This window comes from Dermacentor variabilis, chromosome 4 (genome assembly GCF_050947875.1).
Source record: "Dermacentor variabilis isolate Ectoservices chromosome 4, ASM5094787v1, whole genome shotgun sequence".
NCBI classification, from domain to species: domain Eukaryota; kingdom Metazoa; phylum Arthropoda; class Arachnida; order Ixodida; family Ixodidae; genus Dermacentor; species Dermacentor variabilis.
This window is the reverse complement of record NC_134571.1, coordinates 191,895,707-192,184,064: the sequence shown is the minus strand read 5'-3', so window position 1 is coordinate 192,184,064 and position 288,358 is coordinate 191,895,707. Positions and strand designations below refer to the sequence as shown.

At 47.9% G+C, this 288,358-nt stretch overlaps 1 protein-coding gene across 25 annotated transcripts; it reads left to right on the top strand.

The window, feature by feature from the left end:
* Window positions 1-93,230: 93,230 nt before the first annotated feature.
* Window positions 93,231-263,809, top strand: LOC142580028 (uncharacterized). 25 transcript variants are annotated; one of them, XR_012827527.1, is made up of 7 exons: window positions 93,231-93,383; window positions 148,495-148,675; window positions 196,300-196,374; window positions 222,457-222,539; window positions 257,271-257,320; window positions 262,936-262,978; window positions 263,542-263,809. XR_012827527.1 is itself a non-coding variant. In XM_075690755.1 (6 exons), the coding sequence occupies exons 1-5, from the start codon at window positions 93,267-93,269 to the stop codon at window positions 262,963-262,965; spliced, it is 486 nt and encodes a 161-aa protein (XP_075546870.1). In that variant the 5' UTR covers window positions 93,231-93,266; the 3' UTR covers window positions 262,966-262,978; window positions 263,542-263,809. The 25 variants fall into 25 exon arrangements, 8 of the variants coding, with proteins under 8 accessions (XP_075546870.1, XP_075546872.1, XP_075546876.1 ...); XM_075690755.1 differs by lacking the exon at window positions 257,271-257,320; XM_075690757.1 differs by lacking the exon at window positions 262,936-262,978.
* The last annotated feature ends 24,549 nt before the right edge of the window (window positions 263,810-288,358 follow it).

The following is a 288,358-nucleotide window of genomic DNA, read 5'->3' as shown; positions in this document are numbered from 1 at the left end:
GACCGCGAAAGCTCGCTGTCAAAACGCTGGAGCTAAGAATCGTGGCAACAGCAACGAGCGAATTGACCTTCGCGCTGCCTTTCGCATGACCGCGAACTAAGCCTCGAAAACACAGCGCACGGCGGTCTGTGTGCGTGTTGCAGATGGATTTCATGGTACAGCGATTGGAACCACCCGGACTAGAAGGCGCTCCCCTCCCTACCCACGGTGGGACTCGTCCCCGCCGCAGAGGGCTTTAAACATACATCGGCCAGGGCGGGCTCGTGCGGCCTCCCGCGCCTCACATCGTTCTCACACCTCACATCGTGCTAACATTCGGCAGCACTCGCTTGCCCGAGCCTGTCCGGGTTGCATTCGTCAGGTACACAGTGCGCCCATAGAGCCCTAATCCTAGGAGATGTTTCAAATGCCAAAGGTATGGCCATGGCAGCAAAACATGCAGAGGCAAGAAGACCTGTGCCAAATGCGCCGAAACCGAACACAATACTGACAACTACCAAGAAAGTGAAACAAAGTGTGCAACAATCTACTTGATTCCTATCAGTGTGGCTTCAGAGAAGGCCGCTCGACAACAGATCATCTTGTACGCATTGTAGGATATATTCATGATGCACATGTACATAAACAGTTCTTATGAATATTCCTTGACACGGAGAAGGCGTATGACACAGCATGGCGTTACGGCATCTTGCGAGACTTGTCGGGAATTGGCATCTGTGGAAATATGTTGAAAATAATTGAAAGCTATTTGTCGAATTGCATCTTCCGGTTGGAAATCTGCAATGTATTGTCACCACCTTTCACACAAGAAACAGGTGTATCCCAGGGAGGCGAGCTTAGTTGTACGCTCTTTATCGTGAAGATGAACACGCTTCGTGCTTCATTACCACCTGCCATTCTTTATTCCGTCTACGTGGACGACATTCAAATCGGCTTCAAATCCTGTAACCTCGCAGTATGCGAGAGGCAGGTGCAGCAGCGCTTGAACAAGGTTTCCAAGTGGGCAGAGAAAAACGGATTTAAAATCAACCACCACAAAAGTTATTTTGTTCTTTTTACTAGAAAGGGAGGCCTTGTTCCAGATCCTTGTGTCCAACTGTGTGGACATCAAATACCTATCAGGAAAGAACACAAATTTCTAGGTATTGTACTTGACACCAAGTTTACTTTTATTCAGCACATTAAGTATCTCAAAGAAAAATATCTAAGGACAATGAACTTACTTAAAATTCTATCCCACACAACGTGGGGTAGCTACAGGAAGTGTCTGATGAATGTTTATAAGAGCCTAATTCGATCACGATTGGACTATGGTGCCGTCGTGTATAACTCTGCCGCTCCGAGTGCACTAAAGATTCTAGATCCTGTCCACCATCTAGGTATCCGCGAAGCCACTGGCGCTTTCAGGACAAGCCCTATTCAAAGCTTATACGCAGAATCAAATGAATGGTCACTCCATCTACAGAGAACTTACATCAGCCTTACATATTTCCTGAAAATACATTCCAATCATCAACATCCATGTTTTAACAATGTTAAGGATATGTCGTGTACTACACTTTTCCGTAACCGTCCATCTGTAAGACAGCCTTTCTCGCTTCTTGTGAGGGAGCTTAGTGATGAAATGCATGTCCCACTCCTCGAGCTTCGCCTAATGCATCCAACCAAGCAGTTACCACATTATGAGTGGCAGGTGATAGACTTTGACATATCCTTTTTAGAAGTAACAAAACACGCACCAGAGATCGAAATCCGAATGCATTTTCTAGAACTTCAGCACAAGCACTTCTGCGCAGAGTTCTACACAGACGCTTCGAAGTCAAATGCCGGGGCGTCCTATGCTGCCGTCGGCCCATCATTCCCAGAATCGGGTGTACTGCATCCGGAAAGAAGTATCTTTACGCGGAGGCCTATGCATTACTGTCTTCATTGAAGCATATAAGAAAATCAAAACTTCAAAAGTCAGCGATATATACCGACTCCCTAAGCGTCGTGAAGGCCTTGATGTCACTCTATAGACACAAAAATCCAGTACCCAATGGAGTCTATTCCGTCTTGTGTAAAGCATACATATCTGACTAGCATATCATTATATGTTGGGTTCCTGGCCATAGGAGCATCGAGGGTAACGTTCTGGCGGACGAGATGGGCACGAATATCGCATCGCGAGCCGCTAACCCTACCGCTGAGGTGCCTGTCACAGATCTGAGGCCTTTCTTGCGAAGGAGGCTGCGAGACCACTGGCAACGTATGTGGGACGCGGAAACGGATAATAAGCTCCACCTGATAAAGCCACAGTTCGGATTCTGGCCCTCTACTACAAAATCGCGCCGAACAGATGTCCTATTCTGTCGTCTCAGAATAGGACACACATTTGGCACCCATAATTTTCTACTCACCGGAAGTGAGCCTCCAACCTGTGGTAGATGCGGGAAGAGGCTGACAGTACTCCACGTCCTCCTGGAGTGTCGGGAAGGAGAATCTGAGAGACAGAGACATTTTTCTTTAGCATACGGGCAGCACATTCCTCTCCATCCTGTAATGCTTCTTCGTCCAGAACCGTTTTTTAATAAAGACACAGTCCTAGGTTTCCTCAGAGATGTGGTCTTACATGTAATTAGTCCCATACATTCGTAGCGCTTCCTCTCTTTAGAGGATGCCGCTGGGATAGTTTTACTGTATAGCACATGCCTCCGCGCCCTTGTGTTTCAAGGGTTCAAGTGAGGCAGTTGTGCTCTAGCTAATTTTTGCATCTTACATGTTCTGCATATCATATTCTTCCGCACTGCAGTGCAAGGATCATAGTACTCATCATTAGTCATCGCCATAATCTTATTGCAGGTAGAATTTACGCACTTTACAGCGACTGTTTTTAGGCCCCTTTACAGCCTCGTCATATCAACTTCAGAAAACTCATCATTCCGCCGCGAAATCAATAACACTGTCTTGGCGCTCTTTGACCACATCTGGCCCTTGCGCGACTAAACAACACATATTCATTCATTCTTTTGATCCCTATCAGAGTGGCTTCAGAGAAGGGCGGTCGACAACAAATAATCTTGTGCGCATTGAAGGATATATCCACGACGCATCTGTACATAAACAGTTTTCCTTATCGATATTCCTCGATATGGAGAAGGCGCGTGACACAACATGGTGTTACAGGATATTGCGAGACTTGTCGCTAATGGACATCTGTGGAAATATGCTGAACATAATTGAAAGCTATATGTTGAATCGTATCTTCTGCATGAAAATCGGCCACATATTGTCGCGACCTTTTACATAAGAAACTGGTGTAACCCAGGGACGCAGTTGCGCGCTCTTTATAGGGAAAATGAACCCGCTTCGTGCTTCATTGCCCCCTGCCATTTTTTGTTCCGTCTACGAGGGATGACATTCAAATCGGCTTCAAATCCTGTAACCTCGCAGTCTGCGAGAGACAGGTAAAGCAGGACTTGAACAAGGTGTCCAAGTGGGCACACAAAAACGGATTTAAAATCAAGCCCCCAAAAGTTCTCGCGTTCTTTTTACAAGAAATAGAGGCCTGGTTTCAGATCTTTCTGTTCAACTGTCTGGATATCAAATACCTATCAACAAAGAACAAAAATTTTTAGGTATAATACTTGACTCCAGGCTTACTTTCATTCCACACGTTAAACATGTTATAGAAACATGTCTAAGGACAATGAACTTACCTAAAATCATATCCTAGAAAACATGGGTTAGCGACAGGAAGTGTCCGATAAATGTATATAAGAGCCAAATTCGATCAGGATTGGACTATTGTGCCGTCGTATCTAATGCTGCCACTGCGAGCCCACTAAAGATTCTAGACCCTGTCCACCATCTAGGTATCCGCGTCGCCACTGGCGCTATCAAGACAAGCCCTATTGAAAGCTTGGATGCAGAATTAAATGAGTGGCCACTGCATCTGCAGAGAACTTACATCAGTTTCACATGTTTTTTGAAAATACACTCTAACGACGAACATCCATGTTTTAATACGATTAACGATATGACGTGTGCCACATTTTTCCATAGTCGTCCCTCTGTAAGGCAGCCTTTGTCGCTGCGTGTGAAGGAGCTTAGCGATGAAATGCATGTCCCACTCCTCGAGCTTCGCTTAATGCAAGCTGCTACCGCCTTGGGAGTGGCAGGTGGTAGAATGTGACATATCATTTCTAGAATTTACAAAGCACGCACCAGAGATTGAAATTCGAGTGCGTTTCCTAGATCTTCAGCACAAGCACTCCTGCACAGAGTTCTACACAGATGCTTTGAAGTCAAATGCAGGTGTCAAAACTTCAGAAAGCGGCTATCTATACAGACCCCCGAAGCGTCGTGAAGGCCTTGATGTCACTCTATAAATACAAAAATTCTGTATGTAATGAACTCTATTCCATCTTGTGTGAAGCGTACATATCTAGCCAGCATATCATTATATGCTGGGTGCCTGGTCATAGGCGCATCGAGGGTAACGTTCTGGCGGACGATATGACCACGTCAATCGCATCGCAAGCTGTTAATTCTACCGCTGACGTGTCTTTCATAGATCTGAGGCCTTTCGTACGAAAGAAACTGGGAAACTACTGGCAACGCATGTGGGACGCGGAAACAAATAATAAGCTCCAAGTGATAAAGCCCCAGTTAAGATTCTGGCCCTCTGCAACAAAATCACTTCGAAGAAATGTCCTGTTCTGCCGTCTCAGAATAGGACACACATTTCGAATCCATAATTGTCTACTCACTGGAAATGACCCCCACCCCCAACCCGTCGTAGATGCGGGGAGAGGCTCACCGTCCTCCAGGTCCTCCTGGAGTGTCAGAAGCCGTATCTGCGAGAAGTACATTTTTACTTAGCATACCGGCAGCACATTCCTCTACATCCTATAATGTTCCTCAGTTCAGAGGCGCTGTTTAATACAAACACAGTCCTGCGTTTCCTCAGAGATGTGGTTTTACAAGTTATTAGTCCCATACATTCGTAGCGCTTCTTCTCTTCAGAGGATGCTGCTGTGATAGTTGTACTGCATAGCACATGCCTCCAGGGCCTTGTGTTTTGAAGGCTCTAGTGAGGCAGTTGTGCTGGTAGCTAATGTTTGCATCTCACAATTTCTGTATATCATATCATTTTGCGCAATGCTGTGTAATGCTCATAGTACTCTTCATTAGCCATCGCCATAATATTATTGCACGTAGATTTTTACGCACGTTACAGCAACTATTCTTTAGGCATTTTAGAGCCACGTCACATCAACTTCGCAGAACTCATCATTTCACCGCGAAATCACTAACACTGTCATTGCGCTGTTTGGCCACACCTCGACCTTGCGCCACTAAACAACACACATTCATTCATTCATTCATTCATTCATTCATTCATTCATTCATTCATTCATTCACCTTGCTCACTCACACGTAGAGTGTGGATTTTGTACCCAGCTGTAGGTAGAGTGCATAGTTTCAGATAATATTCTCTTATGTCATGTAGATAATCATTATCGCGTTTTCACTTTTCAAATGAACTCGCAGTTGGTGCAAAGGAGTCTTTTTTTAAATTCTTAAGTGGATGCTCCCGCAGGTGCTCATGAGGAGAGGTGAAGCGTACTTTCTCCCCAAGATGGAGCTCTGTTGGGGGATGTCCGCTTAGGCATCAAATGCTTTGCCTCTGTGATATAAATGCTAGGCTAATTAGAAAATAAAAGCTGGTTGTTCCCGTCGAATGTCTTATCATCGCGTAAATATTGCATGCTTTATCTCCGACAAAAGCATGCCAATATGTTCAGGCTGACTTCTAAGTCCAGTAACACAAAGATACACGCCCACCACCAGCAAATATGTGGCAAAATGATATGTCAAAGTTCCCCCTGAGACGGACATGACATCACCAGAACATTACTTAAGTCCTGAAGGACTGAGATCTTGGGGAGCCAAAACCGAAGGCTCCCGAGGATCAAGTCGGTGGCTCCGCCCACGATGGGGCCGGGAGATGAAGTTCCGCCGCAATGTCGTGGGACTTCTGGACAGCCTGGAGTTGAATGTGGATATTGCTGCTCTTGAGAGATTCCTGCCATTGTTTTTTCGCGATGGGTGAAGAGGCGTTAAGGGCTCGGCACAGCTAGAGCATGTGTTCAAAAGAGCATGAGTCATGACCAGATTTGGGCCACGAATGTGAGTGGTCAGGTGCTATCCTGTTAAGAGACCGTGGAGTGGGATACGAACGCGTTTGCATAAGTCTGAGTGTGGTAGCCTCAGGTTTGTTCAGTTTTGGGGTGAGGGGGTGGAAATATCCTCCTGCCGAGTCGATTATAGGAAACATTTTCGTGTAAAGTACATAATGGGTGTTTGTGGATGTTGACCTCGTTCCAAGCCTGGCTACCCGCGACAGCGCGGTACGTGAAATCGCGCGCTCTCCGGTGGGCCTGCTCGTTAGGATTACATCCAAGCGGGTTAACTGAGCTATCCAGATGGGCTGGGAACAACGAGATGTGGTATCCTCTTTCGCTGCTCTCCCTAGTCATTTGAAGTGCTTTAATCAAAATACTGTTCGCCTGTTCAGATACGAGAGCGGACGAGAAGGATCTAACCGCCGTGCGCGAGTCCGCGAAGACGATAGCAGGAACTTTTGAGCTGTGAAAAGCCAGAGCGATCGCCGCTTCCTCCGCCACATGGGCATACCTAGTATAAACAGAGGCTGCATTGGTCAGGTTGCCTCCCGCGTCTACCACCGAGACAGCGAAGTTTCCCCACTGTCATATATGGCAGCATGCACAAAGAGGGCATCTTGTTTCTGCCGATTGATCTTTTTAAGGGTGGACTTGGCTCTCACGAATCTCCTACCCTCGTTATCTGCTACCCTCGTTTCTCCTATCCTCGTTTCTAGGGACGGGGTTAACCATGATGCAAGTTCTGGTTTCCCGGGTCAAGCTAACGTTGGTCGCCTGTTCATGTCTGGGTTGGGTTTCCGCTTCTTCTAAAATGTTGATCACTGGCTTAGTGGATGAAAGATTTGAACCAATGTGTGAGCTTCTATTAGCTCATCGATGGTGTTATGGAGTCCTAGCTCCAGCAGCTTCTCAGTGCTCGTGGACTGCGGAAAGCCGAGCACGCGCTTGAGGCCGGTTCTGATTACGGAGTCTAGCTTGGCCTTTTCCGCTTTACCACAATTAAGGTACGGCGTTATATAGATAACATGACTCAGAAAGAATGCTTGATAAGCTCTGAGCAAATTGTCCTCTTTGAGACTGCCTCTTCGATTTGAGACGCAGGCTACAAGCCTTAGGACGTTACCAGCTTGTCCAGTGAGCCTGTTGATGGCCGTCAAGTTACAGGCCTTGGCATCAATTAGGAGACCTAGAATCTTCACCGAGTCCATCCTCGATATGGGATGCCCATATTTAGCTCGAATTTCTATCGGCACAGTTTCCAGAGGCGCAAGGTTTCTGACACGTTGTCTGGACTGGCGGCAGAACTGTAGCTCTGATTTAGCGGGGGAGAGTTCAAGGCCCGTATTTGAAAAAAAAAGTCTTCAGCAGACTCCAACGCGCTTTGTAACGAGTGTTCGAGCATAGCTAGTGATCCGTCCGCCCCGCAGGGGCGTCTGCGTAAGCAGGCGTTTGTTGTGTTGCGACGCCACGTACCCGAGCACACGAGGGTTGGACCCTCCCGCGTGTAGCCGTGCGCCGCTTAGCCGTGCGCGGCTTAGCCGTGTCTGGGGAAAGGGGGATCCTGGAGGTTGAGCCGATGCAGGGTGCTTGGACCTTTAAGGCCCCCCGGCGGAGGCAACACACCTCTTCGGCCTCGGCTTCACATAGACGGCACCTCCAGACTGACCCACCTGGAGGAAATCGGCAGTCGCCTTTTCCTGTCCTCCTCTTCAATCTTCGACTTTCTCTCACACTTTTACATCTTTCCTGTCTTCTTCTCTCTTCCATCTACTTCCTTTCTTCACGGCGGCTAGGGTTAACCTTGTGTATGTGCCCTCCCTTGGGTATAATATGTTAGGTTATAATGGCAATGTACGGTTGGCGCCTGCAGCCTTACACGTTAATGCCTGCAGCGTCCCCATGTTGGGCTCCGTGGTGGGTGGCCGCCATTGCTGCCGAAAACGAACAAACAAATTATGGGAACACCCGCATTTCCCCGCCTACTTGATCGCCACCCTCAGAAGAGGGGACGCACCGATGACATAAATTCATATGTGACCCGCACCAAAGAGAACTACCCGAAATACAATGTTGTACATAGTGAGAATGCTGCAAAACAGGCCAGACTCATTTCACCATTCATAGTTTCAAAATTTTTGCCCGAAGCCTTAGGGTCAGGTTACAAGGTGACGAAAATGGCAAGTGGAGATCTTCTTCTTGAGATCCCATAGAAAAATCAATACGAAAAGCTAGACAGTCTGGTGACCTTTGGCAATATTCCAGTTTCTGTTACACCACACCGATCAATGAACAGCTCACGTGGAGTCGTTTCAGAGGCAGACCTTCAGGATTGGACAGAAGCTGAACTGCTGGAAGGGTGGAAAGATCAAAATGTGACCGATGTAAAGCGTATTATCATTAGACGGGACAATAAGGAAATCCCCACAAAGCATCTTATCCTAACATTTGCATCCAGCGTACTGCCAGAAACGATTGAAACAGGATACATCAGATTAAATGTTCGACCATATATCCCCAACCCTAGAAGGTGTTTCAAATGTCAGAGGTTCGGCCATGGCTCGCAGAGCTGCCGTGGTCAAACAACTTGTGCAAAGTGTGGAGTGCAGTGCCGCCCCTCCGAGAACTGCAGTGGCACACCTCACTGTGTGAACTGCAGTGGTGACCATCCAGCTTACTCGCGCTCCTGTCCGTACTGGAAGAAAGAAAAAGATATAATCACCCTTAAAGTCAAGGAAAATATTTCGTTTAAGGAAGCCCGTAAACGGTGTTCGCCTACCCATAGCACACCTTATGCTGATGCGGCGCGTCGGGGGGCAGCGTCGCAGCGGCCATTGCCAAGTACCCAGCCCGCGTACAGCGAGCAGGTACCTTTGGCTCCTGCCCCCAGGGTGGAAGTAGGTGAGCCTACACCATCCAACCAGCAACCAGGCCAGGTTACCCTTGGGTTGCCGGCCCCACAAGAGTTATCTGCGGCAACCTGCGCTACACGCAGCGTTCCCGCAGGACCGATAGCGGCCACGAAGGTAGACGCAGCTGAGGCCGCCGCGACCTCCCCGCGCCCCCCCCCCCCCCAGCGCTGGCAACAGCCGCCGCAGCCAAATTCCACAGGGAGCCCCATCGACCTCCGGGCTGGTGGGCTCAGGGGTCTCGCCTTCCGAGGTGAGACTCTCCCGAAAAACTTCTCGCTCGCAAGAGCGCGTGTCCGGCGCCTCAGAAGAGGCAATGGACACAACACCTATCCCCACGGCGCACCAAGCGCCTAAGGAGCGGCGAGGCTCCCTCGAACGCTCCAAAAAAGGCAAAACCCCGGTTACAGGCCCTCGCAAGAGCCCTGTAATCTAATTAATCATTTCTGTTTCCGTATACACAGCACCAATTTACATTAAATATGGATACACAAATCATACAATGGAATATCAGAGGTCTTCTGAGAAACCTTGATGATGTACAAGAACTCATCCACCAACACAATCCAAAAGTGCTGTGTTTACAGGAAACACACCTAAAATCAAAACACACAAACTTTCTCCGACAGTATATAACCTTTCGTAAAGATCGCGATGATGGTGTCGCATCATCGGGCGGTGTTGCCATTGTCATACATAAAAGCATTGCGTGTCAACATTTACAGCTACAAACGCCTCTTGAAGCAGTGGCGGTTCGAGCTGTTCTCCTAAACAAACTCATCACTATTAGCTCTGTTTACATACCCCCACATTACAAATTAACTAAACATGAATTCCAATCCCTTATAGATCAATTGCCAGAACCTTATGTTCTGCGTGATTTCAATGCACACAGCAGCTTGTGGGGAGACTCTCGTATCGATGCGCGAGGTCTTCTCGTTGAACAATTCCTTTTTTCGTCCGGTGCGTGTCTGCTGAATAAGAAAGAACCCACCTATTACTCTTTTGCAAAGAATACCTTTACTTCAATTGATCTTAGCCTAGTTTCCCCGTCAATACTGTCTGAACTCGAATGGGAAGTTAAAAACAATCCTTACGGGAGCGACCACTTCCCCATACTGCTGAGAACATATAAAGAAAACGATTATCTACCACAGGCTCCTACGTGGAAGATTGATACAGCCGACTGGGAGAAATTCCGAACTCTCACTAGTATCTCCTGGAATCACATGTCTTCTTTAGAAATTGATGCTGCTGTGGAGTATTTTACAGCGTCCATAATAGATGCCGCATCAAAATGCATATCCGAAGCAAGCGGTTTGCCATGCAAACGACGTGTACCGTGGTGGAACAACGAATGTACGATCGCCCGTAGGAGACAGAACAAAGCGTGGCGATCGTTACGCGCCTCTGCCACTGCAGAGAATCTTATTAACTTCAAAAAAGCAAAGTATCAAGCCAGGAGAACGCGCCGACAGGCCAGAAGAGAGAGTTGGCAGAAGTTTTTATCGGGTATCAACTCTTATACAGATGAGGCGAAAGTCTGGAACAGGGTTAACAGGATAAAAGGACGACAAACTTATTAACTCCCCCTGGTAAACACACAAGGCGATACCCTGCTTGAACAAGCAGACTCACTTGGGGAGCACTTTCAGAGCGTGTCAAGTTCCAGCAATTATTCCAAACCCTTTCTCAAATATAAACAAATAGAAGAATGCAAGCCACTCATAAAGAAGTGTCGGCAGAATGAACCGTTCAACCGCCCCTTTAGTATTGCAGAGTTGAGAGCTGCCTTGAGCGCATGCAAGAGCTCTGCACCGGGATCTGATAGAATCATGTATGAAATGCTGAAAAACTTACACAATGACATGCAAGTTACACTACTTACACTTTTCAACACTATCTTGGACGCAGGGTACCTTCCGACCAAATGGAAAGAAGCCATTGTGGTCCGTGTTTTAAAACAAGGCAAAGATCCTTCCTCAGTGGCAAGCTACCGCCCGATAGCCCTCACAAGTTGCATGTGTAAGGTATTTGAAAAAATGATAAATCGGCGACTCATCCATTTCCTTGAACAGAACAAAATGCTTGATCCCTATCAGTGTGGCTTCCGAGAAGGGCGCTCCACTACCGACCATCTTGTACGTATTGAAGGAAATATCCGGGGCGCCTTTATACATAAACAGTTCTTCTTATCAATATTTCTCGATATGGAAAAGGCGTATGACACAACGTGGCGCTACGGAATCTTGAGAGATTTGTCAGAAATGGGCATTCATGGTAATATGCTAAACGTCATAAAAAGCTACTTGTCCAATCGTACCTTCCGGGTGAAAGTAGGCAATGTGCTGTCGCGTCCTTTTATACAAGAAACCGGTGTACCCCAGGGTGGCGTGCTCAGTTGCACACTCTTTATTGTCAAGATGACAACACTTCGTGCTTCTTTACCACCGGCCATATTATATTCCGTCTATGTGGACGACGTTCAAATAGGTTTCAAATCCTGTAACCTCGCAGTGTGCGAGAGACAGGTACGGCATGGTTTGAACAAGGTGTCAGGGTGGTCAGAGAAAAATGGATTCAAAATCAATCCTCATAAGAGTTCTTGTGTTTTGTTTACAAGGAAGAGAGGCCTGGTTCCGGATCCCTGCTTAGAAATTTGTGGACAATAGATACCTGTAAACAAAGAGCACAAATTTCTAGGTGTTATACTCGACAATAGACTCACTTTCGTCCCACACATTAAACATCTTGAAGAAAAGTGTCTAAAAACAATGAACATAATAAAACTCCTATCCCAGACTACGCGGGGTAGTGACAGGAAGTGTCTAATGAATCTCTATAAGAGCCCAATCCGGTCACGATTAGATTATGGTGCCGTGGTATATAACTCTGCCACCCTGAGCGCGCTACAGATGCTAGACCCTGTTCACCATCTGTGTATCCGTTTAGCCACAGGAGCTTTCAGAACGAGTCCCGTACAAAGTTTATATGCAGAATCGAATGAGTGGTCACTTCATAGCCAGAGAACATACGTCGGCCAAACATATTTTTTGAAAGTCCACTCTAATCCTGAACATCCCTGTTTTAACACCATTAATGACATGACATATACCACACTGTTTCGTAATCGTCCTTCCGTAAGACAGCCTTTCTCGCTGCGTGTGAGGGAGCTTAGTCATGAAATGCATGTTCCACTTCTCGAACTTCGCCTAATGCATCCAGACAAGCTGCTACCTCCTTGGGAGTGGCAGTTGATACAATGCGATACATCTTTCATGGAAGTTACAAAAAACGCTCCAGAGATTGAAATCCAAATGCATTTCCGGGAACTCCAGCACAAATACTCCTGTACGGAGTTCTACACAGACGCATCGAAGTCACACGACGGGGTGTCCTATGCAGCCGTCGGTCCATCCTTCTAGGAAACCGGTGCACTGCATCCGGAAACTAGTATCTTTACGGCTGAGGCTTACGCACTGCTGTCGGTCGTAAAGTATATAAATAAATCAAAACTCCAGAAATCAGTTATATATACGGACTCCCTTAGTGTTGTGGACGCCTTGATGTCTTTCTGTAGCCACAAAAGTTCGGTAATTAATGAACTCTACTCCGTACTATATAAAGCATCTATATCTAACCAACATGTGATTATATGTTGGGTGCCTGGACATAGGGGCATTGAGGGAAACATACTAGCGCACCAGATGGCCACATCCATTTCATTGCATGCAGTTAGTCATACTGCTTCGGTCCCTGTTACAGACCTGAAGCCTTTCTTAAGAAGAAAACTGCGAAACCACTGGCAACGTATGTGGGACGCAGAAGTAAATATTAAACTGCACGTGATAAAGCCATAGTTAGGTTCTTAGCCCTCCGTAACAAAATCACGGCGAACAGATGTCCTATTCTGTCGCCTCAGAATAGGACCCACGTTTGGCACACATAACTTTCTTCTCACTGAAAATGATCCTCCAACCTGCGGTAGATGCGGGGAGAGGCTGACCGTCCTTCACGTCCTCCTGGAGTGTCGGGAAGCCGAATATGAAAGAAAGAAACATTTTCCCTTAGCATACCGGCAGCGCATCCGCCTTCATCCTGTAATGCTACTCGGCCCAGAACCTTTATTTCACACCAACGCAGTTCTAAGTTTTCTGAAAGATGTTGTCTTGCATGTTGTTAGCCCTACATGTTCATAGCGGGTCCTCTCTTCAGAGGATGCCGCTGTGATAGCTCTTTCGTATAGCACATGCCTCCAGGCCCTTGTGTTTCAAGGGCTCTGGCGAGGCAGCAGTGCCCCAAGTAATTTTACTGTCTTATATTTTCTATTTTGCATCATTCTCCTACGATGGATTTTAATGTTCATAGTATTCGTCATTAATCATCGCCATAATTTTATATCACGTAGATTTTATGCACTTTACAGCAACTATTTTTAGGCCACTTTACAGCCAAGTCACATCTCCATAATACATCGTCAACATCACCACTTGTCATGGCGCTCTTTGGCCACACCTGGCCCTTGCGCCATTAAACACCACATATCATGATCCATCCGGCACCCAGATTGTGATATCGTACGCGTGAATGGCATAACCCGTGTTCGGGATTGTAGCGAGGCGAGTGCAGAGTTTGTGCATGGCTATATTAAATAAGAGTGGGGAGAAGACCGAGCCCTGCGGGGTGCCGCAGATGTCTAGTTCGTAGGGTCCTCCCGTGATCTTGCCTAGTCGGAGGCGTGCCTTGCGATCCGCGAGGAAAGATCTGGTGTAATCATGAGACCGCTGGCCCAGGTTGAGAGAAGAAATCGCCGAGAGGATGTGTTTATGCGCAACCCTGTCGAAGGCCTAGGAGAGGTCAAGTGCGAGGATCCCTCTGACGTCAAGAGTAGAGTTATTAAAGATTGCGTTCTTAAGCAAAAGTATAGCGTCCTGTGTGGACAACGCCTGTCTAAAGCCGACCAGGTTGTGTCTAAAGAGCTCCTTGTTTTCAATATGTTCATGATCCTGTTATGTATAGCGTGCTGCGCAACCTTGGCGCGGACAATGCAATTATTGCTTTTATTGCTAGGGCGACACAGATAATACATTGGACTGCTAAAGGGTTAATCAAAATTTTAATGACGTAACGGAACTACTGTCTGAGTATCAGATTAAGGGGTTCATGTAGAGAAACGCTTGGAAATTACGAAAGACCAAATTTCCTCCAGTCATAGGCCACCCTTGATAATGACCGTCCCCGCAGAGCGTCTGCGTCAGCAGGCGTTTGGTGTGTTGCGACACTACGTACCAGAGCACACGAGGGTTGGCCCCTCCCGCGTGTAACCGTGCACGGCTTAGCCGTGCCTGGGGAAAGGCGGATGCGGGGGGTTGAGCCGATGGTGGTTGTTTGGACCTTTAAGGCCTCCCGGTGGAGGCAACACACCTCTTCGGCATCGGCTTCTCATAGACGGCACCTCCAGACTGACCCACCTGGAGGAAATCGGCAGTCGCCTTTTCCCGTCTCTCTCTTCCTACAAGCTTCGTCTTTCCCTTACCTTTCACCTTTCCCCCCGCAGGGGCGTCTGCGTCAGCAGGCGTTTGGTCTGTTGCGACACCACGTAGCCGATCACACGAGGGTTGGACCCACCCGTGTGTAGCCGTGCGCGGCTTAGCCGTGTCCTGGGGAAAGAGGATCCTGGGCGTTCAGCCGATGCTCGGTGGTTGGAACTTTAAGGCCCCCCGGCGGAGGCAACACACCTCTGCGGCCTCGGCTTCACATAGACGGCACTTCCAGATTGTCCCACCTGGAGGACATCGGCAGTCGCCTTTTGCTGTCTCTGCCTCCTCGAATCTTCGTCTTTATCTGTCACTTTTCGACCCTTCCTGTCTCCTTCTCTCTTCTTTTTACTTCCTTTCTCCTGGCAGCAAGGGTTAATCCTGTGTTGCTATCCAACCTTGGGTACACCATATTCGGTTATAGTGACGGCGTACGACTGGTGTTGTGCAGACTTTTATGCAAGCTCTGCCGCGTTCCCTGGTTGGGCGCCGTGGTGGGCGGTCGGCGCTGTGGCCGAATGTATACATTCTTTCATGAAAACTTCTTTCCCCTCCCTTCTTGATCGCCATCAGAAACGAGGGTCCACCGAAGATGTCTTCAAGTATTTTGGACACCAAACCCACAATTTTCCCCGCTTCAACGTTATTTATTCTGAAAAGCCAAACAAAGCAGTGAGAAACATTTCACCATTCCTTGCCTCAAAGTCCTTGACTGATGTTTTTGGTTCAGGTTACAAGGTGTCGAGCATGGCAAGCGGTGACCTCATCTTGGAATTCAGCGATCTGAAACAATATGTGAAACTACCGAAACTATTGTCATTTGGGGAGACCCACATAACAATAACGCCGCATCCTACAATGAACACCACCCGCGGTGTTGTGTCGGATGATGATTTGCTTGAGCTTACTGAAGCGGAACTCCTGGAGGGCTTCAGTGAGCAAAATGTTATCAATGTCAGAAGAGTTAAGATGAGGTGAGATGGTAAAGAGATCCAGACCAAGCACCCAATAATCCCCTTTGGTTCAAGTGTCCTGCCCGAGTCAATCGAGGCCGGGTACATGAAGCTCCGTGTCTGGCCGTGCGTGCCCAACCCACTCCGATGTTTCAAATGCCAGCGCTTCGGCCACAGTTCGCAGTGCTGCCGAGGACGTAACACTTGTGCGAAATGCAGTACCCCAGAACACACCTCTGAAGCTTGTGAGAATGCTCTCCACTGTGTAAACTGTGATGGGGAGCACGCCGCGTACTCGCGGTCGTGTGCATCCTAGAAGAAAGAAACAGAAATCGTAACGATCAAAGTAAAAGAGAATATCTCATTCAATGAGGCACGCAGGCGGGTTTCATACCTGCCCAAGAAAGGTTTTGCTGATGTGACGCGTCAGGGGGCAGCGACACAACGGCCACCGGCGGCTGTCCGACCCACAACCAGCGAGTCGGCAGTTACGCCATCTGACCCCGCGGCGGTTGCAGCTAGCGCTGCTCCGTCAACCCACCAGACGGGGCCACCGACCCCGAAGGTGGGCGTAGCCGAGGCTGCCCCAACCTCCCCGACCCCTTCCAGCGCTGGGAACAGCCGGCGCAGCGAAATCCCCCAGGGAGCCACATCGACCTCCGGGCTGGTGGGCGCAGGGGTCTTGCCCTCCAAGGCGGCACCCTCGCTAGTAAATTCTCGCTTGCAGGAGCACGTGTCCGGCCCCTCGCAAGAGGCAATGGACACTACACCTATCCTCAAGGAGTGGCGAGCCTACTCAAGCAGTGGCGAGGCTCCCTCGAACGCTCCACAAAGGGCAAAACCCCGATTACAGAGCCTCGAAAGAGCTCTGTAATCTAAGGCACAACTTCCGTTCACGTACACACAGCACCTATTGACTTCCAATATGGATACACAAATAATTCAATGGAACGTCGGAGGTCTTCTTAGAAACCTTGAGCAGGAACTCATCCAAAAACACAGTCCAAAAGTGCTGTGTTTACAGGAAACACACTTAAAATACAAACACAAAAACTTTCTCCGACAGTATATAACTTTTCGCAAAGATCGCGATGATGCTGTCGCATCATCGGGCTGTGTCGCCATTGTTATCCATAAGAGCATTGCGTGTCAGTGTTTACACCTACAAACGCCGCTTGAAGCAGGGGCGGTTCGATCTGGTTCTCCTAAACAAACTCGTTACATTAGCTCTCTTTACATACCCCCACATTACAAATTAACGAAACATGAATTCCAATCCATTATTGATCACTTGCGAGAACGTTATGTTGTTCCCAGCTCCCAGTGGGGCGACTCTCGTATAGATGCGCGAAGTCGTCTTGCTGAACAGTTCCTTTTTCTTCTGATGCGGGCCTTCTGAGAAAAAAAAAACCACTTATTACTGTCTTGCAAACAATACCTTTTCTTCAATTGATCTCAGCCTAGTGTCCCCGCCTATACTGCCTGAAGAAGGTAGGAGAGCCAGCCGACAGGCCGGAAGACAAAGTTGGCGCAAGTTTTTATCGAGTATTAACTCGTTTAGAGATGAGGCCAAAGCCTGGAACAGGATTAATAGCATTAGAAAGCGGCAAACATATTCCCTCCCTCTAGTAAATACACAGGGCAATACAATGCAAGATCAGGCAGACTCACTTGGGGAGCACTTTGAGAGTGTATCAAGTTCAAACCATTATTCGCAATCCTTCCTGAAATATAAACAAATAGAAGAATGCAAGCCACTCATCAGAAAATCTCGACAGGATGAACCGTAAAACTGTCCTTTTAGTGCTGCCGAGTTGAGAGCTGCCTTGAGCGCATACAAGAGCTCTGCACCGGGATCTGATAGAATCATGTATGAGATGCTCAAAAACTTACACAATGACATGCAAGTTACACTACTCACACTTTTCAACACAATCTGGGATGCAGGGTACCTTCCAACCGCATGGAAGGAAGCCATTGTGGTCCCTGTTTTGAAGCAAGTCAAAGACCCTTCCTCAGTGGCAAGTTACCGCCGGATAGCCCTGACAAGTTGCATTTGTAAGGTGTTTGAAAAAATGATAAATCGGCGACTCATTCATTTCCTTGAACAGAGCAAAATCCTTGATCCTTATCAGTGCGGCTTCCTGGAAGGGCACTCCACATCTGACCATCTTCTACGTGTGGAAGCAAATATCCGGGACGCATTTGTACACAAACAGTTCTTGTTATCCATATTCCTCGATATGGAGAAGGCGTAAGATGCAACGTGTCGTCACGGAATCTTAAGAGACTTGTCAGAAATGGGCATCCACGGGAATATGATAAACCTAATAGAAAGCTAACTGTCCAATCGTACCTTCCGGGTAAAAGTCGGCAATGCACTTTCACGTCATTTTACGCAAGAAACGGGTGTCCCCCAAGGAGGCGTACTCAGCTGCGCCCTCTTCATCGTGAAGATGAACACGCTTCGCGCTTCATTACCACCGGCCATCTTTCATTCTGTCTACGTGGACGACATAAAATAGCTTTCAAATCCTGTAACCTCGCAGTGTGCGAGAGACAGGTACAGCATAGCCTGAACAAAGTGTCAATGGGGGCAGACAAGAATAGATTTAAGATCAATCCTAACAAAAACTCTTGTGTTGTGTTTACAAGAAAGACAGACCTGGCTCCGGATCCTTGCTTAGAACTGTGTGGACAAGAGATACCTGTGAACAATGAACAGAAATTTCTAGGTGTTATACTTGACTACAGAGTCACTTTCGTCCTCCACATTAAGCATCTTCAAGAAAAGTGTCTAAAAACAATGAACTTAATGAAACTTCTATCCCAGACTACATGGGGTAGTGACAGGAAGCGTTTAATGAATCTATAAAAGGCTCATTCGATCACGACTAGAATATAGTGATGTTATTTATGACTCTGCCGCCCCGAGCGCACTAAAGATGCTAGACCCAGTCCACCCTCTTGGAATCCGACTGGCCACTGGCGCTTTCAGAACGAGTCCCATACAAAGTTTGTATGTAGAATCGAATGAGTGGTCACTTCATCTGCAGAGAACATACATCAACCAAACGTATTTTCTGAAAGTCCACTCGAATCCTCAACATCCGTGTTTTAATACCGTTAATGACATGACATAGGCTACACTCTTTCGCAATCGTCCCTTCGTAAGACAGCCTTTCTCGCTGCGTGTGAGGGAGCTTAGTGAAAAAATGCATGTTCCACTCCTCGAGCTTCGCCTAATGCATCCAGCTAAGCTGCTACCTCCTTGGGAGTGGCAGCTGATACAATGCGACACACCTTTCACTCAAGTTACAAAGCACGCTCCAGAGATTGTAATTCAAATGCATTTCCGAGAACTACAGCACAAACACTCCTGCACGGAGTTCTACACAGACCCATCGAAGTCACACGACGGGGTGTCCTATGCAGCCGTCGGTCCATCCTTCTCGGAATACGACGCACTGCATCCGGAAACTAGTATCTTTACGGCTGAGGCCTACACAATATTGTCGACCGTGAAGCATATAAGCAAATCAAAACTAAAAAAATTAGTTATATATACGGACTCTCTAAGTGTTGTGAAGGCTTTGATATTGTTCTGTAAGCACAAAAATCCTGTTTTAATTGAACTCTATTCCCTCTTATGTAAAGCATATGTATCTAACGAGCATGCGATTATATGTTGGGCGCCTGGCCATAGGGGCGTCCAGGGTAACGTTCTAGTGGACCAGATGGCCACATTATTTCATTGAATGCAGTTCCTTCTACTGCTTCCGTCCCTGTCACAGACCTGAAGCCTTTCTTAAGTAGAAAACTGCGAAACCACTGGCAACGTATATGGGACGCAGAAGTAAATAACAAACAGCACGTGTTAAAGCCACAGTTAGGTTCTTGGCCCTCCATAACAAAATCAAGGCGAACAGATGTCCTATTCTGTCGCCTCAGAATAGGACACATATTTAGCACGGATAACTTTTTACTCACTGAAAATGATCCTCCAACCTGCGGTAGATGCAAGGAGAGGCTGACCGTCCTCCACGTCCTCCTGGAGTGTCGGGCAGCCGAATCTGAGAGAAGGAAACATTTTTCTCTAGCATACCGGCAGCACATCCCCCTACATACCGTAATGCTACTCGGCCCAGAACCTTTATTTGAGTACGAACGCAGACCTAAGTTTACTGAAAGATGTTATCTTGCATGTTCTTAGCCCCACATGTTCGTAGCGGGTCCTCTCTTCAGAGGATGCCGCTGTGATAGCTCTTTCGTATAGTACATGCCTCTAGGCCTTTGTGTTTCAAGGACTCTGGTGATGCAGCAGTGGTCAAAGTAATTTTACCATCTTATATATGTTCTATTTTGAATCATTCTTCTACGATGGATCTTAACGTTGATAGTAATCGTCATTAGTCATCGCCATAATATTATAGCACGTAGGTTTTACGCACTTTACCACGACTATTTTTAGGCCACTGTACAGCCAAGGCACATCTTCACAGAACTCATCATTCCACCGCGAAATCACGAACACTGTCTTGGCGCTCTTTGGCCATATCTGGCCCTTGCGCCACTAAACCACACACATTGATTCATTCACCTTCCCTGTCTCGTTCTCTCTTCCATTTACTTTCTTCTCCTTGGTGGCAAGGGTTAAGGCTGTGTGGCTATCCAATCTTGCGTACACCATATTTGGTTATAGTGACGGCGTGCGACTGGCGTCGTGCAGGCTTGTATGCAATCTCTCCCGCATCCCCTCTTTCGGCTCCGTGGTTGGCGGTCGGCGCTGTTGCCGAATGTTTATATATTTTCATGGAAACTTCTTTCCCCTTCCTTCCTTATCGCCCTCAGAAACGAGGGCGCACCGAAGATGTCTTCCAGTTTTTCGGACACCAAATCCAGAATTTCCCCTGCTTCCACGTTATCTACGTTTCAAAGTCCTTGACTCATGTTTATGGGCCAGGTATACAAGGCGTCGAGGATGGCAAGCGGTAACCTCCTCTTTAAACTCCGCGATCAGAAACAGTATGAGAAACTACCGAAACTAGTGTCATTTGGGGACACTCACATAACCGTAACACCGCACCTTACAATGAACACGACCCGTGGTGTTGTGTCGGATGATGATTTGCTTGAGCTGCCTGAGGCAGAACTCCGGGAGCGCTTCAGTGAGCAAAATGTGATCAATGTCAGAAGAATTAAGATGAGGCGGGATGGTAAAGAGATTCGGACGAAGCACCTAATAATCACCTTTGGTGCAAGTGTCCTGCCCAAGTCAATCGAGGCCGGGTACATTAAGCTCCCTGTTAGGCCGCACGTGCCAAATCCCCTCCGATGTTTCAAATGCCAGCGTTTCGGCCACAGTTAGCAGAGGTGCCGGGGCCTCTAAACATGTGCGAAATGCAGTGCCCATGAACACACCACTAAAGCGTGTGAGAACACTTTCCACTGCGTAAACTGTGATGGGGAGCACGCTGCGTACTCGCGGTCGTGCCCATCTTGGAAAAAGGAAAAAAGAAATTGTAACGATCAAAGTAAAAGAGAACATATCATTCAAGGAGGCACGCAGGCGGGTTTCATGCCTGCCTAAGAGACCTTTGCCGATGTGACGCGTCAGGAGTCAGCGACACAACGGCTTCCAGCGGCTGACCGACCCACGAGCAGTTAGTCGGCAGTTACGCCATCTGTCCCCGCGGCGGTTGCAAGTAGCGCTGCTCCGTCAACCCAGAAGAAGGGAACATTGACCCCGAAGATGGGCGCAGCCAAGGCTGCCTCAACCTCCCAGGCCCCTTCCAGTGCTGGCAACAGCCGGCGCAGACCAATCCCACAGGCAGCCCCATCGAAATCCGGGCTGGTGGGCGTAAGAGTCTTGCCCTCCGAGGCCAGGGTCTCTCAGGAAACTTCTCGCTCGCAAGAGCGCGTGTCCGGCGCCTCACAAGAGGCAATGGACCCTACAGCTGTCCTCGCGGCGCACCAAGCGCGTAAGGGGCGGCGAGGTTCCCTCGAACGCTCCAAAAAGTGCAAAATACTCATTACAGGGCGTAGAAAGAGCTCTGTAATCTAAGGCATCACTTCTGTTTCTGTATACAAAGCACCAATTTACTTTAACATAACATCATAAATCATCCATAAATGACACATAAATCATCCACAAACACAATCTAAATGTACTATGTTTACAGGAACTACACCTAAAATCAAAACAGAGAAATTTTCTCCGACAGTGTATAACTTTTCGGAAAGACTGCGATGAAGCTGTCACATCATCGGGCGGCATTGGCAGCGAGCTCCACCACTGGAAAAGCTGGCGCCACCGTCGGCGTGACGTGGCATGACGGATCACGTGGACACAGCGGCCGCGTCGGCTGCTTCGGAAGCGCCGAAGCGAGCTTAACACGAAAGTTTAAAGTCCCACCGGCGCCGTAGTTCTGATAAAGTGATGAGGCTTTACCGCCTTGGGTGTCAACTTGACAACATCTGAAACTACTGTAATACGTAGTGGCTGGCTTTTGAGGCGTGCAGCATGGTAGGCTGCTGCTCGGTGCCGCAGTGCCGGACGTACGCAACGGAGCCCGGTGTCAGCCTCATTCACACGCAGCCGCAGGGCAAGGAGCTGCGTGAAGCTTGGCTGGCGAAACTTACAACCGGCAGACAGCCATTGGCTACAACTCGGGTGTGCAGCAAGCACAGGTGCGAGGAATATTTCTGCTACGGTGCCGGGACTGCGCGATGTTCGGTGAATAGCAGAAAACGCGTACTGAGACACTCGCCCGCGCCCGCTGCCCGGGTAATGTCAGGACGGTTTGGTCTATGAACTTGTTGATGCTATATACTGGCAAATTCACTGGAACGGAAAGGGAGCGGTAAAACACACATTAAAGAAAGGCATGGCATATGGTCATGTCTTTGTTAGGAGTTAATGCACTGGCTTACAAGAGAGAAGCAGAGGAAAATCGCGCGCTAGGAAGACCGATACATACATTGCGACGCAACTTGAGAAATAATATTGAAATGTCTAAGAATTTAGAAGACAAAAAAGATTGAATGGTCGTGACGGCACATCACAATCGCCGTAGGCGTCGAAGTCTCTATAACGAAATTATTTTTGAAAAGTTCTGATAGGGTCCACGCAACAATGGTTGTTAGTGTACTGTCAAATGCTCATATGCTGCGGCCTAAAGCTCACGGCACGGTGCAAAAGCGCGCTCATAGAGAAAGAAAAACATTGTGCGCGGACATGCATGCAGACGCGCAGTCGGTCGCTGGGAACCCGTGCGATCGCTGCATTGAGGCTTCATTCTGCTATGCCCCATGTCGTTATACAGACAGCCCACTATAAGAACATATTTCACATAGTTTACTTTCAGCGCTTGCCTACCTTTCGCGCAAGAAGCCGGTTTGGTAGACTCCATCGCGGCGACCGCACGTAGTGGCGTTCGCTGTACGTATTCGGTAAAGAGATAGCGTCTGTAAACAATTCTGTGCTTTAAGTTTACCCTAGATTTTTATATCGACAGTCAAAAACTTCCCTCGTTTTGAGAGTACTTACATAAATGTCCAGGAGGGCTGTCGAGTGGTGCTTTTATTGAGCGCCGGAAGCGACACCTGTGAGGAGCGCGCTGCGTGATCCCTCATACTACGCAAGGGAGGCGTTTCCGACAGATAGCGACTCCGTAACTTCTCGCTCCCAATTGCCATTGTTGTCCATAAAAGTATAGCGAGTCAACGCTTACAGCTACAAACGCCTGTTCAAGCTGTGGCGGTTCGAGCAGTTCTCCTAAACAAACTCATCACCATTTGCTCGCTATTCACACCCCCACATTAGAAATTAAACAAACATGAATTTCAGTTATTTCTAGACTAATTTCCAGAACCTTATGTTATTCTGGGCGATTTCAATGCGCACAGCTACCTTTGGGGCGACTGTCGTATAGATGGGCGAAGTCGTCTTGTTGAACAGTCCCTTTTTTCTTCTGGTGCGTGCCTCCTGAATAAGAACGAACCCACATATTACTGTCTTGCAAACAGAACCGTTTCTTCAATGATCTCAGCATAGTTTCTCCGACTATGCTGCCTGAACTCTAATGGGAAGTTACGAACAATCCTTACGGGAGCGATCACTTCCCCAAACTGCTAAGAACATATAAAGAAAACGAATATCCATCACAGGCTCCAAAGTGGAAGATTGATACAGTCGAGTGGAAGAAATTCTGAACTCTCACTGGTATCTCATAGAATGGCATGTCTTCTTCAGGAATTGATGCTGGTGTGCAGTATTTTACAACCTTCATAATAGATGCCGCATCTAAATGCATATCCGAAGTAAGTGGCTTGGCATGCAGACGGCGTGTCCCGTGGTGGAACGACGAATGTAGGACCGATTGTAAGAAACAGAACGACTCATGAGGGTTGCTACACGCTTCTCCCACTGCAGAGAATCTTATCAACTTTAATATAGTAAAGTCCCAAGTGAGAAGAACCCGCCGACAGGCCAGATGAGAAAGTCGGCAGAAGTTTTTATCGAGTATAAACTCGTTTACAGATGAGACCAAAGTCTGGAATAGGGTTAATATCATTAGAGGGCGACAAACCATATTCACTCCCTCTGGTAAATACACAGGGCGACACACTGCAAGATCAGGCAGACTCACTTGGGGAGCACTTTAAGAGCGTGTCAAGTTCAAACCATCATTCGCAATCCTTTCTGAAATACAAACAAATAGAAGAACGTAAGCCACTCATAAGAAAATGTCGACAGAATGAGCCATACAACTGTCCTTTTAGTATTGCTGAGTTGAGATCTACCTTGAGCGCATGCAAGAGCTCTGCACCGGGATCTAATAGAATCATGCATAAAATGATCAAAAACTTACACAAAGACACCCAAGTTACACTACTCACAATTTTCAACATTATTTGGGCTGCAGGATACCTACCAACTGCATGGAAAGAAGCGATTGTGGTTCCTGTTCTGGAGCAGGGAAAAGAACCTTGCTTGGCCGCAAGTTATCGTCCGATAGCTCTTACAAATTGTCTGCGTAAGCTTTTTGAAAAAATGAATAATCGCCGTGTCATACGTTTCCTTGAACTCAACAATATGTTCGATCCCTATCAGTCTGGCTTCAGACAAGGGCGGTCGACAACCGATCATCTTGTGTGCATTGAACGATATATCAGCGATGCATTTGTACACAAACAGTATTTCCTCTCAATATTGCTTGATATGGAGAAGGCATATGACACAACATGGCGTTAAGGGATCTTGCGAGACTTTTCGGAAATAGGTATCTGTGGAAATATGTCGAAAATAATTGAAAGCTCTTTGTCCAATCGTATCTTCCGCGTTAAAATCGGCAACCTATTATCGCGACCTTTTATACATGAAACTGGTGTACCCAGGGGAGGCGTACTCAGTTTCACACTTTTTATTGTTAAGATGAACGCACTTTGTGCTTCTCTACCACCATCCATTTTTTATTCCGTCTACGTGGACGATATACATATAGGTTACAAATCGTGCAACTTTACCGTGTTGAAACGACAGGTACAGCAGGGCTTAAAGAAGCCAGACCAACATGGATTTAAAATCAACCCTCCAAAAAGCTCTTGTGTTCTCTTTACATGAAAGAAGGGCCTGGTCCCTGATCCTTGTGTAGAACTGGGTGGACAAGAAACTCTCTTTAACAAAGAGCACAAATTTCTAGGTGTTATTCTTGACTCCAGGCTCACTTTCGTTTCACAAATAAAATGTCTTAAAGCAAAACGTCCAAAATCTATAAATTTACCTATAATCCTATCCAACTCAACATGGGGTAGTGATAGCAAGTGTTTACTGAATCTTTATAGGAGCCTAGTCCAATCACGGTTAGATTACGGTGCCGTAGTCTATCACTCTGCCGCACCGAGTGCGCTTAAGATGTTAGAACCTGTTGATAATCTGGCTATCCGTTTGGCCACTAGCGCATTTAGAACAAGCTGTGTCGAAAGTCTTATGTAGAGTCAGATCAGTGGTCACTTCATCTTCAGAGAACATACATCAGCTTCACCTGTTTTTTCAAAGTGTACTCTAATAAAGAACCTCCGTGTTTCACATACGTTCACGACTTGACATGTGAAACACTTTTTCATAATAGACCCTCTATGACACTTCCTGTGTCACTGCGTGCAAGAGAGCTTAGCGAAGAAATGGATGTCCTAATTCTCGAACAGCGCTTAATGCCACCAGCTAAGCTACTACCGCCCAGGAAGTAGCAGGTGATAGACTGTGATGTATCCTTTGTAGAGGCCACAAAGCACCCCCCCTGACCTGGAAATTTCTGTTCATTTCTGTGAACTTCCATCGAAGTACGGCTGTTTCGAATTCTACACAGACGCATGAAAATCACATTCTCGTGTATCTTATGCTGCTGTTGGTCCCTCTTTTTCGAAATCTGATGTATTGAACGCCTTAACGAGTATCCTCACTGCAGAAGCCTGTTTGGTACTGTCTGCAGTAAAACATAAAGGAATTAAAACTTGACAGAGTAAAAATATTCACAGACTTGTAAGCCTTGTAAAAGCGCTGAATTCTTCACAAAAGTTTACAAATCCTGTTTTAATTGAACTTTACTCACTGTTATTTGGGACCCATAATTTTCTACTTACTGGAAGTGAACCTTCAACCTGTGGTAGATGCGGTGAGAGGCTGACCGTCCTGAGTGTGCTCCTGGAGTGTCGGGAAGCCGAAACGCAGAGAAAGAAACATTTCCCGTTTGCATACCATTGTTACATCCCTCTTCACCTGGCTATGTTTCTTGATAAGGAACCGTTTTTTAACACCAAGGTAGTCCTCAACTTCTTAAATGATGTTGTTCTACGTGTTCTAAGCCCATTAGATTCGTAGAGTACCCTTGTTCCAGAGGATGCCGCTGCGATAATTGTTTTGCGTAGCACACGCCTCCAGGCCCTTGTGTTTCAAGGGTTCTAAGGAGGCAGTAGTGCTCTAGTCATTCTTATAACCTAATATATTTTATACATCGTATCATTCTTTTGAAATGGATCTTAATGCTCATAGTGTTACACGTCATACGTCGTCGCCATATTCCTATTATGCCGATTTCAGGCACCTTAGAGCGACTATTTTAAGGCCCCTTTACAACCACGTCACACTCACTTCAAAGAAGCCATAATTACACTGCAAACTCATTACCACGGACATGACGCTCTTTGGTCATATTTGGCCCTTGCGCCATTAAACGTCAAACATTGAGTCATTCATAATGACCGTGACGACGCTCATTGTCTAGTGTCGTAGCAACAGTTGTGAACAAGTCTGCTGCTATTCAAATTATAGCTATTCAGACACCCTGTTGTAGGGTGAGCTTTTAAGGATAATATATGCACACAGGTACACAAATGGGTGCATTCCTTTGTTCTTGTCTTAAAAGCGCACCCCACCCATGTATGTAATTGCAACTCGCCCAAGAAGCAGGACTTTTCAGACAATCCTCGAGGCAGTATAAGTACGAGCGATTCTGTTCAACAATCTGCCTGCACTGTGCAATATATAAATACACAGGACCGAAGTAAGCTTTCTAACAGTAGCGTGGGTTATCGGCCAAATAAAAGTAAAAATTGAGAGGAGGCCTAAGCGTCGCCTTCAAGCGTTGAAAGCGATAGCATTCAAAGATCCGCGGCAACTTGTCACGCTTCCCGCCGACTGCAGCTTATGTAACCGTAATGTTTATCGGGAAGCGCTGGCGGCGAACGCTATGAACGAAAGTAAGATTTCTGGTATAAACGGCAGGCGATGTGGTGGAGGTGAGCGCCATCTGGAGGTTCTGGCGTGCGCAAATCTTGGAGGCGATGGCCGCCCTGTGAACGGTAGAAATGCTGAAAAAGGGGGTTTGTGTTTGCGTTTGCGCGTAACAGAGTTATGTTTTCTCGTATATTCAAATTACATTCTGACACTATACTGCCTGAAGATTGTGTTTCCGTTGTACCTACCATTTTTCTGACGCATTTTACTTTGAGGAATTCCATTAGTTCAGTAAAGCCTCTGCGCCACTGGGATGGCCTGCGTGGCTGTGGTTCGGAATGACTTTTCGCCAAAAGACTTCTGACGCCGATATCGGATTTTTTGCGACGCGGTGACCTTCGCGTGTAAGCCAGCAGTGCCGAGGCAGAGGCATTGCATGCCAAGCTCATGTAATGTAGGCATTGACCCAATGATGGCCGTCGGCTGAAATGTATTGCTAGAGCATGGCTGTGAGTGTTGGGTTCAAATTCTCATTGAAAGCGTTGGTTTATGAATGGTAGCATGTGTAAATTTTATGCTCGATAAAGAGACACGCATAATGTCATCAGTGGCCCTACACAAAATATGACCGCCATGTTCCTTGGCTATTTGTCGTCGAATATCAAGCTTCAGGATGACATTGTGTAGGAAGAGGTTCGCCGCATCCGTAGCACTACTTGCTGGAACAGCGCGTGTAATGAAGTTGCAGGTCGCGTATTCCGCAACGACAGCTCCCCGCCTATTTCCAAATGTAGACTCGGGAAAAGTGCCGAGAAGGAGCGGCCGGGATACAGAGTGGCTTTTGTCAATATCGCGTAGTTGACAAGCGGCGACGTACGTCAAGAGGAACGAGGTAAGCTGAACAAAAAAAAATGAAAATAACAAACAAAAATACTGCGACACCAACCATTATTGGTGATCATCTCAGTCAATGCGAAGCATTTCTCCCCTGCACATGGTGTAAAGCCCCAACGTACACACTTCGTCCGGGGCACTTAAGAAAATATGAGATGATTGTCACATGAAAGTCTCATGAGCTTTTGCATAACTGCCATTAGACTTAATGATGATGAGTTTATTTCGAATTTTCTGATGTATTCCTAATATCATTCTAAAACATATTCGCAACCGCCTTTCTGTTGAATTCTTGATGAGTGTTTTTCTTGTGAGCATGAAATGTCTTCCTAATGTGCTGTCCAGAGCAGATTTCTTGTGACTTTCTCATGTCTTCCTAATAAATCTCCAATGAGCTTCTACATTAGACCGCTGCTACTCATAGCAGTCTAACGAAATTGGCCACCACGTGTCGTAAGATTTTCTGATGTGTGCCAATGGCAGTCAGAACTTATTTAAAGATGTTACCTGTGCCTGACTCTCTTTGGTGCTTGATATATGCAGCCTGTATTCATGTATGTATGTCCAACAAAGATGCAGTACTTTTGACATGTACATGGCCTGTTTCATATATGCTGCATGTTAGAGATTACTCAACGAAAGAAATTTATCAAAAACATTTATTGGGCACATCAATGTTTCCTTGAATGTAGAAGGAGGTTAAATGAAAGGAAAACACAGTATCAGCCTGGTTACAAATGTGATATTTTCCTATCATTTAATCTCGCACTTATCATTGAGGAGAGACTGTTCTTGAGGTTGAGGGTCGTCGCCTTGAAGTAAGTGCAAGTGTACCCTGCATGGTAGAAAGGAAAGAAAATTAACAAAACTTGGCAATCAACCACGGAAATACACGCTGTATCACTTGCTGCAGAAAGATTTGGAGACGTTATAGCTAGTTCTGCGAAAAATTTATGTGATGTCGGTTCACACAAAGTTGTTGAGGAACCACTGTGTGGCCTCTGGGTGCAGCAGTAACTTCAGCAAGTTGAACTTGCTCTTGGCTCTACAAACGTGCAACGTGGATCACCTTTGGCGTGGTACATGTTGTGAACTACTTCAGCTGTATCGTTTTCAACTCGACAAAGGACAGCAGTGTCTGTGGACTGCTATGTTGAATTAGAAAATCTCACCAATTACTTGGCATGGAAATGAGCATAGGAGTGTTCGTGTACGGGCAACCCAATGCATCCCCGGGATATCCAAGTGCCAGTCGTTATAGAATATTTGCATGAGCTACCGGCACACTTCTCATACATTTCAACCGTACCATATCATGCCTGTGTTGGCCTCCGGTATGATCGCATATATCCCAAGCAAAAATACACCACACCATGTCTGCTGTTTTTGTCGTTTACACCCGAGCGCTGCTTTCAAAGGGAGGGCACAAGTTGAAAAACAAATGCATACCAACATAAGAAACAAACTTTCATAAAAAATTTGATGAATAAGCATGGTGATTGCTATTCCATGTCATTAGAGAGTATTCCTATTTCTCATGCAATCATAGTGAGCGTTGACGGACACACATCCCATTTTTGGATATGGTATTCCTCACTGATTTTGATATGTCAATCGGTTGCCATAGGCGAACAAAACATATGAACAATCTAAATCCAGCGCACGACTTGTCGTGTCAATGCATGGTGAAATGGGACGAGCGCACTGGTCATTTGAGTAAATTATGGTGCGCTCCTAGGTGCATGCTGAGGCGCCGGCTAGTCTGCACGCCCGATATACATTGGACCAAATATACACGTGATCAACACAATAGACTACACTATCCCTGGCAGATACGACACAAATTTTGGGTATCTATAACTAAGCAAGCCTCCAACGCCTGGGTTCCTTTGTCAATTCACTTGTGGTCTGCAATGCACATATATTTCCAGCAAAAAGAAATTAGACAGCATATGCAGAGCAGTTCACAACTGAATTGAGAAAGGCAGGGAGGCAAGCAAGGCTTGCTTGGTTAGAGATAGCCCCAAATTTTCTAGTGTGTGTCAGAGGCAGTGTACTGTATTCCGTTCACATGTGCTCAAATGTACTTAGGGCAGACTGGCCGGCGCCTGAATATGTACCCATGAGATCTCCATACTTCACTCAAAAGACCAGTATGCTGATCCGACATGGCCACGCATTGCCGCAATGGGGCTTTCGGCCGGATTAAGATTGTTTATCTGTTTTCACCCATGGTTGAAAATTGGCAAGAGAAATTGTCACGATCGACGACACGCCACACGTTGTCCCGAACTACCGCTTTATTTCCCGAACGCCAACCTTCCGCGCCGCAACACCCGCAACCCCACTCCGATCCCTTTTCACTCTCTCCCCGTACACTCGCGCCGCTGTCCTCCCCGCACTCACGCCACCTGTTCACCGCTCAGTCAACTACTGTCGATCCCGCGCTTGGCCTCCGAGAACCGTGGCTCCTCGTCGTGGGTCTTGGGCTCGCTTGCCCCGGCCCTTGCACGTCACAACTCTCCCCCCCCTCTTGAATCGTGAAGCTGTGCTGGTAGGGAGAAGCCATGGCTCGTGGTAGAGCATCAGCTGATCAGCGTGGGCGGTAGTTCGATGACGTCCTGTAGCAGTATCGCTCAAAACAAAGTCATTGTCACCTAATCGTTTGACTACACAATAAGGTCCACTTCGCCGCGGTGCCAATTTCGACGAAACGCCCTTGGCCGCATCACTCAAGGTATGTGAATCCAGGAGCACAAGGTCACCCTCTTTGATGGTTGTTGGCTGACGATGACGGTCGTAACAGGATTTCTGCACCTTCCAAGCAGCTGCCTGATGGGACCGAGCATACTGGAGGGCCTCTCCAAGGCACTGCTGGAGTTCTGCAGCAAGTGCATGTTGTGCTGCTTTCGGAGGCTCCGTGTCCTCCTTGTCGCTTGCAGGTTCCCATGGGGTGCGCAACTTGCGGCCGTAACACAACAATGCTGGAGTATATCCGGTGACGACGCTCTCGGCAGTACGCATGGCAAGGGCGATCTCAGGTATATGCCGGTCCCAGTCTTTGTGGCTGGAGCAGTATGCCCGTAGACACTGCTTAATTGTGCCATTGTGACGCTCCACCATTTGGCCAGCCGGCCGGTGAGGCCCTGTGTGACGATCTTTGATGCCCCAGTGTTTCAAGAGGTTGTGCCATAGTGTGCTAACAAAGGGCTTGCCATTGTCACTGGTGATGGCCACAGGTGTGCCATGGCGGCAGAAGGCTTGCACCATGCACTCCAGTATTTTTGCACTTGTTGCTGCTCGTAGAGGGAAAAGCTCTGGGAACTTCGTAAATTTGTCAATAACTACCAGCAAGTATTGTGGCCGCGAGGTATAGATGGCAAGGGCCCGATAATGTCAACACTGAGCTCTTCCATGGGCGATGTTGCCCACTGACTGCTCATGAGGCCTTCTGGTTTTTTGCGCCGAGCTTTTGTGCGCTGACAGACAGTACAGCATCGCACATACTTTGATATGTCGGCTCGCATGCCCAGCCAGACGAATCAAGCAGCAATACGCCTCAGATTTTTGAAAAATCTAGCATGGCCTGCAGTGGGATGGTCGTGGGCCACCTTCAGTGCCAGCTGCCACAAGTGATTAGGTAACCACGCTACCTTCTGGTTGCCTCTTTGCTGAACCAGCAATCCGCTTGGCTGCAGTTCCGTTTTTCGGCCAGATCGCGAAAGAGGCGATGATCAGGGTCCGAGCTTGGTAGCTGAGTCCCTTGGACCACCGCCTTCAGCTTTAAGAGGCGGTCATAACGAGCCTGTTCTTGTACCAGCTGTGTTGTGTCACTCAGCAGGGAAGAGTCAACCTCGGAGGCCACAGCTACTTCATCAAATGTAATTTTGCCTTCAGGTTCTGGAGCAGCAATAGGGAACAGCGTCTCATGTAGGTTGTCACTTGGGTTGTCTTCACACTGGAGAGGGGCTCTACTCAAGGTATCAGCGTGTATGTTTGCCAGCCCTCGTCTGTGCTTGATTCAGCAGTTGAAGCCCTGCAGCCGAAGAACCCAACGCTTGACCCTGGGTGAAGCTTGGTCGGTATTAAACATCCATGCCAGGGAGGAGTGGTCACAGTGTATCCCAAGCTCCGTAAATACAAGATATGCCCTGAACTTGTCCACTGCCCAGACTACTGCCAGGCATTCCCACTCCTGGACAGTATAATGGCTCTCGGCTGCTGTAAGGACTCTGCTAATGAAGGAAACAGGCTGCAGACCATCAGGGCCAGCCTGCAGTAGCACAGCTGCAGTGCCAATTGCATCTGTCTCCACCACAAAGGGTCGATTTAGATCTGGGAGGCTTATAACAGCATCCTGAGCTAAGGCCTGCTTGAGTGCAATGAAAGCCTGTTCTTGGCGCTCCTCCCACTGCCATGGCTCGTTCTTCTTCAAAAGGTTGGTCAGTGAATGTGCCGTCAGTGAAAAGTGAGGGATGAAGCTTCTATAGTAATCGGCAAGTCCCAGGAAGACTTGCAGCTGCTTAACTGTACTGGGTCTTGGGTAATCCAGAACTGCACCCACCTTGTCCTCATCTGATCTGCACTGCCCAGGGGAGATGATGTGACCTAAAAACTTGAGGGACTGACAGCAGACCTGTACTTTATCTGGATTAATCGTAAGGCCAGCACCCTCAATGCGTTGTAGCACTTCCCTTACATGTTCAACATGGTTCTCCAGTGTCTCTGAGTGTACAACGACGTCATCTAAAAATGCCATAGCAAAGTGGTGATTGATTCCCTGCAGCACCCGGTCCACTGGGTTTGAAAATTTGCTGGACCGCCTGCGACCCCGAAGGGCATCCTCGTAAATTCAAATGTACCTTGATGGCAAATGAAGGCCGTTTTAGCTATGTCAGCCTTGCAAACAGGAATTTGGAAAAACCCTTGGGAGAGATCAAAGCTGGAAAACCACATTGCTCGGCCCAACTGCGCTAGCAGCCAGTCTGTTCGAGGCATTGGGTAGGCAGGTACTCGGGTGCGTGCATTTAACGGACGGTAGTCCACAGCGAGCCGGTAGCCTCCAGACTTCTTTGCAACGAGCACTGGGGCGCTAGTCCACGGGCTGGTCCTTCGTCTTATAAGGCCCTGTTCTAGGAGGTCATCCACACAGCCCTCGATGATCTTCTGCTTCTTCGCATTCACTGGACGTAGCTTGCACCTCACGGGCGCACTGTCCTCCGTGTCAATGGGTTGCTGAGCCAGGGTGGTACATCCCGCAACTTGGAAATTAGTCTGTGCCTATTTACTTACTTTTTTATGCAAACACGTTTATCGTGATTTTAAGCCTTTGTATTACAACTTCTGCCTTCCCTCTCAAACTAACTTGCGCACAACACCTGAGCACGTCCAGTGCTGTTTTTGATAACCCTTCATTTATTTATTCATTTATCGCTTTGCCCACAGCGCCACGTATCGCATTACAGTGGGGCGTGATATATTACAATGAAGGGGGAAGAACACAGGCGCATTGTCATGTGCATAGAACATTGCGATAACGCACACACATGAAAGCAAGCACTACAATAAGAAACCATAGGAATAGAAAGCAATAATTTTAGTATATATATTATACATACGTCACAGGGCCTACTAATCACGTATCAATAACAGGGACTAGAATACGTTCCTTGTATTGGACAGAATTCACTTGCGCATTAAATACATTGTCCCCATACCTGCACTCCTGGAGCAACAAGAAAAAGATTTCATTTCCGGTGGTGGTGGCAACATCTCCTGATGGTTCCAATCCGAAATTTTCCGGGGAAGAAACGACATATTAAATGTTAGTGTTTTGCTCCTTATCGCTTTAATTTTTGTTGACATGGTCTCGTCGTAAAGCAATATAATCAGGAAGAAGTAAGTACGTTTCATACCGTATACCTGTTTCAGAATGAAAGATGTAATGCAGAAATTTCAATCTTAGCATTTCCCTACGTTTAGCTAAGAAAATCTAGCAAAGGTGCTTCTTTGCATGCGTTACACTGAAGTGTCTTGTGTAATTTCGAAAAACATATCGAACTCCTCAATTTGGCACTATTTCTATTCGCTGAATGTCATTTTTGAACCAAGGATCCCTCACGGTATAGGCGTATTCAAGTGTGGACCTAATATAAGATGTGTACAGTAGCTGTTTAATTTTTAAAAAAAATCGCTTGGTATTTTGACGCAGGAAGCCTAATGTCCGGCAGGCTTTGGCTGTAATTTTTTTAGTGTGGCGGTGCCATGATAAGTCGGGGTAAAGATGACGCCAAGGTATCTGTACTCACACACGGGAATCAGCTCAGTAGTGTTTAGGAAGTATTTGTAGTTATGGGGGCGCATCGCTTTGTTGGAAACTACATGTGTACTGTTCTTATGCAAATTGATATGCATGCCCCAAGTGCTGCACATTCATCTATGTTGTTGAATTAATGTTGCAAAATGGCACAATCCTGTTGATTAGTAATAACCCGATAAATCGCACAATCGTCTGCGAACAGGCGCACATGGAAAGATAGGATAGAATCTGTATCATTCATATAAATTAAATATAGCAATGGACCCAAAACGAACCCCTGCGGTACTCCTGATATAACATCAACCTCATGAGACTTTTTGTTGTTAAGAAATACGCGCTGACATCTAGTACTCAAGTATTCTTTGATCCAGGAAATTACTAACTGACTAACATTATACCATGAACCTTTTTCGTGCAGCAAGTGATGAGGTACAACATGAAAAGCTTTCTGGAAATTCAAGAAAATGGCTTCAATGGAGCAACCCATGTCTAATGCACTTGTAAAATCATGTGGTAATTCAGCAAGTTGGGTGATGGATGAATAGCCACGTCTAAAACGATCTTGATTAGGGCTTACCAATGCGTAGGTGTCGAGGTGGTTCATAATACTAGTAAATAGGATGTGTTCAAAAATTTTACAAATGCAACTTGTTAAGGAAATGGTCGATATTAGATACAGTACTACGTGGTCCTGATTTGTTTACAGGTACAACATCGGCTATTTTCCAGTCATCAGGCAGGTTGCTCAGCTCTAAACATTTAGCAAAAATAACTTGTAGATATCGAGACGCAGAAGGAGCGCATAAAGCCAGAAAAACAGGAGGCAAATAATCCAGCCCAGCCACCTTAGATTTATCAAGGCGCTGGAGTAACAATTCAATTCCCCTTGAGTTAATGACATCATCCATGCTTTCAGTATACATTTTGTGCCATAGTTCAGAGATAGTTCACTGTCATGAGAGCACTTCCCAGATACCGAGACAATGAATGAATTAAAGCAATTTGTTCCAGTAATGCTACCGTGAACAACTGTGCCATCATGGTCAAGCAAGGATACTGAAATTTAATCTTTGCGGTTCGTATTAATAAAATTCTACAATTCTCTGGGCCACTGCTTCATTCGCGAAATTATAGAGTCAAAATATGAGTCTTTTGATTGTTTCGTAGTACTCTTTAATACTTTTGTTGTTCTTTTTATTTCTTCTTTCTTGAAAGACGTAGGATTTCTTTTATAACCTTCATAAGCGTGCTTTCTTCTCCGAAGAATTCTGCGTACTTCCTTCGTGAACCATGGTTTGCTTTTACTGCGCCTTGATGTCAGCGGCCATGGCGGCACAAGCAGTTCACTGAACTCAAAGATATTGCCCTTGAATACGCCCCCCCCCCCAGTTCATTGAAACCTACCGATTCCAAAAGCGTTAGAAATGTGGCAAGTATGCGTCCAGTAAAAATGATATCTTGTTTACACGCTCTTTCTTGTAGCTGAATATACGCCGGCGTCCGCTACTTACTACCTTTGCATATCTGAAATTGATCTAAAACAGAACAACACTGTGATCAGCCATGCCTGGTAATACAAGCAAGGATTGTACTGCTGAGGGCATGTTGGTAAAGAGAAGTTAACACAGTCCGGTCACGAGTTGGCTGTGTCACTAGCTGAGATAAAGCAAACGAACTGCATATATTTATTATCTCTTTGCTTGTCATATCTCTGGCACTAGACGCAATGCCTTGGTTGGTCCACTCAATCGTAGGCTAAAATCACCACGGACAATGATTCACTCAGCATTAACTATTTCAATTGTATTTGTTCAGTCGGCCAGTGCCTCAGACTGACCTCCAGGGCGTCCATAAAATGAGCATACGCAGAGTTATTTTCCATTATCTAGTCTAATTTCAACCCAAACAGCTTCACTTTGCCCGAGATCAATATCTATCTTACGCGAAAGAAAATGTACTGACATAAAAAAAACTTCATAGTCGCTAATGTCATTGTCGAGCCACGATTCAGATCCAAGGACGATAGGACGGTGCAGTAACACCAAACAAACTACCAGATTCATCAGTTTTAACGTGACAGCGTTAAGAGGAAGCTTTACCTTGGGTGCTCCTATGTAAATACAAGTAAAAGGAGAACTCGTTTTTCTCGGCAACCACTGCACCGAATTTGACAAGGTTTGTTGCATATTAAAGAAAAACGCAAAATCTAGTGACTATAAATAAGGAATTTTTTAGTTAGGTTGTCAATTTTTTAATAAAAATTGGCAAAAATTGAAAATTTTCAGAAATCGAAACTATCAAGATTACAACACTAAACCTTAACAACGAAAAATGATAATACAATTCTGTGAATCGCATCTAATAGTACATCCAAAGCGGACAAAATTCATATGTTACATATGAATATAAAAAAATTTAGTAATATGGAAATACAGATTTTGCAGAACCATCATAACCAACGTAACAAATTCACGTAAAATGACATATCGAATTTGTCCGCTATAAATGGTCTAATGGTTGCCGCCTACATAACCGGGATATCTGTTCTTGATGCAGAATTATGAATTTGTAAACTTCGTGCTTCTATGTTTTCAAACTTTAGAACTTTTGAAGATACTTTTAACAAAATTAAAGCCCTCAATCGAAATGCCGCTTCCAACAGTCACTAGAACTTCACTTTCTCTCTCAAATGCGACAAGTTTGATTAAAATTGGTGTAGGAGGTATTTCAGAAGAACGTTTCTTCGTTTTACATGTATTTTAATAGGCCGCGTCGTAGTTTGCCCCGAGCTAAAGCTTCCTCTTAAGAGGAAGCTTTAGCTCGGGTGCTCCTATCTAAATACATGTAAAAGCAGAATTCGTTTTTCTCGGCAACCACTGCACCAAATTTGACGAAATTTGTTGCATTTAAAAGAAAAACCTAAGATCTAGTGACTGTTGGTATCGGATTTTCGATTTAGTCGTCAATATTTTATTTAAAGTTGGCAAAAATCGAAAATTTTTAAAAAGCGAAACTATCAAGTTTAGAACTCTGTGACTCAGCAACGAAATTTGATAATACAATTCCGTGAACTGCATCTAATAGTACATCTAAAGCGGACAAAATTGATACGTTACACATGAATGTCAAGAAATATAGTAAAATGGAAATATAGGTTTTGAAGAACCCAATGTAAACAACGTAACAAATTCACGTATTATATAAACTGACGTATCTAATTTGTCCGCTTTCAATGATCTGATGGATCTCGTTTACAGAACCGCGATATCTGCTCTTGATGCAGAGGTATAAATTTGTAAACTTCGTGTTTCTATTTTTTTCAAAGTTTCGAATTTTTGAAAATCTTTTTAACAAAATTCAGGACCTAAATAGAAATTCCGCGAGCAACAGTTGCTAGAATTTCACTTGCCCTCTCAAATGCAACACATTTCATTAAAATCGGTCCGGGGGTTATCTCAGAAAAACGTTTTTGGGTTTTTACATGTATTTGAATAGGCCGCGTCGGAGTTGGGCCCGAGCTAAAGCTTCCTCTTAAGGTTCTCGCGTCGCAGAAAAGCCGGTGTCGGTGGCGTTGGCCGTGAGCGAAAAATCCTGGAAGGCAATTTATAAATAACAACTTGCAAGGTGGGCTTGGTGGGAAACGAACCAGGGTGTCCGGAGTGTGAGGTGGAGACGCTACCACTCACCCATGAGTTATATGGTTCAAAGTGGGACAAAAGCGCTTCTAGTGAATGCGCTGTTGCCTTAGAAATGTGCCGTAGAAACTTATACTGCGGTGTATATCGACAATTATGAGCATGTAAATGACAGAAGTCGCAGGTAAACGAGTACCGAACTACGTTTCCGCTACATTTCTTCTGCGCTTGGCGCACACGCAGGGCCATCTTGCGGCAAACACAGAAGACCCCGTCTTCGCAATGTACGGCGCTCCCCGACAGGTGGCGCGCCACTCACCCGCTTGTCCCCTTCGTCTCGTTTCAGCGCATTGGGGCCGTGCGGGGACTGGTGCAAGGATGCCTCAATACCCTTGCGTTTAATAAGTTTTTTTCCTTTCTCCCCTTCCAACTTCCAGCATGCGTCACTCGAACCCTCGTGCTTAGGCGACGCGGCTCCTATTTCCTCTCGTAGCGCGATTCCTAGGTGCAGCGTCCGATGCGGGACGTCTCTGACGTGATCGCTGCGTCGTGCCGCGCCTGGTGGGAAAGCATCCCCTGCCATGTGTGCCGTGGTGCTGGAGAGGAGGCATGCGTCTGCGCGGTACTCCTGGTACAACTAATTAGAAAAAAGTTGTACTGTGGACATAGAAGTGTTTTATATGAAAAATATGTCTTTGTGTGACTCAAGAGCACGCCGAGCGAATGAGTGGGCGGTGCGAACGAGGTGCGATAACGCTATCGCGTGCCACTCTTGAAGGCGAAGCTTAAGCGTCCTCCAATTTTGTATTCTTTATACTTCTGTAGTTAACAGTTAAACAGTCATGACCTCGGCTAACAACTTAAACAGTCAGTTGTTAGCCGAGGTCATGTTGTATGGTCTCCCTTCCTTCCCTGTGTAAATATTGTCCTGTAAAATTACATGAACGGACACTAGAGCTCAAACGGACACTACAAGTTTCACCGAGTGGCATGGTTGGTTCTCAGGAATGCATAACAAAAGTGGTAGGTATCCGTTCAAATCCTGTAGTGTGTGCAAACTAGCTTCGACATTCTTGCAGTAGACACACTAACAACTGTTCTCATGCCTACCAGCATGAATGAGGGCAACGTGCAAAACATATAAAAAAAGGGAGAGAAAATAGAGCAAGCTTACCAAAAAACACTTCACTACTTAAGCAACTGCAGCACAATGAATACTGGCCTTCCTATTTCATTGCAAGCAATTCATGCTCCTCAAATGTGTATTTGGCAGTGGCAAATCTGAGAACAAGACAGAAATAATTGTAAATATCAATGTTAAACAATGGTATGCGCACTGCGTGCTTAGACCTGTGACATATATGGCACACTACACTTCGCACCATGAATGACGGTGAGCACTCGGGACCAACGTCGCTGACGCCTACTACGCGACTATCGCATGCTACGTCGCTGTCATCTTCGGTTGTCGTTGTGCAACCCAAGGATCCTGGAACTATCTGCGGGACCGATAGCACTCACGTTGAAGAGTTGACGCTTGCCTTGTACGAACGTGTTAGTGGAATCAACAGACGAGGCCCTACGCTTATGCTAGCTAACCTGTTGTTCTACCTAAGAGGCACGGCAAAGGTGTGGTACGCAAACCACGAAGAGGGACTAACCAGCTGGGACCAATGCAAAGAGAAATTCACAGAGTTGTTTGGCAAACCAGCCTGCCGTAAAATTGCATTAAAGCAGGAACTGGCCTCCCATGCCCACTCCCCCACGGAGTCCTATGTATCGTACATCCAGGACCTGGTGGCACTTTTTCGTAAAGCCGATCATTACGTTACAGAAGCTAAGAAGGTCGGGCATGCGCTTAAGGGCATTGCTGACGACGCGTTTAATCTGCTTATGTGCAAAAGCTGCTCTACAGTTGATGCAATCATTAATGAGTGCCGACCGTCCGAGCAGCACAAAAGCCGACGCGTCTTGCAACCATTCGCGAGACTTCCCAGTACTACCGCAACGTCCACGTGTCAAGATCAACTCGCACAGCAGCATGCGTCGCCATCAGAGGACGTGGTGCGAATCATTAGACGTGAACTGGATGCGATGGCGCCGGCACCTTTCTGTTCGCGTAGCCCGGATGCTACCCCATTTTCAGTTCCTCTAGTACAAGCCATCGTTCGCCAGGAACTTGAAAACATGGGTTTATGTTCTGTGTGTGCTGTCGCCCGTCCCAGAGCTAACGAACACCCTTGTACTTCTTTCTCACCACCCCGGCGTTTCTCTCCGCGTTATCGCTATCCGACTGAGTGGAATACAGCGGACAACCAGCCGATGTTTCACCTGTCGCACATTGGTCATGTCGCCCGATACTGTCGCAACTCGTGGCCCTCAACAGCTCGCACGCCGACCAAACTGAGCCGTTTTGATGGAAATGTCCGGAATGTTTCGCCCACCGCCGATTCTACCAGCGCCGACAACACTGCTAGGAACACGTGGTACAGCCGCTCGCCATCGTCGCGCGCACACCAGTCTCGTTCACCGCAAATACGTCGCCCATCTTCCCGTTCACTGCACCCACGTCGTCTTTCGTCCTCTGTGGCATTTGGCACATCCTTTCGGAAAACATGAATGCAGCCCTCGGAGGTGGTGCTTCATTACCTACTACCGCAGCAAATCCACTGTCTGTGCCCACAAGAAGTGTAATAGACGTTAAAACAGACGGCGTAGCTGCCCAAGCACTCGGCGACAGTGGCGCCCGCGTATGTGTTTTGATTGCCAGCCTACGTAGACGTTTAAAGAAGGTCCTCACCCCAGCAGCTGCCCGTGTGCTTCGTGTGCCCGACGGCGGTGTGCTGGTTGTTGTTGGAATGTGTACTGCGCGATTTATTATAGCTGGCCGCCCTATTTCTGTTCTCTGTGCTGTGATCGACAACTGCCCTCACAACGTTATCCTTGGATTGGATATTTTATCCACTCAGTCTGCTCTCATCGACTGCGCGACCGGCGTTCTTCAGTTAGAACTGCCTCAACTCGCCGATGCTCAGAACACCGCCCCACCGCACTTGTGCTCGCTTCATGATGTGCGTCTGTCACCCGAGGCTTATGTTACTTTGGCCGCCCAGCCACAGGTTCCTGACGGTGAATATGTGCTTCGCCCAATCATCAACGTGCTTCTGAACCAGAACGCTGCTGTTCCGCATACGTTGGTCGCGGCTATTAACAACGACGTCGTTCTACCGCTTCTGAATTTCAGCCTGTGCCCTCAAGTGATTCCGGCCGCCACGTTCTTGGCCAGCGTTTCTAGTGGTTCCGAATTTGACCTCAAGAGTCTGAATGCAGAGAGGGGTTTATTAGCGCCAATCCCAGCTCAAAGCTCTGGTTCCTGAACGGATGACTTCGCGAAAATGATTGACGACCTGACTTCTGTTCAGGCCAGGACATACGTCACCTGCTTGAATCGCACAGTGACATCTTTGATTTCGGCGGCAGGCCTTTTGGCCAAACATCTGTCGTTCACCACCGTATAACCACTGGAGACACGAATCCTATTCGTCGGCGTCCCTATCGGGTATCGCATGCTGAACGTCGAGTCATCCAATCAGAAGTGGACAAAATGCTCCGCAAAGTGGTCATTGAGCCATCAGCCGGCCCTTGAGCTTCGCCTGTCGTCCCTGTGAAAGAGAAAGATGGTACCTGGCGTTTTTGCGTCGATTATCGCCACTTAAACAAGATCAAGGGCAAAGACGTCTACCCACTACCGCGCATCGATGACGCCTTGGACTGCTTGCACGGAGCTAAATACTTCTCGTTCATCGGTCTTTAATCCGGCTACTGGCAGATTTCAGTTGATGAAATGGGCTGCTAGAAGAGACGGCCTTCATCACGCCGGATGGCTTATATCAGTTCAAAGTCATGCCCTTTGGCCTATGCAATGTTCCTGCGACATTTGAACGTATGATGGACTCTCTTCTGTGAGGTTACAAATGGACCACCTATCTTTGTTAACTTGACGATTTTATTGTTTTTTCTCCCACGACCGGCAGCCACCTTACCCGACTCGGTGCAATTCTTGCGGTCTTCCGGAAAGCCGGCCTTCAACTGAACTCCACGAAGTGTGAAATCGGGCGCCGTCAGATTACAGTGTTCGGACACCTCTTTGACGCCTCCGGTGTCCAACCAGAACCGGCAAAAATTCGCGCCGTACGCAGTTTCCCTGTGCCACACTCTGCTTCTGACGTGCGCTGCTTCGTCGGCCTGTGTTCTTACTTTCGCCGTTTCGTGAAAAACTTCGCCGACGTTGCTCGGCCTTTGACAGATCTTCTAAAAAAACACGCCATTGTCATGGGGCCCGGGACAGGCTCACGCGTTCGCCGCACTCATCGGGTTTCTGACCACCCTCCCATACTTGCCCACTTTGATCCATCTGCACCGACCGAAGTCCACACTGACGCAAGCGGACCCGGCATCGGCGCTGTTCTCGCCCAAGAGCAGAATGGTACCGAGTGCGTGATAGCGTACGCCAGCCGCGTGCTGTCACTTGCCGAGAGAAATTACTCCGTCACCGAGCGGGAGTGCTTGGCTTTAGTTTGGGCTGTCGCCAAGTTCCGGCCATATTTTTACGGCCGCACGTTTTCGGCCGGAACAGACCACCGCGCCCTCTGCGGGCTGTCTTCCCTCCGGGACCCCACATGACGTCTTTGTCGCTGGGCTTTGCGGCTTCAGGAATTTTCAGTTGTTGTCACCAATAAGTCTGGACATCTGCACAAGGACGCTGAGTGTCTCTCGCGGGACCCCGTGGATCCCCTACATCCTGTTGCGCATGATCCGGTGACCTGCGTGATGGCTTTCACTGACATGACCGACATGCGCGCTGAACAACGCGACGCATCCTTACACTCCATCATCACCGGAGTGCAATCTGGTAACACTGACGGCTCGTGCCGCATGTTCGTGCTGCACGACGGCGTCCTCTACCGCCGCAATATGAACCCTGGCGGCTCCGAGTTGCTCCTTCTTTTTCCTCGTCATCTGCGATCCATCGTTCTCGAACAACTTCACGATGCACCGACGGCGGAACACCTTGGAGTTTTGCGTACATACGACCGCGTACGACGCCGTTTATTCCTGTTGGGTCTCTACAGCTGTGTGCGTCTTTATGTCGAAACTTGCGAATTGTGTCAGCGCCGGAAGGAACCTCCCCTGCCCCCTGTCGCACGACTCCATCAGTCAGTTCTAGATTAGGGACATGACCTCGCTGTTATTGTGTGGCCTAGTTTAGGCGACTACAGCAAAGCGTAGGACGAGCCCACACCTGCTGTATCGGCCAATAACCGGAATTTAGGCACGCATATGGGTTTCGCGAAGAGGGTACGCGGGCAGCACTCACGCGTGAAGAGAAGCGGATTAGTGGCTGCACCGTAGAAAAGGCACTAGAACGGCACCCCCGCTCGGAACACAAGGGCCGATCTCAAGGGGAGCGTTCGGGGAGACGAGCGTGAAGATGAAAGAATGGGGGGGCTTGAGGTCACCGCCAACGCTAATGCCCACGCGCTCCCCAAATGTCCCGTCACGGAATTTGGGCAACGCGACGCTGCCCAGCCGCTTTGATGTTTCGCATCCGCGTGCCCCTGCTACGGATTCCCGTGAAAATGGCGGTAGCTTTATCACTTAGCGGGCACACAGCTGCACGGGAGACAGATTTCTCAGTACTGGCAGGGTAGCCCGCTGTCCGGCGGATATGGAGTTAATAATCCGCGATTTCACGGAACATTCTCGGCAGCTTGTATGGCGGCCGGTTGCAGGTGAAAAGAGGGAAGACATCAGGGGCCGATACTCGCAGCCCAACGTAGGGGAGAGGGAGCTGGCACGTGTGTTTGAGAAATCCTATCCCCTGGCGTGTTCTAAAGAGTGCCACTGTTTCCACCAATGCCGTGTGCGGCACGAAAGTGGTTGGGCTATTGGTTACAATGATGTGAACTCGCATGTGTGATTGGCTGGTTTGCGAATCCTTTGTACAACTGAGGGCTTAAAAAGTCATGTTTGGTTGTGTGAAAGAGAGCGGAGCTTCGGGCTTGGACCCAGACAGACGCTTCGGCTTTTGAATAAAACGTCGCTTCGTCGGACAACGGCTCTTCCTTCGCGCTGCCACCGTGCACTCGAATCATCGAGGGGTGCCGACTTCGGACCTTCAACACCTTCCCTCCTTGACTACCGTTGAAGTTACGAGAGGACAAAGGGAAAGGAAATTAACTGGCGCAGTCGACCCTAGGATCGGACAGACCGCAGCGAGGAAGGTGCTTAAGTCCGGTGAAGCTGACTGGACGCTCGCTGCAACTTGGACCTGCTGGTACGTTGTGGGAAGCAGTACTGGCATCCCGTACGAGCCTGCCAGACGACATTTGCTCGACAGGAGTTTAGCGGGACGAGAGCTGCTGCGCGTCAAGGATCGAGGGCAGACCCGAAGGACTTCGTTGAGCGACAAAGGAGGTGCTGTGTTCTGCATCAGGAGCAAGGCAGCAGGGAACGTCGACGCGACTGAGCAAGGCAACGCCAGGGGTGATCCGGTGGAGCACTGGGAGCCAAGACTGACGCAGCTGACAGCAGCACCGGGCGACGCATCACGACAAGGTGAGGCTCATTTTGTGCTCTCTCGAGGTCCCTTTCACTGAATGCACTTGCGTTCAGGCACACTCTTGGAGATGACAGATTCAGATGTAAACGGGATGGACGGTGACAGTGTGAACGAATCGGATCGCACCCGCGAGTTGATGCTAGAGATAGAGGCGTTAAAGCTCAAGCTAGAGCTGGAAAAGATGAGGTCGTCGCGTGCCTCGTCAGAGGAACCGGAGAACAGGAATCAGCACACCGGAATGGCACGATACGTGAAAGAGTTGAAAGCAGTCCTTGCTCCCATGCCCACTAATGAGCCAATGATTCCCGCCTGGTTCAAGAACGTGGACGCTCTTCTTGCGGCATTAAGTGTACCTGAGGAAATACAGGGCACTATTATATTACCATTCTTAATTGAGAAAATGCGAACATTCGTTGCCAATCGCTCGGAGGCTGGTGTAATGGGTTACACAGACCTAAAATCTAGAGTGTTGAAGGAACTGCGGATGACTCCAAGCGAGTACCGCAGAATGTGTCTCGAAGTCAAGAGGGAAGCAGACGAGTCTTGGAGCCAAGTTGCGGCACGCCTGGAGACAATGTTCACGTACTACCTCAGAAGTAGAGAGGTGCTGTCGTTTGACAGTCTGCAGGAATTGCTGATAGCTGACAGACTAAAGCAGTTAATGCCAAATGATCTCCGCTCACTGGTCATCCAGCAGGAAGTAAAGGGTTCGTTGAAAGCCAAAGACATAGCAGAGTTAGACGCAAATTTCGAAGAAATTCTGCACATTAGCAGGCAAGGCAATTATCGCGGTACTGAACCAGGAAATGATAATTATAGGCCGCACGCTAAACAAGCCGCTGGGTCGAGCTTCAGTCCTAATTCTGTGGTGTGTTTTGGATGTGGACAACGGGGTCACTTTAAAAGAGATTGTGACTCTTCACATGGCACTACTGCCAAGAAAGCTGAAGTTTCGCGCGTAGCTCCCCAGGATCAGAGGTCAGTTAAGGTCCCTGCCACCCATTGCGACACGCCGCCTTTGGGAACAATCCACTGATGTGTGACCCGAGAATCGATATCTTAGTGGGAGACAAACGCTGCGTCGCGCGCATTGATTCAGGTGCAGATATCACGGTGGTCAGAGCGAATGCGGTTTCGCCTGAGATTTTGGGTCAGAGCAGCAGCCGAATAAAGTTAACGGGTGCTTTTGGACAGGGTGTCACCGCGCACCTAATGTATGTGCCTCTCGGTCTTCCGTGCTCGTCGGGGAGCGCTACTCAGCGTGTGCCATTGCTTTGTGCAGTAACAGATCAGTTAACTACCAGCGCGCCAGTTTTACTCACTCCGGAAGATTACGAATGCCTTCGTCACTGCCGGCAAGAGCTACTGAATGATCAGCAGAAATGTGATTGGGGTATAGACTTTAAAGCAAAGGAATTCGAACCGGAACAGTATTCCCCGATGAGAGAGCGAGAACAGGTAACCGAATGCTCTAACCGTAGCGCTAACGCCGTGCAGCGCGCAATTGAGGAACCATCGGGCAATAAGCCACAGGCGACTGCCATTGAGAGTGGCGCAAGCGCCCCATTAGGAGATGGAGAGAGTGAAGAGGGCGCACAGGCATTGGAGTCGCGACCTACTAATCCCACGTCAATTGAGGAGCAGCGGCGATCGGATAGTCGGGATGCTGTAGGGGTGGATAATATAGGCGACAGCGAGCAACTTCGGCCAATCACAGAAAACTCTTTTGCGAGAGAGCAGGAAAAAGATGAGTCACTTGCCGACGCTTGGCGCCAGGCGAAAGAGGGGTCGCACGGCATGGTAATCGATGGTCCATTACTTTATCACAGGGAGAAATTAGATGGGAAACAGTGCCTCCAATTGGTAGTCCCAAAGTCGCGCCGAGCCGAGGTGTTAGAGTTAGCGCACGGCAGTCCTTGCGGTGGTCACTTCTCAGAAAAAAAGACAAAACAGCGCATTAAAGGGGCCTTCTTTTGGCCATCATTGGCGTCTGATCTGAAGCGCCACTGTCAGAGTTGTCATGGGTGTCAGGTTCATGCGCGTAAGCTAAAAACTGATCGGGTGCCCATAACGCCGCTGACCATGATCCGCTGACTTTCCTGACACGCGCGGCTCCCTCCAGTGCCAGGCTGACGCGTTGGGCATTGGCGATCCAAAAGTACGACATAGAAATTGTTCACATCAAAGGTTCGCTGAACAAGGCTGCTGATGCACTTTCGCGTCTCGGATGAACATTCGGGATGTGTTATATTTTTGTTGAGTCAATAGCCTGTTATGTTTGACTCAGGCGCGTATAGTAGTTGATCTTTAGCCATGAATTAGTGTGTATATCGAATCAGCGTGCATGATTGGTTTTGCGTGTTCGAAAACAAGTGTTAAATGTCTTTTTAACGCAACTCTAAAAGCTGAATATTTTTGTGTATAATGTCGAAATGTCTTGAGTGACGGGTCAAATAGTCACTCATTCGCGGGTGCGACCGATTGAGCTGAGAGTATAGCTGACACTGATCTCGTCGCTCCCGCTGAGTGTGCTCTGGGGGACCTCGAGCTGCACAGAGTGGGTCTCATGTCTTGGGACAAACACGGTGCGGACTGGTGGCCGCGAGAGACACTATACAACAGGACGATTGGGACTCCGTACTGTTCATGTGCCTTGTGTTAGAGGAGTCAAACCTACGCGAACTTATTGATGTAGAGTGCAGCGCGGAGTGTATCATAATTGTTTTTGCGTTGGTAGAATGGCGAGATTTTTATTTACTGATGCGAGTGTGAGGTCTACTGTATTGGAAGCATTGTCACGTGTTCCTCTTCGCCATTACTACACGAAGTTAGCCTTTTGTTTATGAAATGGAGATTGGTCTTGTGTGCGGAAGGGTTGATTTATTTTTGTGCAAGTTTTTTTTATGTGTTTTTATCATGTTACATGGACATCGAGTGTCCAGTAACACTCTTGAGGGGGGAGGAGTCAGTTTGAGATTAGGGACTTGACCTCGCTGTTATTGTGTGGCCCAGTTTAGGCGACTACAGTAAAGCGTAGCACGAGCCCACACCTGCTGTATCGGCCAATAACCGGAAATTAGGCACGCATATGGGTTCCGCGAAGAGGGGACGCGGGCAGCACTCACGCGTGAAGAGAAAGCGGATTAGTGGCTGCACCGTAGAAAAGGCACTAGAACGGCACCTCCGCTCGGAACACAAGGGCCGATCTGAAGGGGAGCGTTCGGGGAGACGAGCGTGAAGATGAAAGAATGGGGGTGCTTGAGGTCACCGCCACCGCTAATGCCCACGCGCTCCCCAAATGTCCCGTCACGGAATTTGGGCAACGCGACGCTGCCCAGCCGCTTTGATGTTTGGCATCCGCGTGCCCCTGCTAAGGATTCCCGTGAAAATGGCGGTAGCTTTATCACTTAGCCGGCACACAGCTGCACGGGAGACAGATTTCTCAGTACTGGCAAGGTAGCCCGCTGTCCGGCGGATATGGAGTTAATAATCCGCGATTTCACGGAACATTCTCGGCAGCTTGTGTGGCGGCCGGTTGCAGGTGAAAAGAGGGAAGACATCAGGGGCCGATACTCGCAGCGCAACGTAGGGCAGAGGGAGGTGGCACGTGTGTTTGAGAAATCCTATCCCCTGGCGTGTTCTAAAGAGTGCCGCTGTTTCCACCAATGCCGTGTGCGGCACGAAAGTGGTTGTGCTATTGGTTACAATGATGTGAACTCGCATGTGTGATTGGCTGGTTTGCGAATCCTTTGTACAACTGAGGGCTTAAAAAGTCATGTTTGGTTGTGTGAAAGAGAGCGGAGCTTCGGGCTTGCACCCGGACATACGCTTCGGCTTTTGAATAAAACGTCACTTCGTCGGACAATGGCTCTTCCTTCGTGCTGCCACCGTGCACTCGAATCATCGAGGGGCGCCGACTTCGGACCTTCAACACCTTCCCTCCTTGACTACCACTGAAGTTACGAGAGGACAAAGGGAAAGGAAATTAGCTCCATACAATTGAAGTTCCCTCTGAACCATTCTTTCGTGTAGGCCTTGACTTGCTTGGCCCTTTTCCGACGACGACTAGAGGGAATAAGTGGATCGCCGTCGCTGCTGATTACGCGACACGTTAAGCGACAACACAGGCGTTGCCGACTAGTCGCGCAACAGATGTCACCGATTTTCTCCTTCACGACGTCGTTCTCCAGCACGGTGCACCTCGACAGTGACCTGCAGACCGCGGCCGCTCGTTCTTGTCTCGAGTTGTGGACGACCTCCTCTGCTCTTGTGCCACTGAGCACAAGCTGTCCACCGCCTACCACCCACAAACGATCGGTGTTACGGAACGTCTCAACCGAACACTCACTGAGATGCTCTCAATATACGTTGCCAACGATCACCGCTACTGGGACGCCGCGCTGGCCTACGTGACATTCGCATATAACTCGTCCCGACGTGACACCCCAGGATATTCACCCTTGTATCTTTTGTATAGTCACGACCCCACGTAGCCCTTTGACACCTTCCTACCTGCTGTGCCCCGCGTTGCCAATGAGTACGCTCGCGAAGTCATCGATCGCGCTCACATGGCGCGTCAAATCGTCCGATCTCGCTTATTAGCCTCGCAGCATCTGCAAAAAGAGCGTTATGACGGGTGCCATCGCGATGTTCAGTTAGGCCCAGGTGCTTGGGTGCTGCTTTGGTCACCATGTCATTGGGTCGGTTTCTGGCAGAAGCTTCTCTCTCGCTACACAGGGCCTTATGAAGTCCTACGTCAAGTTAACGACGTCAATTACGAGATGTCGCCGTTACAGTTTGATCCATCCTCAAGTCCGCCGCCTGTTGATGTCGTGCACGTATCATGGCTGAAGCCATACTTCGCTCGCTGTTCTTCGCCTTCCATGCGCCGAGACGGTGCTTTACCACCCGGGGTCCTGTTACGGAAGGATGAACGAAGAGAGGAAGGTCGCGAGACGCTGGCCGCTGCGGGTTGTTGGCGGTCAGCCATCTTAACTACTCAGACTCATTTTGTATATATTATAAATATAATCTTCTATACTCCCGACATCCCCGTAGCAATATTACCCAGTACACTCATGTTTTGTGCCGGATTGCGTCCAAGTGCACATAAATGTTGCGAGACAACCAGAACCCTAGATAAGTCTGTACTGTATGCTATAGCTTGGCATAGAAAGAAATTGTAGGACGCATTTTCAATTTTTAATTGCTTTTGCTGTCTGCAGCCAGCAAAAGCATGCCCTTCGAGATCCGAAAATGTGATTCGAACGATTTGCACTTCCGTCACCTCTCTTAAAGCCGGCGAATTACGTCTTCTGCTCCTCCACATGCTACCTGCGCTTTCACTTCATTTTAAATAACTTCCTACTGTCGTTAACATCAACTGTATAGCCTCACATATCATTGATGCGAGCTCCGAGGGACACATGTGCAGTGTGCTATGTTTCAGTGCGCCTTACAACAGTGTCAGTCGGAAAACATCAAACCTGCTCGTGTGGCGCGGGCTACACCAGTGACGTCTGTATCTTGATTTCGTGTTAGTTTGTTTAATCTGCGCGCATTGCGCTCTGGTCGTCCGCGCCTTCTGTGTTGATCGCGCGACCCACGAAGATTCTTCGAAAAGCCCACCTGTCTCGGCAGCATGCATTTATATGTAGTAAGTGCCAGAAATGTGCGCCGGCGCACTATGGGCTTGCGGCAAAGTACTGCAGTGCGTTCCACCAAATAGATGCTGCCGCTTACGCGCAGTTTTCTTTGTCATACCCATACGAAACTGAGCAATTGTCTGTTGCCACTGGATGACAAGTAACACAGACGAGAAACCAAACTACGCAGAACAAGGCATACGCTATAGGTTTGCAGTGTTTACAGTTTGCAGTGTTGCAGTGTTTGCAGTGCAAAAGTGATAACGGGGTAACACGAATTTAAAGTTCTCTTTAAAAAGAAAAAAATAGATGTCGGTGTTTCTTGCCTAGCTCGGATGAATCGGAATCGTTTCTAGAGCATGTATCGATCCCATTATTTATTTAGGCAATAGATTCATGGTAATACAGTACTCGGCGCTCATGCTGCGTTATCCCCATAGGGGCGTCTGCGTCAGCAGGCGTTTGGTGTGTTGCGACACCACGTACCCGAGCACACGAGGGTTGGACCATCCCGCGTGTAGCCGTGCGCGGCTTAGTCGTGTCTGGGGAAAGGGGGATCCTGTGGGTTGAGCCGATGCCGGGTGTTTGGACCTTTAAGGCCCCTCGGCGTAGGCAACACACCTCTTTGGCCTCTGCTTCACGTAGACGGCACCCCCGGACTGACACACCCGGGGGAAATCGGTAGTTGCCTTTTCTTGTCTCTCTCTCCCTCCAGCCTTCGTCTTTCTCTCACTTTCCACCTTTTCTGTCTTCTCCTGGCTTCTCTTTACTTCGAATTTTCCAGGCAGCAAGCGTTAAACTTGTGTGAATACCCAACCTAGGTTATTTCATATTTGGTTATAGTGGTAATGAACAGCTGGCGTTTGCAGGCCGTGGTTCACAGGCCCTGCAGCGTCCCCTTGTAGGACTCCACGGTGGGTGGCTGGCGCTACCGCCGAAATTACAATCTCCTATGGCTACCTGCTTTCCCCCACTACCTGATCGCTCCCTAAAGAGGGGACGCACCGATGATGTTTCAGAATTTTTCACCCGTCAAAAACAAACTTTTCCTCGCTTGCACGTAGTCCACTCCGAAACACCAAACAAACCCGTACGAACAATCTCACCATTTCTCGTGTCTAAGTCTCTGACCCAAGTTCTTGGTACAGGTTACAAATGATCCAGAATGGCAAATGGTGATCTCCTCTTGGAGCTCCGCAACATGAAGCAATATGAAAACCTACCCAACCTAGTATCATTTGGCGACGCCAAAGTGACAGTAACTCCGCATCGTACTATGAATACCACACGTGGCGTAGTCTCCGATGATGATCTCTTGGAGCTGACTGAGGCTGAGCTCTTGGAGGGCTTCAGTGAGCAGAACGTCATCAACGTTAAGCGAATTAAGATGAGGCGTGACAACAAGGAAATACAGACCAAACATCTGATACTTACTTTTGGCACAAGTGTCCTGCCCGAGTCCATCGAGGCCGGGTATATCAAGCTCTGTGTTCGGCCATACATCCCTAATCCCATGCGTTGCTTCAAATGCCAGCGTTTCGGTCACAGCTCACAGAGCTGCCGAGGCCGCCAAACCTGCGCTAAATGCAGTGCTAATGAGCACACTTCTGAATCTTGTGAAAACTCTCTCCACTGCGCAAACTGTGAAGGCGAGCACGCTGCATACTCGCGGTCGTGCCTATCTTGGAAGAAAGAAAAGGAAATAGTTACGATTAAAGTAAAAGAAAACATGAGTTTCAAGGAAGCACGCACGCGGGTATCCTTCCTGCCAAAGCACACCTTTGCCGATGTGGCGCGTCAGGGCGCAGCGCCACAACGGTCTCCGGCGGCTGTCCGACCCACACCCAGTGAGGCGGCAGTGACGCCATCCGCCCCCTCGGCGGCTGCAGCTAACACTGTTACGCCAACACAGCAGACGGGGCCATAGACCACGAAGGTGGGCGCAGCCGAGGCTGCCCCGACCTCCTCGGCCCCTTCAAGCGCTGGCAACAGCCGGCGCAGCCAAATCCCTCAGGGAGCCCCATCGACCTCCGGACTGGTGGGCGCAGGGCTCTTGCGTTCCGAGGCAGGACCCTCACAGAAATCTTCTCGATCGCCAGAGCATGTGTCCGGCGCCTCACAAGAGGCAATGGACACACCTGTCCTCAAGGCGCATCGAACGCCTAAGGAGCGGCGAGGCTCCCTCGAACGCTCCAGAAAGGGCAGAACCCCCGTTACAGGGCCTCGAAAGAGTTCTTTTAACTAATGCATCACTTCCGTTTCCATACACACAGCACTTATTTACTTTCAATATGGATACACAAATTATTCACTGGAACATCAGAGGTCTTCTTAGGAACCTTGATGACTTGCAAGAGCTTATCGAAAAACCCAATCCAAAAGTGCTGTGTCTACAGGAAACACACTTAAAACCACAACACACAAACTTTCTCCCACCGTATGTCAAGCTCCCCAAAGATCGCGATGGTGCTGTCGTATCATCAGGCGGTGTTGCCATTTTTATTCATAAAAGTATCTCCAGTCAGCGTTTACAGCTACAAACGCCCCTTGAAGCAGTGGCGGTTCGAGCTGTTCTTCTAAACAAACTCGCCACCATTTGCTCGCTTTACGTACCCCCACACTACAAATTAACGAAACATGAATTCCAATCCTTTATATATCAATTGCCAGAACCATATGTTCTTCTTGGCGATTTCAATGCGCACAGCTCCCTGTGGGACGACTCTCGTATAGATGCGCGAGGTCGTCTTGTTGAACAGTTTCTTTTTTCTTTTGGTGCGTGCCTTCTGAATAAGAAGAAACCCGCATATTACTGTCTTGCAAGCAATACCTTTTCTTCAATTTATCTGAGCAGTTTCACCTCCCATACTGCCTGATCTCGAACGGGAAGTTACGAACCATCCTTACGGAAGCGACCATTGCCCCATACTATTAAGAACACTTAAAGAAGACGAATATCCACCACAGGCTCCTGGGTGGAAGATTGAGACAGCAGACTTCGAGAAATTCCAAAACTTAACTAGTATATCATGGGATGACATGTCCTCGTTAAGAATTGATGCTGCTGCGGAATATTTTACAGCCTTCATGATAGATGCCGCAACTAAATGTATATCACAAGTGAATGGATTGGCATGCAAACGGCGTTTCCCGTGGTGGAGCGAGGATTGTAGCATCGCTCGTAAGAAACAAAACAAAGCGTGGGGGTTGCTCCGCGCCTCCCCCACTGCGGAGAATCTTATGAATTTTAAAAAAGTAATATCCCAAGGCAGGCGAACCCGCCGACAGGCCAGAAGAGAGAGTTGGCAGAAGTTTTTATCTGGTATCAACTCCTATACAGATGGGGCCAACGTCTGGAACAGGGTTAATAGGATAAAAAGGCGACAAACATATTCACTTCCTTTCGTGAACACACAAGGTGAAACACTCAAAGATCAGGCAGACTCACTTGGGGAACACTTTGAGAGCGTGTCGAGTTCAAACCATTATTCGCAATCCTTTCTGAAATACAAACAAATGAAAGAATGTAAGCCAATCATACGAAAATCCAGACAGAATGAACCTTATAACCGGCCTTTCAGTATTGCTGATTCGAGAACTGCCTTGAACACATGCAAAAGCTCTGCACCGGGACCTGATAGAGTCATGTACGAAATGATCAGAAACTTACACACTGACACCAAACTTACGCTACTCACGCTTTTCAACGCTATTTGTGCTACGGGATACCTCCCATCCACATGGAAAGAAGCGATTGTGGTCCGTGTTCTTAAGCAGGGTAAACACCCTTCCTTGACGGCATGTTACCGTCCGATAGCTCTTACAAATTGTCCTTGTAAGCTTTTTGAAAAAATGGTTAACCGAAGACTGGTACATTTCCTTGAACTCAACAATACGCTCGATCCCTTTCAGTGTGGCTTGAGAGAAGGGCGGTCCACAACCGATCACTTTGTGCGCATTGAGGGAAACATTCGCGACGCCTTTCTACATAAACAATATTTCCTATCCGTATTCCTCGATATGGAGAAGGTGTACGACACTACGTGGCGCTATGGAATCTTGAAAGACTTGTCGGGAATTGGCATCCGTGGCAATATGCTCGTCCTAATAGAAAGCTATTTGTCCAACCGTACATTCAGCGTGAAAGTCGGCAATGTATTGTCGCGACCTTTTTTACAGGAAACTGGTGTACCTCAAGGAGGTGTACTTAGCTGCACGCTCTTCAACGTGAAAATGAACACCCTTCGTGCTTCATTACCGCCAGCCATTTTTTATTCTGCTTACGTAGACGAGATAGAGATAGGTTTCAAATCCTGCAACCTTACAGTATGTGAGAGGCAAGTACAACAGGGCTTGAACAAAGTGTCCAAGTGGGCAGAAGAAAACGGATTTAAAGTTAACCCCAACAAAAGTTGTTGTGTCCTTTTCACAAGAAAGAGAGGGCTCATTGCAGAACGCAGTATCGGAATGTATGGTCAGCGAATTCCTGTGAACAAAGAACACAAGTTCATAGGCATCACACTTGATTCGAAATTAACTTTTATTGCACACATAAAGTACCTCAAGGTCAAATGCTTAAAAACAATGAACTTATTTAAAGTGGTATCCCACACAACATGGGGCAGCGACAGGAAATGTTCAATGAATCTTTACAAGAGCCACATCCGACCACGGTTGGACTACGGTGTCGTGATCTATCATTCTGCAGCCCCGAGCGCGCTAAAGATGCTAGATCCGGTCCACCATCTAGAAATCCGACTGGCCACTGGAGCTTTCAGAACAAGTCCTATTGAAAGCTTATATGCAGAATCAAATGAGTGGTCACTTCATCTGCAGAGAACGTACACCAGCCAAACATATTTTTTGATAGTCCACTCTAATCCTCAACATCCGTGTTTTAATACCATTAACGACACGACATATGCTACACTCTTCCATAATCGTCCCTCCGTAAGACATCCTTTCGCGCTGCCTGTGAGGGAGCTTAGTGATGAAATGCGTGTCCCAATCCTCGAGCTTCGCCCAATGCATCCAGCCAAGCTGCTACCTCCTTGGGAGTGGCAGCTGACACAATGCTATATATCCTTCATGAAAGTTACAAAACACGCTCCAGAGATTGAAATCCAAATGCATTTCCGGGAACTCCAGCACAAATACTCCTGCACGGAGTTCTACAAAGACGAATCGAAGTCACACGACGGGGTGTCCTATGCAGCCGTCGGTCCATCCTTCTAGGAAACCGGTGCACTGCATCCGGAAACTAGTATCTTTACGGCTGAGGCTTACGCACTACTGTCGGTCGTAAAGTATATAAATAAATCAAAACTCCAGAAATCAGTTATATATACGGACTCCCTTAGTGTTGTGAAGGCCTTGATGTCTTTCTGTAGCCACAAAAATTCGGTAATTAATGAACTCTACTCCGTACTATGTAAAGCATATATATCTAACCAACATGTGATTATATGTTGGGTGCCTGGACATAGGGGCATTGAGGGAAACGTACTAGCGGACCAGATGGCCACATCCATTTCATTGCATGCAGTTAGTCCTACTGCTTCGGTCCCTGTCACAGACCTGAAGCCTTTATTAAGAAGAAAACTGCGAAACCACTGACAACGTGTGTGGGACGCAGAAGTATATAACAAACTGCACATGATAAAGCCACAGTTAGGCTCTTGGCCCTCCGTAACAAAATTACAGTGAACCGATGTCCTATTCTGTCGTCTAAGAATAGGACACACATTTGGCACCCATAACTTTCTACTCACTGGAAGTGAGCCTCTAACTTGTGGTAGATGCGGGGAGAGGCTTACCGTACTCCACGTCCTCCTGGAGTGTCGGGAAGCCAAATATGAAAGAAAGAAACATTTCCCCTTAGCATACCGGCAGCCCATCCCCCTACATCCCGTAATGCTACTCGGCCCAGAACCTTTATTTGGCATCAACGCAGACCTAAGTTTTCTGAAAGATGTTGTCCAGCATGTTGTTAGTCCCACATGTTCGTAGCGGGTCCTCTCTTCAGAGGGTGCCCCTGTGATAGCTCTTTGGTATAGCACATGCCTCTAGGCCCTTGTGTTTCAAGAGCTCTGGCGAGGCAGCAGTGCTCCAAGTAAGTTTACCATCTTATATATTTTCTATTTTGCATCATTCTTTTACGATGGATTTTAATGTTCATAGTATTCGTCATTAGTCATCGCCATAATTTTATTGCACGTAGATTTTACGCACTTTACAGCGATTATTTTAGGCCACTTTATAGCCAAGTCATACCTTTCATAATACATCGTCAACATTACCACTCGTCCTGGAGCTCTTTGGCCAAACATGGCCCTTGCGCCATAGAACACCACACATCATCATCATCATGCTGCGTTATATTGTTTTCTTCCATTCTGTCTCTAGGCTGCTGCTTCTCCCAACCACTCTAACTAAACCACTCCCACGAAATGCAAAGGCTTCGATTCCCGCCCAAGGTCATCGGTCCGACTGCCTTAATTAACTATATTCTAATTAACGATGCCTTAATTAACATCTTCATTACCACCAAAGTTAGTGGTTTCGACTCCCATCCAAGGTCATGGGTTCCAGTGCTTTCAACTATATAATTAATAACTCTGCCTTAATTAACAGCACCGCCATTAAGAACAATAGCCGTGGGTTTGAGTACCTTAATTAACTATCTTAATTAACAGTGACCTAATTAACATCTCCTGCATCAACACCAAAGTTCGTAGGTTCTACTCATTCAAGGTAATGGTTGCGATCACATTAATTTTTATATCTTAATTGTGCATTAACATCACCTTCATTAACACCAAAGGTCAAGGGTGCGACTTCCACCAAGGGTCGTGGGTTCGAGTGCATTAATTAACTCTATATTAAAAAACTGTGTCTTAATTCACATCGCCTTCAACAACACCAAAGGTTGTCGGGTCGAATCCCACCGAAGGTCGTGGGTACCCGTGCCTTTATTACCTCAATCTTAATCAACTGTGCCTTAATCAACACGAAAGGTTGTGGATTCCGTGCTTTAACACCATATGTAGTATGTTCGACTCCCATGACAGGTCGAAAGTTTGTATCCTCTTCGTGCGCGCAAGCGGTGCCTACTCTTAGCCATATTCTCGCAACAAGCGCAGCAACAAACATCAACCCGAAAGCCCACGTCTGCCCTTGAAGGAAGGCGCAAATGAGCTTTGTGGAATTACTGAACGTGGAATGAAAATTGTGTTGGGAAATTCAACCTGAGCGCTAGCTTATTTCATCCATCGCGCTGCGTGTGCAGTCAATATATATATATATATATATATATATATATATATATATATATATATATATATATATTGACTGCACACGTGTTTCGTGTTTGTCTCGCTCTGTCGGTTTTTGGAGCTGTGGCCGCTTTGTGTTAGTGCACCGACGCCGTGCCCACGATGCTGAAACGAGCACGTCCGTTACATTTGGTGGAAGTGCTGGGTAGTCCCTTTCCTTGTCCTGGAGCTCCACAGGCGTACTTTACCATCTCCCGTCGTAATGACTGAGCACGCCACTACCTCTCAAGCCGTACCCAACATGCCATGTGTGTTGGTGTGGTTCGTCAGCGTAACCCTCCGACATTGAGCGGTACTGACGATCGCGATGTCGAAGACTGACTGTCGAAGTGTGAAAGCTGTAGCGCCCATAACAAGTGAGATGATGCGGGCAAGCTGACTCTCGTCATCTCTTACCTGGCTAATGTGGACAGCTTATGGATTAACAATCATGAAGCCGATTTTACGACCTGGTCGGCTTTCGAGGAAACCCTCACTTCGTTCTTCCATCAGCCAGCCATGCGCAAGCTTCGCGCTGAACACCACCTGCGTGGCCGAGCTCTACGACATGGTGAGACCTTCACGAGCTATATTGAAGACGTTATCGACCTCTGTAGGCGAGTGAATGCTTCAATGGCGGAAACTGAGAAAATAAGGCTTATCCTGAAAGGCATAGACGGCGATGCCTTCCCTATGCTGGTTGTCAAGAACCCTCGGACAATCACCCGGGTAATCGAACTGTGCAAAAGTTCTGATGAGCTGAGTAAGGAGCGCCTTTACATGCGTCGTACCACTATGCAATCCGCAGAAATTTCAGCCTTGGGAACCACGTACTGGAGCTGAATATTCCGCTCTGTTGTCTCAAATTCAGCAGTACATCCGCGAGGAAGTGGCCCGTCAGTTTTCCCTTGTGGCATCTGTTCCCAAGACCCCTACCACATTGGACAACCAGCGCCGTCGTGTTATTCAGACTCAAGTCGCTGAGGTACTGCCATCCCCTGCACCTCCAGCGCAAGTTACAGCGCCTTTAACTTACGTTGAAGCCGTGACTCGCTCATATTCGCGACCGCCACCAGCGCTAAGCGGCCCAGTCACCAGCTTCTACTAGCCGCCAGGTCCGGGTACGTCCGGTTCACGTACCAGCCTACGCACCTCCCGGACCCTCTCAAAACCCATGACGTGCTCCAGACAACCGCCCCGGGCGTCTGCTACGCCTGCGGTATCGCTAGGCATGTTGCATGCTGCGCGCCACTGTCGCTGCCGTGCAGGGTATTTTCGTCACGTCGCGCCCCGCTTTGAATACACACCTTAACGACCAGAACACCATGCTGATGCTGACGCTTCAGATTCTTCTTCACGTCGTGCCACCTTCAGCTCACGTGGGTCACCTTCACATCGCCGCCACTCCATTTCCCCCATGCTTCGGCGCTCCAATTCTCCACCGAGGGGAAAACTAACAGCCGCAGTTCCTGTGGCAAGAACTGCGCTGTCGTCGAAATTTTGAAAGCCTCATAGTTTGTCCCTTAATGAAATCACAGTGTTTACATATGTTGTCGCGACCAAAGCTCTTGGCGACACAGGAGCTGCCGTTTCTGTGACAAGTGAAATTGAAAAAAGTGACCAAGTGTCGTCTATGAATGTAATCTTGGCCATTGCGCCCACTCTGTTCTCCGTTCCCTTTCTTTACCCCTTCCACCTTCCTTTTTGCTCTTTCTGAGCTGCGATACAAGCCTAAAAAGTCATGACACACCAACTCGCCCAAACTGCCACGCTTTTGACGATACCGGTTCCTGCCCTGTCATTACGGACAGCGTGCTCGCAGCACGTTCAGCCTTTGGGTGGGTGCGCCGCTCGTCTTTTCATTGAAGACGTGCCGTATGTCGTCGAATTTAACGTCCTCTGGCGTGCGTCGCATTATGTTATCCTAGGCTGGGACTTCCTTTCCGAACACATTGCTGTAGTCGACTGCGCTTGTGCCCAACTGGCCCGGTATCCCTTCAGTAGGATAATCGCAGACACTACGTGTCCGTCTCCTAAAGTGACTGTCGCTGCCGACGTCGTCATTTCTCCGTTCTCAGCCACCTTAGTGTCCATCTGCTGTGGCCGTATCACCGATTCAAGTGTTTTTTACGCCGTCTGAAGATTTTGCCCGTCGCTGGAACCTCGTACTTCCGTTTGGCATCGTCGAACATGCTGGTGGTTGCGGCGCGATTTACGCGTTCAATCTCTTTCCCTGCCCTTCAACTTTATTACTCGGCGAATGCCTCGGCCATCTGGACACTTTTCATGCCATTTTCCAATCCCAGGTATCTTCTGACATGGCACTACTGCCTCTTGATGCAGTCACTGCTGCCACCGCACCCGCCGAACGTGACGAAGACATCTTCTCGCGCAGCATAAATAACGCCTTCACTCAAGCCCAGCGCAGCCATGTCGTTCAACTACTTGAACGTTTTCGCGCGTCTTTTGACCTCGACCAAGTTTCTTTGGGGCGAAAATCTGCGGTTGTTCACTGTATTGACACTGGTGACCATGCCCCAATGCGCCAGCGTCACCGGGTATCACTGACCGAACGCTACGTTATCAGCGACCACGTCGATGATATGCTGAAACGCAGCGTGATTCAAGAATGAAACGGTCCCTGGGCTTCGGTCGTGTCGATGCGTAACATGGATCGTTCGATTAGGTTTTGCGTCGATTACCGCCGACAAAACAAGATTACACGTAAGGATGGCTATCCGCTACAGCGTATTGACGACACCCTTGATTGCCTTCAAGGAGCCGAAGATTTCTCGTCGCTGGATCTACGCTCCGGCCACTGACAAGTGCTCATGGCTGAATCCGACCGCCCAAAAACGGCTTTTGTCACCCCTGACGGTTTATATAAACTTAATGTGATGCCATTCGGCGTTTGGAACGCGGCTGCAACATTTCTGAGGATGATGGACTCTATTCACAGAGGATTCAAATGACAGAACTGTCTGTGCTACTTAGACGATACAGTGGTATTTTCTGCAGATTTTTCTTCTCACATCACTCGCATTGAACAAGTTTTAGAGTGTCTCACTGCCGCAGGATTACAGCTAAGCTAGAGAAAATATCATTTTAACGCCAGTAAACTTACGATCTTAGGCCACGTAGTCTCGAAAGAAGGCATCTTACCGGATCCTGCGAAGCTTCGTCTGGTTGCCGATTACCCCAAGCCCTGCACTCTAAAGGAGCTCCGTAGCTTCATCGGCTTGTGCTCGTATTTCCGGAGTCTCATCCGCAATTTCGCCTCCAACATTGCCTCCTTGCCGCAGCTTCTTGCCGGCAGCACTGACCTCTCGACTTGGAATCCAGAGTGTGATGAGTCATTTACAACGCTTCGACGACTCCTCATACCTCCTCCAATACTGCGTCACTTTGATCCTACCGCACCTACTGAAATCCACACGGACCCTAGTGGTATCGGACATGGTGCCGTACTCGCCCAATGCAAGCGTGCTTTTGACGAGTATGTTGTGGCATACACCCGCCGTACACTAACAAAAACAGAGTCAAATTACTCTGTAACGGTAAAGGAATAGTTGGACATTGTTTCGGCAATCGGCAAATTTCGTACTTACCTTTACAGTAGTCGGTTTGAGGTTTTCACCGACCATCATGCCCTGAGTTTGTTATCGTCGTTGAAATATCCCACTGGACCCGTCGCTCTCTGGGCTTTATGCCTTCAAGAATGAAATATTCGTGTCATTTATCGCTCGGGAAGAAAACACTCGGACGCTGACGCCCCCTCCCATTCGTCCCTACCTTCTGAACCTGTCTGCTCAACAACTTCTACCTGCGATTCGTCAACCCTTACCATCACCGACATGCCGGCGGAACAGCGCCAATATCTCTCTCGCTGCTTGACCACATATCTGGATCTTCGCATGTCTTACCCTCACACACCCTTCGTCGTCAAGCTCCACACCTTGCAGTTCGCCAAGGATTGTTGCAGGGTCGCAATTACTTCACCGACGGCAGCAGGTGGCTGCTTGATATTCCTTGCCATCTGTGCTCGGACATTTGCTGCGTTTTCCACGATAACCCCCAATGAGGCCACGCTGGCACTATTAGGACGTACTCCCGTCTTCACCTGCGGTACTACTGGCGTGGCATATATCGCATGTATCGGTGCTGCCAAACGCCACGGCGAACGACGTTGCTTACTTCCTTCTTCATCACGTCATTTTGTGACATGGTCCACTACGTGAATTTTTAAATGACCCTGACCACGTGTTTCTCTCAAACGTCATCTTAGCCCTCTTAAAGGAAGGTCATATCGTACATTGCACCGCCTCAGCCTACCATCCTTAAGCTAACGGCATGACGGAACATTTACCATCATACTGCATAGGCACAAGTCTGCCATAACGACCTGACGTTTCTGAAGAGAAACCTATTTTTGAAGCGGCTGCTTATGCAGAAGAATGCCGTCAACTGGTGCGTTCGTTTATCACGCAAGACCGGTGTCATCCAAAATCTCACCATGATGCCTCTGCATCTACTGCCCACTGTTCCCCCGGAACGCCGGTTTGGCTATGGTTTCCATCCACCGCTATCGGCCTTTCTAACGAGCTCTTGCCCAAATACTACGGTGCTTACAGAGTCCAAGAGCAAACGTCGCCCGTGAACTATGTCATCTAGCCGGTCGAGTCAGCTCCCGACAATCATTTTTGAGGGCGCGAAGCAGATCATGTCGCACCGCTTAAACCGTGCTACGATACGCCTGTGCTGTCTTCTGCCTAGATCGCTAGGTTGGCTCCTTTTTACCCGGGGAGTGTTGTACTGGAGCACTTCGGCGCCAGTTCTGCGTCAGCACAGCGAGAGATGGTCACGTTCGTGTGTGTCTCACTCTGTCGGTTTTTCGGGCTGTGGCAGCCTTGTGCCCTTTTCCAGACGCCGTGCCCACATTGCTGAAACGAACACGCCTGTTACAATATATATATGTATATATATATATATATATATATATATATATATATATATATATAGTCACGGTTCAATGTGAACAAGATACAACATTACGTTACGCAAGACGGCAGAACAGCCTGTTGCAGAACCACCAGACCAGTGACGTCTTCTTCGATTCTGCCTTTACCCAGTCCCACTACATGGAGTCCCTTAAAGAACTATCCCCAGCGTCGTCTACATGCCTACGTACAGCACGCGTCATTTGCCCTCTCTCTAAATGAGCATCGCCCAATGCTAAACAATAAAGTTTGCTTGGTGAAAAGGAAAGTCCGTCGTACAGTCACTCCTTGACATAGGGCTTCATGTGCACTACGCGCGCAATTTCACAACGGCGTTGGCGGCGTCTTGTGCAGTAAGGGCTATCAGGAATGACCTTGTATGTGGCGTCACTTCGCTGTCGCAGCACTATATAGGGTCCGAAATCTCGCCTCAGGAGCTTCTCGGATAGTCCTCGTTTTCGTACAGGAGTCCAGACCCATACTCGGTCACTGGGTTCGTAAGTTAGAGGTATATGATGGGCATTATAGCGACCTGGGTCTTACTGTTGCTGCCGGTGTATTCGCACGCGTGCGAGCTGCCTGGCTTCTTCTGCGCGCTGCATAAACGAATCGGCATCTGCATCAATGTCGTCAGGTTCGTGTGGTAGCATGGCATAGAGCATTGTCCCTAATTCTAGTCCGTGAACAAGGCTGCATGGAATCATCCGCTTAGTTTCTTGTTTTGCAGTGTTATAAGCAAACGTGCTATAAGTTGAATCTCGTCCCAGTCTTTGTGCTGCATATTTACGTGCATTGAAATAATGTCTTCGGGTGTTTTGTTCAGGCTCTCTGTTAGTCCATTTGCTTGTGGATCATAGGCTGTTGTCTTTCGATGAGTCGTGCCACTGAGTATCACGGCGTTATCTAGAAGCGCGTCTGTGAATGCAGTGCCTTGGTCTGTTATGATGATGGTAGGTGCGTCATGTCTCAGGACAATATTCTCAATGAAAAATCGTGGATCTCTGCTGCTGTGGCTCTCTGGATAGCTTTGGTTTCGGCGCAGCGACCCCTCCGGGGCGTTTGCGTCAGCAGGCGTTTGGTGTGTTGCGACACCACGTACCCGAGCACACGAGAGTTGGACCCTCCCGCGTGTAGCCGTGCGCGGCTTAGCCGTGTCTGGGGAAAGGGGGATCCTGGGGGTTGAGCCGACGCTAGGTGTTCGGACCCTTAAGGCCACCCGTCAGAGGCAATACACTCCTTTGGCCTCTGCTTCACATAGACAGCACCTCCGGAATGACCCACCTGAAGGAAACCGGCTGTCACCTTTTTCCTTTCTCTTTCTACCCTCGTCTTCGTCTTTCTCTACCACTTTTAATCTTTCCTGTCCTCTCATCTTTTCCATTCACTTCGACTCTACCTGGCAGGAAGGGTTAACCTGATGTGGCTGTCCTTCCTTGGGTATACCATATTGAGTTATAGTAACGGCATACTTCTGGCGCTGTGCAGACTTGCCTACATGTTCCGCCACGTCCCCTTGTTGGGCTCCATGGTGGGTAGCAGACGCCGTTGCCGAAAAAATCCCTTTTTTCTATGCGATCCTTGAACACTTTTTCTACCGATCGTGCCTCGAAAAGGGTACGCACCGACGCAACCTCGCTAAAGTAGCCCAAGAAGAAAGGAACTTCTAGAAATTCCACTTCCTTCACTGTGAGCAATTACCACAAAAGCTAGAGCAATTTCACCATTTCTTGTGGCCAAGTGCCTAAAAGAGACCATTGGAACTGGTTATAAGTTAATGAAGATGGCAAGTGGGGATTCGCTACTCGAACAGAAAGACAAGGAACAATACAACTGACTCGCGCACCTCGTAGCTTTTGGTAACGTCCCTGTTTCTCTGAGCGCACATCGAACTATGAACACAGTCAAAGGCGTAGTATCAGATGAAGACTTAATGACATTGAATGAAGAACTCCTGGATTGATGGAAGGACCAAGGCGTAATAAATGTGCAGCGCATCACAATCAGAGCGAATGATAACAAAATCCCAGCAAAGAATTTATAACTCACTTTCAGCTGAACTACTTTACTCGAGACTCTCGAAACCGGCTATGCAAAACTTCATGCTCCACCGTACATTCCGAAACCGTGACGTTGCTTGAAATGTGACAGATTTGGCCACACATCCCAGAGCTGTGGAGGGCAGCTTATGTGCGCACAGTGCGGCACAGCCGGTCACTCTGCTCATGACTGTAATAATGCTGAGATACGTTGTGCGAACTGCGACGGCAGTCATCCTGCGTACTCCAAAGCTTGTCCAGCCTGGAAGAAAGGAAAGGAAATAATTACTGTAATGGTTAAGGAGAGTATAACACTCCGTGAAGCGCGAGAACGGATCTCGTTATTCTTGCAGAAAACATCTTTCGTTGAAGCGGTGCAACATAGGGCGACACCACAACGGCATCTGGCGGCAGCCCGGACAACGCCTAGCGTACCGAGGCTAACGCCACCGGCCACTACGGTGGGAGCAGCCAGCGCTGCTCTGCCGTCTCTGAAAGGGTCCACACCAGTGGCCTCCTCATGCTCCGGAAGCAGCCAGGGCACCGCAGAGGCCAGAGGGGTCCTGTCAATCTCCGTTCCGGTGGGGGCGAAGACCTCGTCGCCTGAGATGAAGTCTACGCAACGCACAGATCGCTCTCTGGAGCGGTTGTCCAGTACCTCGCAAGAGGCTATGGATACCAGTCCAAGCCAAACGGCGCAGGTTGGGTCGAAGTAGCGGCGAGGTTGTCTTGACCGCTCCGAAAAAGACAAAACGCCAATTACAGGGCCTAACAAAGGCTCTATAATGTAAGTCACTCTCCTCCCTTTTGAGACACACAGCACATATTTTTTTAAATGGACGACATCATACAGTGAAACATTAGAGGACTATAAGGAAACCTAGATGACATCCAAGACATTCTCTGTACGTTTAATCCTAAAGTGTCATCTGTGCAAGAAACACATGTGACTTCCAAGCACACCAACTTCCTCCGACAATACATGACTGTCCGGAAAGACCGCGAGGATGCTGTCGCATGATCTGGCGGTGTAGCCATCATTGCTGATAGAAGTGTAGCGTGTGAGCATTTGAAGCTCCAAACGGCCCACGAGGCAGTGGCCGTTCCAGTCGTACTTTTATATAAACTGGTTATCATCTGCTCCTTGTATACACCACCACATTATCAGCTTCACAGACGCGACTTAGAATCATTACTACATGACCTCCCAGATCCATAGCTGATTCTTGGTGATTTAGAGCACACAGTAATTTGTGGGGCGACTCATGCTGTGATTCGCGAGATCGCGTTATTGAACAGGTGCTTTTTTCCTCTGCAGCATGTCTCTTGAATACGAAGGAGCCCACATATTTTAACCCGGCTAACAAGTCATACTCTACCATAGATCTTAGCATTTTATCGCCGAGGCTTTTACCCTGTTTTAAACGGTAAGTGCTTAATAACGCGTATATGGGAGTAACCACTTCCCAATAATCCTAAGCACGCCGAAACAAGGTCAGCTTTCCCTGCAGGTCCCTCAGTGGAAGGTTGACTCAGCCGATTGGGAACGGCACCAAACTCTTACTCGAATGACGTCGACTGAGATGTCCGGTATTATCATAGATGATGCTGTTACATATTTTACAGCTTTTATACTTGATGCCACTTGTAAATGTATTACTCAAGCAAGCAATATGGATTCCAAGCGGTGTGTTCCCTGGTGGAACGGTGCATGTAGGCAAGTACGGAGGAACCAGAGCAAAGTGTGGGCGCTGCTTCGCGATTCTGCAACAGCAGAAAACCTGTAAAACATTAAGCATGTCCAATCCCTGGCAAGGAGAACGCACCGACAGGCAAGACGAGAGAGTTGGGCAAACTTTATATCAAGCATCAACTCGTACACAGATGAGAGAAAAGTCTTGAATAGAGTAAAAAAGAGTTAATGGGCAACAAAAATACACCATGCCTTTAGTAAATAGCCACGGTGAAAGCCTGGAAGGTGAAGCAAACATTCTCGGTGCAGCTTTTGAACACCATATCGAGCTCCTCACACTGCTCCGAAACCTTGCTAAAGTACAAAACGCGAATAGAACAACAAAAGTTAGAAAGAAAATGTGCAAAAATTGTGGCGTCCAACGAACCATTCGGCATAGCAAAACTACAGGCAGCACTGAACTGTTGTAATACATCTGCCTCAGGTTGAGACCACGTAATATATGACATATTGAAACAACTTCCCTCCGAAGCACAAAAAAACCTTCCGTTCCCTTACACCATTATATGGTTTTCCGGCGAGATCCCCTCTGTTTGCATGGAGGCTATTATAATTCCACTTCTGAAGCACGGAAAGGATCCTTCCTTTGTATCAAGCTACTGAACTATAGCATTAACAAGCTGGCTCTGCAAAGTATTCGAAAAAATGGTTAACTGTCGCTTACTAGACTTCCTCGAATCAAATTGCTCGCCCCATACCAGGGCGGGTTTCGGGAGGGTGGATACACCAGTGACCATCTCATACGTGTCGAGGAAAGTTTCCGTCAAGCTTTTGTTCATAAGCAGTTTTTCTTATCCGTATTCCTTGATATGGAGAAGGCGTATGATACTACGTGGTGGTTTGGGATATTGAGAAGACCTCTCACACTTAGGTGTACGCGATAATGCGTTCAATGTTATCGAAAATTATCTGTCTAATCGCGCATTCCATGTTCGAGTGGGCACTGTTTTGTCACGGAATTTGTACAGGAAGCTGGAGTGCCGCAGGATGAGGTGCTCAGCTGCAGGCTCTCTATAGTAAAAATGAATTCTCTTCGTCTACACAAACCACGTAGCATCTATTTAACATATGTTGGCGATGTGCAGATAGGATTTTAGTGAAGTTATCTCGCAATATGTGAGTGACAGGTCCGGCTTATTCTTTACAAGGTCTCCAAATGGGCTGATGACAACGGGTTCAGGCTGAACCCATAAAAAGCACCTGTGTCGTTTACTCTAGAAAAACAAGCCTGTACCTTGATCCTGAAATTGTGTTGTATGGCGAGCGTCTGCCTGTAAACAGGGAACATAAATTTTTAGCCATAATTTTAGACGCGAAATTACCTTTTGTAAAGCTCATAAAGTATACTAAACACAAGTGTATGGAAACAATGAATATCCTAAAGGTGCTGTCAGGCACAACCTGTGGAAGTGGTAGAAAATGTCACGAACTTGTGTGAAAGCCTCATGCGCACACGACTAGACTATGGAGCCATAGTCTACCAGTCGGCTACTCCAACTACTCTGAAGATGATAGACCCTCTCCAACACTTAGGCATTGACCTGTCCACAGGCGCCTTTAGAACAAGCCCAGTGAAAAGCCTTTACGTTGAATCGGATGAGTGGTCACATCATCTGCAGAGAACATATTCGTTTTCATGTGTTTCAAGGAGTGAACGCAAACAGTGAGCCGCCCGCGTATTCCACCATGAAAGATTTGTCCAGTTCTCAGCTTTTTCGCAACCGGCCCATAGTGGCACAGCCTTTCTCACTGCGTGTTAGAAACGCAGCTGAAGAAACAAGGGTTCCACTACTTGAATACCATCTTATGCCTTCAGCTATAATGCCCCCGCCGTAGTAGTGGCAACCTATATAATATGACACATATTTCGTAGCTGTGACAAAGCGCGCGCCTGTCGCGCATATCCGAATGTACTTCCTCGAACTACAGCACAAATACTCCTCTCTTGAATTTTTTATAGATGCATCGAAGTGTTATTCTGGTGTGTCTTACGCAGCGGTCAGTCCATCTTTTTCGGATACCAGTGTTCTGCACCCTAACAGAAGTATATTGACAGCAGAGGCCTACGCGATACTGGCTGCCGTTAAACAGAATAAAGAATTGAATGTCCGAAAGGCAGTTATAAACACAGACTCCTTCAGCGTCGTAAACGCTTTGAAAACTGCCAAAAGATATCAAAACCCTGTAATTCTCTCTTTTTACTCAGTATTATGCACCACCTATGCAGTCCAAGCAGCATATTGAAGTACTAAAGCGCCAAAGACGCGACACAAGAAGACACGCGGACGATCGCTCGGACTTGTGTCGTCTATCTGGCGCTTTCGTACTTCAGCAACATGCACCAACTAGCCAAACAAAAGTTCTGCTGGAATATCGTGATATGCTGGGTGCTGGGGCACCGAGAAATTGAAGGAGACGTCTTGGCTGCCCAGCTAGCCACAACCGTCCACGGGAACGCTGCCAACTCTTCCACAACTGTCCCTGTAATGGACCTGAAGCCCTCCCTAAGGAAAAAGCTCAGGGAATATTGGCGGCGGTTGCGGTATAAAGAAATAGAAAATAAACTACAGGTTATCAAGCCGTTTATTGGCAGCTGGCCGCCGGTATAAAAAAAAAACCGCCGTACAGAAGCAACACTTTGCACACTTATGATAGTACACACACACAGTATACACGCATACCTCTTGTCCGGTGGTGATCCAACCACGTGTGATAAATGTGGTGAGCCACTTACCGTTCCCCACATCCTGCTGCAATGCAGTGAATTAGACGCTTATAGGAAAATGCATGTTCCATTACCACACCGGAAGCGAATTCCGCTCCATCCTCAAACAATCATAGGTATAGAACCTCTCTGTAAATATGAATATTTGTTTGAATTTTTTAAAAGATGTACGTATTGTTTATGTTATGGCCCCAGGAAATCCGTAGCACGGCCTCCTAACAGAGGTGTCTGCTGCCGTGGCTGCCATTGAAAGAAAGCACCTGCCTCCCAGCCTTTGGGCTCAAAGGCTTTAAGGAGGAATATGTGCTATTTCCATAGTCTTGCATTTTAGCCCGCAATCACTTCTCATTCGTACGATACCCGAAGACCACTACACGTATCACTGTCACAATTTTATACTTTATATCATTTTAGGCTTCTGTGATAGCGATTGATTTTAGGCCACTTTACAGCCATATTGCATCCCATCATCGCAACTCACCAATCAGCGCTTAACGCAACATAACTAGTAATGGCGCTCCTTGGCCACACCTGTCCCTTCCGCCACAAAAAACACATCATCATCAGCATCTTCGTCATCATAATCATCATCGGCGCAGTGAGGAAGATAGTCAGTTACCACAATAAGTCAGCGATTACCCGTATTGCAACTAGGAAGCGGACCCAAGAGGCCCATTCCGATCTGGTCAAATGAAGTTTGCATTTCTTGAACGGGTTGTAGCACGCCGGCTGGCTTCGTTGGAGGTGACTCGCCGCTGACAGTCTAGGCAGGTCCGAACATGGTGTTTCATGGCGACAGGAAGTCCTGGCTAATAGCATCTTTGTCTTGTCTGATATGCTTCCAGCACTTCACAACGAAGAGAAGTAGGAACTACCAGAATATAGCAGCATGTGCTCGAAGGGAAGTTTCCCGCAGGGGCGTCTGCGTAAGCAGGCGTTTGGTGTGTTGCGACACCACGTACCCGAGCACACGAGGGTTGGAACCTCCCGCGTGTAGCCGTGCGCGGCTTAGCCGTGTCTGGGGAAAAGGGGATCCTGGAGGTTGAGCCGATGCCGGGTGTTTGGACCTTTAAGGCCCCCCGGCGGAGGCAACACGCCTCTTTGGCCTCTGCTTCACATAGACGGCACCCCTGGATTGACCCACCCGGGGAAATCGGTAGTTGCCTTTTCCTGTCTCTCTCTCCCTACTACCTTCGTCTTTCCCTTACTTTCCACCTTTCCTGTCTTCTTCTGGTTTCCTTTTACTTCCAATTTTTCCAGGCAGCAAGGGTTAACCTTGTGTGGATAGCTAACCTTGGTTATTTCATATTTGGTTATAGTGGTAATGTACAGCTGGCGTTTGCAGGCCGTGTTTCACAGGGCCTGCAGCGTCCCCTTGTAGGACTCCACGGTGGGTGGCTGGCGTTACTGCCGAAATCTCACATATCTTTATGGCTAACTCCTTCCCCCCACTCCCTGATCGCCCTCAGAAAAGAGGGCGCACCGATGAAGTATTCAAATTTTTTGGTCGGCAAAAAGAATCTTTCCCTCGTTTCCACGTCATCCATTCTGAAAAACCAGCTAAAGCAGTGTGAACAATTTCCCCATTCCTTGTATCAAAGTCCCTTACCTAAGTTTTTGGCCCACGCTATAAGGCGTCGAGGATGGCTAGCGGTGACCTCCTCTTGGAGCTCCGCGATCAGAAACAATTGGAGAAACTGCTTAAACTAGTATAATTTGGGGAGACCCAAATAGTAGTAACTCCACACCGTACGATGAATACCACCCGCGGCGTTGTCTCGGACGATGATTTGCTGGAGCTCTCTGAAGCTGAACTCTTGGAGGGCTTCAGTGAACAGAATGTTATAAATGTCAAAAGAATCAAGATGAGGCGAGATGGTAAAGAAATTGCGACCAAACACCTAATACTCACCTTCAATTCAAGTGTCCTGCCCGAGTCAATCGAGGCTGGGTACATCAAGCTCCGTGTAAGACCATATGTGCCAAATCCTCTGAGATGTTTCCATTGCCAACGTTTTGGCCACAGCTCGCAGAGCTGCCGAGGCCGCCAAACATGTGCAAAATGCAGTGCCCATGAACACACGTCTGAAGCTTGCGCGAACTCTTTGCATTGTGTAAACTGTGATGGAGAGCACGCCGCGTTCTCGCGGTCGTGCCCATCTTGGAAAAAAGAAAAAGAAATTGTCACGATCAAACTGAAAGAAAATATATCATCCAAGGAGGCACGTAGGCGGGTGGCATACCTGCCTAAGAACACATTTGCCGAAGTGGCGCGTCAGGGGGCTGCGCCACAACGGCCTCCGGCTGCTGTCCGACCCACACCCAGCGAGGCGGCAGTGACGCCAAGCGCTCCCTCGGCGGCTGCAGCTAGAGCTGCTACGCCAACATAGCAGACGGGGCCATCGACCCCGAAGGTGGGCGCAGCCGAGGCTACCCCAACCTCCCCGGCCCCATCCAGCGCTACAACAGCCGGCGCAGCCAGATCACCCAGGGAGCCCCATCGACCTCCGGGCTGGTGGGAGCAGAGGTCTTGCCCTCCAAGGCGGGACTCTCTCTTGTAACTGCTCGCTCGCAAGAGCACGCGTCCGGCGCCTCACAAGAGGCACTGGACACTACACCTGTCCTTAAGGCGCACCAAACGCCTACGGAGCGGCGAGGCTCCCTCGAACGCTCCAGAAAGGGCAGAACCCCCGTTACAGGGCCTCGAAAGAGCTCTGTAACCTAAGGCATCACTTCCGTTTCCGTACACACAGCACCAATTTACTCTAAATATGGATACACAAATTATTCAATGGAACGTCAGAGGTCTTCTTAGAAACCTGGATGACGTACAAGAACTCATACACAAACACAATCCAAAAGTGCTGTGTTTACAGGAAACACTCCTAAAATCAAAACACACGAACTTTCTCCGACAGTATTTAATTTTCGCAAAGATCGCGATGATGCTGTCGCATCATCAGGAGGTGTAGCTATTGTTATCCACAAAAGCATTGCGTGTCAACATTTACAGCTCCAAACGCCTCTTGAAGCAGTGGCGGTTTGAGCTGTTTTCCTAAACAAACTCATCACCATTAGCTAGCTTTACGTACCCCCACACTACAAATGAAACAAACATGAATTTCAGTCATTTATAGACGAATTGCCAGAACCTTATGTTGTTCATGGCGATTTCAATGCGCACAGCTCCCTGTGGGGCGACTCTCGTATAGATACGCGAGGTCGTCTTGTTGAACAGTTCCTTTTTTCTTCTGGTGCGTGCCTTCTGAATAAGAAGAAACCCACTTATTTCTGTCTTGCAAACAATACCTTTCCTTCAATTGATCTCAGCATAGTTTCTGCTTCTATTCTGCCTAAATTCGAATGGGAAGTTACAAACAATCCTTACGGAAGCGACCACTTCACCATACTGCTACGAACACCTAAAGAAAACGAATATCCACCACAGGCTCCCAGGTGGCAGATTGACACAGCAGACTGGGAGAAATTTCGAAACTTAACTAGTATATCATGGGATGACATGTCTTCTTTAGAAATCGTTGCTGCTGTGGAGTACTTCACAGCCTTCATAATAGATGCCGCGTCTAAATGCATACGTGAAGTAAGTGGTTCGGCATGCAAACGGCATGTACCGTGGTGGAACGATGAATGCAGAATCGCACGTAAGAATCAGAACAAAGCGTGGGGGTTGCTACGCGCTTCCCCCACTGCAGAAAATCTTGTCAACTTTAATAAAGTAAAGTCCAAAGGTAGGAGAACCCGCCGACAGGCCAGAAGAGAAAGCTGGCACAAGTATTTATCCAGTATTAACTCGTTTAGAGATGACGCCAAAGTCTGGAACAGGGTAAATAGAATTAGAGGGCGACAAACATATTCACTCCCTCTAGTAAATACACAGGGCGATACACTGTAAGATCAGGCAGACTCACTTGGGGAACATTTTGAGAGCGTATCAAGTTCAAATCATTATTCACAATCCTTCCTGAAATATAAACAAATAGAAGAACGTAAGCCATTAACAAGAAAATGTCGAGAGAATGAGCCTTACAACCGTCCTTTTAGTGTTGCCGAATTGAGAGCTGGCTTGAGCGCATGCAAGAGCTCCGCACCAGGATCTGATAGATTCATGTATGAAATACTCAAAAGCTTACACAAAGAGACGCAAGTTACACTACTCACACTTTTCAACACCATCTGGGATGCAGGGTACCTTCCAACCGCATGGAAGGAAGCCATTGTGGTCCCTGTTTTGAAACAAGGCAAAGACCCTTCCTCAGTTGCAAGTTACCGCCCGATAGCCCTCACAAGTTGCATCTGTAAGGTGTTTGAAAAAATGATAAATCGGCGACTCATTCATTTCCTTGAACAGAGCAAAATGCTTGATCCTTATCAGTGCGGCTTCCGAGAAGGGCGCTCCACAACCGATCATCTCGTACGTGTTGAAGGGAATATCCAGGACGCATTTATACATAAACAGTTCTTCCTATCGATATTTCTCAATATGGAAAAGGCTTATGACACAACGTGGCGGTACAGAATCTTAAGAGACCTCTCAGAAATGGGCATCCACGCTAATATGCTTAACATAATAGAAAACTATCTGTCTAATTGTACCTTCCGGGTAAAAATCGGCAATGCACTCTGACTTCCTTTTACGCAAGAAACGGGTGTACCCCAAGGAGGCGTGCTCAGCTGCACGCTCTTTATCGTGAAGATGAACACGCTTCGTGCTTCATTACCACTGGCCATCTTTTACTGTGTCTATGGGGACGACATTCAAATAGCTTTCAAAAATTGTAACCTCGCAGTGTGCAAGAGACAGGTACAGCATGGCCTGAACAAAGTGTCAATGTGGGCAGACAGGAATGGATTTAAGATCAATCCTAACAAAAGCTCTTGTGTTCTTTTTACAAGAAAGAGAGGACTTATCCCAGATCCTTGCATAGAAATGCGTGGACAACAGATACCTGTAAACAAAGAGCACAAATTCCTAGGTATTATACTTGACGATAGACTCACTTTCATCCCACACATCAAATATCTGAAAGAAAAATGTCTAAAAACAATGAACTTAATGAAACTTCTATCTAAGACTACGTGGGGCGGTGACAGAAAGTGTCTAATGAACCTCTACAAGAGCCTAATACGGTCCTGATTGGATTATGGCGCCGTAGTGTATAACTCTGCCGCCCCGAACGCGCTAAACATGCTGGATCCTGTTCATCATCTAGGTATCCGCCTAGCCACTGGCGCTTTCAGAACAAGCCCGATCGAAAGCTTATATGCTTATATGCGGATGAGTAGCCGCTTCACTTGCAGAGATCATACATCAGCTTTACATATTTCCTTAAAGTGCACTCCAACCCTGAACACCCATGTTTTAATACCATTACCGATAAGACGTGTGCTACACTTTTCCGCAATCGTCCATCTATAAGACAGCCTTTCTCGTTGCGTGTGAAGGAGCTTAGCGATGAAATGCAAGTCCCACTCCTGGAGCATCGCTTAATCCACCTAACCAAGCTCTTACCTCCTTGGGAGTGGCAGGTGATACAATGTGACATATCCTTTACAAAAGTTACAAAGCACGCTGCTGAGGCCGAAATCCGAATGCATTTCCTAGAACTTCAGTACAAGCACTCCTGCGCAGAGTTCTACACAGACGCTTCGAAGTCAAATACCGGGGTATTCTATGCAGCCGTCGGCCCATCGTTTTCGGAATCCGATGTACTGCACCCGGAAACAAGTATCTTTACGTCCGAGGCCTACGCATTACTCTCTGCTGTGAATTTAAAAGCAGCGATCTATACAGATTCTCTAAGCGTCGTGAAGGCCTTAATGTCACTCAGCTAACATAAAAATCCCGTATTTATTGAACTATATTCGTTCTTGTGTAAAGTGTACTCATCTAACCAGAATATCATAATATGCTGGGTCCCTGGCCATAGGGCAATCGAAGGTAACGTTCTGGCAGACCAGATGGCTACGCCAATTGAACCCCCTGTTGGTAATAGTACTGCTTTGGTGCCTCTCACAGATCTGAAACCTTACATACGGAAAAAATTGCGAAACCACTGGCAACGCATGTGGGACGCAAAAATAAATAATAAACTACACGTTATAAAGCCACAGTTAGGTTTCTGGCCCTCCCAACAAAATCTCGGCGAACAGATGTCCTGTACTGTCGCCTCAGAATAGGACACACATTTGGGACCCATGAATTTCTACTTCCTGGGCGGAAACCTCCAACCTGTGGTAGATGCGGTGAGAGGCTGACCGTCCTCCATGTCCTCTTGGAGTGTCGGAAAGCCGAACCTGAAAGAAAGAAACATTTACCATTTGCATACCGTTATTACATCTCTTTACACCCGGCTATGTTTCTTGGTAAGGAACCGCTTTTTAATACCAAGGCGGTCCTCGACTTCTTAAAGGATGTAGTTCTACACGTTATAAGCCCGTAAAATTCGTAGAGCATCCTCGCTCCTGAGGACGCCACTGCGATAACAGTTTTGCGTAGCACATGCCTCCAGGCCCTTGTTTTTCAAGGGCTCTAAGGAGGCAGTAGTGCTCTAGCATATCTTATAACCTTATATATTTTTACACATCGTATCATTCTTTTTAAGTGCATCTTAATGTTCATATTACACGTCATAAGACTACGCCATTATCTTATTATACAGATTTTACGCACTTTAGCGTCACCATTTTTAAGGCCCCTCTACAGCCACGTCACACCAACTCCATCGAACTCATGATTACACTGCGCAGTCATTAACACGGACATGGCGCTCTGTGGCCATACTTGGCCCTTGCGCCATAAAACATCAAAAATTCGAAACATTCAAAGGAAAGTTCATTTGTATAGAACTTTGTTCCTTAAGCGAAACAATGGCGATCCTCTTGCGAAAGCCTTTGGTGTGCTCTGAGGTTGTCAGTCGAAAAAAATAAATGAGGGTAAGCAGCTCAGGGTTGTCACGTTGTTGTTCGGCAATGGTAGACGTGTCGAGAAGAACAAGGAATGCTGCCTCCTCTTCACTTGGAGGAACCTACTCTGTGGGCGACCTAGACAGGCAGTAGGCGTCGGTATGGCGTTTCCCCGACTTGTACATGACCGTCATATCAAACTCTTGCAGTTTAAGGCTCCAACGTGCTAATCGCTCGGAAGGATCTTTTAGATTTGTGAGCCAGCAGAGCGAATGATGGTCGCTGATAACTTGAAGGGGCGGGCATACAAATATGGGTGAAATTTCGTAACTGCCCGTACGACGGCAAAGCACACCTTCTCAGTTGTAGAGTAGTTTGCTTCTGTGCTTGAAAATGTTCTCCTTGCATAAGCGACCACCCTTTCTGTGTCCTCCTGGCACTGTGCAAGCACGGCTCCGAGACCAACATTGCTGGCGTCAATGTGAAGCATTGCTCGAGCTGTCTCGTCAAAGGGAGCAAGCACAGGAGGCTTTTGTAAACGGTCCCGCAAATCGCTAAATGCAGCATGTTGTTCGTCCTCCCATACAAAAGCAAAGTCGACACCCCTCGTGAGACGCGTTAACGGCGACACAATGCGAACAGTCTACAAGAAAGAGCCGATAATATGCGCAGAGGCCTAGAAAGCGCCTCACAGCCTTTTATCTGTGAGTACATGGAAGTGTGTGACAGCAGTAGTTTTGTTAGAATTCGGGCGTACACCCGCGTGAATGACGACATGGCCAAGAAACTCTGCTCATCAAAGCAAAAATGAAATTTCCCCGGCGTTAGGGTGAGGCCGGCGGACCGTATTGACTGCAGAACCGTTTTAAGCCAGTCAAGTTGCTCTTCAAACGTTGCAGAAAACACGATGACCTCGTCGAGGTAGGAAAAGCAGGTTTTCCACTTCAACCCCGAAAGCACGGTGTCCATAACCCGTTGGAAAGTTGCGCGCGCAGAGCGCAAGCCGAAGGACAAAACTTTAAATTTGTACAGTCCATCTGGCGTCACAAAAGCGGTTTTCTTACGGTCTCTCGGGCCCACCACGATCTGCGAATGCCCATTTTTCAAGTCCATAGAGGCAAAGTAACGAGAGTGCCAAAGCCGGTCGAGGGAGTCATCAATACCTGGGAGTGGGTAGACGTCTTTCCTTGTATCATTCTTTAGCTTGCGGTAGTCGACGCAAGAACGCAGGCTATCGTCCTTCTTCCTGGCTAAACCTATAGGCGATGCCCAGATGCTCTCTGGCGATAGAATTCCGCCGTCTGCGAGAATTGTAGTTTCTTGCCCCTGTATCGCTTCGCGCTATTTTAGAGGCTCACAATAAGAGTTCTGGTGATTTGGTCTAGCCGTTTCTTAAGCGATCATTTGGTGCTTGGTTAAGGGCGTGTGACCGACTCCTGAAACCGAGAAAACGCAGTCCTGGAACTCGGATAGTAATGCGAGGCACTTTTGCCGTTATTCTTGCGGTAAGGTGGTGCTGACGTCAAGAACAGGAGCCGGATCTTGTGCAGATGTTTCTCCAAGCATTGAAAAGCAGTCCCAAACATGTGCAACACTGTCGAAATAAGCCATAGCCGTGTCCCTTGGAAGTTGCCGACGCTCCGTGGTTAAATGTATCATTAATAAATCTGTGAGCTCCTTAAGGACATTGACAATACTTTGTGCGACTGAAATACCCTGAGTAAATAACAGCGGGGTTATTTAGTTTGCAACTCCTACCCCGTTGAACGGCGCGTCGCATGCTACAGAAACAAGGGTACAGGACCGAGACGGAATGGAAAGGTCGTCATCACTGAGGCGTAATGAGTTGCGGGGCGGTTCGAAGGAATCAACTAGATCGGGGTTGTGATAAAATGTTACCAAACGGTCTGAGATGTTGATGACCGCACCATACTCCCCCAGAAAGTCCATTCCGATAGTCAAGACTTTATAGCACTCGGCGAGAATGAAAGTAGCGATGAAAGATGCACCTCCTATGTAGATTCTCGCCGTACATCCTCCGGCAGGCATCAGTAACTGATCTGCTACAGTCCTTATATCGGCCCCTGTCCACGGCGTATTCGCCTTCTTGAAAAGAACGGCGAGGTCTTGATTTATTATGGAGAAGTCAGCACCAGTGTCCACCAAAGTTGTCACTTGCTGCCCGTCAACAAAAAGAAAAATTGGAGGCTTATCAAGGTTAAGCCCAGTGGATGCGAAGCAACCACTGGGCTTAACCTTAGCGTATCCTTAGCGTTTGGAGGCATCTTGACCGCATACACGCCCGGCGCAAGGACGCTGGCGCGGTTGCGGGCACAGAGACTGACGCGACGGCGGGCGCGCGCCGCTTCATCCCTGGCGTGACGTCACATATCACGTGATGCAGCGATGGTGGCGCCGCCGCCGCGTCGCGCGCGACGGCGCGAACCGAAGCGTGGAGGCCTCCGCCGGGCGACGTCCGACGGCGCGATATGAGGCCCCATCTGCAGCCGGTGTGACGTCATCACGTGACGTCACATCATGTGATCTCACTTCAGGGTCAATGGTGGCCACCGCCGGGAGGCGACCGACGGCGCGATATGAGGCCCCATCTGCAGCCGGTGTGACGTCATCACGTGACCTACTTGAAGGTCACTTGAAGGTCAATGGTGGCCACCGCCGGGAGGCGACCGACGGCGCGATATGAGGCCCCATCTGCAGCCTGTGTGACGTCATCACGTGACGTCATGTCACGTGACCCCACTTCAGGGTCAATGGTGGCCACCGCCGGGCGTAGCGCGAATGCCCGAAACGTAAGTTAATATGCTTCGCATAATGAGGTCTGCACTTACAACTTCGTCGCTGTTACGGCTCGTTGCAGCAGAGCGTCCTGCAGCGGAAGCAACAGGGCCTTCTTATCGTCTTGACAGCTTGCAACCTACTGTCCCTGAGGTCAGTGAAAATGTGGCGTATTGGTGCAGACGAATGTTTAGGAGTTGGAGATCGCGACCGATGGCCCATGTCGGCCTAGTGATTTGGCAGCGACTCCTTGTCCCAGGCTTGGCAATTGTCAAAATGAGAGCGGGTGGCTGGAGGCCCTTGAAAAGGAGCTTGGCGCCGTAGCGAGTAGTCGTCGTTGGCACGTCGACCATCAAACCATGAATGGAGAGGGTGAAACGGTACGTTGTGATGCCAGCAATGGCGGGAAATATGGCCGATACCACAGCAGTTGAAAGAGAGTGGGCGCCTATCTGCAGTCCGCCAGTCGTGCGTTTTCCGAAACTGCGGACAGGCTCTTCCTCGGATAACCAAGGTGTGGCAGTCGATGGCTGGCGGTACGGAGGCTCAGGATGCCGGCTTGAGTTTTGTGTACGCAATCTTGCACAACTGTCTGTCTCGCCAACGCCGGTTACATCTTCGTTTGTCTTTTCGTGACAAAACTGGTGGACGTGCTGGGCACGGTTCATCCGATGCGACAAACTCCTCCTGGTAGCATGAGTACCAGCCCTATACTAGTGGACACCCCTGTTCAACAGGACAGCAAGAGAATACGAGGATTACCTCCAGAGCTTGATCACCTCTCCGCAACAACATCGACGCCCTCACGGACCAGTATGGAAGGAACATCGGTGTCTCTATCGACCATTATGCAAGGTGCGGCCACAAGAGCAACTCAGTACCTGCTGCAGAATCTCAGAGTGCCGAAAGTGTTCCACGGGGATGTCTTCGAGGATGTTGAAGACTGGTTAGCCCAGTCTGAGCGCGTACTGAGATAAACGAATGGAGCGACGCGGTGAAGTTGAGACACGTCTACTTCAGCTTGGAGGACGGTGCTCGCACTTGGCATGAGAACCAAGAAGGGCTCCTCAAATCGTGGCTTGAGTTCCGCCGTGCCTTGCTGGAGACATACACCAATGCTGATCGCCTGAAACGAGCCGTACGGGCGCTCCAATCCCGCATTCATCTGCCGAAGGAGAGCGTGACGTCATACGTAGAGGATATGACGCGCCTCTTCCGTCGGGTGGACCCTACCATGTCAGAGTAAAAGCAGCTGCGCCATCTAATGCGGGGAGTTAAATAACAGCTATTTGCTGGCCTGGTTCGAAGCCCGCCGAAGACCGTGGGGGAATTCTTAACCGAAGCCACCACGATGGAAAAGATGCTGCACCATCGCTCAGCTTTCTATGAAAGGCAAATGAACGCTACTTCACCTTCGGAACAGCGCTCCGCTACATATGACAGACACACGAATGCTGCTTCACTGACGGACGCGGTTGCCTTTGGGAACCGGGACGTTCTCCGAGACCTCATCCGGTCTGTCGTTCGTAAGGAGTTTCAACTGCTCAGCTGCGTCGACGTTCTGCGAGAGTATGGTGCCATCATAGACCTCCGGGAGTGCACAGTAACTTTGTCGACAGAGAGAGCAGCGAACAGCCGCGACATTGCCGACGTATCGGGCTTTGGGTTTACGCCGACAGTGTAACTTTACCAGCACGCGCAAGTGTCCTGGCAGGGGTTGTATGCGACGATCTACGTGACTGCGAAGCTGTTGCAGAGGGCAATTCCTCCGTTACGTGACTCATGGTGTATGTGCAGCCCACAGTCTCATTATGCTTCGAGGTGGACATTCTGCGCTCCTCGTGACGAACTTCAGCCAGGAACATCGGCACTTGTTGCGTCGTACTACTATCGCCTTTGCTGAGCCCATAGCAGACGTTGCTGAATGCTTTGCGTCTATGACAAAGGACAACCCAGCTCAGACACTCAGCAATGTCGACATCAATTCAGACCTTTCGGAGGAAAAGCAAAAAGCGCTGAGCGAGTTGCTACTTCGGTTCAAGGAGGGCTTCGCATGTACTTCTAAGGTACGCTAGACGCCCATCACGAGACGCCAAATAATCACGTATGACGGTTCTCGTCCCATACGACAACTGCCTTATCGCGTATTGGTGAAAGAGCGCAACGTGATTAATGCACAAGTGAAAGAAATGCTTGACGATGACGTTATACAACCATCCCTAAGCCCTTGGTCGTCGCCGGTCGTCCTCGTTAAAAAGAAAGACGGAACGCTTCGGTTCTGTGTTGAATATAGAAAGTTGAATAACGTCACAAAAAAAGACGTTTATCCGCTTCCGCGGAACGATGATTCGTTAGGTCGGCTGCGGCGAACCAAGTATTTTTCATCTATAGATTTGAAGAGTGGATATTGGCAAATCGAAGTTGACGAACGAGATCGCGAAAAAACTGCCTTGTTACCCCGGATGGACTGTACGAATTTAAAGTACTTCCGCTCTGCCTGTGTTCTGCACCGGCCACATTCCAGACAATGATGGACACTGTTCTTACGAGTCTGAAGTGGCAGAGTTGTTTAGTATACTTAGATGACGTCGTCGTGTTTGCGGCTACCTTCGAAGAACATCTGAAGCGTTGAGAGGCGGTACTTGAGGCGTTCCGCTCCGCTAATCTCACACTAAAGCCAGAAAAGTGTCACTTCGGTTACGAAGAGTTGAAGTTTCGCGAGCATGTCGTGAACGCCGACGGTGTCCAGCCTGACCCAGACAAAGCATCTGCTGTTGCTGCTTTTCCGACTCCTCGTGACGAGAAAGCAGTACGCCGCTTTCTCGGTCTGTGTGCGTACTATCGTCGCTTCATCGCTAATTTCTCCCGGATCGCCGAACCCCTCATACGCCTCACGCGAGAAGACAGACCCTTCGTTTGGACGCATGAGCAGGACGTAGCTTTCACCGAGTTACGGCAGCGCCTGCAGGAGTCACCCGTTCTCGCTCACTTTGACGAGGACGCTGACACCGAGGTGCATACCGACGCAAGCAACATCCGTCTTGGTGCTGTTCTCGTTCAACACCAGGAAGGCGTCGAGCGAGTGATCGCTTACGCCAGTCGCTCCCTTTCACGCGCCGAAAGCAACTACTCCACTTCCGAGAAAGAGTGTCTAGCGGTTGTGGTGCCATCATGAAATTTCAGCCTTATCTTTACAGTCGCCCTTTCAAGGTGGTGACAGACCACCATTCCTTGTGATAGCTAGCCAACCTACGAGACCCTTCCGGGCGACTTGCTCGATGGAGTCTCCGTCTGCAGGAGTTTGATGCTACCATCGTCTACAAATCGGGCCGCAAACACGAAGATGCGGACACGTTGTCGCACGCTCCCGTCAAAACTTGCGATGAGGACATGGACGAAGACTGCGCATTCTTTGGGGCCCACACCGCATCGAACCTGATCACACGGCAGCGCGAGGATTCCGAAATACGCCCTCTCATCGACCACCTAGAAGGCAAGAATGTTACAATTCCACGACACATTTCTCGCAGCCTCTCGACCTTCTGCCTCCGAAAGGGTGTCCTCTGCAAGAAAAACTCGAGTGCCAGCGACAAAGAGTATCTATTGGTCGTACCTGGCACCCCCCGTGATGACGTTCTCCTAGCCTGCCATGATGAGCCCACGTCTGGACACTTGGGATTTTCACGCACTCTTGCAAGAGTACGCCAGACGTACTACTGGCCCAGACTTTCTACCGCGGTGAAGGGTTACGTGCAAAGCTGCTGTGAGTTTCAACGCAAGAAATCACCGTCTTTGAAACCCGGGGGGTTACTACAACCCATCGTAAAACCTAGCGCGCCGTTTGATCAAATCGGCATGGATCTTCTGGGACACTTTCCCTTGTCAGCCAGCGCAAACAAGTGGATTATAGTCGCCACAGACTATCTGACACGCTACGCCGAGACGAAAGCTGTACGTGCCAAGGCCTACGAAGTTGCCCAGTTCTTTATCGATCAGACAGTCCTAAGACATGGTGCCCCATCACATGTCATCACCGACAGAGGAACTGCCTTTACGGCCCAACTGATAGAGGACATATTCTAGCTGGGCTGCACGCAGCATCGCAAGGCCACTGCGTATCATCCATTGACCAATGGACTGACGGAACGGCTAAACAAAACCATTGCTGGCATGCTGTCTATGTATGTAGACGTCCGGCACAAAACATACGATCAAGTCCTGCCGTACGTTACATTCGCGTACTAGACCGCTATTCAGGAAACAACACGATTCACACCGTTCCGTTTTGTCTACGCGCGCGAGGTCCAGACTTCGCTAGACGCAATGCTCCCGCACGACACGGACGCATCACTTACTTCCGACGCCGAGCAATTTACTCAACACACAGAGGAAGCTCGTCAACTCGTGCGCATACACATCACGAAGAAGCAGAGTACAGACGCGCGACGCTATAACCTTCGACATCGGCAAGTCGAGTACCAGCCAGGTGACAAAGTCGGGGTGTGGACTCTGATCCGTCACCAGGCGTTGTCTGAGAAGCTGCTTAGTAGATACTTTGGACCCTACAAAGTGATACGCCGCGTTAGTGAAGTGAACTATGAGGTCATTCCCGACGGTGCCGCGTCGCCTCGGCGTCGACAGCACCACTCAGAGATGGTGCATGGTATTCGCCTCAAACCATATTTCGCGCGTTAAGGCGGCGCCAACCCGATCTCATACGACTTCCACACTTCCGCTTTCTTTTAGTAAGCATCGTAGTTTAGTAAGCATCGGGTCGATGCTTTTCTTTTGGCAGGGGGATAATGCCGCTAGGTGTCACGCGCCAGCGCTGAGAAAGAATGTCACTGGAACGCGCGCTCGGCAAGAGGTGGGCGCTGAAGAAGAAGCAGAGGCTGAGGACACCGGCTTAAGTTTTGTGTACGCCATCTTGTACAACTGTCTGTCTCGCCGACGCCGGTTACATCTTCATTTGTCTTTTCGTGACAATATAAGTCCCGCGCGTGTGCTGTGAATATATATAGAAGTCCCCTCTGAATATTTCTAAAGGCGCAAAAGCCGACACATCATGTTTTTGAGTAGCTACCGTTACTTGTGTAGAAACCTGAACGTGGCGTCATAGCATTCTGAAAGCCACGCCTGTCCTTTGTCTCGCGCTGCTGGTATACTGTGAACCTTTAACAAGAAGGCCATATCAACACCTGCTATGCATAATCCAGGAACGTAGGCCCACGGCAGGTGCACTTGCCCGGGGGATTTTCACGTTTCTGCTCAGCCTACCACGCCGCCAACGGTTAGCCTGTTTTGTGGAAAAAAATGTTATTCGTGTCATATTATTAATGCTGTTAAATGGTATAGTTTCTTGACTGTAATTTGTAGCAATCACCCAGATTTCTTAAGTTAGCCATGCATTGAGCTGGTGCTAGATCAAAATTTTTACTAGCTAATTGGAGTCATTTCAAACTAGATTACGCAGCCAAAGTAAGAAAGCACTAAGGAAAGCCTCAATGTTCATTCCTATCTCGTATTCTCAAAGAAATTCTGCTTGTAGAATTTCATGCCCATTTAAATTGCCTGCAATGCAATGCTCAAAGCTAAAAATACTGATTCCTTTTGTTACTGTCAAAGGCTGCCTCAATGTCGATATAAATCTTAATTATTTATTTCGAAAGTTTTCAGCAATGACTATATCTGTAAAATTAAAATGCGATATCTTTCATGATATCGCATAGTTGCAAGGTTGGAGAGAGAGGAGAGGTAGAATAAAAAGATAGTTACAAAAGTAAGAACTGCACAACCTTATACAATACTTAACAAACACTAACAGAAGAAAGAATGAACAGCTTTCTGCTAGATGCCAAGACCATCATAAAGCGGACTGACAACTGACAGCTTAGTAAACACGCTGACTAAATGCTGGTCGACAAGCAATAAACTGAAGTTACACGAAAAGGAGAAGCGAAAATTGATCTGTGTCCATGCAGATCCTGACCGGAGACGCATCCATCTCTGAAAGCGTAATAGCAGCCATGCTGACACAAGATTCTCCCAGCGTTTCATATCTACAACTGCCATAATTTCTCCACGCAGCCCATGTGCACGGAATACTAGGTTCTTCTTCTACAATGCACGATAAGATGTCTTAACATCTGAGTGTGTGTTGTCGAGGGAGAAGCTAGCATTCTGAGCAAATTTGGTCGGCTGCCCAGAGAAATAATGGAAGCTGCAGATATAAAAACGCTGGAAGAATCCTCTGTCAGCATGCCCTCCGTTAGAGATGGATGCGTTTCCTGTCGAGAAAAAGACATTAGTTCTTGTTTCTCCATCTTGTGTGTTTGGTTTATTGCTTTTCAGTTGGCATTTACTTGGCATATTTATAAAACTTGCGGTTATTGGTCATCTCGATTTTCTTGTTCGCCCTATGTGTGCTCTGGTGCCGTTTACAGCCAGGCTATTCTTTTAGACTGCAACAAATCACTTTAATGACCCATATTATTGTTCTGTGTACTTTGTAACATTTTTTTATTGGGACAGTGTTAAAACAGCGTATAGAGTGGGGCAGTAAGAACTGGGTCCGCTCGCTTCTAACTAATTAAAAGGTTTATTGTGAACAAGCAGTGGTTTATAGAGGTTGCCAGAAAGGTGCTCAACAAGAGAGCCTGACGAAAAACCGTGCCTTATGAAACCAAACATAATTAAAAACAGGAAAGAGGGAAAATACAAATAGATATACAAGTCCAGGGAAAGAAACGTTGTGATCGCCAACTGCGCGTGCAACTACTTTCCAAGAAACTCGGCTTCTTGTCCAGTAACATGCAACTGGAAAAATGTGCTTGCACAAAAAAGCTGTCCGTCTGTCTATTGGAAAAAGAACCGTGCTTCTTGAAGGCTGCTGGTATGCACGATTGGATTTTGTAATGATGTTTTCCTTCACTTATATTTTAATCAATACTTTATGTAACGTCTTTGTTTATGTTTGGTTGTATCAAGCACCAATTTTTGTCTAGCCTTCTTGCTGTATTTTTTTATGGTAAACTGTATAAATCGCCTCATTTTCACAGTGAACCTTAGTTGGAAGCTAGCCATCATTCCTGGTCCGGTGTCATTACGTTAATACTGCTTCATGCTGTGCGCCCTTGGAACATTTATGTGTATGTGTGTTTGTGCATAGACTCGGACGTGAAATCGGGGCCTTGTGCATTGTTCTTCTCCTGTGAAGCCTCAAGAATTCATTAACTACGACGCAACAGAAAGACAATGGACAAGAACGAAAGGAACACACAGAGCACTTCGTCCCTGTCCGTTTCCAATCTGTTGCGCTGTATTTAATAATGAATACATATAAACTCCTCCAGTTTTCAGCTCTTATGTCGCGCTCATCAGCCCGTTTGCGTCCACAGATGTCTGTGTAGCTGTGTATCTTGTAGTTTAATTTCTTGGCCATGTGCTTGTAAGTCGCGTGTCAGTTTCCCGATTTTCCTGAGAATCTTGTGATGTGCAGGCCCTAACAGTTTTGCGTGAAACCATGAAGGTATGCAGGATGTTCTAGTCTACTTTGCACTAGAATTGTTGTTTTGATTGCTTTGAGATCAGCTTCTCTGGGTGTAGGATGTCTTTGAATGGTCTCCACTTGAATAGTATTCATTTTATGTTGTGTGATTATATTGTTACACCGTTATTGCCATGCCAATATGCCATGTGTGCCTCATGTCTGTGTGTCTTCACGATTAGCAACTTCCACTGTGTATTTAGCAGTTGCATATAATCTCCTGGCCTAATTGCTTACCCCCATAATGCAGGGTACGAGCCTGTTCTGTTTCGAGTTCAGGTACTCCTGAGACTGTGCTCCTGAAGGGAGGGGTAGTCATCTTTACAGCTTGTATGCTAGCTGGCATAGCATCTTGCGCTCATGTTCCGAGATCTTGAGGCAAAGAATTTGTGCCGCAGGCTGCACATCTACTCTGCCTAGGTGCTTGTTCGTGTTCTCTTTCTTGTTGAGGTCTTCAAGCCTGATGAAGTTGGAAGGACCTGTCAATACCCGACGTCTGTGTTCGTTGAGCTGTCTTTCTTGTGCGCTCCTGTTAATTCATACCGTACAATACTTTCGGCAAAGTACAGCATCCGCGATTTTCCGTAGCATTGGCTCGTATCCCCCCTCCATGATTTTGAGATTATTCTTAAATTTCACCAGGTGCAAAATCTGTGTACCGGCATGGCATAACTGTTTCACCCACGTACATGCTCTGCCGTCTTGGTCTTACACTCGCCGAGGGTTCGGAGATGTTGCCTTGCTGGTATATTTCTCCGGCACAACGTGCAATATGGGGTTAGTCTTGATTCTAGTTTTATTTCCAAAGTAGATGTAAGCTGACTTACCGGAAAGCTGGAGGCCAGACACCCTAAGAAAGTCTGCAATGTTGTCGAGAGCTTGTAGCATCGTTCTTGATTTCTGCATTACATAGCTATCTCATAGACTGCAGTAACCCATACACTAGTAGTTCTAGCAGTATGCTTGTATTGTTGGTTTGGGTGGGCCAAATATATCTCCAACTGTCATGTAGACTTTTCTGTATTTTAATAAGTTAAGGTGGAACTTAGGTGTTCTACCAGAAATTTTCTTGCTCATCGTTCCTACTATTTGGGTAGCAGGAATTACTGTATTAAAAGCTTCTTCACTCCCTTCATTTTTTCATAAGAGATATTACACAATGCTCTCTAATAACGTTTGTGCTGGTGACCGCCATTCATACCTGCCAGAAGGGAAAACTCTTGAAAAAGGTTTTATTTGTGCTCTGTGCATGATGTAGTATGACCATTCATGTCTTTTGACATTTATACATCTGTAGAGCAAGCTACCTGATAGAGCGTTTACTATACCTGATCATGCTTATTTGTGCAGTGATGTTTGACAATACATATATTGACGCAATTAATGTTATCCACATTCGATGTATCAGACACATGCTTGTTTTACACTTCTGCCCTTTGCTTTCGGTCACCGTTTGTACTGATTGTTACATTTTGCATATGCGTGGCCACATTATGCAATAAATAGCCTTTGGAGGGTTAAGGGTTCAATAAAAGATGATGAAGTAAATCTAAATGAGACAGCTTTTTTTGGGTGTGACTCCCGTCGAAATGCGACTGTCACGGATGGCAATTCTAAAAATGGTAACAGGATGGTAATATCTAAAAAGGCCACATAGAATGGCCTGCTTTCTACTCTTGACATTTCGATGCGCTAAGTAAGAACAAATAAGTTGGCGCTACCTATTCTGAAGCCATTATGAAGTTCTCCCAAAATGCCATTATTCTCTGCCCATGCTTGCAGCTTTAATTTCACTGCATGCATTGCTAACCTGTATATTACCGATGTAATGGTCAACGGTCTATGCGAGTGAATTCTGTCTTTCTCCCCGTTACCTTTATAAATTAAATCCATTCTACTTTGTCACAAACCGTCTGGTACTCGTCTATCTTATAAAAAATTTTCCACTGCTGTCACCAGAGCTTCCTTACTTTTTGGTCCTAGTTCATTAATCAGCCTAACAGGAACCTCGTCTAGCCTTGTGACTGTGTGCTTAGAATTTTTTTTCGGCTTTCTTCCAGTTGAAATTTCCCAGCCCCACCTCCTTTTCCGTCTGGTTCTCTTTCATGCTCTTTTTTTTCTTAAAATACAAACTTGTCATTGCCTTGGAAAGATTCGGATGTTGTTTTTCGGATGTAATGTAATGCCGCGTCCCCTTCCAGTTTGTTTCCATCTTCGTCTAGGATATGTTGTTGTATAGTTGTTTACTTCCTGCCTAATAATGTTATGTGGTTCCAAATGTTCTAGGTGCGGCCTTCTTTTTCTCACGTATTTCTTACAACGAACGTTCACTTTCACCTTTTATGTTTGCTTGCTTGCTTTAAACATATATTTTTTTTCTCCCTGTATATTTTCCATTTACTGGCTATTTCATCCTGCGACAACTACGCTTTTTCTTGCCTACCTGCGCTCTCGGGATGCTTTCTGTAGTTCGGCGATCGCTTCTCGTATCTCCCTGTTCCGCCTGCTTTCCGGTTTCTTTTTCCTGTTGCAACGAACATGTTGTTTCTCTTTTCGTACTTCTGTCGTCATTAGACTTAGAAGCTCAGTATATTCCCACTCTTTACTTGGCCATTTGCCAAGTTCTTCATTACTCTTGCGACTGTATTTGTTATTTGTTCAGCTTTGAAATTTGGACTAGCCATTTCGCACTCCTTGCTCTCTTCCTCAACTACATATTCCATTTTCAAAATAATACAGTTATGGTCACTCCTTATGTTGCTATACCCTTCCTCGTCAATGGCCATTTTTCTCAACTTATCGCTATTTCCTGCTGTCATCAGACAGTAATAAATGGCCGATTGCCGGCTTCCCACTTCCCACGTGATCTGCCCTTCATACTTAGACACTGTATCCATGATAACGAGGTTATGTAGCTCACAAAGTTCTAGCATTGACTTCCAACTGTTGTCCGTATAACCATGTAGGGCCGTCGCATGCTGTGCGATCTGGTGGTAGAAGTTGAAACTATAACAGAACGTATTCGCGTATTCAAAGCAATCAGTGCCAAGCAGTGAATGCTTTAGTGTTTCAATTTTTAACGATTGATGGTGATTTTATTTCCTCTTTCTTTTCTACTTGCAAGCGTGGGCGGCTGCATTGTCACGAAGCTGCGACTCTCGAGGCTGCGCCGATTCGAAGGCGCTTGACGTGCCATTTGTGTACTCAACAAATGGTCGTATTCGCACCTGCGCTTTTAGCGCCGAGTTTTTACCCTCACATTGTTTTGAATAGGCGCCTTGCCAGAGACGCAAAGCGTCTTCCGAGCATATCAGCCGACCCACGGCGCTGGCGGCAGCCATGTTGTATTTTCGATTCTGTCTCGTTCGCCGCGCTTGTGCCTTCTGCTCGGCGAGCACTCTAGTGGACTGGAGGCGTGTGACCGGTCACGCGCTCGGGGCCGAGTGTTTCGCGCATACGCATGAAACCGTCTGTTAAGCTGTCTAATAGCTGCCAGCGAGCGGGAACGTTCGGGTGCTCATGCATCGGCGACAAACTATTCGACCATGGCCAGCCTCGTGTTTGACTTTGGCTCTGACTAGGCGAACGAATGCTTCGCATAAATGAAAATTCAGCAGAGACACTTCAGAAACCTTACACGTGGGAATGCGAAAGCATTATAATCGCTTAGGTGAAAGGTTTTTTATTGTTGCTTTTTACATGCATTAAAGTTCTTTGTGCTGAATCGGTGTGTGTGTTTGCGTATACGTGGGCCACAGGCTGGAAGCATTAGGACCATTTTGCTGCAGAAAGATGAATTTTGTTTTAAGGCTAATGGTAGATCTGGAGATGTATTCTGGAAAAGTCCACGCAGTGGACATGTGCGTTTCGCCTGGCTGCTGTGGACGCGCCAGACCAGCCCAGCCAATCAGAACTTCAACAGCAGACGAAATGCACATGTCCACTAGGTGGACTCTTGCAGAATATCTTCCCTGTCGTGACTAGGTCGTCTTCTTTTGTGTTCCCTTGCCTCGTCTTTTGAGGCGTGCTTTCGTAGGCTACTACGTTTCACAGTTTCTCGGACCCGTCAACAGTGCATTGCCGTAGACACAGCACTGATGAAATCCGAAGCGCAAGTGACACGTGGGAGTGAGTGATGGAGGCAGTGACGTAACGTGCCCAATGACGCATGCACTAGGCCCAACTTTAGTCAGCCATAGCCACGGAGCCACCGAGGCGTCGGGGAAGCATGCTCGCCTCGCACGCCTGGGTCCCGGGTACGATTCCCACCCACACCGACAATTACCTAATTACCTTTTCCAAGGCATTTCGTTAACTTTGTTTAGAGAAACCTGCCCGACAAATTTGACACCAACCCGAGCATATTCAGACGTGTTTTTACTCTTAGCGCTGTCGGCCATTTTTGATACTATCTTTCGATCACGCCACCGACTCCAACGCCGTATTTTCGCGTAATGGTGCATTTTATGCTATCGCATTATAGAACAGCCGATTTGATGTATAAAATAGGCACACGCTGATGTATTGAGTAGGGATGCGTAGTGAAGCTCTTTTAGAGCGGATGAATGGAGCTGTTTAGGAATGACGAAAAGAAGATCTGGATGACAATTAATAGAAGTATTCAAACATGGACAGTAACCATACAAAAATCTGGAGATGAAGTACCAAAGAAATAGGGACATGATCTGGGACAGTGTATGACGCACGAAAATTTGTTTTTATTCGCATCAAAAAGATTGTCATCCTCTGGCCACCAAAACCCATGCTGCTTTGTCTTTCACTGAAATAAATCGTCTCGAACATCGCCAGTGGCTCCTCAATCAATTTGCATCTGTTTTTCTTTCGGATATTCATCAAGTTGGCTGGAAAACAAGAGCGTCGCTTCTACAGATGAGGGAAAAATTGGTGTGCTCGTTTTACGGCCATGTCGCAGGCAGCACTCGCTGTTCTTGGCGAACGGACCCACTCAATATCAGGATTCGTTGCGAGCAAAGCGAAGGACGGACGCAAACACGAAGTAGATCGAGACATATGCTACAATCAAACGTTTATCAGCAGAAAACCCCCAACCGATGTATGTGCTACTTGCACTCTTAAAAATGTTTACACCCTTGGGGTCGTATCTTGTCCCGCAACAGTAACCGTCATCACCCCCGCCGTGGTTGCTTGGTGGCTTTGGTGTTCCACTTCTAAGCACGAGGTCGCGGGATCAACTCCCGGCCACGGCGGCTGCATTTTCATGGGCACGAAGTGCAAAACACCCGCGCACTTAGACTTAGGTGCACGTTAAAGAACCCCAGGTGATAAAAATTAATCCGGTGTCCCCCACTACGGTGTGTCTCATAATGAGATCGTGGTTTTGACGCGTGATGCACTATAACTCAATAGCCGTCATCTGTCTTGCCCGCATTCGCTTTCTTAAACGCTGCGAGCGCGGTACTTCCAAGAAACGAACGGCTTGCGCGTTATCAGCGTGATATAATATTCTGCACAGAAAAGTAGCGAGTGCTGAGTTTTCAAGAAAGGAAGCGCAAGCAAGGCAGATGACGATTGTCGTTGTGGGACAAGATAAGCCCCAAGGGGTGTAACCTTCTTTAACAGTGTGAAGCACATACATTAATTGCATTATCCCGTCACTGAGCAAAAATCAGCGGCACAAGAATAAGGCATGTTAAAGAGCGGCACCCATGAAATGAGACTGAAAAGTGTGTAGGTTGGTGGGGGCTTCGCCGATACAGAGACAACCAATATTTTTGATAATTGACAGCGTCGTAATCCAACAGACCTATGCTGATTTTGCTATTACTTATATAGGGTGCCCTATTAAGAACTATGGTATTCGTTGGTACAACCTCTAGACCGAACACCGTAGGTTTGCAAATCGTTTCTTACATAGTGTTTTCTAAATATTTTATATTTACAGCTTGGCTAGCGTTAGCTCAGACATACCGTAAAATATTTGTCCCCTGAAGTTGCCGCTGATATCCAGATCAGGTAACGTGCACCAAAAAACGTGCGTAATTTTTTCTTTCAGTTTTTGAGCATGCAAAAGTTGTTCGCCCATCGTTCCATATGGCCGATTTAAATTTTTCCACAAGTCCTGAGTATGCACTTAACTCCTGCGGCAGATTTAATGTCAAGAGAGGAAAATGAAGTTGAGTATTGCAGCGAACACATCAGCTCTCATAAAATAATAAAAAAACCAATGTCACTTATATGCCCGTATATCTTTCTTTAAGAAAAAAAATAAGCAGAGGAGTTGTCGGCGTTCGCTGCCGACCCCTACGCCTTTTCACTTTCGCTTGATTGATAATATAGAATAAAAAATAACTATAAATGCTTACATTAGGAAAAGGGAGTTCTCGATGCCGCAAAAGAAAATTAAGCTAAGTTTGTACGAGGGCTTTCTTAGCTTTTAGCACTGGCTTTAACGACACCAAAGAATGCATTACCATGCTAACATGAGCAGAATCCTCAATCATTCTCACAGTCGTGTGAACAAGTCGGATTAAGAAAACTGCAAGAGCAACAACCTTAGCGTAGCAAAGAATGCATGACTATGCTAGCATCAGCAGAATCCTCAATCATTCTCACAGTCCTGATGAACAAGTCGGATTAAGAAAACTGGGAGAGCAATAACCTTAAAATATTGGTCACGTGATTTTGATCGCATCTGTATATATGTACGCATGTCTTGCGCTACTGTTCCCAAACCTCTTCGTATCGTCCCTCACTTTGGAGGGAAAATATCGCTGCCCATGACGAACGCATACATGGGGAGATTTACCCTGAGTGCTCTTCTGCTCTGCATAGGCGGACGTCCAGCATACGGACGAACTCTATATGCTAATTCGAAAATGGAAGACCTTTATACTGTAAGTATGTTTTCTAGATAGATCCTTGCTCCTCCGGTTCTTTTGCCAAACGCTACAATTATACAATTTATGCATATCCACTTCACGGCTTTCTACTAATCACTACGAAGAAACTGCCTCCCTCTAACCCCCCGGAATTTCGCGTTCTTCAGTGAATTTCCTCCTTTATGCTTTGCAAGCAAGAAGCGAGGAGAACAGGCACTTGAGGACAGGCAAGAACACGCGCAGGGGCGTGCTCCACGCTAATAGGTTGAAAACGTTTTCACTCTATAAGATTACGTATCCGATGATAGCTTTTCGGCAGGTGTACCGCAGCACTGCAGCCAGTTGCTCTACAGGTTACATGAGAGACGCTTGCATAGTACGCGTGAACAGCAACCTCAGCACTCATTCCGTCGCGCAACTAGCACGTTTAGAGGATATGAGACATTCAGCGCCTTCGTAATCGGCCCAGATTACTGTAAAAATCAAGGCAGAAATCTGTCTAAGGGCGCACCCGATGTTGTGCGTCGTGCAACTCTTCTATACACGACATCGCACACACAGCGCCCGTCTTCTGATTGGGCTCGGGCATGGAAAAAGAAGCATGGCAGCGTGTGAAAAGGTGAAACATGCACCGGGGAGCGCACTCCGACTTATTTGGCTAAAGAATGCGGCCACTCTATAACGAAAAATGATGACGTCTCCAATGGTCGGATTGTCACAAAAGTCACGAAGCAATGTAGCCCGATTCTCTACATAGTAGTCCACATACGCAGGCACGGCAAGAAATAACAAAATGCAGTTCTCGCTCTTCTGCAAGAAAACTTCGAGGCGTCAAAATTGATTGTTGGGCTAATTCATGCACTATGGCAGCCGCCGCAGGGGCGTCTGCGCCAGCAGGCGTTTGGCGCGGTGCGACTTTACGGAGCTCAGCACAGGGGGGTTGGACCCTCCGGCTCGTATCCGTGTCCCGGGAAATGGGATTCTCGGGGTCGAGCCGATACCGGGTGAATGGACCTCCATGACACCTCGGTGTAGGCAACACACCTACCCCTGCTTGAAACAGACTGAGCAGCCAGACTTACCCACCTGAAGGAAATTGGCAGTCGCCTTTTCCTGCACCCCTCTTCAATATTGTTGTCTCTCTCACCTTTTCATCTTTCCTATCTTCTGTTCACTTCTTCTCACTTCCGAATTTCCGGGTGGCAAGGGTTATGCGTGTGTAACGTATCCTCTCTTGGGTTGTTGCAGTTACGCACAGTTGGCGTCTGCGTTTCCTTTGGGTCTCTCAGCTAGCGTCGGTTTGTTGGGTTTGGTGGATGGGCGGCACACATAGATGCCGAAATATAATTATTTTTTTGCTGGCCAAAACGTCGTTCCCACCACTTGATGGTCGTCTTCTTGCTAATGGAGAGCACACCAGTGAAGCCTCGAGATTTTTTGTCCAGCAGAAGCTTTCCCTTGTTTTGATGTCGTGTACAGTCCGCATCCTGAAAACACCGTGTGAAAGCTGTCTCGCTGTATTGCTGCGAAACGCGTTATTGGCACAATTGGACCTGTATACAAAGTTATCAAGGTAGTGAGTGACCACTTCCTTCTTGAGGTCCGCGACATCCAACAACATGGAAAACTCGCCAACCTTGTGGCGGTCGCTTATCACCAATCACGGTGACCGCACACCGCTCCATGAATACGGACTGAGGGTCATGTGAGGCAACGATCTCCTAAATTTGACCGAAGAGCTTTTCGAGGGATGGAAGTGCGAGAACATTATCAAAGTCCAAGGAATAAAAGTCAAACGTGAGCACAAGGAAATCCCTACCAAACACCTTATACTCATCACTGCATCGAGTACACTGCCATATTCCCTCGAAAGGGTATACAAAGACATAGACACGAGCTTGTATCCCAAACCCGCGTAGAAGTGCATAAGATTCAGCCATGACTCGCAAAGCTGCCGAGGCCGACTGACCTGTGGAAAATGTGGTGAGTACGAACTCAACTTTAACAACTATAGTGCCACTCTCCAATGTCAAAAACTGGATGGTGTGCACGCAGCGTGCCCATGTTTGAACCCCACGTGGAAAAAAGGAAAACGTTATCCCCACACTTCAAGTTAAGGAGAACATCTGGTTTCAGGAAGAACAAAAACGGGTTTCATTTCTTCATGCCGCAGATTACGCTGATGCGGCGCGTAAGGGGACAACGCCGCAACGTATTTCGGCCATTGGCCCGGCGCACAAAGAGCGTGGCCGCGGCGGTGCCTTAACTCCCCTCGGCGACCGCAGCCGGCACTGCTTCGCCGTCTTCTGAGAAGGCCCCATCGACTTCTGGTTTCTTGGCCTCCCGGGTCTGGTGTATCGAGGCGCCGCTTTAAAGCGAACCCATCGCCAGAGAAAGCGGGTGTCCACTGCACCACAAGAGGCGATGGACTTACCTAAGTCCCTGCCAGTCAGAGCAACCAGCGCCTAAGAAGCGGCCGAATTCTCCCAACCGTTCCAAAAACATAGCGCCCATCGCGGCGCTGGGAAAGGGCGTCGTCAGCTAATAGTTTCTTTCCTAAACACAAAGCATAGCATTGTTTGAAAATGGATGCACAGATTTTTAGTGGAATATGAGAGGTCTTCTGCACAATCATGACACTAAAGAGCTCTTACACAAACTTCACCCAAAGGTTCTGTTTGTTCAGGAAGCAAATGTAAAACATAATGACAAATTTTTTCCGGCTATATGTCATTTTTCGCAAACACCGTGACGAGGCTAAAATCTCATCCGGCGGTGTAGCGATACTCTTCGATTCTTTATTATAATTTGTTTTCGGGCTGCTCCATCTACGTACCTCCAAACTATCCCCTGGGCAAAACGGAATTCGATGGCAGTATTGACCAGCTTACTTAACGTTGTCTTGTCGTTGGGGACTTTAGAGCTCACAGCAATTTATGGGGAGACTCTCGGTGTGACAGGAAGGGTCAACTTATCGAAAACTTCTTTGTGACTTCTGGCGCGTGCCTATTTACCAAGAAAAACCTCACCTACTACAATATTGCACGATGAGCAAAACCAGAACAAGGTCGAAGCAGGAGCCAACGTTTCTACCAGTGGACTTGTCTTTTTCAAGGCGACAAGTCCACTTATCGAAACTTTAACTTCGTTCTTTTACTTTGTTCTCGTTTTACTCTTCGTCTTGAATTTATATCTCCCTGTGTTTCCCCCCCAATATTGCACATAATTCCTATTGTTGAATTCATTTAGCACTAGGATCTACCACGCTTCTTGCTGAATTCGAATGAAGTTTTGTCAGAAATCCGTTTGGGGACGACTACTTCCCTATTACACTGGATCTAAAACAGCAACAAGACTCTCCTCCAAATTGCCGTGGTTGCGTACTGGCTTTGGTGTTGCGCCGTACCCGAGCACACGAGGGTTGGACCTCCCGCGTGTAGCCGTGCGGGGCTTAGCCGTGTCTGGGGAAAAGGGGATCCTGGGGGTTGAGCCGATGCTGGGTGTTTGGACCTTTAAGGCGCCCCGGCGGAGGCAACACACCTCTTCAGCCTCAGCTTCACATAGGCGGCACCCCCGGACTGACCCACCCGGGGGAAATCGGCAGTCGCCTGTTCCTATCCACCTCTTCAACCTTTTTCTTTCATATGTTCTTTCTTTTACTGTCCGTTCATCTCTTTTCTTCCGTCACTTCCTAATTTTCCTAGGCGGCTAGGGTTAACCTTGTGTATGTGCCCTCCCTTGGGTATAATACATTAGCTTATAGTGGCAATGTACGGTTGGCGCCTGCAGCCTTACTCGTAAAGTGCTGCAGCGTCCCCTAGTTGGGCTGCGTGGTGGGTGGCCGCCATTGCCACCGAAAAGAAAAGAAAGTACTATGGGAACACCCGCATTTCCCCGCATACTTGATCGTCACCCTCAAAAGAGGGGACGCACCGATGACCTAACCACATGCTTGACCAGAACAAGAGAGACATATCCGAAATACCACGTTGTGCACAGCGAGAACTCCGAAAAACCGGCCACATTTATTTCCCCTTTCATAGTAGCAAAATCATTAACCGAAGCCATAGAGTCAGGTTATAAAGCAACGAAAATAGCTAGCGGGGACCTTCTAATTCAGATCCCTCAGAAACATCAGTACGAGAAGCTTGGCAGTCTTGTGACATTTGGAAACATACCAATTTCTGTTACACAACACCGAACAATGAATAGCTCACGGGGAGTCGTGCCAGAGGCAGAACTCCTAGACTTGACAGAAACTGAACTCCTGGAAGGGTGGAAAGAACAAAATGTCACTGATGTAAAACGTATTATACTTAGACGAGACAACAAGGAAATCCCCACTAAGTATCTTGTCCTAACATTTGCATCCAGCGTACTGCCAGAAACCATCGAAACAGGATACATCTGGTTAAATGTGCGACCATATATCCCCAACCCTAGACGGCGTTTCAAATGTCAGAGGTTCGGCTATGGCTCGCAGAGCTGTCGTGGTCAAATAACTTGTGCAAAGTGTAGTGTCCGGGGCCACCCCTCCGACAACTGCAGTGGCGCACCTTACTGTGTGAACTACAGTGGTGACCATCCAGCCTACTGACGCTGCTGTCCGAACTGGAAGAAAGAAAAAGAAATAATCACCCTCATAGTCAAAGAAAACGTTTCGTTTAAGGAAGCCCGTAGGAGGTGCTCACCTTTCCAGAGCACAGCGTATGCTGATGCGGCGCGTCGGGGCCAGCGTCGCAGCGGCCATTGCCAAGTGCCCTGCCCGCGTGGAGCGAGCAGGTACCTTTGGCTCCTGCCCGCAGGGTGGAAGTAGGTAAGACTACTCCATTCAACCAGCAAACAGGCCAGGCTACCCTTGAGCTGCGGGCCCCACAAGAGTTATCTGCGGCGACCTGCGCTACACGCAGCCATCCCGCAGGACCGATAGCGGCCCCGAAGGTGGGCGCAGCCGAGGCTGCCTCAACCTCCTCGGCCCCTTCCAGCGCTGGCAGCAGCCTGCGCAGCCAAATCCCATAGGGAGCCCCATCGACCTCCGGGCTGGTGGGCGCAGGGGTCTTGCCTTCCGAGATGAGATTCTCTCGAAAAGCTTCTCGCTAGCAAGAGCGCGTGTCCGGCGCCTCACAAGACGTAATGGGCGCAACACCTATCCTCAGGGCGCACCAAGCGCCTAAGCAGCGGCGAGGCTCCCTCGAACGCTCCAGAAAAGGCAAAAGCCCGGTTACAGGGTCTCGAAAGAGCTCTGTAATCTAATGCATCACTTCCATTTCCGCACACACAGCACCTATTTACTTCCAATATGGATACACAAATTATTCAATGGAACGTCAGAGGTCTCCTTAGAAACCTTGATGATGTACAAGAACTGATTCACCAACACAATCCAAGAGTGCTGTGTACAGGAAACACACTTAAAACCAAAACACACTAATTTTCTTCGACAGCATGTTACTTTTCGCAAAGAACGCGATGATGCTATCGCATCATCGGGCGGTGTTGCCATTGTAATTCAAAAAAGTATAGCGTGTCAACGTATACAGCTACGAACGGCTCTCGAAGCAGTGACGGTTTGAGTTGTCCTGCTAAACAAACTCATCACTATTTGTTCGCTTTACATACCCCCACATTGCAAATTAAACAATCCAGAATTTCAGTCCTACATAGATGAATTGCCAGAACCTTATGTTGTTACCTTATGATTATGTTGTAACCTTATGATTTCAATGCACACAGCAGCTTGTGGGGAGACTCTCGTATCAAGGCGCGAGGTACGTCTCGTTGAACAGTTCCTTTTTTCTTCTGGATCGTGCCTTCTAAATAAGAAAGAACCCACATATTACTCTTTTGCAAACAGAACATTTTTGTCAATAGATATTAGTATAGTTTCCGCGTCTATATTGCCCGAACTCGCATGGGATGTTACGAGGAATCCTTACGGAGCGATCACTTCCCCGTACTGCTAAGAACATCTAAAGAAAATGAATTTCCTCCACAAGCTCCTAAGTGGAAGATAGATACAGCCGACTGGAAGAAATTTCGATCAATCACTAGCATCTCATCGGCTGTTATGTCTTCTTTAGAAATTGATGCTGCTGTGAAGTATTTTACAGCGTTCATAATAGATGCCGCATCTAAATGCATATCTGAAGGAAGTCGCTCGGCATGCAGACGGCGTGTCCCGTGGTAGAACGACGAATGTAGAATCGCTCGTAAGAAACAGAACAAAGCGTGGGGGCTGCTACGCGCTTCCCCCACTGCAGAGAATCTTATCAACTTTAAGAAAGTAAAATCCCAAGGCAGGAGAACCCGTAGGCAGGCCAGAAGCGGAAGTTGGCAGAACTTTAAATAGAGTATTAACTCGTTTACAGATGAGGCCAAAGTCTGGAACAGGGTAAATAGAATTAGAGGTCGACCAATGTATTCACTCCCTCCGGTAAACACACAGGGCGATACACGGAAAGACCAGGCAGACTCACTTGGGGAGTATTTTGAGAGCGTGTCAAGTCCAACAAATTATTCGCTATCCTTTCTAAAATACAAACAGATAGAAGAATGTAAGCCACTCATAAGAAGGTGTCGGCAGAATGAACCGTTATACCGTCCTTTGGGTATTGCAGAGTTGCGAGCTGCCTTGAGCGCATGCAAGAGCTCTGCACCAGGATCTGGTAGAATCATGTATGAAATGCTCAAAAACTTACACAATGGTGCGCAAGTTACACTACTTAGACTTTTCAACACTACCTGGGATTCAGGGTACCTTCCAATCGCATGGAAAGAAGCCATTGTGGTCCCTGTTTTGAAACAAGGCAAGGACTCTTTCTCAGTGGCAAGTTACCGGCCGACACCCCTCACAAGTTGCATTTGTGAGTTATTTGAAAAAATGGCAAATAAGCGACTCATACAGTTTCTTGAAATGAGCAAAATGCTTGATCCCTATCAGTGCGGCTTCCGAGAAGGACGCTCCACAACCTATCATCTGGTACGTGTTGAAGGAAATATTCGTGACGCATTTGTACACAAACAGTTTTTCTTATTCATATTCCTCGACATGAAGAAGGCGTATGACACAACGTGGCGCTACGGCATCTTGAGAGATTTGTCAGAAATTAGCATTCATGGTAATATGCTAAGCATAATAAAAAGCTACTTGCGAAATCCTACATTCCCGGTAAAAGTCGGCAATCTACTGTCACGTCCTTTCACACAAGAAACTGGTGTACCTCAGGGAGGCGCGCTCAGTTGCACACTCTTCATTGTTAGGATGACAACACTCCGTGCTTCCTTACCACCAGCCATATTTTAATCCCTCTACGTGGACGACATACAAATGGGTTTCAATTCCTGTAACCTCGCAGTGTGCGAGAGACAGGTACAGCATGGTTTGAACAAGGTGTCATAGTGGGCAGAGAAAAATGGATTTAAAATCAATCCTCACAAGAGTTCTTGTGTTCTGTTTACAAGAAAGAGATGCCTGGTTCCGGATCCTTGCTTAGAACTGTGTGAACAGATACCTGTAAACAAAGAACGCAAATGTCTAGGTGTTGTACTTGACAATAGACTCGCTTTCATCCCACACATTAAATATCTTAATGGAATATGTCTGAAAACAATGAACCTAACGAAACTTCTATCGCAGACTACGTGGGGTAGTGACTGGACGTGCTTAATTAATCTCTATAAGAGCCTGATTCGGTAACCATTAGATTATGGTGCCGTGATTTATCATTCTGCCGCCCCGAGCGCGATAAAGATGCTAGATCCGGTCCACCATCTAGGAATCCGCTTAGCCATGGGCGCTTTCAGAACAAGTCCCATTGAAAGTTTATACGTCGAAACAAATGAGTGGGCACTTCATCTGCAGAGAACATATATCAGCCAAACATATTTTCTGAAAGTGCCCTCTAATCCTCAACATCCGTGTTTTAATACCGTTAAAGATGTGACATATGCTACACTCTTACGCAATCGTCCCTCTGTAAGGCAACCTTTCTCTCTGCGTGTCAGGGAGCTTAGTGAAGAAATGCATGTCCCACCCTTTGAGCTTCGCCTAATGCATCCAGCCAAGCTGGTACCTCCTTCGGAGTGGCACCTTATACCATGCGATACATCTTTCACTCAAGTTGCAAAGCACGCTCCAGAGATTGAAATCTAAATGCATTTCCTGGAACTCCAGTACAAGTACGCCTACACCGAGTTCTACACAGGCGCATCGAAGACACGCGAGGGGTTGTCCTATGCAGCCATCGGCCATCCTTCTCAGAATCCGACGTACTGCATCCGGAAACTAGTAGATTTACGGCTGAGACTACGCACTGCTGCCGGCCTTAAAGCATATAAATGAATGAAAACTCCAGAAATCTGTTATATATACGGACTCCGTTAGTGTTGTGAAGGCCTTGATGTCTTTCTGTAACCACAAAAATCCGGTAATTATTGAACTGTACTGCGTACTGTGCAAAGCATATATATCTAACATGTGATTATATGCTGGGTGCCTGGACATAAGCGGCATAGAGGGAAGCGTTCTAGCGGACTAGATGGCCACTTCAATTTTATTGCATGCAGTTAATCCTACTGCTTCGGTCCCTATCACAGACCTGAAGTCTTTCTTAAGAAGGAAACCCCCCGCAGGGGCGTCTGCGTCAGCAGGCGTTTGGTGTGTGGCGACACCACGTACCCGAGCACACGAGGGTTGGACCCTCCCGCGTGGAGCCGTGCGCGGCTTAGCCGTGTCTGGGGAAAAGGGGATCCTGGGGGTTGAGCCGATGCTGGGTGTTTGGACCTTTAAGGCCCCCCGGCGGAGGCAACACACCTCTTCGGCCTCGGCTTCACATAGACGGCACCTCCAGACTGACCCACCTTGAGGAAATCGGCAGTCGCCTTTTCCTGTCTCTCTCTTCCTACAACCTTCGTCTTTCCCTTACTTTCCACCTTTCCTGTCTCGTTCTCTGTTCTATTTACTTCCTTCTTCTTGGCGACAAGGGTTAACCTTATGTCATATTGGGTTATAGTGGCAACGTACAGCTGGCGTTTGCAGGCCCTGTTTTTCCAGGCCCTGCAGCGTCCCCTTCTTGGACTCCATGGTGGGTGGTAGGCGTTGCTGCCGAAAACTACACGTCCACTCATGGCTACTTCCTTCCCTCCACTACCTGATCGCCCTCAGAAAAGAGGGCGCACCGATGAAGCCTTCCAATTTTTTGGCCGCATAAAAGAATCCTTCCCGCGTTTGCATTTCATCCACTCTGCAAAACCAGATAAACCAGTAAGAACTATCTCACCCTTCCTTGTTTCGAAGTCGCTGACTGAAGCCTTTGGTCCTGGATATAAGGCGTCGAGGATGTCAAGCGGTGATCTCCTCTTGGAGCTCCGCGATCAAAAACAATATGAAAAATTGTCAACACTAGTGTCATTTGGGGAAACCCAAATAATTATAACCCCGCACCGCACGATGAACACCACCCGTGGTGTTGTCTCTGACGATGACATGATGGAGCTCACTGAGGCTGAACTCTTGGAGGGCTTCAGTGACCAGAATGTTATCAATGTTAAACGAATTAAGATGAGGAGAGATGGAAAAGAGATCAAGATTAAACATGTGATACTCACTTTCGGCTCAAGTGTCCTTCCCGAGTCCAACGAGGCTGGTTATATCAAACTTTGTGTTAGGCCATATGAGCCCAGTCCTCTTAGATGCTTTAAGTGCCAAAGGCTCGGCCACAGTTCACAGAACTGTCGAGGCCAGCTGACATGTGCCATGTGCAGTGACAAAGAACATTCCTCCGAAACGTGCCAAATGACTCCACATTGTGTCAACTGTGATGGGAAGCATTCCGCATACTCGCGTGCCTGCCCATCCTGAAAAAGAGAAAAATAGATTGTGACTATCAAAGTCAAAGAAAACATATCTTTCAAAGAGGCACGTAGGCGGGTGTCATACCTGTCTAAGAGCAACTTTGCCGATGTGGCGCGTAAGGGGGCAGCGTCACAACGGCCTCCGGTGGCCGTCCGACCCACCACAGGCAGTGAGTTGGCAGTTACGCCATCTGCCCCCAGCTAGCGCTGCTCCGTCAACACAGCAAGAGGGACCATCGACCCCGAAGGTGGGCGCAGCCGAGGCTGCCCCAACCTGCCCGACCCCTTCCAGCGTTGGCAACTGCCGGCGCAGCCAAATCCCGCAGGGTTCCCCATCGACCTCCGGGCTGGTGGGCGCAGGGGTCTCGCCCTCCAAGGCAGGACTCTCCATTGTAACTTCTCGCTCGCAAGAGCACGCGTCCGGCGCCTTACAAGAGGCAATCGACACTACACCTGTCGTCAAGGCTCACCAAACGCCTAAGGATCGTCGAGGCTCCCTCGAACGCTCCAGAAAGGGCAGAACCCCCGTTACAGGGCCTCGAAAGAGCTCTGTAACCTAAGGCATCACCTCCGTTTCCATACACACAGCACTTATTTACTTCCAATATGGCTACACAAATAATTCAATGGAATTTCAGAGGTCTTCTTAGGAACCTTGATGACGTATAAGAGCTTATCTAAAAACACAATCCAAAAGTACTGTGTCTTCAGGAAACACACTTAAAACCACAACACACAAACTTTCTCCAACCGTATGTCAAGTTCCGCAAAGATCGCGATGATGCTGTCGTATCATCTGGCGGTGTTGCCATTTTAATTCATAAAGGTATCTCCTGTCAGCGTTTACAGCTACAAACGCCCCTTGAAGCAGTGGCTGTTCGAGCTGTTCTTCTAAATAAACTCGTCACCATTTGCTCCCTTTATGAACCCCCCCACAACAAATTAACGAAACATGAATTCCAATCCTTTATAGATCAACTGCCAGAACCTTGTGTTGTTCTTGGCGATTTCAATGCGCACAGCTCCCTGTGGGGCGACTCTCGTATATATGCGCGAGGTCGTCTTGTTGAACAGTTCCTTTTTTTTCTGGTGCGTGCCTTCTGAATAAGAAGAAACCCACATATTACTGTCTTGCAAACAATACCATTTCTTCAATTGATCTGAACATAGTTTCCCCGTCCCGACTGCCTGAACTCGAATGGGAAGTTACGAACAATCCTTACGGAAGCGACCATTTCCCCATACTATTAAGAACACTTAAAGAGGACTATCCACCACAGGCTCCTAGGTGGAAGATTGAGACACCAGACTAGGAGAAATTTTGAAACTTAACTAGTATATCATGGTATGACATGTCCTCGTTAGGAATTGATGCTGCTGTGGAATATTTTACAGCCATCATAATAGATGCCGCAACTAAATGTATATCACAAGTAAATTGATTGGCATGCAAACGGCGTGTCCCGAGGTGGAACGACGATTGTAGGATCACTCGTAAGAAACAAAACAAAGCGTGGAGGTTGCCACGCGCCTCCCCCACTGCGGAGAATCTTATAAATTTTAATCAAGTAAAATCCCAAGGCAGGCGAACCCGCCGACAGGCCAGAAGAGAGAGTTGGCAGAAGTTTTTATCTGGCATCAACTCCTATACAGATGAGGCCAAAATCTGGAATAGGGTTAATAGGATAAAAGGGCGACAAACATATTCACTTCCTTTGGTGAACACACAAGGTGAAACACTGAAAGATCAGGCAGAGTCACTTGGACAACGCTTTGAGAGCGTGTCGAGTTCAAACCATTATTCGCAATCCTTTTTTAAATGCAAACAAATAGAAGAATGTAAGCCAATAATACGAAAATCCAGACAGAATGAACTTTATAACCGGCCGTTCAGTATTGCTGAGTTGAGAGCTGCCTTGACCACATGGAAACGCTCTGCGCCGGGGCCTGATAGAGTCATGTACGAAATGATCAGAAGCTTACACACTGACACCAAAGTTACACTACTCACGCTTTTCAACGCTATTTCGGCTACGGGATACCTCCCATCCACATGCAAAGAAGCGATTGTGGTCCCTGTTCTTAAGCAGGGTAAAGACCCTTCCTTGGCGGCAAGTTACCGTCCGTTAGCTCTTACAAATTGTCTTTGTAAGCTTTTTGAAAAAATGGTCAACCGCAGGCTTGTACATTTCCTTGAACTCAACAATATCCTCAATCCCTTTCAGTGTGGCTTTAGAGAAGGGCGGTCCACAACCGATCACCTTGTGCGCATTGAGGGAAACATTCGCGACGCCTTTCTACATAAAAAATATTTCCTCTCCATATTCTTCGATATGGAGAAGGCGTGCGACACTACGTGGCGCTATGGAATCTTGAGAGACTTGTCGGGAATTGGCATCCGTGGCAATATGCTCGTGCTAATAGAAAGCTATTTGTCCAACCGCACATTCCGCGTGAAATCGGCAATGTATTGTCGCGACCTTTTATACAGGAAACTGGTGTACCTCAAGGAGGTGTACTTAGCTGCACGCTCTTCATCGTGAAAATGAACACCCTTCGAGTTTCATTACCGCCAGCCATTTTTTTATTCTGTTTACGTAGACGACATACAGATAGGTTTCAAATCCTGCAACCTTACAGTATGTGAGAGGCAAGTTCAACAGGCTTTGAACGAAGTGCCCAAATGGGCAGAAGAAAACAGATTTAAGGTTAACCCCAACAAAAGTTCATGTGTGCTTCTCACAAGAAAGAAATGCCTCATTGCAGAACCCAGTATCGAAATGTATGGTCAGCGAATTCCTGTGAACAAAGAACACAAGTTCTTAGGCATCATACTTGATTCGAAATTAACTTTTATTCCACACATAAAGTAGCTCAAGGTCAAATGCTTAAAAACAATGAACTTACTTAAAGTGTTATACCACACAACATGGGGGCAGCGACAGGAAATGTTTAATGAATCTCTACAAGAGCCTCATCCGGCCACTGGCGCTTTCAGAACGAGTCCCATACAAACTTTATATGTAGAATCAAATGAGTGGTCACTTCATCTGCAGAGAACATACATCAGCCAAACGTATATTCTGAAAGTCCACTATAATCGTCAACATCCGTGTTTTAATACCGTAACCATTAACGAGATGACATATGCTACACTCTTCTATAATTTTCCCTCCGTTTCAGAGCCTTTCTCGCTGCGTGTGAGGGAGCTTAGTGATGAAATGCGTGTCCCAATCCTCGAGCTTCGCCCAATGCATCCAGCCAAGCTACTACCTCCTTGGGAGTGGCAGCTGATACAATGCGATATATCCTTTATGCAAGTTACAAAACACGCTCAAAAGATTGTAATCGAAATGCATTTCCGGGAACTCCAGCACAAATACTTCTGCACGGAGTTCTACACAGACGCATCGAAGTCACACGACGGGGTGTCCTATGCAGCCGTCGGACCATCCTTCTCGGAAACCGATGTACTGCATCCGGAAACTAGTATCTTTACGGCTGAGGCTTACGCGCTGCTGTCGGTCGTAAAGCATATAAATAAATCAAAACCTCAGAAATCAGTTATATATACGGACTCCCTTGTTGTTGTGAAGGCCTTGATGTGTTTATGTAGCCACAAACATCCGGTAATTGATGAACTCACTCCGTACTGCGTAAAACATATACATCTAACCAACATGTGATTATATGCTGGGTGCCTGGACATAGGGGCATTGAGGGACACGTACTAGCGGACAAGATGGCCACATCCATTTCATTGCATGCAGTTAGTCCTACTGCTTCGGCCCCTGTCACAGACCTGAAATCTTTCTCAAGAAGAAAACTGCGAAACCACTGTCAACGTATGTGGGACGCAGAAGTAAATAATAAACTGCACGTGATAAAGCCACAGTTAGGTTCTTGGCCCTCCGTAACAAAATCACGGCGAACAGATGTACGATTCTGTCGCCTCAGAATAGGACACACGTTTGGCACAAATAACTTTCTTCTCACTGAAAATGACCCTCCAACCTGCGGTAGATGCGGGGAGAGGCTGACCGTCCTCCACGTGCTCCTGGAGTGTCGAGCAGCCGAATCTGAGAGAAGGAAACATTTTTCTCTAGCATAACGGCAGCACATCCCCCTACATCCCGTAATGCTACTCGGTCCAGAACCTTTATTTGACACCAACACAGTCCTAAGTTTTCTGAAAGATGTTGTCTTGCATGTTGTTAGCCCCACATGTTCGTAGCGGGTCCTCTCTTGAGAGGATGCCACTGTGATAGCTCTTTCATATAGCACTTGCCTCTAGGCCCTTGTGTTCCACGGGCTCTAGAGAGAGAGCAGTGCTCCAAGTAATTTTACCATCTCATATATTTTCTATTTTGCATCATTCTTCTACAATGGATTTTAATGTTCATAGTATTCGTCAGTAGTCATCGCCATAATTTTATAGCACGTTGATTTGATGCACTTTACAGTGACTATTTTTAGGCCCCTTTACAGCCAAGTCACATCTTCTTCAAAGAACTTATCATTCCACCGCGAAATCACTAACACTGTCTTGGCGCTCTTTGTCCATATCTGGCCCTTGCGCCACTAAACCACTCACATTCATTCATTCATTCATTCATTCATTCATTCATTCATTCATTCATTCATTCATTCATTCATTGGTGTTGCGCTGCTGAGCCTGAAGTGAAGCGATCAAATCCTGGCCGCGGCGGTCAAATTTGATGGGGGCAAAGTGCAAGAACACTCGTTTGCCGTGCGTAGGGTGCCCGTTAAGCATCCCAAGCTGGTCACAGTTAATCCAGAATTGCCACTACGGCTTGCCTCATGATCGTATTGCCACATCCAATATACGGCGCGTAGAGAAAAACGATCTCGTGCATTGCGGAAGAGAAGACGAGGTCCCTGCGTGATCGTTTGCAGTTTGCCTATAATTAAAGTGTCCTGCCCTGTTGTATCAGGTGCGGCTGCTTGTAAATCGTCACAGTATTGTGCTTTTGGTACGTCAAAGACCATATTTTATTTTTTCATTACTCTCTCCAGATTTCTCTTCATGCAAAGTGGGCTCCGCTAATTGGAATACTTTTAAAGAATCTGCATGCCTATCGCGAGATTCTACACGAGATCTTACCATTGACGACGCGAGAGTGTAGTAATGTACCACTTTCATTAATAACAGAGTAGAAAAGTTCATCCCACAAACAAATGGCCAGTCCTGCAGAAGACGTGTTCCCTGGTGGAACCATCTGTGTAGAGATGCGCGTAGGAAACAATAAAAAGCTTGGGAAACACTGCCTTGCTAACCAAATATCGAGAATCTTATCGAATTTAAGCAATTTAAATCAAAGAGACGGCGAACGCTATGGCAGAACAGGAAGGCAAGCTGGGTTAGGTTTACCTCGGGAATTTATTCGTGTACAGAATAGACAAAAGTCTGGCACGGATTCGGAAGGCTCAAGGGCAACTAACCCATCCATTTCCTCTGGTAAATTACCAAAAGAAGAGCTTACAAGATCAAGCAGGTGCTCCTGGTTAACATTTCTAACAGGTTTCTAGCTCCAAACACTACTCGGGATCATTCATGAAATATTTTAAATGATCCTATGTCGTTCCACTATTTGAATGTGGATGATTAGCGAAGCTGTGTAGCACACGACAAAGAGGTGACACATTTTTTTGAACACAAGTGCGAACTCATTTATTGTCTGGATCGGTGGGCATCGTGAGGAAACATATGTACACACACGTATTTATTACACATTCGCGTTTTCATTTCGGAATATATTGAGGCAAAGAATTTGAGAACGAAATCACCGCGCCGACTGAAAGTGGCTGAATGCCGTCGGCGCCTTCGGAGATGGAGTGCAGCACGGAGACGCTGGCACGATGAGCGCCATCGGAGCCAGCAATGGCAGAAGTAAGGCGCTGAATAGTCCCCCTAAAGGGCTACAGAAAATAACACCTCTTCCTCTTCAGTCTCTCTCTCTCCCTCTCTCTCTCTCTCTCTCTCTCTCTCTCTCTGTGGCAGGCGGCGACAACGAAGGCACGAGCAGTGCCACGAGCGCGAGGCGCAACGTTGGAACGCTGGCCAGTTGAGGGACAACGGAGCTAGCTGAGGACAAAGACGGCAACGAACGCGCGAGAAGTGGCCCGAGTGCGTTCGCGCGGTTACACCGAGAGGCGCCAGCGAACCAATTGTGGAAGAAGACAATGACGAACGTGCGACCTCTGGCACGAGCCATTTCTGATCATGATGGTTTTTTCTCGCTCAGATGAAAATTTCACGGAACCCTAGTCATAAAAACTTCGCTGTAATAGCACAACATAAGATATTCCCCCGCAAATGCAGAAAAAACTAACCATACAACCGACGTTTCAATATCGCCGACCTGAAATCTGCTCTAAACTCTTGCAACAGCTCTTCACGGACAACTCATAAGATTATGTATTAGATGATCAAGAACCTTCATGGTGACAGACAAATGACACTGCTCACGCTTTTTACCAACATTATGGATGCCGGATTCCTTCTAGCTGTGTAGAAAGAAGCTATAGTTGACCCAAATTCGAAGTAGGGTAAACACCCATCCTCGGTAACAAGTTACCGCCCGATAGCTCTTACCATTTGTCATCGCAGGCTATTTGAAAAACAAAAAATACCATATCGCTGTCTCTTACATTTCAAGGAATCGAACAAATTGCTTGATCCACACCAATGTGGTTTCCGTGGAGGGCGGTGCATAACCGACCATCTCGTGCCCTCCAAAGCCTATGTTCGTGATGCATTTCTTCGCAAATAATATTTTTGTCGGTGTATATTGACACGGAGAAGGTCTACTATAACACGTGGGGCTACGGTATCCTGCGGGATATCTCGGGAATGGTTATTTGTGGAAACATGTTGAGCGTTATAGAGAAATAATTTCCCGCAGGGGCGTCTGCGTAAGCAGGCGTTTGGTGTATTGAGACACCACGTACCCGAGCACACGAGGGTTGGAGATTCCCGCGTGTGCCCGTGCGCGGCTCAGGCGTGTCTGTGGAAAAGGGGATGCTGTGTGATTGGACTTTAAGGCCCACCGGCGGAGGCAACACACCTCTTGGGCCTCTGCTTCACAGAGACGGCACCTCCAGACTGACCCATCATCATCATCAGCCTGGTTACGCCCACTGCAGGGCAGAGGCCTCTCCCATACTTCTCCAACAACCCCGGTCATGTACTAATTGTGGCCATGCCGTGCCTGCAAACTTCTTAATCTCATCCGCCCACCTAACTTTTTGCCGCCCCCTGCTACGCTTCCCTTGGGATCCAGTCCGTAACCCTTAATGACCATCGGTTATCTTCCCTCCTCATTACATGTCCTGCCCATGCCCATTTCTTTTTCTTGATTTCAACTAAGATGTCATTAACTCTCGTTTGTTCCCTCACCCAATTTGCTCTTGCCTTATCCCTTAACGTTACACCTATCATTCTTCTTTCCATAGCTCGTTGCGTCGTCCTCAATTTGAGTAGAACCCTTTTCGTAAGCCTCTAGGTTTCTGCCCCGTAGGTGAGTACTGGTAAGACACAGCTATTATATACTTTTCTCTTGAGGGATAATGGCAACGTGCTGTTCATGATCTGAGAATGCCTGCCAAACGCACCCCAGCCCATTCTTATACTTCTGATTATTTCCGTCTCATGATCCGGATCCGCCGTCTCTACCTGCCCTAAGTAGATATATCCCCTTACCACTTTCAGTGCCTCGCTGCCTATTGTAAATTGCTGTTCTCTTCCGAGACTATTAAGCATTACTTTAGTTTTCTGGAGATTAATTTTTAAACCCACTCTTCTGCTTTGCCTCTCCAGCTCAGTGAGCATGCATTGCAATTGGTCCCCTGAGTTACTAAGCAAGGCAATATCATCAGCGAATCGCAAGTTACTAAGGTATTCTCCATTACATTTTATCCCCAAATCTTCCCAATTCAGGTCTCTGAATACCTCCTATAAACACGCTGTGAATTGCATTGGAGATATCGTATCTCCCTGCCTGACGCCTTTCTTTATTGGGATTTTGTTGCTTGCTTTACAGAGGACTACGGTGGCTGTGGAGCCGCTATAGATATCTTTCAGTATTTTTACATACGGCCCGTCTACACCCTGATTCCGTAATGGTTCCATGACTGCTGAGGTTTCGACAGAATCAAACGCTTTCTCGTAATCAATGAAAGCTATATATAAGGGTTGGTTATATTCCGCACATTTCTCTATCACATGATTGATAATGTGAATGTGATCTATTGTTGAGTAGCCTTTACGGAAACCTGCCTGGTCCTTTGCTTGACAGAAGTCTAAGGTGTTCCTGATTCTATTTGCGATTACCTTAGTAAATAGTTTGTAGGCAACGGACAGTAAGCTGATCGGTCTATAATTTTTCAAGTCTTTGGCGTCCCCTTTCTTATGGATTAGGATTATGTTAGCGTTCTTCCAAGATTCGGGTACGCTCGAGGTCATGAGGCATTGCGTAGACAGGGTGGCCAGTTTCTCTAGAACAATCTGTCCACCACCCTTCAACAAATCTGTTGTTACCTGATCCTCCCCAGCTGCCTTCCCCCTTTGCATATCTCCCAAGGCTTTCTTTACTTCTTCCGGCGTTACCTTTGGGATTTCGAACTTATCTAGACTATTTTCTCTTCCATTATCGTCGTGGGTGCCACTGGCATTGTATAAATCTCTACAGAACTCCTCAGCCGCTTGAACTATCTCATCTATATTAGTAATGATATTGCCGGCTTTGTCTCTTAACACATACATCTGATTCTTGCCGATTCCTAGTTTCTTCTTTTTAGGCTTCCTCCGTTCCTGAGAGCACGTTCAATTCTATCCATATTATACTTCCTTATGTCAGCTCTCAAACGCTTGTTGATTAACTTCGAAAGTTCTGCCAGTTCTATTCTAGCTGTAGGGTTAGATGCTTTCATACAATGGCGTTTCTTGATCAGATCTTTCGTCTCCTGCAATAGTTTGCTGGTATCCTGCCTAACGGAATTACCACCGACTTCCATTGCACACTCCTTATTGATGCCCACAAGATTGTCGTTCATTGCTTGAACACTAAGGTCTTTTTCCTGAGTTAAAACCGAATACCTGTTCTGTAGCTTGATCTCGAATTCCTCTATTTTCCCTCTTGCCGCTAACTCCTTAATCGGCTTCTTATGTACAAGTTTCTTCTGCTTCCTCCTCAGGTCTAGGCTAATTCGAGTTCTTACCATTCTGTGGTCACTGCAGTGCACCTTGCCGAGCACGTCCACATCTTGTATGATGCCAGGGTTAGCGCAGAGTATGAAGTCTATTTCATTTCTAGTCTCGCCCTTCGGGCTCCTCCACGTCCACTTTCGGCTATCCCTCACTGACCTGGAGGAAATGGGCAGTTACCTTTTCCTGTACCTGTATTCAATCTTTTGTTTTCCCTCTAGCTTTCTCTTCTTTTCTGTCTTCTTCTCACTTCCGAATTTCTAGGCGGCAAGGGTTAACCTGGTGCATGTATCCAACCTTGGGGATTTCATATTAAGTTGTAGTAGCTGCGTACAGCTCGCGTCTGCGTTTCCTCCCGGACTTGTGGCGTCCCCTTGTTGCGCTCGGTGGTAGTTGGTTGGCGTAGCTACCGAAATCGAATGAATTCTGCATGGCTAAGACATCATTACCCCCTCTTTCAACTACCTCACCTTTCATCGTAGCTAAATGTCTTACCGGCACACTAAGTGCAGGCTACAAAGTGACCAAAATGAGCAGTGGCGACCTTCTTCTTGAGGTACGCAACACTCAACAGCAGGGCAAACTCTGCAGTCTCTTAGCATTGCGCAATGTGGCAATCACTGTTACCGCCCATCGACCATTGAACACATGTAAAGGAGTCATCTCTGATGAAGATCTCTTGAGCGTGAGCGAGGAAGAGCTCCTGGAAGGTTGGAAAGAACACAGTCTGATTCAAGTGCAAGGAATAAAGATCAAGGGAGACAACCACAATATTCCAACTAAGCTTCTCATCCTCACGTTTGCATCCAGAGTGCTACAAAAACCGTAGAAACTGGATATACGAAAATCAGAGTCAGGCATTGCATCCAGAATCCCTGAAGATGCTTCAAGTGTCAGAGCTATGGCCATGGTTCGCAGAGCTACCGTGGCCGACTGACCTCTGCAAAATGTGGCGAACACAAACACGATTCCAAAAACTCTAGTGGCACGCTCCGCTGTCTCAATTGTGACGGTTGACACGCAGCATACTCTCGAACTTGCCCCACATAGAAAAAAGAAAATGAAATACACACAATGACAATCAAAGACAGCATCCCATTTCAAGAAGCGCGGAAACCTGTTCCCTTTTGCCATACCTCGGGGTATACTGATGCGGCGCGCAAGGGGGCAACGTGGCAGCAGACTCCGGTTCCGGCCCTGCCCACACAGAATGTGGTTGCTGTCGTGCCACTAGCCCCCTTGGCGTCAACAGCTAGCGCTGTTGCGTCGTGCCTGACGGAGGGCCCATCGACCTCTGGCTTGGTGGCCTCCAAGGCCCTGCTTTTCGAGGCAAGGCCTACGGTGAAAACACCCCGCTCGTGTAAGCGGAAGTCCAGCGGCTCCCAAGAGTCGATGGACACAACCCCGAGCCAGACGGCGCATCCAGCGCCTCTTGAGCGGCGCGAATGTAGCGACCCCTCCAAGAAAGTAAAAACCCGAATCACGGGGTCTCAAAAGGCTCCGTAAGTCATTTCTCCAACTTGACTCCTCTTGACACACAGCATAAGGACTCCAGCAATATGGCTACAAAAAGAATACGCTGCAACGTTAGAGCTCTTATCCACAACCTCGATCACAATAAATAACCCTTGCACAAATATAACCCAAAGGTACTTTGTGTTCAAGAGACACATCTTAAATGTACACAAACTTTCTTCGTCAGTAGGCCATCTCCCGTAAAGACCGCAACGAGGCGAATACCTCGTCTCGCGTTGTAGCAGTAGTTGTGGACAAGTCCGTAGCTTGTCAGCATGTCACCCTTCAGACGCCCCTTGAGGCAGTGTCAATTCTGGAAATTCTCTTTAATAAATTGATGACTGTATGTTGCATATACATACACCCTAATTATCATCTCGGAAAGAGTGATTTTTATAGCCTAATTGATCAGCTTCCGGACCCCTACATACTCGTAGGCCATTTTAATGCCCACAACACCATGCGGGAAGACTCGACATGTGACGCGGGAGGTCATTTCATAGAAAATTTTATTGTGAACTCCGGTGCATGCCTCCTCAACAAGAAAGAGCCAACGTATTGTAATTTTCATCATTATGGTGAATATTATAAACTCCAACATGATGAATGTTCTTTGTGTATGTACATATATATGGTGCCCACCTGCTATGGTCTCAGCATAGACCGGCAGTATTGTGAATGAATAAATAAATAGATAAATAAATAAATAAATAAATAAAATTCATATTCGTTGATAGATCTGTCGATTGGCTCTGCTTCAATTTTCCTGCACTTGCAATGGCATGTAATCAAAAATCCCTATGGAAGTGATCACTTTCATGTAATGTTAAATTCAATACGTCAGCACGAATGCCCCCCAAATACCCAACGGTAGAAACTAGCCTCCGCTGAATGGAATCATTTTAAGGAATGAACTTATTTATCACGACAGGTTATCACTGATTTAACATAGGTGAAGGAGTAGCGTATTTTGCTTCCTTTATATTAGACGCCGCAGAAAAATTTATTCCACAAACACAAGGACTCTCATGTAAAAGTCGGGCTGCCAGGTGGAATGAACAGTGCAGATTGGCACGAAAGAAAGAAAACAAAGCGTGGAGTTTGCCTTTGTCGCTCTCCGTCTGCAGGAAACCACAGAGAATTTAAACTGCCAAAATCGCAATAAAGACTTGCACGCGGAGACAGGCAAGGAGGGCTAGCTGGGAGAGGTTTCTCTCGGGCATCACTTCCTACACCCAAGAGTTCAAAGCATGGAATGGCGTAAGAAAGCTAAAGGGGCAACAAATCCACCATTTGCCCTTAGTGGACGACCAATGGACTACCTTAGAGGACCAGGCGAACGCTCTGGGCGAACACTTCGAACATGTATCAAGCTCCACACATTTGACAAAATTATTCCTCAAATATAAACACTTAGATGAACTTAATGCACAGGATCGTAAATATCGTCCGGATGAATCATACAATCGTCCTTTTATTATTGACGAGCTGAAAGCTGCATTGAGCAAATGTAGAAACTCTGCACCGGGACCTGATAGAACCATGTTTGACATGACTAAGAACGTACACAAAGACACACAAATGACCCTTCTGGCGTTTTTCAACTCTATCTGGGCGGCCGTATACCTCCCATCATCATGGAAGGAAGCTATAGTTATTAAAGTCTTGAATCTTGGTAAAGACCCTTCGTTGGCGGCAAGTTATCGCCCGATAGCTCTTTCAAGTTGTCCGTGTAAACTATTTGAAAAATGATTAATCGTAGACTAATACATTTCCTTGAACTGAACAATATACTTGTTTCCCGATAGCTCTTTCAAATTGTCTGTGTAAGCTACTTGAAAAATGATTAACACTAGTCTAATACATTTCCTTGAACTCAACAATATACTTCATCCATATCAGTGTGGCTTTAGAGAAGGGCGGCCCACGACTGATCATCTTGTATGCATTGAAGGAAATATGCGTGATGCATTTGTACATAGACAGCTCTTCTTATCGATATTCCTTGATATGGAGCAAGTGTATGACACAACGTGGCGTTAAGGGATCTTGGGAGACTTGTCGGGAATGGGAATTCGTGGAAATATGTTAAACATACTAGAAATATATTTGTCCAAACGTGCGTTCCGCGTGAAACTCGGCAATGTGTTGTCGCGACCTTTTATAAAAGAAAGGGACGTACCCATGGAGGTGTGCTTAGCTGCACGATCTTTATCGTGAAGGTGAGCACGCTTCGGGCTCCATTACCACCAGCCATTTTCTATTCTGTTAACGCAGATGAAATACATATAGGTTTCAAATCCTGCAACCTTTCAGTGTGTGAGAGGAAAGTACAAAAGGGCTTGAACAAAGCGTCGAAATGGGCAGACGAAAACACATTTAAAGTCAACCCCAACAAAAGTTCTTGTGTGTTTTTCACAAGAAACAAAGGGCTCATTGGAGATCCGAATATCGAAATGTATGGTCAGTAAATCCCTGTGAACAAAGAGCACAAGTTCTTAGGCATCATACTTGACTCTAAACTAACCTTTCTTCCACACATAAAGTATCTCAAGGTGAAATGCTTAGAAACAATGAACTTACTGAAAATTTCGTCCCACACAACATGGGGCAGCGATATGGAGTGCTAAATGAATCTTCGCAAACTAATTCGATCACGATTGGGCTATGGTGCCCCAATCTACCAGTCAGCCGCACCGAGGGCGCTAAAAGTGCTAGATCCGGTCCACCGTCTAGGGATCCGACTGGCCACTGGCGCTTTCCGAACAAGTCCCAATGAAAGTTTATATGTAGAATCAAATGAGTGGTCACTCCATCTGCAGAAAACATACATCAGCCAAACGTATTTTCTGAAAGTTCCGTGTTTTAATAGCGTTAACAATATGACATATGCTACACTCTTTCGTAATCGTCCCTCTGTAAGACAGCCCTATTCGCTGCGTGTGAGGGATCTTAGCGTTGAAATGGATGTCCTATTCCTCAAACATCGCTCAATGCCTCCAGCTAAGCTGCTACCTCCTTCGGAGTGCCAGCTGATACAATGTGATATATCTTTCCTACAAGTTACAAAATACGCTCCAGAGATTGAAATCCAAATGCATTTTCTGGAGCGCCAGTACAAGCAGTCCTGCACGGAGTTCTACACAGACGCATCGAAGTCACAGGCCGGGGTGTCCTATGCAGCCGTCGGTCCATCCTTCTCGGAATGCGATGTACTGTATCCGAAAAGAAGTATCTTTACGGCTGACGCCTACGCACTATTGTCAGCTGTGAAGCATGTAAGTAAATCAAAACTCCGAAAATCACTTATATATGCGGGCTTCCTAAGTGTTGAGAAGGCCTTGATGTCAATCTTTAAGCACAAAAATCCAGGAATTAATAAACTATATGCCATCCTGTGGAAAGCGTATATATCTAACAAGCATGTGATTACATACTGGGTGCCTGGCTATAGGGGCACCGAGGGTAACGTTCTAGCGGGCCAGATGACCACATCAATTGCATCGCATGCTGTTAATGATGTCGCTGCAGTCCGATTCACAGATCTGAAGCCCTTGTTACGAAGGCAACTGCGAAACTACTGGCAACGCCTGTGTGGCGTGGAAACAAATAATAAACTGCCCGTAATAAAGCCAGAATTCAGTTTCTGACCTTCTGAAACAAAACCATGCCGAACAGATGTTCTATTCTGTCGTCTAAAAATAAGGCACACATTTGGCAACTTTTTACTCACTCGAAATGAGCCTCCAACCTGTGGTAGATGTGGGGAGAGGCTGACCGTACTCCACGTCTTCCTGGAGAGTCCGGAAGCCGAATATGAGAGAAAGAAACATTTTCCGTTAGCATATGTTACTCGGCCCAGAACCGCTCTTTGACACCAACGCAGTCCTTGGTTTTCTGAAAGATGTGTTACATGTTATTAGCCCCATTTATTGGTAGCGCCTCCTCTCTTCAGAGGATGTCGCTGTGATTGTTGTTTCATGTTGCACATGCCTCTATGCCCTTGTGTTTGAAGGGCTCTGGCGAGGCAGCAGTGCTGTAGGCAATTTTGCAGCACATATTTTGTATATTACATCATTCTTTCCCAATGCATCTTAGTGTTCATAGTACCATGTCAATAGTCATTGCCATAATTTTACTACGCGTAGATTTTATGCAATTCACACCAACCCATTTCGGCCCCTTTACAGCCACGTCACATTACCTTTACAGAATCCATTAGACTACTGCGAACTTATTAACACTAGCAGGACGCTCTTTGGCCATACCTGGCTCTTGCGCCAAAACAACAAACATTCATTCATAGAAAGCTACTTTTCAAACCGAACATTCTGTGCTGGATTTGGTAATGTTATCCATGCCATTTTTACAGGAAACAGCGGCACCGCATGTTAGTGTAAATAGCTGTACCCCTATAAATATGAAAACAAATTCTTTAGGCTTATGAATTCCACTGAACATGTTTTATTGTGCATACGTTGCGACCTACGGATGGGGTTGAATTCCTGTAACGTTGCTGTCTGTAAGTGACATGTTCAACTTGGCACAAAGTTACAATGTCCGCTAATAAGAATGTGTTTAGTTTAACCTTCAAAATGTTCTTGCGTCATTTTTACTATTGGCGTTTTCCACTGCTCCATCTGAAACGGCCGCTGAAATCCTTGGGCGAGCGCTCGGGTTTCACAAATCCGAATCGGCCAGCGGAGCGCAAAAATGCTCCGCGCGGGATCACACGGGAAGTCTGCGTACAAGTCGCACAAACCGGTTCCGGAAACCATGCCAGACGTATGCTCTGTACGTTTCCATGGCAACCAAACTCGCCGTCCACCGTGCGTAATTTGACTGCGGCAGTCGCAGAGTCTGTCATTTCCATGTCGCGCCCGCAAAGATTGTGCATGGGCAACGTGCATAGCAGGCTTCGTACAGCACCTGCGTCGTTCGAGCTCTCATCGCTAAACGCGAGCTCTGCAGCAGCACCGAAAGCAGCCATTTTGCGAAGCAACACAATGTTGTGCGTACCGACCGGGTACCGATTTCGCTTGAAGTGACGCGAGCTAGTTCCGCCCGAATCCGCGCCTCGGCGGCGAAGCAAGTGAGAGCGATCCGGCGCGAAGCGAGTTGATCCCAAACGACCGGTGGAACACGCGAACCCGCTCCAGATCGACCAGTGAAATTCGGATTCGTTGCCGCGGAGCAAGAAATCCTGTTCTGAATCGACCAGTGAAAAACGCCATTAGAAGGGAGGCCTGGTACCAGAGCGAAAATATCAAACTCGATAGACAGCGCTTACCTCCGAACAAGGAAGACAATTTTTTTAGGCGTCATACTCGACTCGAAACTCTCCTTCACCACCCAGATCAAGTTCCTCAAGGCTAAATGCCTGAAGGCAATGAACACATTCAAAATTTTATCGCACACAACATGGGGCAGTGACAGAAAATATCTAGAAATCCTGTATTAAATTGGTACGCTCGCGCTTGCATTACGGTTCTCTGGTGCACAACTCTGCCGCAGGATGCTTAAACATGTACTCCTCCAACGAATCCGCTTGTCCACAGTGCATTCAGGATAAGTCCTGTAGAAAGCCTTTAGATGGAATCAAATGAGTGTTCGCTCCTTTGCAGAGGTCATATTCTAGCTTCACATATTTTCTGAAAGTGCATGGAACCCTGAACACCCTGCCGCAAGTTACGTCACATGTGCCACACTGTTCCATAGTGGACCCACCATGAGAGAGCTCGTCTCACTTCGTGTGGGGAAGCTCATTGAATAAGTGGGTGTCCCTCATCCAGAACATCGCCTAATGCTTCCAGCGAAGAGCTTGCAGCAGATTCAATGTGACACATCCTTTATTTTGTTCACTGAGCACGCCCCAGAGTCACATATAAGATGCACTATCAGGAATTTTAGGCGAAATATTCGTGGCCGGAGTATTATACTGGCGCATTAGGATCACATGTGGGTGTATCTTATGGAGCACTCGGACCATCTTTCACGGAATCTGATGTTCTGAACCCCAAAGTGAGTATTTTTGCTGCTCAGGCTTACACACTACTGTCGTTTGCAAAACTTATTAGGAAAACCAGGATATCAAAAGCCATTATATAAACAGACTCTTTAGACGGTGCAAATTCCTTAAATCCTCTTAGTGAATGTAAAAATTCGGGACTGAATGATTTTTATTCACTCCTGTGTACAACATAGATGTCTAATCAGTATGTCACAATATGCTGGGTCCTTGGACACACAGGCATCGAGGGCTATATGCTTGCTGACGAAACCGCCACATCAATACCGACAAAAGAAATTAACTCCTCTTGATCTGTGCCTTGCCATAAACACGAAATCATTGCTACCAATGCCCTTGGAAACTATTAGCAACACTTATAGGACACTGAAACGTCTAATAACAGGAAATTGGCCACCCATATAAAAAAACACGCGATCTGTTGACTTGGAATCGGACCCACGTATGGCATGCACTGATATATTTTGGCCCGTGATGAACCACCTATCCGTGGTAAATGTGGCGCGACGTCGACTGCCCTCGACGTGTTGCTGGAATGTCGTGCATTAGAGTCGCACAGAAAAAAAAAACACTTTCGTTTGCCACAGGGCCAAGTCCCGCCACATACAACAATGTTCCCAAGCAATGATGCGCTCTTTGACAGTAAATTAGCTTTAACTTTTTAAAGCACGCTTGGTGTATTACATGTTATACAGCGAACTGATGCGTATAACAGCTTCTTATCAGGGGCTGCTGCTGCGATAGTATTTGGAGCACGTGCTTCCCGCCTTTGCACTCAAAGGCCCGGGTGAGACACAGGTGTTACTTGCATACTGCTAAATTTTTATGATCACTTCGCAATAAATATTTTATGGTAATAACACGTCCCATTTGGCATTGTCATAGTTTGGTACATATTGTCAAGTCGTCCATATTGTCGCGACGGTGCACAAAATAGCAGCAAAACTGTGAATGACGAAACTAGCTTTTTATTCGGCTACTTAGTGCCTGAAAAAACACGCTGCACTCAAAGATTAACATAGCGAGGGACACAGTTGGCGATCCTCGAAATCTGATGAGCCGGTCAAGAAGCGCGTCGGCTTTTATACATCACGCCACAGGTGCAAATATTCATTTTTCCATTGTAGCCTGGGGCCCGACCAGCTCGGTAAGGGTCTTTCATCGTTTGTCTTATACTTCGCTATCAATAATTCTGGTTCGCCTTTCCGGCGAAGCTGCAGCCTCTCTCCTTTCTATTTTACCGCGACAGAGTTAAGGAGCTCGTGTAGCAGAAAATCCGGTGTCGTCGGCGTCAGCGACGTTGGCCGTGAGCGAAAAATCCCGGAAGGCAATTCATAAATAAAAACTTGCAAGATGGGCTGGGTGGGAATCGAACCAGGGTCTCAGGAGTGTGACACAGAGACGCTTCCACTCAGCCATGAGTTCGATAGTTCAAAGCGGGACAAAATCGCCTCAAGTGAATGCGGTGTTGCTTTAGAAACGTGCCGTATAAAGTTATACTGCAGTGTATATCGGTCATTATGAGCGTGTAAATTACAGAAGTCGCAGTTAAACGCGTAACGAAGTACGTTTCCGCTACTTTTCTTCTGCGCTTGCCGCACTCGCAGAGCCGTCTTGCGGCAAATACAGAACACCCCCTCCTAGCAATGTACGGCGCTGCCCCCACAGGTGACGCGCCACTCGCCCGCTTCTCGCGGCCGTGCGGGGACCGGTGCGAGGCGCGTCGCGGCCCAGCTGTCCGAGCGAATCACGACGTTTGGCTCGCGTAGATCGTTTCTCCCTCAGAGACACCGAGTTCTTTGGTTCGTTCCGCTTGCTCAGGCGCACGTTTCGTTGCCGCGCCGAACGTTGCGTTGCTCGGCGATCACCGCGTGATTGGTGAGTTCAATGCCCCATGCGGGGCGCCGCGTAAGTAATCGCTACGCCATAGTGCATTGTCTTACCTCCGTTGGCGGGTCGACGGGAACGCTATCGCGTTACACTTTTGAAGGCGAAGCTTAAGCATCCTCCAATTCTTTTTTTACTGTGATTGCGAGTATAAGCGCTGCTGCAGATGACTGCTATTATTCTGATTTCAAGTAACTACTACTTAGCCTCATTTCGGTTACTCAGTGAATCAGATATATTTACGACCTCTGCGTGCAAGTGATCATGTTTCATTCCATCCCTAATAAATGTCGTAAATGATTTGAAATGTCTCCTTCCTTTACGAATTCTTAGCGTTGCCTAGTTTAAAGAGAAGCAATATTGAGGCATATAATCTACGAGCATTTCACATGCCGTTGGTAAAAGGCTTTGCCGAAGGGGTCATTGGTGTCTGCAGCTTTTTTGCCATGCTCAAACAAGGACGCAAAGCAATTTGGAGCGAGGCGAACATATAGCAACACCACCATACACTATGCATAAGCTATCCATTCCATTAGAAATAATTGTTAGTTCGCCATCTCCTTCTCTTGAATGGAGTAATCAACTTTGTACTGTGTATATATTTAAATAGAATGGCTGTGCATGGTGTTCACAGTGGAAATGTTTTTGAAATATGCGGAGGCGTAAAATGCGGATCAGGTAGTCGCCACTAGTGCTTATAATGCGCTTGTGCTTTTGTTGTTCGATTTGCAGAAATAAATCGAAAGTGTGAATCAAAAGCCGTTCCCGTCTGCGCCAACAATGCAGTAAGCTTTCAGTCACAATCAAAGCTTGCGTTGAAATGTAGAGATAGCTTAAAATAAACCTCAAATGATGTGGTTAACACAACTCTGGTAATGGCGCTTTGGGCGGACGGGGGAGGCATCGGCATCGCCGGGGGGTGGGGGGTGTCGTAAACCCGTAGCCCTTCCTTAGTTGGCGTCTATGCACAATTCGTCAGAGGTTCCAGTGCAATCGCTGGTACTCGAGTGGTTTCCGAAAATTACTAACACAATTCGTGTCGCACATGCAATATGATAATACAAGGTTAGACGAGGGCATACACAAGAAATAGAATCAAAAACATTCGCGTAATTCCTAAATCATGCACGTGCGGCTTGCGCTAAGCGATCTCGTTTAACATTTGTCCCCGCAGGGGCGTCTGCGTAAGCAGACGTTTGGTGCGTTGCGACACCACGTACCCGAGCACACGAGGGTCCGACCCTCCCGCGTGTAGCCGTGCGCGGCTTAGCCGTGTCTGGGGAAAAGGGGATTCTGGGGGTTGAGCCGATGCTCGGCGTTTGGACCTTTAAGGCCCACCGGCGGAGGGAATACACCTCTTTGGCCTCGGCTCCACATAGACGGCACCTCCAGACTGACCCACCTGGAGGACATCGGCAGTCACCTTTTCCTGTCTTTCTCTCCATACAACCTTCGTCTTTCCCTTACTTTCCACCTTTCCTGTCTCCTCCTCTCTTCTATTTACTACCTTCTTCTTGGCGGCAAGGGTTAACCCTGTGTGAATAGCCTACCTAGGTTATTTCATATTCGGTTATAGTAATTACGTACAGCTGGCGTTTGCAGGACCTGTTTTTACAGTTCTTGTAGCGTCCCCTTGTAGGGCTCCACGGTGGGTGGCTGGCATTATTGCCGAAAACTACACACTCCTCTATGGAAGTCCAAAAACAAGAAAGGGGCTGGCAGATGGAAGGGCACACTGTGGCACTGGAACTGGGCTGGCACTGGAAGGGCACACAACATATTACTCTCTTGCGCGCGAGTAACACAAAAGACAAAAAAAAAGGAGAAAGGAGAAAAACCCAGATACACAAAAAAAAAAAAAAAAAAAACTCATGTTTTTTTTTTGTGTGTGTGTATCTGGGTTTTTCTCCTTTCTCCTTTTTTTTTTGTCTTTTGTGTTACTCGCGCGCTGACCGCTTGACCGACCGTTTTAATGCCTCAAAAACATGCCGCCAACGACTCCCCCTGAATACCTCCTAACCTTTCGCATCCCCAACACGCTCCCAAGCCCCCGTATCTCTTAAAGATTTCACTTTTCTCTTTCTTTTTCTTTCACTCCCCCTTTTTTGTCTGTCTTGGTGCCGCCCTGGTTTCCCCCCCCCCATTTTTTTTCCTTTTTATTTCTTTTTTTTCCTTTTTTTCTGCTTCTATTTCTTTTCCTTTCCCCCCGCGTGCCCACTCTCCCGCTCTTGTCCCCTCGTCTTGAGAATGAAGCTCACAGACGTCGGACGACACCGCTTGTTTCCTCTTGTAATCCCTCTCTTTAAAACTAGCCGCCAGCGACAACACCCGCACGTGACGTCACTGCACTAACCCTTTAAAACTAACACGCCGAGGATGACGAGGCCGCCTTTGACGAAGATAGGTCCTCCTATCGAAACGTTGGCCAGCCTGTCTGAGGCACTTCATCCCTGTTTACAAACTTTATAACACTCCTCTATGGGTTATTCCTTCCCTCAACTGCCTGATCGCCCTCAGAAAAAAGGGCGCACCGATGAAGTTTTTCAGTTTTTTGGCCGGCAAAAAGAATCCCTCCCGCGTTTCCATGTCATCCATTCTGCAAAACCAGATAAACCAGTGAGAACTATCTCATCCTTCCTTGTTTCGAAGTCATGGACTGAAGTCTGGTCCTGGATATAAAGCGTCGAGGATGGCAAGCGGTGATCTCCTCTTGGAGCTCCGCGATCAAAAACAATATGAAAAATTGTCAACACTAGTGTCATTTGGGGAAACCCAAATAATTATAAGCCCCCACCGCATGATGAACACCACCCGTGGTGTTGTCTCTGACGATGACTTGATGGAGCTCACTGATGCTGAACTCTTTGAGGGCTTCAGTGACCAGAATGTTATCAATGTTAAACGAATTAAGATGAGGCGAGATGGAAAAGAGATCAAGACGAAACACCTGATACTCACTTTCGGCTCAAGTGTCCTCCCCGATTCCATCGAGGCCGGTTATATCAAACTTCGTGTTAGGCCATACGAGCCCAGTCCTCTTAGATGCTTTAAGTGCCAAAGGTTCGGCCACAGTTCACAGAACTGTCGAGGCCGGCTGACATGTGCCAAGTGCAGTGACAAAAACATTCCTCCGGAACATGCCAGAACACTTCACATTGTGTCAACTGTGATGGCGAGCATGCCGCATACACGCGCTCCTGCCCATCATAAAAAAGAGAAAAGGAGATGGTGACAATCAAAGTAAAAGAAAACATCATTCAAAGAGGCACGCAGGCGGGTGGCATACCTTTCTAAGGCCAGCTTTGCCGAAGTGGCGCGTCAGGGGGCTGCGCCACAACGGCCTCCGGCGGCTGTCCGACCCACAAGCCGTCAGTCGGCAGTTACGCCATCTGCCCCCGTGGTGGCTGCAGCTAGCGCTGCTCCGTCAACCCAGCAGACGGGGCCACCATCCCCGAAGGTGGGCGCAGCTGAGGCTGACCCAACCTCCACGGCCCCTTCCAGCGCTGGCAACAGCCAGTGCAGCCAAATCCCTCAGGGAGCCTCATCGACCTCCGGGCTGGTGGGCACAGGGGTCTTGCCCTCCAAGGCGGGACTCCCTCTTGTAACTTCTCGCTCGCAAGAGCACGTGTCCGGCGCCTCAAAAGAGGCAATGGACACTACACCTGTCCTCAAGGCGCACCAAACCCCTATGGAGCAGCGAGGCTCCCTCGAACGCTCCAGAAAGGGCAGAACCCCCGTTACAGGGCCTCCAAAGAGCTCTGTAACCTAATGCATCACCTCCGTTTCCATACACACAGCACTTAATTATATTCAATATGGATACACAAATTATTCAATGGAACGTCAGAGGTCTTCTCAGGAACCTTGATGACGTCCAAGGGCTTATCCAAAAACACAATCCAAAAGTGCTGAGTTTACAGGAAACACACTTAAAATCCAAACACACAAACTTTCTTCGACAGTATGTTACTTTTCGCAAAGATCGCGATGATACTGTCGCATCATCGGGTGTTGCAATTGTAATTCAAAAAAGCATAGCCTGTCAACGTTTACAGCTACGAACGGCCCTTGAGGCAGCGGAAGTTTGAGTTATTCTGCTAAACAAACTTATCACTATTTCCTCACTTTATATACCCCCACATTATAAACTAAGCAAACATGAATTTCAGTCTTTTAGAGATGAATTGCCAGAACTCTATGTTGCTCTTGGCGATTTCAATGCACATAACTACCTGTGGGGCGACCCTCGTATAGATGCGCGAGGACGTCTTGTCGAACAGTTCCTTTTTTCTTCTGGTGCGTGTCTGTTGAATAAGAAGGAACACACATATTACTCTCTTGCAAACAGAACCTCTTGCTCCATAGATCTTAGGATAGTCTCCTCGTCTGTACTGCCTGAACTTGAATGGGAAGTAACCGACAACCCTTACGGCAGCGATCACTTCCCTATATTGCTAAGATCCCCTAAAGAAAATGAATATCTACCATACGCTCCTAGGTGGAAGATTGAGACAGCTGATTGGGAGAAATTTCGACCTCTTACTAGTATCTCATGGGCTGACCTGTCTTCGTTAGGAATTGATGCTGCAGTCCAGTTCTTTACAGCCTTCATAATAGATGTCGCATCTAAATGCATATCAGAAGTAAATGGCTTGGCGTTCAAACGGCGTGTCCCGTGGTGGAACGACGAATGTATGATCGCTCGAAAGAAACAGAACAAAGCGTGGGGGTTGCTACGCGCCTCTCCCACTGCGGAGAATCTTATCAATTTTAAGAATGCAAAATCCCAAGGCAGGCGAACCCGCCGACAGCCCAGAAGAGAGAGTTGGCAGAACTTTTTATCAGGTATCAACTCGTATAGAGATGAGGCCAAAGTCTGGAACAGGGTTAATAGAACAAGAGGGCGGCAAACATATTCACTCCCTTTGGTAAACACAGAAGGCGATACCTTGCAAGCTCAGGCAGACTCACTTGGGGAGCAGTTTGAGCGCGTGTCAAGCTCAATCAACTATTCCGAATCCTTTTTTAAACTTAAAGAAATAGAAGAAGGTAAGCCAATCTTACGAAAATCCAGACAGAATGAACTTTATAACCGGCCGTTCAGTATTGCTGAGTTGAGAGCTGCCTTGACCACATGGAAACGCTCTGCGCCGGGGCCTGATAGAGTCATGTACGAAATGATCAGAAGCTTACACACTGACACCAAAGTTACATTACTCACGCTTTTCAACGCTATTTCGGCTACGGGATACCTCCCATCCACATGCAAAGAAGCGATTGTGGTCCCTGTTCTTAAGCAGGGTAAAGACCCTTCCTTGACCGCAAGTTACCGCCCGATAGCGCTCACAAGTTGCCTTTGTAAGGTATTTGAAAAAATGATTAATCGGCGACTCATTCATTTCCTTGAACAGAACAAAATACTTGATCCCTATCAGTGTGGCTACAGAGAAGGGCGCTCCACAACAGATCATCTTGTACGTATTGAAGGAAATATTCGTGCTGCATTTCTACACAAACAGTTTTTCTTATCGATATTCCTCGATATGGAGAAGGCATATGACACGGCATGGCGTTACGAGATCGTGCGAGACCTGTCGGAAATTGGCATCCTTGGAAATATGCGGAACACAATTGAAAGCTATTTGTCCAATCGTACTTTCCGAGTAAAAGTCGGTAATGCACTGTCACGTCCTTTTACGCAGGAAACTGGTGTACCCCAGGGAGGCGTGCTCAGCTGCACTCTATTTATCGTTAAGATGAACACTGCCACTGCCACCGGCCATTTTTTATTCCGTATACGTAGACGATAGACAAATAGGCTTCAAATTCTGCAACCTCACAGTACGTGAGAGACAGGTACAGCAGGGCTTGAACAAGGTTTTCAAGTGGGCCGACGAAACGGATTTAAAGTGAACACCAACAAAAGTTCTTGTGTGCTTTTCACAAGAAAGAGAGGGCTTATTGCAGAACCCAGTATCGAAATGTATGGTCAGCGAATTCCTGTGAACAAAGAACACAAGTTCTTAGGAATCATACTTGATTCTAAATTAACTTTTATATCACACATAAAGTACCTCAAGGTCAAATGCTTAAAAACAACGAACTTACTTAATGTGTTATCCCACACAACATGGGGCAGCGACAGGAAATGTTTAATGAATCTTTGCAAGAGCCTCATTCGATCACGGTTGGACTACGGTGCCGTGATCTATCATTCTGCAGCCCCGAGCGCGCTAATGATTTTAGATCCTGTCCACCATCTAGGAATCCGACTGGCCACTGGAGCTTTCAGAACAAGGCCCATTGAAAGTTTATATGCAGAATCAAATGAGTGGTCACTTCATCTGCAGAGAACATACATCAGCCAAATATATTTTCCGAAAGTCCACTCTAATCCTCAACATCCGTGTTTTAATACCATTAACGATATGACATATGATACACTCTTTCATAATCGTCCCTCCGTAAGACAGCCTTTCTCGCTGCGTGTGAGGGAGCTTAGTGATCAAATGCATGTCCCACTCCTCGAGCTCCGCCTAATGCATCCAGCCAAGCTGCTACCTCCTTGGGAGTGGCAGCTCATACAATGCGATATATCTTTTGTGCAAGTCACAAAGCATGCTCCAGATATTGAAAGCCGAATCCATTTCCGGGAACTCCAGTACAAGTATGCCTGCACCGAGTTCTACACAGACGCATCGAAATCGCGCGAGGGTGTGTCCTATGCAGCGGTCGGTGCATCCTTCTCGGAATCTGATGTACTGCACCCGGAAACTAGTATCTTTACGGCTGAGGCCTACACACTATTGTCGGCTGTGAAGCATATCAGGAAATCAAAACTCCAGAAATCAGTTATATATACGGACTTCCTTAGTGTTGTGAAGGCCTTGATGTCATTCTGTAACCACAAAAAACCGGTAATTAATGAACTCTATTCCATTCTGTGTAAAGCGTATATAGGAAACCTGCATGTCATCATATGCTGGGTGCCAGGTCATAGGGGCATCGAAGGCAACGTTCTGGCGGACGAGATGGCCACGTCAGTTTGTGATGACCCTTATATGGGACAAAGGTTCGTGTACTCAAAAGGTTCTGATGGTTCTCTTAGGCGGAGCTTCCGAGAACCCAATTAAGGACAAAGCCGTTCGTTTCGAACACACACACACAAACGTTTAATGGAACTAAAGAAGGCTTAAAATTAAATAGAAGAAAATAGCAAACATAAAAGAAACACCCAAATACACATCAAGACACACATTTGGGGCTAGTGTGGAGCTAAGTAGTGCGCGAGTCCGGCCTTGCCACGGCGGCAGGGACACAACAGTCTCGACGCGGCGACAAGCTGACGAAAGGAGTGGCGCCGGTCTCACCAAAGGTCGTGGTGTACGTTGGTTGACCGGGCGACCGGAACTGGCCAGCTTTGTCTCGGAGAAGTAAAGCAGGCGGCTCGGTGGCACGAGCAGACGGCGGCGGCGTTCTGGCCGGGCAGCTGGGTGTAGAGCTCGGGCCCGTAGCCCGACTGCTCTTGTCCTGCCCACGGGCACAGAAGCTCGAACGCCGGCCTCGGGCAGCAGGCGGCACTACAGACGGGGGCGGCGTTCCGGCCGGGCAGCTGGTAGCAGCTGGCGTAGAACTCGGGCCCGTAGCCCGACTGTTCTCGTCGTACCCACAAAAACAGAAGCTCACCGGCCTTGAGGAGCTGGCGGCACGCTCGGGTAGACGGGCGACGCACACGAACAGGTTGGCAGGAGGCCCCGGTCGGGTGAAGTCGTGGTGGCTCGGGTCCGGAACCCGACGGCCCGTCTTCAACGCCCGCTCCGGTGGTTGACCTCCTCCTGCCGTCGCTTCCTGCGACTCTCCTGGCGTCTCCCCGGCGTCTCCTCTGCGTCTCCCTGCGTGTACTCTCTTCTGCCAGCGCACCACGCTTTTTCTTCTGATCTGGCCGATTTGGCATTCTCGGATTGGCTGCCTGACGCCCCGTGGTTTTTTCTAATTGGTTTGCTTTTCTTTTTGTTGTTTTTCATGCGCCGCGCGTTCTCGTGCCGGACGCTCTTCGCCGTCGTTGTTTTCCTTCTTCCAGCATGGAATCCGCCTCGGCGCGCGTTTGTCGTCTGCTCCTGACCGTCCCGATCACCGCACCATGTCGCGCACCACACATCACACAGTTGCATCGCATTCTGTTAATCCCACCACTGCAGTCCCTGTCACAGATCTGAAGCCCTTTTTACGGAGGAAACTATGGAACCACTGGCAACGCCTATGGAACGGGGAAACAAATAATGAGCTCTACGTGATAAAGCCACAGTTAGGATCCTGGCCTTCCGTAACAAAATCACGTCGGACAGATGTCCTATTCTGTCGTCTAAGAATAGGACACACATTTGGCACACATAACTTTTTACTCATCGGAAACGAGCCTCCAACATGCGGCAGATGCGGGGAGAGACTGACCGACCTCCACGTCCTTCTGGAGTGTCGGAAAGCCGAATCTGAAAGAAAGAAACATTTTCCCTTAGCATACCGGCAGCACAACCCCCTTCATCCAGTAATGTTACACGGCCCAGAACCGCTGTTTGAAACCAACGCAGTCCTGGCCTTCCTGAAAGATGTGGTATTACATGTTATTAGCCCCACACACTTGAGCGTCTCCTCCCCGCAGGGGCGTCTGCATCAGCAGGCGTTTCGTATGTTGCGACACCACGTACCCGAGCACACGAGGGTTGCACACTCCCGCGTGTAGCCGTGCGCGGCTTAGCCGTGTCTGGGGAAAAGGGGATCCTGGGGGTTGAGCCGATGCTGGGTGTTTGGACCTTTAAGGCCCCACAGCGGAGGCAACACACCTCTTGGGTCTCGGCTTCACATAGACGGCACCTCCAGACTGACCCACCTGGAGGACATCGGCAGTCGCCTTTTCCTGTCTTTTTCTCCCTACAACCTTCGTCTTCCCCTTACTTTCCACCTTTCCTGTCTCCTCCTCTCTTATATTTACTTCCTTCTTCTTGGCGGCAAGGGTTAACCCTGTGTGGTTATCCAACTTTGGGTACACCATATTTGGTTATAGTGGCGGCGTACGACTGGCGTCGTGCAGACTTGCATGCAAGCTCTGCCGCGTCCCCTCGTTGGGCTCCGTGGTGGGCGGTCGGCGCTGTTGCCGAATATACACATATTTTCATGGAAACTCCTTTCCCCTCCCTTGTTGATCGCCCTCAAAACGAGGGCGCAACGAAGATGTCTTCAAGTTTTCTGGACACCAAATCCAGAATTTCCCACGCTTCCACGTTATACACTCTTAAAAGCCAAACAAAGCAGTTCGAACCATTTCACCATTCCTTGTCTCAAAGTCCTTGACTGATGTTTTTGGTCAAGGTTACAAGGTGTCGAGAATGGCAAGCGGTGACCTCCTCTTGGAGCTCTGCGGTCTCAAACAATATGAGAATCTACAGAAACTAGTGTCATTTGGCGAGACCCACATAACAGTAACGCCGCACCGTACAATGAACACCACCCGTGGTGTTGTGTCGGATGATGATCTACTTGAACTGACTGAGGCGGAACTCCTCGAGGGCTTCAGTGAGCAAAATGTGATCAATTTCAAAAAAATTAAGATGAGGAGGGATGGCAAAGAGATCCAGACGAAGCACCTAATAATTACCTTTGGCTCAAGTGTCTTGCCCGAGTCAATCGAGGCCGGGAACATCAAGCTCCGTGTGAGGCCGTACGTGCCCAATCCGCACCGATGTTTTAAATGTCAGCGCTTCGGCCACAGTTCGCAGAGCTGCCGAGGCCGCCAAACATGTGCCAAATGCAGTGCCCACGAACACACATCTGAAGCTTGTGAGAATGCTCTCCAATGTGTAAACTGTGATGGGGAGCTCGCCGCGTACTCGCGATTGTGCCCATCCTGGAAAAAAGAAAAGGAAATTGTAACAGTTAAAGTAAAGGAAAATATAAGTTTCAAGGAGGCACGCAGGCGGGTATCGTACCTGCCCAAGAAAACCTTTGCCGATGTGGCGCGTCAGGGGGCAGCGTCACAACGGCCTCCGGCGGCTGTCCGACCCACAATCAGTGAGTCGGCAGCTACGCCATCTGCCCCCGCGGCGGTTGCAGCTAGCACTGCTCCGCGCGACTATATTTAAGGCCCCTATATAGCCACTTTACATTAACCCCATAGAACTCATAACTACATTGCGAACTTGTCACCACTGCCTTGGCGCTCTTTGGCCACACTTGACCCTTGCTCCAATAAACACTACATATCATCATCATCAACATTTGTTAGCCGGTGAACAAGCGGTCACCGGAGAAAGCAAAGAAACACACGTGTCAGTATATATTTTGCCGATTTATGCGGCAACTGATTTACGCCCCATTACAGCCATGTTACGCCCGCGCTGAAGGCCTTACTCGCGTTATGGAGGTTCCTGCGGTCTACGGGGCTTCACGATAGTCCTTAAGAACGTCGCGCCCCCTAACGCTCTATTGGCGGCGAGGAGTTACGGAGTCGCCATCTATCGGAAGCGCCTCGCTGGCGTAGTATGAGGGATCACGTGGTGCGCTACTCATAGGTTTTGCTGTCAGCGCTCACTGAAAACACCACGCGCGAGCTCTCCCGGACATTTCTGTAAGTACTTTCGAAACGAGAGAAGTTTCTTACTGTCTAAATAATAATCTTGGGCAAACTGAAAGCACACAATCGTTTACAGACGCTATCTCTTTACCGAATACGTACAGTGAACGCCACTGCGCGCGGTCGCCGCGATGGAGTCTCCCGAACCGGCTTCTTGCGTGAAAGGTAGGTAAACGCTGAGAGCAAACTATCAGAAATATGTTCTTATAGTGTTTGTATAACTAAATGGAGCGTAATAGAATGAAGCCTCAATGAAGCGATCGCGCAGATTCGCAGCGACCGACTGCGCGTCAGCATGCTTGTCCGCGCACTGTTTCGATTTCTCCGCGCGCGCGTTTTCGCACCGTGCCATGAGCTTTAGGCCGCAGAATATGAGCATTTGACAGTATACAAGCAACCATTGTTGCGTGGGCGCTATCAGAGCTGTTCAAAAATAATTTCATTGTAGAGACTTCGACGCCTACGGGGACTGTGATGTGTCGTCGCGACGATTCAATCTTTCTTTTTCTACTAAGTTCTTTGACCTTTCAATACTATTTCTCGAGTTGCGTCGCACTGTATGTTTATCGGTGTTCTCAGCGTGCAATTCCCCGCTGCTCCTTTTTTGTAATCCAGTGCATTAATTCATAACACAAACATGACCATATGCCATGCTTTTTTTAAATGTGCTTCTTATCGCTGCCTTTCCACTCCACTGAACTTGCCAGTATCTATAGCATCGACAAGTTCATAGACCAAACTGTCATGACATTAGTCGGGCAGCGGACTCGGGCGAGCGTCTCAGTGCGCGTTTTCAGGACATCGCAGACGGGGCGCCGTAGCAGAAATCTTCCTCGCGTCTGTGCTTGCTGCATACCCGAGTTGTAGCCGATGACTGTTTGCCGGTTTTATGTTTCGCGAGCCAAGCTTCACACAGCTTCTTGTCCTGCGGCTACGTGTGAATAAGGCTGACACCGTGCTGCGTTGCGTGCGTCCTGCATTGTGGCACCGAGCAGTAGCCTACCATGTTGTGCGCCTTCAAAGGCAGCCACTACCTATTGTAGTGATTTCAAGCGTTGTAAAGGAGACACTCGAAGCGGGCAAATCTCGCCACTAAATGAGGACCGCAGCGTACGAGGGAATTTAAACTCTCGTTTTCAGCTCGCTTCGGCGCGCCCGAAGCAGCCGACGCGGCCGCTCTGTCCACGTGATCCCTCCTAGCACGTCACGCCGACGGTGGCGCCAGCTTTTCCAGTGGTGGAGCTCGAGGCCAATAGTGCACGCGGTTCGTGCCCGTCGCTCTTTCTCTCTATCTCCACCTTCCACTCTCTTTCTCTTTTTATCCCCCTTAACCCTTCCCCCTTGCAGGGTAGCCAACCGGAACTACCTCTGGTTAACCTCCCTGCCTTTCTAGGCATCCACTTCTCTCTCTCTTACTCAAATCATTCCACCACGTGTTTCGCGCTCTTTTTTCAGGTTTCTAGCTCCAAGCACTACTCGGGATCATTCATGAAATATTTTAAATAATCCTATGTCGTTCCACTATTTGAATGTGGATGATTTGCAAAGCTGTGTAGCACACAACGAAGAGGTGACACATTTTTTTGAACACAAGTGCGAACTCATTTATTGTCTAGATCGGTGGGCATCGTGAGGAAACGTATGTACACAGACGTATTTTTTACACATTCGCGTTTTCATTTCGGAATATATTGAGGCAAAGAATTGGAGAACGAAATCACCGGGCTGACTGGAAGTGGCTGAATGCCGTCGGCGCCTTCGAAGATGGAGTGCAGCACGGAGACGCTGGCATGATGAGCGCCATCGGAGCCAGCTATGGCAGAAGTAAGGCGCTGAATAGTCCCCCCCTAAAAGGCTACAGAAAATAGCACCTCTTCCTCTTCAGTCTCTCTCTCCCCCCCTCTCTCTCTCTCTGTGGCAGGTGGCGACAACGAAGGCACGAGCAGTGCCACGAGCGCGAAGCGCAACGTTGGAACGCTGGCCAGTTGAGGGACAACGGAGCTAGCTGAGGACAAAGACGGCAACGAACGCGCGAGAAGTGGCCCGAGTGCGTTCGCGCGGTTACACCGAGAGGCGCCAGCGAACCAATTGTGGAAGAAGACAATGACGAACGTGCGACCTCTGGCACCAGCCATTTCTGATCATGATGGTTTTTTCCCGCACAGATGAACATTTCACAGAACTCTAGTCTTAAAAAACTTCGCTGTAATAGCAGAACATAAGATATTCCCCCGCAAATGCAGAAAAAACTAACCATACAACCGACCTTTCAATATCGCCGAGCTGAAATCTGCTCTAAACTCTTGCAACAGCTCTTCCCGGACAACTCATAAGATTATGTAGTAGATGATCAAGAACCTTCATGGTGACAGACAAATGACACTGTTCGCGCTTTTTACCAACATTATGGCTGCCGGATTCCTTCCAGCTGTGTAGAAAGAAGCTATAGTTCACCCATATTCGAAGTAGGGTAAACACCCATCCTCGGTAACAAGTTACCGCTCGATAGCTCTTACCATTTGTCATCGCAGGCTATTTGAAAAACAAAAGATGTCATATCGCTGTCTCTTACATTTCAAGGAATAGAACGAATTGCTTGATCCACACCAGTGTGGTTTCCGTGGAGGGCGGTGCACAACCGACCATCTCGTGCCCTTCAAAGCCTATGTTCGTGACGCATTTCTTCGCAAATAATATTTTTTTTCGGTGTATATTGACACGGAGAAGGTCTACTATACCACGTGGGGCTACGGTATCCTGCGGGATATCTCGGGAATGGTTATTTGTGGAAACATGTTGAGCGTTATAGAGAGCTACTTCCCCGCAGGGGCGTCTGCGTAAGCAGGCGTTTGGTGTGTTGCGACACCACGTACACGAGCACACAAGGGTTGGAGATTCCCGCGTGTGCCCGTGCGAGGCTTAGACGTGTCTTTGGAAAAGGGGATGCTGTGTGTTTGGACTTTAAGACGCACCGGCGGAGGCAACACACCTCTTGGGCCTCTGCTTCACAGAGACGGCACCTCCAGACTGACCCACCTGGAGGAAATTGGCAGTCACCTTTTCCTGTCCCTGTATTCAATCTTTTGCTTTCCCTCTCGCTTTCTCTTCTTGTCTCTGTTATTCTCACTTTCGAATTTCTAGGCGGGAAGGGTTAACCTGGTGTTTGTATCCAACCTTGGGGATTTCATATTAGGTTGTAGTAGCTGCGTACAGCTCGCGTCTGCGTTTCCTCAGGGACTTGTGGCGTCCCCTTGTTGGGCTCGGTGGTAGTTGGTTGGCGTAGCTACCGAAATTGAATGAATTCTGCATGGCTAAGACATCATTACCACCTCTTTTCGATCGTCCTCTTTCAAAAAGAAGGCGCACCGAAGAAACTTTTCAGCTATTCAGCCAGGGCAAAGAAATTTTCCCACGCTTGCATGTGATACATAGTCAAGATCCCGAAGAGATAGTCAGAACTACCTCACCTTTCATCGTAGCTAAATGTCTTACCGGCACACTAGGTGCAGGCTACAAAGTGACCAAAATGAGCAGTGGTGACCTTCTTCTTGAGGTACGCGACACTCAACAGCAGGGCAAACTCTCCAATCTCTTAGCATTCCATAATGTGGCAATCACTGTTACCCCCCATCGACCATTTAACACATGTAAAGGAGTCATCTCTGATGAAGATCTCTTGAGCGTGAGCGAGGAAGAGCTCCTGGAGGGTTGGAAAGAACACAGTCTGATTCAAGTGCAAGGAATAGAGATGAAGGGAGACAACCAAGATATTCCAACTAAGCATCTCATCCTCACGTTTGCATCCAGAGTGCTACAAAAACCCTAGAAACTGGATATACCAAAATCAGAGTCAGGCATTCCATCCAGAATCCCTGAAGATGCTTCAAGTGTCAGAGATATGGCCATGGTTCGTAGAGCTGCCGTGGCCGACTGACCTCTGCAAACGGTGGCGAACACAAACACGAATCCAAAAACTCTAGTGGCACGCTCCGCTGTCTCAATTGTAACGGTTGGCACGCAGCATACTCTCGAACTTGCCCCACATAGAAAAAAGGAAATGACATGCTCACAATGACAATCAAAGACAACATCCCATTTCAAGAATCACGGAAACCTGTTCCCTTTTTCCATACCTCGGGGTATACTGATGCGGCACGTAAGGGGGTAACGTCGCAGCAGACTCCGGTTCCGGCCTAGCCCACACAGAATGTGGTTGCGGTCGTGCCACTAACCCCCTTGGCGTCAAGAGCTAGCGTTGTTGCGTCGTGCCTGACGGAGGGCCCATCGACCTCTGGGTTGGTGGGCTCCAAGGCCCTGCTTTTCGAGGCAAGGCCTACGGTGAAAACACCCCGGTGGTGTGAGCGGAAGTCCAGCGGCTCCCAAGAGTCGATGGACACAACCCCAATCCAGACGGCGCATCCAACGCCTCTTGAGCGGCGCGAATATAGCGACCCCTCCAAGAAAGTAAAAACCCGAATCACGGGGCCTGAAAAGGCTCCGTAAGTCATTTCTCCAACTTGACTCCTCTTGACACACAGCATAAGGACTCCAGCAATATGGCTACAAAAAGAATACGCTGCAACGTTAGAGCTCTTATCCACAACCTCGATCACAATAAATAACTCTTGGACAAATATAACCTAAAGGTACTTTGTGTTCAAGAGACACATCTTAAATGTACACAAACTTTCTTCGTCAGTACACCATCTCCCGTAAAGACCGCAACGAGGCGAATACCTCGTCTCGCGTTGTAGCAATAGTTGTGGACAAGTCCGTAGCTTGTCAGCATGTCACGCGGTTCGTGCTCGTCGCTCTTTCTCTCTATCTCCACCTTGCACTCTCTTTCTCTTTTTATCGCCCTTAACCCTTCCCCCTTGCGGGGTAGCCAACCGGAACTACCTCTGGTTAACCTCCCTGCCTTTCTAGGCATGCACTACTCTCTCTCCCTCAAATCATTCCGCCACGTGTTTCGCGCTCTTTGTTGAGAACTGGCCCTAGCGCCATTAAAACTCATTAACCAATCAATCACTAAAGGAGCGAACTGCGCCACAGAACACAATGGAGAAGCAAGGAGAGCAACACCACCACAAGGCGCTAGCTATGCGATTGTGATCGCGTCAGCCTCCTTCCTCGCCCTTCGTCTGCCGTGGCGCCGTTTGGTGCTTCCCGGCACTTGCGGGTTCATCGCTCTGCATCACAACGATTTGGACAAAACAATCGTCTACTCATGTTTGCCATGATAAAGCGCGCTTTTCCTGGCTTCAACATGGCTCTGATTAAAGCGTAACGTCATGTGGTGGGCTGTTATGTTCACGCTGCATCTTGGAGTATACTGTCGTCATCGTGGTATTCAGAACGAACTTCACCAGCGCTATTCGTTGTCTGTGATGGCATAGCTGTCTATAACAAATTAACGTAAACTTTCTAGAACGGTGACAGCACACCGACTAAACCACGTGGCCACACTTCCACAAGCTTTTTTTTACTTTTGTATGTGTGTATTCAGCTATTGTTTCCGAATTAATTACGACAAGGTTGAAAGACCTTCCTTTTTATTTACCAGAAACAAAAGTTCCTTTTGTTTCTGGTAAATAAAATTGATTGATTGATTGATTAAATATGCAATATAGTGTACCAGAGGTCTGAGAGGAGAAATGGCTGTGAAAATGAGCTTTTGAGAATCATTTCTACGGTTTCTGCACAGTTTCAGGTTCCTCTTTTGTGCACTATTTTTGCTGCTTTATATTCATGTGTCTACGATCCCAACGCTTTTTGGGGTCTAATAGAAACATTTATCATCAAACTTCACCCGCGGTTGTTGCTTAGTGGCAAGCATTTGTGTTGGACTGCTAAGCACGAGGTCGTGAAATCAAATTGCGGACATGGCGGCCGCATATCGATCGGGCGAAATGCGAAAACGCCCGTGTACTTAGATTTAGGTGCACGCTAACGTAACCCATGTAATCAATTAATTAACAATTAATCCCGAGTCCCTTACTACGGCGCGCCTCATAATCAGAGCGTAGTTTTGGCACGGAAAACCACCTAATAAAATATAATTTAATACTAATGAACCATCAAACTTCAAAATTGCGTTGACGGTTTCCTGTTGCGCTTGCCGCATTTCAATTGGGTGAGGAAAACATTGCGGCAGAACCCATCTCAGGATGACTGTCTCGTGGGATTGCGTTTAGTATTAAATCAATACGGAGACAGAACTTATTACCACCATCGAAACGAGTTATGCATGAGGCGTGTACTGCCGCGTGATTAGCCTTTCGCGAGTAAGAGCTGGTGCGAGAGAGAAAATCTGCGGGACTTTGCTCCTGGAATATAGAGCAAACATTGGCTGTGGCAGTGGTGCGCAAAGGACACGGCACTTATCGCTCTTTCTGTGTTTCTCAGGTTGGCTGGGGACCCAACGCTACACACTACCGGACTGTAGCACAACTTTTCTTGCGCCTGCCCAGCTGCTTCCATCTTCAGTACTATGCTACCTGCCAAAAGCATCTTCATCGCCTTTGCTAAACTGGACATTTGAACTTCGCGCCTTCTCTTCGCAAGCCGGGCCACGTGTGCCGCTGTCGTCGTCGGCGAAGCGCTGCTCGCACCTGAGCCGGGGGCGTTTCCTATCATATTCGCTGTGGCGGTGGAGCGCAAAGGACACGGCACTTATCGCTCTTTCTGTGTTTCGGAGGTTGGGGAGGTTGGCTGGGGACCCAACGCTACTACAACCGGACTGTAGCCCTTTTCTTGGGCCTGCCCAGCTGCTTCCATCTTCAGTACTATGCTACCTGCCAAAAGCATTTTCATCGCCTCTGCTAAAGTGGTCATTTGAACTTCGCGCCTTCTGTTCGCAAGCCGGACCACGTGTGCCGTCGTCGTCGACGAAGCGCAGCTCGTAACTAAGCCGGGGGCGTTTCCTATCATATTGGCTATGGCGGTGGAGTGCAAAGGACAGGCCACTTATCGCCCTTTCGATGATTGTCAGGTTGGTTTCTTTCTCTACATTATCCATCTTGAAACGCGCTCTTTCCGCTACAGCCAATTTACAAATTTCTGTTCATTTGTTTTCGTTATTGCCCCATTTTGGAAAGTCATAGACCTGTACAGTTGCGAACTATGTCGCGTTGCTGTGAATGTCACTCTGTGGTAGATGAAAGCGACTTGTTTCGGACTTGTTCTCAATGTGAATTTTCGTGTCATAGCGGTACCTGCTCCGGCGTTGCCGAAAGTGCCATTAAGGGCAAACGAGATCAATTCCAAAAGACTTGGAAGTGCGAGTCTTGCAAACCTACAGGAAGTAAAAGCTCCTGCTCTGCCAAAGCGTGTAAGAATGAAAATGACATAATAAACAAAACTTGCTGAAATGGACCAAAAACTAAACTTGTTTGTTAGTCTGCCAAAAAGGTAGACGGGATCGAATAGTCTATCCAAACACTTTCCGATCACTTTGATGAAATTCAAAGAGGCTTGAGAGCCAGGAAAAGGAATTAAACATCGTAAAACAGAAAGTAGTAGAAACAGAAGTACGTTTCTCCTAGGTAGCCCGATCAGATTCAGGCTGACAGATGCACTTGAGTGGCATAGCAGACGTCTTAACATTGAAGTACACGGTGTACCTGAGGCTGACAGTGAAAACCTACTCGAAAAGGTAAATCATCTTGCAAAGAAGCTTAAACTTCAACCTCTATCTGAGGAAGATGTTGTGGCAGTTCATAGGCTTCCGGCAAAGCAAGGAAAAACGCGAGGAATTATTATCCGTCTTGCACGACAGGAACTGAGGGATGAGTGGATTGCCAAAAGGCGAGCCTTAAGTGACAACCAGGGTAACAACTTAAGTATCGAAAACCTAATCTCTCGCTCGAGGAACCTTTTTGCCACTGCCAAAGAATGGGCAAAGGAGGTGGGATACAAGTTCGTGTGGTACTCAAACGGAAAAGTTCTCGTGGGTAGGGCAAACGGTGAATCGGCAACTGTCGTTAAGGGTGAAAATCATCTTCTTGCTCTATTGCAATGAACGTCAATTTCTTGTTGCTATCATTTGACTCTTTGGCGAAATGAATCCTTTGGGATGTGGAGGATTGGTTCACGCTCTTGGCCACTAAAAAGAAGGGACTGTCTTTCATACATATGAATATTCAATCAGTCTCCAGCAACCTACCTGAATTAAAAACTTATTTTTCTGAGATAAATAGTCAGTACAATGTAGTCCTGCTAAGCGAAACATGGTATTGCTTTGATGTCTTTCGCCCACCTTGCGAAAAATTATTTCATAAAAACCGAACCTCACGTCGCGGTGCAGGAGTATCCGTTATGATAGATGATTCTCTAACATGTGAACCATTAGCCGAGAATCCTTGTATGACAGAAAACTGTGGAATACTGTGTGTCCAAACACCGGGTGTAGCCTTTGAAGCATGTTAACGCACGCCGGATGGTTTATTGGAACCTTTTTTCATATTTTAGAGCGCATGCTAAAATTTGCGTCCGAAAACAAACATAAAGTGGTCTTGGAGGAGACTTCAACATTGATACGAGTTCCGATGGTGCTAAGAAAACGATATTTCAGAATTTTTTGTCATGCGGAGATATAAATGCAGTTGAAACCTTCACGAGAATAACAGAAACTACGAAAACCATTCTTGATCTTTTTATAACGAACTATAATCCATTCTTAGTAACTAGTGGAGTTTTAAACTGTCCTCTCAGTGACCACATGCCAATAGGCATGTTTATCCACACAAGAGCAAGTGAAACCGAAAAAGATAACACTGAAAAAACATTTCAGACAATAAACGAGTACACATTAACTGCTTTTCAAAATCCCTTCAGACAAATGTCTTGCAGGAAAGACAACATGTGTGCTGTTTTCCTGACGAAGAGGGGTATGCCCTGATCCTTGCATTACGATGAATGGGAGAAGCCTGGTAAATACAAAGGAACCACAATTTCTGTGCGTAATATTCCATACCAAGCCAACCTTCATGCAGCATATGACACGGTTGAAGCTGAAATGTCCTAAAGCTATGAACCTTTTAAAGATTTTATCTCACCAGTCGTGGGGAAGAGCTAAGTATTGTCCCCTTTCGCTTTTTAAAAGCCTGATGCTGTCACCCATAGACTATGGATGTATTATTTAGCAGTCAGCTTCAAAGACAACACTGAAGCTCCTCGATCCTGTCTATCACTTAGGTATCCGCCTTGCACTTCGTGCCTTCTGTACGAGCCCTGTTCAAAGTCTCTATGCAGAGTCAGATAAGTGGCCACCGGATTATCATCGTACATACCTCGAAGTCACCTGCGCATAAAGAACCATGTCGCTAAAACATCCATGCAAAGCACTCATAGATGATCAGTCCACAAATCTGTTGTTTTTAAACCGGCCTTCACACGCCCCGCCGTTACCGTTAGCAGTAAAATCTGTTGCGCAAGAACTCGCAGTAGTTTTCACAGATCTGCAGAGAAGGGACTACGCTGAACCCTTCCCACCTTGGAAGCATTGTTCAGTCACCCGTGACTTGTCCTTCACAGAGCTTAACAAAAAGAGTTGTCCAAGTCCCCTCATCCAGCAATATTTTTTGCCCCTTGAAGACAAGGGCATTTCACTGATGCTTCAAAGTCTGCAACTCCGGTAGCATGTGCAGCCCAAGGCCCAAACTTCTCCAACTCTAAAATGTCACATAACCATAGCAGCATTTTTACAGCGGAAGTGTACAGTATTCTGATCACTGTTGATTAGATAGTACACCACAATATAGAAAAGTTTATAATATGCACAGATTCTTGAAGCGCTGTCACAGCCCTGTCCTGCGGTAAAGCAAGCCGGAAACCTGTATTAAACGAGCTCCTTAAGCGCATTCACTTAGCATATAAAGAAAACATTGCTATGTTGTATGCTTGGTACCAGGCGAATCATGGGTCGCAGGCAATGAAATGGTGGACAAAAATGCTGGACAAGCGGCTCATCGGGATACAATTGATGTAAGCTGGTTACCTGGTGTAGACATGAACCCTGCGTTACGAAAGGCGCTCCGTAATCATTGGCAAGCTGAAGGGCCAAGGAAGTTGAAAATAACCTGCACCTGCTTAAACGGCAGTTAGCCTAACCTTCCCCACTGAAGCTTGATAGATTCAAAGAAGTCCACCTGGCACGACACAGAATAGGACACACTTATGGCACACAAAAATACCTCTTGACTGCAACTGACCCACCGATGTGCACACGCTGCAGTGAAAACTTCACCGTCTTACATGTCCTCATTCAATGTCCTGAACTTCACCGAGAGCGAGTGGCACATTTTAGGGAACTCTACTCACACCATATACCCCCTCCCCCCACATCTTTAGATGTTCTTATCAGAGGATACGCTCTTTAACTTTAAAAGAGTGCCTAATTATCTTGCACAAGTTAACTTTCTAGACGTCATCTCATTCCATCCTAACCATCAGATTATGCCTCGCAGGTGACGTACAATCTGATGCACAAAAGTATGTCTTAGCTCTCGCACTTCTTGGGTAAGCAAGAATTGTACAGCAAATGACTCGGACAATCCACAATAATTGAACATGTGTACCTGTAGGCAATGCATTTAGGGCCTTGTATTTATGTCAGCAATTATTTTAGAATTGATGCACTAATATCTTTAAACCTAACGTGTAAGCCCCCATACTGCCTTTATTTTATATCATAGTCATAAATTCATAATTTTGCTAAATCAAAGCATGTCTTGGCGCTGTTTGGCTTTAGATGACCTTGCGCCAATAAACTTTAATCATCAATCAATAAATAAATTAATTCCACTCTTACTGTTGAATATTTAAAAAAGAATAGCTTTAACCTTAGTTTTCTTCTGCGTAAAGACAGCGATTCCCAATTTACTGCTTGGTTCGTCCTGGTAACAGTCGCCGTTTGTCTATACCTGCCCAGGACAAACCTGGCCGCACTGCTTCGAATACATGCTATTCAAGAAATCCAAGTGGTTTCCGATAGATCCCATACAGGGCAGGCATGCTATATTGGTCTTGCACATGTTATAAAGGCATTCCATTTGACCTCAGGCTCGCGGTATTTCAAGTTTCGCTAAAAATGTTGAACAGCCTGCCAGCTTTGGCTACTGTTTCCCTAATATATGAATTCCGTGAGCAATCAACAAAAAACATACATCCTAAATATTTGTAAACATTTGTAAACAATTCGTGTCGCACATGCAATATGATAATACAAGGTTAGACGAGGGCATACACAAGAAATAGAATCAAAAACATTCGCGTAATTCCTAAATCATGCACGTGCGGCTTGCGCTACGCGATCTCGTTTAACATTTGCCCCCGCAGGGGCGTCTGCGTAAGCAGGCGTTTGGTGTGTTGCGACACCACGTACCCGAGCACACGAGGGTTGGACCCTCCGCGTGTAGCCGTGAGCGGCTTAACCGTGTCTGGGAAAAAGGGGATCCTGGGGGTTGAGCCGAAGCTGGGTGTTTGGACCTTTAAAGCCCCCCGGCGGAGGCAACACACCTCTTCGGCCTTGGCTTCACATAGACAGCACCTCCAGACTGACCCACCTGGAGGAAATCGGCAGTCGCCTTGTCCTGTCTCTGTCTCCCTACAACCTTCGTCTTTCCCTTACTTTGCACCTTTCCTGTCTTCTTCTCTCTTCTATTTACTTCCTTTCTCCTTGGCGGCAAGGGTTAACCCTGTGTGGTTATCCAACCTTGGGTACAGCATATTTAGTTATAGTGGCGGCGTACGACTGGCGTCGTGCAGACTTGCATGCAAGCTTTGCCGCGTCCCCTTGTTGGGCTCCGTGGTGGGCGGTCGCAGCTGTTGCCGAATTTTTATCCATTTTCATGGAAACTTCTTTTCCCAAACTTCCTGATCGCCTTCAGAAACGAGGGCGCACCGAAGATTTATTCCAGTTTTTCGGACACCAAATACAGAATTTTCCCCGCTTTCATGTTATTCACTCTGAAAAGTCAAAGAACGCAGTGCGAACCAATTCACCATTCCTTGTTTCAAAGTCCCTGACTGATGTTTTTGGCCCAGATTACAAGGTATCGAGGAGGGCAAGAGGCGACCTCCTCTTGGAGCTCCGCGGTGTAAAACAATATGAGAAACTACCGCAACTAGTGTCATTGAGGAAATCCCCATAACAGTAACCCCGCACCGTACAATCAACACCACCCGTGGTGTTGTGTCAGATGATAATTTGCTTAAGCTGACTGAAGCGAAACTCCTGGTGGGCTTCAGTGAACAGAATGTGATCAATGTCAAAAGAATTAAGATGAGGCGGGATGGTAAAGAGATTCAGACGAAGCACCTAATAATTACTTTTGGATCAAGTATCTTGCCTGAGTCAATCGAGGCCGGGTACATCAAGCTCCGTGTTAGGCCGTACGTGCCAAATCCACTCCGATGTTTCAAATGCCAGCGGTTTGGTCACAGCTCGCAGAGCTGCCGAGGCCGCCGAACATGTGCCAAATGCAGTGCCCACGAACACACATCTGAAGCTTGTGAGAATGCTCTCCACTGTGTAAACTGTGATGGGGAGCACGCCGCGTACTCGCGGTCGTGCCCATCCTGGAAAAAGAAAAGGAAATTGTAACAGTTAAAGTAAAGGAAAATATAAGTTTCAAGGAGGCACGCAGGCGGGTATCGTACTTGCCCAAGAAAACCTTTGCCGATGTGGCGCGTCAGGGGGCAGCGTCACAACGGCCTCCGGCGGCTGTCCGACCCACAAGCAGCGAGCCGGCAGCTACGCCAACTGCCCCCGCGGCGGTTGCAGCTAGCACTGCTCCGCCAACCCAGCAGACGGGGCCATCAACCTCGAAGGTGGGCTCAGCCGAGGCTGCCCCAACCTCCGAGGCCCCTTCCAGCGCTGGCAACGGCCAGCGCAGCCAAATCCCTCAGGGAGCCCCATCGACCTCCGGGCTGGTGGGGGCATGGGGTCTAGCCTTCCGGGGCAGGACCCTCGCGGAAAACCTCTCGCTCGCAAGAGCGCTTGTGCGGCGTCTCACAGGAGGCAATGGACACTACACCTGTCCTCAAGGCGCACCAAACGCCTAAGCAGCGCCGAGACTCGCTCGAACGCTTCAAAAAGGTCAGAACCCCTGTTAAAGGGCCTCGAAAGGGCTCTGTAATCTAAGGCATCCTTTCCGTTTCCATAAACACAGCACCAATTTTCTTTAAATATGGATACACAAATCATCCAATGGAATGTCAGAGGTCTTCTCAGGAATCTTGATGATGTGCAAGAACTCATCCATAAACACAATCCAAAAGTGCTGTGCTTACAGGAAACACACTTAAAACCAAAACAAACAAATTTCTTTCGACAGCAGATTACTTTTCGCAAATATCGGGATGATGCTACGCATCATCGGGCGGTGTTGCAATTGTAATTCAAAAAACCATAGCCTGTCAACGTTTACAGCTACGAACGGCCCTTGAGGCAGTGGCGGTTCGAGTTATTCTGTTAAACAAACTGATCACTATTTGTTCACTTTATATACCCCCGCATTATAAACTAAGCAAACATGAATTTCAGTCCTTTATAGATGAATTGCCAGAATCCTATGTTGTTCTTGGCGATTTCAATTCACATAACTACCTGTGGGGCGACCCTCGTATGGATGCGCGAGGACGTCTTGTCGAACAGTTCCTTTTCTTTTCTTGTGCGTGTCTGTTGAATAAGAAGGAACACACATATTACTTTCTTGCAAACAGAAGCTATTCTTCCATAAATCTTAGCATAGTCTCCTCGTCTCTACTGCCTGAACTTGAATGGGAAGCTACCGACAACCCTTACGGCAGCGACCACTTCCCTATACTGCTAAGATCACCGAAAGAAAACGAATATCCACCACACGCTGCTAGGTGGAAGATAGAGACAGCTGATTGGGAGAAATTTCGATATCTTACTAGTATCTCATGGGCTGACCTGTCTTCGTTAGGAATTGATGCTGCAGTCGAGTTCTTTACAGCATTCATATTAGATGTCGCATCTAAATGCATATCAGAAGCAAAAGGCTTGGCCTGTAAACGGCGTGTCCCGTGGTGGAACGACGATTGTAGGATCGCTCGTGAAAAATAGAACAGGGCGTAGGGCTTGCTACGCGGTTCTCCCACTGCGGAGAATCATAGCAACGTTAAAAAGTAAAATCCCAAGGCAGGCGAACTCGCCGACAGGCCAGACGAGAAAGTTGGCAAAAGTATCTATCGAGTATTAACTCGTTCAGTGATGAGGCCAAAGCCTGGAACAGGGTCAATCGGATAAGACGGCGACAAGCATATGCACTCCCTTTGGTAAACACAGAAGGCGATACCTTACAAGATCAGGCGGACTCACTTGGGGAGCACTTTGAGAGCGTGTCAAGTGTCAACCATTACTCGCAATCCTTTTGGAAATATTAACAAATAGAAGAATGTAAGCCACTCATCAGAAAATGTCAACAGAATGAACCATACAACTTTCCTTTGAGTATTGCCGAGTTCAGAGCTGCCTTGAGCGCATGCACGAGCTCTGCACCGGGATCTGACAGAATCATGTATGAAATGATCCAAAACTTACATAAAGACGTCGAAGTTACACTAGTCACAATTTTCAACACAATTTGGGCTGCAGGATACGTCCCGGTGGCATGGAAAGAAGCTATTGTGATCCCGGTTTTGAAACAAGGCAAAGATCCTTCCTCAGTGTCAAGTTACCGCCCGATTGCCCTGACAAGTTGCCTTTGTAAGGTATTTTAAGAAATGAATAATCGGCGACTCATTCATTTGCTTGAACAGAGCAAAATGCTTGATCCTTATCAGTGTGGCTTCCGAGAAGGGCGCTCCACAACTGACCATCTTGTACGTGTAGAAGCAAATATCCGAGACGCATTTGTACACAAACAGTTTTTCTTATCCATATTCCTCGATATGGAGAACGCGTACGATACAACGTGGCGTTACGGAATGTTAAGGGACCTGTCAGAAATGGGCATCCATGGGAATATGCTAAACCTCATAGAAAGCTATCTTTCCAGTCGTACGTTCCGGGTAAAAGTCGGTAATGTACTTTCGCGTCCTTTTACGCAAGAAACGGGTGTACCCCAAGGAGGCGTGCTCAGCTGCACACTCTTCATCGTGAAGATGAGCACGCTTCGCGCTTCATTACCACCGGCAATCTTTTATTCTGTTTACGTGGACGACATACAAATAGCTTTCAAATCCTGTGACCTCGCTGTATGCGAGAGACAGGTACAGCATCGCCTGAACGAAGTGTCAATGTGGGCAGACAGGAATGGATTTATGATCAATCCTAACAAACTCTTGTGTCCTTTTTACAAGAAAGAGAGGAATGATCCCAGATCCTTGCTTAGAACTGGGCGGACAACAAATACCTGTAAACAAAGAGCACAAGTTTCTAGGTGTTATACTTCACTACACACTCACTTTCGTCCCCCACAATAAACATATTAAAGAAAAATGTCTGAAAACAATGAACATAATGAAACTTCTATCCCAGACTACATGGGGTAGTGACAGGAAGTGTTTGATGAATCTCTATAAAAGCCTCATTTGATCGCGACTAGACTATGGTGCAGTGATTTATCACTCTGCCGCGCCGAGCGCACTAAAGATGCTAGAGCCAGTGCACCATCTAGGAATCGGACTGGCCACTGGCGCTTTCAGAACGAGTCCCATACAAAGCTTATATGTAGAATCGAATGAGTGGTCACTTCATCTGCAGAGAACATACATCAGCCAAGCATATTTTCTGAAAGTCCACTCAAATTCTCAACATCCGTGTTTTATTACCGTTAATTACATGACATATGCTACACTTTTTCGCAATCGTCCCTCCGTAAGACAGCCTTTCTCGCTGCGTGTGAGGGAGCTTAGTGATGAAATGCATGTCCCACTCCTCGAGCTCCGCCTAATGCCTCCAGCTAAGCTGCTACCTCCCTGGGAGTGGCAGATGATAAAATGCGATATACCTTTCATGCAGGTTACAAAACACGCTCCAGAGATTGAAATCCAGATGCGTTTCCGGGAACTGCAACACAAACACTCCTGCACGGAGTTTTACACAGACGCATCGAAGTCACGCGAGGGGGTGCCATATGCAGCCGTCGGTCCATCCTTCTCGGAATCCGATTTACTGTATTCGGAAACTAGTATCTTCACGGGTGAGGCCTACGCACTACTGTCCGCTGTAAAGCATATAAGGAAAACAAAACTCAAAAAATCTGTTATATATACGGACTCCCTAAGCACTGTGAAGGCTTTGATGTCATTTTGTAAGCACAGAAATCCAGTAATCAACGAACTATATTCCGTCCTATGTAAAGCATATATATGTAACCAGCACGTCATCATATGCTGGGTGCCGGGTCATAGGTGCATTGAAGGTAACGTTCTGGCGGACCAGAATGCCACATCAATTGCATCGGATTCTGTTCATCCTACTGATGCAGTCCCTGTCACAGATATGAGGCCCTTCTTGCGCAGGAAACTGCGAAACTACTGGCAACGCTTGTGAGACAGGGAAACAAATAATAAGCTGCACGTAATAAAGCCCCAATTAGGGTTGTGACCTTCCGCAATAAAATCACGCCGTACAGATGTCCTATTCTGTCGTCTTAGAATAGGACAGACATTTGGCCCCCATAACTTTTTACTCACTGGAAATGACCCTCCAACCTGTGGCAGATGCGGGGAGAGGCTGACCGTGCTCCACGTCCTCCTGGAGTGTCGGAAAGCCGAATCTGAGAGAAGGAGACATTTTTCCTTAGCATACCGTCAACACATTCCTCTTCATCCTGTAATGTTTCTCGGTCCAGAACCGCTTTTTAATACAAACACTGTCCTAGGTTTCCTCAAAGATGTTGTCCTACACGTTATCAGTCCCACACATTCGTAGCGCTTCCTCTCTTGAGAGGATGCAGCTGTGATAGTCATACTGTATAGCACATGCCTCCAGGCACTTGTGTTTCAAGGGCTCTGGCGAGGCAGTTGTGCTCCAGGTAATTTTACCATCTCGTATATCTTTTATAATGCAGCATTCTCTCACGATGGATTTTATTGCTCATAGAACATGTCATTATCATCGACATAATCTTATAACAGATAGATTTTACGCACTCTAGAGCGACTATTTTTAAGGCGCCTTTACAGGTACGTCACATCAACCTCATTGAACTCATAACTACATTGCGAATTCATCAACACTGTCTTGGCGCTCTTTGGCCATACCTGGCCTTTGCGCTAATAAAAACCAAACATTCAATTCCCCGTAAAAGGCTCTGCCCGCCAAATGCTTTTGACGCTTTTTAATTTATGTTAGATGTAGATTGGCTATATATTGAAGAAGTAGATATACTAAAGATGTATATACTAAAGGTGTATATATACTAAAGATGTAGATTGGATATATATTCACTTCTAAGATTATTCCATTGCAATGGAATGTATACCATAATACATGCACGTCTTGTTCTTCCACGAGGCACTAAAAAGCAGGCACCTAATCAAAATCTTTTTAGTTTATGCATTCATACTCTCCCTTATCATACAAAATACCTTTCTGTTCTCCGAAGAGATGAGCTGTTGAAATTTGGTTTAACTGCGGCAACTGCAGCTGAATAGTCGCTAATTCATGACATAATTGTAGCAGAACTTATGAGGTTACGTGAGCTTGAATCAGCAAATCTAGAATATTGCTTCCACGTGCTGGTTCATTTACGTACTATAATACGTCAAACTTGTCTACAACCTTTTTAATTTCAGTGGTCGCAATGCAACGAGTATCACTGTCGCAATGAACAACATGACTTCGCAGACAACTCACAATCAACTTCGCACAAAGCCAGCAATCCGTCCGAATCCGAGTTCGTCGCTTGATGAAGCGCCTCAACTACAGCGCTAGACCTGTTGGATAGCACAATTTTGCACCAGACTCTATATAACTCCATGACAGATATCCAGAGCGAAAGGATGTAATTTCGAGTGAACAAGCAAGAAAATGCCTCCGCAGAGGCGAAGCCCCTCTTTGCAGTAGACTGCGTAGGCTCGCCGATATACATGGCTACCATTAATTGTTAAATTAACCATTAAAGCCAAGATTTATTATCACCCAGCAGGGGCGCTTGCGTCAGCAGGCGTTTGGTGTTTTGCGACACCGCGTATCCGAGCACGCCAGGGTTGGCCGCTCCCGAGTGTAGCCGTGCGCGACTTAGCCGTGTCCGGGGAAAGGGGGATCCTGGAGGTTGAGCCGATGCCGGGTGTTCGGACCCTTTAGGCCCCCCGGTGGAGGCAACACACCTCTTTGGCCTCGGCTTCACATAGTCGGCACCCCCGGACTGGCCCACCCAGGGGAAATCGGTAGTTGCCTTTTCCTGTCCTCCTCTGCAATCTTCATCTTTCTCTCGCTTTCCACCTTCCTGTGTTCTCTTCATTTCTTTTTTACTTCCGCTCTTTCCGGCAGCAAGGGTTAACCTTGTGTGCTGCATTCAACCTTGGTTGTACATATTTGGTTGTAGCGGAAACGTACGGTTGGCGTCCGCAGTACTTGTTTCTTTATAAGACCTGTGGTGCCCCTTGTTGGTCTCCATGGTGGGCGGCTGCCGTTACTGCCGAAAACTGAAGATCTCTCATGGATTATTCCTTTCCAAAACTCACTGATCGCCCTCAGAAGCGAGGGCGCACTGAAGCAGTATTTAAATTTTTTGGCCGACACACTGAAAATTTGCTCGCTATCAAGTGATTCATTCTGAGAAACCAGGAAAGACTTCGAGTATGATCTCGCCTTTCCTCGTTCCCAAATGTCTAACTCAGACTATTGGCCCAGGCTATAACGCATCTAGAGTAGCCAGTGGCAACCTCCTCTTAGAACTGCATGACAAAAACCAATACCAAAAACTAAGCAACCTATGTCCATTGGGGACACCCCTGTTTCAGTGACCCCACGCCACACCATGAACACCATCCGCGGTGTGATCTCTGAGGGCGACTTGATAGACCTGACCGAGGCTGAACTTTTGGATAAGTGGAAGGATGAAAGTATTATCAACGTAAAACGAATTAGAGTTACGCGCGACGGGAAAGAAATCGATACCAAGTACCTAATTTTCACATTAGGCTCCAGTGTACTTCCAGAAACGATAGAAGCAGGTTACATTAAGATGCGAGTAAGGCAGTACATCCCTAACCCTCTCGGTTGCTTCAAATGCCAAAGATTCGGCCACAGTTCGCAAAACTGCGGAGGCCGATTGACCTGTGCTAAGTGCAGTGCACACAAACACCCCACTGAATTCTGCGATAAACCTCTACGCTGTGTAAACTGTGATGGGGACCACGCGGCATACTCGCGGTCTTATCTATCCTGGAAGAGAGAGAAAGAAATCGTAGCAATTAAAGTACAGGAGAACCTTTCATTCAAAGAAGCGCGGAGGCGGGTGTCCTACCTGCCAAAGAGCTTTGCCGATGTGACGCGTCAGGGGGCAGCGACACAACGGCTTCCGGCGGCTGTCCGACCCACAAGCAGTGAGTCGGTAGTTACGCCATATGACCCAACGGTGGTTGCAACTAGCGCTGCTTCGCCAGCCCAGCAGAAGGGACCATCCACCTCCGTGCAGGTGGCCTCTAAGGCGTTGTCCAACATGCCGAGGCCTTCGCGTCAAACAAAGCGCTCGGAAGAACGCGTGTCCAGCTCCTCGCAAGAGGCGATGGACCCAACGACCAGCCAGACGGCGCCACCAGCGCCTAACGAGCGGCTAGCATCATTCGACCGCTCCAAAAAAGACAAAACTCCCGTCAAGGCACCTGCAAAGGGCCCGTGAACTAATCTGTCTCTTAAACACACAGCCACAAACACATTTATCATAATGAAAACACAAATACTGCAGTGGAATGTACGAGGACTGCTACATAACCTCCACGGCATTAGAGAACTACTACACAAGCACACTCCCAAATTCCTGTGTTCAAGGGACACATCTCAAACGAGCCAACACAAATTGTCTTCGAAACTACTCCAACTTCCGAAAACACCGTGACCAGGCTAATGCCTCCGGCAGAGTATCAATAGTAGCCCTACAAGGCGGCAGCTTGCCGAGCCGTCGCCCTTAACACGCCCCTTGAGGCAGTGTCAGTTCGGGCCATTCTCTTTGACAAGTTAGCAACTGTGTGCTGCATTTATATACCGCCGAACCATCATCTCGAAAAGACTGTCTTTTATAACCCCATTGATCAGCTTCCCGAGCCTTACATACTCGTGGGGGATATTAACGCTCATAACACGATGTGGGGAGACTCACAATGCGACGCGAGAGGTCGACTCATTGAGAATTTCCTTTTAACTTCCAGTGAGTGCTTCTTTAATAAAAAAGAATCGACATGCTATAATTCACAGCATAATTCATACTCGTCAATAGACCTGTCTATCAGTTCTGGTTCTATCTTCCCTGATTTAGAGTGGTCTGTAATTAAAAATCCATTTGGATTGATCAATTCACATTAACTCTAAACCTATTAAAACAACATGACTCCCCTCCGCCTGTTCCTCATGGGACACGAGCCGAGGCTAATTGGGAATGTTTAAAGAATCCACCTACATATTACCAGATTTTATAAGTGATTTTAGCATAGATCGCGCCGTATCATATTTTACCGCTCTTATCATTCATGCAGCAGAGAAATTCATACCTGAGACAAATGGCACTTCATTGAAAAGATGGGTCCCCTGGTAGAATAACGATTGTACAGAGGCACGGAGGAGACAAAATAAAGCTTGGGGCAAACTACCTGAATGCCCAACTGCCGACAATTTAGTAGAATTTAAACAGATTAAATACCAGGAAAGGCGAACGCGAAGACAGGCAAAGAGGGCAAGCTGGCAGAGGTTCCTTTCAGCTATAAATTGATATACTCAAGAGGCTACATTGTGGGACGGGCTTAGAAGGCTAAAGGGACAAGAAATTCATCCGTTGCCCCTAGTAAACGATGAAGGCAATAGCTTCGAAGATCAAGCTGGCGCACGCGGGGAACATTTCGAGCGGATTTCCAGCTCAAATCATTATTCCAAGGCATTCCTAAAGCACAAGCAAATAGCAGAATGCGAGGCCATCAACCGCAAATGCAGACAGCTCGAATTATAGAACCTACCTTTTAACATTGCCGAATTGACAGCTGCTTTGGCTGCATGTCAGAGCTCTGCACCTGGACTTGACAGGATCATGTACGACATGCTTAAACATCTCCACAACGATACTGAAATAACGCTACTCGCACTTTCAATCCTATATGGGCTGCCAGGTACCTCCCATCTAAATGGAAAGAAGCTATTGTGATCCCTGTTTTGAAACACGGTAAAGATACATCACTGCTGACCAGCTACCGTCCTATAGCGCTTACGAGCTGCCTTTGTAATCTCTTTGAAAAAATCGTCAATCGCGGTCTCGTACACTTCCTAGTCCAGCAAAATGTTTCGCCCGTTTCAATGTGGTTTTAGGGAAGCGCGATCTACAACCTACCATGTCGTGCGCATCGAAGCGAGCATTCGCGATGCCTTTGTGCACAAACAATCCTTCTTATCCGTGTTTCTTGATATGGAAAAAGCGTACGACACAACTTGGCGGTACGGAATACTGCGGAACCTCTCAGCGCTGGGCATCCACGGCAATATGTTAAACATTATTGAAAGCTACCTACGCAAACGTACATTTCGGGTGAAAATAGGTAATGCACTGTCGCCTAAATTCTTACTGGAAACTGGTGTACCCCAGGGAGGCGTACTCAGTTGCACTCTCTTTATCGTTAAGAAGAACACACTTCGTGCTTCACTGCCACCAGCCATTTTTTATTCCGTATACCTAGACGATATACAAATAGGTTTTAAATCCTGTAACCTCAGAGTGTGCGAAAGACAGATACAGCAGGGCTTAAACAAGGTGTCCAAGTGGGCAGACCAAAATGAATTTAAAATCAACCCCCACAAAAGTTTTTGTGTTTTCTTCACAAGAAAGAGAGGCCCGGTCCCAGATCCTTTTCTAGAAATGCGCGGACAACAAATTCCTTTTAACGAAGAGCACAAATTTCTAGATGTTATACATGACTCCAGGCTTACTTTCTTTTCACGCATGAAATGTCTTAAACCAAAATGTCTAAACAACTGACCTTACTCAATATCCTATCCCACACAACATGGGGTAGCGACAGGAAGTGTTTATTGAATCTTTACAGGAGCCTAGTTCGATCGCGACTTGATTATGGTGCCGTGGTTTATTACTCTGCCGCTCCGAGCGCGCTAAAGATGTTAGACCCCGTCCGCCATCTGGGTATCCGCTTGGCCACTGGCGCCTTTAGAACAAGTCCTGCCGAAAGTCTATAAATAGAGTCGGATGAGTGGTCACTCCGTTTGGAGAGAACGTACACCAGCATTACCTATTTTCTGAAAGTGCGCTCTAATAAGGAACATCCGTGCTTCACAACCGCTAACGACTTGATATGTGAAACACTTTTTCGTAATAGACCCTCTATGAGAGTACCTTTGTCACTGCGTGTCAGAGAGCCTAACGAAGAAATGTATGTCCCAACTGTCGAACATCGCCTAATGTCTCCAGCTAAGCTACTACCGCCCCGGGAGTGGCAGGTGATAGACTGTGATGTATCCTTTGTAGAGGCCACGAAGCACGCTCCTGACCTCGAAAGTGCTCTGCATTTACATGAATCAGTCGAAGTACTGCTTCTCCGAATTCTACACAGACGCGTCAAAATCACAATCTGGCGTATCTTATGCTGCTGTTGGTCCCTTTTATAAATCGGACGTATTGAACTCTCAACAAGTATCTTCGCTGCAGAAGCCTATGATGTACTGTCTGCAGTGAAACATATAAAGAAATTAAAACTTGACAGAGCAATAATATTCAGACTCGTTAAGACTTGTAAAAGCGCTGATCTCTTTAGAAACGTTTACAAATCCTGTTTTTATTGAGCTTTCTTCGCTCTTATGCAGCATTTATTTATCTTATAGACATCTAATAATATGCTGGATACCTGGCCATAGAGGCATCGAGGGTAATGTACTAATTGACAGAATGGCCGCATCACTCACATCACTGGCTAATTATCCTACGGCTACTGTCCCTGTCACAGATCTGAAGCTTTTCTTGCGTAAGAAACTGCGAAACTACTGCCAACGCATGTGGGACGCGGAAAAAATATTAAGCTCTACGTGATAAAGCCACAGTTAGGATTCTGGCCCTCTGCAACCAAATCACGCCAAACTGATCTCCTATTCTTTCATCTCAGAATGGGACACACATTTGGCACCCATAATTTTCTACTCACCGGAAATGACCCTCCAACCTGTGGTAGATGCGGGGAGAGGCTGACCGTCCTGCACGTCCTCTTGGAGTGTCAAGAAGCGAATCTGAGAGAAAAAGAAATCGAGCAACACATGTATGCGCTATCACAGAATTTTTTTTTTATTTTTCACACGTATTCCTTTAACAAAGACTCCACTAACAGTTCTTGACAGTCATGAAGGAAGCTTTGTGGTCGGAGAAATAGACTGATATATGTTCGACTTGGTACACCAATGCTTGATTCTCAAAGACGAGATCTATACAAGTGCCTCGCGAGGTTGTCACAGCCGTGGGACGCGTTACGAGCGAGAGGAACGGGATGTTCTCCCGCATAAGTGTTAGGAAATTGCTGTTTGTCTTTATGTCAAGCCGCCACCGATCTGGCTCTCTGATTGCCACCGCACAGGGCGAACGGCAGCGGCAATTTCGGCTCGGGTGGTGCACATATACAGTTCCGCCGCCACCGATCTGGCTCTCTGATTGCCACCGCACAGGGGTTGCATTGGAGGAGGAGCGAAGAAAGGAATTAAGTTCGAGCCGGCGCTTTGACAACCGGAGACTCGCAGGAAGAGGGGGGAGGGGGGCGGCGTGTACACCCAGCGGCAAACGATGGGGGCAGAAGCGCGCGCAGCAAGCGGACAACACGATAAAGGGAGGAGGGAAGAGATAGCAGCGACTGACTGATGCCGCTGACGCCGATAGTGAGTCAACCCCAGCTGCGGAGTTGGTTTCAGGGACAACGCCGCCGATGCCGACACAAACAATATGATACCCTCGCTTCCGCAGCGCTAAGAACCAGGTCTAGCCGTGGGAAGGTGGTCACGTATTCGTCGACGTGCCGGGGCCTACGTGAAATAACCGGCGCGTCGGCAACTGAAGAGCACCCTATCCGCCACACAAGAACAGGGGGGGGGACCCTTTCCTCCTCTTTCTGCATGGCGGCGACGGTGTTCTATGCAGTCACGTTATCTTGACTCTCTAGCGGCGTCAGCGGCATCCAGCGGTATCAGTCGGTCGCTGCTAGCGCTGGGGGGATGAAAGGGGGGCGGAGCTGGTTACGAGGCCGACGACAACGCCGACGACGACGCGAAACCCAGGAACGGACGCCAAAGAGCTGCGCTCTAAAAGACATTTTCTCTTGGCATACCGGCGGCGCATTCCTCTTCATCCTGTAATGTTTCTCCGTCCAGAACCGCTTTTTAATACAAACACTGTCCTAGCTTTCTTCAGAGATGTCTTACATGCTATTCGTCCGTTGTATTAGTAGCGCTTCCTCTCGTCAGAGAATGCCGCTGTGATAGTCGGACTGTATAGCACATGCCCCCAGACCCTTGCGTCTTCAAAGGCTCTTGTGTGGCAGTTGTGCTGTAACTAATTTTTGCATCTTACATGTTCTGTATATCATACCGTTCTTCCTGAATGCAGTGTAAGGCTCATAGTACTCGTCATTAGTCATCGCCATAATCTTATTGCACGAAGATTTTACACACTTTACAGCGACTATTTTAGGCCTCCTTACCAGCCACGTCACATCAACTTCACATAACTCGCCATTCCACCGCGAAATCACTAACACTGTCATGGTGCTCTTTGGCCATACCTGGCCCTTGCGCCACTAAACAACACACATTCATTCATTGAAGATTTAGTGTTCATTACAATATCTGCATTTGCTGACTCTATCAAACCGATAAGCTCATCTAGTTTATTCACTTTTCATGCAGTTACCTAATGAGACCTCTAGGTCTTCATTTTCTTGGTCATTACTTTTGGTTGCAAGTCACGGTTTGGAAAGTGGAACCTCCACTTTTTAATTATCCCACTAGTATTTATGATAAACTTATCAAACCTTGTCGAACTTTTTTTGTCTGTTGTATATTCCCATAGTTTGTTTCTTATAGCGCGCGTTTCAGCTGAGTAGTCTTATCGACACCATGCGCGGTCCTATATTTCTTGGTGTTCGGCAGTATAATTTGTTTTTTCCTTGAACAGCGAAATATTGTTCGTTTTGCTTTACCGTTGTAAGGTGCCACACTGTGTTTCCTTTCAACAAACTTCAAATCCCGAACTAGCTTTATAAATATCTTTAATAAGGTGGTTCGATTTCTCCCATGTTTCAGACTGATGATGGTCCTCTACCCCAAGAAAACAACGTTTGTTTCTACGGCTCCGGTTTTCTAAATCTACAGTTCTCCCTTCCAATTTTTACTTCATCCAAGAGATATTTAATTACGACTGCTTGCTCCGAAGCCAACTTCTTAACTTGCTTAATGTGTGCCAGAGTGTCGCTTAAATTCTTGCTCATTTTTGCCTTTAAAATTTGGTGCCTCGTATATCTTGCACAGATGGAATCTAGTTTATTTAAAATGGCAGTTTGACCATCTTGGATGTTCTCCAGTAAAGTATCTGTGTTGCGAGGGCCAGGATTTAGCTCAATGTCACCTAAAAGTAGCAATAGCATCATGAGATGCAGTACTCTATTAAAAAATTGTTATTTTACCCCACCCTCACACAGCCCATTTTCTAACAGTGGACCGTCGCAAATGCCAGAATGGTTTGAGGCGGCACAGCTCATAGGACTTTAAGAATCAGGAACGAAAGTTTTTGAATAACCTGCACAAGCAGCAAGAGCGTGAGCCCCATGTCGGTGAACGTGCCCGATCCGCATCCCACAGCGGCAAAGTGCTGCTCGATTATGTAGCACCTCTCGTCGTCACGTGGTCCCCAGCTAGCAAAGCTCATCGGTATCACGCACCTGACATTTTCCTCTTGATCAGTGCGTGCGATTGCCGGCGTGCCAATTGCAAGGTAGCTTACTAAAACAACTCAAATATTCATTTCTCTTTAGTGATCTCTTCATTTTCTTGTTGTCATGTTATTGTAACGTTAAAGATAGTGTTAGTGATCTTGGTTTCTGTATTGTTTCCGTATTGCCATGTTATCGGAAATTCAAAAACAGATCAGGTGGCGCTTAACAGAAGTCTGAAACGTCTACTGAACTTTTGCTATGGGCAAGATAATAGCGTTGGATAACACTATTTATGTTTGCATCGCGAGTAAATCTAAGCATAAATATAAATAGGCTTTCGGAAGCTTACGACAGAGGTAGACAATTGTAACGACAATAAAATGGTTACAGTTTTTAACGAGGGGTATTTCTAATTTTGAGAAAACCAGTCACTAACAGAAATACAAATTATGGTCCTTTTTTTTTTTTTTTTTTTTTTATTGATACTGTTGACCCTCGCTTGAGGGTCGTTACAGGGAGGCGGAACGTGAACTAACCGTGAACAGTGAACTAACCGTAAATTCGTGCAGGTTGGTAGTAAGCCCCATGCTGAACATACAAGCGTTCGACAGAATCTTGTTACGACAAGGCTCTTTTCTGCATAGGGCAGATGCTTTTTTTAGTCCCGAATGCATGTCAAGACAAAGCGCATTTGTGGTATCAACAGGGGCTGCATGGGCTTCGACAAAAATTTTACAGGAAATGGTAAAGATGAGATGAGCGACGCTATAACGTAAATGTATTCCAAATCTTTCTCTTCTGTTTCTGCAATAAGCCTTCCACGAGATTTCGAAAATTTATCCGGCCACCACTACTTCACCTGTCTGTTACACGACGCCGCGAAACCCGCGAGAACTCCACATATGTTTTGACGTGTACGTGCTGATTATGCATGGTGAGACCGAACAAAAGGAAAATATATATTTCTGGTTCTATTTCTTTTTCGCCATGAGTCCTACGCTGTTGACCAAAATTTTTCGGGCCTGTCACGCGACGTCCCAAAACCGTGAGAACTCACCGCGCGAAAGTGACGCGCACGCGACAGTCGTGCATTATTGGGCCGAACAAAACTGTGCTTTTCTCAGAATAGCCCAAGACAGCCCCATTCAGAAATAATAGAAAATTACTGCCGCCGATCACTCTGGCACTGGCTGCTCGTAGCTGCCATGGAGAATGCATTTATTTAGCGCATAGTAAATTTTTTTCGTGGCTGTATAACGTTGTCGAGCCCATTCGACACGTTTACGGCATCGCCCTGCCGGTGATGATTCATTTTAGGCAGCATTTATGTCCTTGCGTCGCACGCCGCCGCGATTTTCACGAAGCCGCCGCAAGCTAAGTAAGGGGCAAGGGGCCAACAGCAGACGCCGGCGCCACCCTCCTCATCCAGTTATATCCTTTCCCTGCGCTAGCTCGGCGCCAGCGAAATCCTCTTCCCTCCTGCGTGTTCTTATCCTCTTCTCAGCCAGTTAGTCCAGAAAAATATGTGAAGGTAAGCAATTCTGTTCGCTTTGAAATCAAACAAAAGTGGCCTCCTAAAAAGTACGATAACTTTTGACGGAACTGTTGAAACAACGCTGCGGCTCACCGCCTAATCCCTAAGTCGGCGGTTATGTAATGTTCACCCCAGGAGATTGAAATAAAAACACATTGGAATACTCTTATCTAAACAACTCCCTTCGCATTGAAGCTCTCTCAATAAACATAAATCCGTTAGTCTTTGTTTCGAGTTCTCGTCATGTGATTGGATTTCCCTAAATTTGGTGAACGTCGTTTGTACTCCACGTGGTACGTCCGTCGCCTGCGACATCTCTACCGGCCCACCTCGACTCGAATAGATCGCAAGCATCTATTCCGCAGACGTCTATTCGAAACCGTGCACAACTTGTCGCATCCGGGAATACGTGCTTCGAAGCTTCGTTCCTGTCGTTTCGTTGGACCTTAGATGAACGCGCAATTTCGCGACTAGGTCCGCTGCTGTTTGTAGTGTCAACGCTGCAAGATTCAGCGTCATCCCATCCCCCCTGTCAAATATTTTCTTCGACCAGACGCTCATTTCCCACCGTGTACCTGGACATCGTCGGCCCTCTCGAATCTTCGAAAGGTTCCTGCTACATACTGATATACGTGAACCGCTATACACGGTGGCTAGAAGCTACGTCCATATCTAACATCTCAGCGCTCACTGTTGAAGCAGCTTTCGTATCTACACGGATTTCAAGGTTTGGCTGCTCACTGCCAATAGTCACCGATCGCGGTGGGAAGTGTGACTCTGCACTTTCCAACGACCTACTCAAACTTCCCGGTACGTCACGTTTTCGCACGACTGCTTACCAGCCGCAGTCAAATGGACTTGTACCTTTTCAGAACCATCTCAAGACTTCCATTATGGCGCATGAATCGCCGGAGAAGTGTGTTCTCCATTTGCCTCTCGTCCTATTTGGCATCAGAGCCGCACTCACGATCGACCTAGGTTGCTCTTGTGCTGAGCTAGTCTGCGCAACTCACCTACGGCTTCCATGCCATTTCTTTGCCGCCACAACCATAATAACTATGCTATCACCCGCCGAGTACGTTGCCGAACTGCAAGCTTTCTTCAGCTAGATACGACCCGTGCTTACAAGTTCTCAACAAGCAAGGTCCTTGTACGTTTCTCCTGCCCTCCTCCGCTACCCACGTTTCCGTGCGTAGTTGTGCCGTGCGGAAGCCTTTGCAGCCACACTACTCTGGACTATATACTGTTCTCGAGAACTGCCCGGCGATTTTTGTGGTGAACGTCAACGGCCGACCAGACACAATTACGCTGGTAGGCCTCAGGCCCACCTCTAATGAAGCACCCGCTTCGCCGACATCAACAGTGTGCGACGCAACCCTGCTGCATACCTCGACCTTGAGCCCTCGATGCCGCCTCCGTACCCCCAAGACACGCCACGTCACGTGGATTTTCCATCGTGCGACGAAGTTTTCACCTCTCTAAAAGTGGAGCCCTCTGTAGCTGCGGCAGCATCGACGTCGCCTCAGAAATACGCAGACGCTTGCGTCTACACGATGCAGGTCCCGCTCATCAGCCATTCCACACTTTCAAGAAGGACGAGGAGCGAAGCTGGTGGTGTGTTTTACCTCAATCGACGCATCTATGTATATATCGGTATTATTAAGGCGAAGCTTTGCATTTTTCACTGATTGTTGCGTGAGCGCCGAAAAAGCACTGCAGGAAAACCGGCATACACGTCTGCGTCGAACGCTGCAGTTTGCACTCGCAGTACCGCGCCAGCTTCGACTGGCTGGCCGGCAATGCCTGATAACGGCGCGAAGCGACGAGCTCAGCAAGAGTCGTGGATGCGCACAAAATTCACTGGAAGCGCAAGTTGCGTCTGCTAGGCATGGCACCACACCTGTTGCGATTAATCCTGCTTCCCTGCTTATTGGAGAGAGCAAAAGCGCGTGAACGCGGGCTCGTCTTCGGATATGGAAAAAAAAATCAAAGCCCCTTTCTTAAAGAAAGATGGTTGAACGCCGCGCTACCCAAACGAACAGTATATATCTGCATTGCATTACGCGCGTCACGCAATGCATTCCCAGCCGTCACCATGCGTAGGCCGTTGGTGCAGCGCACGGCAGTAGAAAACGCTCCCGTATGCGAACGTAAGCTAGAGCGGGATCGTGCCTGTAAGGCCGATCCCATGTATCGGCAACGGCACGCAGAAAAGCCATGTGGGAGACTCTTGTGTAGTCGAGATGCCTGCTGGTCCTGTCATCGTCAGCGTGTACATCAGACCAAACACGTCTTGTTGTGACGCGAAAATGCTCCTGGGAGAAACAATGAAGGCCTTAAAGCCACATAGTACGCCCACCCTCGTGTGCAGTGACTTTAGCATCAATGGGGTGAAAGAGCACGGCAAATGAATGGAGAGTTTCATGTTATCTCTACTCGTTGAAACTGAAGACGCTACAAAGACCCACAACGCAACTCCGTTCCTGCATTGATCACACGTTTGCAAGCAGGCTGTGTCTCGTTACGATGGCAGAGCCGCTGACCGTCTCCCGCAGCGATTACAAGGCAATACTGTGCAAGTGTAGAGTCGTCCGTGAAAGTGTGAGTGTGTGTAATCAACGGCTACATGACCTAAAATAAAACTACTGAGCATGTGCGGATGGGCGAGTTGGTTATGCATGATTACGAAGAAGGCACCAAATAAAACAACAGACGAAGGAAGGAGACACGAGACAACCACGTAGGCGCACTAACACCCGAGTGTTTCATTTCTTGACATAGGAATATATAGCTGCTGTCAAGGATAAAAACAAGAAGAATAAACAGGGCCATCATCTTCATCGCACAAGGAAGCCACGATATAGAACAACTTCTAAGTGCCGCTCCCAAGATACGCCAGTTCCTTTGTCGAAAGAGAAACTGAGGCTTCACTGATACAATCACCACGCTTCTTGATCTCAAGCGCTTCCAATATCTCCCTTGTCAGTTGCCCCGCAGGGGCGCCTGCGTCAGCAGGCGTTTGGTGTGTTGCGACACAACGTACCCGAGCACACGAGGGCTGGACCCTCCCGCGCGTAGCCGTGCGCGGCTTAGCCGTGTCCGGGGAAAAGGGGATCCTGGGGGTTGAGCCAATGCCGGGTGTTTGGACCTATACGGCCCCCCGGCGGCGGCAACACACCTCTTTGGCCTCGGCTTCACGTAGACGGCACCCCCGGACTGACCCACCCGGGGGAAATCGGTAGTTGCCTTTTCCTGTCCCCCTCTCGACTCTTCGTCTTTCTCTCTCGCTTTGAATCTTTCCTGTCTTCTACTCACTTCAGTTTACTTCTCATTTTCCAGGCAGCAAGGGTTAACCGTGGGTATCTACCCAACCTTGGGTACATATATTAGGTTATAGCGGCGTTGTATAGCTGACGTATACAGGTATGTTCCTAACCTCGTAGCATTCCCTTGTTGGGCTCGGTCGTGGGTGGCTACCATCGCCGCTGAATATTCTAACAATACATGGCAAATGCATTCCCCCTCCTTGCAGATCGCCCTAACAAAAGAGGGCGCACCGAAGCAATTTTCGATTTCGCTTTGAAAACCAACGCAGAAACGTTCTCACGCTACCATGTGATCCACAGTGAAGGATCTCTGCCAATGAGAAAAATATCGCCATTCCTAATAGCAAAATGTCTAGTAGAGAAAATCGGAAAGCAATACAAAGCTTCAAAGATGTCAAGTGGGGACCTCCTCCTTGAACTCTAAACCAAAGACAAAGTCGCAAAGCTCGCTGATCTCACTAGTGTCGGTAACACCAAAGTCACAATCTCAGCACACCGTTCTCTCAACACAAGCAGGGGTGTAATATCAGAAGAAGACTTCTTAAACCTAAGCGATGAAGAACTCCTGGAAGGTTTCCAAGAACAAAATGTTATAAAAGTTCAAGGAATAACCCTCCGAAGAAACGACGAAGAAATCCCGACCAAACACGTTATACCTACCTTTGGTACCAGTATTGTACCTACTACACATGATGCAGGCTATCTTAAGATCAACGTAAGACCGTATATCCCAAACCCGAGGCGGTGTTTCAAGTGCCAGAGATTCGGACATGCATCGCAATCATGCAGAGGTAAATCGACATGTGCAAAGTGTAGTGCCAACGACCATAAGTCGGAAAACTGTAATGCTGCTCCACACTGTACAAACTGCAAAGGAGATCATCCAGCATATTCACGATCTTGCCCCTGCTGGAAGAAAGAGAAAGAGATAATTGCACTTACAGTGAAAGAGATTTCCTTTTATGAAGCTAGACTGAAACTAGCACACTTACCTCAAACAACCTACGCCAGTACAGGGACCGCAGTCAGTGGCCCAGTAGTAACTCCATCCATCCCCTTGGTGGCAGCAGCCAGTGCTGCTCCATCATTATCATCACAGACGGGCTTGCAGACCCCGGTTCCCCAGGGCCCCAGGCTGAATCGAACTGCTAGGCCTGAGACGCGCGTCTCAGCGCCTGGTTCTCGATCATCCAGCGCCTCGGAGAAGGTTATGGATTTCGAGACCAAAACTCCGGCGTCATCGACGCCAAAGCATCAGCGCTCCCTGGAGCGCACTAAGAAAGACAAGCTCACAATCACTACGCGAACAAAGGGAGCGGTAACCTGAACGGTTACCGTTCTTCCAATAGTACATTCCCACTAACAAATGTCACCTACAGTTACTTAGTACATATATATAAATTACCATTCTCACTTCTGCCACTATGGCTTTTATCATGCATTGGAACTGTAGAGGCTGATTCACAATTTGGGTGACATTAAAGACATAAGAAATCAGTTTTCACCAGTGGCATTTTGCCTACAGGAAACAAATTAGGCTCTAACCACAGTCTATTCCTTAGAGGCTTCACCGTTGTCCGAAGCCGTTTGTCGGGAGGAGTGGCTATAGTCGTACAGGGCGGCACTCCCACCCGAAATGTCCAATTAAATACATCTTTAGAGGCCGTAGCTGTCACCATTCTATCCTACAAAACAATCACCATTTGCTCACTATATATACCACCCCACACACATTTTACTATAAATGACTTAGAAAATCTAACAGATCAGCTACCGGAGCCATTTGTTTTAGTAGGAGATTTTAATGCTCATTGTACTATTTGGGGCAGTTTTAAAACTGACCAATGAGGGCAACTCGTTCAAGATTTTATTCTGTCAAACAATATACGTCTTTTAAACACAGGTGCGCCAACTTACTTCTCACCGACTTCCCGCACATTTAGTTGTTTAGATTTAGCTTTTTGTTCGCCCTCTCTTTTTACTGATTTTAAATGGGAAGCTCTCGACACGTCATATGGCAGCGACCACTTACCCGCACTCATCAAACGCCTATCATCACCACAAACCCTAGTAACTAGACCACGCCGATGGAAAATACAGCTCGCGGACTGGCCGGTCTTTGCGGAGAACGCGATACTGGAAGATGTCTTTTCACCTGAGCTAAGTATTGATGAGCTTAATAAAAAAATAACTGAGGTTATAATCTGTTCGGCTGAAAAGACCATACCCCTGTCATCGGGTTAGTACACAAAAAGCTAAACCCCTGGTGGACGAAGGAGTGTACCGACGCTAAAAAAGAACAAAATAAGGCCTGGGGAATCCTACGAAGGTACCCCACCTATAGCAACCTGTTAAACTTCAAACAAGCCAAAGCCAAAGCACAATTCATCCGAAGACATGCTGAAAAATCGTCATGTCAAAAATACATCTCTTCAATTAATAGTACGGTAACATCGAAACGAATGTGGGACCAGGTCAGGAAATTTAGAGGACAGTACGCATCTTACACAATACCGTTACTTACAAGTCCAGGCACACAAACAACAATACAAGAACAGGCAGATATACTTGGAGAACATTTCCGCGATGTATCCAGTTCAGGGAATTTACAAAGGAATTTTTACAATACAAGCAGTCTGCTGAAAAACAGAAGCTGCCATCTACTGGCGCATCAAATGAACCGTACAATTCCCCCCTCACACAACAAGAAATAAACAGAGTTTTTTCTACAGGGAAAAACACAGCACCAGGTCACGACCGTATTCACTACGCCATGCTGGCTCATCTATCTCAGGCATCTGTAAACGCTCTCCTTAAATTTTTTAACTTAATCTGCGAATCTGGTATAATGCCGGAAGAGTGAAAAAAGGCAATAGTAGTTCCATTTCTAAAAGCCGATAAATCCCCCACATCCGCAAGCAGCTAGAGACCTATTGCCCTCACAAGCGTTTTGGCAAAATCATGCGAAGCATCATCAACATAAGACATTCATTTATTTTGGAATCAAGAAGCCTTATTGACTCCCATCATTCTGGATATAAAAAGCGTTGTTCAACCACTGACCATCTTGTCCGTCTAGAACATGAAATTCGATATGCATTTTTACACAAACAACACTGTCTTGCAGTTTTCTTTGATTTAGAAAAAGCCTATGATACCACATGGAGATATGGAATTTTGAGACCTGGCTGACCTCGGCATCCGGGGTAAAATGCTGAACTGCCTTGCTGATTTTATGTCTAATAGAACATTTCAGGTACGTCTGGGCTCAGTACTATCGAATACTTTTATACAGGAAAAGGGTGTTCCACAAGGCTGTGTTCTCAGCACGACACTCTTTATAGTAAAAACGAACACAGATAATAGGATCATACCGTCGTCTCTTAAGCATTCTTTATACGTAGACGATCTCCAAGTGGCTTGCCGTGCCTCAAGTTTGCTAACCTGTGATAGGCAGCTTCAAATGACAATAAATAAACTCACACAATGGGCTAACAAAAATGGTTTCCGTTTCTCCACACAGAAAACAGTTACTGTTTTGTTCCCTCAGAAACGAGGGCTGCAAAGCGATCCAGTCCTAAAATTGAACGGCAACATACTGCCGGTGAAACAAGTCCATAACTTTTTAGGAGTAACCTTTGAGACCAAACTTAACTTCCTGACTTACATAAAAGCTGAAGATTAAAGCAAATAAAGCTCTAAATATCCTTAAAATTCTGTCTCATAAGCACTGAGGTTCCGACCGAACGTGCCTTTTACATGTTTACCGGTCTCTTGTGCGTAGCCTTTTAGACTACGGCTCTGTGGTTTACGGCTCAGCCAGACAGTTCTACATCCAACGACTTGACCCGGTACATAACCTTGGACTGCGACTGGCAAGTGGTGCCTACCGAACCTCACCTTTTCCAAGTTTATACGTCGAGTGTAATGAACCCTCCTTACAGCAGCGCAGAGCATTCCTCACTTTTTCCTACGTACTCAGAATTCAGTCTTCACCACAACACACATGCTACAACATCCTCACACAATGCAACTCACGCTTACACTACACAAATAAACCGAACACGATTAGGCCACTTGTCCTGCGGTATGAGCAATACTGTCGGGACTATGACATCCCCCACGAAGTCCTCCAGGTAGCCAAGAAACCACAACGGTTGGCCCCGTGGTACGACTTCACACACTTATGTGATTGGACGTTAACACATCTAAAGAAAAGACACATCCCACACGAATACATTATACAAGAATTCCGTGCACTTGAGGACAAATATCAAAATAACATGCAATATTACACTGATGGCTCGAAAACAAACGATCACGTGGGAGTGGCGACCGTAACGGAACATTGGGAAACAAGTATTCGATTATCACAACATGCCTCTGTCTACACAGCCGAAGTATACGCAATATGGACTGTAGTTAAAAAGAGCATCGCTGACGAACACGAAAACACAGTAATATACACTGATTCATTAAGCACACTGAAGGCTCTACACGAGAAATCCGAATGTGAACCCCTGATAGGGGACATTTTAAACATGGTAACATTAAACAAATATGGCCGGTCAATTAGGTTTTGCTGGGTACCAAGCCATGTCGGTATACCAGGAAATGAAGCAGCGGATAGGTGTGCATCAATGGCAGCACACAAACACATAACAAACACGGCGCTTGCATATCGGGATAGTATCGCGGCTATTAGGAAGGCCTTGACGTCCAAATGGCAACAGAAATGGGACCATTGCTTAAGCAACAAACTACATCTTACTAAACCCGTAATTGGTGAGTGGAAGTCATGCACTCACCAGCAACGGTTCTATAAGGTTATCCTGTGTCGACTTCGGATCGGACACACACATTTAACACACAACTTTTTTCTCCGTAAAGAAAACCCGCCGACGTGCGAAAAATGCAGTCAACCTCTTACAGTTATACATATCCTTCTAACATGTCGACAGTTTGAAACACAGCGACGGAAGCTTTTACACAACCTATATACTTTAAATATGCCTTTACACCCTGCCCTTTTACTGGCAGATGACCCACTAGTGCCATTTACTAACCTATTCCACTTCTTAGAGACAACTGGCTATTTACACGAACTATAATGCAGTGCAGGTTTGCCAGCTTTAACCTTGCGTTTCCTTTTGTCTTGTGACTGGCGCAGCATGGCCTTAGTTGACTTTGTGCCATTAAACCCCAACTAACCAACCAACCTTGTCAGTTGATCATCAGCTCTGTTCAAAACACAGGTTCTATCAAAATCTGGAATGCACTTGTGAGCCTTATAATGCGCACTTATATGACCGGAGAGCTGATTTTCCATCTTATATCGATGCTTATGCAATCTTTCATTTAGACGTGTGCCCGTTTGGCCTAAATATGATGACCCACACGACAACGGAACCGAATAAGCTACTTCCTTTACACATCAGACATGTTTGTGCCCATGTTTTTTTTTTCGCACACCTGTTTATTTTTCCCGATGTCCTGCGTTCACCTTGGCACACATCAAACCAAGACTTTTCGGAGCGTAAAATAAAGTTCGAACACAAGCTCGTTTACCTACTTTATTTCAGATTGTGAGATATGCCGTGAACATATGGAATGGTAGCGCACCTGGTTTCAGAAGGGCCTGCTCGACCCTGGTTTACAACGTTAGGTTGCTTGAGCTGTCTGAGCATCTTTTCTGCAACAGATACGATGACATGGTGAGGATAACTTGCCGCTTTGAGGCGGCTGACCTGACAATGAAAACTGCTTTGCAGCCGATGCACAGATGATTTGTTAAGTGCGTTGGTTAGTCATGATTGAATGATGCCTCTTTTTATTACTTTGAATGAGCTGAATGGTAGGAGAGGATGGGTTTGCTAGCTCTTGGCTTGAACTGCCCCACAAGACACGATAAAAAAGTCAACTCTAAATCTAAAAATTTTAAGCAGTTATCGGCCGGAAGCTCGTCAGTCAGGGTTGTAGTATGTAACTTAACGAAATGTGTCTTGATTCAACTCCAGCGATGAAAAAATACAAACCTAAACAAGGAATAAAGGGAAAAAGAGACATCCACCCGTTCGTAGCAATTGCTACAAAGGAAACCCATACTGGTTCCTCGGAAGAAAAGCCTCATAGTTGAAGAAAAATTCGTCCTGGTCCGGGACTCGAACCCGGGACCACCGCCTTTCCGGGGCAGCCGCTCTACCATCTGAGCTAACCAGGTGGCTAGCAGATGGCAGGGTGAAGTCGAATTTGTCGACAACACGAAGCAAAGGCAAGAGTTTGACGTAGTAGTTCTGCGGAAACCCGCAAGGTGGAGAGAAGCAATGAATAAAGGGAAAATGAGACATCCACGCGTTCGTAGCAATTGCTACAAAGGAAACCCATACTGGTTCCTCGAAAGAAAAGCCTCATAGTTCAAGAGGAATTCGTCCTGGTCCGGGACTCGAACCCGGGACCACCGCCTTTCCGGGGCAGCCGCTCTACCATCTGAGCTAACCAGGCGGCTAGCAGATGGCAGGGCGAAGTCGAATTTGTCGACAACGCGAAGCAAAGGCAAGAGTTTGACGTAGTAGTTCTGCGGAAACCCGCAAGGTGGAGAGAAGCAATGAATAATTCCGCAGAACTACTACGTATTCATACCATCGGGTCGCTCAGCATTTCTTGCGTTCGTGGCGCGGTCTTTGGCTGTGGATTTTGATTTTGTTTGCATTGGGGGAAAGCTTTGCGTTCAACCATCTTTGTTTAGGAAGGTGTTTTGATTTATTATTATTATTGTTATTATTATTATTATTATTATTGAAGGATACAGAGAAGGAATACATCTTTTGACTGTGGAGTGATTTATTCTTGGTAATTTATGAAGTAGTCACGCGTGCAAATAACGTCGCATGACATCCGGGAATTCCACAATATTTACAATTTCACTGCGAACTACGGAAGTAAGAAAACTATATGAGACTCGGCGTAATATTAGAGTCGTCTTAGCGGCTAATTGTCACATAATTTGTTTCGGGATAATTTCAATAGAATAAGATATAAAGCCGTTTTCTGGAACCATACTCCATCCGTAGACGGCCATGTATTGACAGCAGACTGGAATTCTGTAAGATTTACAGCTTCAAGGGGAGTACGGTAGCGCGATTAAAATACGGGGCAGAAGAAGACACATAGGGACACCCTCAGCGCTGAGTGTGTCCCTATGTGTCTTCTTTTGTCCCGTCTTTTAATCGCGCTACCGTACACTCCTTGAAGATGCATTACCAACAAGCCCACAATGCAACCGTCGTGAACTTTAAAACTTCACTGTGAACTAATTATGACAAGTAAATAAAACTCGGCGTAATGATAGAGTCGTCTGAGCGGTCAATTTCAGTATTGTTTTTCCAAGATACCTACGTTAGACTGAGAGGCACAGAGCATTCGCGAGAAACTGGAGACGAAAACGGCAGGTGGTGTCTGGCGCGGACGCAGGAGGGGAAGGCTCGAGTTTGGTGTCCACAGGGACCGAATCCTGGGGAAAGTAGCCAAAAACAGCTTCGCTGTAAAATGCTACGGTAAGAAATTGGTCTTGTCGCTTTGCTTTCTCCCTCCCGGAAGGTCGAGACTCCACCAGTCTACGTGGTCGCTCGTCACCCCAGTGACTTGATATACGCTGATACCGCGCGCCGAATGTTCAGGCCACGTGATCGAGAACATAGTGGTGCGATCAGCGGGCGTCTCCTCCAGCCCGGCCGCGGCTGCCCATGCCTCGCCGTACGGGTCCGCGCGCCGAACGTTGGGGGTCATCTGCGGTGGGTGCCAAGGTTACGCGCCAGCCGAGCTTAATTTTAGCTCCATGTGCGCTGTCGATGTGCTCCATGTGCGCAGTTAGCGAGCGGCAACACGAAGTGTTCGCTCCCCACTGCGGGCGGTCCTGCTTACGCCAGCATTGTGCAAGTGAGTGTGCGTCATTGTAGCTTTATCCTGTCCAGTATAATCCACCGGACAGGCTAAATGGTCTGGGCGTTTAGCCGGATTAGCGGGGGCTTAAATGCGAGCTCCAGGCTTGGTGGCGGACCGCAGTGTCGCAAAGCTCTGGGAGACAAACAAAGAACTATTATTGCAGCTAACAAGTTCATTCTACTAAGGTGCTGGTGTAAAATCGGTGCGATACGGCACATCAAACATGTAATTACGGATAACTTCAGAAACAGAGCGTCGTTTAGACTCGAGCAGATTTAGCGACAGAGAAGGCTGAGAAACCAAGGTTTAGCGTATAAAGATTTTAATGGAAAGAAAATCAGAAGAAATTGTCCCTGATAACACGGCCGCAGGTGCCGGTGAAATCCTATTACAGCTAATCAAACAGCTGGGTCGAAGAACCAAGGCGCTGCTGCTTAATGCCACGGAGCGAACGATTTCTAAAATGAAGCTAATTTGGTTTTGGTGGCGTGAGAACAGCATCAACCTTATTTGTAAGGGCAAAGGTGATAATGATAAAACGAGCTCGTACAGAGCAGTTAACGTCGGGGATATGCGAGGTATCCCAGCTAACTTTAGCCAGTTTAAAGATATGCCGATATGCTCTAAGACGACGCGACCAAATGCATGTCCCTTGGTATTGTAAGTAAGTAAGTAAGTAAGTAAGTAAGTTGTAAGTAAGTCACACTAGTTTCATCTTCCACAATTAGCCATCAACGTTCGTTATTCTGACATATCATAGAGCTAGCATCACCACGAATTCGCTTCACAATTGAACTGGCCTCGTATGAGATTGAATACTACAACGCTTACATATCTCACGCTAAGAACGCCTTATTATTTTCTTGTTTCAGACAAGAATCTCCGCTTTCTGCAGCAGCATCATCATCATCATCAGCCTGGTTACGCCCACTGCAGGGCAAAGACCTCTCCCATACTTCTCCAACAACCCCGGTCATGTACTAATTGTGGCCATGCCATCCCTGGAAACTTCTTAATCTCATCCGCCCACCTAACTTTCTGCCGCCCTCTGCTACGCTTCCCTTCCCTTGGGATCCAGTCCGTAACCCTTAATGACCATCGGTTATCTTCCCTCCTCATTACATGTCCTGCCCATGCCCATTTCTTTTTCTTGATTTCAACTAAGATGTCATTAACTCGCGTTTGTTCCCTCACCCAATCTGCTCTTTTCTTACCCCTTAACGTTACACCTATCATTCTTCTTTCCATAGCTCGTTGTGTCGTCCTCAATTTGAGTAGAACCCTTTTCGTAAGTCTCCAGGTTTCTGCCCCGTAGGTGAGTACTGGTAAGACACAGCTATTATATACTTTTCTCTTGAGGGATAACGGCAACCTGCTGTTCATGATTTGGGAATGCCTGCCAAACGCACTCCAGCCCATTCTTATTCTTCTGATTATTTCCGTCTCATGATCCGGATCCGCCGTCACTACCTGCCCTAAGTAGATGTATTCCCTTACGACTTCCAGTGCCTCGCTGCCTATTGTAAATTGCTGTTCTCTCCCGAGAATGTTAAGCATTACTTTAGTTTTCTGCATATTAATTTTTAGACCCACTCTTCTGCTTTGCCTCTCCAGGTCAGTGAGCATGCATTGCAATTGGTCCCCTGAGTTACTAAGCAAGGCAATATCATCAGCGAATCGCAAGTTACTAAGGTATTCTCCATTAACTTTTATCCCCAATTCTTCCCAATCCAGGTCTCTGAATACCTCCTGTAAACACGCTGTGAATAGCATTGGAGATATCGTATCTCCCTGCCTGACGCCTTTCTTTATTGGGATTTTGTTGCTTGCTTTATGGAGGACTACGGTGGCTGTGGAGCCGCTATAGATATCTTCCAGTATTTTACATATGGCTCATCAAACACCCTGATTCCGTAATGCCTCCATGAATGCTGAGGTTTCGACTGAATCAAACGCTTTCTCGTAATCAATGAAAGCTATATATAATGGTTGCTTATATTCTGCACATTTCTCTATCACTTGATTGATAGTGTGAATATGGTCTATTGTTGAGTAGCCTTTACGGAATCCTGCCTGGTCCTTTGGTTGACAGAAGTCTAAGGTGTTCCTGATCCTATTTGCAATTACCTTAGTAAATACTTTGTAGGCAACGGACAGTAAGCTGATCGGTCTATAATTTTTCAAGTCTTTGGCGTCCCCTTTCTTATGGATTAGGATTATGTTAGCGTTCTTCCAAGATTCCGGTACGCTCGAGGTCATGAGGCATTGCGTATACAGGGTGGCCAGTTTCTCTCGAACAATCTGTCCACCATCCTTCAACAAATCTGCTGTTACCTGATCCTCCCCAGCTGCCTTCCCCCTTTGCATATCTCCTAAGGCTTTCTTTACTTCTTCCGGCGTTACCTTCGGGATTTCGAATTCCTCTAGACTATTTTCTCTTCCATTATCGTCGTGGGTGCGACTGGTACTGTATAAATCTCTATAGAACTCCTCAGCCACTTGAACTACCTCATCCATATAAGTAATGATATTGCCGACTTTGTCTCTTAACGCATACATCTGATTCTTGCCAATTCCTAGTTTCTTCACTGTTTTTACGCTTCCTCCGCTCCTGAGCGCATGTTCAATTCTATCCATATTATACTTCCTTATGTCAGCTGTCTTACGCTTGTTGATTAACTTCGAAAGTTCTGCCAGTTCTATTCTAGCTGTAGGGTTAGATGCTTTCATACCGTCCCGGATATGTCCCGGATATGGACGTATCTAAATGGAAAGTTGAGGAGCAGCGTGAAGGGAGGCCGTACACTATTCGTGCGTGGACTCGCCCACTCCTCCCATATGCTGAGATAGGCATTTACCTATTGTAGTTTATGTTGGTTAAACTTATATCAATATTTAAACTACAAATTTATTCTCTTGATATTTCCAAAGATAATCGCTGGAAAGTCGGCGTTAACAAGCGGTCGAATCTGGGTGTTTAGAGTTAAATGTGCGTTAAATATTACACAGAACCCATCTCACGATGACTGTCGACGGTGATGCTTTAGCACTGAATCGACGTAGTGGCACAATGTATTGCCACCGTCGAAATTAGTTATGTATGAGGCGTGTAATATAGCGAGACTCACCTTTCGCCCTTCCCTGAGAACACTCGATGTCGTCTGGCACCGACGCCGCGAAGGTTGGGTTGGCATCGAAATGCATGGCGCGCTGGTGCGTGCGAAAGCTGAGAAACGCGTCATGCGGCCACCAGGCTCTCCCTCTCTCGCTTCGATGGTAATTCACTGGCATCCCCTTGAAAGGGGGCGATGAGAAATAGTTACTTAGTCTGCATGCGTTAATCAGGTATCCTACACATGCTCTTCATTACAACGTTTTGCATACATCTCCTTAATCGTTTTTTTTCTCCTTCTCAAAGCTTCTCCCCCTTGTACCGCTACCTGATCTGGGCGCATCAATCAATCTCTTCCGTACTTTCTTCCCACCAATACTTTAAACATCTCATGCTTATCGCCGGCTGACCGGCGGATGCTTTCGTCCACTTTAAATCCAAGTGCTTCCGGCAGTTGTGCATTATGTACGGGTCTGACATGGTCAATCCCTTCGTATGCCATTACAATGCGCTGAGTGATCTCCAGAATTTTGCCGTACCATACACACCCCTAGTCTAGTTGCGAGTACTTGCTCAGGTTTGTTTTTAACGCGAAAGCATAAAATGCCCAATCACGCGAAAAGCCGGCGTTGTAGTCGGCGGCGTGATTGAACGATTGTACCAAAAAGGGCCGACGACAAAGACTACAACCACGTCAAAAATACTCGAATGGACGCTAAATTTATCAGGGAGGCTCCTACAAACAAACTAACTTATTGCATTTGAAAAGAATATTAGGTCAATTTCTCTTTGGGTGGGAATCGAACCCGGGCTTCCGGTGTGCGAAACGAGCACGCTTCCCCTACGCCAGGAGTGTTCACGGTTCTGGTTGCCTAAATGAGTAAATGTGTAACTTAGGGCATGCGTCAGGCACGTAACGGTCCAGGCAATGGGTAGGAGGTACCGCCATGTCAGGAGTGTATAAAGTGAGTGTATCAAATAAAGAAGTCACAGTTTCACTCGAAAGGCGAATCATCGATTAAGAGACTTAGATGGGCTGGTTGGTTGGTGGCTTGATAGAACATGACTATAACGGCGCATATTGAGAACACGACACAAAGAATGCACACAGAACAGTCATAGAGAAAGCGATTCAACAAGAAAGGACACTCCCATAAAGCCCTGCGGCCGAATTGACTGTAGCGCACCAAGCGGAGGGGATTAGCACCCTCCGGTTCTGGTTTTGGGAGCTGCTATGAACGCCAGCTGGTACACGCCACGCCGGCTCCACTGATAGGCGTGGTATTTTCTTTTTCGCTTCTACTGCTGAACCACGCGAGGTCTTGGCAGAGAATCGTTTTATTATTTAGTAAAAATGATTGCGAACGATCTTTACAAGCCTCCACCGAATCGGTGTCAGGCGCAATTTCATAACGCCCACCTGCCAGGTCTGTATAGACTGCAGTATGTACAAATAAATAAATAAATAAATAAATAAATAAATTAAACGCAAGACGTCTTCTGAAATGATGAAATATTTATTTGGCTCTATATAAATGCTCGTTGCTGGCCTCTTGTGCATTTATCCAAAGTTGTGACACCAGATGAGCAGCAGTCATTGCCGTACGAAACTCCACCAGATGCCGTCAGCTGAAAAAATGTAAATTACAAGCATGTATCATTTTGGTATATTGACCTAACAGGAATCTTGCGTGTATAGGCGAAACGTGCGTAAGGGGTGAATGAGCGGCATTACAGATAAATCCACTTTTACATACATTTCGTAGCAAATAGACGCCTCCCGAACTATGCCATAAAATCTGAACATGTGATTTTCAGGCATCCCTCCCTTCTTGGGCATTATTGCCTGAACTTTAAGAGCACACATACACGGGGACAGCGCGTTTCCAAAACAACTTGGCCTCAGTCGACGCGACGGTACGCCTAGTACACAGAGGTGGCTACAACACAGGCTCTCAGCCAGACCATTTTACATGCTAGCAGAATGCCTTCTAGTCTCACTCAAGATAAATTCATGGGTGCAGAGCCTGTATTCAGTCGTTCAGAAGACAGAAATGTCAAGTTCTTGAGCTCCTAGGCATTATCTTTTACGCGTCTTGCCCGCGCAAGCAACACGCTCCCGTGTTATCACTCTCGGCCGTCGCTCGTCGCTTTTTCGACAAGCGTGAGTACCGAAATAAGGTATATGTAGGTATGTGTTGTTGCTGGGCCATAAAAAGCGTCACGAACTTGTCTCACTAAAATTCAGTACACGCAAAACTAACTCGCCACGGCCGGCTTGCTTTTTTGATAAGAGCTTCACAACCCCAGGCGCGGCGAGCATGCCTCAAAAGTGTCCCAAAAAGTTAAGAAATGAATTACAATAATTTTTGGGGTCCGTGAATGCGTCACGAACTTCTCCCAGTAAGATTCAGTACAAGCGAAACTAACTGCGGCACACAGCCGAGCAGCTTTTCGCTAACTGCGCCAATACGCGGAGCCAATTTTCGCCAATTGCCACTTTGGGACCTTACTCATGATAACGCTCTCATGCTCTATGTTAGCTCTAGTTTAGTTCTCTTGGCTGAATTTTTTTCCCTGGGACACTGTTTCTGACCCGTTTAAAATGGATAGGGTGATTTTTAAAGTGATGATTGCAGCGCAGTGAAAATTAATCCGCTAATTGCACTCTAGTGACATAAGCTATAGGTGTCTCTCCATATGCTGATAGGCTGATAAAGTTTGGTTTTATTCCGCTGGCAAACTTTTTTTCCTGGCGAGCTTTTCTTCGTCTTCTATGTGGCGAAGCAACACTACAGGGGGAAGAGTCGTCAATCGTTTCATTAACGCGAAAGGGTTCGTCGATCATGTTACAACTCATGAACTCGAATATGCTACTATGATGCACACTCGCGCCCTGACGTCTAAGGACAAATTACACTGTCAGATTCAGCAAGAAGGAAAGGACCGAATGACTTTATGGTGTGGCACCGAAGCACTAAGCCCAGCTGCGTGCCCCATCTTATTTATTTATCTATTTTCACATACTACAGCCCCTGGTTGGGCTATAGCAGTAGTGGATAACACAATATAATACAAGAAATATATACAATACGCAACAAAGAAAGAAAGTTAAGCTCAATGTTGAGTCAGCAGAGGCAAGAATTCGTTTAATGGGAGAGAACGGTTGGTCCCTGGTATCGAATTCCAAATTTCAATTGTTTGAGGGAAAAAGCTATAGTTAAAGTATTAGTGCTTGCGAAAAAGGGTGTCAATGTTAAGCGCGTGATGTCTCCTACTGGAAGATATTTTTGCAAAGGTGATATATTCATTACTGGAAAGGCGACAAGACCAATGAATAATGCCATGAAAAAAATGTTAAAGAATTAACGTGTCGCTGTTCGGTGAGACATGTTAGGTCGAGTGAGGACATGACTGACGATAGTGAGAACTGGTGGCCATAACGTCGGTACATAAATCTAATGGCTTTCCTTTGGACGGCCTCAACTCTGTCTATTTTGTACTGCTCGTAAGGATTCCAAACGATACTACCATACTCAAGTATAGGGCGAACAATAGGTTTATATAACAGTAATTTAGTGTCGCGCGGAGAATTAGAGAGCGTACGACGTAAATAACCGAGTTTTTGCAGAGCTTTAGTCGTAACAGAATCGATGTGCTTCAACCAGGACAGGTTAGTGGTGAAAGTGAGACCAAAATATTTATATTCTGAAACGCGTTGAAATAAATTATCATTAAATTCGTAGCTGAAAAAGAACGGGCTAGCTGTATTAGAGAAGGATATAACGACAGTCTTACGGAAGTTAATATTCATTTGCCATGTTTCACACCATTTGGAAATCCTGACGAATGATTCAGTAAGGCGAACATGATCAACGGGAGATGAAATGATGTCATACAATACGCGGTCGCCTGCGTACATTCAGATTTTAGATTATATCTCGTGTGGTAAATCATTAATATATAACAAGAAAAGAAGAGGACCGAGGACCGATCCTTGAGGGACGCCTGATACATTCACCACCGAGGAATTTATTGAGTTAAAGCTTACGAACTGAGAGCCGTGAGACAAAAAGCTCTCTATCCAGTTCACTAATTGAGGGTTGTTAAGAATCGCATTTAGTTTGGGCAGTAGTTTGAGTGAAAGCTTTGGAAAAATCTGTAAATATAGCGTCAATTTGAAATCCCTTATCTAGGTTAGAAGCTATGTAATGCGGGAACTCGACAAGTAGTGTTATTGTGCTAAATCCGCGTTATCTAAGGCTTCGGTGCAAGGTTAAATCTTTTATTTATTACTAAGAAAGATAAACACCACGTTATAGCGTAGTTCTTGAAAGCCAATCAGTAATTACGCAGAGTTAATCAGTTACCTGAGCAATAACAGAATACGGCTAAATCATAAGGTACAGTAATTATCGATCGCTTACTAACACACTATGCTAAATTCTTTCGGTATTGCGCACGCTTACTGTCATGAATATCAAGTGAAATTTCATACAATCAATGATTAAACAATGTGGCCTGTTGGTAACTAGCATGATGAACTCAGTATTGATAACGAAGCTGTTAGTTGACTGGCACTAAAGCATAATCGATGCCTGCACGTCGTCATTAGTTAGCTTTGTCAGTATGAAACGCGGATTTTTCTATCCGCAATTACATAAAACGGCAACGTAATACATGGCAGCGATACGTGACATGTCATGACATTGGCGCATGCACTCCGAATGCCGCGCATTCCACAGCCGCTGAGCAGACGACGGGGCGCGAATGGACATTGTCACAGTTCGTTTATGGAATGCGACCTAAAATAATATCGCTATCCATGTTTTCTATTAAAATCAAGGATGAGAGCGTTTGATTTCAGAAGGGAAAGGAGAATGTATATTTACATATAGAAAGTGGAGAAAAAACACATAAACAACGGATAAAAAACAAAAGGATAAAGAGCACTCTACACTGCTTATAACAAAGGCAGTTCTGATTAATCAAAGTCAGCGTTATTCTAATACTATAGTTGTTAGGTATGTCCGAATACACAAGGACAGTAGACTGAGGGCGGAGTGCGGCTCACCAACAGTTCTGGCACATGGTCGCGTAGGTGAAGAGCGCTGAGCCGTCGTCGACGGAAGGCACTGGTCGCTCCTTGGGCGAACTCCAGGTTGTCACGCGATGGGACCTTGTACTGGCTCAGGAGGTTAGGCAGTCCAGGTTCTGCCTGTGAGAATATGGAAGCTAAAGCCCGTGGCCCGACAGCTCACTCCAGTCACGCGGTGGGACCTTGTTGTAGCTCCGGAGGTTAGGCGGTACAGGTTCTGCCGGTAGGAGTCTGGAAGCTCGGGCCCACAGCCCGACGGCTTACTTCCACTCCCGGCGGACGCTGACTTCTTCGGCGCTCACTTCCATCCGAACACCACCACACCGTTCTAGGGTCTCTCCCTCATCTCTTCTTGATTTTCCTTCTACGTCACCCATCGTGTACGTCCCTTAATGCAACCCGAAAGTCCGGCGGACGCTCGCCGATTCCGGTGACTCCTGGGCCTCGACCTGAAGATGGCCCTCGACAATGTCGCCCATGCAGCGGTGCTCGAGGGCCTGACTCAACTGGGGGTAGGAAACAGAGCATACCAATACGCCTGAAACTTTCTCACCTCCCGGAAGTGCCGGTTCAAAGTCGGCGAACATGGAAGTGACATTATAGAGCTCGGTAGCCGAGGCACGCCGCAGGGATCAGTCATCTCCCCTTTTCTCTTTAACGCGGCGATGCGCGGGCTCCCGTACGTGCTGTGCTCTATCCCAGGGCTTCACCACAGCCTCTACGCTGACGACGTGACGTTATGGGCAGCGGCGGATGATCCACAAATTCTACAAGAGATCATGCAACGCCGCGTCGACGTCGTACAAGTCAAGGGGTCTGACGGGCTCACCGGAAAAATCCTAATACCTCAAGCCCGGCAGAAGTAGCTGTCCCGGGTGAATACCACGGGGGAGGCGCTTCCTTGAAATTAAGGTCGTAGGACTTACCATCCCGGAGCGCCCCAACATCAAGATATTGGAGCTAGATTTTCAGAAGACGCTGCGCTGCGGGCTGATGTTAAAGAAACTCCAGCGGGCGACCAACTACACACTACAGCTCATTCACCGGGTGGCTAATCGGCACCACAGCATGGGCGAGGGCGAGCTGCTCCGACTTGTGCAGGCATACATAACCGGCGGAACCGTGTACTCAACACCATATGTCAAACTGGCAGCCACGGGCTTAGGCTTGCACAACACAATCGAGGAGCTCTTAGATGCTCACCATACAGCCACCGCCTCTAGCCTTGAGGTGGCCGCGTGGTCCCGAAGGGCCATGACCATTGTGTTTAATTTAGCTAAGTCCGTCGTCTTTCGCTAACCCCGGCTGGCCCCACAGTCCTCCGGAAGCTCAGTCTCGAGGCGATCCCTGAGGATACAGAGTACATGACACTTCCACGAAAGGTGAGGGGGCACATTTATGCCCAGCCTCTACCCCGCAACATGGACCCCGAGTTCCATCAGGGCCGTCGGCAGGCCCGTAGTGAAGCCATTTGGCGACACTACGGCTCGCAAGATGGAGTGGTCTACATCGACGCAGCGAGACAACTTCGCGGCGACTTCATGACCGCGGTGATAGCGGATCAGAACGGAGGATTGATAGAACACCCAACAATCACGGATGGCCGAGTGGTGGAAGCGGAGGAAACCGCGATTGCCAAGGCCATGCATGCGGAAGCGATTACCGTCATTATCGATAGCAAGCAGGCTATCGGCAATTTCGTACGGGGTAGAATTTCCAAACAGGCGTACCATGTCCTCACGCGGCAACCCCTATGCGGCTTGAAAACTCGTGGGAGCCCCGCTTCCGCGGCTGTGCCCGGCAACGTGTCGGCTCACACTTTGGCTCGAAGTCTCGCGCGCCCAGCCTCGTCCGCGGATGCGGGCGGCGTGAACGAGGAGGAGAGGCACGAGGAGCCCTGCGAGACTTCTCACAAAATAGCCCATAGGCATCGCTTGAGGCGTTGCGCGCTCTCACCACCGGCCACGGAGCCACCGGCCAAGCAACTGGATAAAACTCAAGCAGTCGCGTTTAGGCGACTCCAGACAAACACATACCCACACCCAAAGTATATTAACAAAATCACAGTGGGCAAGGAAAGCGACCTATGTAGGCTATGTTCACAAACAGGGCCACTCACACGTAATGTGGGAATGCACCTCGCTCCCGTTTTTTCGTCCCTCCGTCAGCAGCGAGACTCACTGGAGAGCCTGGCTCAGTTCCGGGGACGTCGACCGACAGCTTGAACTGGTGGACTGGCCGGAGAAGGCCCAACAGGCCCAGGGCCTTACTTGAGCCCGATCCTTCAGCTACCGCCCCTTTCCCCTTCCCCCTTGCAATAAAGTTTACCACCACCACCATTCATAATGGTTCCTTTCTTAGTATTTTGTTTTCACGGCGCGTCAGACATCACACGCGTCGCTTCTTCGTCGTCGGCTTCTTACGCCCACCCATTCGCTTTCGATGATAAGTTGTCTTGGCTGCACCGTTCTCTTTATCTACAACATTGGTTTCGCGCACTGTCACAAACACACAACAAAAGGTTCCCCTTTTGAAAAAGCTTGTTTTTCAGAGAAAAACTGCGGTTCAGTGCGCGACAAGACACTACATTGTTAGTAAAACTACACTCACAAAAAACCCCACAGTCAAGTGGTCACGAGGCAACTATTATAGATGGCATGCTCATAGCCGACTCATGTAATCCGCACCAACATTTTCGGGCCTTTAATGTCGCCCAAACTAACGCCAAACATTCCCGCTCGATTGCGGAGTATCTTTTTTCGCGAGGCTGAAGTTGACGGCTGGCATACGACACCGGGTGGAGGAAACCATCATGGTCTTGCATGACAATAACGCCTATACAGAAAGGAGTCTGAGGTGTCTGAGTGGAGAACAAATTCCTTTTCAAGGTCAGTTGCTTTTACAATTCGTCCAGAATATAGCGCCTTCTTGAGCGACTAAAACGCTTCTTCTCTTTTCCTGTTCCATGTCTTTTTATTCTCCATCTTCTTCGTCATCTCGGTAAGGGGCTAACATCATTTCTTTGGAGGCCGACGAAAGCTGCAGGCGTATAGTGCTGGTCCTATCGTTGGACGCCAAGCCCGTCGACCCGCTCAGTCGCACAAAAACAGCTAAACAATTATATGGCGGTCGTAGCTCACTACTTTGACTAAAAACGTTCAGCAACGATTAAGCTTCCCGCGTTGCGAAATTCAGACAAACGTCGACAAGCTAAAGAACAAAACATGTGAGGGGGGCGTATTGTAAAAAGTGAATTTTACGAGCGCGCCTTTGTGCACACTTCAAAAGCTGCGCTGCATTGCAAGTGATAGCGGCCTGATCAGCGCTTCTTAAGGGCGCTGAAAAGACGTATTTTTGATAATAATCAAATTAAACGAAGTTTTCATTTTTTACTCTTCACGCATATCCGTATAATATTGATTATGAATTTTATTTTCGTTGCATGAATCTGCGTCTCGCTTTAATTAAGAAACGCTTTTTTGTGCACGAATGTTGTTACCTCCAAGCATAGTCGCACCAAAGTAAATGTACCTCGTATCGAAGCTTCCATAGATGCCGTTACGTTCAAAACAAGACCGTTCATCGGCGGTTCATGGGGCTTAGCGCCATATTTATGAGGAGGGAACACTTCCGGCGGAAGAAAAAAACAATGGGACGCCATATCCGTTAAAAGCAGAAGTGACGTCATTTTGTTCTCAAAGGCGCGAAATTTGTTTTGGTGACCTTCCATTAGAGCTATATATTTATATACACCGCAATTTGACTTGATGGGCATTTCGAGCTTTCCGCGCGGAAAGCGACGCTAGAAAAGGTCAGCCGTACGGGTGTCGAAATTGCACCCCTGAACAGAGCATACTTTCTTTAGATTCCGACAAAAGATTTAGGTGTAGACAGCCGGTTCTATAGTCCGACACCAAGCCCGTTGGCCTGCGCAGTCGCGCGAAAACAAGTGAAGAAAGTAATTATCTGGCGGTCGTAACTCGCTACTTTCGACTGAACAGGTTCAGAAACGATGAAGCTACCCGAGTCACCAAATTCAGACAAACGTCGACAAGCAAAAGAGCACGACGTGTGAGGGGGGTGTATTGTAACAGGTCAACTTTACGAGCGCGCCTTTATGAACACTTCAAGAGCTACATTGCTTTGCAAGCGATAGCGGCGTCAACGCCCCCTCTTACGAGGGGCGCTGAAAAATTCATACATTGATAATGATAAAATAAAATAGAGCTGTCTTTTCTTTACTAGTCACACATATATAAAATTTATTCGGAATTTTATTTTTGTTGAATGAATTCAATTGTGTCTAGCTTTAATTAAAAGAAACTCTGTGTTATATTTCTCAATGTTTGTTCCATCCAAACATTGTCGCGCTTCAATCGCTGCTCCCATAACCACCCTTGCTGATGTCGGTGACAACTTGTTCTTAATCGCTTTTAGCCAGAAGCTTCGCCCCATATTTGGATCGACCTTGTGGACGCATACCGAGGCGCATTCGGCCTTCCTATTGGCTAAGAAATCCTGCAGCTTCTGTAGTGCTGCAAAGCAATAATGAAATGGAGTGTGGAGCTATAATCTACTACACTCTACAACAAGTTTACACCCTTTGGAGTCTATATTTGCCACACAACAATAATCGTCATCTGTCTTGCCCGCATTTCCTTTCTTGAAAACGTTGCGCTCGTTACTTTCCTATCCTGAATGCTCTGTCATGCTGATAACTCGCATGCCGTTCGTGACATAGAAGTACCGTGCTCGCAGCGTAAAGAAAGGAAATGCGGGCAACACAGATGACGATTATTGATGTGTGGCAAATTTACACCCCAAAGGCTGCAACTGTTTTAGAGCGCAGCTCTTTGGCGTCCGTTCCTGGGTTTCGCGTCGTCGTCGGCGTTGTCGTCGACCTCGTAACCAGCTCCGCCCCCTTTCATCCCCCCAGCGCTAGCAGCGACCGACTGATACCGCTGGATGCCGCTGACGCCGCTAGAGAGTCAAGATAACGTGACTGCATAGAACACCGTCGCCGCCATGCAGAAAGAGGAGGAAAGGGTCCCCCCCCCCTGTTCTTGTGTGGCGGATAGGGTGCTCTTCAGTTGCCGACGCGCCGGTTATTTCACGTAGGCCCCGGCACGTCGACGAATACGTGACCACCTTCCCACGGCTAGACCTGGTTCTTAGCGCTGCGGAAGCGAGGGTATCATATTGTTTGTGTCGGCATCGGCGGCGTTGTCCCTGAAACCAACTCCGCAGCTGGGGTTGACTCACTATCGGTGTCAGCGGCATCAGTCAGTCGCTACTATCTCTTCCCTCCTCCCTTTATCGTGTTGTCCGCTTGCTGCGCGCGCTTCTGCCCCCATCGTTTGCCGCTGGATGTACACGCCGCCCCCCTCCCCCCTCTTCCTGCGAGTCTCCGGTTGTCAAAGCGCCGGCTCGAACTTAATTCCTTTCTTCGCTCCTCCTCCAATGCAACCCCTGTGCGGTGGCAATCAGAGAGCCAGATCGGTGGCGGCGGATCTGTATATGTGCACCGCCCGAGCCGAAATTGCCGCTGCCGTTCGCCACTGCGAAATTATCTGCCAGTTCTTTCTGAGCCATGAGCGAGACGACCGATGGAAGTCCTCCGTCTGCTGCTGCTGCTGCTGCTGCTGCTAAACGAGCTGCCAGAGCAGAGGCCCAGCGCCGTCGCCGTCAGAATCCAGAGGTGCGTGCCGCCGAAGCAGAAGCTTACCTAGTGGAGTCTTTGTTAAAGGAATACGTGTGAAAAATAAAAAAAAAATTCTGTGATAGCGCATACATGTGTTGCTCGATTTCTTTGCCTCAATCTATCGAAAAGGTGAAACAGCTTATTTGCTGCGCTGAAAATTCGCATTAGGAAGTAACGTAATCGTCGGTAATTTTTTTAGGATGGACACCGTTTAAAAAGTTTACACCCTTTGGAGCTTATCTTGTCACTCAACATTAGTCGTCAACTGCCTTGCTTGAGTTTCCTTTCTTGAGAACTCGGTACTCGCAACTTTCCTGTCGAGAATGCTCTGTCATGCTGATAACGCGCATGCCGTTCGTGATATGGAAGGACCGGGCTCGCAGCGTTAAGGAAAGGAAATGCAGTCAAGACAGATGACGATTATTTTTGTGTGACAAATGTACACCCCAAAGGCTGCAATTGTTTTTAGAATGTACACCTTTTAAAAAGTTTACACCCTTTGGAGCTTGTCACACAACAATAATCGTCAACTCCCTTGCTTGCGTTTCCTTTCTTGAGAACTCGGTGCTCGCAACTTTCCTGTAGAGAATGCTGTGTCATGCTGATAACGGGAAAGCCATTTGTGTCTTGGAAGTACTGGGCTCGCAGCGTTAAGAAAGGAAATGCGGGCAAGAGAGATGACGATTATTGTCGCGGGACACGATACGCCTCAACGGGTGTCGGCTACCTCTACCGTTCCAAGGAAATTTTCGTGTCGTCGCCGTGGTGAGCAAAAAACGGGGGCCGATCCCGGAGGCATTTTTACAATTGCTATTCGGTACAGCGGGGCGTGGCGTTTTTTGCGGCGTTCGACGTCTCTGCGCAGGCACGAGTAAGAGCAGGTGCAAGAAAGTCTGCGGGCCTTTGCTCCTTAAATGTGACTCTGCCTAGACACTAAGGCGGAGAAGTTTCTTTGCGCGTGTAGCGTGCGTTTCTCCGTAGGCGTGCACCGGCATGCCGGGGGGTATAGTTTGTTTGCGCTCGGACGCTGGGTGCCGGCGCGGTGAAACAGGTGAACCCGCGCGCACTGACACCCCATTTGGTGATCGCTGTGTCTGAAGGTACGACGGAGAGACCTTCTCACGCGTGCGGCGCTGGTGCCGATTCAGTCATGCTGGATTTTAACTTTGTAACGCCTTACGGCTTTCTACCTTCAAAAGAAAAAAAAAACAATGATTTCCCCGTGGGAGCAATAGGGGCCGTAGTAAAGAACGGGCCTCTTCTATTGGACTTTTCAGGAGCAGTTTTGAGTAGCCCCCTTTGAGTGAAATGAACGCACAGCGCCTTAGCAACCACGGTCGAACGCAGTCGCCTGACGTCACTCCGTGAGGATTACCGACTTTTCGTCTCGTCAACGTTAGGTTAGGTTAGGTTTACGTTAGCTTAGGTTACGTTAGGTTATCGTTAAAAGCGTTAGGGTGCCACGGCGTCACAGTGGTTATGCCGTGCGGATTATTGTCTTTGTGTCTCGGCCACGTTAGGTTACGTTAGGCTAGGTCACGGAGCAAGAAACATTTAGGAGTGGAAACTCCGCTGTTTGCGGCGACCAGAAAAGGTCACAAGCCCGTGGAGCCGTTATCGTGCTGGCGGCCTGGAAAGAAATTACCGCGTTTGAGAGCGCGCCGAAGCCGTCTGCCCGGGCGGCGCTGCATTTTTTTTTTGCTGCGGCTTCTGCGACGCGCCGCTTGGCGCCGCCACTGTATACGGCCCCGTCGGCGCATACAACAATTGTGACCTTATCTGGTCGTCCGCGCTCGCTCGCGCTGACGGGAGTTACCCCTCCTAAATGACTTACTCCGTGAGTTAGGTTAACGTTACCTTAGGTTGGGTTACCTTAACGTTGCGTTGTGCTAGGTTAGCGTAACAGCTGGCGTGGCGCGGCGTGTTCTCACAACGGTTATGTTGTAAGCATTGCTGTCTTTCTCTCTCAGTCTCGTTAGGTTGGATTGACGTTAGGTTAATGGTAGACTAAGTTAACGTTGAGTTAGGTTAAGGTTACGTTAGGCTAGCGTAAAATGGGTTAGGGGGCGCGGCATATTCTTATAGCAGTTGTGAGGCTGTCGAGTGCCGCCGGCGCCCTTTCAGAGACTCGCGTTCAACCGCGGTTGCTAAGGCGCTGTGCCTTCTACATTTTCAACATATGCGGATCGGCCTCTTCCACGGTTCCTACTGCTCGCACGGAAACATCTACGATGTTATCACCTGTTTCACCGCACCGGCAGCCAGCGTCCCAGCGTAAACAAACTCGAGCTCACTTTGTAAAGCCGGCAAGCCTAGGGACAAACGCATACCACAGGCACTAAGAAACTCCTCCGCAGTGCCTAGGTAGTCATAAATTCAAGGAGTAAAAGCCCCCACAATTTCTCTCTCGCACCCGCTCTTACTCAGGCACGCGAGCAAACGCCCGGCGCCTCCGCAAGTGCCACGCCCCGCTGTACCTACTAGGAATTGTACATACGCATCCCGGAGATAGTGCAATGGTTGGCCGACCCGCTACGGAGGTGAAGCAGGCGTTAAGCACTCCCCGTACGTGGGCCGATCCCGAAAATAGTGCAGTAGCGGCCCGACCCGCGGCGGAGGTGCAGTTCGCCATTAAGGGGCCCACACACAGAGCTTCGCTGGTCATCCTTCTTCACAGAGTGGAAGGGCACTAAAATATTTTTTTAAGTGCAGAGGGCAAAAACAGCAAACGGGTGTGCGGTTCATGCCTTTGAGGGCTAATCGCGCTGCCCAACATGTAATCCCTTTGGGACTAAGAGAACCACGTTTAACAGTTCGTCCCCAAGCAATTTCATCTCAATAGACTGACGTTTATTCCTTATTTGCACTTGACCAGACAAACTGTTAGTCCAAACAGATACACCAGGCGGATAATCCATTTAACCTGAGCTCAGATGATCTGCTTATCCTCAAAGATGAAAAGTTTTCTTTTCGAAATTACGCCCTCAAGCATGACGTGCCGTTTTACACCACCCTTTATCGCGGGCTAAATTGAGATTGAGCACTGAAACTAGAAAGCCTATGGGGGTGAAAAAAAGTTTCCGGAAATTTTTATTCATATAACTGTCATGCGATTGAATATTTCCTTTCAGATATTTTTCTTGTGCTCAAATAAGAAATGTGTATATATATCTTTTCTATTTGACAATTTATTGATGCGGTCTTGGTGACCCCTACCAACCAGTTATTATGGAGCAAGACTTGGCGGGACTGTGCTAGCCAGCTGTTTTATCGTGCGGAATGGCATTGCTCCCTTTAACTCGGCAGTTTTGTTGAGTTTTTTTTTATTTCCCTGCGTGTTTATTCAAAGAATGGCGTGCCCTTTACTTCAAATTTTATGTGACCTACTGCACGGCATTCATTGGCGAAAGGTGTGAGTGCGCCCCTTTTGCTATCCTGCAAGTTCACGCTGCGGCATAAGACGCGCTTGTCTCGTCGTGACGATAAATGCGGAACGCCCCGTGAAGAAATGTCGTGCTGTGTTAGTTCCTTCTCCTTAACACAGGCTCTGAGTGTCCGACGGGTGGGAAAATTAGTAAGGGGAATGTTTTCTAAGCGATAATGTGGGGCAATGTTGTCTTGTGTGATAACTGTTGGATATGGATACATGATGCCGTTCGGAATAGCGAACGACTCCGTGAAACGGTTTCGCACAAGTCGCTCTACATTACGACTTTTCTGCTGGCCATAGTACTTTTCAACCATTGAAACATAGGTTTTCCCTGGTCAATTATATTGCTTGCATTATTCTAGATGAGTAAAGCTGAAGTTGCTTTTGAAACCGCTGTGGTACGGTCATTTATTGCCACCCCATACGCTAACCTTAAGGAACTTACTGGAGCAAGTGCCGTCAATAACAGCCTAATTATGTTCACATCATGACATACGCCGTTCTTATAGTTTAATGACGCGCTGGCGCTTCATCTCAGGCGAGTCGCAAGACCGCCTCCCCCCCCCCCCCAGCCTTAAAAAAATAAAACTGTTTTCGTAGCGGTGGATATGCCGGACGCTAAATAAATTCAAACATTCGCACCAAGCAGCACAAGATCTTGACGTCACTGCCATTCCCGATTTTGATGTCATTCTTTATTTTTTTTTGCTTGCTGTTAGTTGTCCCCCCGATATGAAGACGGCGACGGTTGCAATCAGCCGCCATTTTCTTGACATGTGGGCTTCTATGGAAGCTTCGCCGCCAGTTTACATATACCTTACATTAACCACGCAGGTCTCACTACCTTAGCCGTAATTCTTTCCAGGCTGCGGTGAGGTTCAACTGGGATATAAAAAAATCAAATATAAGTATTCGACCGTAAAGAATGCACTCAATGTATTATATATATATCTTACTGTGAGATGGCCGTACGGTTTAACACGCAACACATAATTGAAGTTCGGACATTTGGCGTCGTAGGTCCTCATCAGAGCCGTAAACTGAATGCATTTCAATCGCTAATTTAAAGAAAAAGCAGTCTGTGCGATCATTGCGGGATCAGTAGCCGATACGGCTCTTACACGAAAATAAACTTTCTTCCCTTAAGAAATAATCACGTATGAAATGACCAACGGAATGCGGCCAGTTAAATTGAGGACAGTAACGGATTTTCAAAACTGCTGCTTTCAATGCCGCGATTTCATAGCGATGCCAACCGCTGGATTTTACGCAACTCTTACGGACTGCTGATCCCTTTGGTAACGCGGGCGGATCATCGCTCTGAGCACCTACGGATTACGAAAAACGCAGCAAGAAATAGCATCTGGTAAGGTATCAATACGGCAGCCAGAAGGGGAGGTGGAAGCATTGGCAGCCGTGGGGCGCAGCAGAAGCTGTTACCGCTAGCGGCAGCGCCATTTCCGCTACTTAAATCGCCCTATACACGCGGCGAGCTGGACGAGTGGGTGACGAATAAGATGGCGCTTCCACGCTATGCCTGATATCGTATGGATTTGACGTCACCGTTCCCCTTATGATTTAGTTAGACGCACGCAGTAGCAATAAGAAGCAGAGCTTATCGACCAGATGCGAATAATGCATTCAATCGTGCAAGAAAGATGACAAGAATGCTGCGGCCGAGATACCAGGCGTTCCTATCCGAGAGGGGGTATTTCGTGAGCTGTCGTGTAAATGGTCACTTTTACAAAACGATTTCAGCATCTTTACCTGTTTAACAACATATACAGACTTTAGGAACAGGTTGCCTTTTTTCATGCGAAGCTTTTGTTGGCCCACAAGTGGCGTTGTCTTGGTCACGCAAAAGCCCAGTGGCTCCCAGAGCAGAGCAGCTGTGCGAAACGACGGTTTTATGAGTTGACAGCTGCGTCGGCGGCGCAGTATGAGTCATTAGCACGCATTCCAGCTGCACCGGCGCTCGCTCAGGCCACGAGCGCAACCACTCAGAGCCGTTTCGGTTCAGCCAGGGAGGGAAAGGGCGGGAAAGGGTTACGCGCGCGGTGCGCCGGCTTCATTGACGATCAGAGTAGTGTCGGAAAACGGATGGGACGGTCATGCCGGTCATGGTTGTGCATTCCCCCGAGGAACGGGCAGCGCTCGACAAGCGCAGGCGACAACTCGCCCGTGAAAGCGCACGCCGTCGGCGCGCCATTCAGCCGTTAGAGCCGACTGATCCCAGGCAATCTGTTAACGAGTAGACCTCAAGCTGACGGAGCGGGAAGCCGAAGCAATCCGGCACCGTTACCTGTGGGTTACTTAAGCATGATGAAGGTCGGGTGCACGCAGTACAAGCTTCGTTTACCCCCATTTTGTGGTGAGGAAGGGTTGGCCTTTTTTTTTCAGTACGTGGCCGTTCAGTTTCCGGCTATCATATGAAAGTTCAGTGGCCGGTGAGTGACGGTATTCTCAGTTGCTACATCTCGAGGCCCACACTTAAAAACACAATGTCAAGATAGTTGAAAGACTGCATGTTTACTTTGGTATATCATAAACGTCACAAAACAAGCAATTCTAAACCGAAATAAGAAGAAAGCATATGTGCACTCACATTCACGTCATGCGACAAAACTTCAAATAGTGGGTAAGCTGCTGGCATCTTCTCTTGCCATCTTTCCTGCGTTCACGATAAAATGCAGCTTTGTCGCTGCAATGAACCTAATGAGGCTTTTAGTCACATCATGGGAGTGCGGTGAATGACCACCTAGGTTCAGTCAATTGCTTGTAATCGCCGAAATCAAGTCCAATATGCTATTTTCCTTGCTCAAGCTGTGCGCATACGAGTGTTCCACGATTGCGATAAGTTTGTGCACTTCAAATGGTAAAACACTTCTCCCCAGAATAAGCAGGCATCCGCCGGCATTTCAGAAACCTTTGGACGACTGATTGCTCTAGAGCAATCGTCCCGTTTTGATTTGCTGCTCAGCCTTCGGGCATGTCAAATTATCAGCTAATTACTAAATAAATACTTGTAAATACCAATTATATTAATTAAATTTACCAAAGAACTTGCAGGACGCTTAAGGTTTGCTTTTGAGAGTGAAATGCGATAGTATTCAAAAATCCCTGACTTCCTTTCACGCTTCCCGGCAACCGCAGTTGCTTATGTAACCGTAATCTCTAGCGTGAAACGCTGGCGGCGAGCGCTATGCACGAAGGCGAGCTTTCTGGTATAAACGCGACTTCTTGCGTGGGCTGACCCCGGAGCTAGTGCACAGCAGCGCCGAAGTAAAATTCATAATTTCCAGGTTTCTGTTATTGTTTAGCCCTTTTAATATTTACACCGGTAAAGATTTAACATAAAATGCATGCGCTGTGAATGTTTTGTTTCATGACGTTAGTTTATGGGCTGTCATTCTCAAAATTCTGAGGTGTTACTTCGTGAAAGCTGTAAGACATCGTATGAGCAACTTTATTATTAGATTAGTGTGGCAATTTAATCCGCATGTACCGCATGTCATATAGCAAGGTGTTACACAAACATATACCTAAATATACACAAATTTCGCTCACGAAGAACTCCGCAGACTCCGACACCGGATTTTCAGCAAAACGTGGCTCTTAACGCCACCGCGTTAAATGAACTCTTGCCCCAGATTCGCAGGCACGCGCACAGTCAAGACCACCAAATACGCACGTACAAACAAAGGTGTCAGTGGTACGCACGTAGCTATGCGGACGATTAAAGTAGGCCTCTAGCAGCTTTCGCGCGACCTTAAGGCGCCGATACACTTCGAGGTAACCCGGCGCGCGCGCGCGCGGTGGTTGCGCTACGTCACGCCAGGTCGGCTACGCCGCGTCAGGCGTAAATCCGTCCCCCTACAGTACAACGCTGCGCACCTGCTGCAGCTGGAGTAGCGCATGCGCAGAACACCGCACCGCTCCGTGCCGCCTGTCGTGGAACATCGAAACAAATCTTTTCGCGCGCTTTCTCTGTCGGTAGCGATTGCCACCGCGGGCCGGACTGTTGCTCGGCGATGGCACGGACGCAGGCACATTCCGCAAGACGAAACATTACGCAGGAGACACACGGTACGATTCGGCGTCCGATCCGACGTGCGGCGCCGCATGCTCCGGCATGCGGCATACGACGATTCGGGGCACACGGTGCGTGCATCCGAAAGATTGAGCGGCGCGTATGCTCCAGCCAGATCCAGCCCCCCAGCTCGACTTTATAGCCACGTCGAGAAACGCAATATAAACAACTCTGCACAACACTGCTTCGCTTTACACGAACACTGTCAATAAAATCATGCCCTACAGTGACAGGACAGTGACAGGACAGGACACCTAAGGGACAGAACACTTCACGACGGCGCGTTGTCCACTGACGATTCGCTAACAGCCAGCGATAGGGCCGGTAGGCCTAGCTAGGCAGACAGCGCTTACGATCCAAGCCGAGTTCGTCGAAGAGCGCTTATGTTTGCCAAAACAATTAACACTGTGCACTTAGGTCTCCCGTAATTAAATACAATTGGTTTACTCGACGCAGTCGTTGCGAAGGGCAAACGTGCAAGCGAAGCGAGCAGCGTCGCTCAGACGGTCGGTGTGGGATGTCTGCCCGCGAAATGCTCTCGTGTCGCGGCTGCCGATCTCGCCAGTAGCTTAGTGCTAGTGTACTAGGCGCTGCTTTGCATAACAGGCACACGTTCGAGATAATTTCACTGAACTGGTAACTATTTCTGGTCGGAAACAAACTGCAGCAGGCAAGGAAAAAAAAAACACTGGGAAAAACCGGCCAGCCAGCACCGCCTCCGAGGAGGGAACGTCGGAGAACGTCACATGCCAGCCGCGCTGTCATTGGCTGTGGCCAGACGACGGTGTGGTTGGCGGTCGCGTCGGACGTTGAAAATCTGCCCAGTTTGCAGCACGCCGCACGTCCGATCCGGCGCTTCGGCACGGCAAAACACCTCGATTCCGGCTGCCGTTCCGGCTCGTCGTACTCCGGATCGGACACCGAATCGGACCGTGTGTCTTCCGCTTTAACAGGTCCCTCTCTCTACATAACACAGACACGTAGCCGCTGCCACTCCTTTTCGTCGCTTCAATAGCTTTCAGTTCAAGAGTATAGCGGTCCCTCAGATGCTTCCGTAGTTTCAGGCACTCTTCGACTGAAACAGGGAAAACAAGACAAACAAACAGGCGCTGTGTGCATAGCATGTCCGGAGACGTATACACACACGTGCGTAGTCGCACGTGTGTGTAGACGCGTGGGAGCAGATACGCATGTACTCCGGCCTCTCAACACGAGCGTCAATGCTACTACACACGTGTGTGTATACGTCTCCGGACATGCTATGCACACAGCGCCTGTTTGTTTGTCTTGTTTTCCCTGTTTCAGTCGAAGAGTGCCTGAAACTACGGAAGCATCTGAGGGACCGCTATACTCTTGAACTGAAAGCTATTGAAGCGACGAAAAGGAGTGGCAGCGGCTACGTGTCAGTGTTATGTAGAGAGAGGGACCTGTTAAAGCGGGAGACACACGGTCCGATCCGGAGTCCAACGAGCCGGAACGGCAGCCGGAATCGAGGTGTTCTGCCGTGCCGAAGCGCCGGATCGGACGTGCGGCGTGCGGCAAACCGGGCAGATTTTCAACGTCCGACGCGACCGCCAACCACACCGTCGTCTGGCCACAGCCAATGACAGCGCGGCTGGAATGTGACGTTCCCCGACGTTCCCTCCACGGAGGCGGTGCTGGCTGGCCGGTTTTCCGCAGTGTTTTTTTTTCCTTGCCTGCTGCAGTTTGTTTCCGACAAGAAATAGTTACCAGTTCAGTGAAATTATCTCGAACGTGTGCCTGTTATGCAAAGCAGCGCCTAGTACACTAGCACTAAGCTACTGGCGAGATCGGCAGCCGCGACACGAGAGCATTTCGCGGGCAGACATCCCACACCGACCGTCTGAGCGACGCTGCTCGCTTCGCTTGCACGTTTGCCCTTCGCAACGATTGCGTCGAGAAAACCAGTTGTATTTAATTACGGGAGACCTAAGTGCACAGTGTTAATTGTTTTGGCAAACATAAGCGCTCTTCGACGAGCTCGGGTTGGATCGTAAGCGCCGTCTGCCTAGCTAGGCCTACCGGCCCTATCGCTGGCTGTTAGCGGAGTCGTCAGTGGACAACGCGCCGTCGTGAAATGTTCTGTCACTTGCAGGGGCATGATTTTATTGACAGTGTTCGTGTAAAGCGAAGCAGTGTTGTACAGAGTTGTTTATATTGCGTTTATCGACGTGGCTATAAAGTCGAGCTGGGGGCTGCATCTGGGCGGAGCTTACGCGCCGCTCAATCTTTCGGATGCACGCACCGTGTGCCCCGAATCGTCGTATGCCGCATGCCGGAGCATGCGGCGCCGAACGTCGGATCGGACGCCGAATCGTACCGTGTGTCTCCTGCGTAATGTTTCGTCTTGCGGAATGTGCCTGCGTCCGTGCCATCGCCGAGCAACAGTCCGGCCCGCGGTGGCAATCGCTACCGACAGAGAAAGCGCGCGAAAAGATTTGTTTCGATGTTCCACGACAGGCGGCACGGAGCGGCGCGGTGTTCTGCGCATGCGCTACTCCAGCTGCGGCAGGTGCGCGGCGTTGTACTGTAGGGGGACGGATTTACGCCTGACGCGGCGTAGCCGACCTGGCGTGACGTAGCGCAACCACCGCGCGCGTTCGCGCCGGGTTACGTCGAAGTGTATTGGCGCCTTAACTTGCTCTGCGCGGTCGGCGCGAAATGCAGTCGGCTGCATTCGGCGCCGGACGACGTCCGAGCGCGCTGAATGCCGCCGGCCGCGTCGGCGCCAGACGCCGCCGGACTGTAGGGGGTCGTGTTTTCGCCAACGTAACGTCGCCATGACGAGCGCGCGCGTTACGTCGGAGTGTATTGCCGCCTTTACTCTTAACAAACGCCTTAGTAGACCCCCACAGTGGCTTGCCTGAGTTAGCACCCAGGTCCACAACAATATGTTCGGCGTTCGAAACGCTTATCCATTATAGCTTCTGTTTTTCGACTGCATCCAAATTGTCCTTAACAAAGTAACATGAGATAAGAAGACGAAACTCCGCGTCCGAACAACCAGCTACAACGGTACCACAAAAAAGAAACAAGCATCTAAGAAACCGCGCTAGCTCCCCTGTCGTCCTCATGATTTACTGGTACACCCAAGACCGCGCGCTGCTTGTCGCGATGCTCTCTCCGCCACCCACCTGCTCGTTCTAGTAGCCGTAGCATTGCTACAAAACTGCAGCCCATTCCTTAGGCAACGAAATTAGGAACGACTGAGTTCAAAGCGCTCCATTCGCTGGCAGCTTTTCCGGTCACTCAAGAACAATGTTTCATTATGCAATGCTGGTTACAAGTTCTTTTGTCGAGTTCTGGTTTTAGGAACGTCGTATGTTAGTGTTTACTAATTGAACACGCACTTTCCATTTAGCAGTGTTAGGCGGAGGCAGTTATTGGTGGCTACTACTTTTCTTCGTCACGGTGCTCACATAATTATCTGGAATTTCGCTTTTTAGATGACGCACCTCTTACCAAGACCATGATGTGTTATGAGCCCAAGGGAGGCTGCGGTTTGTTTACCTACTTTGTACGTAAGTAGAGTCAAAAGATGTCTTTTCCAACAAGGTATCCATTCAGTATTTTTGCTTCTTTTTATTCGTTCTTTCTTTAACGCGAATATATAAAGCCCGCTAAGCACGAAAATATAATGCGACTAGCACTAATTCCGAACGGGACCTCAGCGCTACCCAACAGCCTCAGTGTGAATGCAATATGCTCATTTGTTAATAGGCCGTGCGGCAAGGATAACACGTGATTTTCCACTCCGCGTAAAGAGTTCGCGTTCATCATTGCGTACAACAATAAAACAACGTGCTGGCCTCCATTGGCAAGCTTCAACATAAACAGCTTTCTTTTCCACTCCCCGCAGGGGCGTCTGCGCAAGCAGGCGTTTGGTGTGTTGCGACACCACGGACCCGAGCACACGAGGGTTGGACCCTCCCGCGTGTAGCCGTGCGCGGCTTAGCCGTGTCTGGGGAAAGGGGGATCCTGGGGGTTGAGCCGATGCCGGGTGTTTGGACCTTTAAGGCCCCCCGGCGGAGGCAACACACCCCTTTGGCCTCTGCTTCACATAGACGGCACCCACCCGAGGGAAATTGGTAGTTGCCTTTTCCTGTCTCTCTCTCCCTCTAGCCTTCGTCTTTCCCTTACTTTCCACCTTTCCTGTCTCCTTCTCTCTTCTAGTTACTTCCTTCTTCTTGGCGGCAAGGGTTAACCCTGTGTGGCTATCCAACCTTGGGTACACCATATTTGGTTATAGTGGCGGCATACGACTGGCGTAGTGCAGACTTGCATGCAAGCTCTGCCGCGTCCCCTTCGTTGAGCTCCATGGTGGGCGGTCGGCGCTGTTGCCGAATTTATTATGCCTATTCAAGGAGAATTCCTTTCCCCCATTTCCTGATCACTCCCCTAAACGAGGTCGCACCGAAGTCTTTCAATTTTCGGGCAACCGAACATGTAACTTTCCCCGCTTTCACGTCGTCCGCTCTGATCAATCTGGAAAGACGGTGAGAATGATCTCACCTTTTCTGGTATCGAAAACCCTGACTGAAGTCTTTGGACCTGGCTACAAAGCGTCGAAAATGGCAAGCGGCAATCTCCTACTGGAACTTCGTGATGAGAAACATGAAAAACTACCTAAACTCGTGTCCTTTGGCGATGTTCCGGTTACAGTTACCCCACACCGTACCATGAATACCACGCGCGGCGTCGTCTCCGATGCTGATTTGCTAGAGCTATCTGAAACTGAACTCCTGGAGGGCTGGAGTGATCAGAACGTCGTCAGTGTCAAACGAATTAAGATTAGGCGGGAAGGAAAAGAAATTCAGACAAAACACCTAATACTTACTTTCCGCTCTAGTGTTCTGCCCGACACCATCGAGGCCGGGTACCTCAAGATTCGTGTTAGGCCATATGTGCCAAATCCCCTGAGATGCTTCAAGTGTCAAAGGTTCGGCCACAGCTCACAGAACTGCCGAGGCCGGATGACTTGTGCCAAGTGTAGTGAACACGAACATTCCTCTGAAACATGCCAGAATACCCCACACTGTGTCAACTGTGATGGCGAGCATGCCGCGTACTCGCGGTCCTGCCGGTCTTGGAAAAAAGAAAAAGAAATAGTAACCATAAAAGTAAAAGAAAATATCACTTTCAAAGAGGCACGCAGGCGGGTTTCATACCTGCCCAAGAAAAGCTTTGCCGATGTGACGCGCCAGGGGGCAGCGACACAAAGGCTTCCAGCGGCTGTCCGACCCACAGTCAGTGAGTCGGCAGTTACGCAATCTGCCCCCGCGGCGGTTGCAGCTAGGGCTGCTCCGTCAACCGAGGAGAAGGGATCATCGACCCCGAAGGTGGGCGCAGCCGAGGCTGCCTCAACCTCCCAGGTCCCTTCCAGCGCTGGCAACGGCCGGCGCACCCAAATCCCCCAGGGAGCCCCATCGACCTCCGGGCTGGTGGGCGCAGGGGTCTTGCCCTCCAAGGCGGGACTCTCCCTGGTAACTTCTCGCTCGCAAGAGTACGTGTCCGGCGCCTCACAAGAGGCAGTGGACACTACACCTATTCTCAAGGCGCACCAAGCGCCTAAGGAGCGGCGAGGCTCCCTCGAACGCTCCAGAAAAGGGCAGAACCCCCGTTACAGGGCCTCGAAAGAGCTCTGTAACCTAAGCGGCATCACTCTCCATTTCCGTAAACACAGCAAAAATGTTTCTTTAAATATGGATACACAAATCATTCAATGGAATGTCAGAGGTCTTCTTAGGAATCTCGATGATGTGCAAGAACTTATCCATAAACACAATCCGAAAGTGCTGTGTTTACAGGAAACACACTTAAAACCAATACACACAAATTTTCTTCGACAACACGTTACTATTCGCAAAGATCGCGATGATGCTCTCGCATCATCGGGCGGTCTTGCAATTATAATTCAAAAAAGCATAGCCTGTCAACGTTTGCAGCTACGAACGGCCCTTGAGGCAGTGGCGGTTCGAGTCATTCTGCTAAACAAGCTTATCACTATTTGCTCACTTTATATACCCCCACATTATAAACTAAGCAAACATGAATTTCAGTCCTTTACTGATGAATTGCCAGAACCCTACGTTGTTCTTGGCGATTTCAATGCACATAACTACCTGTGGGGCGACCCTCGTATAGATGCGCGAGGACGTCTTCTCGAACAGTTCCTCTTTTCTTCTGGTGCTTGTCTGTTGAATAAAAAGGAACACACATATTACTCTCTTGCAAATAGAACCTATTCTTCCATAGACCTTAGCATAGTCTCCCCGTCTGTACTGCCTGAACTTGAATGGGAAGTTACCGACAACCCTTACGGCAGCGACCACTTCCCTATACTGCTGAGATCACCGAAAGAAAATGAATATCCACCACACGCTCCTAGATGGAAGGTTGAGACAGCTGATTGGGAGAAATTTCGATCTCTGTCTAGTATCTCATGGGCTGACTTGTCTTCGTTAGGAATTGATGCTGCAGTCGAGTTCTTTACAGCATTCATAATAGATGTCACATCTAAATGCATATCCGAAGTGAGTGGTCTGGCATGCAAACGACGTGTGCCGTGGTGGAACAGCGAATGTAGGATCGCCCGTAAGAATCAGAACAAGGCGTGGGGGTTGCTACGCGCTTCTCCCACTGCAGAGAATCTTATGAACTTTAAAAAAATAAAGTCCCAAGGCAGGCGAACCCGCCGACAGGCCAGAAGAGAAAGCTGGCACAAGTTTTTATCAAGTATTAACTCGTTTAGGGATGAGGCCAAAGCCTGGAACAGAGTAAATAGGATTAGAGGGCGGCAAACACATTCACTCCCCCTGGTAAACACACAGGGAGATACACTGCAAGACCAGGCCGACTCACTTGGGGAATATTTTGAGAGCGTGTCAAGTCCAACAAATTATACACAATCCTTTCTCAAACACAAAGAAACAGAAGAACGTAAGCCATTACCAAGAAAAGGTCGAGAGAATGAGCCTTACAACCGTCCCTTTAGCATTGCCGATCTAAGAGCTGCCTTGATCACATGCAAGAGCTCTGCACCAGGACCTGACAGAATTATGTACGACATAATTAAGAACGTACACACTGATACACAATTGACTTTACTTGCACTTTTTAACACTATTTGGGCTGCTGGATATCTTCCACTTGCATGGAGAGAAGCGATTGTGATTCCCATTCTGTAGCAAGGTAAAGATCCTTCGTTGGCGTCAAGTTACCGCCCGATAGCCCTCACAAGTTGCATTTCTAAGCTGTTTGAGAAAATGGTTAATCGGCGACTCATACATTTCCTGGAATTAAACCAAATGCTTGATCCCTTTCAGTGTGGCTTCAGGGAAGGGCGGTCTACAACTGATCACCTTGTGCGCATTGAGGGAAACATTCGCGACGCCTTTCTACATAAGCAATATTTCCTATCCGTGTTCCTCGATATGGAGAAGGCGTACGACACAGCGTGGCGCTACGGAATCTTGAGAGACTTGTCGGGAATGGGCATCCGTGGCAATATGCTCGCCCTAATAGAAAGCTATTTGTCCAACCGTACCTTCCGAGTAAAAGTCGGTAATGCACTGTCACGTCCTTTTACGCAGGAAACTGGTGTACCCCAGGGAGGTGTGCTCAGCTGCACTCTTTTTATTGTTCAGATGAACACACTACGTGCTTCACTGCCACCGGCCATTTTTGTTCCGTATACGTCGACGATATACAAATAGGCTTTAAATCCTGCAGCCTCGCAGTATGCGAGAGACAGGTACAGCAGGGCCTGAACAAGGTTTGCAAGTGGGCTGACGAAAACGGATTTAAGATCAACCCCCACAAAAGCTCTTGTGTTCTTTTTACTAGAAAGAGAGGCCTGGTTCCAGATCCTTGTGTTCAACTGAGTGGACATCAAATACCTATCAACAAAGAACACAAATTTTTAGGTATTATACTTGACTCCAAGCTCACTTTTATACAGCACATTAAATATCTTAAAGAAAAATGTCTAAGGACAATGAACTTGCTTAAAGTTCTATCCCACTCAACATGGGGTAGCGACAGGAAGTGTCTGATGAATGTTTAGAAGAGCCTAATTCGATCACGATTGGACCATGGTGCCGTCGTATATAACTCTGCCGCTCCGAGCGCACTAAAGATCCTAGATCCTATCCACCATCTAGGTATCCGCTTAGCCACTGGTGCTTTCAGAACAAGCCCGATTGAAAGCTTATACGCGGAAACAAATGAATGGTCGCTCCATCTACAGAGAACTTACATCAGCCTTACATATTTCCTAAAAATACACTCCAATCATCAACATCCATGTTTTAACACTTAACGATATGACCTGCACTAGACTATTCCATGATCGTCCTTCTGTAAGAAAGCCTTTCTCGCTTCGAGTGAGGGAGCTTAGTGATGAGATACATGTCCCACTCCCCGAGCTTCGCCTAATGCATCCAGCCAAGCTGCTACCTCCTTGGGAGTGGCAGCTGATACAATGCGACACATCTTTCATTCAAGTTACAAAGCACGCTCCTGAGGCCGAAATCAGAATGCATTTCCTAGAACTCCAGCACAAGCATTCCTGTGCAGACTTCTACACAGACGCTTCGAAGTCAAATGCCGGGGTATCCTATGCAGCCGTCGGCCCATCCTTCTCGGAATCCGACGTACTGCATCCGGAAACAAGCATATTTACGGCTGAGGCCTACGCATTACTTTCTGCTGTGAAGCATATAAGAAAATCAAAACTTCCAAAAGCGGCGATCTATACAGACTCGCTAAGCGTCGTGAAGGCCTTGATGTCAGTCTATACACACAAAAATCCTGTACTTAGTGAACTCTACACCGTCTTGTGTAAAGCGTACATATCTAACCAGCGTATCATTATATGCTGGGTGCCTGGCCACAGGAGCATTGAGGGTAACGTTCTGGCGGAGGAGATGGCCACATCAATCGCATCGCAAACTGTAAACCCTACCGCTGCGGTGCCTGTCACAGATCTGAGGCCTTTCTTGCGAAGGAGATTGCGGGACCACTGGCAACGCATGTGGGACGCGGAAACGAATAATAAGCTCCACCTGATAAAACCACAGTTAGGATTCTGGCCCTCTACTACAAAATCGCGCCGAACAGATGTCCTATTCTGTCGTCTCAGAATAGGACACACGTTTGGCACCCATAATTTTCTACTCACCGGAAGTGAGCCTCCAACTTGTGGTATATGCGGGGAGAGGCTGACCGTACTCCACGTCCTCCTGGAGTGTCGGGAAGCCGAATCTGAGAGAAAGAGACATTCTTCATTAGCATACCGACAGGACATTCCTCTTCATCCTGCAATGCTTCTTGGCCCAGAGCCGCTTTTTAATGGAGACACAGTATTAGGTTTCATCAGAGATGTAGTCTTACATGTTATTAGCCCCATGCATTCGTAGCGCCTCCTCTCTCCAAAGGATGCCACTGCGATAATTGTCTTGCATAGCACATGCCTCCAGGCCCTTGTGTTTCAAGAGCCCTAAGGAGGCAGTAGTGCTCTATCATTTCTTATAATCTGCTATATTTTACCTATCGTATCATTCTTTTTAAATGCATCTAAATGTTCATAGTACAAGTCATACGTCATCGCCATAATTTTATTATACAGGTTTTGCGCACTTTAGTGCGTATATTTTAAGGCCCCTTTACAGCCACGTCGCACCAACTTCATAGTAATCATAAGTACATGGCAAACCCATTAGCACAGACATGGCGCTCTTTGGCCATACCTGGCCCTTGCGCCAAAAAAACCCCATACATCATCATCATCATTCTTTTCCACTGAGGCTCCTTGATTGCGCTGCTATCCACTAGGCGCGGGTGTGTTGTGAAAGCATACCTTTAGGAGTTTGAGAAGATCTAAAACCTTAGAATAACGAATCAAATATTGCCCTATTTAATTAGGTCCGGCACTGCTCTGAAATATATAGGACAACCTTAAATTCGTTATTTTAAAGATTACAATATGCATATACGATATGCACTTGGGCCCTGCGGTCCAGCTTCGACTAGTGGACAGAACACGACGGGCGGCGAAGGACCACGGCGTCGTGGACTGTGGACGCCACCCATCTGGGCACGACCATCGTCACCAGCTCTTTATATTCTGGGCAGACGTGAGGCGATTCATGTCCCACATTTTTTTATTTATCGGCGCTAGAACGCAGGCAACCACGAGAGCCTTCGATTTTGCCCGGATGTTCTCTCTTGCTCTGGGTGCGCAGGAGCAACTTCGCCGTTGTCGTCCAACGCTGGCAGCTCGCCATCGCCCCCCCTCCCCCACCCTCTAGCTAGAGCCAAGACTGGAAGGAGCAGTGTCTAAGACCCGTCGGTAAGTCCCACAGCGGTGAGGTGGGCACGAGTGGCGTTCGTATATCTCTTGTCGTTCGCAAGGATTGTATCGGTGTGGAGGAACAGCGGCTTAATGCAGTCGATGGAGACGCTGTCCTCATCTACATTCAGCAGTAAGCCGAAGTATTTGGGGCAGTGCTCGATGACTGAAGGGTTCCTCGTAAGGCGGCTGTAGCGTTGCTCGGACTTTGTCGTTTGGCACGATGAGCGGCGTGCAATCATGGAGAGCACGACTGATGAAGGATGGTCTTGAATGTTGACCAGCTTGAATAGGAGACACGCCTCCCATGGCAGCTTTGAGGCGAGTGCCATAATCGCCAACGTCGGACGTTGGTACAGGTGAAGGGTCGAAAAAGTGACCAGGAAGCCTTAAAGGGACCCTGAAATGATTTCGACGATTTTCTACAAACGTACTGAGTCGTTAGTCCTTCTGATCATTAATTGACACATCTAAGTGCTCCGCGTAAAGCGTGTAAGATATTATAAGGGTTTAAAAATGCACATCGCTGTCGATTGCAGCACACTGCTCGGCGGAATTTTAAGCCGCCCCGGCCTATATGACGGAAATTGCCCATATGACGTCAGTGGGGCGAGCTATCCGATTGGCTGACCAGGGAGCGTGATGGATCATTTTTCCAACGTTATGGTAAACAAATGATGCTTGTAACAGTCGTAATGTTACTTAATTTGTTTTTATAGAAAGAAAGTAACATAAAGAGAATGCACAAGAACAATTTTCCAGTACACTTAAGCACATCCCGCACACAGCAAGTGTCATCTGCTTGTGTTACAACGTGCTCCGTCTTTGATGAGAGCTCCGGAGTGAGTATCGGTCTGTCTTTTCGCGAGCGCTATAATTCTAATTTGTTGCGTTGTGGACTGTGTGAAGTGATTTTAGAAAAGGAGTCAAAAAGATAAGTGCAGCGCCCTAACTGTTTCTCACAGGAGGATACCTCAACAGCACTGCACGGGGAAGGGGAAATGTGGAGGAAAAGATGAAGGAGAGACCTAGAGGACGAACGCGGCAAGGGCAAAAAAAAAAGCGACTGCAGGGCTCAGAGCCGCGCTGTCAAGTGCGTCGCATTGCAGTAGTCTTGCAGTGCTGAAAGAGCGTGCTTCACGATGGACCAGTGGGCTGCAGGGAATAGCAGCACGGTAATCGTATCGCAAGTCAGTTTCAGTCGCCGATAGTGCCAGTCGCTACGTTTGCAGTACGGACTTGTGTACAGCCTATGTCAAGCTGCGACATTGTGTCCTTCTGCAAGCCAGTAGACGAGCGGACTGGCTGCAGCGCACGCTATCCGATGGGCGCCGGGATTTGCGCGATTGCGGCCGTCCCTTTACACCGGAAGATTACCAACGCAATAGCGTTTCGCGAGTCCGGTATTAGGGTAAACGCAAGCGCAAGGGGACAGGACCTGGCCATGTCCCCTTGCCTGTCGTTTCAGGGGATGAACAGAAGCACAAATGTGAATGGTCTGCACGGTGCAGCCACCTGGTGGCATAGAGCTGAACCACGCACAGTAGCAGTAACAAAATGTATTCTTCTTTGCTGCTGGTGTAAATTTTTCGCAGGAGTATAATCGTTAGCACGTTGTTTTCGTAAATGTTTAAAATGTTTTACACTTGGTTAGAGCAATATTAGCTCTTTCTTTGGCTGGTTAAGTTCTGCGCCTACGGGTGGCTGGACCGTGGAGACCGATCAGGCAGCTCACGTACGTCTATGCCAAAGTTCCTTCATCAGCTTGAGTTTATGCCTTCACCTTTCCGTCGAAACGTTCTGGTAGTGTGTGATTACCGGAATACCAGACACGTTCGGCGCTACGACAGAATGCTTGCAACGCACGCTGCTTCGATAGCTCTCGCTTGGGGTTGTCGGCCAAACCGCTAGCGGAGACGTTTTGCGCGGGCGGGGGCGGGCTCCAAAACAACCGGCAGTGGATGATGTGACGTCGCATCGTGACGCAGAACCAGTGAAGGCGGAGCTTAGCCCCGATCGCTCGGCGAACGAGTTGAGGAGGGAAACCATGGCTAGGGAGGAGGGCAACCTGTAATCGCTTGTAGCTCCATTAATACGTAACGCTTCACTTAAAGTGTGGTGAGAATGTTCTACTTTAGCAGTACCCTACGCATCTACAAAATTTGTCCGAACCGTTTCAGGGGCCCTTTAAGAGGAAGCTTTAGCTCGGGCCCAACTCAGATGCCGCCTATTCAAATACATGTAAAACGTAGAAACTCATTTCTCAGATAACTGCTCGGCCGATTGTAATCAAATTCGTTGCATTTGAGAGAGAAAGCTAAATTCTAAAGACTCATGCAGCAAAATTTCGATTGAAGGCCTGAACTTTTAAAACGGAATTTTCACCAATGGTTACGCTTAAAAAATAATAGAAGCAAGAAGTTTACAAATTTCTAGCTTTGCACGAAGAACAAGTGTTGCAGCTCTGTAAACCGCACCAATTAGAGCACCGAAAGTGGATACATTGTATATATCAATTTATATGTTACATGAATGTGTTAAGTTGTTTATGAGGCTCTTGCATGAGTCCTACTCTACATATATGATCTATGTGGAAGCCATGCGTAATAAGTCCATTATCTCCGCTTTGGTTGTCCTATTACATACAATTGACAGAATTGTGATACTATTTTTCATTGCTGAGCTCTGATAAGTTGTGGTTTTCAACAACCTTTATTAAAAAGTTCATTGCCAAAATAAAGAATACGCCACGAACACACACTAGATTTAAAAATTTTCGTTTAAATGCAACAAATGTTATCAAATTTCGTGCAGTGGTTGCCGAAAAACGATTGCTTTTTTCACACGTATTCATATTGGAGGCCCCGAGCTAAAGCTTCCTCTTAAGGTAGTGCCGAAAGTGAGTTCCGCTGACGAGTAAGACGCGTCAGTCATATCGCGCTGCGATGAGCAAGAAGGTCGAGCGGGAGACGCTCCGTCTAGGGTATTGTAGCAGCACCGACGTCGAGAAGGATGAGGAGAACGGAGGCAGGCGAGGGACAAGCCTAGAAAGGGAGCGGGCGCGTGGCTAAGACCACGCGCGGCCCGCCAGAGGTCCCTGGCCGATTCATCTGCAGAGGCAAATGGCTGTGAGTTCGGGCCTTCCAATCAGTAAAAAATACTCCTGTTTATTGTGGCCCATTGTCATCACTAATTTTGCATGCCATAAGATACAGTATTAGTGATGGCGACGTAATGAGCGGGACTTTGAGCTATTGGTAGAGTCTCAACCATGCCGTTAGAGATCACGTGGATAAAGATCTTAATGTGTCTCACACAATGAAATCAGGATAAGTTATGGTAAAACGCGGATTTGAATTGACGACCTCCATCTCTTCTGACGGTCGTGCCAACTCCGTAAAGCCACGAGTGACTGACTCTATCATGATATCACTGAGTGGTGTGGCGCAGGCCACTGCGCGAACCAGTTATGCATGTCGATATATACTGGCTGTTCTTGGATGTGGGCAAAGGGCCGACTAGGTCAAAGTGCACACGAATGAAGCGGAAATCAGGAGGCCTGAAGTTACCGAGCGGACTCATTTTGTGGTGTTCAAGATTGGTTTGCTGGCGCTTGAGATGAGCACGTCTCTAGTGGCGGACGTTAATGTTCATGCGTGGGGGCAGGTATTGTGTAATGATGATGTGCTCAGTCGCACGGATGCCAGGGTGCGACAAGGAATGAAAAATATCGAAGGCGCAGCGGCAAAATGACGGTAGTCCATAGGGGCTAGGGCAATCGGTAGATATGTCGCAAACCAAGGGTATAGCGCAGCCTGGAAGTTGAAGTTGAAGCTCCCTCGAATTCTTGAATTCGAGGGAGCTGTCTTTCAGTCGTAGGGCCTGGCGCTTGTGGTCCTCTTGCTGTGCTGTGGCTATGGCTCCGAAATCCACTGCTCGGCGCTCATCGACAATTGCATTGACTTCTATTCGGAATAGGGCATTAGTAACGGGGTTTTCCTTACCACTTATATGTCGAATGCCACTCGTGAATTCCAAAATATAGGCAAACTGGCGGATCTCGCGTTGATTGCGGGCAAACTTGTTAGTGGTCGAAGTGTACGTGAGCAGTTGGTGGTCGGTGAGAATGTAGAATTTCCGACTTTCGAGGAAGTGGTGGAAATGTTTCATTGCCAAGTAGACCGCCATCAGATCGCGACCAAAGGAGCTGTCCCGACGCTCGGATTGCGAGAGGTTCGTCGAAACGAATGCAACCGACTGGCACACTCCACCGACAAACTGCTACAGTACTATTCCTACGGCGACGTCCGGAGCCTCCACCGTGAGTGAATGGGAGCTTGGGACTTTGCCTGCGCGAGGAGCGTCGTGTTGGCGAGAGCTTCCTTGATGGAGCTGACAGCTGTCAAGGCATCGCCTTTGCAGGAGGTGGAAGCATTCGGTTTCGGTTGACCGGACGGGAGTGTGTTGAATAGTTGTACGATGGCAGCGTAGTGAGGAATGAACTGCCAGTAATAGTTGCCAAAGCCAAGGAATTTACGCAGATTATTCGTAGCCTATGGTCTTGGAAACTGTATTGGGTGACTACCGCAGGAGCAGCAGGAGGAGAGAACCCCCGAGAATCCACGCCATGACGAAGGAATTATAATGCAGAAAGACCAAACTCGCTCTTCGGCTCGTTGACAATTAGTCGATATTTTCTGAGTCCCGAAAGAACCTGACGCGGATGAAGCTCCTCATATTCCGCTGACTAGCCGAAGATGAGAATATAGTCGATGTATGCGAAACAGCAGGCCAAACCACGAAGAACATGGTTAACAAACCACTGAAAGGTTTCTGCGGCGTTTCGTAGACCCAAGGCGTACGTGGATATTAAAAAATGACAAAGGGTGTTACAATGGCAGACTTCAGAACATCGGAAGGCTCGACAGGTATTTGGTGGTATGACTTGACTACGCCTATCTTGCTGAATACGGTGCAACGGAGCAGTAATGAGGTAAAATGTTCGCTGTGTGGTATGGGATAGCGGTTCAGTACCGTCACTTTAAGAGCGTGGTAGTCACCTCACAGTCTCCAGTCATCTGATGGCGTGGGCACCACGTCTAGCGGCGATGACCCGGCACAAGATGGGGGGAACGTACCGGAGCTCAAGCATATGCTGGAATTCTTGCCGCGCAATCTTGTACCAGGCAAGAGCGAGGCGACGAGAACGTGCAAAAACCGGCGCTCCCACAGTCTCATTGTGATGGGTGACATTGTGACGTACTGGGTCTGCGGGAGAAGGAACTTGGAACAGATCGAAAAATTCTTTGCGAAGCGTACATCACGGTGGTGAGACTTTGGCATGTGCTTGCACCAGACGCAAGGGTGGTAAACTTGATGGGACGCTTTGAACCGTTAGGTGCGTCTCGCAATCCAGGAGACGGCTCAGTCAGAGGTCTACCGCAAGTTTGAAATGCGAAAGAATATTGCCACCAATAATTGGCACGCAAACATCGGCGATTAAGAAAATCTCTCTAAACTTGCGTCTCAACCCAACGTGAAGTGTGACAGATTTCTGTGCATAGGTCTTTTGGCCGAACCGTAAACAACCGTGACAAGTGGAGGGGTGTGGCGTCGTTTGGTCCTCCAGAGTAGGAGGCATAACGGACAATTCAGCACCAGTATCCTTGAGATATCAGTCCTTTGTTACACTGTCGGTGACGTGGAATAATTGGCGTGATGTCGGGCCTAAAGCACTGGCCGCGTACAGTGCGTGGCCTGTGCGTTTCCCGCAAATACACAAGGCTGATGGTACTGCCGAGCGCGTGCTCCGTATCGGTGGTGGTACCAACCAAGCTGGTTTCAAAAAAGTTGCTAGTGTGGAAATGATCTTCCGAAGCTGAAGCCGAACGGCAGCACAGATGCCAAGGCTAAGCGCCATCCTAGGAAGGGCATGATGAAACATCAGCTTAGTTAGCTTATGGTTAACAAGCGCTTTTCTTATACATCCCACGAGTCAACCATGACTTACTTTCACAGACAGATGCCTACGTCAATTGCTGGTTTAAATTATGAAATGTGAATAACCCGGCAAATTTTATTGGCGATAATGTCATCACACACTGTGACGAAATCACTTTTTCGTTTAGAACAATCAGCTTTCGTTTTTTTTATTAGCCCAACATTACAATAACAGATACAAATCACTTGATCTGTAAGCGAGCACCACCCGAGAAGGCTCTACTTCAAATGTAAGAGAGAGCCAAGCGTTGGCTTCACTTCTAGTAAGAATCTATGGGGGCTTCCACTCCACCAAGTTCGTTCAAGACCTCCTCGCTACCAACACACGTTGCGAAACAGACTTGGCGACCTGTCGCGGGTGGTGACGCGCTGCGCAGGGGCGTAGCTAAGGGGGGGGGGGGGGGGGGTCTTAGGGGCTTTAGTCCCTCCCAAAATGTTTTGGTGCTCTCCATGCACCGCCGACCAAAGCAACCTCCGGCGCCGGAAATCATTCTGGATTTTGTCTACAACGTCTTTTTCACGCTCGAAAAGCCATTTCACCGCGAAAATTGCGAACTCGGGCTGGATTTCACATCAACGCCCATGCACCGAGAGTCACATAGCGCAAGCAGCCCCATCCGAGCACAAAATTTCAAGGACGTTGTGATGGCGAACTGCCTCGCCGTGGCATCTCGCGGAGGCCGCGGAATCTACACTCTATCATGGAATCTACGGAGCGCGTGGATGTCAATTCCGAAACTTTATGGGTATAAAGTTCTCATAAACTTCTGATGTGAATGGTACATTGACATTTCCAAACGTGTGCTTAAGATTTTCAATTGCGGAACTTTGGAAAAGTTAATGAACTTTTGGCGTCAAATATTTATGGGAACATTAAACTTACAAAGTCGTACATCGGGCCATACAACGAGACAAGACAAATCAACACACTTTCAGACAAGTTGAGAAAGCCCGCAGCGAGGCCCGATGAGATGAAGCGTTGTGGTGGTTCATTCGTGCCGTTAGTCACAAAAAAAATATCAACATTTTTTTTCACCCACGCCAAAGCATCCAGCGAAAACACGAAGCCAGCCAAAGTGACTACGTTCTTATTTATTTTTTCTACTTTGACTTTTAATCGCGAGGACACATTGAGGCTCTTCAATTTTTTTGTTCCCGCTTCCCTACCTGCGGGCTGCCAGAGCCAGCCAGAGCGCATGCGTTTTTCTCATGTTGCCCCGACTACCGCGCGGCGTACTTCAGTGCGCGTTTGGTTTTCTCTGGCCGAGTGCATTTTCGCCTCGCAGAGTTTTGGACGTTTTCTAGATAGTAGACGAGAAAACGAAATAATGGTCGCTCACGGCCATCAGTACTGGAAGATATCTATAGCGGCTCCACAGCCACCGTAGTCCTCCATAAAGCAAGCAACAAAATCCCAATAAAGAAAAGCGTCAGGCAGGGAGATACGATATCTCCAATGCTATTCACAGCGTGTTTACAGGAGGTATTCAGAGACCTGGATGGGGAAGAATTGGGGATAAAAGTTAATGGAGAATACCTTAGTAACTTGCGATTCGCTGATGATATTGCCTTGCTTAGTAACTCAGGGGACCAATTGCAATGCATGCTCACTGACCTGGAGAGGCAAAGCAGAAGAGTGGGTCTAAAAATTAATCTGCAGAAAACTAAAGTAATGCTTAACAGTCTCGGGAGAGAACAGCAATTTACAATAGGCAGCGAGGCACTGGAAGTCGTAAGGTAATACATCTACTTAGGGCAGGTAGTGACGGCGGATCCGGATCATGAGACGGAAATAATCAGAAGAATAAGAATGGGCTGGGGTGCGTTTGGCAGGTATTCCCAAATCATGAACAGCAGGTTGCCATTATCTCTCAAGAGAAAAGTATATAATAGCTGTGTCTTACCAGTACTCACCTACGGGGCAGAAACCTGGAGGCTTACTAAAAGGGTTCTACTCAAATTGAGGACGACACAACGAGCTATGGAAAGAAGAATGATAGGTGTAACGTTAAGGGATAAGAAAAGAGCAGATTGGGTGAGGGAACAAACGCGAGTTAATGACATCTTAGTTGAAATCAAGAAAAAGAAATGGGCATGGGCAGGACATGTAATGAGGAGGGAAGATAACCGATGGTCATTAAGGGTTACGGACTGGATCCCAAGGGAAGGGAAGCGTAGCAGGGGGCGACAGAAAGTTAGGTGGGCGGATGAGATCAAGAAGTTTGCAGGGACGGCATGGCCACAATTAGTACATGACCGGGGTTGTTTGAGAAGTATGGGAGAGGCCTTTGCCCTGCAGTGGGCGTAACCAGGCTGATGATGATGATGATGATGATGATGACGGCCATCAGTGTGGGGACTCGACGGATTGCACCGCGTTCGCTTGAGCACAAGCTCTCCAGAAAATCTTGTCTCGCCGGTGTAGGATACCGAGCCGTATGCGCATGGTCCTTGGTGGACCAAGCGTCTCGCGTTTTCTTCGATATTCCTTTAATAGCCACATTAGTTGCCCAAAATAGGCATTCGATTGTGACCAACGTACTTTCCTTTGCGTTTCTTTTTATTACAGTGCCCCCACCCCACAACAGAAAAAAAACGTTGTTGCGGCGCAGCGAATTGTCGCATGGTGAAAGTTCTATTTTGTTACTTCTTTTGCGGAAAGTTATGGGCCATGGGACGCTTCAGATGCTGGATACTCTTATTATATTATTGCGATAGCAATGATATGAAAACTCTAGGCGCATTCCTGCCGTCGCCGTCGCCCTCATGTTCCGCATAAAGTCCAAGGTCGATAACATCGTGACCGTGCGCCGCATGCTGTATGTGCGAGTGAAAGCGTGTGGGAGGGGGGGAATGGATGAGCCGACGGTGGCGGCTCAGTCTTGTGAGCGCAAGGGAGAAAAGTGAGGAGCTAGCGCCCCGCTTTCCGTCGCGCGCGATACATCGGGGGGAGTGGATGGAATGTGGGAGGGATCTAGGATGCTGGGAGTCTGTGATTGCGCAACATGTTTATTTGCCTTGTCTGACCCATTATATACCGTGACTTTTCCTTAGAAACGCAGATTTATTGGAGACTTTTACGCATGTTTAGATATCATGTTGCGAGGTTTTGTGCATATGTGCAGTGAACTTTGTTTCCTGTGGCACTTTCTTGCCCTTTATCAAGCTGCACCTTCGCATTTGTATATTCCACTGTATCTTCGCATTTATAATGTACGAAGGCGATTCAAATGAAAGTGAGCCTACCCACCCTGCGCAATTATGGTTCTGTTCATTATCTGCAAGGCCTGCGCGTAGCACACAGGCATCTCTCATTTACAAAAGTGACACGCAGGTGTGAGGATAAATGTTCTTTAATCCGCTCATACGCTGGGTTGAACATGATTTCGTGACGTAATGGACGCTGCAGAAGTTGAGCACCGTGGTGCCGTGAGGTTTTTGACAGCTGAAGGTGTTTCCAAGAAGGAATTAGTCACCGTATGGCTGCCGTGTACATTAATAATTGCATTTCAATGGCCACTGTGAACCGTTAGAACAAACCGCTCAAAGAAGGACGTGAAAGCAGCAAATACGATCCCAGACCGGACCAAAGCCAACGTGCAATCACCCCTAACAGAATTGCAAAGGTTGATGAGCTGATGACACAAGAACGGAGTATAAGCATCGATGAACTAGCAGAACGTGTGAACATCAGTCACGGTTCGGTTCACCGTCATCGCTCACGCCATAATTCAGAAACATCTCGGTTATCGGCTCTTGTGTGCGCAATGGATGCACAAGATTTTGAACCACCGCCAGAATACGGAGAATTTCGGCGCTGCCTTTACTCATCTGATCCAGTATCACAATAAGGGTGACGATTTCTTGTCTGCAAATGTGATCGGCGACGAATCATCATGCCACTACTACGAGCCTGAAACATGACGGCAAAGCTTACAACGGAAACATTCTAATTCACCACCCCCAAAGAAAGCAAAGGCCGTCATTTCCGCCGGGAAGGTATTGTTGACTTTTATTTTTCGATCGTCAGGGGCCATTACCGATGGAATTTGCTAAATCTTGAGAGACTATCAATTGTTTCCGATATTGTGACGCGCCAGATCGGCTGCGTGTCGCAATCACGAACAAACTACGTGAAAAATTGACGAATGGGGTCATCTTGTTCCATGACAATGCCCGTCCCTACGTCGTTGATGTGGTTAATACGAAATTGGCAAAGCTCAAGCAGGAAACGCTGTAACATCCGCCAAACAGCTAAGACCTGTCGCCTTGCGACTTCCACATTTTGGGGCAACCGAAAAAACAGCTCAAGGGAACCAGATTAGTCTGGGACGATGACGTGAAAGTCAGTTGCAGACGTTTTGAAGCAACAACTTAAGGAGCTTTGTGAGACGGGAATCACGTGACTCGACAGTCGATGGGACAAATGTCCAAATGCACGTAGAGGCTACCTTAAAATAAAATACCTCATTTGTCATATATTCTCATTGGTTCACTTTCATTTGACTCACCCTCGTATATTCTGCAGAGCTCCTGCTTGTTATACGTGCTCTCAGTTGCGACTGAGAATTTCGGTGCAATCACTCACGATACACGACCGGTGACAGCTGCTCCTGCGCAATACAGTGGAACAAATGACAGCGTCATTGACATTTTTCACTGGCCGTTGCATATGTACAACAATGTAAACAAAGATCTCGAATGACAAAGTTTCATTAACATATTTGTCCTCAACTTGTTCATTTCATGGCCTTTACATTTTTCATATCAGCGGCATTCACTGCTTTGCTGGTTTCGAACTGATGTAGTTCTAAAATTTGTGTGATATTTTCTTTACTTATTAAATAGACAAAAAAACATGGAAGCATTGAAATCAGTTATGTTGGGCACAATTTGTGGCACAGACGAGTAGAACATTTTATGAAAAAATACATATTTTGCTTGTATTGACAGTGCGTAGCGTTCAAGAATTCGTTTGCAGCATCTTTGGAAATGGCAATGCAGTTATTATTCATGTATTTGATTCCTAGGCAAATTGTTTAAGAGAAAGCTTTATCTCGGGCCCAACTCTGACGCGGCCTATTCAGATACATGTAAAACGCAGAAACTCTTTTCTGAGATAACTCCTGAATCGCATTTAAAGAAATTTGTTGCATTTGAGAGAGTAAGTTAAATTGTAGTGTCTGTTGGAAGCGGAATTTCGATTTAGGGCCCGAACTTTGTTTAAAATATTTTGAAAGGTTAGAAACTTCGAAAAAAATAGAAGCGCGAAGTTTACAAAGTAATAGCTCTGCATCAAGAACAGATTTAGCGGTTCTGTAAACGACATCTATTACACCATTCAAAGCCGACAAATTCGATATGTCTATTTGTATCTTATGCGAATTGGTTATGTTATGTACAAGGGTTTTGCAAAAGCCGTATTTCCATAATACTTAATTTCTTGAGACTCATGCACAACATCAATTTTGTCCGCTGTGGATGTACTATTATGTGCAATTCACAGAATTGTGATATCAATTTTCACTGCTGATTTACAGAGTTGTAAACTTCATTGTTTCGTTTTCTGAAAATTTTCAATTTTTGCCACTTTTCAATAATATATTGACCTCCTAAATGGAAAATTCGAAACAAGCAATCCCTAGAATTTAAGTTTTTCTTTTAAATGCAACAAACCTCATCAAATTTGGTGAAGTGGTTGCCGAGAAAAACGAATTCTCCTTCTACATGTATTTAGATAGGAGCATCCGACCTAATGTTTCCTCTTAGGAGGAGGCCTAGCTGAATTGTGAGTCCCCCCCCCCGAACGAAATTTCTGGCTACACCACTGGCGCTGCGTAGTCTACTTTGAGAAAGTTTAGCGCGGCGGTCAGCTGGTCTACTTTGCGGTTGAGTAGCTCGTTAGCGTCAATAAGGCAGTCCAAGTTGTTGTCGAGGACCGGAGCTTCGCATGATGAAGCGCGTGGGCTCTCGTTGGCTGATAGGGGGGGGGGGGGGGGGTAAGGTTCGCCGACATTTGTGATCTTGTAGGCCATCTGTGCCAGGGAGTCGAGGCATTCGGAGGAGAACACACTCAAAAACCTCTTCACCTGCTAAAGCAGTCGCTGTAGGAAGTTTGCGTATAATCGATGCATCCAGTGCAGCAGAGTCATCGCCGATTAGAGGCTGCATACGACGAAGCTCTGTGGGCTTTGATTCACCGAGTTTCGTCCCGATGAGCAGCCGTTGCAGTCTGCGCTTTTCTGGTTCAGTTGTTCACCATAAAAGTTCCGTCTTTAGAGTGTCGTGCGGGCTTTTTAGGAAGCGGATAATGTCTCTGACGTATGACAATGACAGCATGCGGTAGCGCACCTACGACGTGGTCGCACCTTGCAGTTTGTGATGTCACGCGGTGTCGTCGGAAAAGTGGCTCGACGCTCAGAAACCACAGTTCCTAGTCGGATTTGCATAACTCCGGTAAATTAATAGCAGCGACTACAGGGTCGGTTGCCGTATCATTCGGCGTCGCGTCGTTTAATGGTGATGCGTCCATGATCTTCCGGAATGGACTGTAGTCAAGGCTTTTCCTGTCGTCACCCGGAAAGCGATGGAGAAGAGGTGAGCAGGTCGCGCGTAGCCGTCCAGCGTCTGGGTCACCACTTCCTGGGAGACGTGAGGCATTTCTTCTTTCACATATTTTATTTATAGTCGCAGGAACCCAGAAAAGCATGGGACCCTTCGATCTTGCCCGGATTCTCTTCTCTCATGCTCTGGGTTGAGCGCGTGGAGCTGCGGAGGCGCAACTTCGTTGCCGTCGTCGTCTAGCGCTGACAGCTCGCCATAATATAAACATTGTTTCTCTCTCTCTATTTATTTCGGTGTTTGATTGGAATTTTCACTATTCGCAGTTGCGAATATGTTTGGTATAGCTTTCTCATACGTCGAATGCGTCAAGCTGTACACAATCGACTATTACATTGAAGCAGAAAGGAAGAAAATTTCATCCCTCTACATAAGAATGGGACGCTACGTTGAGAATTCTGGGTCGATGGAGCAGGTAGGCATTTTCCGTTTAAGCCAGAATCAGTCGCACTCAACTCGCATTCATACGTCACGTTAGGGAATTCGTATTGTTAGTTATTATTGATTAAAGTGGCACATGTATGTTCTCCAGGGATTAAATTTGAATACTCCGGGGCATGCACGGTGCAACATTAAATGAGCAGTCGCACGCTCAGCAGCGACCAGCTTCACTAGAGAAAGAGCGCCTCATTTGTCCTGCCAACGCTGCAGTCAGCGTACATTTCTAGAATGTATTCGCAGTGCTAACCGACTGGAAGGACTGCCTTTTAAACCTCCATGATGCTAATTTACGACCACGCATGCTCGGAAGAACCGTTTTTACTTGTTTACAGAAGGCTCGAATGGAGCATTACACCGGGTGTCCCAACTTTCATGCAGCAAGATTTAAAAATGCAAACGCCATGTAACTGGGCAGAACCAAGGTAATGTCGTTCGCCGTCGCTTCGAGATACTCAGAATATTTTTTTGCATTCCGCCTAACTACATAATTATTGTTACTTAATTATTCAACTACTCGAATATTAGTGCAAAGTGTCAACGAGAAAATTGTAGATAAATATGAACAACTCCCGATACAAATTTCTGTTGCTAAATGCGTGCTACATAAACGTGTTTTTTTAGCGTGAAAGAAGCCCGCGAATACACGCAATATTGCCGCGCGACTGGTCACTTGAGGCACATTGCGTGTATTGGTCGAGGTAGATTGCATGTAGCGGCGCGACTGCCTTGCTAATCTGGAGATTGCGAGAGGCAGCGCGTGGATAACCCCTGGGCCCGATTAACAGCAGCTGCCGCAGAGAGACCTTCGCTGATGCAGCGCTTTGTTTCCATACATCGTCTTGCGCGGCACTACGTTTTCCTTCTGACCCTCTTGCAGTACTCTCCTCATCCGCTTTCCGCCTCATGCTTTCACTGTGGCTTCTTCCGCTTTGCTCCTCGCGCTCTCTTTGCTATCACCATCTTTCATCGCCCGCTGCGCTCTGCGTTCGCTCTTTTATCCTTTCGTGTACTCGTACACTCGTTTGCGCGGAGGAACGCCGAGCTGAACGCAGGAACGGGCCCCTACAACCTGCGCTTTAAAAAAACATAAGCGTCCACATAGCGCATAGCTTGTTTGATTCACTTCTTTCTTTTTTGTGTACATTTGGGGTTCCAATGGCTGGCCAGACTAAAGAAAGCGCTTGGTGCAGCACATTCAGCAGGAATATGCTATCTGTTGAATGTGCTGCAGCACGCCATTTCTTGAGTCTGGCCAGCCATTGGAACACCAAATGTAAACAAAAAAGAAAGAAATGAATCAAACAAACGATGCGCTATGGGGACTGCTGAGGCCGTGAAGACTCACCGTCCTCATCACGCGGGGACTGCTTATCCTCCCCCCCCTACCTAGGTTTAGGTTAGGAGGCGGTCACCTCAGCTTGGTGGAATAATGAAGTTTTCAATCAATCAATGAATTGTTGCAGCACAGTGGCACCGCGGTGCCACCAAGACGTGCGACCACTAAGAGGGCTATGCCTATTGTTTATGGAGGAATGGAGTGAAGGTTTTATCATAATGTTACACACGAGGTGTTTAACGCAGAACCAGATGAATCTGGTTGATAGGCGCGGTTGTTGAAGAGCGGTCTCGCGGCAACTTTGCCAACGTCGTTCTCTTCTTTCTTCTGGTTGTCTGCGCGGCAGGCGTGGTTCATGACAGCTTGTGACATTTACTCGCTGGCAGACGAAGCCCGCCCGGCGAGTCAGTCATCTCGTGGGTTGTAACGCCTCAGACGCGCGACGTGCGTCACTTCAGCCTTGGCCGAGCGTCGTCCACTGCTCGTGAGACGCGCAATGCGGTAGTTTACTTCGCTGAGGCGCTCCAGAATAACGTAAGGGCGGTCGTAGTGGGCGAGAAACTTCTGGCACAAGCCATGCTTCCGCAACGGCGTCCAGAGCCACACAAGGTCACCAGGATCGAAGTAAACGTGCCGGTGACGCCCGTCATAGCGGATCTTGGACCGGTCCTGCGATGCTAGGGTGCGTAGCCTAGCGAGGCGTCGCGCTTCTTCTGCTCGACATAGGATCTCATCACTTGATTCGTTGTCATGAGCGAAGTAGGGAAATATGGTGTCGAGGGTGTAGCGCGGCGGACGAGCATACAGAAGGAAAAATGGTGAGTAACCAGTGGTCTCGTGTCTCGCGGTGTTGAAGGCATAGGTAATGAAAGGCAAGATACGGTCCCAATTCTTGTGTGCTGAATCGACGTACATGGACAGCATGTTGGCAAGCGTTCTGTTTGTGTGCTCGACCAGACCATTAGTTTGTGGATGGTAGGGCGTTGAATGGCGGAAGCTACATGAACACAGACGAAGGGTTTCTTCAACCACGTCCGCGGTAAAGTGTCGCCCACGATCGCTGATTACCATGTCGGAGTATAACGTTAGCCAGCAAGAAGATAGAAACTTCTGTAGCTGTGGCCGATGGCAATGCGGCGGTCTCACAATAGCGGGTAAGGTGATCTACGCAAACGATAACCCAACGATTACCCTTGGAGGATCGCGGGAAAGGGCCCAGAAGATCGATACCAACTTGCTCAAAGGGGACCCCAGAAAGGGGAACTGGTTGAAGCAGGCCATGTGGCACTTGTGGCGGACGCTTGTAGCGCTGGCGACATACCGTTCGATATCTTTCCGCATCTTAGGCCAGTAAAAACGTTCTTGAGCCCGGTAACGTGTACGCGTGGAACCAAGATGACCGGAAGTTGGGTCGTCGTGCATGGCGTGTAATACTTGGTGGCGAAGGTTCTTGGGGACAACTAAAAGGTAGCGTGCACCGGTGGTCGAGTAGCTCTTCTTATACAGCGCGCCACCATCACGTAGGCGAAAGCGACTGCCTGCAGGTGACGCCTGTGCTGACGCCCGGGGCTCGAGACACAGGTTGCTCCTCCATCGGGGAGCTCTGTAAGCACTGCCACCGATACGGTCGTGTCTTCCTGAAACGTGGCAATCTTTAGGCCTTGCGGTAGCACTGCTGCTTCAGTGGAACAGTTTAGCGCCCACAGCCCCGCGCACCCATTGGTCACTGAGACTACGCAGTGCGGAACTAACACCTTTTTCTTGAGGCAGTGCCGATGTACAGGTTCCACTGCAGCGGCGAACGAGATAGGAGTCGGAGATGAACAGGCGACGGCAACACGCATCGCGGATAAGGCGGGCACAACTGTATCCTCAGACACGCACAGCACACTCTCCGGGCAAGCTTCACCTTCAAAGAGCACAGGTGAAACACTGGTGTCGACACTGAGATCTCCCGTCCGGCAGTCAACATTCGCACCACACAATTGCAAAAAGTCAATCCCCAGAACCACGTCATGCGAGGAGCGAGGAAGAACAGTAAACTCTGCATTAAAAACTTTCCCACCCAATGACACATCCACGTTACACACACCAACCGGGTATAATGATTCACCACTGACTCCACGGAAACTTGTGCACTGGTCCCAACGAAACATAACCCTGCGTCCCAGAAGGCCTTTAAACCCCACACTCATGACCGAGACAGTCGCTCCCGTGTCGACTAAAGCCATTGTAGAGACCCCATCAATCAGTACATGAACCTTATTCTTTAGCATGAAAATAGTTGGAGGCAGTTGAGTCGCCAGCACACATTTTCCAGCGACCTCAGCTCCATCGGCCGCGCTGGCTAGTTTCCCGGCGGGGGTGACACGAAACGGCGCCGAGGCGATGGTGACGTGAATCGCGGCCGAGGGGATGGTGATCGGGAGGCTCGGAAGGCTGGTGGTGGCGTCAGAGTACGGTCGGAGGCAGGGGAGCGGCAGTGGTTCCGGGTTCTTTCTTCTCCAAGGTAGGTCTCCTGGGCGCTGCATCGGTCCTCTCGAAAGTGGCTTCCTGAAGTGGAGTCGCCTGGCCACTGAGAGCGCAGTGTACGACCGCTAGACCGCATAGTCGGCGCTTACGATCCGTAGTTCGATGCTCGGCGTCGGCTACAGTACCTAGCTATATGGCCAGGCATGCCGCAGCAGCAACACACTGGCGAAGGGCGAACTTCAGAATGCGGATTTAAGTATTCTGCCGAAGACATCGGTTGAGAGTAACGAGGCTCTTCCCCTTGAAAGTCGTAGGTAGCGGCGAGTCTTCGCGGACGAAAGTTGCGTGGGCGTGGATCATTGCGTGGTGGTTCGGTCGTAATGTAATGCGGTTCGTCTCTGGAGCCGTTAAGATCCGCGACGTTCACCGAGTGGTTCCAAGTAGCCGAAGGGGGTTCCCAAAGAGTGTCTCGGAAAACGGAGGAGCTGCAACTTGGCGCCGCATAACGTGCCTGTTCTTCATGTCGCTGTAGCTCCTCGCGGACTATCTGGCGGATGGTGGACGAAAGGTCTGGGAGCGGAGGACTCGTGTCAACACTTGCTACAGTTGTTACATTGGCCAGCCGTCCAAACTTTGGTGTAATTCGGCGAGTCTTCAGCGCCTCGAACGTACGGCAGTGCCGTATCAGTTCTGATGCAGTGTGCAAGTTCTCTTTACCAATGAGGAAGTTGTACACGTCTTCCGCTATTCCTTTTACCACGTGCCCCACTATCTTCCTCTGTCATGTGAGGGTTGACGGTTCGGCACAACTTCAAAATTTCTTCGACATAGGTAGTGCAAGTCTCGCCGGGTACCTGAGCTCTCTGGGCTAATGTGAGTTCCGCACGTTTCCTCTTTGCGTCCGAGTCACCGAAACACTTTTTGATTTCCTCAACGAAGCCTGTCCATGTAGTTAGCATGTCCGCGTGGTTGTCGTACCATACCAGCGCCGTGCCGGCCAAGAAGAAAACAACGTTCCTATGCTGACTGGCAGCATTCCAGTTATTGTATTGGCTTACCCTTTCGTAACGGGTTAGCCACTCACCCACATCTTCCTCTGCCTTCGCCGAGAACGTGCGTGGCTCTCGGTAGTGCTGGATAGGGGCTGGGCTTGCCGAGGCACTGCTGGTGAGGGTATTTTGCTCTGTAGCCATGATTGAGCGCGACGGCGAAAGTCCGGCGAGGCGACGGCTTCGGCGTAGCTCTTGTGCTGGTGGTTCCGTTGTAGGTCGTGCGAGTTACCCCGCACCTCCACCAAATGTTACACACGAGGTGTTTAACGCAGAACCAGATGAATCTAGTTGATAGGCGCGGTTGTTGAAGAGCGGTCTCGCAGGAGCTTGGCCAACGTCGTTCTCTTCTTTCTTCTGGTTGTCTGCGCGGCAGGCGTGGTTCATGACAGCTTGTGACAATACTTTTTGAAAACTATCCACTGCATCGGCGACGCAACCTCTACGCTCACCTTCCTTTTACCACTGTCGGCACACCCCGAAAGAACACCCTCGGCTACACCTCAGCAAATAAATATACGGCAGACGACCGCTGCTACTTTGCCAGCTGACCTGCTGCTATGACAATCAAAAGAAGCTCTGCAATAGTACCATTTCGCTGTTTCAGCTGCGTCAGAGAAAGTTCCGGCAGATGGGTTAGCAGCTTGGCATGTTGCAAACCTTGGATGGGGGCTTTATTTTCCACAACGGAAACGTCGACTCCTAACACACTTGACTCCGTACCACTCAAAGAATTTGGCCTGTTGTATTGTGCGGTCGATACGGCCACCGGACACGCTGATGCAAACAAAGGAGCGCCCGCCCAGAGGCTGATGATGATATTGAGCTTTAATGGCGCAAGGGCCAGGTATGGCCAAAGAGCGTCATGCTAGTGGTAATGAATTTGCAGTGGTCTGATGGGTTCTGTGAATTTAATGTGACGTGGCTGTAAAGGAACCTAAAACAGCTGGTGTAAATTGCCATAATTTTGTTACGTGTAGATTTAATGCAACGATTAATGACGTGTAGTATGATCACTAAAATGCATTAAGAAAGAATCATGCATTGTATAAAATATGCGAGATGCTAAATTGCTTAGAGCACTACTGCCTCACCAGAGCCCTTGAAACACAAGGGCCTAGAGGGAAGTGCAATTCGAAATAGTTATCGCAGCGGCATCCTCTGAAGAGAGGAGGCGCTACGAACTAATGGGGCTAATAACATGTAGCACAAAATCTTTCAGGAAACCTAGGACTGAGTTGGTATCAAAGAGCGGTTCTGCACCGAGTAACATAACACCATGAAGGGGGATGTGCTGCCGGTATGCAAAGGGAAAATGTTTTTTTTCTTTTAGATTCGGCTTCCCGACACTCCAGGAGGACGTGGAGGACGGTCAGCCTCTCCCCGCATCTACCACAGGTTGGAGGCTCATTTCCAGTGAGTAAAAAGTTATGGGTGCCAAATGTGTGTCCTATTCTTAGACGACAAAATAGGACATCTGTTCGGCGTGATTTTGTTGCAGAAGGCCAGAAACCTAACTGTGGCTTGATGAAGTGCAGCTCATTATTTGTTTCCACGTCCCACAAGCATTGCCAGTAGTTTCGTAGTTTGCTTCATCAGAAAGGCTTCAAGTCTATGACAGGGACCGAAGCAGTAGGATTAACTGCATGCAATGAAATTGATGTTGGCATCTGGTTCGCTAGAACGTTACCCTCAATGCCCCTATGTCCAGGCACCCTGCATATAATCACATGTTGATTAGATATATATGCTTTACAGAGGACGAAACAGAGTTCATTAATTATCGGATTTTTTGGTTACAGCATGACATCAAGGCCTTCACAACACTAAGGGAGTCCGTATAAATAACTGATTTCTGGAGTTTTGATTTCTTTATATGCTTTACAGCCGACAATAGTGCGTAGGCCTCAGCCGTAAGGACACTAGTTTCCGAATGCAGTACATCGCATTTCGAGAAGGATGGACTGAAGGCTGCATAGGACACCCCGTCGTGTGACTTCGATGCGTCTGTGTAGAACTCCGTGCAGGAGTATTTGTACTGGAGTTCCCGGAAATGCATTTGGATTTCAATCTCTGGGGCGTGCTTTGTACCTTGCATGAAAGTTAAATCGCATTGGATCATCTGCCACTCCCAAGAAGGTACCAGTTTAGCTGGAGGCATTAGGCGATGTTTGAGGATTGGGACATCCATTTCAGCGCTAAGCTCTCTCACACGCAGCGAAAAGGGCTGTCTTACAGAGGGACGATTGCGAAAGAGTGTAGCCTATGTCATCTCGTTAACGGTATTAAAACACGGATGTTGAGGATTAGAGTGAACTTTGAGAAAATATGTTTGGCTGATGTAGGTTCTCTGCAGATGGAGCGACCACTCATTTGATTCAACATATAAACTTTCAATAGGGCTTGTCCTGAAAGCTCCAGTGGCCAGTCGGATTCCTAGATGGTGGACAGGATCTAGCATATTTAGCGCGCTCGGGGCGGCAGAATGATAGATGACGGCACCGTAGTCCAACCTTGATCAAATGAGGCTCTTGTAAAGATTCATTAAACATTTCCTGTTACTGCCTTATGTTGTGTGGGATAAAACTTTCAGCAAGTTCATTGTTTTTAAGCATTTGACCTTGAGATACTTTATGTGTGGAATAAAAGTTAATTTAGAATCAAGTATGGGGATGCCTAAGAAGTTGTGATCTTTGTTCACAGGTATTAGCTGACCATACATTTCGATACTGGGATCTGCGATGAGCCCTTTCTTTCTCGTGGAAAGCACGCAAGAATGCTTGTTGGGGTTCACTTTAAATCCGTTTTCGTCTGCCAATTCGGACGCTTGGTTCAAGCTCTGTTGTACTTGCCTCTCACATACAGTAAGGTTGGAGGATTGAAACCTATCTCTATGTCGTCTACGTAAACAGAATAAAACATGGCAGGCGGTAATGAAGCACGAAGGGTGTTCATTTTCAGGATGAAGAGCGTGCAGCTAAGCAGACCTCCTTGAGGTACACCAGTTTCTTGTATAAAAGGTCGCGACAAAACATTGCCGATTTTAACGCGGAAGGTACGTTTGGACAGATAGCTTTCTAGTATATTTAATATATTTCCACGAATGCGCATTTCCGATAAGTCTCGCAAGATCCCGTATCGCCACGTTTTGTCATAAGCCTTTTCGATATCGAGAAATATCGATAAGAAGAACTCTTTGTGTTATAATGCGTCCCGGATATTTTCTTCAATACGTACAAGATTATCAGTTGTGGAGCGCCCTTCTCTGATGCCACACTAATAGGGATCAAGCATTTGGCTCTGTTCAAGGAAATGAATGAGTCGCCGATTCATCATTTTTTCAAATACCTTACAAAGGCATCTTGTGAGGGCTACCGGGCGGTAACTTGCCATTGACGAAGGGTCTTTGCCTTGTTTCAAAGCAGGGACCACAATGGCTTCTTTCCATGCAGTAGGAAGGTATCCTGCAACCCAAATTCGTCGTTTCACCGCGGGACACGCCGTCTGCATGCCAAGCCACTTACTTCGGATATGCATTTAGATGCGGCATCTATTATGAAGGCTGTAAAATACTGCGGACCAGCATCAATTCCTAAAGAAGACATGCCATTCCATGAGATACTAGTGAGAGTTCGGAATTTCTCCCACTCGGCTGAATGAATCTTCCACTTTGGAGCCTGTGGTGGATATTCGTTTTCTTTATATGTTCTTAGCAGTATGGGGAAGTGATCGCTCCCGTAAGGATTGTTCGTAACTTCCCATTACAGTTCAGGCAGAATAGTCGGAGAAACTATACTGAGATCATTGAAGAAACGGTTCTGTTCGCAAGACAGTGATATATGGGTTCCTTCTTATTTAGAAAGCACGCACCAGAAGAAAAAAGGGACTGTTCAACAAGACGACCTCGCCCATGTATACGAGAGTCGCCCCAGAGGTAGCTGTGGGCATTGAAATTGCCAAGAAGAACATAAGGTTCTGGCAATTCACCTATAAAGGACTGAAATTCATGTTTAATTTGTAGTGTGGGGGTACGTAAAGAGAGTAAATGGTGACGAGTTTATTTAGGAGAACAACTCGAACCGCCACTGCTTCAAGGGGTGTTTGTAGCTCAAAACGCTGACGTGAAATGCTTTTATGGATAAAAATGGAAAGACCGCCAGATGATACGACATCATCGCGATCTTTGTGAAATGTGACATACGGTCGGAGAAAGCTTGTGTGTTGTCATTTTAGGTGTGTTTCCTGTAGACACAGCACTTATGGATTGTGTTTGCGTATAAGCTCTTGCGCATCATCGAGGTTCCTAGGAAGACCTCTGACATTCCATTGAATGATTTGTGTATCCATATTAAAAGTGAATTGGTGCTGTGTGTACGGAAACGAAAGTGTTGTCTTAGTTACAGAGCTCTTTCCAGGCCCTGTAACCAGGGTTTTGCCCTTTCTGAAGCGTTCGAGGGAGCCTCACCGCTCCTTAGGCGCTTCGCGCGCCGTGAGGATAAGTGTAGTGTCCTTTGCCTCTTGTGAGGCGCCGGACACGTGCCCTTGCGAGCGAGAAGCTACCCGAGAGAGTCCCGCCTTGGAGGGTAAGACCCCTTGCGCCTACCAGCGCGGAGGTCGACGGGGCTCCCTGAGGGATTTGGCTGCGCCGGCTGTTGGGGCAGCTGGCTGGTGTGGCAGGTTGTGGCAGCCTCGGCTGCGCCCACCTTCGGAGTCGATGGTCCCTTCTGCTTGGTTGGCGGAGCAGCGCTAGCTGCAACCGCCAAGGGGGCAGATGGCGTAACTGCCGACTCACTGTTTGTGGGTCGGACAGCCGCCGTAGGCCGTTGTGACGCTAGCCCGCAACGCGCCACATCGGCAAAGGTTTTGTTGGGCAGCTAGGATACCCGCCTGCGTGCCTCCTTGAAACTTATATTTTCCTTTACTTTAATCGTTACCATTTCCTTTCCTCTTTTCCAGGACGGGCACGACCGCGAGTGCGCGGCGTGCTCCCCATCACAGTTTACACAGTGGAGAGCATTCTCACACGCTTCAGAGGTGTGTTCGTGGGCATTGCATTTCGCACAAGTTTGGCGGCCTCGGCAGCTCTGCGAACTGGGGCCGAAGCGCTGGCATTTGAAAGATCGGAGTGGATTAGGCACGTACGGCCTAACACGGAGCTTTTTGTACCCGGTCTCAATTGACTTGGGCAGGACACTTAAACCGTAGGTGATTATTGGGTGCTTGGTTTGGATCTCTTTGCCATCTCGCCTCATCTTAATTCGTTTAACATTTATGACATTCTGTTCACTGAAGCCCTCCAAGAGTTCAGCTCCAGCGAGCTCCAGCAAGTCATCGTCCGAAACAACGCCACGGGTGGTGTTCATAGTACGGTGCGGGGTTACTGTTACTTGGGTCTCCCCAAATGACACAAGCTTCGGCAGTCTGTCAAACTGCTTCTGATCGCGGAGCTCCAAGAGGATTTCACCACTTGCCATCCTCGACGCCTTATATGCTGTACCAAAAACTTCAGTCAGTCTTGGAAACAGGGAACGGTGAAATGGTTCGTACTGGTTTGTCTGGTTTTTCCGAGTGAATTACTTGGAAACGTGGAAAATTGTGGACTTGGCGCCCGAAAAACTGAAAGACCTCTTCGGTGCGCCCTCGTTTCTGAGGGCGAACAGGGAGTTTAAGAAAAAGCATTTTCCATAAGTATAGTTGGATTTTCGGCCGCGATGCGAACCACCCACCATGGAGCCCAACAGGGTCCCTGCTAGAGAAACCCTGCTAACGCCAGCCGTACATCGCTGCTATAAGCAAATACAGCATATCCAAGGCTGGCTAGCCACAAAAGGTTAACCCTTGCCGCCGGGAAACTAGGAAGTGAGGAGAAGTGAAGACAAGACAGGAAAGATGAAAAAGGCGAGAGAGAAAGACGAAGATTGGAGAGGAGGACAGGAAAAGGCGACTGCCGATTTCCCCCGGGTGGGTAAGTCCGAGGGTGCCGTCTACGTGAAGCAGAGGCCAGAGGTGTATTGCCTCTGCCGGGGGGCCTTAAAGGTCCGAACACCCGACATCGGCTTAAACCCCAGGATCCCCCTTTCCCCGGACACGGCTAAGCTGCGCACGACTACACATGGGAGGTTCCAACCCTCGTGTGCTCGGGTACGTGGTGTCGCAACACACCAAACGCCTGCTTACGCAGACGCCCCTGCGGGGCGCCCAGAGGCTAGCGAAGCAACCAAGCACTAAGCGCACTACATTTTGCCTGGTACCCGACGCGCCGTGGTTGCTCAGTGGCTATGGTGTTGGGCTGCTGAGCACGAGGTCGCGGGATCAAATCCCGGCCACGGCGGCCGCATTTCGATGGGGGCGAAATGCGAAAACACCCGTGTGCTTAGATTTAGGTGCACTTTAAAGAACCCCAGGTGGTCAAAATTTCCGGAGTCCTCCACTACGGCGTGCCTCATAATCAGAAAGTGGTTTTGCCACGTAAAACCCTAAATATTATTATTGCCTGGTACCCGGTCCCGTTTGGCGCGGCTGTCCCTCTCGCTCTCCCAATCTTGCCCTGCACTGTGGTTTGGTCGGGAAGAGGACCATCTTGCCGTGCGCCATCTTTTGCTTCTCCGACATAAAGTAGCTGTCATACGATATATATATATATATATATATATATATATATATATATATATATATATATGCAGAATACTATGGGGAAAAGAGAATATCGAAGAAGTGGCAAAAGGTTCTGGTGATTCTCGACTGCAGTTTATGCATCTCTTGTAAATACATCGTGTAAGTAGTTTTATACCCGTGACACTTTGGTGGACATGCGGGGCACGCGTCTTCGGCAGGGAGCTCCACAGTGGACGTCTTGCCCAGCCTGGAATGGAAGCGTGCTTGCAGTGGAAGGCACCGCGGCTGCAGCTGCAATGCCGACTACGCATACTCAGTACGTTGCTCTACCTCAGTCGCAAAAGCCCGGCAAGTTGGCCGGCCTCGATAGTGCTGACGTAGAATTCTTCAAGATGTGTGAGCGCGTCAGCAAGGTGAGCAGGCGGGATCCGATCATAATGCTGGCCAATGTCGTGTTCTATTTCGACGGAACACTGCGAACGTGGTTTTATACACGCGAGGAAGAGCTAACCAGCTGGGATTTGTTTAAAGGGAAGCTGTCCGACGTTTTTGTCAATCCGACCGGTCGACAACTAGCCGCCAAGCAAAAACTCGCCACGTGTGCCCAAACTGCTACTGAGTCGTATGTCTCCTACATTGAGGATGTCCTCGCCATCTGTCATAAAATCGGCACGTCCATGCCAGAGGCGGACAAGATTGGACACATTATCAAAGGCACCGCGGATGACGCAATCAACCTTCTGGTCTTTAGAAACCTATAGACTGTCGACGTCATAACGAAGGAATGCCGCCGTTTCGAGCAGGCTAAGAGTCGCCCTTTACACAATCAGTTTACACGGCTTCCAAATACTGCGGCTACCTCTGCTTGTACCGACCCCACTGAGCAATCTAGCTTGCAGCCATCACGCGAAAACGCGCCGTGCGTTTTACGGCGCGAACTCGAAGTAGCGTTTCCTACCTCGCCTCAACATACGTCTTCGAACAACACTCCTTAAGCAATATCGCCGATACAGTCCGTCATTCGCGAGTTAATAGCTAATATGGGTCTTCCCAGCGCCTGCTCCTTCAGTCATCCTGACACTAGCCATGCTCCTACGCATCGGCCCTATCGCACTCCACCCTACACTGCCCGTTATCGCTGCACTTCCCGGAATCTATCGGACAGACGTACACCTGATGACAGGCCGATCAGTTTCTGCTGCGACCGAATCGGTCACGTTTTCCATCAGTGCCGTAGCCGTTGGCCGTCCCCGCCTCGAAACACCTTCTGGCATTCAAGTTCGCCCCGAAGTTCTTCACCCCGTCACTTCTAAGACGCTTCCAAAGCCACTACCTCGACTCGCCGCTTTGCTCGCACGCCCTCGACTCAACGTCACCAGATAAGTCCGCCCCCGCTTCAGCGCTCAACCTCGCCGACCTACCCAGGACCGTAGCAGCAGGAAGGCTAGGCAATGCGGCACCTCGAGATGGAGCAGCGATGCCGAATCCCCAGCAAAATCCCCCTTTGACGCTGTTTACGAGACATAAGCATCTTGACGTCCAAGTTGATGGCACACCCGTCACAGCAATCACAGCACACATTGAGCGCCTTTCAGAAGTACTTTGTTTTTCGCAACGCTGATCTACAGCTGAACTCAGAGATGTAACTTAAGCCACGTGAAATGGCCAAGTATGTTCTTGGACATGTGTTTCCCGCGACTGGCATCCGACGAGACCCGGAGAAACTTCGCGCCGTGATAGAGTTTCCTGTTCCACAGTACGCAACAGATATCAGAAGTTTCGTGGGTCATTGCTCTTACTTCCGCCGCTTTGTTATAAATTTTGCCACCATAGCACTCCCTCTAACAAATTTCCTGAAGAAAAGTGTGCCATTTTCAAGTTTGAGCCTCTCAGGCTGCCTGAACATACATATCGATTATGACCAGCCGCCTACGCCGCCATTTAAGGAAAATTGTTACGCCTACCGTTACTCGGCTCGTACGAGTCGCTGACGGCAGCACGGTGACCGTCCCCGCAGGGGCGTCTGCGTGAGCAGGCGCTTGGTGTCATTATGCAAAAAAGGTGAGGCATGCAGACAGGACACAAGAGAAGTGACGCGTATTTCAGTTTCTAGACATTTCCTTTGTCTTCGGACAAAATCGCCTTTGTTGGCAGTACTCACCATGATCTTCGAAGCCGTTGTTAAACTTTCAATCCAAGCATTCCAATGTAGTAAAAAACGGCATTGCCATGTCATGCCTTAAGTATTCTCTCACCAGATGCTGCATGCACAAAATGAGCGCCAGTTTTAATGCGGAGGTCCAGCGCCTATTAGAAGCAGGTTATCCTAGCGTAGCAGTGGCCACTGTGGCTGAACGCCTAAAGAAGTCGGTTTCGAGGAGGACGCACGGTATTACAGAAAGCAGTAATAGCAAAAAAAATGAGTAGTGGCTATTCCGTACATTCATTCAGTATCACACAGGCTTAAAAAAATGCAAGTAGATATGATCTCATAGTTGCTTTCACTGCTACCAATAAGCTAGGTAAGATATGCGCTGCCGTGCAGAGGAAAAAGGAGCAGGTAAAAGGCAGAAGAACAGGTATTTGTCCAGTGAAGCACAATAAGAACAACAGTTTTACTGATTATCGTACGGGTATGGTTTATAAGGTTCCCTTTAGCTGTGGCCAGTTCTACGTAGAGCCAAGGGGTGGTGTGTGAATCAGAGGCTAATGGCACATAAAAAGTCGTTAACCAGTGAATCGCCTGCTAATCTTTCCCTACAATGCCAAGACTGTTACTGCACGCCAGAGTTAGATGAATGCGCGATATTGTATAGGCACAAGAATGAAGATACGCGTCTTATGGTAGAGGCATGACATATCTATAATGATGGAAGTGCGTGCGTGAGTGAACCTTCGATTACTTTATATAAGGAAAGATTATGTGCCTTAACAGCTGTCTCTTACGCAGACCGGCACATGTGCCCGACTGACACGAGGTGATGCCATTCCGGAGCTTGCGCAGATGAGCTTTGTGTCTTTTCTTTTTTCGCCTCAGTGCTCTCTTCAGTTGATAGTCGGCGTTGGTGTTGTAGGCTTCTCTTCTCTGGTGTCCTGTCTGCACGCCTGACATTTTTTTGCATAATGAATCCTCACCAACTATCTCAGCTTTCTGTCGTTCTAGGCGTTTGGTGTGTTGCTACAACACGTACCCGAGCACACCAGGTGTGGACCCTCCCGCGTGTAGCCGTGCGCGGCTTAGCCGTGTCTGGCCAAAGGGTGATCCGGGGGGTTGAGTCGATGCTGGTTATTTGGACCTTCAAGGCCTCCCGGCGGATGCAACACACCTCTTCGGCCTCGGCTTCGCATACACGGCACCTCCAGACTGACTCACCTGGAGGAAATCGGCAGTCGCCTTTTCCTGTCCCTCCATAAATATTTAGCTTTCCCTCTCCTTATCTCTTCTTTCCAGTCTTCTTATCACTTTTCACTTCCGAATTTCTATGCGGCAAGGGTTAGCTGGTGCATGTATCTAGCCTTGGGTATATTGTATTAGGATGTAGTAGCTACGTGCAGCTGGCGTCTGCGTTTCCTCCCGGACTCGTGGCGTCTCCTTCTTGAGCTCGGTGGTGGGTGGCTGGCATAGCTACCGAATTTAAATGAATTCTGCATGGCTAAAACGTCATTCCCCCCTCTTTCCGATCGTGCTCTTTCAAAAAGAGGGCGCACCGACGAAACGCTTAAGCTCTTCAGCCAGCGCAAAGAAACTTTCCACCGCTTCAATGTGATACACAGTCAAGATCCCGAAAAGACAGTTAAAACTATCTCACCTTTAATAGTAGCTAAATGCCTTACCGACACCCTAGGTGCTGGCTACAAAGTGACGAAAATGAGCAGTGGAGACCTTCTTGAGGTCCGCGACACTCAACAGCATGGCAAACTCTCCAGTCTCTTAGCATTCTGTAATGTGGCAATCACTGTTAGCCCCCATCGATCATTGAACACGTGCAAAGGAGTCATCTCTGATGACGATCTCTTGAGCCTGACTGAGGAAGGGCTCCTTGAAGGCTGGAAAGAACACAATGGGATTCAAGTACAAAGAATAAAGATCAAGCTAGACAACCAAGATATTCCAACTAAGCATCTCATCCTCACCTTTGCATCGAGCATGCTACCATAAACACTAAGAACGACATATACTAAAATTCTCGAAGATGCTTCAAGTGTCAGAGATATGGCCATGGTTCGCAAAGCTGCCGTGGCCGACTGACCTGTGCAAAATGTGGCGAACAAGAACACGAATCCACCAACTCTAGTGGCACGCTCCGCTGTCTCAACTGTGACGGTGGACACGCAGATACTCTCGAACTTGCCCAACATGGAAAAAAGAAAACGAAATAATCACAATAAAAATCAAGGAGAACATCTCATTCCAAGAAGCGCGGAAACGTGTTTCCTTTTTCCATACCTCAGGGTATGCTGATGCGGCGCGCAAGGGGGCGACGTCGCAGCAGACTCTGGTACCGGCCCGGCCCACAAGAGTGTGGTTGCGGCCATGCCACCACTCCCATTGGCGTCAGCAGCCAGCGCTGCTGCGTCGTGCCTGAAGGAGGGCCCATCGACCTCTGGGTTGATGGCCTCGAAGGCCCTGCTTTTAGAGGCAACGCCTACAGTGAAAGCACCCCGCTCGTGTGACCGGAAAGCCAACCCAAGAGTCGATGGACACAACCCCGAGCCAGACGGCTCATCCAGCGCCTCGGGAGCGGTGCGAATTTCGCAACCCCTCCAAGAAAGACCAAACCAGAATCACGAGGCCTGAAAAGGCTTCGTAAGTCATTTCTCCAACTGTACCCCTCTTCACACACAACATAAGAACACAAACAGTATGGCTACACAAATAACACACTGGAACGTCAGAGGTCTTATCCACAACCTCGATGACATTAAAGAACTCTTGCACAAATATAACCCAAAGGTACTCTGTGTTCAGGGAACACATTTTGAATGTACCCAAACTTTCTTGGTCAGTACACCATCTACCGTGAAGAGCACAACGAGGCGAATACCTCCTCTGGCGATGTAGCAATAGCTGTGGACAAGTCCGTAGTTGTCTCCATATCGCCCTTCAGACGCCCCTTGAGGCAGTGTCAATTCGGGCAACTCTTTTTAATAAATTAATCACTGTGTGTTGCATATACATACTCCCCAATTATTAACTCTGAAAAAGTGATTTTATAACCTAATACTCGTAGGCGATCTGAAAGCCCACAACACCATGTGGGGCGACTCGCGATGCGACAAGAGAGGTCGTTTCATTGAAAATTTTCTTGTTAACTCTGGTGCGTGCCTCTTCAGCAGGGAGCTAACATATCAAATATTAATCATAATTCATATTCATCAATAGACCTGTTGATTGGCTCTGCTTCAATATTCCCGTACTTGTAATGGCATGTAATCAAAAATCCCTATGTAAGTGACCACTTCCCTGTAATGTTAAACTCAATCGGTCGACACGAATGCCCTCCACATGCACCCCGGTGGAAACTAGCTTCCGCCGAATGGAATCATTTTAGTGAATCAACTTACATATCACGACATGTTATCACCGATTTTAACATAGATGAAGCAATAGCGTATTTTACTTCTTTTATACTCGACACAGCAGAAAAATTCATTCCAGAAGCACAAGGACGCTCATGTAAAAAACGGTTCCCCGGGCGGAATGAACAGTGCAGACTGGCACGAAAGAAGCAAAGCGTAGGGTTTCCTGCGTCGCTCTCCGACTGCAGAAAACCTCATAGAATATGAACTGGCAAAATCGCATGGAAGAGGCACGCGGAGACAGGCAAGGAGGGCTAACTGTGAGAGGTTTCTCTTGGGCATCACTTCCTGCACGCAAGAGTTCAAAGCATGGAGTGGCGTAAGAAAGCTAAAGGGGCAACAAATCCACCACTTGCCCTTAGTGGACGACCACGGGACTACCTTGGAAGACCAGGCCAACGCTCTGGCCGAACACTTCGAACATGTATCAAGCTCCACACATGACTGTCATAGGAGTTTGGACTGTTTAACTGTCGCGGCCGAATGCGCGTGACTGCGGTGCGGCGGCGACGGACGAAGAGGAGGAGGAGGACCGGAGTCTGGGTGGAGGCGGCAGCCATGCGAATTGCCTGAGCTGCCTGGGCTGGCCTTCCGAACGAGCCGAGCAGTTCGTCTACCCAAGGCCGGTCTTCCTGGGTGTGCTGGCAGAACAGGCCGGGCTGTCCTTGGGCTTCAACCGGCCTGCTCCACTGCTGGGCGAGCATCCGACGCCGACACGTTCCGGTGCAGCTAAGCCTTCCGAACGGTCTACCCGGTGGCGGGCAGACGTCCCGACCCAGCTGTCGCGCAAGTGGCTCGTCGTGTGTCGGGCATCCGCCTCGGCCTCCAGCGCCTGCGCCAGTCGCTGCTCCAAATTCATCTTGCGCCTCTTCATGCCGTGAGTGTGTGATACCGACGCGCTATCGGACGCCTTCCTACATTGACGCCGAGTGTGACTATACCTAACCGGCAGACACCCATGAAGGGAACTGTGTGTGTGTTATCGTGTGCGTTATGCTAGTCCCGTCCCCGTGTTAGTAAAGCCTCTCTGTGTTCATTGTGACATTCGTGCGTGTTTGAGGCCTGGGCCCACATCTTCCTATCACAAATTTTGGCGAGCCTGCCAAGATTTTCAAACGCACAGAAGGAGCGATGGAGATCGAGAGGTTGTACGTCATAGGGAAAGACCTAGAAATTACAGGAGCGAAGTTAAAGCGTTAAAGAGCGCCTATGATTAGGAGCAGAAGAACGAGTGCTGAAGCTCAAGATTGAACTCCAGGAATAGATTGCTGGCGCACAAAGCGCACAGAGTGACAGCACTACGGAACAGTCGGTTAGCAGGGCGGCTCCTAAGCTTTTCAGTCCTCATAAGTTGATCCCGCCGTTTAACGAAGCCCAGGATGATTTAGACGCCTACTTGCAACGTTTTGAGCGAGTGGCGACAAGTCAGGAATGGCCCCGCCCAAAATGAGCACTCTCCCTCAGCCTCTGCCTGACAGCAGAAGCGTTGACGGTCACAGGAGGGCTTGATTCTAATGCAGCCCTAGACTACGACTAGCTGAAGACTACTCTCCTTCAGCGCTTTCGGTGCACTGCTGAGGGATACCGAGAAAAGTTTCGAAACGCAAGGCCCGAAGACAATAAGACTGGCCTACAATATGCTGGTGGAATATCGGGCTACTTTGACCACTGGCTTGAAATGTCCCATATTGAGAGGACCTTCGACTCCCTTAGGGACACCATGATTGCTGAACAGTTTTTGAGATGTTCTGCGTCGCTGCGAGTGTTCCTGAAAGAAAGGAACTGTAAGACTCTCGCTATGTTGTCAAAGAATGCCGATTGTTTTATAGAGGCATAAAGCCTGACCGATCTAGGTAGAGAAAACTTATCCAAGGAGGTCGTGTTAGACTCTGCTCGCAAGACTGAACCTCCAACAGCAATGCCCCGTGCAACTAATCGGTGCTTCCTTTGTGATAAAGCAGGACATCGAGCTTCGGAGTGCTGGTCCCGGACTAAAGAGAACTCTACAGGTCGCGGATGGTCCGGCAGGAAGGGACAAGGAGGTGAAGCCTCAAGAAGGAAAAATCAAGGACAAGCTTCGTGTATTCTGGCTCCGTTGCAAGCCGAAAAGCCGACAGAAGAGGGTGGCGGATACGTAGTGCTTCAAGGTGGCGAAATGGTCCCAATAGTCAACATGACGTTAATGCGACAAGGCCCCAGATGTGACAGCGGAAATCTGCCAGTGGGAAGAGGCTTTCTCGACTCACAACCGGTGTCTGTCTTACGAGACACTGGCTGCAATACCGTGGTCGTGCGACTCTCTTTGGTACCTGAGGACAAAATGACAGGAACAAAAAGTCCAGTGTTCTTGCTGGACCGCACAATCCACTGCTTACCGGAAGCGATAGTATACTTGGACAGTCCATTCTTTACCGGAGTCGCGCGAGTTAAATGTATGCGAGATCCCCTGTATGATGCGGTATTGGGAAACATTGAAGGTGCCCGTGCACCTGATGACCCGGCAATTCATGGTCTCTGCAGAAACACAACAGCGACAAGACGAGTTACCCTGCCAACAGGATGTCATCCATCGCTCAAGCAGAGCTACGTGACGTAGAGGGCCAAACGTTGTCCACAGCAGCTAAAAAGGCAGCCGCAACCTCGAGACATAAAGAAGACTACGAATTTGGTACCGAGCTCGTTGCTGTGACAAAGGAAACGAAGATACGGTCTCTGCCTACTCTGCCTGTCCCGCAACCCACAGTCACTGGAATAGAGCAAGGTAAATTAAAAGCTTTACAGAGCGACGATGGGTCTCTGAGGAGATCCTTCGAAAATGTCGCCAAGAGGATGGTCGCGGATTGCCGCGCAAGCGAATATTACTTAAAGGATGAGATTTTATACAGGAAGCACAGTGTCAGGTGGGAAAATACTAGATCAGCTAGTGGTGCCAAAAGACGTCAGGGGGATGGTAATAAAGTTGGCTCATGAAGGGATCCTCGCCGGTCACCAGGGTGTGACGAGCACGGTGGATCGAATTGTTTCTGAATTTTACTGGCCAGGGGTCCAGTCGGAGACGAAACGGTTGGTTAAATCGTGCGACGTCTGTCAACGAACGGTGCCGCGCCATTTAGTCGCACGCGCCCCACTGGGTACGATGCCTGTAATTGACACTCCCTTTGTTCGTGTAGGCATCGATATTATTGGTTCTTTATCCCCAACTTCAGATAAAGGCAACCGTTACATCCTTACTATGCTTGACTTCGCCACTAGATACCATGACTCTGTCGCCCTGCCATCTACCGAGTCGAGAACTGTTGCGGAAGGACTCGTCGAAATGTTTTCCCGAGTGGGCTTACCGCGGGAGATTGTCAGCGACCGCGGGTCCTATTTCATGTCAGCTGTGATTAAGGAGTTCAGTCGTCTTCTGTCAATTAAGCAATTGCCTACCACGCCGTACCACCTCATGGCAAATGGATTAGTGGAACGATTTAACGGCACGCTAAAGCGTGCGCTAGGACGGATGTGCCAAGAGCGACCTAAATGTTGGGACCGCTACCTCGGCGCACTATTCTTCGCGTACCGAGAAGTGCCACAGAGCAGCATCGGTTACTCGCCATTTGAACTATTGTATGGGTGCTATGTCCGTGGTCCGATGACTGTGCTAAAGGAATTGTGGACTAATCCCCGGTTAGATAACGACACGAAATCTCCTTATGGATACATCATGGAACTGCGTCAACGGCTAGAGCGTACGTGCGCCATCGCCACGCAAGAGCTCACGAAATCGAAGCAGCAACAGAAAACGTAGTATGACAGAAAAGCCAAGATGCAAGAGCTCAATCCTGGAGACAAAGTACTTGTTCTACTGCTTGGTGAAAGGAATAAGTTGATACTTATGTGGAAGGGACCTTTCAACGTTGTAGAAAGGAAAAGTCCGTTGGACTATGTTGTTGACCTTGGGAGCAAGACAACGGTATTTCATATATATACGTTGAAAAAATATGAAGAGCGACCCAACAGCGAATTGCTTCAGGTAACAGCGACAACGGTGGGTACAGATGACGCGACAGCTCTGGAGCTTGAAGAGACAACGCCGCCTTACCCATCGCTTGTTCGAACGCAGACAGCGACTCCAAGCTGAAGTCGAGAAGTCTCGGAGCAGCTCTTCTGCATGAACACGATGGGCATTTGCATCCCGTGTCCTACGCTTGCCGTAAGCTTTTTCCGCGTGGAGCTGCCTACTATACAATTGAAAGGGAGTGCCTCGCCATAGTGTGGGCTTTTTTTGTGTGGACAGAAATTTCATGTGTACCTTTACGCTAAACCGTTCATCCTGCAGTCCGATCACCAACCACTGACAAAATCATTCCTGAAATATAAACAATTAGCTGAACTTAAGGCACTGAATCGCAAATGCCGTCCAGATGTACCATACAACCGTCGTTTTGATATTGCCGAGCTCACAGCTGCATTGAGGACATGTAGAAGCTTTGCACCGGGAGCTAATCGAATCATGTATCACATGACTAAGAACTTAAACAAAGACACACAAATGACACTTCTGACACTTTGCAATTCTATCTGGACGGCCGGATACCTCTCATCCTCAAGGAAGGAAGCCATTGTTATTCCCGTCATGAAGCCGGGTAAAGACCCTTCCTTGGTGGCAAGTTATCGCCTGATAGCTGTTACAAGTTGTATCTGTAAGCTTTTTGAAAAAAAAATTATTCATCGTACACTAACACCTTCTCTTGAACTGAAATATACGCTTGATCCCTTTGAGTGTGGCTTCAGAGAAGGGCGGTCGACGACTGACCTTCTTGTACGCATTGAAGGAAATATCCGTGATGCATTTCTACATAAACAGTTCTTCTTATCGGTATTACTCGGTATGGAGGAGGCGTATGACACAACGTGGCGACACGGGATCGTGCGAGATTTGTCGGGAATGGGCATTCGTGGAAATGTGTTAGACATACTAGAAAGCTATCTGTCCAAACGTACCTTCCGCGTGAAAACCGGCAACGTATTGTCGCGACGTTTTATACCAGAAACTCGCCTACCCCAAGAAGGTGTGCTTAGCTGCACACTCTTTATTGTGAAGATGAGCACACTTTGGGCTTCATTACCACCCGCCATTTTTTATTCTGTTTACATGGATGACATATAAGTAGGTTTCAAATCCTGCAGCCTTGAAGTGTGTTAGAGGCAAGTACAACAAGGCTTGAACAAAGTGTCCAAACGGGCATACGAAAACGTATTTAAAGTGAACCCCAACAAGAGTTCTTGTGTGCTTTTCACGAGCAACAAAGGTCTCATTGCATATCCCAATATCGAAATGTATGGTCAGCAAATACCTCTAAACAAAGAGCACAAGTTCTTAGGCATCATACTTCATTCTAAACTAGCTTTTATTCCGCACATAAAGTATCTCAAGGTGAAATGCTCAAGAACAATGAGCTTACTGAAAGCTTTATCCCACACAGCATGGGGCAGCGACAGGAAGTGCCTAACGAATCTTTACAAAAACCTGATTCGATCACGATTGGACTACGGTGCCGTGACCTACCATTCTGCAGCCCCGAGCGCGCCAAAATGCTGGATCCCGTCCACCATTTAGGGATGCGACTGGCCACTGGCGCTTTCAGAACAATTCCCATTGGAAGGTTATAGCTAGTCAAATGAGTGGTCACTTCACCTGCAGAGAACATACATCAGCCAAACATACTTACTGAAAGTTCACTCTAATGGTCAAAATCCTTGTTTTAATATTGTTAATGATATGAGATATGCTACACTCTTTCGTAATCGTCCCTCTGTAAGACAGGCGTTCTCACTGCCTGTTAGTGAGCTTAGCGTTGAAATGGATGTCCCACTCCTCAAACATGGCTCAATGCCTCCATCTAAGCTGCTACCTCCTTCGAAGTGGCAGCTGATACAATGTGATATATCATTCCTACAAAGCACGCTCCAGAAACTGAAATCCAAATGTATTTTTGGAACTCCAGCACAAGCACTCCTGCAAGGAGTTCTGCACAGACGCGTCGAAGTCACACGATGGGGTGTCCTATGCAGCCGTCGGTCCATCCTACACGCAACCCGATGTACTGCATCCGGAAACAAGTATCTTTACGGCTGAGGCGTACGCACCATTGGCGGCTGCGAAGCATATAAGGAAATGAAAAGTTATATATACGGACGCCCTAAGTGTTGTGAAGGCCTCGATGGCATTCTGTAAGCACAATAATTCTGTAAATAAGGGACTCTATTCCGTCCTGTGTAAAGCGTATCAACCTAACCAGCATGTGATCATACGCTGGTTATAGCGGACGAGATGGCCAAGTCAATTGCATCGCATGCTCTTAATCTTACCGCTGCAGTCTCTGTCAGAGATTTGAAGCCCTTCTTACGAACGAAACTGAGAAACTACAGGCAACGCATGCGGTACGTGGAAACAAATAGTAAGCTGCACGTAATAACGCCACAATTAGGTTTCTGGCTTTCTGCAACAGTATCACGCCGAACAGATGTCCTATTGTGTCGTATAAGAATACAACACACATTTGACACCCATAATTTTTACTCACTGGAAATTCGCCTCCAACCTTTAGTAGATGCGGTGAGTGGCTGACCGTCATCCACGTCCTCCTGGGGTGTCGGATATAAGCCGAATCTAACAGAAACATTTTTCCTTAGCCTACCGGCAGCACATCTCCCTTCATCCTGTAATTTTACTCGGCGCAGAACCGTTCTTTGAAACCAACGCAGTCCTACGTTTCCTGAAAGATGTTTTGTTACATGTTATCAGCCCCATACGTTTATAGCGCCTCCTCTCTTCATAGGATGCCGTTGTGATAGTTGTTTCGTGTAGCACATACCTCTAGGCCCTTGTGTTTCAAGGGCTCTGGCGAGGCAGTAGTGCTCTAGGCAATTTTAGCATCTCACATATTTTGTATATTGCATCATTCTTTCCCGATGCATTTTAGTGTTCATAGTACACGTCATTAATCATTCCCATAATTTTATTACGCGTAGATGTTATGCAATTTACACCAACTCTTTTAGGCCCCTTTGCAATCACGTCACAATAAATTTACAGAACCCACCAGACCAGTACAAACTCATTAACACTATCATGGCCATACCAGGCCCTTGCGCCGTTAAACGGGAATCATCAATCAATCCCGGTTACCGCGGTCGGAATCTGTAGTGCACGTGTGAGCATTTCTGGCCACCATCCTCTTACTGTGCTTTACCAATGTGCCCATGACTTCATACTAGACCTGAACTTCCTCTCTGCTCATTCCGTGCTAATCGATTGTTCCTCATGTAGTCTGCGTCTTCACCTGCCTCTAATCGACGTTCCTCCGACACCGCACGAAATTCACCTAAGACCGACAGATATCGTTCACGTTCCACCACAAGCCTTCACATATATCAAAACGTCGTTTCTTATGCCAGTTCCCGATGATCATGATTACATCACTCCTATAACTGCCATCGTTCTCACCCACAACTTTACTGTGCCGCGTACAATACTGTGGGTCACAGACAATCGCAGGCAATCGCAATGTGGTGAATTTCGAGCTCACTAACCAAATTCTGCCTGTATATGTTACGCTGGCTAGAATCACTGCTTTCGACTTAGCTGCGCTGAGACTTTGGCCGTTCATGCTTCCTGCGTGCCTTTCCGGTCTGCCAATTGTACTGTCAACGACATTCTTGAAAGTGATCGCCCCGAATCTCACACCTGCTGAGGCTGAAGAGCTCTGCAGTCTATTGCTTTTGTAGAAGGACATATTCGACCTTAACAACCGGCTCTTAGGTCAGACGTCACTTGTCAAACATCACATACATGTAGGCGATAACCTACCCTTCTATCTGGGACCCTGTTGAGGTTTAGCTTCGGAGCGCCACGCCATCAAAACAAAAGTAGACGATGCTAGCGAAAGACACTAATGAGCCATGGTCAAGTCGTTGGGCGTCACCTGTCGTGCTGGTCAAAAAGATGGACGGCGCATGGTGTTACGTTTCGCCTCCGACGTACGGTATAGCCGGCGCGGATGCAACGGACGCCGGGGCTTCGTTCACAGCGGCGGAGATTTCGGCCAGTTCAGCGCTCTCCCAACACGTCCTGCTCAGCGCGTCCAGGCATGTTTCAATGCCACGTGTCTTCGTGTGTGTGTGTGTGTGTGTTTGTGTGTGTGTGTGTGTGTGTGTGTGTGCAAGTTGGTGCCCACGCTTGTGAAAGCGCGGCAGCCGGGGAGAGGAGCTCCCCAACTGTGAAGCGAGGAGGTCTGACCGGCGCCGGCCCAGCGGATACGTCACTTCTTGTCACAACGTGTCCGTGCGCCGCCGTCACGTGCGCCTCTTCCGAGCCGTTCCTTCTTGCCCTCGACTCCGAGAGTATGAAAGCAGCTGCCCCCGGACGTCAAGAGAGAAGGTTCGGTTTATTCAGTCGAGTAATGTGGTCTCCCGTTTCTCCACTTCGGTCGACCTGACCGGCCGCTCTTTTGCGATGCTAGAATAAACAAGTTGTTCTGTTAGCAGTCGACTCATCCTTTGCCAGGACCTTCGGATGCTTCCAGCTGTGCCCCAGGCCGCCAGGCCAACGCTACCCTTGGGGCTTGCGACCCATTTGCAACAACTGGTTGCCAGCGGTGATATCGCGACATCGGAGGCCAGCAGCGAAGATATGCGGTCGACTGTATGCTGAGCAGCACAACGACCAATCGGGAGCAGTGCAACGAGCCCTGTGTGATGAGTGGTTGCCTGCAGCAGAACGACTGCTCTGAATGCTTGGCTGCGAGGTTTGGAGAGTGCGGGACTTTGTTCTTCTGAGTTTTGCCAGGCTTTTGTTAGTGTCAGAAACAGAGCTGGTAATTGTGGTTGTCGTTGCTAGGATAGCAACGACAACCGGGATAGTTTGCGGCAAGACAATAGTAGGCAGTAGAGAAAGCGGCATTCAGAGCAGCCATGGATTGGAAGTCGTTGCGCAAACCGAAATTGCTGGAGCTTGCAAAAGGGTTGGGTCTGGATGTCTCAGACAAACTCAGAAAACCAGAACTGCTAAAGGCTATTCTTGAGTTAGAAGCTGAGGATGACGAGCTGTCGGAATGCCTTGAGACCATTGAGTAGCGGGAGACAGCAAAAATACAGGAGCGCGAACGTAAAGAGCAAAAAGAGAAAGAGGAGCGTGAACGTAAAGAGCAAAACGAGAAAGAGGAGCGCGAACGTAAAGAGCAAAAAGAGAAAGAAAAAGAGGAGCGCGACCGTCGACACGCTTTGGAAATGAAGCGTCTCGAGGTAGAGATGGAACGCGCTCGTAATGGAAGTCAGGCACACGGTGCAGGAGAACGAGTATCGTTCAATATGACTGACCTAATGCGGCCGCTTAACCTTGGAGAGGACATTGGTTTGTTCCTGGTTAACTTTGAGCCAATGTGCGAGAAGCAGGGGTTCTCTCGGCAAACGTGGCCACAGCGCTTGCTCACTTTGTTAGCCGGCGAGGCGGCCGACGTAGCCGCTCGCTTGATGAGAGAGGAGGCAGAGGATTTCGACCAAGTGAAATCGAGTCTGCTAAAAAAGTACAGGCTGTCAGCGCAGGCGTTCCGTCGGAAGTTTCGGGAAAATGAGAAAGGAAGAAGTGAGTCATATACAGAGTTTGCCTACAGGCTTATGTCAAACATGCAGGAGTGGCTCAAAGAAGAGAAAGCGTTTGGTGACCACGAGAAAGTTCTGCAGTGTTTCGGGCTGGAACAGTTTCATAGTCGGTTACCTGAGAACGTACGGTACTGGGTCTTGGATAGGCCAGACGTTAGTACGGTGGCTAAAGCCGCCGAGCTAGCCAAGGAGTTTGTGACGCGTCGGGCACGCGGAGCTAAGGACGGTCAAAAGGGTGAATTTGGCTCCAAGTTTGAGAGGCCGAAGTTGATGCCCGTGAGAGCAAGGGGGGCGCACGTGCGGATGCGAGTGAAAGCAGTCCGACCGAACGTAAGGAGAAGGCGGCAGCCGAAGCCGAACGCAGAAAGCGGTTCAAGACGAGGCAAGCGCGCGTGTGCTATACGTGCCAAAAGCCGGGTCACTTTTCGGCGCAGTGTCCAGAAACAAAAGAAAAATCGTATTTTTGTCATTATGCAGCACTGACGAGAACATGAAGCTTCTCGAGCCTTACATGCGAGACCTCTTCGTGAACGGGAAGGAGTGCCGAGTGCTTCGTGATTCCGCAGCTACAATGGATGTAGTCACCCCTCTTACGTAGAACCCGATATGTTCACGGGCGAGTGCGCATGGATCAAGCAAGCCGTGGAAGCTCATAGCGTGTGTCCGCACGTAGCAAAAGTGCTTATTGAAGGACCTTTCGGAGCACTTGAGACGGAGGCCGCAGTGTCATCTATGCTGCCCCCCCCCAGTACCCGTACCTATTTTCGGACAGGTCCGATCACCTCCTGCGCGAGAAGGGGCTTTTGTTTGGTGAGGCTAGCGTTCAGGCGTTAACCAGATCGAGAGTTCGGGAGCTCGCTGCAAATGTGGTACTTGCGGGGCCGACGTTGTCGAACAATGAAAAAAATTACCGACGATTACGTTACTTCCTAATGCGAAATTTGAGCGCAGCAAATAAGCTGTTTCACCTTTTCGATAGATTGAGGCAAAGAAATCGAGCAACACATGTATGCGCTATCACAGAATTTTTTTTTTATTTTTCACACGTATTCCTTTAACAAAGACTCCACTAACAGTTCTTGACAGTCATGAAGGAAGCTTTGTGGTCGGAGAAATAGGCTGATATATGTTCGACTTGGTACACCAATGCTTGATTCTCAAAGACGAGATCTATACAAGTGCCTCGCGAGGTTGTCACAGCCGTGGGACGCGTTACGAGCGAGAGGAACGGGATGTTCTCCCGCATAAGTGTTAGGAAATTGCTGTTTGTCTTTATGTCAAGCCGCCACCGATCTGGCTCTCTGATTGCCACCGCACAGGGCGAACGGCAGCGGCAATTTTGGCTCGGGCGGTGCACATATACAGATGCGCCGCCACCGATCTGGCTCTCTGATTGCCACCGCACAGGGGTTGCATTGGAGGAGGAGCGAAGAAAGGAATTAAGTTCGAGCCGGCGCTTTGACAACCGGAGACTCGCAGGAAGAGGGGGGAGGGGGGCGGCGTGTACACCCAGCGGCAAACGATGGGGGCAGAAGCGCGCGCAGCAAGCGGACAACACGATAAAGGGAGGAAGGAAGAGATAGCAGCGACTGACTGATGCAACTGAAGAGCACCCTATCCGCCACACAAGAACAGGGGGGGGGACCCTTTCCTCCTCTTTCTGCATGGCGGCGACGGTGTTCTATGCAGTCACGTTATCTTGACTCTCAAGCGGCGACAGCGGCATCCAGCGGTATCAGTCGGTCGCTGCTAGCGCTGGGGGGATGAAAGGGGGGCGGAGCTGGTTACGAGGCCGACGACAACGCCGACGACGACGCGAAACCCAGGAACGGACGCCAAAGAGCTGCGCTCTAAAAGGGTCGGAGGCGCAGCAAGCTGATATCCAGAGCACGTCCGAACTGAATAAAATTGAGCCTGTAGCGTTGAACGCACCAGATACTGGAAAGGAAATGCCCGACACGGGAAAGTTAGAAGAGCTATCTGCAGATTTGCTCATCGCGCCTACGTAAGATGGACTTAATAGGTTGCTAAAAGTCAGCCGGTCGGCTTTGATAGCCGAGCAAAAAAAGGATGGCAGCCTAGAAAACATGCGCTGCAATGTCAAGGAAAGTATCGCCAAGAAAAATGCTCGTTTTGTGGAAAAAAGTGGGGTCCTGTACCGGAAGAATCTAGACCGCAGGGGAGTGGAGTTCGATCAGCTGATCGTGCCTCAGTGCTGCCGTCAGGATCTGTTGCGCTTGTCGCATGAGGGCTCGTGGTCCGGACACCTAGGAGTTAAGAACACTAAGGATCGTCTCTTGCAAGAGTACTATTGGCCAGGGTGTTTTCGTGACGCAGAACACTTTGTGAGGACATCTGACACCTGTCAGCGGGTGGGCAAACCAGGGGACAAATTGAGGGCGCCGTTGAAGTTGGTACCTATCATTACGGAGCCTTTTAGACGGCTCGTTATTGATACAGTGGGACCTCTGCCGGTAACAACCACGGGGTACAGATACATTTTGACTGTGATCTGCCCAGCGACAAAGTTCCATGAAGCTGTGCCGCTTAAAGAACTCAGCTCAGTTGAGATAGTCAATGCACTACTGTCCATATTTGCGCGAGTTGGTTTTTCTGCGGAAATCCAGTCAGGTCAGGGCACAGTGTTTACTAGCGCTTTGACGCCAGCCTTTCTCGAAAGGTGTGGGGTAAAGCTGTTACACAGCTCAGTGTACCACCAACAGTCGAATTCCGTTGAGAAGCTCCACTCCGTCATGAAGCGCGTGTTGAGAGCATTGTGTTTTGAACAACAAACTGACTGGGAGCTGTGTCTGCCTGGGGTGATGTTTGCATTAAGGACTGCGCCGCATGCGGCTACGGTGTTTTCGCCAGCTGAGCTGGTGTACGGTCGCTCGCTGCACTCTCCGCTTCGCATGCTTCAAGACTCGTGGGAAGGCAGGGGCGACGACCCACTTGTGGTGGAGTACGTGCTTAGGCTCCTCGAACGCTTAAGAAGGGCACAGGAGTTGTCAGGTGAAGCAATGGCAAAGGCCCAGCAGAGGGCCAAGGTTTATAATGATCGGACAGCCAGGGCCCGTCGTTTTAAGGTGGGCGATGAGGTAATGATATTGCGCACATCGCTAAAGAACAAACTCGACGTGCAGTGGGAGGGCCCAGCACGGGTTGTTCTAAAGCTGTTGGACGTTAACTACGTGGTGAGTCTGCCAGGAAAACGGAAAGCACAGCAAGTTTACCCCTGTAATCTGTTCAAACCCTATAGACAACGGGAAGCAGTGGTGTGTATGATGGTAAACGTTCCCGAAGAGCTTCCGGTCAAGCTCCCGGGACTAGGCTTAGTGACGAACAGGGAAGACACCGATCAAGTCATTAGTGACTTAATCAGTAAAGCAGCGCTGTCGCCTGAGCAGAAAACCGAACTACACCAGCTCTTACAAGAGTTTCAAGGTCAGTTCTCTGAGAGGCCTGGTAGGACTTCTGTCCATACTCATGAAATAGAACTTACGTCCCCAGAGCCAGTACGATCTAAGGCGTACCGGGTGCCAACCCGGCCAGCGCGATAGTATTGAGGCTGAGGTAAAGAAAATGCTACAGCTCGGTGTTATTCAGGCGGGTGAGAGTGATTATACCTCCTCTTTGGTTTTAGTTAAGCTACCGGGCAAGGAACCACCTCCTTGCGTCGACTACCGCAGGCTTAATTCCATCACTAAGGATCAAATTTATCCGATCCCTAACATCGAGGAGCACCTTGAGAAAGTTAGTAGCGCTCAGTTTATTTCCACCCTAGATCTTGTCAGAGGTTATTGGCAGGTTCGACTAAGAGAAGAGACTAGTAGGTACGCAGCGTTCATTTCACGAATGGGAACATTCCGTCCTAAAGTTTTGAATTTTGGTTTCAAGAACGTGCCATACTACTTTTCAAGCCTCATGAACAAAGTGTTGCGGGGACAGGAAGAATTCGCTTTAGCGTATTCAGACGACGTAGCGATATTCTCCGCATCCTGGTCTGAGCATATGGCACACTTGCGGGCAGTGCTAACCCGCCTGCGCGAAGCGGGCTTGACAGTCAAGGCTCCCAAGTGCCAGTTAGCACAGGCCGAGGTTGTCTACCTCGGTCACGTGATTGGACAGGGTCGTCGCCGCCCCTCTGAATTAAAGGTGGCCGCTTTTCGAGACTTCCCGCAACCGCGCACGTAGACCGATATTCGGTCGTTCTTAGGTGTCGCCGGCTACTATCAGAGGTACATCCCCAGGTACTCTGATATCGCTACTCCCCTGACGGATGCTCTAAGAAAAACAGAGCCCGAAACAGTCGTCTGGGACGAAACAAGGTAAAGAGCCTTTAGCGCCCTAAAGAGCGCCCTAACAAGCCAGCCTGTGCTACGATCGCAAGAGTACACAAAAGGGTTCGTTGTTCAGTGTGATGCTAGTGAGCGAGGCATGGGCGTTGTACTGCGCCAACGGGAAAATGGAGAAGTGGAACACCCCGTCCGGTATGCTAGTCGTAAGCTGACCAGTCTTGAGCAGGCGTACAGCGCCACCGAGAAAGAGTGTGCATGTCTCCTGTGGGCCGTTCAGAAATTGTCATGCTACCTAGCCGGCTCGAGGTTTATCACTGATACAGATCACTGCCCTGTCCAATGGCTGCAGACCATCTCTTCCAAAAATGGCCGCCTCCTGCGCTGGAGCCTCCCTTTGCAACAATATTCCTTTGAGGTGCGTTACAAAAAGGGGCGTCTCAACGGTAACGCCGATGGCTTAAGTCGAGGCCCCTAACGCAGGAATGAGCCTCAAAGTTATTTGTTACAGATATTTTTCTTCCTGAGGCGGGATCTTTAACATATTGCTTTCGTTTAGTGTTTCAAAGTGATGACGTGCTTTCTAGTGCAATTTTCCAATTTGTGGACGCGTTCTGAGTGCTGCTAGACTACTGTAAGGAACTAGGCAGTAGTATAAATGGGGAAAGAGCCTGGCCTGGCTTAGTGAGGGATGTGTCGTGCTTGCTGACTGAGCGGTTGAGTTTCGGCGTAGTTCTAACGCTTGCTGGGAACGAGAAAAATAATGGCAACTCTCACGGAGTCACTTTGCAGTGTCCTGTGTGAACCTGAACGTGAGAACGAGGCGTTCTCTGTGCGCTGCGCTCAAGAAACGCCGAGCGACGACCGACTTCGGTTATGAGCATCATCGAGCGACATCCCTCCGGACAGCGGATGCAGTACCCTGACCATCGGGATCTCCTTCTCCCGGCGGGGCGGTCTGTTACGTTTCGCCTCCGACGTGCGGTATAGCCGGCGCGGATGCAACGGACGCCGGGGCTTCGTTCACAACAGCGGACATTTTGGCCAGTTCAGCGCTGTCCCAACGCCTCCTACTTAGCGCGTCCAGGCATGTTTCATTGCCACGTGTCTTCGTGTGTGTGTGTGTGTGTGTGTGTGTGTGTGCATGCATGCTGGTGCCCAGGCTTGTCAAAGCGCGGCAGCCGGGGCGAGGAGCTCCCTAACTGTGAAGCGAGGAGGTCTGACCGGCGCCGGCCCGGCGGATACGTCACTTCTTGTCACAACGTGTCCGTGCGCCGCCGTCACGTGCGCCTCTTGCGAGCCGTTCTTTCTTGCCCTCGACTCCGAGAGTATAAAAGCAGCTGCCCCCGGACGCCAAGAGAGAAGCTTCGATTTATTCAGTCGAGTAACGTGGTCTCCCGTTTCTCCACATCGGTTGACCTGACCGGCCGCTCTTTTGCGATGCTAGAATAAACAAGTTGTTCTGTTAGCAGTCGACTCATCCTTTGCCAGGACCTTCGGATGCTTCCAGCTGTGCCCCAGGCCACCAGGCCAACGCTACCCTTGAGACTTGCGACCCATTTGCAACAATGGAGATTCAGCCGCATCACTAGAATGACGTCTACCCACTACCTCGTGTCTATGACGCGCTCGATTATGTATACGGGGCACAGTATTTTTCGTCCATCGACCTACAACTATAAACAACGAGTTCGGGAATTGCTTCAACCACTGCCTTTCGGGTCATGTTACTGTATGTTCAAGAGATAGTAAATTTCTTCAAGTACAAAAGTTCAAGTGCCCTGAAAAAATTCACATTCTTGAGACGATTTTTCGTAAATAACGCGGTAGATAGAGGTTTAAAGAAATGCCTTCTCGAAGTAAATGAGGGTAGCAGCAAAACACAACAGTGGATGCCTTGCTTCACTGCCAATCCAAAGCACTACAAAAATATATTTTATGCTTTCAGATCTACTAACGTAGAAAGGTGGATTAAATGCATGCGTCTTTGATATAACACAGCACTCATAATGCAGAACTAAACGATTGAAAGTGAACTAATAATCTAAAGAAAGCAAGGTGAAGCTTCACCAATTCACGAGCAGGTAGATTCCCACTCGGGGGGCTCATGAAACACTACACTTTGCCAAGAACCTGTGTCAAACGAAGCGGGTGAATGTCATCTGCAGTGCCTGGGGAAAACGCATAAAGGAGTACGACAATACCTACTATCCTCTTTTCGTTCATGCCACTTCAACCGATTAATCGCGATTGAGCCATTAATCGAAAAATTGGAGAGTTATATTTGCCCCGCACAAGGCACTACTAGTAGCAAAATCGCCTACGACGCTTGTCGAATGGGCGCTGCATTGCTACAGTTGACTTAATGGGGGAGGATGAGGCACGAGACCCTCCTTGAAAAGTGGAGGGTGTGTCCGGGCCCCTTCGCCCCCCCCCGTGATCTTAAGCACAGCCCACACCTGCTCGGAGCAGGCGCTCCGGTCTTCCATCATGGTCACTGTGGTAGCAAATTGCTCGTACGTGGAGCTGTGTGAATTTTTCGTCTGTGCGTTTTCGCCTTCAGCGATTTGTGTTGTCGTCCTTATTATTAAAGGTGGTCGTAGTTGAGTGAAACGGCGCCGAATATGTGATGGTGCCCCGCCACGAAAGAGTCATCTCTGATCATTGTATCAGCCGCTTATCCAAACACGCACTGACTGCTGATGACGATAGTGATCTAAGGAGGAAACGACGCTTAATTCTGCAACCCTTAATGAAGCACGACGTAGCATCGTCAGGCGAGAGGGAGGATGGGGGATGGTAGACTCCTCCATGTGCAAAAGCGGACAGGTGGCAGTCCTCAGCAATATGGCCAGCTTTGTAGCGGGCGTACTCAAAGTGATGATCCCAGTTGCAGTTAGAAAATTCAGAACACTTGGCAGCACACGGCGCTGGGGGAGCACTGGGACTAGCAGGTCAGTCTCTGTGACCGTTGGAAGGAACTAACTTCTGTAGGTTATGGTTAGCATGGAGCGTTCTCGCGCAAGGCATGGGTAGGCACAGGGAATGTGCTCGAAAGTCTCGGGGTCCCCGCACTTCTTGCAGGCAGGCTGCGTGACGTGGTCCTTGGGACAAAGCCGGGCCACCGCCTAAGTGCAGCTAGACCGTAAGCGCAAAAGCGTGGAACGGTCTCTCGTGCAGAGACCGTTCTCTGGCGGCGGCTACAGGTCCTTGCCACGATCCATTCGGGCGTCCCGATGGAGGGAGGGGAGCAGGCACCCTAGCCGATGTCTCATGCCGTGCAAGGACGCTGCATGAGACATCGTAGCGACCGGTTACCGGGCGACTGCACTGGTAACCGGGACTCCGCCGTGGTGGGCAGCTTTGGAGAAGAGGCCCGCGTCCTCGCTACCGGCTACCGACCGTTCGAAGTGCTCCAAAAACAAACTGTACTGTGCTTTCCCCTGGTAGGTATATTTTTTCCTAAAGTGTAAATGATCCATTATGTTATAATCGGGACGACGAAAGCGCTTATCCAGAAAATCTAAAGCCTTCTCGTGATGGTCACTTATACACCGCCTACACCGATTGCGACGTTAGCATTGTGCTGGATCAGGGCCTCCTTGATCCTGCAGTAAATGTGCAACCCTTTTATGACAAAGGCGTTCAGCAGCATGTAGACTTCTTGCGCCATCAATGGTGTGCGGCGGCGCAGTGCGCATGTTACGAGCACCGCCTGCCTGCTTTGTTCATTCTTTTGTGCTTTTTTCCCATGTCCGCGCAGCCTGACGGCTCGTTTATCGTTCCATAGCATTCCTTTCCTTGTTTTATGGCTTGCGATACGTAGTTGTTCACTGCGTGTCGCGCTTTCTTTGTGCGTAGTCTGTCTTAGCGATTCGTCACGTTTATGATAAACCTCCGAATGAGCTCCGGCTCTTGGAACACCTCACAGCTGATCTTTTGTTTCTACAACGTGCTTACCACCACCAGTCGATGGATCTTAACGGGTGAAATCTTTTGAGGCCAAGATCTGCCAGATCCGGTGAGACCTCGGCCCTTGGACATTTCGAGGCGAGCAGGCCGCATCGCTAGGCCTAACGTAGGCGTCGCGATTACGGCGCGACAGCATCGCGTGCCGCACATGCCCACTGCACTGCTACCGTGACGATGGCTGCCCGAGACCCCCTGCCTGCTGCAGCATTTGATAAAACCACACCAGCCGCCGCTATGGATCAAGAACCAACTCAAGACAACGAAGACGGGACTTGGTTTCTCGTGGCCCGAAAGCGCAAGAAACAGTTCCAAGCTACGTGGAGCTTGCCACCCAACACCGAACCCGCACAGCAGGACCACCTACATCTGACATTGCGCAATAAGAACTGGCAGCTGCCCCCGCTACCGATCGACGACTTGAAAGTGGTCTTCCGACCGAGAGATGGACGGAATCTCGGTGAGTGGCCGCAGCACTCTATAGCCAGAGCTTTAGGCACAGCGGCTCAATTAAACGAGAGCACGCTCCACCAGCTAACCATCCGCATACGCCGAGAGCAGAACGTCGCAGTGGTCAGCACACCAGACGAAGAACTAGCGGCAAGACTGCAGCTGATCAAGTCTATATGCCTGGAAAACAAGCACTACGAGGTTCAGGCCTATGTGGCTGCTCCAGATGCTTCCTGCAAAAGAGTCATCTGCGGCATAGAAAAGAACACAACCCCGACAATGCTGATGGCAAATATCCGATCACCGATGGCTCAGGTCCTGCATGCAAGAATGATGGGAAATTCAGCCACGGCCATCATCACGTTCTCTGGCATTCGGGTTCCCCGGTACATTACGGAGCAGAATACCGGTGCTAAATTCATAAACCCCGACAGCAGCTGTGCAGCGTGTGCCTCTCCACGGGTCATCGAGCAGTTGTTTGCCCAACCCCGGATAAACCCCAGTGTGCTGCGTGCGGAACTTCCAACCCCTCCGAACGACATGATTGCACGCTGAAATGTTTTCATTGTGGTGGTGAGCACCCCGCCACTGACTCTCGATGTCCTGTAAGGCAACGCAAACCCTTTAACAAGAGCCACGTGTTCCGAGAGCAGCAGAAAATGGCGGAGCAACAAAAAGCAGCACGACAAGAAGTCCAGCGAGGTACTCAACGGTACTCAAGGTATTTAACGGTGCGGCACCTGCGACTACTGATGCAACACATGGTCGTCCTCGCTGCCGATCACGGGGACACAGCCAGTCCAAAAGTCGCAGTAGGTCCAGGGTCCGCAGGCCGTCCAAGGACCAGAAGCAACCACGTGGTCGAAGCTGATCTGGGAGCCGCAGCCTGACGCAGCAGAAACAGCCACCGAAGGAACCTCAGGCCGCGTGGACGAAAATGCCCGACCATCACACCAGCAAGGCGACAGCCGTGAGTTGGTCAGCGCAGTTCACCCTTCACCTCCGTCCGCACAGCAAACAAACAAACAAAACAAACTGTCTCCCACAGCGACTCTTTCACTCACCCAGACACGCACACTCGCACCTGAGAAACTCCCTCACAATTCCTGCACCAAACAAGAAGTGTGCCAAATGATACAGGAAATAACGACTGTTTTAAGAGCGGAGATGCAAAAAATGAAGGAAGAGATCATGGATGATGTCAAGCACATGCTACAACAGGTCAAACAACAAGCCATGACTGCCATGAAACAATTCATCAGTGCAACTTTTAGCTCAACTTTCAGCCATCAAAACGACTCACTTCCACATGACACTAACGCCACTAGAGAACCAAGAAGGTCACACCCTTATACCCGTCCGGCTCGTACAATAACACCTGCCCTCACCAGTGAGGCGGTATCAACCAATCATGCCCAGCAAACCTAAGAGGTGCACTACCACCACCTTCCGGGTGTGGCAATGGAATTGTAGAGGGTACCGAAGGAAGAAGGGTTCCCTGACACAGTTCCTAGACACGCGTCCTCACCCACCAGACGTTATAGCACTTCAAGAAGTACATTGCACTCCCACACTCAGTCGATACAATGCATACACCGACGAGCATGACACCACCAAACAACCACTAGCTGCCACCCTTGTGTCCAAACGAATCAGTGATAGAGCACACACTCGACAGCTCCCACATTCCGCATGTGCTCTTAGAAATTGTACCTAGGAATCGCTATGAAACCAGCTTGTTTTTAGTTAATATCTACAGTGCACCCAAATCGCGACGAGACCACTTCGGACAACTTTTTTCGGCCGCCAGTTAACAAGCCAAAAAAATTGATTATCCTTGGAGATTTCAATGCATCCCGCACAGCCTGGGGGTACCAAACAGAAACTCCAAAAGGCCGCCGTCTAGCCCACGCCATGAACCTTCATCATTTCACTCTGCTGACAGAACCTGACAAACCAACCAGAACGGGTAACAGTGTAAGCAGGGATCCCTGCCCTGACCTAACAATGGTGAAGGGGTTGACTCAATGCTCCTGGAACAACCTAATGGAGAATCTCGGCAGTGACCACAGCATTCTAGCCACAAACGTCCAACTCGTGGCCGTACGCAGCCCAGAACGTTCAATTAAAATAATGAACTGGGACACTTTCCGGCGCAACAGAACCAAATCTGAACAACACGACCCGCCATCTCTACGCGAGTGGACACAACAGCTAATAGCAGATTTTAAAGCAGCCACTAAGCAAATTACTGCAACAACGGAGACACCGGATGTGGACAGACATCTGCTCCATCTCTGGGGTGCTCGAAGAGGCCTGACCAAACGATGGAAGAGGCAGAGGCACAACCGTAGGCTGAAACAAAGAATCGCCCGGATCACAGCAGAAGCTGAAGAATACGCCACCAGCCTCACTAATAGCAATTGGCACAACCTCTGCGACCGCCTTAATGGCACACTAAGTAGTTCCAAAACGTGGTGCCTCCTCAGAGCACTACTCGACCCAACGCACACAAAACGCACACAACGAACACAGTCCGCGCTATCATGCACAAAGAACAAATGAATGATGACGCGCTCCTCCAAACACTGCAACAAAGATACATTGCTACAGGCCACCGACCGGAGTACAAAGACTATCCACACGAGGAAGAAACCCAATTGGACGGCGATATTACAGAGACAGAAGTGAGGGCAGCCCTACACGGCATAAGACGAAACACGGCGCCCGGAGCAGACGGCATTCACTATGGACTGCTACGCAACCTCGACGACCAGGCCATACGGCAACTCACTGCATACTACAACGACGATTGGCAAAACGGAACGCTTCCACAGGATATGGCGACACGCCGATATCACCTTAATTCGGAAACCCGGGAAACCGTGTCCCTCCAAAATCTCAGACCCACTTCCTTGACTTCGTGTATTGGCAAACTCTTCGAGCACGTAGTTCTAAAATCGCCTCCAGCCTCACCTCGAAGCGAACCAATTCTTTCCCAATACCTTATTCGGCTATCGACTAGGTCTGTCTGCGCAGGACATACACCTACAACTTAAGGAGGATGTTGTGGATGGTCCAAGTAAAGCTCGAACAAGAGCCGTTCTGGCGTTGGACCTCGAAGGAGCCTTCGATAATGTCCCACGTGACATCATTCTAAACAACCTTGCATTTTCCCGATGCGGAAAGCGCATCTATGATTATGTCCGAGCCTTTTCATCCGACCGAACAGCCACCATCGGCCTAGGTGATATTCGGTCGGATATCATAAAACTTTCCGGCGGAGGGACTCCCCAGGGTTCGGTTTTCTCACCCACCCTGTTCAACGTGGCGATGGCAAAGCTACCACCGCTCCTCGACAAACTTCCGAACGTGCAGCACGCCCTCTACGCCGATGATATTACAATCTGGGTGACCACAGGGTCAGACGGCGCCATTCAAGACGCACTACAGGAAGCCGTAAATATAGTTCTACAGTATGCAACAGCCAGAGGACTCACATGCGCAGCTGAGAGGTCGGAGCTCCTGCTTGTATTCAAAAAACGGAACAAGGCCGATATTCCACCAGCCATCACATTGCATCTCAATGGCAACGTTATTGTAGGGGTAGACAGACTACGTGTACTAGGACTTCACATACAACACAACGGGAAGGCGACACATACCCTACACGTGCTCTGCCAACAATTTAGCCAAATACCGCACATGATAAAGCGCATTACAAACCGCCGACAAGGACTGAAAGGAAAAGACAGTACTCCGAATCGTGCAACCCCTCGTAATTAGCCGATTAACCTACCACCTCCCCTATCATAATCTGACTCAGACTAAGATGCACCAGATGGACACCCTCCTCCGTACGGCACTAAAGGCAGCGCTGGGACTATCCCAACATGCGTCTACGCAGCTCCTACTACGACTAGGGGTGCACAACACCATCCGTGAACTAGTTGAAGGTAATTTTAACAGCCAATTGCAATGTCTGCAACGAACAATGCAAGGGTGCCACATTCTATCGCGGCTAGGATACCAAATACGAAGAAAAGTACAACAGGAAAGCTGCACACTTCTTCCGCTTAGCATTCGCAACAAAATTCATGTGGCCCCAATTCCCCGGAATATGCACCCTGACCGTCATAAAGGTACAAGCCCTGGCTCGCCTATTTGGCGATGACAAATTAAACACTCCAGTCCTATCCGCTACCCACAGAAACGTGCCCTATGTCTAGTCGTACTAGATAGTGCAGACATTCTGAGAGCTTCGGCCACGCTCAACACTGTGGACAGTTACACGGCGGACGAGGCTGCTATTGCCCTAGCCATCGTACACATTTCAACCATGCTGGCGCGGATGGACCTATCACAGTGGTCACTGATTCTCAGACCGCCTGCAGGACTTTGGCACAAGAAAGGGTGACACCCTACACACACCGCATCCTTACATCATTACACCCCACAGCGTTACAGAGGGTGCGTATCGTCTGGACACCTGGACACGCCTCTCTCCATGGTAATGAACGCGCTGATGCAGTAGCCCGAGAGCTCGCTAACCGGGCGCCATTGGAAGAGCTGTCCAACCCAGACGACGCACCGACAGAACCACTGAACTACACTGAAACTCTACAATATTACAGAGATACCAGGAAGCACTTCCCTCCACCACATAGTACCCTTAATCGAGAAGATGCCGTCGCGGGGCGACAGCTTCAAACTAATTCATTTCCCTGCCTCTTTTATCTTCACCTCTTCCACCCCACACAATATCCCTCATACTGTCCCTATTGTGCAGCAAAGCCCACAGTATATCATTGCACCTGGGAGTGCCCACACCCTCCGGGCTACTCCCCTATTCCTTCACCTTCCCCTTCCTTCTGGGAGTCTGCGCTGACCAGCTCAGACCCGCAAGAGCAGCGATGGCTGATCCGGCGAGCACGCGGAGTGGCGTGAGCAAATGGGACCCTGAACTAAGGCCTCCACCCTGCGAGGAAGTCGCCCAAACTCATGATAAATAAATGTTTTCTCTCTCTCTCTCTCTCTCTCTCTCTCTCTCTCTCTCTCTCTCAGAAAGTACCGCGATATATATTGCCACGAGCTTATGCGACGCGCTTGGGCCACTTGTTCCCAGAAGACAAGGACGTGCTGGGTCACGAGCTCGCGCCTTGGTCTTTTGTCGGTGCTGCGCTGCCCGTTCAACGACTCGGACTTTAACGGCCTCTTTTAGAAGTGGCCTGTCTATTAACCACGACAATTTTTTTCATTATGTTATGCTCCATATGGTTATGTGGACAGCGCACTGTAAGGACATATTGCCACGACGAGCCTGCGTCTGGCAACTTGGGTTTCACTCGAACCCTTGCTATGGTACGAAAATCCTACTACTGGCCGAAACTGGCCAGTTGTACTTAAAGATAGGTCCAAGCCGGCCGTGAATGCCAGCGCCGTAAGTCGCCCAATGTGAAACCTTATAGATTTATAGCCTCTAGTTGTACGATAAGGACACTGGTAAAATGTCGTATTCGTTTAAATAGGTCTTTAGTTGGATAACATCATTTTTTTTCTGGAGGAAATGTAACTGTAATATTTGTTATTCCAGGCGTTCTCCAGATAATGCAGATGCTGCAGATGTCAAGCAATGAATGCAGGGTAAAGCAGGATTTTAACTTCTGTTGGGGGGATACGTCCTAGATGTGCTACCGCGCCCACAGCACAGCAAACTTTTCATTGAATGTAATCGATGTGCTCATTTCATGACAAATCATCAGAAAAAAGCAAACCAAGTATTTTCACACTGTCAACGAGTTGTATTACATTATTGTCTAGGCGAAAGGCTAAGTTTCTTAAACTTTTTCCTTTGGCAGGTACAACACAGTTTTTTTTTGCTGGAATTTATTTTTAAGCAGTTCTTATCTGCCTGTGCATTTGTGTCCTCTAGCGCTGTATTTCCTGTTAGTTCAATTTCTCTTCTGACTTGTCAGAAATGAAACAGTTGTATCATCGCACAAGACACAATCTTCACGTAAATTACGCTGTGTACAATAGCATTGGCATAAATCACGAACAAAAGCGGGATTAGATTAGCAGCCTGTGATACGCCGGCACACATTAGTTGAGGTCTAGCAGTCTCGTTACCGATATCTACATACTGTGTTCGGCGAGCTACATATGATTCTAGCAGCGCGTAGAAATAATTTCCTTGTCGCTAAAGCTTTCTATTATAGTTTGTGTAACAAGTGCTGTCTCGGTTGAGTTCTTCTTCCTAAGTCCATGTTGAAAATGATGAACAATGTGCTGATCAATATACACGAGCAGCCTAAAATGAAGTGTTTCTCAATATCTTTTGAAAAGATGGGTAATACAGAAATGGGCCGTAATTGGTAAATGTGTTTCGGTCACCTTGATTAAATATTGGGACGACACGAGCAATTGGCATTTCTCTAAGCAACGCACCAGAGGGTAAAGTTAAATTGTAGATATTCTAACCACTGGGCGTATGCTAAGTCAGGGACGTACCAAGAAAGGGGACCAGCCCCCCTCCCCACCCTCACAAAATTAAGCGGTATACAAGGCCACCACTACCCACACACATTCCTAGAGCGCCGCCAAATCAATCATGAGACTTGAGAGCTATTCGGCGGTCAACATTTTGCTGCCTTTTTCACTCCTTTTGGATGGCGGCAGTTACCGGCATCTGCTGGGGTGTGAAGGTCAGTTTCCCCATCGATTTGCTGCCCGCGAGATTAACTCGAGCTGCGTTCAGTTGTCACCATCTATTGCAATGGTCACGTGCATCGTTGTTGCTTCGTTAGTTCAGCCTTTTTTGTTCAGACTAATCCAGGGAGCAGGATAAGGATTGAGTTCGTAGGCAGCTGGTCTGTATGCTCGTGGAACGAGTTGCGGCCGGAGAAAATGACAATTGTGTTTAACTTTTCCTTTTTCTTCATTATTTACTTGAGTGACGGCTCGCCGCAGCACTGGCAGATCCTCGGTACCGTATACCCTCAATATAGGTTTATAAGGTGGAAAATAAAATCATGCGAAAAAACGTCCATCATAAAACCGTGTAGTAAACGTTAAACCTATAAGCAATATGAATGTCACTCGTTTACTCGTCTGGTTTTTCCGTACTTGTACAGCATTTTTCGTGCAATGTTGGCAAGTGGAAACAAGAGTCGCAAGGAGTTGACAAATTAAGCGATCTACTAAGCGAGAGAGCCGAGGCAACGGCTAAACAGGAAGCAAAAGCGAAAATTAACAAAGTTAACCGTTGTTTGTGATAGTGTATATGGATCAGCATCTTTTCATTTAAAAAGGAAGTAGAGAAACCGCCACTGGAATCAGAGAATGATTCCGTTTGTTTCAAACGACGCTTCTACAGTTATCAGTGGAGCAGCCTGACGCAGCCACTTCTTTGCTGTAGTTATGTGGGTGTTTTTCTAGGCTTCCGCGGTGGGCGCAGTACGTCTAGAACAGCAGCGTCCTGCGCTCTACGCGGTTGTACGGGACTGGCGACCACGCATAGTTACGCAACTTCCCAAATAAGAATACGAGTCGGTTTTGACACTTGGTAGAGCAGTGGGCGAGGGATCCAAAAGAACTGTGATTCTTATAGCAAGATCTTGATGAGGGCTATTTGGTTCATATTTAGAACTGAGGTTGAACAGTCTAAATAAAAGGACACGAGGAAACAAATACCACAGACAAGCGCTCACTGCCAACTGGACGTTTATATCAAATTTTCTAGCACGGGGGGGGGGGGGGGGCATGCATTCATCATGCATCACGTGGCACAGCATTATTCTGTGCCGCGTGATAGTTTGATGTGCACTGTACGCGATAGGATACCGGATTTGGGAGAAGTGAATTTTCGGAATTATGTCGGTGTTAACAGAGACAATTTTTCAGCGCTTTTAAATTTTTATCTTTATTCAACTGGTATAATTATGATGCCCGGTTCTACATCCAATGTACCGGCATCTTTATAGAATCACCCATAGCCCCCATTTTGTCTGCCATTTTTTTTATCCTCGGTTGACAATGTAATTTCTGCTAAGTTGGCGGACACGCCTGTAACGCGAGTGTTTAGGTACGTTAACGACTACTTAATTGTTATGAAGAAAGATACGTCTATGCATTTTCATGACGCAGTCAAAGAAATTTTTGACATGTTCTTTAACTCATCGGGAGGACTTAGGATCACGTACGAATTGCCAATTAACAACCGCATTCAGTTTCTCGACATTAATATATGTTTTTCTTTGAACGAGCATGTATTCTGGGGCTACAATCCCAGATCTAAGAAAACCTTGTTGCGCTACGACAGCGCACACACTAAATTGATTAGGAGTGGCATAGCAACCACGTGCATTAAGGCAGCACTAAGTAACTCGTGTGACCATGAGTGCGAGCGAAGTTGTTCAAATCAGATAGAACGATTGACAGAACGCAGGCTTTCCCCGTTCTGTCATTACTTCAGTATGCGAAGCCATTTAGCAGAAAGAAAAATAATGAGTTCGGAACCAGCACAGAAAGAAAACAATAAAGAGAAGAGGCAAGCGCATGTGGTGCCCTACTTACAGAAGTTGTCACACAATTTAAAGGGCCCCTGAAACGGTTCGGACAAATTTTGTAGACGCGTAGGATACAGCTTAAGTGGAACATTCGCACCACAATTTAAGTGAAGCGTTACGTATTAATGGAGCTACAAGCGATTAGAAGCTACCCTCCTCCCTAGCCATGCTTTTCCTCCTCAACTCGCTCGCCGAGCGAGTGGGGCTAAGCTCCGCCTTCACTGGTTCAGCGTCACGATGCGACGTCACATCGTCCACTTCCGGTTGTTTTGGAGCCCGCCCCCGCCCGCGCGAGACCGCTCCGCTAGCCGCTTGGCCGTCGACCCCAAGCGAGAGCTATCGAAGCAGCGTGCGTTGCGAGCATTCTGTCGTAGCGCCGAACGTGTCTTGTATTCCGGTAACCACAGGCAAGCTGGTCATTTCGGCAAATGACTGCAGGCATAAACTCAAGCTGATGAAGGAAGTTTAGCGTAGACGTACGTGAGCGGCCTGATCGGTCTGCGCGGTCGATACACTTGTTGGTGCAGCGCTTAACCAGCCAAACAAAGCGCTAATATTGCTCTAACCAAGTGTAAAACATTTTAAACATTTATAAAAACAACGTGTTACACTCCTGCGAAAAATACACACCAGCAGCAAAGAAGAATACACTTCGTTGCTGCTACTGTGTATGGTTGAGCTCTGTGCCACCAGGTGGCTGCACCGTGCAGACCATTCGCATTTGCCCTTCCGCTCATCTCATGGCTCATCCCGTTACGGCAAAGTCAAGCGGCCAGACTCTGTCCCCTTGCGCTTGCGTTTTCCCTAATACCGGACTCGGGAAACGCTATTGCGTTAGTAATCTTCCGGTGTAAAGTGACGGCCACAAACGCGCAAATCCTGGCGCCGATCGGATAGCGGCAGTCCGATGCGCAGCAGCCAGTTCGCTCGTACGCTGCCTTGCAGAGGGACACGATGTCGCAGCTTGACATATTGCCAGTCGCTACGTTTGCAGTCCACAAGGCAACAAAGTCGAATCATAGTGCTCGCGAAAAGACTGAGACCGACTCTGACCGCGGCGCTCTCTTTAAAATGGAGTACGTTGTAACACAAGCAGACGACACATGCTGTGTGCCGGAAGTGCTTAAGTGTACTGAAAAATTATTCTTGTGCATTCTCTTTATGTTACTTCCTTTTGATAAAAACAAATTAACTAACATTCAAACTATTACGAAGATCATTTGTTTACCATAAAGTTGGAAAAATTATCGATCACGCGCCCTTGTCAGCCAATCGGATAGCTCGCCCCACTGACGTCGTGTGGGTGATTTCGATCATATGGGTAGGGGCGGCTTAAAATTCCGCCGAGCAGTGCGCTGCGATCGGCAGCGATGTGCATATTTAAAACCTTATAATAAATTACACGCTTTACGCGGAGCACTTATATGTGTCAATTAATGATCAGAAGGACCTACTCTAACGACTCAATACGTTTGTAGAAAATCGTCAAAAGCGTTTCAGGGTCCCTTTAAGGAAAGTTTCTAATAGACATAATGTTAATTTGCTTTTCACTGCCTCGTGCAAGATTTCCTGGATATGCGATCCTATGAAAACGCGCGAAAGGCCCCTTTGCACCACAAATCATAAATCTCGTTTCACTGACTGCAGGCGCAACGTTATCTATCAGATACCGCTAAGCTGTGGAAACAATTATATAGGGCGACCGGGACAGTGTTTCAATGACAGAGCTCGTCAGCAGATCAGTAACCTGAAGAATGGCTATGGGAGTCATTTACCGGGACATTGTAACAAGTGTCCCTGCACTCCCATATCTGGAAAAAACGAAATTTATAAGGAAAGGAAAAGGTAAGAGGGAGAGGGAAATAACAGAGGCTTACTACATTAGAAAGGAGGAGAAAAATGTGTACGGCGCACCGTCTCTTGCCTTGTCGGAAAAAGAAATAGCTTTTTTGCACGAAAGATTATGATGCAGCTGATATTGTAGACGTGTTGTCGACTGATGTACAGTCAACAGCAAAAGTTTGCGGGATGCAGTTTCCCCTTCAAAAGTGAATTCCTACACTGTTAAGGCATGACACTTCGTATTTAATGAATCACTGTGTAGGTGGCGAAGGCTACTACATGCTGGAACATCTAATTCGAGGCTGTGTGACCACGCTTCGAGAGAATTCAGCTTCTTGGCAGATCCTGTGTCCCGTAAACTTTTGCGGTTGACTGTACGCATGCCTATCCTGGAAAAGATAGAAAATGGCTGGATAATTTCAAACAAACTTCCAGTTGGCAGTCAGCACTTGATTGTGGTGTTTGTTTCCTCGTGTCCTTGTTTTATTGTGGGGTTCAACCTCACTTCTTCTGTGAGTGTTCCGCAAATATACATTTCTCTGTAATTTTTCTAGAGGTAATTAAAAAAAACGCTACTAGAAATATTTATTTTACACTTTCGCTTGTTTAATTGTTCTTGGTATTGTTCTTCCTGCGGTTTTTTCTTGGGCGAGTCTGTCTTATGTGGTTCTTTGTTGGTCAATTAAAAGACAGGTGTGTCTCACAGGTGTACCTGTGAGATACATCATATTTAATTTCTCTTTTGCGGATTTGCGCATCTTTATGGTGAAGGATGGGCATTATTCACATTTGTACCAGTATATGTACCAACCCCCCTCTTCTGCATATAAAATTTGCCTTGGGTTGCAGCCCCCCTCACGGAAAGAAAGCCCTGGATAAGTGCCTGTGTTAAGTACGTACTTAATTGGTTTACCCTGCCTACCATTTACATCCTTTGATTTACTGTTCTTAAGGGTAACAATGAAAGAGAAAACCTCGGTGCAAAGCGCCCAGGCTTGTCTCGCCATAATCAAGGAGATATTTCAGCGTTGTGGCTCAGCGAGACAGCAGGCCAGCGTAAACGCCACTGCGCATGTGGTACCGCACATGCGCACTGGTGTCTACGCGGGCCCGCTGGGCCCGCTGTCTCAGAGCTATAACTCTATATTAAAGGGAATGCGATGCCGAGCCACAAACGGCACAACGTGATGTATGTGCGTTGTGGTAAACCAGGCGGTAGACGTAACTATAGATTCTGCTACAACGAACGGAAGCAAAGCATGACGGAAAGGTCGAGAAGTGCCTAGGATATTGCCTCCACACTGCGGTATCGACTTAAGTTCTCTGCAGTGGCCTAAGCAGTCAATTTTCTTTACTAATTTGTGCTACTAGCGTGCCCGTGTTTCCCTAAACAGATAAGTTTAACACTTTTACGGGCGTTAACTGATTTGGTTCTCTTGCCTCTCGTTTTTGCAGATTCGAGGCACTTCGAAGTGCACGTGCCAAAAGCCAATGCTTTCGATCAATCTGGACTCCGATGTGTTTTAAATTATAAAAGTATTGTTGCTAAAGTTCGAACTTCGGATGTCCGTTGTTAGGATATATGCCTTGGAAATGAGATGATTATAGCATTGCCTTTCTTCGTATGCCTATTCTTGGAAGAGAAGCTTCACTAGCCACAAACTCAAAATTTTCGTCTTTTGTATATCTTACTCAAGAAATAAAGCTTTATCCGTAACGAAAATGTTTGTTGAATTTGCATTGTTTATCTGTTGCACTATCATTGGTTCAACGGAAACTCCCAAAATTTCAACGCTCGTTGAGCCAGCACAATGGTAATTCACCAACATTTTTATTGATAACCACAGAATATTTTGTATTGATGAAATAATGTTGATTTTCCTTTGTGAAATGACGGCAACTGGACGGAGTTAAAGAGGCGACATCCAATTTACACAAAAAAAGAGACTAAAATTCTTTTGCTTAGGCTACATGAAATGGCGTGATTAAGCTGGCCAGAGCTTGAACCAATTATTAAAACATTTGTTGCACACGCAATTGTATGTTCAAGTGAAGAATAAAGTCCACTGCAATATAATGTGCTCTTTCAGTATTGATCTGCTGCAGCCCCAAATGCACAGTCTTTGGAGTGGTTCACCTTATTTTAATTAATGTGGAAATCGCAATGTGCACTATAGCTGCAATGGAAGAGCTGAAAAAGTTTGAGTGTAGTTTTTGCAGTGTAAAGCTTGAGCATTGTTCTGCCAAGGAGAGAAGAGGTTCATCCCACTGTGCAAATTACAGGGTTTTTTAGCTGCACCAAATTTTTAACATTGGAAACATAAATCACGTAATGTTATCTTTACCATTCGAGTAAATAGCGAAGTTACAGTAACTAACTTTCTAATTATCAGCAGTAGGTGGCTACAGCAAATGAGCACTTTGGGGCCTGTGCTTGACACTAGCTATCCCAACGATCAAATTTTTAATGGCGGGTTTGACGTGGGAGTTTCACGAGCAATTAGTTTCCCTTGGCAGGCTCCTTGAAACCCAAACTGGATAGAAAAAGCGTCTGTGTCGTCGACGTAGCTTCGTGCGTTCCTCAATGCGTGATGAAGCATCCAGAATAGTGACAGGTAACCGGTGTGAGCTTTTGTTTCGAGCCTATAGGTACGTCGATGTACGTATCGTAGTGGTGCTTACCAATATGTCTATTATGTGGCATCGCAAGCTACCACACCGATACACAGCCTGCGGAATCGCGACCTCGCGTAAATTTACACTAATAAATTACGGCAAGATATTCAACAAAATGCAGTGTAAGCACATTCAACCGCCGATTGGAAAAGGTCATGCGACCAACTACAATGATGAAGATATTTATCGGCATCAAAAAGCTTTAAACAAGGCGCAGACAAATAGTCACCTAGTCTACTTGATTTATTCAGGTTTTACATCTGTAAATCGCGACCACGACGCGACTCATCGAGTCTCATGTTCGCACCAGCGAGCGCGACCTGCCCGTCGCCAGAACAAAACATTTGTTGATTGATGCCGTTCACCTGTTCTCAGGCCGTCGTTGCCGCTTAACATAGCCTTCAGCGCATTGGTTAAGCAGCTTAGCTTTGCCACTGCATTCGCGCGACTGAAAAATCGAAGACTTAGTGAATGGCCCAAACCAGTGGTGAATCGCGGCCAATCGAATTGTGGCCTTCGAGATTGGAACCATGTGCCGTCACTGAGGACGTCTCGGAGGCTACGCCTCAATATTGCCCTGTATACTAAAGCATTGTGTCAACGCAGACAATTGTTATTGGCCCAACGACGTACTTTATTTTATTACACTCTGTGTATAGCTGATGGCTTGGCAAAAAAAAATAGTTTTTTGAACGAAATATTTTGAGCTCTTCACCAAATCTAGCGAAATCTAAAAAAGTTAAAAAGCAACATTAATATTCTTTTTTTGTCTTTTTGGCGTGTTGGGATGTCATCATCATCATCAGCCTGGTTACCCTCATTACAGGGCAAAGGCCTCTCCCATATTTCTCCAACTACCCCGGTCATGTACTAATAATGGGCATGTTGTCCCTGCAAACTTCTTAATCTCATCCTCCCACCTAACTTCCTGCCGCCCCCTAGCTGCTACGCCTCCCTTCCTTTGGAATCCAGTCCGTAACCCTTAAGACCATCGGTTATCTTCGCTCCTCATTACATGTACTCCCCATGCCCCCATTTCTTTTTCTTGGTTTCAACTAAGATGTCATTAACTCGCGTTTGTTCTGTCACCCAATCTGCTCTTTTCTTTTCCCTTAACGTTGCACCCATCATTCTTCTTTCCATAGCTCGCTGCGTCGTTCTGAATTTAAGTAAAACCCTTTTCGTAAGCCTCCAGCTTTCTGCCCTGTACGTGAGGACTGGTAAGACAAAGCTGTTATACACTTTTCTCTTGAGGGTTAATGGCAACCTGCTGTTCAATATCTGAAAATGCCTGCCAAACGCACCCCAGGCCATTCTTATTTTTCTGATTATTCCATTCTCATTAACTGGAACCGCGGTCACTACCTGCCCTAAGTGGATGTATTCCCTTACCACTTCGAGTGCTTCGCTACCTATCGTAAACTGCTGTTCTCTTCCGAGACTGTGTTTGGCCATGCCTCCTCTATTTTTCTGTGCCTGCTGGATGGATGGAATAGATGGATCGTTGTTATAAGCGTCCCCTTTCTAACGGGGTGGTGGGTTGCGCCACCAAGCTCTTGCTACTATACTGCCCAATGTCCTACCTAGGTTAAACAATAAAAAAATATAAGAAGAACTACCCCACCCAAATGTTCTAATCCCTTATTTCGAACTGTGCTTATGTAGGTCTCCGTTTTTTGTCATTTCCCTGCTTTTCTTTCACTAATCCTCCAATCGCCTCTTACTAATACCTATTGCCGGAAATGATTATTTTTCCACTGCTTCCCCTGAAGCCAAGGGCTTCAATGAGGCCTGTGGTGCCTAAATCGACCGCTGGGTAGACGTCTTCACATTCTAGCAAAACATGCTCCATAGTCTCCCTAGCTTTATCGCAGCAAGCCCATGGTTCTTCTTCCGTCTTATATCTCGCTTTATAGGTGCGTGTTCTAAGGCATCCCGATCTCGCTTCGAAAATTAATGAGCTTCCCTTTGAGTTATCATAAATTGTTTCTTTCCTGATTTCGTTTTTTCCTCCTAAATAGTTACTCATGGCAGAATTCTTTTCCATTGCCGCCACCCATTACATTATTTCAGCCTTTCTGACTTTCCGCGTGGCCTTCTTTTTTGCTGTGGTGCTCACCCTACAGGCCGCATACTTGCTGGTAAGCTTCCTAGTCCTTTTCCTCCACTGTGAATCAATGTTTTTCCTGATGCCTGAGCACTCTCGCAGCCCATTTACTTTCTTTCCTTATTCCTCAGCCGTTCTTGATACTCAAAGGCTGCTGAAGCGCCGTTTGCAGGCAACGCCCCGCTGCCGAATTTTTCCGCGGGGCAGCGCTGCCAGCCCTGGGAAACCGCGTCCGAGTGTGCGGGCTGCGGCGATCAGTCGGCGTTTTGTTTGCGTTGTGTTTACGCAGCGCTTCGCGTGTGCCATGAGCTACGGCATACTGCTGTGTGCGGGGATGCAAATTAGACGCGAAGCGGAAAGTGCCAGGAATTTCATTATATGAAATTCCTAATGACAACGATTTAAGAGGAGTGGCTGCAAGTGATATCCAGAAAGTACTAGTTGCCGAATACCATATCACGCTATTCTGTCGCTTGCAGCAATAATTTCCTCCCTGACGTCTACAAGGAAGGATGCAAGACTAGGAAGCATAAAAGATGTGCGACGCCGAGCGTGTTTCCAAACTATCCAAAGTATATGCAACCACTTGCGAAGAAGTCACGGAGCGATGCTGTTTTGAGAAAACGGGAGGCTGCCATTCAGCATTGCACGTCCCTTGTCCGTGTTACTACAAGTTGCCTGCCTCGCGATGTCACTGCCGACGCTCTGCTACCGACTGCATCGTCCCCCGTGTTTGAATCCTCGAACATGGGTGTTGCAAGTGGTGACGATCGGCAACACGTCGAGCCCTGCTGCAGTACGAAAGACGAAGCGACCCAGGCAGATGTTCGCAGCTCGATGTCTGTCGTGGAACGCCACAAGTGGCGATGAACACAACGCGACATAAAAACTGAAATAGAGCAACTACAACGAACTGTAGACAGGTATAAGGAGGAGCTCAGGCGACTAAAAGAGGAGTGCAATATCACTGCGTTTGCTGGTGTTGTCAAAGAAGCGGGTGAGAAGCACTTGGGTGCAATCATTCTCGTCGTTCAAATCGAGAATTTAAGCAAGAACAGGTGAACCTGGTCAGATCTAGTAGTGCGCCACTGCATTATTCTTAGAAATCTATCAACCCGCGCATATGAGCATATCCGAAAAGAAGAAAGCATCCTGAAGCTGCCAAGCCAGTCAACCCTACTGAGATAGCTAGGAGTAAATTCTGGCGAGATAGGGTTCACTTCGCTTCTGAAACAACGGCTTCAGCCGGAGGTAAGCAACCTAAAAACCGAGCAAGCTGTTCACAATTTACTTGGTAATCCAACTCCTCATTTACGTATACAAATTCCGTTGCTATTCTTCATGTCGCAACTGTCCTGTCCTTTATGCCAACCTATTTTCCTGCCCCGTTGCTCTGTAATCGGGCTTCTTTTCCACCCCCTCCCATACTGGCTGGTCTGGCTTGGAGCTGAAGGTGAACGGCGCCTGCTCGTGCAGCCTGCCATCGACATCGTAGGTGCCTGATGTATTGTGCCTGAATAAAGTCTTATACTACAACTACTCACTTACGTACGCTTGTATATGCATGAAAACAATATATAGGTAGCCAACGTCGTGAACATTCTCCCACGTTATGTGTGTTTGGAGAAAAAATCGAAGCTACGCTGTAACCAAGCGCGACGTTTTCTACGCTACGTATTACTGCTGTGTCGTCTGCTCAACCCAGGGCTACGCGCGCTATCTGAGAGCGGCTTAGCGTACTTACGCGAACGGCGCCTGGCAATGGCCGCAGCCGCCATTCACCAGGGCCAGAAAAATAAAGAAGGCTATGCTTTGGCCAGTTCGACCTTTTTGTCGCCATTTTGTTTTTTTCGTAGGCTCCGTGTGCGCGTTTGTGTGCTGTGTGTGTGTGTCGTTTTTACCAAGCGCACAGGAGACGGACAGCTGAATGTATCTAAACCCGTTCGTGCATTGGCAGACGCGTAGGTATGCTACCGACTGGGCTGCGTGGAAGCGTGAATGAAGAATGTAGCGCCGGCTGACCCAACGGTACGCACGTTTCTCGTATTATGTGTACAACTGATTGGCAACGTTCTGACTGGCGTTGTAGAAGTCGCGTGGCACTTTTTTCGTTGCTGGGTGTACGTCGGACAGACTTGCGCCTGCGGCGCTCGTGCTGAGTCAGTTACAAACACTCCGAGCTGAATGCTTGGTTCACGCGTGGTGCACGGCGCCGGTGTTAAAACATTTTGTGCCGGGCTGGTCCGGGGTGCATGTGTAGCGTCGCATGCGCATTCGGCCGATCGAGTGCCAAGGTGGGGTCTTGTCGCCTGTGTAAGCTGTGTATTTAGCAGCCTGGACTATTTGTCTGTACTGCACAGTAGGCAAGTTTATCGCGAACGAACGACTTAAGAACTGAAATGCAGTAAACCACTTAAAACAAAGGCGCCTGTTGCTGTCGTCTCATGCTCGTTCCCCACCCGTTGCTGTAGCTCAGTGCTGCGCTACAGTCCTTCAGGTCGTGGGTGGAACTTGTGGGTGGAATGCCGCGGCAGCCGGATTTAGATGGGGCGAAATGCGAAAAAAACGCTCGTGCTTGGATATGGGTGCTTTTTAAAGATCGGGGTCGTGGTCAAATTTAATTCAGTCATACACTGTGGCGTGCCTTGTGATGAGATCGTGCAATGAGATCGAGGTTCGTGGACGGAATTCAAATGTTTAACTTGATGTTTGACGGTGTTTTAGGTGGTACCGTAGCAGCAAGGCCCATGCCACCACCGTTTATATAAACATCGAATTTGCGGACCGCGTTTTTGTTCTATTGTAATAAAATAATCATGCAGAAATGTCGTGGCTGATATCGTGTCATGTCTATAATAAAACAGGCTGGTTGATAGTTCGCGAATCGAATGCCACCGTATTGTAAAAAAGTCGAAAGAAAATGCTCAAAGCGCATGTGATCGAGGCCACTAGTTTCTCTCCCAGCCAGGGATAACTTTTACATGTTGCAAAATTATTTCTACGAAATTATTTCTGTACTCTGGGTATCTTAAAGAACAAGATTTCACTCAGAAAGCTGTGGAGTATCACAGAAAAAGACATGTTAATCCCGTGTTACTATAAATAGATTCCTTCGCGAAAAAGAATGAAAAGAAAAATATTGTGAAAGCATGCAAGCCTTTGAATAAGAGAGAGAAAAGCTGCAACCTTGACACTAAACCTGGGTTATTTTTCCCTTCGGAGGACTGAACAAAATTCCTGCTTTTATGGTCTTCACACAGAAACGTGCCTTGTCATATATATGTCATAATATCAGGCACTTTCTTTTGAAGTTTTTAAGTGTTCTCCGAAAAACTGGCGGTAAAAGAATTTAGTTTTTGCTATTTCAGTATACCTAAAACATAAGAAGTGAACCATAAAAATATTCAACTGATTCATTGTCACACAAATACACTACTAAACACAGTAGCTGGTAGCAAAAAACACATGGTTACATAACCATCAAGCACTTATATACCTTTTTTATTCTTGATGGCATTTCGTTGTGTAGCTTATATGTAATACTGCATTTATAAAATACTTTAAATAGTGGCATCCACAGCATCTAGAGAAGAGGATAGGGCACATTGTGTCTGATGCTGGTGCAAACAGCAAGAAACATTCTTACAACATCTGCTTAATGCTTTCTGCGAATATAAAAAAGATGTTTAATGGGGGTCCTTCCCTGCATGTGCGAATCTACTTTGCTACACTGAAGAAACAGAGGTAGCATAACAAGAACCAGTTGATCATGCCGTTCCGCATAAAAAGCTCCTATGTACGTGCCCTGTAATAATTATGGGAGTGTAGGTGTTGAGATGCTCTAGCCGGGTTTACGTAAGGAACTCCATGATTCCGTACAAAAAAGCACACTGCAGCAGTGTTGTGCACGTTAGTCTTCAATCCGTACTAGAATTTGTAAGGAATAATAAATACTGTAGCATCTTTAAAAAAAGCTAAAATATGGTTATTGTACTGATTCTTCCCTTTCTTATCCTGCTTGCAAAAAATAGCCAATGACTTTTTTGTTTTAATTTTGTGAGTATACATGTCTATTCTTAAATGCAAAACCATCTGTGCAGCACATGTGAAGACCTGCAACACTTTAACGGAAGGCTTCTCGGCTTCGCTCAGCTCTTACATATTGCTATCACAAAGTGTCATGCATCCGACTCATGGTAAATGCCAGGCTCACCAAATCACGCATCACTGACTGATCCACAAAAAGAACCGAAGTGTCGCAAAGTTCATTATCAATTGTGAGATATTTCGCTGCATAAGGAATTAGCATTGAGTGCTTTTTCGCTGAAATCGTTGAAGTGCTTATATACTTTCACTCAATTGTTGTATTGCTTTCTCTGTATGCAGAAGCTAGCAAGAGAGTGAAGAGGCTATTAAAAATCCTCCACAATATTGAGAGCAAGCCAGAACCAATGATTGCTTGCACAGAAGTATGCTTATTGTGTGCTGCCAGTTGTTCTCTCTTCTTTCCTTTTATATTATTTTTGGCAATATAGTGCAGTTGAAGTTATTCTGTGAGTAAATCAAGGTTAAATCTGTGTTTCCCAAATGGCTGGCCCCTGCAACCACTTCAGACGGTGAAAGGGATCTGTGTGGATTACTTATAGATTTGCAGTTGATCTTGCGAACTGTGACTATGACTAAATTTGATGTCTGGCCGGCATGGTGGCAAGACGCTGCAGAAAAGCTGCTGGCCCTGTATGCTATTTAGGAATCATTAACAGTGATCATGTACGAGATCACGCTTACAGGCAACAGCTTGTGTATCTGTGGGCAACGAGCCGGCAACTACCAAGTCCACCTCTGTTCAATCTATATTTGTCTCTCACTGTCTTTTTTTTATTCGCACACGTGCTGCAGTGTCAGTAACTGCAAGTAACTATCAAAGGAATGCCTCTGCAATGAAAATCATGCAACGATGCTGCGAGAAACTTGTTTTTCTTCTGCTGGCAATTATGGCTAGTCCATTTGATTATAAATTGTTCACCTTTATGCTCTGCGTGATCGAAAGTGGGCTTCTACAGTGTCACGTAATTTTCTGTGTACAGGTTGACATTGTCGGTGGGACGCTGATTGGTAAGAGCATCCTCGATCAGCTGAGCCGGGCCGGTGACAGTAGCAGTGGCCGTGGAAAATTTGCCAGGGCACTTTTGCACCACGTCTTTACTGATGGTGAGCTCTACGGCAAGTGGGTCGTAAGTGTTCCTAATAATTAGTGTAGAAAAACAAATAGTTTGCTTCTTTTGTTATTTACATTAGCCGCACAATGTTAAGCAGAAATTCTAGAGGCCTGATAAAATGATTGGTTGAGCTAATGGATTGATCACAGCTGCTTAAAAGATACTGATGGGCCAGTTGGTGAGCCACCACATTTAAGCAGCACACTTACATCTGACACGTACAAGCACACATAGAAAGAACACATACATGCGCTGGACTGCACCTACTACTTTATTGCTCAAAGTCTCCGTCTTTTGTAGTGCCCCTTGAGAAGCGCACATGCTTTGATGGCAGTGAGGTGTGACGAGAGCCAGAACAAAACAAACGAAAAACACAAATATAGATGACATTTTTTGGATTCCCACTCTAAATAATCAAAGTCCAAGATAGGAGCGCGCTTTTTCAGAGAATGATACCGACGGGCAACTGATACACCTGTCTTTTCATTTGTCAATTTCTACTGCTTCAAGAATTTCCCGTGTTTGTTTTTTGTGTTTCCTGCGCAAAACTTCCGTATCTTTCAGGACCGGTTTGCAGCCACAATCCTTGCAATGAAAAGCTAAATGACTTATCTTTAGCCGTACAGGGATAATTGTGCTCAGTTAGTCTCGTATATTCAACCACCTGCCCGTCTGCCCACTGTATACCTTGTTACAGGAGAGAAGCATCTTATAAACAACTCTCTCTGTACACGTGACGTAGGGCTTTCGATGTTTGATTGCACAGGGACTCGTTCCTTTTTTGCGCCATTCAGCTTTTTGCACAGGCTAAGCCAACTTATATGATCAGAAAATGCATACACACCAAGGTCACCAAGGCGTACTTTTATAAATGCATCGCGCCATTGTTACTAACGCATAAGCTATCTATCAGCAGTTTTAGTAGGTTTTTATGGTGTATGTATCCTCTGATCATATATTGTCACGTGGTGGTGACGTTAAAGAACACATTAGCAATACTATGAACGACAAAACTAACTTTTATTGGGCGAACCTGTGCCCACAAAATAGGCTACACTTATAGCACAACGATAGCGGCGAACACGGTCGGCGATCGTCGAAAATCTGATCATCGGATCAAGCGCGTCGGCTTTTATACAGCAGTCGTCGGATGTTCCAGACTAATCGTTGGGACCCCCGTGCCTTCCACAAAGTTCTACACCATTCGTGTCACGCGAATAAATCAGATAACACAAGGTTCGGCGACAACAGACAGCGGATAGAAGCATCGATAACTTTCCAGAAACTTCGGATACATTTAGGCGCATCCAGCGCTGTGCGATAACATTTGTTAAGCGGCGAAACGTGCTCGCCCGATAAAGATAAGTACACGTGTCAATAACCCCTCTCAAAAAGCATCGACCCGATGCTGCAAACGAACGAAAGTAATAAAGAAAAGTACTCGAAGCAAAGAAGAGAACAAAATAAGGAAGTTCGTCAGCTTCCGTAAAAGGGTTTAGGGCACACTACGTGGACTACTTCAGATCGCGCGCGGCGCCGCTGTGAATGCGAAATGCCGTCTGGCACGACATCATAGTCCAGTGCGCCAATACGTCGGGTGACCTTGTAGGGTCCGAAATAGCGTCGCCGTAGTTTGTCACTGAGTCCTCGTCGGCGTATCGAGGTCCATACCCCAACACGGTCGCCGGGCTGGTACTCGACGAAGCGTCGTCGGAGGTTATAGTGTTGGCTGTCGGTCCTCTGCTGGTTCTTGATCCGCAGGCGGGCGAGCTGTCGGGCTTCTTCGGCGCCCTGGAGATGGCTAGCGACGTCAAGATTCTCTTCGTCAGTGACGTGCGGCAGCATGGCGTCGAGCGTCGTCTTCGGGTTCCTGCCGTAAACCAACTTGAATGACGTGATCTGTGTTGTTTCTTGCACCGCCGTGTTGTAAGCGATTGCTACGTACGGCAGGCACGCATCCCACGTCTTGTGCTCGACGTCGACGTACAGTGCTAGCATGTCGGCGAGGGTCCTGTTCAGACGCTCCGTGAGACCATTCGTCTGCGGATGGTAGGCAGTTGTCCTCCTGTGACTTGTCTGGCTGTATTGCAGAACGGCTTGTGTGAGCTCTGCTGTAAAAGCCGTTCCTCAGTCGGTGATGAGAACTTCTGGAGCACTATGACGCAGCAGGATGTCCTTGACGAAAAAATTCGCCACTTCGGCTGCCCTGCCTTTCGGTAGAGCTTTAGTTTCAGCGAAGCAATTACCGAAGCTTTTTTGTTACATCAGGAAGAGGGCGAAATTGTCATTGCTAATTAGATATTGTACTCTTTGTAAGTAAGTTTATTTTTTTGTCACTATAAACGGAAATAGCGTTCAGCATCATCGATCTCTCACGTGACCTCTGGCCTGGATTTAAAATTTTTACCGGTATTTTCGAGTGCACGGCGGCACGGATTCATTCGTTCGTGCACTCCGACTGGTTGCTTCTTTTTTGCTGAAACTAGTTTATTGCGCTTTGATGTCTCGCGTTATTTAACCTGGGTTGAAGTGACTTGTTTGCAAGCGGACATGTAAGCCCGAAAGTTGGGTATCGGCCGTGAGCCACTCGGAACACGTCTGCATCGAAACGGGAGCTGTGCAGCGTACAGCTGCTGTTTCATGGCCTCACTACTTCGACTTTTCCATAAGCCGACAGACACCAATGATCTATAATTTGCAGGTGGCTACAGTTTCTGAATTAATGAGTTTTGTGAAGTTTCTAATTGCATGTCCGAGCCTAAACCGGACCCGGCTGAGGCTTAGGCCCAACCAGAGTACGAAGCTTTTAGGCCCGCGGCCCAGTCAACAATTGCTCGCGCGGCTTGTGCCCGTCCCACGGGCCGCGCCGAGCTCGGGCCCGTGATGTGCTGTAGTATAATATTCATACATGTGAGAAAAATATATGAAACGGTGTGAACATAATTAGGGGCGGAAGCCATACTCATTATTTTGGTAAATAGTCGGGGAGATATCCAGAAAGACCAAGCAAATAATTAGGAAGCACATTTTGAACGCATCTACAGTTCATTGCACTATTCTAAACATTTCCTGGGTATAAATGGCCAGCAGAATGGCAGTCTTTGGAGCGAAAATGCGCAAAATAAGAAGCATACAGTCTTCTTTTTAACCTAGTAGAGCTGCAAGTATCCGTAAACTGGTGTAACAAGTCTACCCCTTCATCGGACCATATCACCTACGAAATAATAAAACGCGCTGAAACCCAGAAAACACTTCTTCCTATTTTAAACGCCGTATTTCAACGTCAGGCACATTCCCTCAGCTGGAAGTAAACTGCAATAATCGCAAATCTGAAAGAGGGCAAGTACCGGTCTTTAGCCAGCAGTTATAGGCACATAGCGTTGACGAGCTGTCTTTGCAAGCTGTTTGACAAGATAGGAAATAGGCGACTGCTGCACCTTCTGGAGAACCCGCCGTGGTTGCTCAGTGGCTATGGTGTTGGGCTGCTGAGCACGAGGTCGCGGGATCGAATCCCGGCCACGGCGGCCGCATTTCGATGGGGGCGAAATGCGAAAACACCCGTGTGCTTAGATTTAGGTGCACGTTAAAGAACCCCAGGTGGTCAAAATTTCCGGAGTCCTCCACTACGGCGTGCCTCATAATCAGAAAGTGGTTTTGGCACGTAAAACCCCAAATATTATTATTATTATTACCTTCTGGAGAGCAACAAAATGTTCAACCCGTATCAGTGCGGTCCCATGCAATACGCATCAACGACGACCATCTACTCCGCATTGAGGCAACTATTAGGGACGCCTTCATACATGAACAGATATTCAGAACATCAGATATTCTACCGCTAGTATGTGATACGCCAGTTGACACCACACACTTTATTATCAATGTAGGCACAAACAACCTAAGAACACAAAGCGCCGCGGACACGATAGAGTCCATGAGCGACGTAATAAGAACCATTCAAGCCGCTCGCCCAAATGCACATATAACCATAACGACTGTCGCTCCCCGCCTACAAAACAAACACCGCCCACTAATCTACCAAACTAATGCACTCATGAAGCACAATGAGGAGATTAACAAGCTAAACTCACTAATTTTCAACTTAGAAAACGTCCATAAGAATGTTGACACCATGCACCACGCAGAAATACACGAAGCACCACATGAACACCTAGCTTGGGACGGCTTCCACTTGAACCGCAGTGGAATAGAGCTAGTTTCCCAACACATCAAGTCCTTTATTAAGGACAAGTACAGAAAAACTCTTTTAAATTCCACCTCAAATACCACCTCCACCAACTCTGCGGAGCGTGCGACCGCGAACAACACAACTGCGACAGTCACTTCGAGAACACAGGGAATACAGACAGTGGAATGTGAAGCCAGCCACTGCACAAGTGAAACAGTCAACACAAGAACAGTTCGAACACAGACAGTGGAATGTGAAAAGAACCAGAAGGCACACACAGCACCAAAAATGACATCAACCACCGTGCAGACAGACACAATGGCAACAGACAACAGAAAACCCACCACCGAAGTCTACACACAGACCCCCACACGCCTGCCTGCACACACACAAACTCAAACAGAGACCGAGATCGAATTAAGCCAGGCATACGATAATAAACCGGCCGAACAGAAAAACACCCCACGCAAATCTGCCCGCAAGAAGACGAGTAAATGACAGACATCGCAAAACAATAACTCTTCAATGCCACGAAGCACCGAATTCCTACAGGCTAGAAAACTTACCAAAAAACATGTGAGCTACACCTCCCATCTGAAAACCTACACAAACTGCACAGAGAAAAATATAATTCCTAAAGGCCTAACACTCAAGGCTGTACCAGCTCTAGGAACACTCCCACCACACCATCGCGCAAACTGGCAAACAACATTACATAATGCCTCACTTTCACTTTTGAATATCCTCAAAGAACACTGCGAAGAGCAAATCGAAACTTTTAACCACAGACTTAGGAACATAACCCTGACACCAAATGAGAAGAGAGATTTAGAACATTACGGCGAAAAACAATCTAGAAAATTGGTTCAAAAACAAAGGAAAAAAGCAAATTTTAATCAAAAAACAACCTTCCAGCCAAACAGCCACCACTCCCAGACAAGAGGGACCTCGAGCTTAGAAGTACCAGACAGGAAGGAAATTTCCACAGAACTAAACCGCTCCAATGTTATAGACATTTCTAAAACATTAAGTCAAAAAGAAATAGCCGTACTCAGCAAGGGCTTAAACTTTTGCCCCACGAACAACACAATAAATGAATTCGAGCTTCACAAGGACCTCTCAGAATTCTCCCGACGAATGCGTATCCGACACTTTTTTGCAGACACACCAGACACCGGGACGACACCACTTAGAGCCCAATCCACTTGGACTCCCGAACCAGAACAAGCCATAGAACTTGACATATACCTTAAAACTATCACTAAAGAAATTATAAGCCAATCCAAGACATCTAAGCGACCTAAAAACATAACTGCGTCGGAGAGTCATATCATTTCAAATCTGAGCTGCCGGAATGACATTGTTATTAAGGAAGCAGATAAGGGTGGAAGTATAGTTATTTGGCCAATAGAAAAATACAAGCACGAGGCTTACAGACAACTAAACAACCCAGAACATTACCGCAAACTAGATAACGATCCGACATTGTCCTACACAGTGACAATTACCAACAGGCTGAAATCACTTTTGGCTGATGAATTGATAACACCATCAGAATACAAATTTCTTAAACCAAGCAACAAAACTGCCGGACGTTTTTACCTCCTTCCGAAAATTCATAAAATTCCATCCGCTGAACTATACACTGCTATTATCCCAGGCCGTCCGATAGTATCAAACAACAACACCCCGACAGAGAGTATCTCCACATTCCTTAACCACCACCTTGGTGACTTGCCAAAAGCGCTTCCGTCATTTGTACAAGATACGCCCCACCTGCTGAGAATTATAGAAGACATTAATACTAAAGGCACACTACCCCACAACACAATTCTCGCAACACTAGACGTCACGGCGCTGTACACCAACATTCCAATCCCTGATGGTTTATCTTCGATAAAACAAACGCTGTCTAAACACAGTGCACAACACTCTACTCAAGTCTACCTGTCTCTCCTTGAATTAGTTCTCACACATAACTACTTCGAATTTGAAGAGAGTTACTACCTACAGATACATGGTACAAGCATGGGTACGCCTTTTGCACCAACCTACGCGAACATATTTATGGGGATTCTAGAAACAGATTTCCTATCGCGCTGCACTACCAAGCCCCACACATACCTACGATACATAGACGACATACTCATAATCTGGGGACATGGTCAAGACAGTCTAGATAAATATGTAGCCTTTCTAAATTCTGTTCACCCAACAATAAAATTCACATCAGAATCCTCAACTGAGCGCATAAACTTTCTGGACACAACAATATACATTGACAATGGTGAACTAAAGACAACGCTGTATAGGAAACCTTTCGACAAACAACAGTACCTAGAATATACCAGCCACCATCCCAGACATTGCAAACAAGGCATCTTTAAAGGCCAAGCCACACGACTACGTCGCATTTGTGTTGAAAACCAAGACTACATAGATAGACTCGATCACCTTAAAGAAACGCTATCAAACAGGAACCACCCAAACAGTGACCTTCAAACAGCTTACATCGCTGCAACCAAACTTGATCGAACCGAGGTCCTCAAGCCCCGCCCGAGGATCACAAGAACAACAACGCCTCTTCTTACTACTAAATTCTCAAACGCACTCCCAAACGTGAATAACATCCTAAGTAAATACTACCCGATTCTCACCAGCAACCAGAAACTTAAGAAGATTTTTCCCGACCCTCCCAGAGTGGCCTACAGACGCAACACTAATTTTAAAGATGTTCTTGTGCACGCCAAGCTACAGAAAAAGAAGAAGTTGGGAACCAATCCCTGTGGCCGCCCCAGGTGCTCTACATGCAAACACATTCAATCTACTACTACAGTAAAAAGTACAGCGTCGAATTACACACACAAGGTAACTTCGGCTTTCACCTGCACATCAAGCAACGTAGTCTACTGTCTAGAATGCGCCGCTTGTAGCAAACAATACATAGGTGAGACTGGACAACAAATTAATACAAGACTCAATGGTCACCGCGCGGACACAAAACACAATTTACCCAAAGCAGTAGCCAGCCACTTTAATGAACATGGACATATGTTTGACAAAGCAAGGCTCTATATACTACAAACAAATTTCCGTTCCCCTCGCGAAAGGAAGTATACGGAATCATACCTCATACACAAGTTTAATTGCCTACACCCAACAGGAATTAATTTGGCACGCGGCAACTTAGAATCTTTAAAAGCTGTAACTTAAATCTGAAACTCTCATATCATCAACCAATACACAAAACACATTAGGCCACCAGCCAACTTTAATTCTTAACCTCACCTACTCTTCCATTCCGGGAAAAAAAAAAAAAATTTTTTTTTCCTGCCTACTACTCAATTTAATGTACTCTTTCAGGTTTTTACGTCTATACCAACTGTACGATCCCCTTCTTCCATGTACACTTGCCCCCTTCTGCGCGCGTCACCCTCCTGTTTGTTATACCGGTTTCAGCCCCCTCCCCCTCTCCCGTCCCTCCCTCCCTTTTTCTTTAATCTTTTTTTTTTCTTGAAATCCCCTCGACAACACATTCCGTAGTCAACATGCCTTTTTCGGCGCCTCAACACAGAGTATCGCCATCTCTGGATGCCGCCGTAACGACACCTACGTTAAGCGCGTGGGGCAGTGCCCCTTGAAAGACGATGCCGCTGCCTTTCAATCACCCCATACATTGCACCGCAGACTCCTCGTCGCCACCTTAACTATTTCAAAGTTACTCGACGTATTACTACTATGCTACTCAAGTCACTTTCAACTCAGGTTTTTTTTTTTGTGTGTGTGTGTGTGTGTGTCTGGGTTTTCTCCTTTCTCCTTTTTTTTTTTGTCTTTTGTGTTACTCGCGCGCTGACCACTTGACCGACCGTTTTAATGCCTCAAAAACATGCCGCCAACGACTCCCCCTGAATACCTCCTAACCTTTCGCATCCCCAACACGCTCCCAAGCCCCCGTATTTCTTAAAGATTTCACTTTTCTCTTTCTTTTTCTTTCACTCCCCCCTTTTTTTGTCTGTCTTGGTGCCGCCCTGGCTTCCCCCCCCCTTTTTTTTTTTCCTTTTTTTCTGCCTCTATCTCTTTTCTTTTCTCCCCGCGTGCCCACTCTCACCCTCTTGTCCCCTCGGCTTGAGAATGAAGCTCACAGACGTCGGACGACACCGCTTGTTTCCTCTTGTAATCTCTCTCTTTAAAACCAGCCGCCAGCGACAACACCCGCACGTGACGTCACTGCACTAACCCTTTAAAACTAACACGCCGAGGATGACGAGGCCGCCTTTGACGAAGATAGGTCCTCCTATCGAAACGTTGGCCAGCCTGTCTGAGGCACTTCATCCCTGTTTACAAACTTTATACCACTTCATACATGAACAGTACTTCTTATCTGTATATTTGGACACTGATAAGGCCTATGATAGCACATAGCGCTTGGGAATTTTGTGAGATCTTTTTGCACTGGATGTGCGCGATAATTCGTTGAACGTAGTTGTAAGCGGCTTATCTAACCGCACATTCCGCATAAGAATGGGCTGTGTTTTGGCTCCACCTTTCATCCTAGAGACAGGTGTGCTTCAAGGCGAAATTCTTAGTTGTACACCATTTATTCACTAATGAATTCACTGCATATTTCTGCACTGCAGTAGTTGTATTCCGTGTACATTGCTGATGCGCATATATGATCCACATCAGGTTACATTGCTATCTGCGAACTACTGATGCAGCTTGGGATAAACAAATTGCCTAAGGGGCGGAGGCAAATTTGTTTAAACACTCAGAAAAGAATTTGCGTACTCTTCTCAACCTAGAGAGTCCTAACGTCAGTCCCAAATAGCGCGACAGAGATGAACTGTCAGTGAGTAGTCGCCAGAAAATCCTGGGCATCAATTCAGACTCGAAGTTTATATTGATTCCTCACCTTAAGTATCTGAGGAACAAATGCAGAAAACAATTAACCTTTTAAATTTAAAACTTCTCTCGCGCACAACGTGGAGTAGTGATGAGAAATGTCTTCTAAACTCGTATAATAGTCTCACACGCCTACGTATTGACAATAGTGCTATAACGTTTAATTCCGCAACACAAAGTGCATTAAAAATCCTGGACTGTTCATTTCCAGGCATCCGCATCGCCACCGGCGTGATCAGGACAAGTCAAATACAGAGCCTTTAGGTAGCGTAAATTGAGTGGTACTTATACCGAAGCGGTCATGTTCAAGTTTTACATATTTTCTTACAAAACATGCCCCGTGCAAGAAATCTATCAAGAAATGGGTGTCGCACATTCTGAACCCTCAACGACGGCTCCAGCAAGTGTTACCGCCATTGCACTGCAACCTCTTTGATTGTGACACGTGGACTTTAGAGGCCACAAAGCATGCTCGAGAGACATTCATTAAACTGCACTTTCTCCAACTCAGGACAAAGTACTTGCGTCTAAAATATATAACACTGATAGATCAAGGTCACATGTTGCTGTCTCCAACAGAACTTGATCCATCCTTCCCCGAGCTTGACGCGCTGCGTCCTGAAACTATCATCAGCATGGCTGAGGCGCATGCAGTATTATTGGCTTTTAAACACACCAGCAAGACAGACTCAAAAAGTTTAATCTTCACTGACTCCCTAAGTATCCTAAGATCCACAATGTCAATCACTGAAGAAATAAAGATCCTGTATTTAATTACTTTTGTTTACTCCTGTGTACTATCTCTATTACGATGTATTTGTATTACAATGTTGTATTTGAATATGACATCCTCCAGTGCACTAATCTGCAAGCTTGGAGTGGCGCCTGACGCAGGCGAAAGATGCCGAGAGCAATCGGGGTTATATTCATCCAGGAACAACAATATTAGGAAGGCCCACTATGTTTGAACAAGGGCACTCCCTCACCAGAACAGGAATTAGCCTCGCTGGTGCAGTTTCGGCAACAACCTCCCCAATGATATTGACACGTGTACTTCTTTGTCTATATCGGCCGACACGTTTCACCGCCTAACAAATGTTATCATAGAGCTCAGGACGTGTCTGAATATATCGGAAGTTTGTGAAATGTTATCGATGCTTCCATCCGCTGTCTGTGACAGAACCTTGTATAGTCTGATCGCATGTGGTCGCTACGCGAATAATGTACAACTTTATGGAAGGCACGCGGGTCCCAGCAATTACTCTGGAAAATTCCACGACGGATGTATAAAAGCCGACGCGCTTGACCCTCAGATCAGATTTTCGACGATCACCGACCGTGTTCGCCGCTATCGTTGTGCTATATGTGTAGCCTGTTTTGTTGGCACAGGTTCGCCCAATAAAAGTTAGTTTTGTCGTTTCAGTATTGCTACTGTGTTCTTCAACGTCACCACTACGTGCCATCTGGTGGAGGTGCTTTACGTTCATGTACCGGACGCCACCGACAAGCCGTAATCCAAGCCCGGACCGCAAGGACAACACCAACGTCGTCCAAGAACACCGAGCAAGCCGCCGGCTACAGCAACTGCCCCCGGAACGTGGTCTTCTACCAGATACGAGCAAGAAGACAGTCCAAGAAGATCGTCCAGAAACGACCAAGAAGACATCCCCAATGACAGCCGCAGCGGCCCCAATAATTCTTCAGCAGCCCAAGGAACCAACGACATTCCGCGGTTCCACATTTGAGGACCCGGAAAGCTGGCTGGAAACGTATGAGAGGGTGGCTACGTTTAACAGCTTGGAAAGCGACGACAAGCTGCAACATGTCTATTTTGCATTGAAGGGCGCCGCCAGAACCTGGTTCGAGAACAGAGAAGACACCTTAACGAACTGGGACCTGTTCCGAAGCGCCTTCCTGCAGACATTCGCAAGCGTCGTACGCCGAGAACGAGCCCAAGCGCTATTAGAAACGCGGTTGCAGCTACCTAATGAGACAAACGCAATCTTCACGGAGTAAATGAGGCATCTATTCCGCCACGTCAACCCTGAAATGCCCGAGGAGAAGAAAGTCCGCCTACTCCGGCGCGGTGTGAAGGACGAACTTTTTGCCGGAATGGTACGAAGCCCACCGAAGACCGTCGACGAGCTTCTTCGTGAGGCCACCAGCATCGAGAAGACACTCGAGATGCGAAAGCGGCAATTCGACCGCCGCACCATCTCTACAAGCTACACCAGAGTTCAATCACTGGCCTCCGACGAACTGCGCGAGGCTATCAGAGCAGTCGTACGAGAGGAGCTTCAGAAGATCTTCCCGTCGTCGCAGCCTAAAGTGGCCTCGATCGCTGACATCGTGAAAGATGAGGTTCAGCGGTCGCTTGAAGTTCCGGAGGTGCAACCTCAATTACCGTAACCCCAGCCAGAAGCGATGACTTACACCGCCGTCGCACGCCGTCAAGGTCCTCCTCCGCGTCCGCGCTAGGGCCCTGTAACGCCGCAATTCCTTCGACCACCGCCGCCGCCGCCGCTAGCACGCCCACCCGTCGCCCAGCGCAGCTATCCGAGGAAGACAGACGTATGGCGCGCTCCTGACCACCGCCCGCTCTGCTACCACTGCGGAAAAGCGGGTCACGTCTACTGACGATGCCCAACCGGGAGATGGGTCTGCGAGGTTTCGCCGTCAACGCTCTGCGCCCGCAGCAAGGTGAACGCCCTCGCGTTATCGCTGACTACCTCGCCGACACTCAGTGCAGCTCTCGACGACAGTCGCGTTCGCCATCACCAGGCCGCTACCTGGGCGCCGCAGCGTCGACCATACACTGGCCCAGCCCGAGGCCGGTCAGCGAGCCAATATCCGGAAAACTAAAAGCAGCAACCGATGGAGCTACGGTTGCTGTTCGTCGAACTGACGAAGATCCTCCTTCGCCGACGAAGACGCCGAAGAAACTACCTCGACGACATAACGACGCGCCGTCGTCCCGACGAAGTCTGGAAGCAAAGAATGCGACGACGAAGGACGACCTGACGACGTCACATACGGGCCACAGGTCAACGCGACGCAGTCGTGATCCGACGCCAAGACCGAACTGTAATGCAAGACAAAGAACCACCGACCTCGACGTGCTTCTCGACGGCCACGCAGTCACCGCCTTAGTCGACACAGGGGCTGATTACTCCGTTATGAGTGGACACATCGCCGCCCAGTTGAAGCAAGTTAAGACTACGTGGGAAGGCCCTCAAATTCGGACCGCTGGAGGACACCTCATAACGCCGACTGGAATATGCACGGCAAGAATTACTATTCACGACCGGACTTACCCTGTCACCTTCGTTATCCTCCAACAGTGTTCACGAGACGTCATTCTCGGCATGGACTTCCTCAACAAACATGGCGCAGTCATCGACCTGAAGTCGAAGTCAATAACACTGTCGGAAGATCATGCGATACCGCCGGAGAGCCTTCCTAGTCACCGCGCCTTGAGTGTGCTCGAAGATCAAGTGAGCATCTCGCCTCGCTCGAGCATTGATATTTCGGTCGGCACCGAAACACCCGCTGACGTTGAAGGCGTCATCGAAGGCGACCAACGTCTACCGCTCGACCGTGAAATTGGCGTCGCAAGAGGGATCGCTCGACTGCACGGAGGAAACACGAAAGGGTTGCTGACAAACTTCAGCCAGGAATTCAAGCACATCAACAAGGGCACGACGATCGCATACATCGAGGAAATTCTGGAAAAGAGCAATTCGTTTGTCCTCTGGGATCCTGCCGCATCTACCCCGACGACCGTAGTTCCCGAACCAGACTCCGACATAAATCCACGTCTCCCCTCGATTAAGCAACAACAGCTCAGAAGTCTACTTCGACGATACAAAGAGTGCTTTTCGACGTCATCAAGGATTCGACGAACCCCGGTCGCAAAGCATCGCATAATAACCGAAGAGTGCACTCGACCTCTCCGCCAGAGCCCATACCGAGTTTCGACGCGAGAACGTGAAGCTATAAGGCACCAAGTCGACGAAATGCTGCGCAACGACACCGTCCAGCCGTCCAAAAGCCCGTGGGCATCTCCTCTAGTCTTGGTGAAAAAAAAAGGACGGAACCCTACGTTTCTGCGTCAATTATCCTCGTCTGAACAAGGTCACGAAGAAGGACGTATACCCCCTTCCACAGATAGGCGACGCATTGGATCGGCTCTGCAACGCTAAATGCTGCTCGTCCATGGACCTCAAGTCTGGCTATTGGCAAATAGAAGTCGACTAAAGAAATCGCGAAAAGACGGCCTTCATCACCCCAGACGGCCTCTACGAGTTCAAGGTTGTGCCATTCGGACTGTGCTCGGCGCCTGCAACGTTCCAGCGCGTGATGGACACGGTTTTAGCAGGATTGAAGGGGCAGACCTGTCTCGTTTACTTGGATTACGTTGTCATCTTCGCCGGAAATTTCGAAGATCACCTGAGGCGGCTTGCGGCCATCATGTCATCAGGGCTCACTCTGAAGCCGCAAAAATGCCGCTTCGCTTACGATGGGCTTCTATTCCTAGGCCACGTCATCGGCGAATCTGGAGTACGCCCGGACACGCAAAAGACAGCTGCCATCGCACAGTTCCCGCAACCCATCGACAAAAAGGCAGTGCGTAGATTCCTTGGCATGTGTGCCTACTACAGGCGCTTTATCAAGGACTTTTCACACATCGCTGAGCCGTTGACGCGTCCAACTAAATCGGATGTTGAGTTCAAGTGGGAAACGCCGCAGTCCGACGCATTTGAAGAACTCAAACGGCGCATGCAGTCGCCGCCGGTACTTGCGCACTTCGACGAGTACGCCGATATAGAAATCCGAAAGCCAGTAGCCTAGGCCTCGGTGCCGTTCTTGTCCAGAGGAGAAACGCAGCCGAACAGGTGATAGCTTATGCTAGCCGGTCGCTGTCAAAAGCGGAAGGCAAGTATTCTACGACCGAAAAGGAATGCCTCGCCAGCGTTTGGGCTACAGCTAAATTTCGGCCATATCTATATGGCAGGCCATTCAAAGTCGTCAGCGACCATCATGCGCTGTGTTGGCTAGCGAATATAAAGGATCCTACAGGACGACTGGCGCGGTGGAGCCTCAGACTACAAGAATACGACATCACTCTAACCAACAAGTCCGGACGAAAACACTCCGATGCCCATTGCCTATCACGCGCCCCCATAGACCCGGAGCCGCAAGATTACGAGAATGACGACGCATTCCAGCAGCGAGGCTGTTAGAATAATTACATTTAGTCCTAACCATTTCAATTACAAACACTTATTACATAACTATAATATTCTTACTGTGGATGAGCTTATTAACTTGAGACTAGTACTTCCTCAGCACCTAGGCTCTCTCAGGGAAGCGAGCTGGTGTAATTCCAACAGGCAGGCACCATATCTGTCGATCCTTTCAGGTCTGCCAGAAGCCTTACTGTGCAGCACAGACGTTGATTTTTTCATGAGCTGGTCCTTCCAAGGCCCACATCCTGCACCAGCATGCCAAACCTTTATGTAGACAGCGCGTTCGCGCCCTAATTAAATTCAGTGTACCTAAGCAACGGAAATGAAAAGACGTAACACAACTAAAAAAATGTCGCCATTGCGTGAACTTGAAAGCACAGCTTATCGAACATGCATCAGTTGCTACCACATAGCACACCGAAAACGTTAAGACGAAAAAACAATTGACGGTGATGAACTATTGACAAGTGAATTTTCGGAAGATTAAAACATTACGTAGCGTATATGTGAAGTGAGGAAGCACTGTTAATGGAGGCACTAGTGCTGCTCGATCGTTGACATGTACTACAATTTGAGTAAACCAACCGACTACCACGGCTTCTAAAACAAAGTACATGACTCAAAAAAACAATTGTTTTTTTCAACCTGCCGGAGCTACGCACTCAACCATATATGCATTCTGAGAGAGAGAAGTGGCTCTTGTAGGGAAATGAGGACAGGCTGGCACTATCTTCTGAAACCCTTGCGGGAGCACGACTCAGCGCCAGCAGGGGGACGGACATGGGAGTGAAGGAGATAGATGGAGGGAGAAAGGTACAGAGTCGCCATGGCAACAGCGGAGCAGTCCGGCCTGGAAGGCCCAGTGGCTTCGACCGGAGGAGTGGATTGGTGATAGACCATAGGAGGTGGCCCAGCAAAAGCGGAGTTGAGGGGGATCACGAGGCCCGAGGTGGTGAATAGCCGTTAGGCTGTTCGTCTTTGAAGAAATTTCCTAGAGTCTCGCCGAGAGCCCCGACGAGTCGAGGTACTCGATGACACTTAGGAAGTCTGGTAGCTGATTACGACTGAAGAAGAGGATGTCTTCCTGTCGTGAACATGGGAGCCCCAGGCCGGAGAACTCCTTCAGAAGTCGGCCCCGGTGCTGCAGGTGAGCAGGGCATGCCAGCAGATGGTGCTCCAGAGTCTCTGGGTCACCGCAGGAGGCACAGGCTGGCGAGGTGGCTTTCCCAAGGCGGTGCCCGCGGGCTGCCGTCCAGTAGTAACCAACCCGCAGTCGGAAAAGCAACGAGGTATCCCTTCGTTGGAGGCCGTGCTGTGGAAGAGGCTGTGGAAGCCGTCCCAGGGATTCCTGTTTATCCGGATGGCAGGCGATGATGTGCCGGCGCAGCCTGTCTTGTGAAGTCCGCGGCCGTGACAGCAGGGTTGAGGGGGACGCTTGGGTGGTGGGCGCTCTTTGAGAGAGTGTCTGCCTCTTCATTGCCCGTGATCCCTACGTGCGCCGGTAGCTAGTGCAGGGATATTGAGCATCCTGCATGCTGCAGGGCCGCCTGTCTTGAAGAGAGCAGTGCAACCCCAAGGCTAGCCGTGTCAGGGCTCTGCAGGCAAAGGAGCGCTACCTTGGAGTCGCAGAAGATAGCTGCCGGAGCCGTTGTAGCTCCTCTGCCAGTAGGTCCACAGCAAGGTGGATTCCTGCTAGGTCTGCTGCGGTAGAGCTTGCATGTCCCGGGAGACGGCACACCTTGCTCTTTTGTAGGGCTGCTCTTTTGTAGGGCCGGTGCAACGCAGGCTGCTGTGGATGAGCCCGTCTCCGGTATCACGGATCCATCGACGAAGATGTGAAGGTGGTCCCCAAGTCTCTCTTGGACGAGAGAGGCTGCCGTCTGCTGTAGGGCACATGTTGGGGAAAGGTTCTTTGAAACACTGGCAGCTC

Excerpts from the sequence above, each read along its gene's own strand:
- LOC142580028 (XM_075690753.1), top strand. The coding sequence starts at position 93,267 with ATGACGAACGCATACATGGGGAGATTTACCCTGAGTGCTCTTCTGCTC. Across the intron at positions 148,676-196,299 it reads GGAAACTAGTATCTTCACGG|ATGACGCACCTCTTACCAAG; the intron begins GTGAGGCCTACG and ends TTCGCTTTTTAG. Across the intron at positions 222,540-263,541 it reads AGGTTGGAGGCTCATTTCCA|ATTCGAGGCACTTCGAAGTG; the intron begins GTGAGTAAAAAG and ends TCGTTTTTGCAG.